The 272,725-nt window shown below is 41.3% G+C and overlaps 1 protein-coding gene and 1 non-coding gene across 6 annotated transcripts; one reads left to right on the top strand and one right to left on the bottom strand.

Moving 5' to 3' along the window:
* Nucleotides 1-8,469: 8,469 nt before the first annotated feature.
* On the bottom strand, nt 8,470-198,195 carry CARMIL1 (capping protein regulator and myosin 1 linker 1). Of its 5 annotated transcripts, XM_036398461.1 has the most exons (40): nt 197,875-198,195; nt 193,948-194,045; nt 119,133-119,183; nt 114,889-114,948; nt 112,526-112,647; nt 110,440-110,537; nt 110,017-110,087; nt 109,802-109,875; nt 104,713-104,788; nt 102,032-102,120; nt 96,955-97,049; nt 93,320-93,406; nt 89,538-89,641; nt 87,529-87,606; nt 87,337-87,413; nt 86,301-86,405; nt 81,435-81,504; nt 79,369-79,380; nt 77,105-77,186; nt 75,697-75,796; nt 75,555-75,609; nt 70,233-70,405; nt 67,873-67,941; nt 63,472-63,565; nt 61,287-61,385; nt 59,454-59,582; nt 59,060-59,191; nt 54,737-54,912; nt 52,619-52,706; nt 49,794-49,943; nt 36,017-36,034; nt 32,036-32,102; nt 31,521-31,717; nt 27,500-27,606; nt 24,968-25,400; nt 19,904-19,982; nt 16,870-17,103; nt 14,097-14,231; nt 12,339-12,485; nt 8,470-9,523 (listed from the first exon to the last, which is right to left on the bottom strand). In XM_036398461.1, the coding sequence occupies exons 1-40, from the start codon at nt 197,912-197,914 to the stop codon at nt 9,387-9,389; spliced, it is 4,308 nt and encodes a 1,435-aa protein (XP_036254354.1). In that variant the 5' UTR covers nt 197,915-198,195; the 3' UTR covers nt 8,470-9,386. The 5 variants fall into 5 exon arrangements, with proteins under 5 accessions (XP_036254354.1, XP_036254361.1, XP_036254378.1 ...); XM_036398468.1 differs by lacking the exon at nt 79,369-79,380; XM_036398485.1 differs by lacking the exons at nt 36,017-36,034; nt 79,369-79,380.
* Nucleotides 198,196-228,083: 29,888 nt separating this feature from the next.
* TRNAE-CUC (transfer RNA glutamic acid (anticodon CUC)) lies at nt 228,084-228,155 on the top strand. The gene has a single exon. It is a non-coding gene; the product is annotated as a tRNA-Glu (tRNA).
* Nucleotides 228,156-272,725: the final 44,570 nt, after the last annotated feature.

The following is a 272,725-nucleotide window of genomic DNA, read 5'->3' on the forward strand; positions in this document are numbered from 1 at the left end:
ACCCTATAAATACAGGGGCCACCCCATAGATGCACAACTTAGCTGCTCTGCCCCGCCTCAAGTACTGCACACAATGGATTTAAGGTTCTTAGGAGTGGAATTGCAAAATTTAACTCATAGTGACTGGAACCAGGTAAAATCCCAGCCTGCAGAGAGAATGTGGCTATCTTGCTGCATGCCTAAAATGTGTTCAGCTTCTCCAATTGCTTTAGGTGACTCAGCTAAGCCTGAATGAGAAGAAAAACAAACTAAACAACAAACAGCTCAGAACAATTTTTACTCATCCAGCTGGACTTTCCGTGGAACACTGTAAATTTGAGAATATTGAACTGTGGACCTAGTGGCATTAGTATTAAAGCAACACACTGAAGATAGCTGCTGTGTGTGCAGCTCATGTACCAAACTCAGCAACCACTCTGCCTTGGCTTATTTCCTCAGAGGAATAAATAAGATTTAGAGGTAGGCAGTATTTTAAAAAGTAGTGAACTCTCTTAAATAAGGACTTTGGCTTCAGCTTTGCACTGTGCAGTAAAGTTCAAGGCTGAAGAGCTCAAACCTGTGTTTTGAAAAGCTTTTTTAAAAAAAAAGGATGTGCTTCAGTAGATCCATTGAGGCTAGAAGCATTTGCACAACCATTGCCTGGTCCTGCTGTGGGTCAAGGAACCCTCTAGCTGAGGACACCAGCAATGCTGTTTTATTAAGCTGATATTGATAATAAATAATAAATGGCAACTATTGCCAAGTAAAGAGCAAAATAAGGAGCTCGTGGCCAAACCCCCAGCTTTGCAGAAAGGCTTAATCAAACTGTACATGAGAAAACATGGATAAAAGTGCAGATTATTGATCTGGAAACAAAAATGAGCGGCAGCTGACAAATGCCTCATTCTTTGGGCCAGACTCAAAGTATTGATGTGAAATGAAACATTTGGGTTCTCATGAACAGACTAGGGAACAAAAAACCAAACCAAATATTTGGATTTGTGCTAGGATTTTGCTCCTCACCTTTACAGAAAAAAATCCAAACACATGCACAGTTAAATGGAAATAATTTTCCTCATCAAATGGCTTCAGCTTCCCTCAGCTTTGCACTGACTGGAGACACTGAGGAAGCCAACACCAGCCATCAGCATTTCATCCTTCACTGGGCAGGTGTTTCACAGGTGGTTTGGGTCCTGCATGGATCCTGCAGAAAGCCGCAGGATGTGCCCCGTTTTCCCCAGACCCTGGTTTGTATCGGGGTGGTGGGTGTGGGGGGTGGGTGTGCTGGCTGAGCTGCTGTGCACTGCTCAGGCTGCCAAGGGTGGCCACGATGCATTCCTGCCCAGCAAGGGGTCTGTGAGCATCCCAGCAAAGGAGAATGCTGCAGGAGCAATGAAAGGCAAACTGAAAGGGAATCGAAATAGAAATAATACAGTCAGTGAAACCCCCTACTATTCATACAATTTCTTGGAAATCAAGTCAGAGATGAAGCTGTCTGCTGCAGAAAAGAAATAGACTCTTCTTTCCAACCCATCCTCAGATGAGTACAAGCTGCTTATAAGCAGTAGACCCCCACCTTCCAACAAGGATGCCTTTCTCTTGCCCCTCCTACCATCCTACTCCCTCCCTCTGCCCAGCAAATTCCTGTTCTGGGCTAGATCCTGGGTCCATCTTTCTGGCTCATGTGGTGCAGAGTGTGTGGGTTCAGGGTGCAAAGAAGGGGAATGACAGTTCAGGTCAGGTACTGATGGATGTGGTGTGACACAAAGACTACCATCCCACAGACATTTCCATCCACAGATTCCCATCAAAGCTAAGTTTCTCCAGCCTTCCCAGCCAGCCCTCCAAGTTGAAGCTTCAGTCCTCTGCTGTCTTCTTCATTTTGGACCAGCAATGGGATCCCTTGAGTGTTATAAGGAAGCAGACAACCTCTTCCCACAAGGATACCATTGAAATGAGGGGTCAGGACATCAGAAGAGATCTGAGATTTCCCAAAAGAAAAGCTGATATTTCCCCCAGCTACATACTGCTCATTGCTACCCAGGGACTGCAGTCTCAGTTACAGTTCATTACTTTCATTATTTTAGTCTCTGTCTGGAATTTAACATTGTCCAAATAAAGCCTGGGCTGTACAGCCTCCACAACACTCTCCCCTCTGTCAGGTCCTACTCACCTAAGCAAATGGGAAGGGAAGGAGTCATTCCTGGAACAATGCTAAACAGAGATTACAGAGTTAACTTGACTCCTCCATTCAGTGAAACCAAATTGGATTTGCCAAGCTAGCAGCCCCTCTCCTGCCTTCCCTGGCTGGTATCAATCTAATTAAATACTCTTTATCCCATGCAGCTTTTTTATTCTCAGGTCAACTTACTGGAAAAGCAGAAAAAACAGCCTCTGAAGGATTGGATTTGGGGTCAGCTGGCAGAACTCTTCATAAACAGCCAAAGCAGCATCAGCACAGAGGCATCAGAGCAAAAACCTCAACTCACGGCTGGGAGGAACAGTGGCAGCATATCTGCTTTTCCATGCAGGCTTCCCAAACGTGGGCACTTGGAACCTGCATGTAATAAATCCCTAGGACAGCTGATGTAGGGGTGTCAAAGGCAGAGCAGCTTTCTAATTAGGAAGAGACTCTATCTGCAGGAGCCTCTTCATTTTGCTGTGGGATACAGTATAAGAAATTAAGGCCTGTAATAACAGATCCCTCATAATGACACCATCTTCTGTGCAGAAACCCACAGATTGTTTTCCCTCTACTCAAAAATACAGCTCTTCAGCTTCTTGGTTGTGATGAGCATTGTTGCTCTCACAGTGATTCCTCTTTGGTACTTGGCATGGAGGGAATTTTTACCACAGGACACTTGCAGCCCCTGCCGGATCTCCCTGATGCAGCAGGAGCAAGCACAGGTGAAAGGGCCCAGGGAGGGGGTGAGCTGGCATTCTGGTTCTGGTTCCTGCTCAAGCAAGTGCCTCATCCTGTGGACCACCTTGTCCCTGGCTGCTGATTGAGAACTGGCAGCTTTGTCCTGGACTCAGAAGAAAAAGGAGCTTTATCAGGAGCTTAGCCATTGCCCTGCACCAGCCTTTCTCCATCAGCTGGGATTTCTCTCCTCACCACAGGACCCTGGAACCTCTAGGGCATCTCACAATCCCAAGGGGCACTTAGATGCAGTCCCCCCACTAGGCTGCTTTCTAGCAACTTGCCTTCAGCCAACAAATCACTATTTGATTTGTTTCCCTGCCCTGCAGATCACCCTGAAGCCTCACTTCTGCATTTCTTCACCGATTCAGATGTTTGTTCCCCAGGTCTCTGAATACATGAACTCTGCACAGCTCTGGGAGACTGCCCTCCAGAGCTGGAGAAATCTCAGTGTCAGGAAGGAAAAAAAAGACTTCTACATGCAATGATAAGAGCAGCATTTTAAGATGCCAGTCACTGGCAATGCCCGCTGAAACAAGGTGCCATCACGGCCTGAGGAACTCCAGAGCGCTGTCTGTTTAGTGAAGCTAATTGCTCTCAACCAAAAATGGCCACACCCCTCTCTGTCCCCAGGGGAAAATATCCCAGCTGCTGTGAAGTCCTGCCGTGCCTGTGGTCAGGAGGCTTTGGAAATGCTGGACACTAGTGGAGGGCGGCTCAGGTGGCTCCAAAGGCACTTGCTATGGTGCTGGCAAGAGTCCCCTGTTGGGAGGAGGCATGAGGAACTGCAGGAGGACGAGCACAGAGATGAGTAGGAAAGCTGTGAAGATGCCTGGCAGATCTTCCTGTGATCCCTTACTTCTGGCATGAGGAGCTCATACATTAGAAGGAAAGGTTGGCACCTTGTATTTATGTTGCAATTTTCAACAATTTGAATATTTGTTTTCAAACAAATTGAAAATTGCAATTTTCAATTGCATTTTCTTAGGATTGGGAAAGACTGCTCTGCTTTCTAGGCCTGATCAACAGGAGACCAGCATTAAATGATAATCTGTTACTCAGTCTGTGCTGTTTGTTACTCTCTGGCTCATGGCTCCAGGAGAAGCAAAGGACACTGTTTCTACCTGAAACCTTCCCCAAGCTTCAGCACAAGCAGAGGATAATCTCCAGATGTAAAACTCTCATGAGTTTCAAACAGGAGCAGAGCTTTCTGCTATTTTCCCAAAAATTATTCTCAGTACTTTATTTTGTTTGCAATAGGAGAGAGAAATCATCTCCACATTAATCAATTAATAAGCAACGGTGGCGAGAAGTTGTGCTGGTGGGAGCTGTGAGCTAAGTGTGGTGGGTTGCACAGATTTGTGACTAATGGACTACATTAATTCCCAATTTGTCTCAGCCTGGATGGCTGGCTCTGGCAGGGGGGGAAGATTTAGGATGATTAGAATTCCCATTTTAGGAAGCAGCTATTTACTGTTGTTACTGCACATCAGGGAATACTTTAAAAAGCTCAAAATGTATCAGTCAGCTTTTAACCTCCTTTAGCAGGGAGTGGGAAGTAGGTCCTGCAGCTCTGGTACAGTGCTGTCTGAGTTCACACTGGCACACAGCCACAGCCCTTCTTCAGTGCCTCTCAGAGGGGAAGGCACTCCTACTATGTATATCAGGGGTGAAATTCCTTGCCAGCAAAACCTGAATACCAGATTTAAGAGCACAAAAGAGCAGAGCAGCTCCGTCCAGAAGAGCTTTTTGCCCCCATTTCCTAAAGGGGAATCAGTTAGGTGCAATTCTGAACTGAGATGCTCATGGTAAGACCCCTTCCAGGGCAGCATTTCCAACTGGATGACCAGGGCTGCTGGTCCTTCCCTCTTGTTTGCTCACACAGAATGTATACATGCATGGGGCAAAACAGAGGGCCTTGCTGTCACCTCAGTTGCTGCCTCCCCTTCTTTGCTGTTACCCCTAAACATGGTGAAGGCAACTGCTCTCTTGTCTGACAGCAGTCATGGCCCAGGGACCAAGCCATGGTGTCACACATAACCCCAGCCGGAGCCTCTGAGCCCTTCCTGTGTGACCAGACTGCAGCACAGCACTGTGGAGATGCCCTCAGCTGCAAGGGGAATGAATGCCAGCAGCAGGCCTGGGAGGCAGGCCACCTCCTCTCCCATACCAAACTCTGCTCCCACCACTGCCAGCAAGCTGCTAGCACAGTACCCGTGTGTGACAGGAAGGAACACAGAGCATTGGTGATACTCAAAGATTATGGATGCCCTGGGAGAACAAGTTAGCAACCCTTTCCTTCAGTAATACCTCTGCCTGATGTCTGTTCAGTCTCCCAGGAACTCCAGGAATCCTTGCCACTGACAGCCCACTAAAGCTGCTGAATGTGGCTTCTGGGCTCTGCCCCTCACCCTCCCAGAGAAGCACATGGGCCAGGATAGGCAGGGATCATAGGAGGCCACCCCCAGAGCAGCTCAAGCAGCAGGGAAGAAATGAGAAATGAGGGTTCTCTCAGCTACGCACCTGCTTGGAAGGCCCACATCTCATGGAAAGGCAGCACCTTCCCTGCTCTGCAAGCATTCCCCCAAACCTCCTGGCTTGGCTTGGCACTAAGGGACACTGGTTGTTCCTTTCCTGAAACACACTGGCACTTGCCCATGGTCTCTATGGGCTCAAGATACTGAAAATAAAAGTCATTATTTCTGAAATGCAGAAGAGGTACAAGAGGGGTGCCCTGGATGCAACATGAATTCTTTTCAGTCAGGCTGATAGTGCTGGATGTACCAGGCAGAAAGAAAGTAAAAAAATGAAAACCTTCATTCCTCCCTACCCCCAAAGCCACACAGACAAAAAGCCAAACCCCAGGTCTTCAAGAGCTCTCACTAGCACTCCTTTATAGTTGTTTCTCTACCACTCAGCCTGCCCACAATACACTGATGGCTGGAATAAAGACAAAAGGCTTTCCATAACTAATATGGAAAACACTGATGTCTAATGAAATCCTTATACTCCAGCAAAAAAATGTTACAGCACTAAAGCTTTTTTCTTAACAGCACAAACAGATGCTTTGTCTACAGCATTTGTGTGGTTCAGCATTGAGGGTTTACTGATACTTGGGTGATGAGCACACACTACTGCTGTGGTTTTTCACAGCACGAGCAGAACACTATCAGATAACTGATGAGAAGAACATCAAGCACAGGCAAGAAATCCTCAGCAACTAACTGCTCTGGAAGTTATAGACTATTTTAAATTTTTGTCTGAATACCACAATCCTTGGTGTAATTTTCTTCAACTCACAAAACCAATAGAGCAACCCTTCTTCCATACTTACGATTCTCAGAATGTTGTATTTTCTATGACCCATAAGAAAAAAAATTGGAGTTTATTTATTAAAAAATTAATTCTCATTTAACGTACAGGTATTTGAAATTTTCCTTCGCAATTTATGATTTGTTCATACTGATGGCAAAAAAATCAAAAGAAGATATGTGAATACAAAAACGCTTTCTTACTAATTTTAGATAAATACATAATTTGAAGCCAGAGCAAAATCCAGGAAGGAACCTCCAGCCTTGAAGACAGCTTTACAACCCCTTTGTAGCCTACTTTTAAAATGAAACACCTACCAAGAGCTTCTAACCAGCTAACCCACTCTTTTGTAGCACTCTTCTTATTAGACACAGCTGCAGACTATAAGGGCAGGCCAGTTCCTAATCTTTGGTGATCAGTACAGCTGCAACTCCTCAGGTGTGAGACTGTCTTCTGCACTATCTGTATTTTCTTAGATTCTATCCCTCCACAATCAAGTGGAGGCACATGCACCAAAGCTTGCCAAAATTGATCCCCGCTGAAGGCCAAAACAGAAAAGAAGGACTTCCAAACAATCTGGAATGGAGAAATCATCAAAGGAATTGCAATTGGAGGATAAAAAAAATTGGGAAATTTAGTGACTACAAGAAAATGGGCCGGGATTATATCAGGTGCTGTGCAAATGACCAAAAGAGGCCAAAACTAAGCTCACAGATGTTGCAAAAGCCGGGGAAAAAGTCAAGGAGGAAGACACAACTTGGAGAGGAAGATATGAGGAACATGGCATGGATTCTTAACACAAACAAACAAACAAAAAAATCTTCCCCAAAGTCAAAGCCACCAAAAGGCATGGCACCATGGCACGCCATCAAGTGCTGAGACATGTACCAAAGCTTTCAAAATTGATCTACATTAAAATTGCAAGAATTCGTTTCCCTTCCCGAAAGGGAATGAAATTTCCTTTCGGGAAGGGATACGAAATTTTGCGCATCTCAAAAGAAAGACTTACAAACACTCAGGAAACGAGATATGGTCAAATTAAATGCAATTGAAAAAAAATCCAAAAAAACCAAAAAATCAGGACACGTCGCGACTACAAGAAAATGCTCTGGGAAGAAATCAGGAGCAGTGCAAAGGACCAAAAGAGGCCAAAAATAAGCTCACAGATGTTGCAAAAGCAGGGGAAAAATTCAAGGAGGGCACAACTAGGAGGGGATGATATGAGGGACATGGCATGGATACTTAAAAAAAAAAAATCTTTGCCAAACTGAAAGCCATCAAAAGGCATGGCATGCCATCAAGTGCTGCAACATGCACCAAATCTTGCCCAAGTGATCCCCAATGAAATCACAAGATTTTGTTTTCCTTCCCTTCTCCAAATCTCCTGATTTTCACTTTTTTTTGGTTTTTTTTTCAATTGCATTTCATTTGAGTAATCTTTTTTCCTGAGTGTTTGCAAGTCTTTCTTTTGAGATTCACAAGATTTCATATCCCTTTTGTGAAGGGAAACAAAATCTTGTGATTTCAATGGGGACCAATTGGGTAAGCTTTGGTGCAATGTCCCAGCACTTGATGGCATGCCATGCATGTCCCTCATATGTTCCCCTTCAAGTTGTGTCCTCCTCCTTGATTTTTTCCCTTGCTTTTACAACATCTGTGAGGTTAGTTTTGGCCTCTTTTGGTCCTTTGCACTGCACCTGATTTCCTCCCAGAGCATTTTCTTGTAATCACTAAATTTTCCGATTTTTTGCTTTTTTTTGTTTTTTTCAATTGCATTTCATTTGATCATATCTTCTTTGTAGAGTCTTTGTAATTGTTTCTTTTATCTTTCGGAAGATTTTTTTTCATGTGCACAGGCATCAGATTTAAGGTCATCAGACAGGCAGGTATCTGAGCACTTTTGTCTTGTCAAGAAGGCACAAAAGGTCTAGAGAAATTGCTCATGGGACAGAGTTACTAAACCTGTTTTGTTTTTTTCTTTTGGATCAAAGTTGAGAATTTAAATAATAGGTGTTTCTGGCTCAAAGAAAGGTTATTTTTCTGAAGATTCCAATTGGGGAGAATAGTGAAGTGATCTTCCTTCAGTATTTTTATGATGTGTATGTGTCCCTTTCAGCTGGAACAGGCACTTTAGTAGAAGCAGAAAAATTAAACAGGTTTTGTCTTAACTGCACACTTTGCCTATGTGACCCAATGCCAACATTCAAAGATCAGAGACCATCAGACCACAAACAGTTCTGTAAAAATGAAGACTAATATTTCAGTTGTAAAATCATTTTTTATTGTTACAAATATACATATGAATAAAATCCCTTCAACCTGTAATGTAAGTGGGTAGCCATGAAATTTGCATCCCCCTCCCTCAAAAGCTGACATGTTTTTACAGATGTTGAACTATGTTTCTCATAGAATTACACATTGAAATGAAGCTAATATGCAGACAGAACCAAGGAAGGCCTCCAGAAAACACCAATATTAATAAAATTTCAATTGCTCTCATTCCAATCAACTATATACATTAATATACGAATGTGGAAGCATACCATGGTTATACATAATCCAAATCCTTCTCTGTTGTGCTTTCTGACAGTACACAAATGTAAGCGTTGGAGCTTTATGTACAGTAGGAGAACAGGAAGAAAGAAGCTCCCTATGGGAGAATGTAAAAACCATACCCAAGCATTTAATATATATAATCTATACAAATTATTTTATTAGTGTGCTCTTTTAATATAATTACAATGTGCAATTGCATACCGCAAGAATATATTTATAGGTAAGTCACGTGCAGATCCGACACATTTACATTCAGCAGTACAACACATTACCTGCTGTACAGTGTATTAGTGTAAGACAGTGTCCAGTTAATTTGCTTTGCTTTCTAAATGCCCTAATGCAGGACACTCCTTGTAGCTGCTTCAGAGAAATTCAAGTAGAATACATGAAAGAACAGCTGGCTTTAGGCAAAGGCAAGGAAAGGAATGCCTTGCACTGTACACACCAGAAATTAAGGACCGAATCAATGCCAGGTGTACTGTAAGTCATGATTGGAAGATCAGGTTTTCTGCAGGGAAATGTACCTGTGATGAAAGAGCAGCTGACTAAAAGGGCTGTTGATTGCTGAACCCTGATTGTTATGAAAAGCTCTTGCGCTACAAAGCACTTGTACTGATTGCTAAATAAAAATAAAATCTTTATCTGCTTCTTCTCCAGAGTCACTGGACTTGCTTCCCTGATGGCCGTCTTTACTTAAGGACCTCTGCTTCAGTTCCTGGAACTCATGAGACTGCTGCCCAGGGCTTCTTTTTGCAGCTGTATAAAACAGAAACAGGATTTACTAATGATTGCAGAAGAGAAAGGAAGAAAAAAAAAACCAATTAAAAAAGTCATTAATGCACACGGGAGCTGGTCCTGATACCACTGAATTAATTTGCACTAGGAGGAGTAGCATAGGCCCATTAATTCTTCACTCCAGAAAAAGGTGAGAAGAGAGAGTCTGAGCAAGGTTTATTCCACTGGTTGGTTGGCTGGCAAGCAGGCAAACTTGAAACATGACACTTAGTATTTCACTGTGACATGGATAAACATTACAGTTAGAAATGGCCTGGAAATTTTCTTCTTATCCCACCACTTCCAAACCAAAACAGCATTTTTTTTCCAGCTTGGATGGATCTCATACAGTGCACTCCTGATGGCTCAGGCTGATGGATGTGCCAGCTGGGAATCCCTCAGACTAGTGAAGAGCATCTCAGGCAGGCCTGTCTCCCTAGCAGGGCACATCTGTGCTCTCCTTTTTGACTCAGCAGCTTTAAACAGGACAGATGTTCATCTCAGCATCCAAGTTACCCAAACTTCTTCTCCCTGCTCCTCTACACTTCCAGGTCCCAATGTCCTCCCTGTCCCTTGATAAGAAGGACACCCATGGCTCTGCACCTTGCTTCGCTTGGTAATGGGGTAAGCAGGAGGCCATATTCACTTCTCATGATTTAAATGCAATAGTACACATTTTGTTCATCCAGCACTCTGAAATCTCCATAAAGCCAGGGCTTTCTCCAAATCTATAAGCTTCAAAATAAATTGGAAAAGAAGGTTGTAAAACCTTATTGAGATTCCTGACCTAACTAGTGGCCTACAACTGCTATGGTAACAAGATGATTATTAACATCAACCAGGGTGACCTTACCCAAGGACTGACAGCATTACAAATCTCATACTTGCACTTGAAGTGAAACTTCAAACACACAGTGGCCCTTAAATGTGATCTTGCTGCAAGTCACCTCACTTCACTCCCACAAAATTAAATGTTGTCATTACAAGACCTTCTTTGCTCCACCATTTTGGGTAGGGATGGTCTGCTTTGGTTCACACTGATCCTTGTTCCTGACCACTTTTGTGAATTCCTCTCTTGACAAGGCACCAGGAGCTGCTGTGGCCATGCAGCACCACCTCTCCTTCCCCATGTACCAGTCACCTGTAGCCTCCCCCCTGCAGGGAACAGCCTACCCTGTCCCCAGCATGCAGCTCCAGCCACAGCAGCAGCCTGCCACTGACCATCGCTGCAGCCATTTCGAAGTGTGGCAGGTTGTGTCACGGACTGCCAGGAATGTGGGAAGTACAGAGAGGGATCCCAAGGCAGCCAAATAGTTCTCCTGAATCCAAAATACCAGTTTTCTTATTTGTGCTAGCCAAAATATGTGAGGAAATAAGGGCCAGCAGCTACACACACTCTGCATTCTTATCCTGGCATTACAAGCTGGGAAACAGGAAGGGATTTTGAGAAAAGTGTTTAAAGCCATTTCACAGAATTGGAGAGGATTATCCTGTAAAAATATTCAGGCATTTCTACCTTCCAAAACACCACTGCTTTTCAAAGAAATAGGTGCCTGGAAATTTTTTGAGTCATCCTTGATACCAGTACCCTCCTAATAATTACCTGGCCTTTATCTGGCCTTCACTGACTTCAAAGAAAACCCAAAGCACATCCTGCAGCAGCCATTTTAGTTTATGGCCTGAAAAATACAGGCAAGTAGTTTGCCTCATAAATAACTGAAAGATGTATCAGGCATTTAAGTCCACACAATGCAAGCAGGCCTCTGCCAGAAGAGCTTACCCTCGCCTCGATGAAACCGTACCACACAGGTGACCTGCAGCAGTCTACAGCAGGATCCCAGCTTACAAAACTTACTTTGTCAGAGAGGTATCTCAGAATGAACTAAAATATAATAATTTGATTATGATAGGGAGGGGAGATTCCCAGTTTGGATGGACTAAGTTTGATTTTATAATACAAAAAGGATAAATTTTGGCCTGAGGAAAGGTTATGTGATGTCTTATAAACAGAAAAACTGTGGGTAAATGGAATTGCCTAAGATGTTCAAATACACAATTAAAATACTTTAGAAAAAAAGTAACTTTGAACAACAGTTCAAATTAACCATTTAAGAGGTAAAGAAACATAAACATGTACCATTTGAGAACAGGAGCTTTTATATTTTAAAAGCACATAAAAGAAATGAACATTTTTATAGCCTACTGAATGAGCTCACTGTGAGTCAAAGCTGCTCCTTCAACTAACAGTGCTGGGCTTGGGTTCTTTAGGTGGTATTTTTCTTTGCTTTTGCAACTGAAAATCAAAGTAAGAATAAATAATCCGATTTACCCAGTTCTCAAATGGTTTTGTGAGTGATGCACTGAAACTGGCACTAACAATATTCAAGCTGAAATGTTTTTTGAAACACTAAAGTGCATGATCTTAGAAATGACAGGTGTGCAAGCAAAGCAAGCAGCAGCCAGCCCACCTGCAGCGTGCCAGTGCTGCTGCACTGAGCAGTCACAGATAGTAGTGAGTGCTCTTCTGCAGAGGGGCTGCATGTGCTAGATGGGACTGGTCACTGGAGTTGACACAAAGGAAAAATACACAAAACATGTTTTATCTGTGAATTTTTTCATGCCATGTAAATCCCATGAGAGCAGAAATATGATTAGAACGCCATGAGATTTTTACCTTTCTCCTAATGACAGATGACAAACCCACACCCTTATGTGGTTTCTTTGCTGTTACCATTTCTTAACAATTGTTAGTGCCAGTTATCAAGCACCACCATGATGAAAAATGAAAACTTCTAACCAGAAGTTGGCTGTGCCATCCTCTGCCCAAGCACATTAGCTTCCTCTTCTGCACTGGTAGAATACTGCCCCGGAGTGGTTCTCACGCTGCCAGATGGCTTGGCACAGTCAAGAGCTGCATCTCTTTTTTGACAATCTCCTGTTTGCTCTAGCAAGGAAAAGGATTTGTTTATACTCCTAAGCTGTTCTGTAGGCCCACATACAGAAGGTAATATGAAAATTTTCTCTTATCCAACCTATTTAATCAATTATTCAGAGAGCAGTAATCAGTATGCCAGTTGCTTGTTTAAATATAATCCAGATATCTTGAGCTTTTATATTTTAGGTATAAAACAGGTAACTGCAGCCTGATCTCACAGCTGCACAGTGCAAAGAGGCGTATTTTCAGATTGTCCCAGGAAGTACAGTTAAAATCATCAACATAAAGCAATTTTACAATCAAGTATCATCTAATTTGTAGCTTTATTTCACAGGAGATTCAATTTTGTTACTAACTTGGACAGATTTGCAGTGATTTACCAGTTGCAGAAATAAATTGAACATGCTAGCCTGAAGAGAGGCAGAAAGCAAGGACAGAGGAATGGCTAAGTGAGGAAGTAGGACAGTAATGAGTAAAAAAGAAAACATGAAAATGAATAAAAATGAAATAAACAGAATTTCCTCTTTCCCAAACAACTTCATGCAAAGCCCAGCAGCTCCTTAAGGACCTGGCAAGTCTAAACTATTATTGATAAAATATGTACAGTGGCATATAGAGCCAAATAGAAAATTCTGTTTGACTGAGAGGCTTAAGGGAGCAAGAAGTAAGAAAGTACAATGCCTGACTTCTGTTGCTTTCGGCAATCTGGATCATCTGAATGATGACAGTGGACTCTGTAGGCAGCACAACTTCTCAGTCTTCACAACCCAGCATTATGTAGCTACATCAACTTGTTTTTTCCTATTTTATGCTGTGAAAATCTGCTGTCAGAGTGTGAAAGGGCACCCCTTTGTTTCACAGCTTAAGTGATGGGAATCACCTTAGATGTCTTTCTTGAGGAGAGACCCAGGAAAGAAGACATCTCACCCCCAGATTTCAAACATCATCACGTGTGCCAGCTAACACCATGGTGAGCAACATTCCTGTGACTACTTCTCCACATACCCTATGCTATCAGAGGAAGCTTGAGCTCTTCTAAGAATCAACTCAAGGCATGAAAATGCATCAGCAAAAGTAGAAATTCAGTGCACACATGAAAATCAGCAAAGAGAAGAGAGCAGCCCACTGTTGTGTATAAAAGATAGCAGGTACCAAGCCTTGCCCTGGCACAGAGACTCATTGCCCAAAGATGGGGAGGTGAACTCAGTCGTGTGCAGAGACCAACAGGAAGGCAAACAAAGAGAGCAGTGGGCTGGCTGCAAGGAACAAAGTTATGGCTGCTCCCCTGGAAAGATGCTGAATCACAGAGCTGCATTTCACACTACTGTGTGAAATTTCACATAATTGGTCTGAACATCTTCGTTCAGACCAAACCAACTAAAAATGTACACATGAATCCCCTAATTATTCAGCTACATTACTAATACCCAGGGATTAATTGTTTATTTGATTTGATCAAAGGTAGGTGGACAAGATGCTGAATAGGTGACCAGATATATTTTCCTTGCTTTTTGCACCTTCAAATGCATAACCCTCTTCCCCTTCCAGGTGAAAACAAATTAGGAGACATTGAAACATCAAACTTCACTAGAAGACAACAGGTTACACAAATACTCCTACCTTCTTGAGAAAATGATCTGACTGAGGGGCTGCTCTGACCATCCTTTTCTTTATCAGAAGGAACTTTCTTCAGCACTGGTGGAAGCAGGGCAACTTTTGGGGAACTGGGGCCAGAGGGAGACTCTGGAGCATCCTCTGTGGAGTACCACAAACAAAAAGGTGAGAAGGAAAAATTGTATCTACACTAAAGCTCACAGAAACAGTTGTTTATGGTGGACCAAACCTCAACATAATACACAAACAAAAACCAGACAGAACCTGTGTCAGAAAAAGAAGGATTCAGGAATTAACATTACAAGAAGAGAACAAATTGTATGGATCTCAGCCCAGGTGAAAGACTTTTAGCAGTCAAACAGAAGATCTCAATTTCAGCATTTTTCATGTGTGCTGCTATTGTAGTGCAAATAGAAATCTGATGTGAACATGTGATTTACCTGCAAGATATAAGTAGCAATTTGTAAAGAAAAGCTGAAAAAAAAAAAGGATGGATTTCTGGAAATATTTGTTCTAGTTATATTTTTGTTGTTCTGAAACATAATAAACTCATCAATTTAGATGTCTGTTTCACAATGATAAGGTCTAAAAGTGAACCAGGGAAAAAAAAAACATAAAAAGCATTACAGAACTCTGTGTTTCCATGAATAACTTCCCAGAGCATAACACAAGGGCATCCATAAAGAGTTGCTAAAAGGAAAAAAAATACTTCCATCTTCCAGACTGTGAGAAAACCTGAAACTTAAACTTAAATCTATACTTTAAAACCATCTAGATATCTTGTTTCTCTAAAAGGCTGGATATGGATTATGTAGGGCAAACTGACTACCATCTTTACAGTCCTTACAGGAAGACCTTGTCAGTCTTACGCTCCACAGGCCTCATTTGGACAGTAGGGAAGTACAGCCACAGTGGATTATTCAACTCCTTTTAAGTTTGCTTTTCAAGAAGTAAACAGTGGCATGTGTACATAACAGAGAACCAAGGAAGATAGGTTAGCATTGACAGAAGAACAAAAGGAAGTCAGAGCATCATCTGTATTACGCATTTGTAAAAAGAGTTAATTCAGTTGCATACTAGAAATTAATCAGAATTTATCTCTGCTAAGGAGAGACCACAAAGAGTCAACTGTTTCATTTTCAGCACAGGAAAGTCATGAGCATCCCAAATGCAATTTGGTATGAACAGATACAATAATTCTTGGACCTTCTCCATGCATTTGATATGCCTGTGAGGCCATTTGCTTGGGAAAGCTCAATATCAACACAAGGAGGAGCACAGTGACTGGCAAACACAGCTAGATATAGACTTTCAGTCTTTGACAATCTGTGGATATCTGAGCTGTGCTCCTTTGCACCCAGATTACTCAGCAAAAAATTTGCTACTATTTGTGTGACTGCAGTGCTGGAAACAACAGCAAGAGCAAGAACACAGAAAAGATGATTGCTTGGTTTTCTTCATCATGTTGCCTGGGCATTCTTAGGCAGTGGGTTACTACAAGTAAGAGGACAGAAGTTGGACTGCAACAGAGCTGTGCTGCTTTTACTATTGATCAAAGAGCTGGCTTATTATGGGTAAGTATTAATTACTCCCTTGTGTTAAATCCACAGTATGCTCTCTCTGCAGGAAATAGGAGCTGGCAGAAACAGACAGCTCAGGTCTTCCTGACTGCCTATTTTACAGACTGAGCACCACTAAATAATCCAGGCCCTCCCTGTTGCATTCATCTCATGAGCATCCAACTCGGCATCCCTCACTTCGATGACTGTTTCTAAAATGGTCAATAAAATAAATGTAAATCCACCTAAAATCTGAAGGGGATTTTGTATGTGAACAACATTCTGCCCAGTGGAATGCAGAGACTAAGGAAGGCTCAGGTTTCACATCAAGGGCAGGGAGGAGGCGGTAACATCCCTTTGACTCCTCATCCTTATCAGAAATTACATCATTCTAAGGTCAACAGTGGTTATGGGAAAAGTCAAGAGGGCTGCAAGCTCTTACAGATGGCCATGCTCATATTTTTCACTCCCTGGCAGTTAATGAGCTGTATTTGCTGTAGATACTCGGCAAGTCTGTAACTGGCTTTTAATTCTCCTCAATTGCAGTGGCTGTACTTTGGGAAGAGGAGTTTGTGACACTGGCCTATTAAACAGCAGACAGACAAATGCATGGGAGATGTGCAGAAACATTTCCCACTATTGGAAACCTTTAGGATAACATCTGGGCAGAAGGCAGTCTTGCAGGTTATAAAAGCCCAGTTGCAATTATTTTCAGTCAAAAGCAATAAGGAAATAAACAAAGGCTAAACAAGGAAAAAGTAAGAGACAGCTGGTTTGTACAAATTATTAAGAAACAGACACTTGAGGGGCTAAGAGCAGCCTGCCCCAAAACCCCAAGGCCTTTAGTATATAGAGCCAGGTTTTTAGAGAAAACATATTTATTTTTGTCAGTGCTACTACAATAGGCTTTGATGCTGAAGTAGCTTTCCATGCTCACCTCTTCTGTGATAGCAGGCTAACTCAAAAACAGCTCTGCCACTGCCACTACTGCTTCTCACACTTTACTCTTGAGGATCACAGATTAAACCATTTTAATAAGTTTACTTGAATTAGGGCAAAAAGGGGTGGAAAAGAAGGATGTGAGTCAAGAGCATGGCAATGAAGAACCTGTCCCTCTCCTTTTAACTTCTGTTCAGGATGTGGCAATGGCTGTCTCCACCACAGCCCACACAAACAGCACCCAGAGCTGGGGATAGCAACTGCCCAGAAGAGCTTCTCACCAGTACGAGAGGCAGAGCGTGGTTTCTGTGGCACTGTGGGTCGTCCTGCCAGGCTGGGCTTTGTTGACTGCAGTGGGGGCTTTGGACTAGTTGGTGTATTGGAAGAACTTCTTGCCTTTGCACCAGCTTCTGCCTTTGGTTCAGCTTTTGAATTTTTTTCTGATGACGCTGAGATGGAATCGCCTTTATTCGATGCAAACCGACTCTCTGGAAGGGTCTGCTGTTGTTTAGGCACTGAAATAAATAGGCACATAAAATAAAGTCTGCTGCAGCACAGAAGGGTCCATGCACAGCTATGGTGGTGTGGAAAACACCACCACGAGCTAACACATGCACTGCTATGTGTAAGAGCATCCCCAATGCCTTATTCAAAATCACTGCAAGCAAAGCCTCTAAACCTGCTAATTTTGACATATGCTAAGATTTGTGATTCAATTGTCCAAGACAGCAATTGCATGTCCCCCTTTTTAATATATTTGAGATGATGGCTAGCTGGACCTTATTCCTCCTTCATATTTCTAGGAGCAGATGGCACAGCCTACCTGCTGAGAAAACAGTGATGGATCAGTGGAAAAAGTCATTCCTGACTGTTGGTGTCTCTACAGACAAAAGGCTGGGTTTCCAAGATGAACAGAGAAATCCTGGCCCAGAAAATAAATCCCAAGTGTGTGACCAGCAGGCTACATCTTTTTATTTGTTGCTTTTAGCAAGCTCTAGAAGAGATTTTGAAACTCAGCCCAGATCAAAGTATTCTTTATATAGTATTTTGATTTGTCTAATAACACTGGACATGGCTTACAGTTTCCACACATTAGTAAGTTTACCAACATGTTGTTTATCCCAAACAAAGACCAAAGTATTTAGAGATCAATTTACAGTGACTTGCAAGCAGTAAGTCAGTCCCATCTAGCTGTGCAAGCTGGTAGAAAGCCTGCTGGACTCCAGGTTGCTAACAAGCAAAAAGCCTGCTTTACTTTCCTACTCTGCAGCTTTCAGGAGGTAGAAAGTTTATATCTAGCAGTTTCAATGATAATCTTGGAACTTGTTTCTTAGCCTGAGACTTTGCACAGTTTTCACATCTTAAATCTCAGAAGAGAATTTCAGACTAACTGAAATGCAGACTGGTAGCCTTGGTACTTGGCAAAACCAAGTGTGTGCTCACAGATGCTGACTTGACCTACCTACCTGCTATTCCCATTCAGAAAGCCTCCTGAAAATGGAAGTGCTGAGCACAGACATTTTAAAGGCAGTGGGAGGAAGGGAGGGTGAGTGTTTATACAGTTTGTTGCAAGCCAATCTCCAGTATGTTTTTCCAGCCTATGTAGCTGTGTTCCAGCCCAGCTGGAGTTAAACTCTGGCAAAGCAGACAGCTGTATGGTGCATAGAGATGAGCATGAGTGTGTGACAGGGAGAGTTTGTGTCTGCACCTGTGAAATACTTTCTTGCTGCAAGTGAAACAGCAGGACACCACCTGCACCTATGTGTGTGTGCATACAAAAGAGGCAGGCAACATCCACACACAAAGCAAGGAATAAAACCCCCAAAACTTATTCTCCTTCAGAACCACGAGCTGAGTTCTCCTGTAAAAATATTCAGGAATTTTCCATTAACTTTCTTTCTTTTCTTCCTGACCTCAGGCCTTCTAACATTATTAGAGCACAGTAATTTAAAATAAATTAGCTCAAGCCAAAGACTAACTGTAGCTGCAACAATGAAAAGAGAGCCTTGAGGAGCTCTCAAGCAAGATGGTAAGGAAAAAATTGACAGCTGGAGGGCCAAAGGAAGGGGCAAACACAGTGCAGTGTGGTGGGGTGAAATGTGTCATATACAGAAAGAACGACCAGAGACAAGTTGAGGTCACACACCCCCAGCTACTCCAATGCCCAAAGTGCAGACTATCCTTGCTCCTCTGACTTCAGTATGCTGTCTTCAGGGGACACATACAGTTCACAAGGTCCTTCTCAAAATACAAGAAGGCTTTAAAAGCACTGTTTTAAAGATTATGGCATGCTTTGAATACTCTTTTTTTAAAAAAGCTTTAGAAAGACCTAAAACTTCAAAATTGTATTTGAAGTGCTCAATCAAGATGGCCACATTGGGATTTTGATTTCAGCCTATTTTTCCAGTCTTTTTTTCTATATGTTTTTGCAATCTTGCGTGCCAGGCTTGCAGGATACCACTGTTGCTGAGAAATCAGACCTGGATTTCCTAGTTCAGACCACTCCTTTCATGTAGTAAACACAAACCACCAGAGCTGAATCCCTTTTGAAACCTTCACTGGCCAGTCCCCAAAGTATACATGTAAACCAGTCTGTCAACCTTGTCCTTGGCTGGCTGCAGTGTGCCATGTCAGGGCCCAGGACTGTGGCTTGACAAGGGCATGGAAAGATGAGGTGCAGAGGGAATTGGTACTGTAAGCACTGCAAGGCTGAACACCATTTTGTACACAATGGAGAGGAGCTTTGTGCACATGAGCAGTGTCCAGGGGCCTCCACAGCTTTACAGACAGCCCTGGCTTCAATCAGACTGGTGAAATCCTGGGAAGAGCCAGCTGCCATTGACTATGAGTCAGGACTGCTGACAGACCGACAGCACTACAGCCAGCTGAAAGTCAGCCCTACTCAAGTTAGTATGAGCAGACCTAAAGCTTGAACACTGGGCATATTTCCATCCTCAGATATATTGAGCACTTCCACTTCTTTGTGCACAGGCATTTCTGCTGGCTCTTGGGTTGAGCTTCAGCTGATCCCATTAAAAGCCAGCCTCCTTCCAAAGGCACCCCAGCCACCAAGTACTTTCCCTCCTGTGCAACACGAGTGAAAAAGTGAGCCACAAACTCAGCCCTAGAGCTGACTTCATGAGAAGTGCCCTCCATAGCATAAAAGTGAGCTTGTTTCTAATGCTCTTCACATAGTGTAAACTCCTACTTTGCTTAACCAATTGCAGACATTTAGTCTGAAGAGAGAAGTGAGATTTTGGACAATAGGCATTTTGTGTTTTCTAGGAAGTTTATACCAGGAAACTTATACTGTACCTGTACCACTTCCATCCAGTCGTTCTGAGCTCATTGTTGTGTCAATAGACTCTCTGGGAGTTGTGTCATTCCCAAGTTTCTGTAAGAGTGAGAAAAGCTCTCAGATTAGTAACACATCTGCAATTAATACAACTCAGTGATCCTGTTAAGAAAAACCCTCTAATTTGGAAGCCACAAGGCAGAGAAATCAGTGATAACAAGAAATGGTGCACTCTCTCTCTTTGTTTCAGATTTTTGAGAGCTAAATGGGAAGGAAACTACCCTGATTTGCACCTAACACTGCCACATGCCTATCAGAGCTGCAATGACACTGCCTCCTATGTAACAGGTCTCCTAGCATAGCTCTGCATCTAAAAACTTCTTGTTTGAAATTAATACCTTTTTCTGAAGATCTAGATTTTGAATATGACCGCTGAATTGAACTTATGCTCTTCTACACAGAAGAATAACTTCTTCTTTTAGATAAAACTGCAACTACAGAAGCAGCAGTGCCCACATATTTACAGGATTCCCCTAAAAACCTACAGACCTTATTTACTGAAAAGTTTTTAAAGCTACTCATCACCAGCACTGCTGGGTGCTCAGCACCTCAAAAGAAAAGGGACTTCTGGTTTATATGCTGATATTTTGCCTCTCTTCTATTGCAAATAAAATAGGTTTCCTAACATCTTGACCTCAAAAAAAAACCCCAAACTCTAGAGGCTTTTGTCATGTTATAGCTAAGTGAGGTTGAAACCTGTGTATTCATCAGGAGAAGTTTAGATATGCAGCACTTGTAAGAGAACCAGCCTCCTTTTACTGCCTTACCTGCTACCAAAGCTTAGGCAGAAGGACAAATGAGAGGATTCAAAAAAAGCACATAGACTTAGGTGCAGGATATACTAAGAGAGAAAGCCTTATAAAGATAAGACTAGGGATAGAAGTGAGATTTTTTTTTTTAGACTACAAAGGTAGGAATAGACTTCTGCAGCCAGGCAGCTTCAATCTTGATTCTTTATTTGCTATTTCAAGACAGCCAGTGTAGCAAATGACTTAAAAGCAAATTATTTGTTCTGGTGAGCACTGCATCTGCTTATATACCCATGCATAAGTAACACTGATGTGTTCAGGTCACTGCTACTGCTTCAACACCGACTCTGACTGTCCCTCTCATCACATTTAGAAATGTACAGTGTACAAACATGATCACTGCCTTTTGGGGGTTATGACCTGGAAGACTGCTAAGTATAGCATATAGTTTAAAATGGGACAACAGGAAACACAGGAAGGAAGAAAATGGTTACAAGTAGCAGAAGTACATGCCTACTACAGAAAAACGGATGTATTTAGAGTGAAATCAGTATTTCAAATACAAGCATCAAGAAACGATCTCTAAATATCCATGCTGGCCGTGTGCCTTTCCCATGCATTTCAAATCTGTATTGGCCAGGTACAGTATCTTCTGCATCAGATTTACTGATACCTCCACTTTGCCCATGTAATTTCACAGCTCCTAAAACAAAGCCTCTGTTCAATATAACAAAGAGAATGGAGATGCTGAGTGTTTGCTATGCCTGTGTAAGACCTGGCAGGGTGATGCTCTCTCCCAGCCTCTCCTCTAAGAACAGGTGAACACTTAGAATGGCACACTGCATTAAGGAGGGTGCTATTAGAGTAATCATTAAGCTTCCTGTGCTGTAAAACTACCCTGATACAATGAAGTCTTCTGGACAGATGAACTCTAGAAATGCTGTGGCTTGTAGAACCAAAATATTTAGCTACGGTGTCCATATGGACAAAGCAAAGTCACTGACAAAGCTAGAAACATTAGGGCTTTGTGCCACTGGGCAGAAACTCAGTTTTTGTTCTCATTTCTTGACTGACACTGATATTTTGGCTAAATTCTCACCTGTTTACCTCCTACAGTTATGCATTTTTCTATAAGTCTCTCTTGGCTATATATTTTTTAAGGGAATACCACTCTCCTTCTGCTGGATTTTTCTTCCGTACCTTGGAAAAACCACCTTTTTTGCAACAATCCTTTCATGGAATGTAAATTCTCTTGAACTTTCACTAAGAAACTAATTTTCCTATGCAAATCCTGAAGAAAGATGCCTAACACTTAACTACAGTAAATGACTTAGGAGAGCTGCATGACTGCATGAAACTAATTTCACTGTAGTTCCTTCCTCCCTCTCTAGTTATGGGACAACTGGGGAAATATGACCATGTACCAAGACAAGCAGAAAAGTCAGTGCTGGCACCTATTAGTGTAGTACTTAAAAATGCAATTAGGATGTGAGCATGTTTGGCTACCTACTGCACACACATTACAAACAGCTTATGGTCCCCAAACAACACTAAACACTGGCAGCAAAAATTTACTGTGAGAAGTCAGATCAATGCAGGTGAATTCATCATGTAGATAAATAATACCCAGGCTGTATTTTTAAAAGGAATTCATGCAAGGCTGGGAAACACTGCAGAGTTGGGTGACACTGAGAGGGAATAAACAGGCTATGAATTATGGTTTCCTCGTGGGCCTTGCTCAGGTATTTAAAAATCCAGCATGTAACACTAGATGGAGCTAAAAGATCTATTTATGTGTGCCCTGAGGCAACATTGATCTCCAAATACTTGACTCTACCATTAGTGCCAATTCCCTCGTTGTATTCTAAGCACAAGAAAACAAAAAATGCATTTACCATCTTTCCATCTACTCTGCACCTGCTCATCACTTTTATCTGTAACAAGACTGTGGTAGGGTATGAATGAAATAGTAAATTCCTTCTGGCTTTGTTTTCATGTAAAATAGCTTAGAATATAAGCAGCCATCTGTACCTTGCAGGAAAATACAATTTTCTATCATACTGAAATTCTGATAAATTTGAAGATGTTACAGAACTTGATATCACAACCATCCTATACAATGTAGCAGTGGGATGCTGTCTTCTGCAGCTCAGGTGTCAGGATACTGTATGATTTCCACCTTCATGAGTATCATGAATAAAAGTGCAAACCTAAATTATTTGATATTGTGATGGATGAAGTATGTGAAAAATGCTTTTGAACAGCAGTTCAAATTTGTGTCCTCTGAGAAACATTAAGGATAGATAACTCAGTACTCTGCTGTGTACAGATTCCTATTTCACTTCAGTTTTATTGTCACTCTTTTATATATGTATAAAGACATAGGTTTGCATTCCATAAATATAAGATTGTACAAAAAATAAGATAGATAACATTATTTTCTTGTAATTTAAACCTGAAATAAGAGAACCAACCTTTCCAGCCAGTAAACAGGTTAAGTGTTGTAAAAAAACCACCCCAAAACCTTGGAACAGGCAACAACAACTTTTACTTCTGAAGGATGAAATTGAAGTTTCCAATTATTGTTATGAAAGCTCACCAACTGAAGAGGACTTTTACCTTCCCCACTTACAAAAAAAAATTACACATGCTAATATTCTACCTCAGCCACATCCTTTCAATTGGACTCACTTGACTCAGATTTGATTTGAGATAACAAGTGTTAAGAACCCAAAGAGCACGAAGCATACACAATTATGCACTTGTAAAAATTCATATAATCTGGAACAGCTTGGTATTTTATAAATTACAGGCAGGGCATAATACTCTTATTTAAAATCATATGGCATTTTATTTGAAAACTTGGTGCTTTAGAAGTCAATGAAACTATTCATGGGCATTACTTAATACCAAGGAGAAAGGAAAGGAATTGGTCATTCTTTAGAAAAATCATTTCTGCACTGAGGACCCCTTTAATGATCCATACACAACTACATTAATTTGAATCTGCTTGTGACAAGACTCAAGCACTGTAAGGCTATGAAGAAAGGTAAAAATGGACTTTGGGTGCCTTGCTTGGCCACAGCAAGACAACTCTGTACGTGTCAAAGGAAGGAAAACACAATAAAGCATGAGATGAGCTTTGTTGTAAGGTAACACCTTTTAAATGACAGGGGACAGTGATGGCAAATGGAGAACATCTGAGTGCCCTGCACATGGAAGAGGAGGAGAGAAGTGAAAAAAGGCTTATTCTTTGGTACTTGTGAAATATGTCAATGGCAGCTGGCAGGAAGCAGAGGATAATAATGGGGAAGACCAATGGCAAATGGACATCAGGCAAAATAGGCCAGCACAGAATGCTTTGGAGGAACATAAGGATATTCCACTCTGTGCATTTGCAGAGTGCAGCAGAGTTCCTGCCCAGGATCAGCACTTCACAGAAGAGAAAATTACAGAGAGCAAAGGGAATCTGGACAGACAATTGGAAATAATTTTCAACAGATTATTTTCTTTCATTGTTAGTTTTTGAAATACATAAATCAAAGGCATAAAAATAATTCGGTGTGGTACAAAAGGACATAAAAATCAAAAAGTGCAACAAGAAAAGTATATGCCAAATATTGTAAGGAGTGACTGGTAGCCAGATTTACTTCTCTGCATGGAATATATAATTAAAGATACAGCAGACCTCCTTATCTGTCTACATCATTTTCTGAAAGAGAAGAGTACAGCCAGCCACCACTGTAGTTAACTATGCCACATACCTGAGGTATTTGTGTGCAAGGGGCACACAGTAGGAAGCCTGTCCTAGTTTTACCTTTTCTGAAGCAATTCCAGTATGCACTGTGAACAAACCAAACATCATATAGAGTGGAGATACTGAGCTGGGCTTCCTAGTTGGCCCCAAGTTATTCTGTGATGTGTGCAAACAATTACATGTCCTCTTCTGTGTTTGTGATGGTCTGACACCAAGTGCAAAGGCAGGTGCCACTCCCTCCCCAAGGGGAGTGAAAGCCCAGGCTTAAGGGTGCAACTCCAGCAACACATGTGCAGCATGTGCCTTGGCCAGGCTGTTTGTGTTCAACCATCACAGCAGAGAGCTTGTTGCAGGAACACCACAGAGATGGTTGCAGGAACACCACAATCCCTGTTGGAAAGCAGGACTGATGTGTCAAGCCCCAGCCACCAACCCTTGCAGTCCCAAACCACCTCTCCTGAAGACACACAATTTGGCTCTTTTTTTTAACAACTCAAAAGAAATCAAATTGCCTTCACCTTTTGAGCAGAGGCTGCTCTCTTCTCCTGCTTGGCTTTCATTTCTGCGAGAAGTCCACTGCCCATCACTTGCACACCGTACCTCCGGCCTCCCTGGGGGCTTCCCTTGCTGTCACCCCTCTCAGCTTTTGCCACATCATCTGTCTGCACCTCCTCCAGTGAGTCTGGAGTCTTTAATTCCTCGGATCGCTCTGCGCCACCGTTCTGCTCTGCAGGCTTTGCCTCCTTCTTGCTTGTGTCTAAAGCTGGGCTTTTTGCAGCAACCTTGGGTGAGGAGGGCTCCTCAGCCACCGACACACTCTGGTGGCGTTCGGATTTGGAGCCTCTTGATTTGATTAAGTTAAGGAAACCACTCTTCCTCGAGTCCCTTTTCTTCTTCTCATCACCTGCTTCACTGTGCTCGCTGCTGTCTGAACTTTTAGTTGATGGTCTCCTAAAAAAGACACAGACATTTCAAACTTTTCTCCACTCTCCTCCTCCCTTTTTAAAATAGTATCAAATGACTTCTTCCAGGCAAAGCTTATCTTTCATATGACCCATATATTGCCCTAGGCCCAACCATTACCTGGTGAATCTATATTAAAAACAGGACAACTAGCATTGATTGTATCCTTCAGGATTCTTGTGCTGCTTTGTGCAGTTGTTTCATCTGCACTGGGCATCCAGCTGTTTCTAACACCAGACAGCTCTAACCAAGCAGTCTATGCACATAGATACTGGGTTGGCTTGGCCAGTTTTTGGTAGCAGGGCGTGCACAGGAGTGGCTTCTGTGTAAGGAGTCCTCCTGCTGAAGAGGAAGGAGCAGCAGAGAATGTGTGATGAACTGATTTCAGCCACCATTCCCTGTCCCCTGTGCCACTGGGGAGGAGAGGGTAGAGAAAATCAGGAGTGAAGTTGAGCCCTGGAAAGAGGGAGTGGTGGGGAGAGCTATTTTTAAGATTTGGTTTATTTCTCATTAACATAGTCTGATTTGATTGGTAATATATTAAATTTATTTTCCTCCAAGTCGAGTCTGTTTTGCCCATGACAGTAACTAGCAAGACATCTCTCCTGCCCTTATCTCAACCCAAAAGGCTCTCATTCTATTTTCTCTCCTCTGTCCAGCAGGAGGGGAGTGATAGAGCAGCAATGGTGGGCACAGGGTCAACCCACCACAACATACAATTTCCTCTGCTCTGTTTCCAGAATGCACTGCCTGTGGTTTGCACATGCCTATTAGTAAAAGGAGAAGAACTGATCTAGGCACATGTTTAACACAGCTTTTGAGAGATCTTGTTCCTTAAGGGCCCTCCTTGAAATAGGAACTAGCTGGCACAGACACTTTCTCTCAGTAAGGAGTACAGAGGTCACTTTTACAGTGCAGATGCTCATCTTAAAAAAAAAAAGAAGCCCCAAAACCAATCCCTAAAGAGTCCACCTGCCACTAAGGTTTTCTAGAGGCATCTTCTGAGCAAAGTATTCACACTTAAGGGCAAAGCTGACAACATACACATTCACATAAAAGCACCCAAACTGGAAAGAGAGCCACTGGTGTCCCAAATAAAGATCCTCAGCAAAGAGCATGGCTACAGATGGGTAAACAGGGATGTGCAAGTTCACAGGGAGATCTGAAACGAGCAGCTGGCAGGCACCCAAAGCAAGCACAGGAGAATGCAAGCCTGTGAACACGCTGAGCTTAACCTACTTAGGACATTTTTCAAAGCTACCATAGTTTCATGCCTCCACATAGTATATCACACATGGCTTCACATGTCACTATAGATATCTATAACTCATAGTGACTTTATTAGAACATTTGCTTTTCCTGGCACAGCTATCTACCAGTCACACTTACTGTTTTCCTTGATGGAAAACACAGAAAAGGTCATTCCAAGTTGCCTGGAAATCACCCTTGCTTTCTCATTTAGTTATTGAAATACTCTTGTGTGCACGTGCACAAACATGCATGAATTCAAGAGCCTCTACATGCACAGTTCTGTAAATATACAGCTAGCTCCAAAGCAACTGCATAAGCTCTATAACCTTTATATAAAGAAGGAGACATCTTTCAAATTAATGTTTTGCTTAAACCTGGAATACTACAAATTGGTGAAACACATCTTTAACATATTTCAAAACCAGCATAAATCTACTGTCATCTATGGAAATGCTGTACCCAACAGCACTCCTCACTAGAGAGAAACACCATGACTACAATGAGCACTGGGGAGACTCTCAACCAATATAAAGCTCTGCTTCAGCTCTAATGAGCTTCACTGAAGGGTAAAATGAAGTCAACTGAAATATAAAAATACACACTAGTTATTAATCCCCTCAACGTGGTATAGAAAAGCAATTTATTTCAAAGTAGCCACTTTTAAGGGCAGGTAATTGAATTCACAATGTCTTGACTACTAAGGTATTTTCTGACTTTGACAACAGTAAACCTGGATATTGGGAACAGGAGTCAAACACAGCTTGAAAGTGCTGCTCGCCCAGTTATCAAGATGGACTTTTTAAAAAAAATAACCTCTAAAAATTTTTTTAACTTACTTTGAATCCATTTTTGTCACTTTCTTAGTGAAAAATTCATCCACACCTTCATCCACTCTCCCCATGAGGCCATTCTGATCCCCTTCTGGTGGTACTCCAGCTGACACCTGACAGAAGAAAAAACTCTCTCTGTTATATAATAATCTAAGCACGTTTGCTCCAGTGATAATAATTAAGAGTTAAGACATTATAAAAATTATGTGTGCCAACCAGAACTCAGTGCAGACAACAGAATCACCACTGGAATTCCCCCTCTAGTCAGGCCAGCTGATGCATTACATCAAATGCAAAATAACCCAAAACACCAGTGACAAACTGGATGCTGCAATATATGAGGCCAGGAATCAAATGCCTTGGGCTTGAGAGAATAGAGGTCAGTCAGACAAGCAACAAAACACATAAAAAATAAATCCTGATCAGGTGGTGACCTGAAGAGAAAGTATTTTCAACAGCCAGTTGTTTCCCTATTTGGAGAAAAACCTGGATTTTGGACTTAGAGATTTAGAAACAGAGCTCCAGCAGGCTAACAGAGCCTTTTATAATTCATTCAGACTAGCACTTCTAAAAGCAGAGACTCTAAATACAGAATCAGGTGTTTCATTTCAGGAACCAAACACAGACTTTTGCTCAATGTCTGAAAACAACAAACTTGCTCCCCATCTTTGATTTCAATGCCCCCATTTTGAATATGGGTGACCTCAGGCATATAAACCAGGCTGGCTTTGAAATACCTCCCAACCACAAAGGCCCTGTGAAGATTAGCTGGTGACTCTGCAGCCTCCTGGGAGGATTTCTCATGTGGTCTAGCTCCTGTACCTGGCTTTGATATGGAAAAGCTCTATTACCAGTAAAGACACTTCCTTTAATTCAAATGCCACATGGAAACCTTTTAGATGACTACAGAGGACTCCCCAAGACCCAACCCATTTGTACTCTCGGTAGTGCTAGGGACCAGGACAAAATAACAGGGTTTGTAATTTGAAACAATTCAAATCAAGGAATCTCCTAGTTGCCACTATAACTCAAGAGTAATCCCAGCTTCTCTTCTGATGTGGAATACAAACTTTCTACGTTTCAATACTCTTAAAAGCTGCTATTAATATCAAATCCAGTCTCATTAAGTCAGGAAAGTGGGTTTCATATGAACCATGCTTTGACAGAGCCATGAAACTTTTAACTTTCCATTCCTGAACCCTGTTATTTTTGTTATCAAAGATAACAGTTAATATTTTATTGACACCTGCTGTAGCAATCTAATACTGATTTGAAAGGAGCCCACCTGGTAATGACTCCTTTGCTGCCAGCCAAACTGGCAACAGATTTTCTATGAAGAACAGTTCTAGTCTAAATTAGCAAAATGATTTAGCAGATTTTCAACTTTGGTATGTTCTGTAGCAAGCTTGCTGAGCTGGAGCCTCTCAGAGTGGGCAGGGGTGCACATGCCTTCATCTGGGTTGGTCTCAGTGACAAACCCCTTATCACCAGCATCTCAAACACAACACAAAATAAAAGCGAATGATGCATTTTAGCAGAAATGAGAAACCACTTCATATTGATACTATAGTCCTCCAGGTAGTAGGGATAAATATGAAAGTATCAAAAGCAAGAGGATCTCCTGAAGGGGAGCTAATTCCAGGATCCAATGATCTACAGCAAATGAGAAGATCTACCTCATAAAGAGAAAATAATTTGCATATGAAACAGTAGCAAGTTCCTAAAAATTAACAAAATATGTACAGAAGTGTTGAGGGTGTAATAAGGTCCTTAAGGTACAGGATATTCTTATAGCTGTTATTGTAACACCTTCTGGTACCAGCATTAACTGTAAGACTGAGCTCTGGTTTGTGTTTTACCCTCCTAACTCTTTAAAAAAAAAAGTGTTAAGCCTTCATTTGTCCTTTTTTATCTCTTTTCTAAGCTTAAGTTTAAAAGCAAGCATGTTTCTTTGTTAAGGAAAAAAATGGCTTTGAAGCAGAAATAAGTAAGATGAATCACAAACGCTTTCATACATTAGAGATTCAACCTCCTTTGCTGTACTAAATCTTCACACATGAAGGAAGAACTCATGAGGTTAGGATCTCACAAAAATCTAAATTATAAACAACTGTTTTATCATTTTGCTTCAAAGTTAACGCTACTTGAGACTGGATGGCTTTGAGTTTTTCTTTCCCCCCCCCCCTAAACATTCATTCCAGTAGAAACTCTGACAAAACTATAAATCTTTCTTCTGCCCACCCACCCAACTCAAGTTAAAAGTTTGTTGCTCTTTTTTCTCCATTTTCTCCTTTCTTTTCTTACATTTTTCAGCTTCCAAAGAACAAATCTGTTTTGCAGCAAAACCAGAGAAGTACAGCTATGATCATCTGAGACCCCTTGAATTACTAAATACAGATAATGGGAACAGCAAACAACCCAACAGAGCTGCTTTAAGTGGCAGAAAAGGTCAAGATTTTGCCTCTCACAATTCAAGTGCTTTCCCTAAGCACTGCTTTCTGTATTCTTGAAGTGGCAAAACCAGCAGCAAATCAACTCTGCAAGCAAAGTCCACTCATGACTCTGACCTCCAAAAGCTGGCTGTTTTATTTTCAGAAGCATCAAAACAAACATCTTAAAGTCTTTCAAAAATTTGTTTGGACTCATTTTGAGAACTAGTAAGGAACTAAGTGGTTCATAAAAACAAGACAGGGACATAGGAGTTTAACTAAAAAATCTCCTTTCAATTTCTGCAACTAAATAAACTCCCAATTTCCTAATTAATTCAATATGGATGAGCATTCCACAACACTGCACTATCCTGGGAAGTAAGACTTGTCTACGAGGAGCGACCTTTTTGCTGCTATTGAAGAAGACACTGCATGTGCTAGTTCCAGGCCTGGTAATGAAGAACCTGCCCCTCCCACACCCCCATTCCTTGCACCTCCCTGTGCTGATGGCACAGGACATGCTGAGCTTGGAAGCAACTGGGAAAACATGTGCATTCTGCAGCAGTGGAACTGGGAGAGTAAACACAGATGTGTTTTCACTACATGGAGACAAATCCATTCTTCTGCTACCTCTAGCCTCCCCAGTGAAGCACAAGGGAATGGAAAGTTGGCTTGAATATTCCCTTTGCTTGAATGTTTCTCCCTTTCCAAGTGGTACAAAAAGCACTCCACTATCTTTCCCAGCATTAGGGAAATTTCCAAGGATCCTCTCAATTGGAAATCCTCAGGAAGCAGAAGAGGCCATAGGCATTTATTGTGAGGCAGCCTGACACAGAGAGGCAACAGCTGCCCCTTGATGGGGCTACTTATCATATCAGCTGTGCCCTGTTGTTGTGAGATAACTCTGTAACTCCTCCAGATCTGTCCTCACATACCCTGAGGACACACCATCACAGAAATAAATCTTTACTGACGCCCCGTGTGCCAAGGAAATGGAGCTGTGGGAACTCCATGCACGTATAGTGAGTTCACACCAATGCCTTTCGTGAACAGACAGTGCTCTTCTGTTTTGCCTTTCTAAGGCAGGCTCCAGCATGAAAAGCAGATCTGTGACTATGCAGATTTGCTGGCCCAAACACCATCTTCAGTTTAGGAGCTGTGGGAAGCTGGATGTCACAGAGCAGCTCCTCTGAGAGCTGAGAGAAAGAAGGATTCATGCCAAGTTACCACATCTTAATGCAGGCAGAAAAAAGGATTACGACTTAACAAACCCTTGCAATATAATTGAAAAGTCTCATGATATTTTGTGCATTTCCTGTGAAAGCTCCAAGCACCTCCAGAAACTGCCTCCATGAAAAAAAACCAAAAGCAAAATAAAAAAGGATAAAACATATCCTGGATTTAGGCTGTGTCAAACAAGACAAAAAGCTTGTAATAGGGATAGCACACTGAAAGACATGAATACCGGAAGAAAAATTAAGTAGTTGCTTATGGCTTTTATACCTTCAGCCATTGTCCTCATTACACTGCAAGACCTGACTCATGGCAAAAAGCAATCAACACACGACATTGCCAGCAATATTTTAATATAGACTCACTGCTGCTTGGCTGGGCTGCTGCTTTTTATTCCTTTTGGGCCTTAATTTTGTAAAGTGTTCCAGTTTCCTTCCTTCTTCTGATGGCAGCTCTGAAATGAATCCAGAAGTTCGTTTGTCTGGCCTGCTGGAAGGAAATGGTGGGTCTTCTATATGGATAGGTACTTCTTCCAGTGCTTTATCTAGATCAAATTCCATTTCTAAGAGAAATCAAAACTTTCTAATTAGATTTAACATGATATTTAAAACAAAAGACGATGCCATTCCTCTTTTTGGTGGCAAATAATTATAAGCACATTCAGGGAAATTAGCCACAACATTTCTGTGAGCAGAGAGAGCACTGTGAGCCACTATTTACTATCAAACACATTAGCAGAGTCCCAAAACAAAGCAGCCAGTGTGGGCCACAAATGCAATCCAGAGGGAGGGAGAATCACCTGTGTTATTCAATCAAGAATCATCTAGAACCACCTCAGGCAAGCAAAGAAACAAAATGGTTTTAAGGAATTCTCACTTACCAAAAGCTCTGGACACTGGCCGGAGCATTCTACTGTGGATGCTTTTCCTTTTTGATTTAGGAGTCATCTATCAACACAAAACAAAATAACAATTACTTTAGGGGACAAAAGAAATGACAACAAAACAGTTTTTGAAGCCTATGAACCATTTAAAGATCTGATTTGATTTAACACCAGAAGGGAATGGGGCTTTTCCTCCCTCTCTCATACATTCAGAACTTTTTTAAATTTGTATTTTAACTGACTTTGAACAGAACCAGGGAGGTAGTTCATTTTTCCCATTAAAAGTGCAGGCTGCACACAGGATGATCACTGAAATTGTCCAAGCATTAAATCTTTGATCTCCATCTGTAAAACCAGGGAACTATTAAAATCTCACCTCTGCAGAGATCACGAGGGACTCATTTAAGATTTAATTACTTTGTCCAACACTGCAGTTAATGACAATACCAGGAATAATCTACCCCTTGTTCTAGCTTTTATTTTTGATACAAAACACAGTTCTTCCGTTCATTTGTTAGTGGTATGTCACTGGGAATCAATGCTTCTGGACATCACCACGCAGCTCACCAAACTTCCCTAGGAAAATGAGCTTTGGAGAATACAGCCCTTCTTCAAAAAACAAAACCACCATGTTAGCAGTATCTGTAGCAAACACATGACTTCCTTGGACTTAACATAGATTGAGAAGAGGTGGAAAGTTCAGCATATGTTCAACACAGTCACTGAATTACTGCTACCAGCCTTCTGATCTTCATGTTGCCAAAAAATGTAATACAATGCCTTAAGAGTGCAAACACCCAGACTTAAGACTCAAGTTTGCTCTTTTTGGAAGAAAGTTGTCTGTCTTGTCTTGACTGAAGCCTTCTGAAAGTTTGCATGACGAGAAAGACAGTTTTGCTACAGGAAATGGATGCATTACCAATTCCAAACCTCTTAACATAGCTCAGCATTGTCAGACTTTTTGTTTAAAAATTGAACTGCAGGTTTTCTCAAGATTTAATTTAAAATCACTCAGGTTCTATAAAGATGGGCTCCTTTTGTGGTAGAGTTGTACATGCTGGCTTTAGTGATGTCCATATATGTCCATTAACCTGCTAGTCTTGAAGCCTAGTGACTTCAAATCTAGAGGATTCAAATTCTTTTATGGCTTACCACTCATTAACAGAATTGCTAATGAAGGTTAGGAGTATCAATTTTAATCAACCAGAAAAAACATAGTAGGCATTAATATTTCAGACAAATCATGAACTGTTTAGGGCAGACATTTGCTGGTTTTTATGCATGGAAAGTTCAGTGCACAGACTCACATGGGCTGAATTCATATTCCCAAAGTAGTCCCGAGGATCATTACACCACTATTCATATGCTCAGGGTTATGACAGATTTTTTTGTGACAGGACAGCTATTACCCGTGTTCTCAAGACCAGAAAAGGACTTGAAGACTACAGAGTGGGCAATGATAGCACTGCCTGGGCAATAAATAAATAAATAAATAAATGAAATAAATAAATAAATGGGCAATAAATAAATAAATAAATAGATAAATAAACCAGAGCTCTGGTTTTATTGACATGTACATTGTTGGGGAAAAAAAAGATACCTTCAGCTGTTGCAGGTTTCCACTTCCACATTTGACAACCATCAGTAAATGACACAATAGTTTCAAGATGAGCCAGGAAGTAGTTTGCCACCTGAGCAGACACACTCTGACACTAATGAGCAGGTTCACAGTTACCAATAAATTAAATGCACTGGATTGGATGGAGAGTGGCTGGAGAGGTGCTGAATTTTTTCAGCCACAACTGCAGTGGACCGTGCAAGAGGTAGGCAGCTGGGCAGCCTCTGAATTGCACATCTCAACAGCTGTCCATCCATCCCCCAAAACTGAAACAACCATAGCATTCACACCTCACATAAGAAAGAGCTGAAGCAGCTCAGCATATGGGGGACAGCAATCACAAGTTACTACCAGTAGTCCTGGTTTCATTTCCAGACACAGCCCATTTCTCTTGTGACAGTATATTCACACACATTTGGGTCTGTTTCCTGGGTTTTTTTTGGGTGGTGTGACTGGAAGTTACATTTAGTAGATACAGCAACTCCTGTGCTAAAGAAGACCAGAAGGGAGGACAGAAAACACTGATGGAAGAGCTCTGGTCACTCAGTAGCTGCACAGCCACGGGCAGTGTTCTGAGTGCATGAACACCGACAAGCTGAGAGCTGCCTCGGCCCAGGGCACCAATGCAAAGCAGCACAGGGCAAGTTTTGAGGTTCCTGTGCAAGGACTGGAATGCTCCACATTCCAACAGCCAGGAACAGAATGATTTCATTTTACTTCCCAGACAAGAAAGTGCCCCCAGATGACCCTGCAGAGCTGGTGCTGATGACCATAAGCCAGTCTCTGCTGTAACTTACTGTCAGCTTGGCATGATCCATCAGCAGCTTGGTTGCTGGGGATAAAGGCAGAGGGATAGAGATGCTTCCCATTTGCTTTAACAGCATGAATAACAGCTCCACATACACTTTTATTTGAAAACCTTCTGTTTTCTAGCCTGTTTAGGAAGTGCACAGATGAAAGGCTTCTTGCCAAGTGAACTTTCTAGATCACACGCAGAGCAAAATGGGTCAAAGCATTAATTTAAATAGGCCAGTGTGCTCTTTTACAAAATATTAGGCTTAATCTCTGCTTAACATCTCAGCCACCACACAGTCTGCTACAGCAGCAGCACACATGTCATTGCTAGAGGAGATATCTGAACTCCCCAGCCTGACTCCCGTTTCCTATATTTCATGGAAGCAGTTCAGCTTTAGTAGAAGCACATCTTCTGTCTCCTCACTACCTCTGGCCCCACAAGCACAACGTGGCTCTCTCTCTTTATGCCTCCCTTGTGGCCTTTACAAAGGAATAGCTGTTAGTATCACCTCCTCTCATACACAACTTCCACAGACTTTCCATTCTAGCACACCACCTCCTGAATTCTTCCTTGTTTTGCCTACTTTTCCATAAGCACATTGTAGGCTGCTTGGCAGAACAGACAGAAATATTAACTTCATCGCTAGAATTTGAGAGGATCTCAGGAGATGGTTCCATGAATGTGCCCTTCTGCAGTAGATGTGGGCCAGCAGATCTCTACCACACTTCCAAATAAGGGCTTATTAACACACTGTCATGTGTCCTTGCTAACTTTAAGCTCCCAGGATCTCTTCCCCTGATCACTTTTCCAGTTTCCTCCCTTCTGACTGCCTTCCTCACAAAACTGTCTGAGCTCTCTGGAGTTTTCTGAAATTGTATTACCAGCTGTGGAAGAACACTAGTACCTTGGGAATTAAAAACAACAACTGAAATTGTTCTGTTTTGAATGCTAGAAAACAATGTACTTTCAGAAACAGAATCTCAGATATTCTCTTTGTTTATACAGATAATTGAAATTACTCTCAGTGCCAAGGGATATGCTTATTTCCATGTTTTTCTCCTCCTACTTCAAAGTAATTCATATTCAATCCTATTAGATACAGAGATGCTCTGTGACCCTCCTGTCACTTCCCTTTCAGAAGATTTCAAACAAACTAATGAACAACTTGCTGCTCCCTCTTGAAATTTATCTCCCCAACCGGACTCCCTTCAACATATGGGTTTTCAGCTTTGAGAACATGTCTCATTAAGCAGTATGATGCTTGAATATAAAACCAACTCAACAGATTTTCCTTCTGAGCAGTAATATTTGTGCTTATGCCTCCAACATCAGCATTCTGCTTTGGTTTGGTCTTAAAACCAAGGGATCCCTTAAATTCAGATGCTACATTAGCTGAACCTTTTTGTAAATCCAACTCATTCCTGAATCACTGCCTATTTCATTTGTAGGTGCAGATGGATGACACTACAGTCTCCCAGGAGACTCTCAAGGCAGTACAGAGGCAAATGGAGCACAAAAACATAAACAAGTAGGCCAGAAACAGCAGAGCTAAAAAAATACTTACACTTGTACAGCAGAGAGTCTCCATGCAGCAAAAAAGAAAGAAAAAAGAATATGAATGGGGAAGACAAAGCAATAGCAGTTCTCAGGAAAGGAGGGAAAACCAGGAATCACCAAAATAAAGAAAACTAAAGCCAAAACACTTGGAAGTCTTAGCAGGAAAGGTGACATGCAAGAATGAGGTAAAAATCCCTTGTATTTGGAAGTGCTAGACAAATTTGTTTTTCCAGAGGATAACCAGAGAAATAGGTGCTCTCTCATTTGATCTACATTGGGACAAATTAAGGTTTTCTGACATTTGTTTCCAATATAAGGCACTCGCCAATGGTGCCAACCTGCCACCTGCTGTCCCCATTTTTCCATTTTGCTGGCACCAGTAGCAAAAAAATCCCAAGTAATTCTCCTACTTCCTAGTCTGAAAGAAGATTCTGAATTAAAAAATGCCAGTTTGTTGTGGTGTGCAAGCAAGCAAGGAAAATAAAACAAAGCTTCTCTTGAAGGAATGAAAAAGGATGGAAGTCTGTTCTGCGGTTTAAATAAATCTAAACTAAAGGCAACAGTGTTTCTCCTTCCCATAAGGAAGTTTAGAGGCACAGACTTTCAAGCACTTTTGGCATATGAGAAAGGTGCTGTTTCATGACTGAAGCAAAACCTTTTCTCTTTCCTTCAAAAATTATAAGCAAAAAAAGGAAGCAGCGCAGCCATCACAGGAAATGAAGCAATCCCAAATGCCATATCCCATCTCTTCCATGGCTCAAGACCAACCATGCTCCTCCCAAATTTAGGGTTAGAAAAAACAATTATTAGAAGTGTGCTTTTGTTTTCAAGTTGGATGGGACCTGCTGCTATTACAACACTGCAGGTATTAGCAGAATGTGGCAGAAGTAGTCATGGTCTGGATTAAGCATCTTGTCAAGAAAGTGCTGCATGTTCTCGAACCCAGCTCCTCTCCTTTATTTTCCTGCTGTCCTCAGGGTCAGTTGTTTGTTTGTTGGGGTTTAGCCTCTGGGTTTTGGGGGGTTTTTTGTCTTTATTTTCTTTTACCTTCAGAAACTTTGGCTTTATGTAAAAGTTCTCAGCTAGCAGTGATTCCGGCAAACCACCTCATCACTCTCCATATGTATGCTATCCCTGCACACATACACTCTCATTCAATTTCACTGTCAGAATCTATGTTCTTTCTTCTCTTGCCCATCTTCTACACTACCAATCACTACAGCTGCTCTGAGATTGCTGGAGAGACTGCAGAACCAATTGACAAATATCTCAAAAACTGATACAATCTTTAAAAAAGTGCTCCTGCACACTTCAAGAAATAAACCTGCCACTGATTCTCTTTCAGACAGCATTTGTGGCAGTAGTCCAGCATTTTCTGTGTATTTAATGCACAGACAGGAAAGTTATTTGTATTATATATGCAGCTGGAAATGTGACTAGGAGCAAAGTGCAAAGTAACATACATAAATAGAAGCAGTCCCAGGATCTGAGGGAGTTTACAGTCTATGGTCCTGATCCAACAAGGGCTCATGGAAAACTCCTGCCTTCCACAGTTCAGTGATCTCCCGACTACTGAGGCACTTAAAAGGTGCCAAATACCTTGTGGGTAGGGAGTCAGGAAGGAGAAGAGGTGCAGCAGGCAACAGGTTAGAGGAGGAAGCACCATTAAGCAAAGCAAAGACAGAGGGACTTGCCTGAAGCCACCAAGGAATTTGGCTGCTCTGCAGGGAACCTAATGCCAGTCTTCAGACCCCTGAAGCACTACAGACCATGAGGCCTCTCAACCTTTCCCCCCTCTGTTTGCTCTCAGCATAATTGCAATATGAAGTGGTCTGCCTCACAGTGTACATGGACCATCCCCAAAGATGAAATATCAACCCACAACCAAAAATCCCAAGAAAATTAAACCCAAACAAAATCAGAAACTGCATTCTAGGAATGTGCCAATGAGGTTTGAGATGTCATAAAAATATTTCAAAGGAATTTTACAGAACATATTTATCCAATGCTATACCATTTCAGCTGTATGCGTTTTGTGGAGTATACCTTTTTAAGAAAGAATTATAAGAAAACAAAGCATTTTATCACAAGTCCTGTTGTTTTCTTTTGCTGTAAGGAATTCTGACCTGTAAAGCTGCCATGACAGCAGTTCAGTCAATCAACATTTGCCACGCTTCCTTTAGTCTCCTAACTACCTCTGATAGTGTCTCACATCTGTTGTCTCATTAAAAAAAAAAAAAATTCTTAACAAAGCAGAGCAGCAAATTGACCAGTTCTGGGTTTTGCATGTGACATCTTTGGACATGCAGGTATCTCACCATCTGTATAGAAAACCTTAGGAACTAGGAAGTTGCTATTGCTTACTTCAACTACAAAAGATTTTGTGATGTGATTTCCAGGGTGAAACCCCCCATGTGGCTTCTGAAAACCAGTGACGCACTTCTCACTTGCAGTGACAATAACCTGAGCCACTGTCCTCAGAATCTGCCCCTTGAGTGCCATTGTCCTTGGAAAGTTAAATGCAATGCTAAAATCTGTGACACCTAATGGACTATTTCTCAGTAGACAGAAGAGCAATGCCCCTCACAGTCCTGAATGTAGGGGCCATGATCTTTTGTATCAGCATATCAGTCCTTACCTTCATATTTCAGAGTTCTGTACTCTAAAATATGATTGATAGATAGACAGACAGAGTAAATAGTGTAAATAAATATGGCATACAAAATAATCCATATGTGAGTTTCAGGAGTATGTTTACTTGTCTTCCCTCCCTGAAGAGCTGAATTTCTAGAGAAGGACCTATGGGTTCAGTATTAATTCAATTAGTCTCATAGAAACCACCCTGACCTTTAGAATTACTTTGTACAGAAATATTTTCTGAAAGAAAAGGAGTAGCACTGCAGTAAGATAAGCTCAGTAGATTTGCCCTTGAGCTTGTTATATTTCACTAGCCAAGGAACCTTTGCTTTTCTGCTTGCTGAGATGTGGCGCATGTACTCTGATATTTCATCAGGCATTTCAGTATTTTCTTTTAATTAATAATTCTGCACTTGCATCTTTTGAGTCATGTAAAATTCCTGCTAATAAACATTCCTGCATAAAACCAACCAAAGCTTTCAGTATGAAGAGTGAAAAATCAGATACAAATTAAACTGAGTGGTTCCTAAAATTACTAAACCAAATGTTTAATTCCATGTTCTGAATTAGTATCCTGCAAGGAATTCGTGCCTGCAACTACCACCTGCAAAAGAAAAAGCAAGTCTCCATAGCATCAGTTTTGCTTTCTATTTGCTCATAAAGAGGTTAACATCTTCTACAGTACCTGGGCTTCAAGATGATCCAAGAGGATGGTTCCAACTACATTACTTTTGCTTTTATAGTTATTTTAGTTAAAAACTAAGCGCAGGGCAGAGAGCTGCTAGCACAAACTATATCTTCAAGTCACCACAACCTGCTTGCTTGTCATTGTTTATTACCTTCAGCTGGCAAAAGCTGACCCAAAATTTACTTTGTTCATGACCTAATCTTCCATACAGTAAGAATAAAAAGCTCTTAAACTTGGCAAACATGCAGGGGTGGACAGCTATTCAAGATAGCCTTAGGCAGTCCTTTAACAGCTACCATATGTATCAGGTGCCCTGGGCAAGAACATCATTAAAGCAGCTCAGAGGCACTGTACTCCTGAATGGGTGTTCAAGCCAGGAAAAACAGGGCTTAGGGCAACTTCATCTAGCAAAGGCTGCTCCTGCCCACGGCAGGAACTTGGAACTAGTGAATCTTTAAAGGTCTCTTCCAACAGAAACCATTTGATGATTTTATGAAAAGAACTGCTGTAGCTGTCTGCCCTAGAGCTTCCAGCACTGAGAACCAGCACAACTTCTGCATCTCTCCTTCCATCCAACAACCTGAACAGCTACCAAAAGGATAAGCAGTCATCCAGACAAAAAACTACCAGTCATCTTTCCACTGTTGCCAAGCCCTGTGTGGGCAGATGATGCATTGCTTGTGGTGGCATTTGACAGGGGAAATGCCCTGGAGGGGCAAGTGGACTCCATGCTCAGAATTATGATGGGAAGTTTTACTCTTGAAAACCCAGGCATACTTGAGCTGTTGTTATTTTCTCACAGAGAATACTGCTTCAGACATCTCTCCAGCATGCACAATAAATCTTTGTACCCCTCAGACATTTTGAAATATACTTTAATGAACTGAAACATTAAAAAAACCTCTCAACTTTCTGAATTTTAAGTCCTGCCTATACTTTATCAAGTTATCTTCCTTTCCTATTGAAAACAGGAAATATCTTGACAGGCAACTAGCAAATATTCTAAGACTCTGCATGAGAAACTGAAATACTTGAATAGAATATTTGACTTTCTTCTATAAAACAAACTGATAGAAAGTGCCAATCATTATTTACCCAAGAGAGGATGGCAAAACTCAAAAGCTGACCTATGCAGTGATGACACTAAAGTATGACCTAATTTAAATAATGCTGCTTGGTCAGACAGTCATGGGGCAGCACGTGAGCCTAGGAGAGACAGAAACACAGTGAAAGGATTGGAAGATGCCTACCCTGCAAAGCAGGGCTGCTCACCACAAGCATGGAATTAAATGCTGATTGTATAGACACAAACTTCCCAGGAGTATCTAAATACCATGGTATTGGAAATGACTCATAGATAAACTGTAGCAGATAAAATGAGGTTCTGATCAACTTTGAGTGAAACCAACCTGACTTTTCTATCACTTTGTTCGTCTCTCATTTTTTTCTTTTCATTTTCTTTAATATCTGCATACTTGAACATTCTTTCACCTGTTTAAGTGCTTTTGGTTTCAAATTAGTATTCCAGTCCTGCCACTACTGACCTCGAAAATTCACACTAACTTGATCTAACATGAGATACAATCTCACTCCAAAGACAGATGCACCACTTTGTAATGAGGCTTTAGCTGACCTGAATAACATCCAAAGAAAGTATGTTTTCCTCTAAGTTCTCCTCTAGTCTAACAAAAGATGTTTTGAGAGGAAGCCTGATACATTTATGAATAAAGCTGTGTGATGCAGTTGTCAATGACAGCAGTGATGAGACTTGATGACTTGGAAGCTCTCTTCTGACCTTTTGGCAGTATGCATGCTTGATTTTATTTATTTATTTTGAAGTTCCTATTCTGGTAACCCAGCTCATCCTAACCTACTTTACCTTGACAAAATATAGCAAAGCCTAATGGTACTCTGTAACTGCCTACCCTAACACAGACTTTATCTCCCCTCTTCCTGTGAGGAAGTATTCTTTATCCCTGCAAGATGAAATATCAGTGTTGCAGAGCAAAATGTGGCAAGCCTCATGTTCTTCTGGGTGAAGCAAGAAGCGTGAAGCACTCTTAGTGAGACAGACTCATGCTTGTGCTATTTTCAGTAAGCTCTCCAGATTTCAGAGTAAACAAGATTTCCCCAGACAACACAGATTAAGTGCCTCATGCCAACTTGTTCATCTGAGATGCTGGAAGAATCAAAAAAGCAGCAGAAAGGACCACACAACCTATACAGAAAACTCCTCAGCCATTTGAGAAGGTCAACTTGCCAGATGCTAATTGAATTGTGACACATCATGACTGCAGAGAGATGTGTGCTACAGAAATAGCATTATCACAGGTTATTCTCATGCTGCTTGCTGTCATGCCTCTGCCAAAGGCTTCAGAGCAGAGATTTTGGCAAGAACTACTCCAAAGGAGCTCCTGATCTACCAGGCAAATAACAAGAAGATTCTTATAAGCAGAGTCTGTGGGAAGATGACTCTATATCTGTTTGTGCTGAACATCAACTGACTCCATGGTTCTGCTGGCAAAAGGGACCACATGAGTGCTCCCTGACCCAACCTGTGCAAAAGGGGCTTACCCCCATAACCTCTTGACTCTACCTGAAGCAGGTGGGTGAGTTCTGGGGTGATTCAGCTGCTGGCTTGAATGGGCAAGCAAATGCAGGTAGGGACAGTCACCTCTCCCCCAGGTGGTGGCTGGGTGTCCATAAGCAGGCTGTGACAGCCTATGACAGCCAGTTGGTGCCTGCTGAGATGCCTGTGCTGGCAGCCTGGGCATTCAAATTTTTGTCTGCAGAGTGGCAAATGGTTGGATTGAGCAGCCAGGAGTGGCACTACCCACAGACTGCACAGCTGCACATTCAAGACCTTTCTGTCCACCACAGACAAACCTCTTAGTAGTAGAAGAACTTAAAATCCCTGCAGAGAAGTTCAGCTCTCAAGACCAGTGCTTCAGTGAATGGTTTGTTACTGAACTCTCCTCTCCATGTGGCTTTTTCATGACACATGAAGTAAACCAATGGAAACTCAGCATCAATAAGACAATTACTGCCACAAAGGATGTAAGTGCTTTCTTGTTCCCAGCTGGGAACAAGTTCATTTTCTTCCAAGCATCTGGTACAGTGCTGTGTTTTGGATTTAGTACGAGAACAATGTTGATAACACGACGGTGCTTTTAAATGTTGCTGAGCAGTGCTTACACTAAATCAAGGACTTTTCAGCTTCTCATGCAGCCCTGCCAGCAAGGAGAGTGGGGGTACACAAGAAGTTGTGAGGGGGCAAAGCCAGGAGAGCTGACCCCAGCTGACCAAAGGGACATTCCAGACCATATGGCGTCATGCTCAGCTTATAAAGCTGGGGGTAATTGGCCAGGGGGTGGCGGCTGCTCCTCAGGGTCTGGCTGGGCATCAGTCAGCAGGTGCTGAACAACTGCATCATGTGTCACTTGTTTTGTACATTTTTTCGTCATTATTACTATACCCCCTTCCTTTTCTGCTCCACTTGTTTTTCTTCTCAAACCATGAGTTTTTTACTTTTTTTCTGATTCTCTCACGCATCCCACTGCGGGGGAGGTGAGCGTGATGTTCAGCTGCCTGCCAGATGAAATCACAGCAACTACACGCCCTCCTCTCCACCCCCAGCACAAATCTGGGTCTGCTAAGGCACCAGTATTGCAGGAAGACCCTATAAACTCTATAAAGTGCCTGGTACAGGTGTCACCACCCAAACAGAATACCCAGCAGCTGCATTCCACAGCTCTTCCTATAACCTAGGCAGAAAGCAATCTCCAAATTTATACATTTTTTTTTCTTAAACATGAATGCAGTGCTCTTAAGCAGTTCATCACATTCTTCATTTACTTCATGTTGTGCCAAAAATGAACTCTAGATTATGAGAAACAGCTTTGAACTCTAAGAAATCTCAGCTGGTTTAAGAAAGAAAACCTACCTATAAATTATCCATCACCTCCTTCCATTTAGAGACCCAAGAAAAGACACTGAAAGCTAGGTTTCTTTTAGAGTGTTTCAGCTGGGAACATGTAACCCCTCATAAGCCTGTACTCTGTAGTCTATACATGTATCAAGTACTGAATAAACATGGGTAAGGGCAGTGAGGATGTTGCAAAATTATATACAGAGGAAATCAGGAAAAGATAGGTAATGAATATTCACTATTAAAATTAATGTATTCATAACTCTAATGAGGATAACACATAAATTGGAAACAAACAAGACATTCTGCAAGGTGATCATACTGATTCCCTTTGTATGGCACTTTCTCAGCCACAGTACTGCATGTGTAGGGAAAGGCTTAAGGAAGGAGGACTCTGGCAGTGTGCTTTGCTCCTCCTGGTGATATTTCCATAAACTGTCCTAGTTCGGGGTGAGTCAGAAATACGACTGGACTTCCACTGCACTAGATTTGCTCACATGCCTGTGAGCCTTTTCAGAAGCCAAGAACACTCTCACATACCATAATGCCAGTTTCTAGCTTCCCACAGAGTGCTGTATTTACTGCACATCAAAGGCCCATTTCTGCTAATGCATACAAGAGAGAAACTCAAGTGTCACAATCAATTTAATCCACCATTCATCCAGGCTGCTGCCTTTGCCCTCATCCCTGTCTGCTTGTTTCTGCCACTCAGGATTTGTTCTGTGGACTCAACCAGGGGACTAGTTGGTCTGTAAACTAACCTGGGAAAGAAATCCTCCGTGAAAAGCTGAACTGTCAGTCGAATCAATTCCCACACCAGTTTGTTGTGAGGTTGTGGGCAGCAAAGTGCGAACTCTGTATGGGGGAAAGTGGAAATGCTCATTTCAGCAAAAAGAAGACTTTTGCTGGATTAAGTCAGTCGCAGAGCTGGAGCTTTATTTATAGCACAGGAGAATATAGAGTCCAACAGGAAACTTGGTTTATTTGCAGTAGGTGTTCAGTCTTTCATCCAAAAAGCTGAGTCTATGCTTGAGACAATTCTGTTGCAGGTAAACAGGGAGCAGTAAGAATCAGATGTGGTAGTAAGTCAGGGCATACCAGAGAATCTGTGATTTGGTTTTTCTTCTTACAGCATCAGTGGCACATGTTCCTGAGTGTGCACCATGATCCCCTCCTTCTGCCAGGGAAAGCAACTGAAGAGGTTTCTGTTGTTTTAATTCAAACTTGCTGCTGATGGGAAAAGGGGCAGGGGTTGGGGGTGGGTCAGAGGAGAAAAGCTTGCAGGTGGTGCTGTATGAGTTTGGGGTGGTCATTTTGTCGTGTATGTTTGTTTTCAATAATTTTATTCTTGGTGAGTGCCATTTTTTCCTTTTCTCTGAAAACACTGAGGTCCATACACTCCTTGTCATTCAGAACACACAAGGTCATAAATTTTCATGTGAATACAGTACTCATCTGCTAAATCTTTGACAATGGCTAGCCAGGAAAACATACACCACCAATCTACAAGTGTTCTGCTATTTCTGCAAATTTTCTTCTCTGCTCTACAGGTGAAATCTATTGTTCAATAAAGAACTTTAATATATTGCTAATGAGATTTTTTTTTCCTTCATTGAAATCACAGAACAATTTCTGTGGTTAAAATTAGAAATAGATGAAAAATGGCTAACACTCAATATTCATCACAGGCAGTCCTGTCCCATTAGCCACTAGCATTTTTTCAAACACAATTTACCATCCAAGTGTTTCAATCTTACACAGAAATGCTTTAAAGAAGAGTTATAGGCAAACTTCTGTATTGCAACCTACAATTGCTTTACATGTTTCAAACAACTTCCTACCATACCTCTTCATAAAACAAATAACCTCTACTTTGCTCTAAAAACAATACTTATCCTGGCTGTATGCTCATTACTACCTATAGTAATAAAGTTATATTGCTGAAAGAGATATTTAAAAAAGATAGGTGCATGGATTGTTAGTAAAAGAAAAGCTGTTTGTCTCAAAACATCTTTAAATAGTGTCCTGACTCTCTTGAGCTCTATTCAAATAGCTAAAAAAAAAAAGATTTAAGAAAATAACTGTTAAACACAATCTAACAAAGATGCTTCACTCTCTTTTGGTGGGGGAGTATTATTTAATATTTCTTACTTCTGCAAAGTACTAATGCACATGACAACTAGAAGCATTATGCAAATCAAACTCAGATAGTACCTCCCTACTTGATCATACATACCGAGACACACAATATTCAGTCTCAGTAAAAAAAGGGTGCATTATTTAAAGGTAGTTTTAAAATGCATGCATGAGTTGAATATGTGTCATGCTCATCATATACACACAAGACAATTTAGACAAACCATACTATTTTATGAACTTAATTCATGATTGAGTCTAAGCTCTGAAAAGCAGGCCAAGGGTTTTCCTTTCATCTGAGAAGAGCAAGTCATTTTCTGCATAAAGATTTTTCTTTCCATCTTAGTTGCACACAAGTTTTATCTAATGACTCATTACCATCAATGCAGCTCTAATCAAATGTAGAAAACTAAGACAGCTGTAGATCAGGGAAGCATCAATTTACTGTTGTGCAGCTCAGGGAGATCAGAAACTCTTGGATGTGTAATGTTCCAGCAATCTCATCCTACGCTGGACCACTCAATTGCTCCCTCACAACTCATTTAACATTGTGAGTTCCTCACAACTCATTTAACAGACTGGTAAATAGTGGCATGACTGACAAGTCTTTCATATTATGGGCCCCCAGGCCACTGTTAAAGGCTGGATAAGAAATTTACCCTAAGCTGAAGCTAATAAGTGTTAACTGCAGAGTTTGGTATTTAGGAAATCCTAATTCCCACAACAGAAAATACTAGCAATAACATGTAAGAGTCCATTTTTCAGTGATGCATTTCATGAGCCCATTTGTGATATTTCATTCTGTCTTGTCTGTGTTGTTTATACATATCTGAATTTCTTCTCTGTCAGGGAAATCCTCCCAGCCACAGCCACTCTGCTTGAGAATAGGTGGGCAGGCTCTGAAATAGTGCCTGTCTGTTCCCTCTCTCACCAGCAATGGAGGTTTCAGATCCCTCTGCTGCCAGTCCAAGTGTTCCAAACTCTTCTGCATTTGGCTTCCAACCCACACATAAAAACAAATAGCTCATAAACATTTTATTACCAATAGATCCACCTCACTCCCAGTCATTCATATAGCTTCAGTGATATACAATCTACCTACAACCATAGTCAAATGTGATTCCAGATCCAGTTTTTCCCCACATTGTTGAAATCCAGCTTCAAGGGAAGCTGGTAAATAACAACATGAGGCTGTATGGTTTACCCCAGACAAAATACTGATCATAAATAGGCTTGATGAAGAAAACAAGGACAAAGAATTGATGAAGATAATGGGGGTTTGCAAAACAAATCCTGTTTTGCAAATGGGAAACAGCTTCCCCCAAAAGGTGGTCCAAGCTGACTGCCTCTCCTTCATGACAAAAATCTCTTCTTCCCAAAACATCTTGACAGCCAGCTGGAGCAAGGCTGGGCTTAGAATAGGCAAGTTTTCTCTGGCATCCCAGCAACATAATCAGCCTTATCCTATTTTCCAAATACTTTTGGCTATAGGAGATTAGGCTCCCAAACAAGCACAATACCAAGCTGCAATTCAAGGTTTCAGGTTTCAGCTTTGCCTAACACACAGCCAGGTGCATTTAATCAAAAGGCTAAGATCTGCTTAAGGATTTCCAATGACCAAGCAAGGCAGAGTCCTGAACTAATGCTGTTTTGGAAGTAATATCTAAATATCTATTTCGCATTTAAGATTTAAAATATTCAAAATAAATTACATTCCCAATTATAGTTCATAAAACCATATGCTTCTCTTCCTAGTAAAATCTCTCAGCTACATATCTGTGTCCTGCACTGATCAGCTCATAAAACATTCTTTGACCCTTTCAGAGGGTTCCTTGTTTCCACACAAATACCTGTGTGACACTAAAAGCTGCCACAAATAAGGTTATGTTTATCAAGAGAATATCTGAACTCTGTAGCATTTTCCCATAGCTAAAATGAATCACTTGGAAAGTGCTCTCTTTGAAGTTACTAACTCCACACAGAAAGAAGATGCATTCTTGAAGTGTTTTTAGTTGCAAGAAACTCAGTGCAAACACTAGCTCAGTAAAAATCCCTGTATTGCTCAGCCTTTTGGAGCTGTGTCATTGTGTCAATGTTAAAGCTCAACAAAGCCAAGTGCTAAGTCCTGCATGTGGGTTGGGGCAATCCTAAGCACAAACACAGCCTGGGCAGACTGAGAGCAGCCCTGGGGAGAAGGACTTGGGGGTGTTCATGGAGATGAAGCTCAACAAGACCTGACAATGTGCACTGACATCCCAAAAAGGCAATTGTATCCTGGGCTGTATCAAAAACAGAGTGGACAGCAGAGTGAGGGAGGGGATTCAGCCCCTCTACTCTTATCCTGTGAGAACCCACCAGGAGGGCTGCGTTCCAGCTCTGAGGCCCCCAATTTAAGGACATGGACCTGCTGGAATGAGTCCAGATGAGGCCATGAGGATGATCAGAGGGCTGGAGCACCTCTCCTATGAAGACAGGCTGAAGGAGCTGGGGTTGTTCAGCCTGGAGAAGTGAGGGCTCCAGGGAGACCTTATAACAGTACCTAAAGGGCATCTACAAAAAGGAAGGACTTTTTACAAGGGCATGCAGTGACAGAAAAAAGGATAAATGGCTTCAACTGAAAGAGGGTGGATGTTGATAAGAATATTAGGAAGAAATTCTTTACAGTGAGGGTGATGAGGCACTGGAATGGGTTGCCCAGAGAAGTTGTGGATGCCCTGTCCCTGAAAGTGTCCAAGGACAAATTGGATTATGCTCTGAGCAACCAGGTCTAATAGAAGATGTCCCTGTCCACAGAACCTGATCTTTCGTGTCCCTTTCAACTCAAACTATTCTATGAATTCATCTATTTATCTGTGTATTTTTACAGCAGCAAGCAACATCATTTGCAGTCAGAATGCAAAAAGCAGCTCCCAAATATGGATTACAGTTTTTAATAAATGGATTCTTTAGCACTGACTAAGATTACTGTCTCATGTTTATTTGATGCTTCATTCTCTTCAGAAATTAGATACTGATGAGAATCTGGGTCACAAAGGTATTTCAATCTCTGTGCAAGATGAGGGTGAATGAAGAGAATGAAGACATATAAACACTTCTGAAGATAAGTACAGTTAGCATCTAATGCATTTTTTAGAGAGTCTAAGCAGCATCACATTTCCATTATTTTAATATGGCCAAAGTGAAGGATAACAGTGGAGTGATATGATGCTGTCATATAACCATGGTGATATAAGATAAAGACAGGAGCTATTTTTTACATTTCCAGTACTACCATCCTAACAGGCTACAAGAATAAATTTAAAGGCAGAGTGTGGGGTGTCAAAACAGGCCTTTAGTTTAGTTTTCTATATATGAAGCCAGCAGAAAGCCTCTGGAACGTGACAGTACCAGTGATGAACAAGATGATGTAATCAACACCACAAACCTCACAGGGATTTTGATGCTCAGACAAATATTGTCTCAAACTAGCTCTTAGTGAAAAAGGAGATTTGGAAGGGAGAGAGAACCTATTTTAAGCTGGTATTTGCAATGAAGGTGTGCTTTTGTTTTACAGATAAATGAGACCAACAGATAGCTGCTGGAGATAGCAGCAGCCCTGCTGCTCCTTCTCCTGTGCTGTCTGACTCTGCAGTACAATTATTCAGGGAGCTGAATCAACAAACCTTCTACAAAGAACAGCGATCAGTTTTTCTGCCATCTTACCTTCTGGTGAAAGCACATGGCCAAGGAATCAGGTAAGAAGGTAGAGCAGAAAGCTCATCCCTTTCAGGAGTGACCACCTATTAGACTGACTAATTTGTGATGGAGAAACACGTCCCAAAGTTCCTGTCCACAGTAAAGCTCCCCAACAGACTGAGCTGGGTGGAGGGGAATTTGAGATTGAGAACAGTTATATTTGCAATCATGTGGGTTCACATCTTGTAAGGATGATGATATGGCACAGAGCCATCTTTATAATAAAGTGACACATAAATCAACTTCTGTTCATAGTCAGTAACATAACTTTCAGGCAGAAATATTTGTTGTCACAAGTAGAAGGAAGACAAAGGCAGAAAGCAACACGTTGTCAAAGGATAGCATGGTCCAATTTATTACCTCAGCTGAAGCTCTGTGAAATTGTGCCCCATGAAAGAGGTGTTTACTGTACTAGCAGCGTATGCAAGGGAAAGGCCCTTGAACAGGCACAAGGAAAGAAGTGAAGAAAAGGGGAAAGCTTTTCTTCAGCTGAACAAGATGCAGTTCAGGAAAAAATTTCCAAGCTAACATTTACTTCTTCTAGAAGTTAATTCCTAACTTCAGTTTCCTGATACTACAAATTTACTAAATAATATCCTGAGAAGTATCTTCCCTTGTTACCTGTGTGGTTAACCACACAAGCTGTGGAATGTGTCTTACCATACAAGTGTCCAGATCCTCCAAACGTTCTATCTCTGTCAACTCCTCAACCGTGATCATGGAGCGTTTAGTGGGTTTTTCTTCAGCTAACTCAATCTCCAGTGATTCCTGCTGGGGAAGTGGCTTGCCACGTCTGGTCAAATGGTCAGCCTGGAGATAAAGACAGGAACATGCCAATCAATCTTAAAAAAGACAAAGAGAACCCAACCAGAAAGTTTATAGAATTCCAGCAATCAGAAATCCTGGAAGACCAAGTACAAAAGGAAAGCTCAGTTATGTTGGTTAGTCCTCACACTGGGTTTGTCATATAAAGGAAATAGAAGTGTGGAGAGGAAGCTTTTTCTTGAACCCTTTCTAAATTAACAAAGACATGTACAATATTAGCCAATATAGTTTTCATAATTATTCAATGGCCAAAAATGTTATAATCTGCTATTCACAAAAAACCCACAGTTTTAAATACCTCTGTTCTGTTTCATTGAAGAAATAGATAGGGAAAACTTGTATCAACAGTAAAGTCTGTTTTTAGACCTGCATAGCAAAAACTGCCACTAGGACCACAGAGAATGTTATAGAAACCACCCTGGGTTGTATTTGGGATGGAGTGGGCTCATGATGTCATGAAAATAATGAAGTATTTTCTAGTTCTTTTGATAACTGAAGAGAATATTAAACAAACATCTGCTAAAAGCAAATATTTGAAGATCAGCTGTCTCAAATCAGTTGGTCACAGAAGTCTTCAAAGAGGCAGCTAGGGAGAACTGTAGTCCACTGCTTCACATCGGCACAATGCAGCACAACCAGTGGATTGCTGTTTTGTTAACCATCAAAAAAGGTCAACAGATGACCTGAGTTAATTATATCTCATTTAGTCTGGTGCCTACTTAGGAAAAGCAACTGGAGAGCTGCTATGAATTTATCTTCAAGCACACTAAAATAGCTGCAATAATAATTAATGCTAATCGTTGTCTCATTAGGCAAGCCGAGGTCTTGTCAAACAAGGTTTATTTTTCAAAGTTGCCTCAAACACTACTATGCCAATGCAACAAACACAGACATTTGTGGGTGGTTGGATTAGTAGAACATGACACTCAAATTTAAGGAACTGGCTGAGCACGGCATCAGTGCATTTAATCTTTGCTGTATGAAGAACTAGCTGCCAGCTCTCAGATTGCAGCTGTCTGTTGAAAATTAACAGTGTCAAATTAGACAGGAGTTTCTCTAGCAGCATTTTTGAGATCAGTATTCCTCAAGGTTTTCATCAGTGCTATACCATCTCAAAGAACCTAGAGCTAACTGAAACACAGCAGAGTTTAATGGTGAAAGGGACATATTAGTCATGTAGGCCAAAATGGATCACAAAGCAAATCAAACCAGCCCAAAATCTACGGTCATTCCTTAGAAACCAAGAGCACTGACAATTAGCCAATTCCACAATCCTGAAAAGCAACAAGTATCCAGGAGCCTTTAGTGGGAGGGAGGTCTAGCAAACCTGGTCCTAAAATTAAGTCGCCACTGAAACTCTGACAAAAGGAAGGAATTCTTATATTCTTGGCTATGTAAATACAAGGAAGAAGGAATATCAGGAGAAAAACAATTTCATTCCTGTAGACTGTGTTGGTTAAAACACTTAAATAGTCTGTATGGTTCTGGAAACCACAGTTTTTAAAGTGACTTCTAAAACAGCTGGAAAAATTGCAGAGGATTTTCAGTGAAGTGACTCAAAGGCTGGAGAAAATGATGTACTGTGCAGGAACCCGGGCATGTCCAGGTTGTGCAATACCACTGGACAGACACAGCCCAGTCACTGCTCATTCCAGCTGAGCCTCCTCCAGGACAAACTGGAGCTCATTCATGTGGTCTCTCCCAGAGCAGGCTGCTGCTGCTGCATAGCTCCAGACACCAGAGGTTGTACCTTTACACAATGCTGCTCTGTATTACAAAGATGCATGCTCAAGTAACTCTGTCTTCCATTAAAAAAAGGGGGAGAGGGGGCAGAAAGAGTGATTTGTTTTATGCATGTGAGGACTTTTGCAGAGAGGAAATAAAAAGAATATATAGTTCCCTTATCTTGGTGAGAAAAGCATCTGAGAAAAAATCATGACTGCAAATTGAAGCCAGAGATCTTTCAATTAGAACTGAAGAGCAACTTTAATCAGAACAACCACCCACTGAGTTCTTTAAAAAAAAGAGTACTGGATTGTCCTTACAAAGCCTTCTTGCATTAGAAGCAAAAAAAAATTTCTATGGATACACATTTGTTTATTTCTTCTACTCTTGATGAGGCAACTACCTCTGTAATAAATATTTGTGCCTCCTGACAGTTCAGGACCTTCAAGTAAGAATGCTTCCCCTCCTACCTTCCGACTCATTTCTCTTCAAACTGGATACCTCCATTTCTGAGGTAACCTCAAAACATACTCATTCAGGGAACAAGGTCCCAGCAGTACCCGAAGAATTCTAAAGAATGAAATCTTACCTCTCATTTCATAAGCAACCAAGCCTAATACTCTCACCTAGATAAACACTAGGACTGATCTTAACTAACAACTCAATACTGCATTCTGATGGCATTTTTAGTTCTAGATCTGACAACAGCTCAAAAGATAATAGGACAAGTATATAACACAGTCTCTTCCAAGGTTACATCTATCTTACAGCAAAGAGGCAAGAGCCCCAAAATTATATTTCAAAAGATGTCAGGATGTCAACAAAAATAAAACCGATTTCAAAATAGAACTGTCAAAGAGAAACTGAACAAGTTATGAATATAAATGGCATTGTTGAGATCTGACATATTAGATATTAACCAAGAAAAAACTCACCAGTTTGTGGTGACAATGTGAAAGTGCATCCAGGATTTCATCTACAACTCGGTCAGACAGGAAAGAAGCCACTGTCAGCTTTACTTCACTGTGTGAGGATTAGAAATGAGAGAACTTCTTAATTCACGCAGGAGATTTTCGTCTTTAATACACATTCAACAGTGTGACGATTATCCACCGTGCTGTCACTTTATTTGAAGTAAAACATTAGAGGGTGTCAGGATACATGACTGCAGGTTTCAGAAATAAACTCATGAATCACACAATAAACACAGGAGCCTCTGTACCATATTTAACCTGCTTCTCACAGTTTTCCATGAGATGAAATGAAAACATCTGGGTAAGAGAGCTGAATAAAAATAAGAAGTAAAACTCAGAGAGGAATACTCCACCACTAAAATCAGACAAACACACATCCCAGATGAATGGGATTAGGACAGTGCTGCCCTATAGAACACTACTCCATTGAACAACTACAATCCATTCATTTCCTCAATTCTTTTTTGTGTTGATCAGCCGGTAAAGACAAGTGTACAATGTACAGTGTGTACAATGCTGTTTCTTCAGCCAATGCCATCACAACTTTGCTTCCTCTTTTGCTCTAGGTAACCACTTTCTGTCTCAAGAACTTCATGTCAGCCATTTTTCCACTGCACAGACATATGTGGAACACCACCACACCTGCACAGTGAGCTAAGGTTGCCCTAGTAACTCCCCCTCAAGGAAATATGTACCTTGAATTGCTCTCTTGGGGTCCCATCTTTGGTGACAGCACCAAAGTATGTGGTCTGTCATACCACATACTTTGTGGTATGACAAAATACCACATTGTAAACTCTGGCTGTGGAGGGCAGCTGATGTGGAGCCAACAAGCACGACTGCCTGAGCTGCAGCCCAAAGCTCCACCTCTGCTGCCTCTGTTTTCAACACCAACTCTTTCAACTGGCATTTGCCAGCAAGTGACATGATTTTGGTTTATGGTTTGCATATGTAGACTGAGCTGTATTGGATTAACAAAACTACTTCTGTCTGGGGCTGGAATTGCTGCTGCAGAGAGCCTGGAGAAAAAGGTAAGGAATTCATTGGAAAGGCAATGCAATTAATAGGGAGGTAAAATGGTGGCCAAGCCACAGTGGGAAGAGAATGGGAGTGAAGGAATCTCCCTCAGCTACCAAAATTAATTTCAAATAATGTAAGACAGGAAAGATCACAGTGTGGCACCCTCACCTCACTGGCAGTTCCAGCTTCTACAAGTAGAAGAGGCAGTATTATTGTCCTGGGGCCAAGATTTATTTGATAGGACTGAAGTGAAAAAAAATGTACTCCCTGAACCATTTTAAACACTGTGAAGGTATAACTAAAGTCTTTAACACCTTTTCCTGCCTATTTTGCTGTACTCTGCAAAAATGTTTCCTTCCTCCTCAAAGCTATCAGCATCTCAATGCACAATGTCATGCTTTTCAAGCATGAGGCAGAAAGGAACTGAAAAGGTTTAAAGTACAGGTTAACCACATTATACTGTGTAAATATATTCTATAGTATACATTCAGTATGAAAAAAAAGCAATGAAAGGTCAGGTAAAAGCCTCTTTTTTTTTTTACAGGACAAACTAAGAGTTATTTAGGGTAATGGTTTCTGCTCCAGGTTTGTGGTTTGAATATCCAAGTTTCCATTTTTTAAGTATGTCAGTCTGCTGTGCACAGCCCCACACAAAGTCTTAAAGTGATTGCTCCAGCTATAGGACAAGACCAAATGTAACAATAGACAAAGCACGGCTACCACTCAAAGTAATAGTCATTCCTTCAATTACATTAATCCAGTGTTAGGTGAGAAAATAAAGTTTTTTTTAAAAAGTATTAGTTGTGAAAATACTTGCATACCACAAACCAAATCTTTCACTAAATAAGAGAGCACATGCATTCATGATCTTAGTTAACATCCCTAGAGATTCCAAATATATTAATCTAAGTTCCCAGACCTGCAGGACAATTTCCTGCTCTTTGAATGCCACAATATACTTCCCTGTGAGTCACAAAAGCATTCTAAAATTCTTCTACTACACAAACATACATCCCAAAATTTAAATTCCAATTTTGTTAGATTAGCCTCCTAAAGTACCTAATTTTATTGAGGATATCAATTCCAGATTGCTCCAAGAGGACATTTTTTACAAAAGTGCGTGGGATGGAAATCTTCTCAGTGCTGGCCTCAATGAGGTCCTCACGGATGCGAGCCTTCTTCATTACGTTTGGGCAAAGGTTTTCTGCTGCATCCACCATAGACTCAAGGAGTGTCTGCAGCACAGTAAGCAAAAAACAACATTAGATACTGGCATTCACTTTAGCTGGGAAGTGACAGCATTATTCTGTCAAATATGACACTTTTAGACTTGTATTTTTTACAATTCTTCTTCTGCTTTCCAATCTATTTTGCATCCAGCTGCAATATAAGACATTTTACAAAATATAGCTTTGAGAATCAAAACACTTGTTCTGAAAATGACCCGCGACTGCACTTGTTTGCCTTTTCAAATATGAAACATTTACATCTCTGTGTGTTGAACTGTCAGAACAAATTAGCTTCCCTTGTGCACCCACCACTGCAGTGGATGCTCTGCTGCAGATGCCTTCCCTCTAAACTGTGCCCTGAATCACCAATTTTCATCAGTGCTCCAGACCTGCCAATTTATAAGAAGCATCAGTAAATGAGGACGAGAGATCCTGAGAACTCAGCAGGCTGTAGATGGCTGGAATATACCAGCTGAATATTAAGAAGTAGCTACAAGCATGATCTGCAGTTGGCATGCAAACCTTTAATATATGGCTCTCATTTATATACATGTAAATCTACAGCAAACTTTAGATATAGCCAACAATTTTTAATCACACAGAACCACAGAATGGGTGAAAGCTTGGGAGGGACCACTGAAGGTCACCTAGGCCAACCTCCCTGCTCCAGGTTTCCCTACAGCACATGGCAGAGAATTGTGTGCAGACAGTTTTTGAGTATCTCCAGTGGGGGAGACTCTGCACCCTCTTCAGGCAGCCTGTTGCAGTGCATGGCCACCCACACAGGAAAAATCCAAAGGAGGGTGGAAAAAAAAAAACAAGGAACAGGCCAGAGTCCAGTTTACTGAAATGGGCCAACTTGTCTCTGATAAGAGTGAGGGTTGAGAAGCAAAGAGAAAAAGGTATTTACAAATAATAAAATAAAGGAAACAACATTTCCATGGAATGGTAAGCCTAGGTAAGCATAGATCTTACCTAGGGCATTTGTAAATTGCACAAAAATAAGAGCTACACCCCTTGAAAATGCTACTGATTTCCTTTTTCTTCTCAATCCCATATCACAGGTGAGTGACTGCAAATTCAACTCCATTGTATCAGAGCTTTTTTCTCTGCATAGCCCTACCATAACTAGTAATTTCCTTATGCAGACAATGAGTAAGAAAGAAACACAATTGCTGCATTAAAAAAATCAGTAATTCAAAGCAGCATCTTTTAGTCTGTAGCTTTTACAGTCTGGAAAAAACAACAAAGCAACACAAAGTGGCCACAGTGTACAGGAAAATCCAATCTTTGCAACATTTGATTTAGAGTTATAAGGGACAACTGCCATTAGAGCTAATAATATATCTTGTTGCTGGGTTCCCAAGATGCCCTTTAAGAACTCTTCCCACACGCCCTCCTTCAGTCCTCAAGCAGATTCTGGGGCAGCTTGACTAATGAAGAGACTTTCAAGCCTCTGTGGCCATATCCCCATGGGGGATGAAGAACTTGAATGTTAGAGAGCACTGAGCCAAGTAAACTACTAATGAGAGCTCCTGACACATCCATTTTTTCCATAGCATCTATTCATTGGTGCAATTGTGTAGTTTATTGTGAAAAAATTCCCTGCCTCTCAAGAGTTACTGATGAATCACAATCATAAAAGTGATAGACTTGCTATGCTGAATTACAATTCCAGTCTAAGCAGGGTCTTTCAAAATGGATCATGTGAAAAAATGTTTTGAGAAGGCATAGCAGGAAAATCTAGATCTTTTCTGAAATTTCAAAAATCAATTTTTACTCAAAAAATTGAGAGAATTTGCAATTTAAGTCAGAGTTTGGATCTTATCTTCAATTGCGCAGCTCAACATAATTCCTTTACTGGTGGATTTTAGCTGTTGATTTCATATGACCATATCCACAGAAACCTTTCCTCACCTCCTAATTCCATACTCAAATCTTTCACTGATGGAAAGCCATAGTTACCAATATTGACTGTGAAAGTGCACACATTTCAGTCACAGGGCTGCAAGTACCAGTCACCAGGTGAAAGAAAAGAACAAATTACTACCCACAATTAAAGAATCTTAGCATTCAGGGGAAAGATACAGTGAGGAAAAGGACTGAAGAATGATGGTATCAAAATAAAAAAATGGAACAGGTGATGGAGCTAACAAACCCTTTGCTCCAGGACAGAATTTAGGAAGACTATTTTGAGCACTTCTGTCATTACAAAACCATCATGTTTGTATAGGTTCCACTTGTCTTGCTTATTTTCCCTTGGGCTTTTACTGACTGAATAATGCATCTCCAGGTACTGTGTGTCCACAGTGACACCAGCAGGAGAAGAAAAAGGCAAGGGTCTTGCTATAATTTCTCCTCTGGTCAACTCAACTCATTCCAATATATTGATTTTTCTTACTCTAACTCCTTTCTTCACCCCTCTTCCTTTCCTTTAGTTAAAAAAAAAGGAAAAAAAATCTTATTTACTTAAAATATGTTCATTGCCTATAACCAATTTCCAAACTTCTTTTTAGAATCACACTCCAGTTGCTATGGAAACAAAAAATCAAAACTCCTCTTACAGCACACAGGATTTTTTCCCCCCAACAACTACAAAAAGAATTGTCTTTATGTGAGCTTCCTTATCCATCTTTACAAATAATAAACTGCTTATGATGTTTTGAATTGACCTAAACAACTGGGGGGAAAAAATAATTCTAATCCATGTTCATCAGTTCTTCCTCCATGCATAGAACTTAAAATCCTTCCACCTTAATTGAAAATTAATAAAAATGAGTGTTGGAGTATACAAAGAGCATTATGACTTTATAGTTTTTTGTAAGCCACTTTTGCCACACAGATCAAAAGTAAATGTAAAAGTACGAATGGTTGAGCCAAAGTGCTTTTTGTTGTAAATGTGTAAAAGTGTAGATGGAAAACACACTAATTCAGGAACATTCCAAATGCTGAAGAGGCTTTTTTTCTCACCCTCTCTAAGACTCTCCAAGATGAACTTATTTAAGTGCATAAGCCCAGCATGAAGGGCTGACCTGACTACTCTTGTCCCAGTAATACCCCAGAGGTTCCACTGGGAAGAATCTTATGGATAAATCACGTCTGCAGAAATTCTCACTGTATTTCATATAATGGGGAAAGGGAGAAACATACTAAAAATAGAGCACCATTTTCCTCCTCATTAACTTTTTAATTTCAAAAAAGTAATTAGTAATATGGCATTATTATTGTTCTTCATTATATTCCCACTGACTTAAGCATTTTCATGTTTCAATTGAAAGATCAAAGAATCTGAAGATGAAGGTTGCAAAGTGTTTAAATACTGCAGAACACAGACAAAGCAGCTTAGTCACAAACAGAAGTTGATCTGAGCTGCCCCAAAACCATATTTTTAAATTCATCACCTTCCATACAGATCCCTACTGTTAAAATTTGTCCACCTTGTCTTCTTCCTGGACTGATACCTTTGCACATGCTGTATGGAAGGCTCTTTGCTTGTTACACAGGAAGAGCAAACATAATTGAAGGTGCAAGTTTCTGAGCAGGAGCTGGCTGAGCACACAGGTGAGAACATTGACAGATTAATGACATCTACTTCAAGAGTTCAGGTTTGGCAGGCAACTTGTGAAAAGATTTCCTGTCAAGCTGCCTGTACCAGTTTTTTGGGCACTCTCAATACCTACAAGTTAACAGTAGAAATCCTGCATCAGATTCGAAAGTGACCACTGAGAAAAAAAATCTGCCATGGAGCCTATAAAAAAGCAGCTTTCATTCTACTAGGACTCCTTAACTACTGAGCACTTTCCTCCAGTGCATGAGGCTTCTTAGGGTGCTTAAGAAATGTCTTTACAAAAGGCTGAAGGAGCAATTGATCAGTCTTCCCCTTTTAGCAGCTGAGAAAAGATGATAATAAACAGCGTATGCTCCTTCTGTCCACCGAAAACATACAGGCAACTTTTTATTTTATTCCAGCTGGGAAAAAATTCCAAATTACATGGCCCAAAGTTATAAGAAACTAAAAATGAAAAGATAGCTATCTTACATACAAATCTACTGAGAAGAAAAATGAAGTAAGGCACATTTGCATTTACTAACAGAAAACCTCAGATTTAGTTATTTCTGCATGTGAGAGATGGTAACACATCTATCCACAGACCTTAAGTTGCTCGTCCACTACCCTTGTGACTTCTCCAGCCATGGATTCAAGTGTCTCTTGGATTGGATTGGAGAGTGAACCATTTGCTCCTGCCCAAGAAGCTCCACCAAGATGATACAGATTTGGTAAGAGCTGTAAGACAGGAAGACTATCCTCAGAAAATAGGCTCATCACTGTCTTCAAACCAGGACAAACAGCAGGAAATTTCTTTGGCTGAAACAAAGTCTTCATAAATTAGAATTATCTTATCACTTTAAATACTAGCTATAGCTGGTTATCTGAAGAAAATACACTTTTGTGACACATATTATTATTTTCACTGCCTAAAACCAGAGAAGCTGCAAGCACACACAGAACTGCTCTCATCACTGCCAGCGTGCTGGGAAAGGCTTACTGTTTTGGAGTTCTTAGCGTCCCGCATCAGCCGTTCCGCACATTTGACATCCTCCTGTACAGCATCCACACTGCAGTTTCTTAAAGAGTTGAGATGATCTTGCACTTTTACACATATTCTGTCAATCATCTACTTGAACAAAAGGAATACAAAAGATAAAACATCAGGATGTTTGGTCAAACACAACCATAATCCAGTCCAGGTAGAAAATCAATAGTAGCATGATGAGATTTGCAGTGACAATATAACAACCTGGAAAGGCATGATAAGACCTTGGCAGCATGTCAATACTATTGAAGGAAAGAACTACATCTCATAAAGACACCCCTAAGCATTGCAAAATAAATAAAACTTTACCATCAGGAAAAATAAATGCTGTGGAATATTTCCCCCACAGAAAGCTCCAGGATAACTGCAAATAATAAACAAGTTACCCTATTTAAGTGTTAGTCTGGTTTTTGGATCAGATTTAATGCTGAAAATGTTTTTGATATACCTAAGACTATAGTCTAAAGGTCTCTGAATTGTTAAGAAGTTCAGACAGTAAAAGAAAGCTCTGTTCATTCAACAAATACTAACAGTGATTTCTCCAGTCTAAGCAAAACGCAACTGTGCAGGCTTCTGTGGTATTCTTTTAAAATGTAAATATTCCTAGTTGCAAGGGAATTAAAACTATCAAAGCAGAAGTTTCCATCAGACATTTCACAGTGGGATAAATTGAACTTAATCTGTACCCGCAAGACAGTTCATTCAACATGCTGCAAATGCAGGGCAGGTGGTATATCTGTATCTTACAGGACAAACCACTAAGAATGCCTGACACATAGTCAGCTTTGATTAAGATATATGAGGCAGGGAGATATAATAGTTAAAAGTCTTTATCAGCCCACTTAGCATACATCAGAACCGGCTATTTGACATTTTGAAGCAACATCTGAGTGCACGCACCATCATATAAAGCCCACGTTCCAGCATCTTATATCATTAGCAATGAGAACTGAAATAATTTCACAGCATGCTCCTTTTCAGATCCACATAAATCTTTCTCTTCAAAGGGTTTTGGGTGGGTATTTTTTTTTAAGTACAAAAAGCTAATTAATTATTAGACAGTAGAAAGTCCCACTGGGACATCTGGACAGAAAAAAAATACACTCTGGGAATAATAATGCAATTCTATCATACTAGAGAGTCTTTTTCAGCTCTCTTTTAAAACTGTTTTTAAAACCCATCCCCTACTGTACACAATTTAGTACAGAAATTAGTAACTTTATTTCAAAATAACAATAAATTACATTTCCTGAAACTTGATGTGTATGTGGTGTTGGAGAAAAGAACAACTAAAACCAACAAGCTATAAAAAAATCTAAACTTATTTCATATAGAGATTATTTATTTGGGAGGGAAAAGTGACATTGGAACAGAAAAATTACTAGAATAGAACAATCGGTCTTGCAGCTTCTAATTCCAGTATATCTCCATATACCATTTTCATTCTCAAGAGGTTAGAGTACAATTTCAGGTTCCAGTAACAAAACACTGTCCCATTAATTTTTAATAACACAGGTAGAGCACAAGCAAACCAAACTGTTCCTGGTTTCAACAGTAGTTTACTTGCTAATACCTTGAGCCTTTCTCTACATGGTACTGCTGTATAGAAGGCCTTCATCTCACACATGCTTTGCTTCCAAATACATTGTCATTGATAATTACTATTTCTTGGGAAACATTATAACCCATGAGGCACATCATCTTAAAAGTACTCAGAATGAGAGAGAACTTCCTCCCCAAGCAGATTTTAGGCATTGAGATGTCCATTAAGTAACAAATTCTCACCTGCTGAGTGGTGCTAGTGACAATGCCTTGCTGCAGCCGATATGCTTGCTCCTGTAGGTACTTCCTGGTCTCATGGTTACGAAGCAAGTAGTTTTCTATCTAAAAAAAGAAAAAAAAAAGGCAGAAAAAAAGTCAGATTAGGAAACTGATTTGAGTCTTCACATTGTAATTTGCTTTCAATTTTGTGTTTTCAATTTTTCAATTCTGCTGTGTCAGAACTGGGGACTGACAAGAAAAGCTACCTAATTATTTATCATCTGCAAACTTTTCTGAAAGAGTGTTCCATTTTGAACAATTTAGCAAGTTATGCTGACAAAGGATTAGATCCTGGTTGGAGAAATATTTGAAGGGACTCTTAACTGTTAGGTGTTGTAGAGATCATGATGACTCAAGATATTTGATTCGTTTCTTTTAGATGTCTTTGGCCTGCTGCAAAGACATAGATTTGAATAGCAGTATGTCTGAAGGGAAAATAAACTATCTAAAAGTGCCTAAGTGATAGTGCAGCCTCAGTTCACCTGTTGGTTAATTAAAGCTAAGCAGCACAGAAGAGCTCTGTAGAGACAAGTGATTCCTGCTGACGGCTACCACAAGTGTCACCAGCAGTACACACCCACCATCAGCCAGCTTCATGGCACACAGAATAGCCCCCTAACCCTGCTCCATCAAACTTGGTGAAGCCAAAAATACCTATTAACAAACTGTTCAAGGTTCATCAAAGGTGATGGACCTGGTCTGAAAGAGAGAGGGGAGGAAAGGATGAGTGGAGTAGCCAGCAGGTTGTGAGGCTGAGATCAGTGGGGACAGTCACCTCTAAGGTGGCAGCAGCAGCAAAAACTGCAACATCTGACCGTGCCCAGAGCAAATCCCTGGGTTTATTCACTTTGCCCACCCCAAGCCAAATGTGCTGCAGAGACACAGAGCTCAGGAGGGTGGCTGCTGTGTCCATCAGTCAGTCAGTGCAGTTGTCCTGGCACCAGGCTCAGTCCATGCAGGGAGGCTCACATCCCCACCTGGCAGGAATCACCTGTGTTGTGTCCACAGCACCACTCCTGCCACTGATACCTTTTCTAGGAGGTAACTTCCTCATGTTGTGTGAGGAAAGCCTGAACCACACATTAAAAAAAACTCAGGGTCTAACAGTTTTAGCAACCTTGATATGAATAAAAGGAAATGCTCTTTGTACATAGCGCCTAATTAACACACAGATCTAAATCCCCATGGCCAGAAGCTTCCAAGTATTTTTTTCAGAAATGCACCTACCAGTCTAGATGTGAACCACGCCAATTATATTAAATGAGATGTAAGAAATACATCCATCCCCCATGAATCAGATTTTTAAAAGCAAAATTGAGAGAATTTTCATGCATCAAAGAAAAAGATACTAACTACCAGCACTTCTCCCTGTGATACTCAAATTACAGAAAGCAAGGATCATAGACATTTGCTTTTTAATCACAGTTATCTGTAAGAACTATTTATAACATTTTTATGGCCTTACGCTGGCTAAAGGAAAACTGCTCATTAAAGAGATGTGAAATGTGTGCTTCCTGATTGAGCAGGAGGCTTGTTTGGAGCTTGCAAGATTTACCATATTAAAACTCAGCTGGGAGTTTTATAACTCAGGCAAGTGGAACACTACAGATACTGTCAACACCTTTTTTATCAAAAAGAACATGCTGGGGCAGTTGCTTACTTAGGGCAACACAGTGTGTGAATTTTATATGTACAATATAAAACACAGGCAGTAAATTTTTTCATCCTCCTTTAAATTGAAGGGCACCCTTTGTCTTATACAGAGCTGACTGCGCTTTTTATGCCAATATAAAAAGCGTGCACCAGTAATTCTAAACATTTGGTAATACCCACAGGCACATATGTAACAAACATGCAGTTTCTAACTCTCTTTCATAGTCAGGCACACAGTAATACCAGGTCTAGTTTGCATTTTTTTAGTTACGATATTCTGACACTACACCACTGCATTCCATCAGCCTTCACTTCCAGCATTCTGTGGAATAGAAAGCTCTTGCAGCACTTGATTACCATGTATATGTCTCTGCAAACCAAACAATCTTTGAATCCAGTATAGAATTCTTATTCAGCCAAGCATGAAGTCTCAGAAACTTAAAATGACTATATTTTTGCTGGTTTGATTTCTGTTCATTGGTGGCATATGCAATACCTTTTGCAGAGCCTCTTCTGTTTTCTCAGGGTTTGTTTTGAGTGCTTGGGAGGCATCATTCATCGGTATAGGCATGAATCTCAATGTATAATTCCTACAGAAAAAAAAAATTGATGGTGAAAGTTAATCTCATTACTGTTCTCTTTATAATCACTGTAATTTTTTATGAAGAATAACCTAGAAGGGAGAAATAAATGTATCCAGCTCATCCATGGAGGGTACTAAGAATGTATTTTTTCACATTTTTAAGTGAAATAGTTGGAAGCATATATGCTCTTTTTTGCTGCTAATTCTTTACTACTAGACAGAGAGGTAGATTTTGAAAAACAGTTACATGGTCGATGCCCAGTGGCTGCTGATTAAAAGCCTATCTGCCCTCTGTACCTCTGTGCACAAAGCTAGATTATTTTTGTGTATCTAAACAGAACAGGGAGAATCAGTGCCGGCTGGAAACTGTATCAGATCTAAGACTAAATGGAAATACTCAGTAACAGACAGATAGCAACTAAGAGACTGAGTTTTAGAAATTTACTATTTAATAACTTCTCATGTTTACAACAATTTGAAGACACTTGCTGCATTTTTAATAAAAAGCTGACAAAACAAGCATAGCATCTCCACATTGCTTTATGCAAACAATTGCTCCCTGCATTTTCCTTATTTGCTTGCAAAATATTTCTGCAGCTTTGTCCATCTGCTGCAATGAGAAATTAAATACAGGAGTTTGGTCCTGAGTCAAAATTACATTTAAACTCTGAGAATATAAACTGACTATCATAACACAGTTATACTTAAAATGCCACCTACAGTGGTATGTCCACACAACTTCAGACTTGAATAAGGGGGGGGGGGAGAAAAAAACCAGCAGGAAGTTTTTAAAACCTGGAAAGGAAATTATTCTTTCTATTTTCAATTAATCCTTTATTTCCTGCAAACATTTCTTTCTCCTCCTTCTGCAAACATCCCACTAACCGCCTGTTCCTATTCCATCCAGAGCTACACAAATATGTTTGGAACCTTCTATTCTTGAGTGCTTTGAAGTTGGCAATTTCAATTGAGTCACCACCATTGATGACAGCAGACCACGCTACTCCCAACAGCAGACACCTTAAATAGTGTGAAACTCCAAGCTTCTTTTGCTTCTTCTCCCACCAGGTGCTTGGACACATGTAACACCATTCTCTGAAGGGCAGTGTCCTCCTGAACTGCAAACACACCGATTCCCCATTGATACCACCCAACATTTTACTTTAAATGATAATGGAAGGCTTTTATGTTTCTTCCCCAATGCAAACACGGTGATGTATGCCTGTCAGTGCAGGCAAAGTCCCTGTCCTTCCACAGTGTGCAACTGTCTGGTGCATCAGATAGAAAATTAACTCTTCTTTTTAGCTGTCTGGTCCTTCTAAAGAACACTGCAAACTATACAGACCCTGATATGTGTCCTCATGTAATACTAACCAGTGTCCACGACCATGGGGAGAATTTTTAAATGTCAAAGATGCTGAGCTCAAGGACAGATAATTACAGAACTTGCTGATTCCCTGACAGGTGGGGTATTTATTTAGTAAAAAAAAAAAAAGAAGGTAGATTTCTAAGGATCTCTGCAGCTGTTTGACATTTAATACATCCTATTCATTGAAATCTGTAATTGCCAGCTCTCATGCTAGCAGTTATATGCTAAATTCAATTTAGTCAAAGACTTGGTGCACCCTCCCTCACACATATGGACACACAGAGCTGGAGGAGGGAAAATGAAAGGTAAGGAGATTTTCATGGACACACAATCACAGAGGCAAAACTTTCCTTCCTACCCTAAGGGAGGAAGGAAATCCTCTGTACTTGGGTTGCTTTCAGACACACAGTATTATTTTCATCTAAGAATTTACCAGCCCTTAGGGGAAAATATCAAGAATTTAAAGCTCACTTTTCAACTTTATCATTATGCTTTGTTTTTCTCTGTTTCCTTGAAGTCTAAAATATTCCCCCATTCTTCCTTTTATTAACACTCCACTTGCCTCTTGTAAAGGAGCACATTTTGCTACAAACTCAATAATCCAGTAATTTCCTAAGACATCGATATACTCAGCAAAATACCTATATTTAAAGGATGTTAAATTTCAGAGAGGTGCTCAAAGACTGTAGAGGATGTCCCAAAAGAGATACCAAAAACCTCTTCTTCTAGATACAATATATGTGACAACAGTCTTACATTTCATCACATTATTTCCCCTGTAGTAACTTCTGATCCACACACTACATATGCTCTGTGCTGCAGTGGAGATTTTACTTACAGGAATAAGATTATCTGTTTTTCATGTCAGGGTGTGTGAATTTCACATCACTGCTAAGGGAAGAATTCATAGCCCTCTGACAGACTCCAGCATTTCTCCTTAGATATTAGAACTTCAGCTATTTCTTCAGTCAGTCCATATAGAAAAAAAGTATTTCAGAAATGAACATGAGACAATGCTGCATAGTCCTGTGACAGAGGGGGCTCTAGGCTGCAAACTACATGTTTATCTTCATATTACAATCACAGAAGTACAAGACTCTGCTTAATGGCCAAGCTGAATAGGATGCCCATTGTTCTCAAATGCCCTCCTGAACTGACACCTGTAAGGGACTCTGCAGAAAATCTTCTGAGGACTTCATACCACCTGTCTGGGACACCCCTGGGGCAAAATCTGCCAACAGCCATGCTCCTGGAATTCCCTTGCAAAAATAACATTTTCAAAGAGCAACAAGCAGACAAAGAAAAGTTGGAGATTAGGAAAGAAAAAACCTTCCAATTACTTCAGCCTGTTTTAAAGTGTGCTACAAATCACCTCAGCCTCCTGCCCATGCAACTAAAGTCTACCTTTCTTCTTGTTTTGTGGTTTGGTAGATGAATATTTTTCATAAAATCAAAATAACACGTAGAACACATTTCCTCAAACATCTTCAGTATATTTCATTCCATTTTGAGCAATGGTTCTTTTCTACAGAATATTGATGGCTTCAGGTATTTTTAGGAAACATATGGTGAAGAATGTTCTCAAAATGTCTTCAAGATGGATTGTTTACAGCCTAATTGTTTTCAGCCAGTACTGACAGTCTCTCTCTTCATGTTTAAACCTTTGTTGCTTGTGGCTTAGTGTGTGATGTTATCAAGGTTTTTGACAATGTAAAAATCTTTAAGGCAACATAAAATGACCTCAGCTTCCAAGTTAAATAAACGAGATGTCACCCGGAAAAAGTACAGTGCCACATAATTAACTGTGGCATTCCGGGGGTGTTTTTGTTTAGATTACTTGCTTTTGCCTCAGGATTTCCACCCCTTCTCTATTTACTCATCCAAACACTTTGGAACAGAGAAATAAAGCTGATGCTAACCAGAAAACAAGTGCATTTCTTTTTCTACCAGACTTCCCCATGCTATTGCCCTTTAACAGAGAAATGTCTGCAAGTTGACAAATAACCTTTGCAAATTATTATTCACTACTATCAATGGAATCACTGCAAGATGATTTGCTTAATTATACATAATTTATCTAATTTCCCACATCAGTGCAACTGAATTCATTTCAAAACCGAGTATATAGACTACAACAGTTTCACAAACCAAGTAACTTTTTAAGCTCTAGCCTCATGACCCCTGCAAGGGTTAAGATGCTCCCTTAAGTAGTTATACAGTTTTACAAGATACCTTGTCTAGGACCTAGCAATAGTAGGTTACATTCACTTTCTAAAGAGAGCCTTTGCTCCTGCCTGAGGGATTTCATGATGCGAAAAACTTCAACTGCTGCTTAATTTAAATCTGGAATTCTTCTCTCTTAAGAAAAGTAAGAATAACATATAAAGAAATGTGATGGATGTGGAGGGAGATGAAAGCAATTTAACATCTATCACTGGTAATAGCTGCATCTGTGAGTAAACTCATGGAAGCAAAATGACCTAAAGCACAGCAATTACAAAGAAAAACTGCAGTTCCTGAGATCATCACTATTAGTTTCAACTTACTAGGGGAAAGAAAAAAAGTTAGACCACAAAGGCCCACTTCAGTAATTTTCTGTTATTATGTACAGCTTCATTCATTAGAATAGAATTTGTGCACACTATCAACACAAGAGAATGAAGCAAAGGGAAAATATTACCAAATTCAGAATTTTAACACTGAGAGCAGAACTCAAGGACCTTAATGCTGATAGCAGAGTATGGATGAAAGAGCCACAGAGCCTCTTCTCATCCTTTTAAAGGATGTGAAGTCATGAATTTTCCTTTAGATTAAACATCCTGACACTTAAATTTGAGAGCACTCAGCATCTTCAAGATCATATTGACTGCGGTGAGAACTGCAGCTGCTCAGATCATTCAGGATCTTTGGCCTCTTCATCAGACATTCAATTACTTGAGACTTACTTTTCCAGTGCCACAGCTATGTCCTGGAAGCCCTGTGCAGTGATGTTATTCTTGTCCCATATTACAGTTCTGAGAGGTGGTGGGAAGAGCAAAGAAAACTGTAAGTTAAACAAGAGCGACCAAACAAATCCATAATGAAGCTTTGCATATTGAAATAACACACTGCTGAATATTCAAAATTGCAGAAGGCAGCACTTTAAAAACTTGTCTTTACTTAGATGGTAAATCCTTGAAATGACAGAAACTATGGATAAATACCCAAAATCCAGTTTCCTGTACTTTAAAGGGGACTCTACTGCATTTTTTATCACTAACATAAGTACCTTACTTTTCTAAAGCACAATTAATACAAAGATTTGGACATAAATTCCTGCTTTTTTTGAGGAATAGCATCAAAACCAAAGTTCAAATGTCTCCTTTGCAAGGCCATACTGAAAAACCAGAAAACTGCAGTAACTGGTCAATCTCTGTTCCACATAGGCTATGTGTATTTTAAAAATTCATGCTGATCAGAGGTTAAAATTTGCAGACTATTACACATTCAGCCCTGCACTAAGCTCATCACACTGTTCACATGATTCCCCATGCAACACAAGTAGCTGCCAAAATAAACCATTAGGTTAGGTGCATAAATGGTAGCTCTTTTGAATACACAGTAATGATGAGAGTGATCAAGCCTTCCCCTCCTCCCCCAATTCAGACCACTCAAGCAGACTGCTTGGCAATTTGCAAACACATGTTCAAAGATCTCATTAGTAGGCAGAAGAGACAGACAAGCAGATAAATCTTACTTCTGCTAGAGCACCAGTTGTAGCTGTTCTTAAAAAAAAAAAGGCACAAAACCAAACAAAGATTTCTGGTGTTTAAAAGAGAGGAGAAAGAGATAAATGGCATGCTTTCACAAGTATTGACATCCTTCTGTTGTTGCACAATTATCCCTCTCTTTTTTAGATGAAAGGTAAGAAAGAGACGAAGAGAGATTCTACACTCACTCAGCAAACATCAGATATGCTAAGGGTCAAATCTTGAATATTTCTGCCACTGGAAAGTCTGTTTATACTTCTACCTGGGTGTCATTTTATAACATTTTGGCAGAATCAGTTAGCATTGCATTATTCAGTCTGTAATCACACCACAGACTGTGGTGACATTATGTCAACTGTGACACTCAGCATACTGTGAAATGTTTCAGTCTGACACCCTGAAATGTATCAAGACTTTATTTCCTCAAATATTGTGGTCATTTCAGGTTAATGCATTCAATAAACCTAAGCCATCCCTCCAGTGCTTTTCTAACATTTTTAATATTCAGTTTGGGCACAGCAACACAAAGGCCAGAGGATGCCTTCCTCTGAACAAAATAGCCAAGACTGTTTGGGGGAATTTCTTATCCTCCAGGGAACAAATACTTGGAGACCAAGTAAAAAGTGGGCTTTTTACACTGACAATACACTGAGGAAGGTTCATCTGCACAGTCTGAAGAGGAGGAGGGAGGATTATCTTTCCTGATGAGGGTGACATATTTAGAGGTCCCCATCCAGATTTACGCTGATTGAAAGTTTTACTGTTTGTGAAACACATGCTGGATAGAAAAAGAGTGATACTCTCAAGCCATCAGTGCCAGACATGCTAAAAAGCAGTGAAGTTGCTGGGCAGATGAAGTTGCAAAGAAGATATGCCAAGGTCCATCAACACAGTAGGAAGGGGAGAAAGGAAGGAGGGATGGTCCATGCTGCTCCCCATTCTGAATTCCACATGCTCTTAGTTCTACAAACTGACACTTCAGAAGACAAAGAATAATTCACTTCAGTTTCCTACCCAAGTATCAGAATTTTCTCTGCTGGGAAAGCCTCCAGTAAGAAAGAGAAAGCAGAACACAAGAGAGTAGCTAAGCACTAGAATTGAGTTCCCAGGGACACTGTGGAATCTTGGTACTTAGAGATCTTCAAAACCTGCATAGGCAAGTCCCTGAGCAACCTCACATAGCTTTAAATTGGCCCAGCTTGGAGAAGAACATTGGATTTAATTAACAGAGAGCTCTGTAACAATGTAATTTTTTCTGTCATTCTAGAAATTTGAAAAGTCTTTTGATTCCAGCAAGAGGCCTTTCTGTTCAAATGTAGAAAATTTTCCCAGTTTCAGTTAAGGAAATGTTTTTGAAGGGACAACTTGCTTTTCTTGTTTTTCTGTTGTTATTTTCCGTTCTCTTAAGAAAAAGAAGGATGAGAATCCTTCCAAATAAAGACACTCTTAAGTGGCTGTACATAGAAAGGTTCTGAAGAGAAACAGATTAAGAATAAGCCAACAACTTCAGTATTATTAAGCCATTCTACTGCTTACTGCAAATACATTTCACTTACCTGAGTTTGGTGTTTATCTGTAGGGCTTTTGCCAGCATCTTTGCTCCCATATCTCCCATGGCATTTCCACTAATATCCACTTTTGTGAGAGAAGTATTGCTGCCCAAGGCATTAATTATGATGGTGACCTCCGTCTTCAGCTTGGAATCTGCGAGGGACAGTGACTGTAGAGGCTGTGGATTATAGAAAATGCACTGATAACAGAAGCTGATAACACACTCATTCCTCAAACACCAACTAAAAGAAGTTAGAAGTTTCCCAAACTCTTGGGGACAGCAGTAAACATCATAGAGTTATTTCTGTGTTTGCTGCAGATCCTAACAACACATGATAAATTGGGAGTCAATAACTTACAGCACAGGTGTCAAACACATGCACACAAGCAGATTAAGTTGTAACACTGTGAAAAAATTATTTTCAAGTGGCAGTGCCTCCAACTTCCTGAGTTCTACTAAATACAAAACACAGTGTAAACCTCAAAAAAGGCAAGATAACAACCACCAGCTTCACAAGACAACTTCCAGTGTCCAGTGGATTTTGCTTAACCAGTATTAGCATCTTCAGTGAGAAATAGAAGTATCTACCATTCCCCTTCTCTCCCTCAGGCTGAGACGTTTGCCCAAGGGCAAAGTACAGTCAAAGGCACTGTTAAAACATAAACAGTTTCCTTAAAGTGTTAAAGATAAAACTGTACCAGGTCTGAAATTCAAAGCAATATCGAGTATTTACTAAAATGAGTAAGTCTACTCATTGTAATAGATACTACAACATTTTTCAGTAACTTTATTTTTTCATGAAGCATATTAAGCTGAAACTATCTTATTTGGCTCCAGCAAGTCACACTCCAAGCCTCAAAACAACCTTTTCTAAAAACGCCCATATTTCCTCCACTCTCAATGCCCCCAACACTCAACATCAGGAGCTCAAGAACCACAGTTAATTGATCCCCATGCCTTGCATAGATATTACAGCTCCTAAAAGTGTAATTTGTCTTTGGTGATGAATGAGGACTCCACAAAACATTTCCCTTGCTCAAGTGTGAGTCCATACAGAGAAGTGTATCGTCATTATACACCCACTTAGGCACGTGCTGAAGGATGAATTATTGGAGCCTAAAATCCTCAAATAGGCAGCATAGGAAAAGCAAAATCTCCTAACAATGAGCCACAGCATTTACCTTAGATCCTGAAGTTTAGATTAATGAAAATAAGCCAACCAAACTGTGCACACCTTCCAGGGTCCAAGGTCCTTGCATCATACCTGCTATACAATGGGATCTGACTCTCCAGACACCACTGGATTACAGTGATAACCAAAAAACTTGCAACAATGCAAGAAATGCACTTACTAATGAGGAAAAGCACAATAATTTGGAGGCACAGCAGGTTGATAATTATAAAGTCTAATAATAACACAAGCCACATGCTGGTTTTATTTTAAATGGAAGTTATTAAATTACTATGCTAATACCCTTAATCTGTCTGTTTTTGAATTTTATTGCACAACATGAAGAGAAATATAAAGAATTATTAAGAATTTAAAAGCAATATTAACAAAAATGTTAACACCACATTTAGAATGGCACTCAGGAGCTCTTGACAGAAGTCTGAGAAGCCCTTTTGCTGACAGATTCACAGTAAAGCAGCACCATGCAACACTAGGAGAAATCAGCAATAAACTTGTGAATGTGAGATTGTTTCTGTTTCTCATGTGTCACTTTAGAAATGGGCATCGGAGTAACTGAGTTGCACATGATCCCTCCCACATAATTTTTCTAAATCTCAAATATCCTCCAGGAAGCTTCTTGCATTCCAACACTCTGACAAAACAGTATATGACTGAAAACACTTCTGTACTGTGTTCTGTAAGGATTGACAGCTATGCACCATCTAAATATTCATTAAATTATCTGATCATTACATTAAAAATCCCAAATGAAACAACAACAAACAAAAAAACCGAATCAAAACCAAATCCCCCACAAATATGGGCAATACTCTACAAACACCTCTTTTAACAACTTAATAGTTTTAGCTAGATATTGAGAAAACCAAAGTCTAAGGAGCACTTTCAATGTCCCTGCTACAGAAAACAGGTACTTTGCCAATATACAGAAAATGCTTTAACACAAACTTTTTAAGGAAGAGGAATTCTCAAAGTACAAATTTACAATTAGAAATTGTATGATTTTATTCATTGATTCAGTCATACTTCTGGAAAAAACCCTAGGAATTAAATCAAGCTAAATTTGTTTTTCCTAGGAACAAAATGCTGCAAAAAGCCTCCAAAAGCCAATTTGCACCAAGCACTGAACTAACAACTAAAGATAACCATCACTAGAAATTCACTGCACCTATGCAGGAGTGATTACCACTCTGAGCAACAACACTGCATACCTGCAGTGTAACATCCATTTTTGCAACAAGCAAAGGAATGACACATTAAGAATACATTATAATATTCTGCACAGTATAGCACCTATTTATATAAAAAAGATATGAAAATAACCCAAAAAAATGAAACTAAATGTTACATTCTTGTTTATATAAAACACCTGTGAAGCTCTGCTATGTAGGTTACTACTACTGCTTTTAAAGGGTGCAGAATTACATTTGGGTCTCACTCTATTTTAACAGTCATAGAAGCAAGCCACTGATTGTTCAAATCATTTTACTCATGACTCACATTAACACAGCAACAGAGCTATTTAAAGTGTGCATAAACACATGAAGAAGCATTTAGAGATCATTATTTTAGGTTAAAGCCACTTGCTTCAGCTTTCCATGCAGACAGTGTGCAGTTCCTAAACTGTGCAGTGTGCTCTGGGCAACATCACACCCTGGTCTCTACAACTGCATCTTAAATTTTTCATGCCCTGTGGCAGTAAATGCATACTATTGTTAGAATAAGGACCACCCCATTTATGATTCAAATTGAAATAGCTAGAGACTTAAAATAATTTCCTAGCATTGAGATACAGTGAGGACACTCCTAGGCAGCTTTCTGCAACATATTTTTCCCACAGTGCTACAGTACCTGTCCTCAACTCTTTTGCTGCTAGGAGATAGTTCATGCTGGTTTTAGTGCTTGATGAGACATAAAAAAGCAAGATTCCCTCACTGAAGAGGATTAACAACAGAGAAGAACATGGGGAAAGAAGAGGCAGGGTAACCCCAAAAGGATGATATGCTATATCCCAAATGTTAATGAAGTGACATGAAGGAGAGACAGTTATTCTTAGTAACTAAATAAAACAACTTTTTGGTGCATTATTTCATTATAACACTGTTTGAAAACAGGATGACAATACATTGTGTAGGTTAGGTTAGGAAAATGTAGTAGGTAAGAATTACAGGCCCACATCTGACCTGTGTATAGTGTAAAAGGAAGAAAGTGGAACAACAAATGAGGTTGAGAAAAGAAAAGGAACGCAAGAAGTGGAAGCTAATGATGCAAAGGAGAGAGAACTGCAAGAATGATGCACACAAAATTTAGCAGCTACCTTTTCCTATAACCTGGAAGTTTCAAAAACAGAAGCCAGGAGAGATAAACAGAAGATTGTAACACTTTAAGTAGAAATAATACAGTGAAAGTAGAAATTTTTGTTCTTAAGGAAAGATAATAAAGAAAGGAGTCATAAAATAGGGGAAAAAATTCAACAGCATGTTTCGTAAGATGATTTGGGCACTGAAAGGACACAGAGTGCGTGGATGAAGTGTTTTAAGGTATGGTCTGAGTGGGAAGAAATGTTCACCTGAAACAGAACAAAGGAATAATGGAAATAGAAAACATACTAAATTACATTTGTTTGTGATTTAGTTCTTCAGGACAGCTGTGAAAGGATAAGCATGAGAAACAGGGCAGGACAGAGACAAATGCCCACACAGAAGCAGCAGGTGGTATCTGATGAAATGAAACTGCTCAGTACAGGATCAAAAGGAAAGGAGGGGAAAGCAGTCCTGCAGCATTCCTTTTATAGGCAGAGTAGAAGGAGGTGGTCACACAGCACAAAACAACAAGGCCAGCTTGGTACAAGAAGCAACGCAGAGTTCCACCCAGACTTTACTTAGCACAACCCTACATTTAACTTGTGCAAACATGGATTTTCATTAAGGTGCTTTCATTCCAGGTGTTACTTCAATTAGAATTAGTTTTGGTATCTGTATGAAGAACTTTACCACATCACACTGATATCCCATGTTTTAAAGAATAAAATGTGGAGGAAGGCACAGAATCAAGAAACACCAGTACCACTAATCCCATTTAAGAGGACAGAAAGAGCATAGAGGACTAGTTTAATAAATCACTTCAAATAAAATTGAGAACTAAGAAAAAGGGAACACGGAATATGAGTCTAATGACCTTGCAAGGCAAGAGACATTGGGAATCCTGGTTAAAACTGCCAGATACAGACATAGATGGGAGGAGAAGACAGCCAAGCAGTTAATATGAAGAGCATGAACTTGGAGGTGAGACAATAAAGACAACAGGAAGTAGCAGGTGTTCAGACAACCTGAGTCTACAGTTGGCTGTCTCTGGAGAATGAGGAAAGCCTGCTTGGTACTTGCAGAGGAAATTAAGGAGAAAGAAAGGACTAAAAGTAGATAAATGAAGATTGACAAGCATGAGAGTAACAGAGCATCTTAAGATCCCCTTCTAACCAAAACTAGGATGCCAAGAATGGGCAAGAACACAAATCCAACCACAGAAGTATTTCAGAAAACAAAGTAGAGAAATTAAGGAAGTGAGCAAGCATCCCAGTAAGGTACCCTGAAAAGGTTTTATGAAATTGCTCCCATGACTAAGAAAGGTAAAAAACAGCACAGTGAATGGTTTATTTGCATCTTTGGAAGAAGGAAGGAATTCTGAGAGATCACTGCAGTGACCTTGCATTTTGCCAAGGAAAAAAAAAGTTAATACACAAGAACAGCTATCAGGAAATAATGCATTCTATAAATTAAAAACAAAGCATTGCTATTGAGAACACTACGATTGTAATCTCTTATCAGGACACAAAAGTTCTGAAAATTTGTGCCTAAAGGGCTGTATAATTTAGACATAAATAACTAGGTTACACACATCCAACTATTTAAAATGAATATTTTTCAACAACCACAGATCCTAAGACTATCCTCAGAAAATGTTCACCTACATGGCACAAGTTAATCCAAATTACAATCTGAAAAAAAAACCAAATCCCAAATGCTGGATGTATCTGTGCAGAGTTGTGATCAAATCTTATGCAGCAAATTAAGAAAATTATTAGAAATAGACTGTGAGGGTACAAATACACATGATGATAGTAGGCAGAAAGATACTCACTGAATCCTCGTCTTGAATCATCTGAACTAAATTATCAAGTACTGGAGTGAGATTTCTGAGGGAAGAAAAGTTAGGAAGATGATGAAATCAGCAGTTTCTCCTCATCCATTCTCTTGTTATTTAGAAGAAAGAAAATCCTTACTTGGATTTCATGTTGTTAAAGTTTTTGCCTAATGCCAAGTGTCTTATCGATCGGTTTTTACTAAGCCAGACTACAAGGGTTGAGAGATCAGATTCTAGGCCTGTAAAGAATCAGATTAGATTAGGAATTAAAACACATTTTCACAAAAGACCCAGACCAGGGCCAATTATTGATGCTATACTCAAGTAATTATAGAAGCACACTAATTTCCAAAATGTGTAGGAAAATTTCCATTCTTCTATCTTTAAATCTTTTTCTCATTAGTGCCTCTGCTTTTCTATGAGAATAAATGCTTTCTCTTAAATAAACCCTTTAAATCTCCATGCTAATCAGCTATTAAAGGCACCTCTCACAAACACAGAAGAGAATTCAGTCCCTAATCCACAGTCTAGCCACCCAAGGGTAGTTCCTCACACGGTCAGGCAGAGTTTCAAGTTCCTTGGAGAACTCTAAAATACTGCTAATCACGATCTAGTCTTAGTAGAGCTGTGTACCAACAATATTTCAAAGCCTTCAAAAGCCTGCAAAAAAGGCTAACATAATACACTACAAATAAAATTACCTGAAAAACAAGGCAAATTTCTTCTACTCCTGAGTAAAAGAAAATTAACTTTAGTATTCCCAAGCTAGTTGTGTATTTGAGGAATCCACTAGCTAGATTACAATGATTTAGAATTCAGATTCACAGCATAATTTAGATTTCAAATATCTATCTTTATTTATAAAAATAAATCTTTTTGCCTAACTGGGCTGAATCAGTAGCTCTCACAGCTTTCCACTTGTCCATCTCATCCTTCTTGGGCATTCCACTGTACTGGGAATCTGTTTCTGAAATACTTCTGCACTTGGCTGATACAGGGGCAAACACAGCAGGCGAATTCTTCCAGTTCATACATTTACACCTTGAATCTGCAAGATGAGAAGCCAGCTCATATTTCCAGGAATACCTGTGCTAGGAAGCACAGAGACTCCAAAGCAGAAATATTCAAAGACTTTTCCAAAGACTCAAGCAGGCCTTTTCTCACCTGAAGCGCTTGGCTCTTTGCTCCAAATTTTCCCCCTCAGCTTCATTCTGTACCAGACCTTTCCCTTTGTTCTTTCACTACACTTCCAATTCTCATTCAGCTTCTTATCCTCTTGTACTTAACCCAAATTTACTCTGGATCTAATATGAGCTTGGTGCCATTATTTTATTCTGCCATGTTACACTGATCTCAAACAACAAACTTTTGAGGGTACAGTTAGTCTTCCAACATTTCTTATTAAGAGGTCTTGATCTGAGACATTTCCATAACCAACATGGCCAGTAATCACAAAGCAAGAGCAACCACCCTTGGTTACACTGAGAGCAGAAACAAAAAGCATTTCTTGACTTGCACAACCCTCCGTTCCTGTTCTGTGTACTTACCATTGTCTGAAATATCTAGGCTGGTGATATTGTGTATTTCTGCTATGCATCCTTCCAAGACTTGTGCACCTCCAGATCTTAACTAGAGACAAAACATCATCCATTTTTGCAAACTAGTTATGGTTTCAAGATCACACAGAAGACAGTGGTAGGAGCTTTGTGAATACAGAAGGCACTAGCAGCGGCAAAAACAACAGCAACAGAAGAAGTTATAGACATCAAAACGACAGCCTATGCACACATTCCTACTGTCCTCATCCTTACTCTCAGTATTCGCATACAAATGAGAAAAGGGACTCTCTTTCCTTTCTCTTGAAACTACCTCTCAGCCTCTAAATCAGGAAAATACTTAAATGGTTAAACACAGCAAATCCTTTAGCACTTGTGCTGGGCAGTGCCTGAAGGATTGGGGTGAGCATTCTCTACATGAACATTTCCAGTGTCTGGTGATAAAAAAATAAACTTAGACCAGCCTATCAGCTTGCAACCCTGGCACCCTTGAACTCCACTACAGTCAGGCCTTACAGGGAGCATCTTCTTCCAGCTCTTAGCACAATGCTAAGGTGCCCAAAAGATAAGTGGAGGGCATACAAAAAAAACCAAAACCTCAATTAAATTATGCCTCCCTGTTGCTGAAAAGAAAATTCAAATAATCCAATTGTAAAACAGCCATAAAAGACAATAAACAAGAGAAAAAAGCAATATAGTCATTCTTAAGAAACAGCAATAAAAGAAAAAAATTGCAACAATAACAAAAATGCCTGGCTGCAAAGTATCAATGATGATATTTTAAATCTGAAATATCACATGACTATAAAAGAAATGTCAGAATTTAATGAAAAAACAATGAAATGTTCTAGGAGAAAACATCAACATTAAGAAGTAATGAAATCTTACACACTTATTTACTAATGCTACTGAATTAACACCTTTTTTTTCCAAAGGAGTAAAAGCATTTTCTTTTTTTTTTTTTTTTCAGCTTTGAACTTCTATATAAGGTGCATTTAACTTTATAAACATCTCCCCGTAAAAGATTTTAGCTGAAGTAGGAAAAAATTCTATGGAAATTTTATTTTTATATTTTCTATCTTCACGTTATTTGCTTCAAAAAGAATGGAAAGCTTTTTCAAACCTCTTCAAAGCTTTTTCACCTCCTGTGCATAAAAACTGTGAAATTTTTTACTTAGTTCACTTACTTGGGTAAATATCCTGAATCTACCTGCTGATATTTCTGTGGACCATCAGCTTTTATCCATGCTATAATTGAAGAGCCACAAATGCATTCTAGAAGCAATTTTCAATAAAAACTTGATTTGGCATTTTTTTCAACATTTGAGGTATGTGATGGATTAACAAGCAGCTGGTAACTTGACCTGAGAATTTGGAGAATGGTGGCCAAAGATAACACCTAAATCATAAATCAGATCTGGAGTGTGAGAAGTACAGAACATAAGGCGCCTTTTCCCCTCTCCATAAATCAAAGCCTGCCTATCCTTCACCTCATCCTCTCAATAAGTAGTCATATTACAGGCTGTATTCGGGCCAGAAGTGCTGCAAATTTAACTCAACTTTATTTTAGTAAGAGCATTTATAGCATTTGCTGTATGAAAGCCAAAATCATTGTTTGCTTTGTGCTGCTCCCTCAGTGTGGCCCACTACAAGATAAACATTTTATACAGTGTCACATCTACTACTGCAGAATCTATGGCAGATCATACATGGAACTGGATTGGTTGTTGGTAGGGTAAAGTTCTATACACTAAAATTGTACTCACTATAGAATCCAAATGCTTTTGGCTATATATACTTTGAGGGCTGAAGTGGACAGTTTTTCAGGAGTAGCTTTCAATCTTGTACCAGATAACTCTACATTCAAAATTTTAAATATATAAACATTTCATGAGCACAAATGGTGATATCTATTTGATCTGAAAGTGATGACAAAAACTCCACTTTTAGGATCACAATTTGCTGCAACTGTGTTAAAATATTATGCACATAAATAGATATATATAAAAGCAGAGATAAATTGAAGTGCTGCTCGTCAATGTGGACTGTGATACTGACAAAAAGACTCTCTGCAACACCTTCTATATGACATATTTCTGAGACTACAAAGAAAAGCTCTTATCAGAAAATGAAGAACAACCCTTCTACAATTAAAAATGCCAAGTGTGTTCCAAGCTATGAGGTACTAATATGGGAAGGGCAAACAAAGCTGCTTACTGATTTAACAATTAAGGTAAAGCATGGAGGGTACTTACACAGTGACCAAGCTAAGGGAAGCAGAAGGGAAAAGAGTGAAATACATCAGTGCTGAGCAGGTAGAAATAAAAATGTAATTTTCATAGTAAAAAATAATTTAAAAAAACAACCAAACAAGCAATAGAAAATGATTAAGCTTGGAGATAATATACCAGAAAATTATGGGAGCAAATGAAAAATGGTGGAAGAGGGAAGGAACACAGATTTATCCTTCCATACTTGAGTACAGCTTGTCTGATGCAGGAAAGAATAGGGCAAAGCTGAAGCATCAGCTTTATAGCCCCCTAGGAGTGTGTGCTTGCAGGAACTGGGAGTAATGGTGACTGGCTCCAAGCTTCCCACCACTCTCTTTCCAGGTGTAGATTACCCTGCCCAGATCCCAGAGGGTCAGGGAGAGGTGGAATAGGATCCTGAGGTGCTGGGCCCATTCAGAGCACTCCCACCTGCTGGCACATCAACTTCCTGCTGGTGGAAGCATCACTTCTTTCCAAAGCACATGAGAATGAATAAAGCTCAGTGATGGGAAAAAAAAAATGTTAAGGGAAGGATCTAAGGAAGTGCTGTCAGTTTGGAGGGACCAGCTACAGGAAAGCAACACTGAGTTGGGCTGGATTCCTTCCTTTCTGTCACAAGAGTCAGCCATGACCACAAGTGCTTTGGTGTCCAATAAATCTCATTGCTCCTTGAAGGACTCTTCCACATCGCATCCTGGGTGTTATTTCATGAAAGGGTAATATTTTCTCTCCTGTCAGCCCTTGTTGATTTACATGCTAATTTATACTTTCATTACTTATATTTGTGTTGTATTGATTTATTTATTTAAGGCTAAATCATCATTGTAGGACTTAATTTTTATTACGTTAATTACTCCTCCCTTTTCCTTCCTTCCTCTGAAAGATAAATTATCATCCATCTGATCCCTCTACTCAGAAGTCAGAAGCATATGTACTGGACTTGAAAGCTTTTCTATTTGGAATTTACATGCAGTGCTCTTCAAGGTAACAACATTTTCCAAAAAGTCTAAAATATCAGAAACTATGATATACATTCACAATTATTTAGTTTTTTCTTTATAAGGAAATCTGTGCACATTTCAAAAGCAATTAACCACAAACCTAAAGGCAAGGATTACTGCACTTCAACATGGTTATCAATATTGCATATTTTCTACTTAAAGGGAAATCACTGTATTTGCAGGCACTTCTAGAACAGTTAATACTCAGATGGCCTTGGAAATATCTAACAAACGGGAGGCTTTATTTGCAGCTTAAAAAACTGGGAAGTCAGAGAAGGCCTAAACTGGTTCATGTTGGTTTTGGCAAGAGTCCACCACACAGTTCTCAACAAAATAACTTTGCCTCAAGTGGCTTCCCAGGGTTGTGTCTGATCTTTTCAAATTCTACTTTAACCATGCAGGAATCACCCTGCAAGAATATGGGCAGTCCTGGGAAACAGAGGGCCCAGCAAAGCACAGGGAAGCAAGACAAAACAAGATAAGGCAAACCAGTTGCCACAATAGTTCTTACTTATTCTTGAGGCCACTTTGACAGTGCTTCTTATGTTAATAACTTTTACCAAAGTTCCTTACTGGCTTGAATTGATTAACTGATTAGGAAAATGGAATTTCTCCCAAGGTTAAAAAGCAAACCTGCAGAAGAGGGAGCATGCCTTCGGTTCTGAAGGAAGACAATTGAACCACAGACACGCCTTCAGGGCATGCAGCTTCCTTAGAGCCATTCAAATTGCCCTTGGAAAACCCTGCTGCTAATCACACCACCAGAGAGCAGAAGCTGCCAAGCATCCAACAGGCTGTCTCAGTGTGTAGTACAGCTGCACTGCAAGGAGGCTTTTGCTTATCAGGTGCTTTGAACCTCTGTGCTCATTATTTAGGATGCCGTAACACATATCCTAACTTTTATCATAACTGCTTCTCTGGGTTCTCTGCTTCTCATCTTTCCCACAACTTTTGACTACAGAGGAAGAATATCTTGCCCAGTGGATTTCACAGGAACTCTAAAACCTCATCATTGCACATTTTGAACACATCCTGATAAATATTCCTTACCTCACAGCTACTGAGGTCTAAAGACACCTCCTTCAGATTGTGATTGCAAGCCAGGCCTAATAAAAGCGCTCTGAAAAAGATCAATTTTAGAAGTGTTTTAAAAAGATAAAGGGCAGCTTTACATCATCATCTAAGTGATCACAGGTTAATACATCTATAATGCAAAGATTCATTTCAAAACAACGCAAGCTGAGCAGTTATTTCTTAAATGACAATGGCAGCACAAGCCTGCCAAACTCAGAACACTCCAGGAGCTTCAAAAACTGCAGGGATGCAAGGCTAATGAAGAAACTCTAAAGCTAATGCACCATCAACATTTAATAACATTCATCAGAGATGAATTTTCTTCAACATTTGCTTTCAAAGAGCACCAAATGATTATAACTGGAGTGTTCTGTCATACAACCATACAAACTCTCAGATTTTCCAAAAAACCTAGGAAAGAATAAAGTTTTTAAAATACACAAGATGCCATGCAGCCATCCATTTCAGTCAGGCACAATGCCTGTAACAATCAAAGGCTGGAGCATGTTCCAGTATCACAAAATTATCCATGTCCACAACCCAACAAGGATTTACAGATTTCAAAATTATATTCCTATGCAATGGCATCCTTTGCCTTTAGGCACATTGGCAGACGCATAAAGTTACAACTAATTATGGTTCTCATAAATCCACTTTTAAAGTCTCACAGAAGTTTGTTTCCACATCTAAAAGTTAGTGTTAATATCACACTTATACTAATACTGTCACATCAGAAAGCACAATAGTATGTGCAATAGAGAAGAAACAAACAAAATCTGTGTATACCTTCTAATATCTTCAGAATAGATGCAGCTTCAAATTAATAATTCAACAGAGAAACAGAAGGACTTCCTTCTCCAACTTCATTTCAGCCAAAAGCAGCTAACTAAGTGATTGATGCATGGAGATAAAAACCAACCCTTCTGATGAGCCATTTGTCTACACACTTGCTATGCAAGTAGTGTGTCAAAGCTACATTTGAAATGTGTGTGCCTTGGGCAGGTTTTCATTTAAACCTATTTATGTCTTCTGTCCTGCAGGTATAATCAGACCTTCCCTATTAACAAAGGCAGATGTCTTCTGCTTATTTACTTAAGCTATTAATATATGGAGGGGGGCAAGGGGGTGGGGAGAGAAGTGGAAGTTCTGCAACAGTTCTCACAAATTTTTAGATGAACTTGTCTATCTTTCTTACCCAGATGTGTTTTTTATTCAGTCAGGCTGGCTGATGGTAAGTTTGCAAAGAGCTTCTGAAGCATTTCCAGGAAATAAAAAAATCCAGTGCAAGCATAAAGGAAGTGCAGATTAAAAAAAGACACACAGTGCTGCTTCAGTTGTACACTTTTCACAGGAAGAAAAAAAAAGTTTTTTTCCCTAACCTCTTCCCTATAAATTCACCCTAAGAAAATCTCCTTATTTCTCAATTCTTTGTCATGAAAAGGGCCTTCAAAGGGCCTGAAGCCAGACATCTTATACTTACACTTGGCCACTATGTTTAAATCACACACATGGCAACACATGGAGAGGTTTTATCAACTGTGCATGATGCAGAATGCAAGAATTGGCCTTGCAATTAGCATTTGCATGAGAAGCATATCAGAAACTTGTCTTGTTACAGCACTGACAGATCAAAATACAGTTTTTGGCAATGTCTGTAAAATTCAACAAAAATGCCAACTTACACTTCAACAAGGACGAGAGCACAAACTCCCTCCATTAAAAAATGGTGCAAAAACCAGTGAGCTGCAAATGGAACATTAACTATATTACCTATGTACAAGGTATATACCCTCTCTCCACCCACCACATGGCATCCTCATCGTACAGCTTTATCAGCAAACCTGCTCCCTGAAAGGCTTGATTTACACTGTCCAAGCAAGTCCATGTCCTTCACAGACTGCACTGATTAACCAATACCTTTAAACTCACCGAGCTAGCACATGCAATTAAACATACCACAACTGTAGAGCTAAAGGAAGGGTATAAAGAAAACAAATAACAATTAATAAGGGGAATTTGGATCTCAGAATGTCAGGTATCTGCATTTTATCTATTTCTTTTTTTCTCTAGGCAGGATTGATCTTGAATCACACATTCAATTTGGTGACCTCTGGTTCATGGACACAAACCAGGAGCTTCTCTTTTGTCACTGGACAGCTCCAGCTCCAAAAGCTTTTTGACATAAGCTCACAAATGATGCCAGCAAAGTACTACTATACACCGTAGTTTTTAATTTTTTTCTTCCTGGAGCCATCTCTCATGTGCTCTTGCAGTCTTGCAAATGACAATTTTCTGCCTGAAAAGAGGTGTTTCTATCTTCTTGTGTTTAACCACCACTGTGATCTTGACGGCTCCGGAGAAGGTTTGTAATTCTTGCAGTTAAGAACAAAAGGCCGAGCAGCTGTCCCACAATACACATCCTCAGTCCTTTTAACACCAGATTAACTTCCACAGGACATTTTTGAAGTGGATTAGTCAAGCCATGTGGGTTTTGAGAGGTAAAGCAAGGTGTCCTGCAGATCAAAGTCCTCTGTAGTGTTGTGACACACTCAGCTCAAACTGAATGAAAAATTTAGGTCAGAGAAAATGCACATCACAGAAATTGCCAAAAAGTACTAACTTCTGTCCTATCTCCTAGGAAGAGGTGAATGCTGTCACCAGAACAAAAGCAGTCCAGGCCAAAATACCAGACAGCTGAGAGTGGCACGGATGCTCTGAGACCATTCATGTCCAGCTAGACTTTGCAAAGATGCCCCTCCTCGGAGCTTTCTGAGCTAGTGAAAGAGCTTTCTGCTCTAGCTCATCCTATGCTCCCCATCACTGCCTCTTTACTTCCCCAACACCAGTCAGGCAACTAACTCCCTCCAACCCAATTCAGTCAAATTGAGCCAGATTAACTTAAGCGTTACCAGAAGCAGTTTTTTGCTAATGCATATTTTGACTGAAAAGGACTATGAAAATGCCATTTGCTGCCCAGCTGGCAGGCAAAGGGCCCCAAGTTTTTGGGATAAATTAATATAATAATATCTTTCATGAGCATAGGTAGTTGTACAGAACTCACCTGCTCACATTCCTCATACCGTAAGACATACTTAACATGATAAGAAGAGAACCTTAATGTTTGCTTCTCGCCTTTCCTAATCTCTGGGGATATATTCAATGTCCCACAGTATTCTCTTTTTCTTATCAAACCAATACTGTCTTCTGTAGTAGTCACATCCATCCTTGTTTTTCTGCCCTCCACCATAGGATCAATAGCTCTAAATTAATCAGAATCAACCGTGTTTCAAAAAAATCACATTGTATTTGAAAACACATCTGTACCACACCTCCCTAATAGTGGCAAAGTCTGAGCAAGCACAACAACAACCAAGAGCATCATATAGAACAAAGTGAAAGATCAGAGCTAAAATGGCTGCTGCAGTTGAATATAGATTTCAATCCACTGCACCTGACTTAACCATCAGGCTCTTCTCAGAGGTGCCAAGCAACGAGACAAGAGGCCACAGGCAAAAACTGAAGCATAGGAAGTTCCACCTGAACATGAGGAAGAACTTTTTTACTGTGCAGGTGACTGTGCACAGGAACAGGCTGCCCAGAGATGTTGTGGAGTCTTCCCCACTGGAAATATTCAAGAACTATCTGGATGCAATCCTGTGCTATGTGCTGTAGGATGATCCTACTCAAGCAGGGAGATTGGACCAAATGACCCACAGTGGTCCCTCCCAGCCTGATCCATTCTGTGGCTCTGTGATATTGTACTGCCCTCTTCAATACTGCATTGTCTTACGAAAAAATACTCCAAAATGACATACACTTCTCTTTCTGCTGTTGCATTTGTTACTCTTCTCTCCCTTAGCTTCCTGTAGAGTGTATCAAAAGCTTTCCATCTCATTCTCAATAACTACTCTTGATATCCTACATCTGTAATTTTGCCATCAACTCCTGTCCATCAGACACTCCCCATTACCCTTCCCCTCAGAAGGCAGGCTCCCAACAATACAAGGATACATCCATGCACGTATATCCATATTAAGATTGCAAAATAGGTACTGAACATGTCTAGAGATAAGGTTATGTGTATTTTAATGCATATTAGTTAGGAAGAGGACACTTTGAAAAGAGTCCTTTCTTTAATTAAGCCAAAAAAACACCAGTATTCTGCCAGAATCACAGATAGCATATCCAGGCCTCTCTTGACTTTAAAACACACTTTAAAAATTTCATGTCTGAAAATCTCAACACAGTTCAAATCCAGACACATCACAAGAAGGGTGACAGTGCTTCACAATTTCCCTCAGCCTACAGAACCTGTTAGTCACAGGCTGGGTGACATACAACCAAAAGACTCATTCCACTTAGCACTCCTGGAAACTGCTGCCATTGTCTCCTCCCCCGAAAGGAGAAGAATACAGCTCAGTGCAATAGGTTTCTCCTCCCAAACACTGCAACAGGTTCTGTTTCATTATGGCTGTTGCAATAATGCAGTCCCAAAAGAATGGTGCTCACACAAGCCTATAATCCCATTTCACTGTGAAGCAGTTTTGTTCGTAAGCTACAAAGAGAGAAATATATGCCAAAAAAATGCTGACAGAAGCTAAACAACTGTGACATTCCCAGAGCAAAAAATATGATTAATAGCCTCAACTGTGAGACTGAAAGAACATTTTATGAATGTGTGACCATCACAAAACTCATTCTTCTAATATCAATAATGTACAATGGGGGAAAAAAAAAGAAGAAAGCAAAATTCTTTCCCCTTCCTTTTAAATATGAGGCACTCATATAACAAAAATGCAAACTAGGTTTTAGGCACAGGAGAAAATGAAATTAAATTCTTACTTTAGAGGCTCAGGAGGGAGTTTAGTTCCTGAAAGGTTAATCTGCATCAAAGCAAGTGAGCTGCTGAAAAACTGTTTGAAGGAGGGAGGGACTTCTTTTCCTTTTCTGTAAATAAACAAATTCATTAAGAAGTAGCATTTAGACACTCCTCATTGCAATAAATAGTGAACGCAAGCCATCAGAAATGTAATGATCTTTTACAGTTTAATTGCTCTACCTTCGGCAGTTCTGTAATCAGTGGCTCTCAATTAGCTTAGAATTATAATGTCATCAAAATGTTGATTCAACAAACAATCCTCACAACTGCACTGCTGCACAGAAGACTTTACTATCTACCTCCTGTTTGGTGAACTACAAAGAATGATCATTTAGATCTGGTTAATAGTGAACATACTTACATCTCACAAGCAGAAGATCAAACAGGACACGAACAAAACCCTGAAATTGCTTTTTCATCACTAGAAATAATTACTCAATGCTAGAATACCTTAGCATCAATTAGGTGTCATCTCTGATAAGGACCCAAAGCTTCAATCTGAACAAAATGGAACCTAATATTTCCTACAATGCAAGTACTCTAAAAAGTAAACATTCAATCTCAAAGACTTTCAAAGGGAGTTCCTCCCAGAAGAAGACAAAACAGGAAAAAAAGCATTTGTACCCATCATCAAATAATGGAAAATACAAACTTTAAAAATCATATATAAAGAGGAATCAAGTCAGCCAGACTTCAAAATGTGGTGCTTTGCCCTTTAGAGACAAAAGATATATACAGACTTTCTGCTGCATCAGTATCATACAAACACATATTAGACAAGGTAGCTTACTTTACAGGCCTTTAGCAAAGAGCAGAAAGGGAAAGAAAATATTTTGCTTAGAATAAGTAGTACCTACTTCATCGAGCACTAAGACTTCTAAGGCTTTAAAAAAAAAAAAAGCCTTAGATTTATTCTTAAAAAGAAAGGTGCTACATAAGTGCAAAAAATCATAAACCAAAATACTGCAGGAATTGAGGGTAATGACATTTAAATTGTACCTGTGAGAAAACAGAGTCCTTGAGAGGCTAAGGACAGCTAGATGCTGAAGACATCCACGAAGGAGGGCTCCACACACCTGGTTCAAAATAAGGGCAAATCATTTTACTTTATATTAACCTAAAAAAGTACCTAGGGATAGAAGGTGGGGAATGTTTCCTTGGTATTGAAATAGCAACAAAAATGGTCTTTACCATATCTAGTGCACACTCCGTGTTGGATAAATCCAGATGAACAAGGGCATTTGGCTGGGCCAAAAAATTGTACAGGCTCTATAATTATTTGACAGAAAGAGTTACAGATGTTAATTTTTATATTATGACAACTGTTACTGGATCACAACCTGTCATTGCATTTTTGGCTTTTACGATAAAATCACCTGAAACTTCACCTAATCATACAAGATGTTTTATATTTGTAGGCTTTTTTTTTTTAATAGTGGGAAAATGGAGCTCAGACTACATTTACCCAACATTTTCTTAAAGAACAGGTCTTGAATTACTGCATTTAACTTTCGTAGCAGATGATAATTAATTAAGATAATAATTAAACAAAGATTTGTGATGTAACTCAGATTGCTGTTACATTTCAGAAAGGCTAATTGGTTCATAAGTTAAAGCCAGACTCCTTAAGCATGAGGGAAACAACTAATTTGCACCTGAAGTCCATGGTTAGTTCTTAATATCAGCTGCACATTACAGGTTTAAGGGAGAATACAGAACCAGTAACAAGATTTTAACATTGATGCCTTCAGTACTGCCTAGAACATGTCATGTAAATGTTAGCATATGTAAAACTTCTTACTATACACTGCTTCATTTTGGGCTCTTTTTAGTCTCAGAGAGCAACACAGAAAGATAAAAGTGTGACCTAATTCAGAGGAAAGTGGAAAGCTCAACTCCACATGAAATCCAGACAAACAGTGCACACTTAACATTTCTAAAATAGATCCATCTTCCCAAAAACTAGGTCATTTAGCCCCTATAACTACAATGCAAGAGAGGTCCTCACTTTGAAAATTTCTGTACTTTCATAGGGTTTATTTTAATTGTTAAATAATAGGATTTCCTTGCTCCTGTTAGAAAACTGATTCCACAGATTAAGAGACCTCAGTATTAATAATCTTTGAACCATCCCTCTGACAGGCTGAGAAAAGCCCAATTTCCTGCATTTATATCTTAAAATATTGTAGGTAGACCTTAGGTTTTTTTAAACACTGCCCTCCAAAGATTTATTTATTACATTTTATTTTACCTTTTGTTTTTACATTATTTACTATGTTATTCTCTCAGAGTAATTCACTGTGTGTCTTTACTTACATTTAACTATTTATTTGCTACCTTTAAAACCCTGTTGTCCCTCTGACCCTTTCACCTCACGTCTGAAAAGCCTAGTTCTCTGAATATGTTTATGAATCTGCAAGTAAGATATGTGAAAAGGCCACATCTGACTGCACTTTAAATGATGAGATTGGTTGACCGTAGTTTTGCATCTTCTAGATGTTCAATTCTTAGAATTCAAAACCTGACAGTCACATGCACATAACTTTTGATGTGAAAGAGAAATGCAAATGTAACAGTCAGAAAGTGAATATATACTAATTGAGAAGTAAATGGATTTCGTTAGGGAGGAAATAGAGGTCCACCTTCATGGCAATTGATAAACTGAACAAAGGACTCTAAAAAATAATTACATTCTTCAAAGAATCACGTGTTTCAACAGCACATGTCAACGAGGTGCCCAAATTTATTTATACAAACAAAAATATTGAAAAGCAGTAATTAATTCTTTACAAGTCAAAAGAGATAATTTGCTAACAGCCTTCCGATGAAAAATTTGTAATACTCTTATCATTAAAAAGATGATGAGGGCTTTTTAATGGCATTTTGTCACTTTCAAACACAACTCAGAGAGAATAGTAAGTCCACTGGAAAAAAAATGGTATCCTTGCACTTTTCTCATGTATCAGGATAAGCCAAAGACTAAAGGCATAAATTAAAATTATGTGGATTTTTTTTTTAGTTGTGTGGGGCAGTTCTCTGACTTTATTCCAAAGAGTAGAAATAAAACTGTTATTTTCTATCCCTACTAAAACTGTACAGAAATAAAGGCCAAAGAGGATCTAAACCAAAAGGTTTTGCCTGTCTCTCAAACATTAATTAACACACGCATTCATTACCTCCCATGAGAGGAAAGCACTTACTGAGAGATCATCTCCGCGGAGCGCGTTCCCTGAGAGGTCGAGATAGACGAGCGTGCTGGCGATCAGCGAGTTGGCACTCAGTGACTGGGAAAGGCTGTTCACCCCTGCCAAAAAAAGGGGTCACAACTCAGCTGAGCCAGCTCCACACAAAACTGGCCCAGAGCCTGCAAGTGCACAATTTCAGTGAACGCAGACACATGCAAATGTTTAATGACCTCCTACTGCCATCACTGTACTGCAGCTGAGGAACACAGATCACCAGGCAGGTATGGGACCTTTCCCTGACACAGCATGTCCAGTTCCCCCTGGACCACACTTTCCCAACTGCCCTGATGGAGCCACAGTGTGTTATACGTCCCAGATCCAGGATGTATCCAGATCCATTTTCAAGCAGATTTTAAAAACACAGTTTACTCCATAATGTTAAGCCAGTGTCTTCCTACAAACAATTATATTTAGATAAAACTATCTGTGGAAGACCAAGTACATTAACAATTATAATCGCCGGAACTTCAAAAGCAACTGATGAGACCTAGAAATTAAAAATACTTCAATTCATGTATTTGCCTCTAATTTCATAAAAATAGTTAATTAAAAGTACCATGAGACACATAAAGACTCTCAGAACAAACACATATTTTTCAGATTAAAATTAAAAAGCTCACATTGGGAACAAAACAGTCAGGGCTTTCTTCCATTGAAACTTTTCAGCTTTTCAAAATACAAATTAGGACATGGCTATTTCTGATTCCTTCAAATCTAAATTTCATCTGAGGACTCTGCAGCTTATCATCAACTTATCAATTTATTGTAGATTGTCTTTGCTGCCTTTCAAGCACTACATGCATGCTTTTCTTACATGTATAAGCATCACTGTGTCCTTTAGTTGATGCAGCAGTTTTTTTCTAAGTGCCTGGCCAAAGCTATACAGAAGGCAAGTGATCTACTACACAACATTCAACGATTTCCCAAAATTGGTCAGTGAAATTAGATGGGCATTCAATGGATAAAACACATCCAGTCTTCACTTAAAAACTTACAAAACTGATTTGCCAGTGAAGATGTGGAAGAAACAGCTAGCAAGTTACCGAAGACAAAAATACTGATGTCAGTGCTTTAATTTTCTGAGCTTTCAAATATTAAGAAAGTCTCCCATATTAGTAGTGTGGCTCCTGGTTTCAGGAAGCTTTTGAAACTGGAAAGTAGCAAAGCACAGCAACACCTTTGTCAAGTCTCAAATCTTTTCTGCTTAGCATCATTTTTCTTGTAGCCTGAGATGGTGTTGTTGAATCTACACACTGTTGCAAAAGGTAAACTGCAAACTAATACTTTTTGAAACTTGGAGAGATCTCAAAGCTCTGTTTAAATATTTGACATTACAGCTTTGGACTCACTTTAGCGAGCCTTCTCAACAACATTTGCCAGCAACACCAAGAAGAAGGAACAAATGCAATTTTGTCCTTGTTGCTCGATGGTACCTTGTTATCAGCTGGGGTTCCAGCTGGGTTAAACCACCAGTAATTCAGAATGTACAACCAAGAACCAATTCTGGGAATTCAGAAGCAGTGTCTTGACTTTGAGGGAGAAGAAGAGCTAGCAAACAATTAATAATATTGCAGCTTGTTTCATGCTTGAGCTAGCAAACAATTAATAATATTGCAGCTTGTTTCATGCTTTAAAAGGGCCAACTGCTCAAAATCAGCCACATCAGTGAAGGCAAACAATGTGAATGAGGGATTTTTTTAATTAGCCTCTGGCTTGGACACAGAAAAGCAAGCTTTATCTTTGAATGACTATACTAGAATTTTCCATTTAACCAGAATCTTCAAATCAATAAATTTATGTTTGAACTTCACACTACCTCATACTATACTCTAACAGTAATCTCACTTTCATTTGCAGACAATCTTTTATGCTCTTTTACCACTCTCAGGAGGCTCAGACTGTTAATAGCTCTCAGGAACTTGGAGATAACAATATTTGAAGAAAGATCAGCTGGGAAGTTGCCACCTGAACTTCACTTGTCAATCTCAGAAACTTATCTCAAATAGAAAGCACTTTTAAAATAAGGTCAAAGCCTGTGAGGTTTTGTTCTGAATTTATGAAAAGCTTAAAAAATTAACAAAAAGATAAAAGAAAAAAGAAGAGAAAAAAAGGTTGGAGTAACAAATACATGCACTTTGGAGTCTACTGAATCCAAGATCCAGGGATTCTTTTAGACTTTCTCCACAGAAAGTATTACAAGTTCAAAAATAGCCTCCCAAGTTAAAACCAAATCATTGCTGTCTTCTTAGGTTAGAGAGGAACTGACAGCTTTGCAGCAACCTGAGTTGCTTCAGGTCCTGACGGTTGTAAAAATTCCCATTTTAAGACATGGCATATACTATTTTTACGAAATACTGAGGAGCTTCCATGGGACAACATTAATGGTAATGTGTTAATCTGAAGGTCATCAGTATTAGACATACTGGAAAATATTTTCAGCTTTTGCTTAAAGATCATCTTTTAAAAGGATGTTAAAAACCTTCAGATTCTTTTAATAACCTCAGAATTCACTTTCACTGACAAGAGATGTGTGGGTGAACTTCATCAAGCTGGCATTCACTCTTTAAGAAGAAGGAAATGTTGCTAGAATGTTCTCTCGACTCAAACTTCAAAATCGCTTGCTGAAATAATTCAGCTCGCATGAAGGAAAGTAGAGAATGAATGAACATACTAGAACTTCATAAATTTCTGTTAAATTCACAAGTATCTCATTTCAAGAGTACATGTTACATTAGTCAAGATTCTTAACCAACTGTCGTCAAAAATTGAGTTAGCAGTAGAAAACAACAACCTCAGAGTTCAATAAAAGTATTTTTAGTGAAAATCATTATTGAATAAACTCATGTTAGGATTCATTGTTTATGTAAGCATAAGAGCCATAGGCACCCATAATAAAACAACAAATAGTCCTTTACCCCACCCATATTTCCCCAGGTTAATCCTTGAAGCTAAGGAGAATACAGAATCTGCACTTCACAGAGCAATAATAAACAGGATAAAAGGGCATGGTGTCTGTCTGTTATCAACTGATGTCCTTCATACTGCTAACTCAGTCATCTTTTCCAGGTCATCAACATCTACAAAAAAGCAGCAATAATGTCACTGTGGTTTTTCTCTTTTTAACACCCATTACCTATACAAGGAGACCCTGGGTTTGTGCCATCTGTGCAAGAGGTCACTGCTCCTATTATTTGTAAAACAAAAATGTAAAAAATCCTGAAAGCTTCTGGCTTCTGCTTCACTGCTGTTATCACTTTTAAAACATACAACCATTTCAATTACAATATAAAATCAGAAATTTGTAAATTATAAAACAAAGAAGTCTTTAGTCAGAGCAAGTCACTCACCAGCTATTGTCACAATGCTTGGTTTCATAAAAGCACTGTGTACAAAACATTTGGAAATTCCCCTACACATTTTTGCTTCAGACATTTTTTTGAAGTGCATATGAAACACATCTGTCATGTCAATCCTAATTTCAGTCTTCCTTTATAATACAGGTTCAAAGTTAACCCTTACAGAAGCAAGTCTGAGTTTATCAAAGTGCTGAGGGTAGTCAAAACCCAGCCCAAGGGTTCAGCAACCCAGGACTGCAAAAAAAGCAGCTGCACTGTTGAGAAAATACATGTAAATAATTAACAAAATGAATAATTTTATAATCTGTTAAGAAAAAGTATTCTTTGTATGTAAGTCTGAAAGTTTTAGAAGAGAAAAAGAGGCATATTTATAAAACCTACCTTTAGGTGACAAGGAGGTTTTAGATAAATTTAAGTGCTTCAGTCCCTTTGGAAGTTTGGCGAACTGGATGCTCAAAGATGACACACCTGTTGGGGGAGCAAAGACAAAACAGATGTTTTCAGGTGAGCTCTGTGACCTCAGGTTTTCCCAGCAAATCTCAGCAGGGGCAAACAGCACCAGTGACACTTGAAGAGGAACTGCACTCACTGTGCAGGTGGGCCCTGTCATTTTATGAACCTTTTACTGATGTAATCAAGATCCCTGCTTTGCTAACCACTGAACAACAGATAGGAACCTTTGGTTTTAACCATCAGTAATCCTCCTTAATTAGTTTAAAAACTTTATAATACACACGTACTTTTGGGAAGGAGTCAAAGTGAAGCTATTACACACACCAAGCAGTCAGCATTTGGAAAATCTGGAAGCTTTATGTTTCAGGAAAAAAACTAAATTAAAAAAATCTAAGTGCAAACTAAAACCCAACAATGGTGTTTCACACAAAACTTTAAACTATTTTTATTTTCTTTTAAAAGGAAGGGCTGTCAAGGCAAGAAAGGCACCCACATTAGCCAACATCACCCTCTTTTTCTGAGGCAAACCCTAAGAGCCTGAAACCTTTACCAAGTCATAATGACCACTTAATTCCCTTACAGCAGCCTGCAGGCTATCAGCCAGGACACAGGCTTGGAAATGCCACAACTGCTTGCAATCCTAAAGAGTAAAAACCTATTAAGATGCTGAGACTGGACTACCTCAGCACAAATTCAACAAAAGAAGAAAACCATAAGAAGGCACTTTGCATTAAAGCCTTTACCCAGTGTGTCCAAGTTCCTGACTCTACAAATTTAATGCTCCATTTTAAGCAAAAGATTGATATTTGATTAAGGGGCTACATCCTAAATAACAATGCAACTAGGCTGTGAAATATTTATTAGAGTAATAAATCAACATAGAAACTCCAGGCTTAACCTGAGGTGTGAAATACAGAAGTCTACAGCAATTCATTTGGAGAGAAAAGGGCACAGAGAAAGAGGGTGAAACCTTTTACTTGATTGAAAAGATAGTAATTAAAAAACTGATACCCTTTCCACATACACAGACATGGAACAGTCTGTGAAACTGTAGGTCACATATCTACATTTACTCTGGTTTTATTCTGTTTTACTTATCATTGATAATGGAGGAGCCAGCTACCTTGCACATACTGTGGTAGGGTCTTTTTTAATGCTTTTTGTAAAAGCATTGTGTGCAACACCCAGGCAGCTCAAAACAATACACACTTTTTTATTTATATTGCTAAAGCATTTGACCCATGAGACCTTGGAATCATTTACTGTAAAGCACAAAGGTAACCATATACCTTCACCAATTTTCAGCAAGAATGAATCAAATCATACTAACAGAATTTTCTTCCATAGCTCTATAAGGACAATCACTATCACTAAGGATACAACAAATGTAATTTTTGCTATAAACCATTTTTACTAAGAGCTGCAGTAAATAGTTTTTCCTCTCCATCTTTGTATTTAGCTAACAATCTCCAGGCTAATTATTGTTCTAGCCAAGCTAAATAATTTTCACATCTTACTAGCATGGGCGTTAAGTTATAAGATATGGAATCAGGGGCAGAAAAGAAAAACTGCTTCTGGTTGCTCTGGCCCTTGGACACCCGTTAGGTGACTCATTTTTGCTAATGGCATAACAGAGATGAGAGCTCACATGGCAGAAATGCAGTTAGCTGTAGCTGCATACAGGCACACAGTTTGGAATTTGACTACTACTAGGCTTCAGTATGTTTGTTTTGCATTATTTTTAACAAAATATGAGATTAAATTCTGATCCTAGTAGAGCCAAAAGTAAAGCTGTCATCACTTCAGTGTGGCTAAATTTTTACAGACAAGATTGATAACAAACTTTTCAGGTATTAGTCTCAGAAATAATCTACCTTGTACCCAGGGAATTTTCCTGAATTGAAAAGTTGCAGTATTTGCACATTACAATTATAATTAATTTCTAAGTACTCTATAACCTATCTCATTCTAATGAAAAGGTCAAATCTTAATTGCATATTTGATAGGAGAGGCTGAGATAATGAAAAAACCTTACTAATTTCTCCAAGTTGTAGATTCTACATTTCATTTTTGTTTTATATGTGGATACTGCAGAATGGCTTGAATCTATAGATTTGCTGCAAAGAAAGCACCCCCATGGATATGTTTAAAAAATGAAAAAAGATCCCCTGCACCGTAGAGTAGCCAATGTTCGGTCAATTGTTTTGCTTCCAGGATAAAAATGAGTTTCTTAGGGAAAAAAAAAATATTTCAAATAACACAATCTAAATACACTTCTTCAAAAGCAGAATCAACAATGTAGCAGCCTTTTTTCCAGCTTACAACAGAAATTTCTGTAAAATGCAGTAGGCCTGCGGCACATTGTAACAATAACACTCTTCAGCAAAGCACTGGCTTCCATGTGATGAGAATCTTAACAAGGACAAGCAATAATCAGCAGGCAAGAGGTAATCAGAAGAGTTAAAGCAATTCATGTGAACAATTTCAAATAAAAAAACTACTTAGAATAGGTTAAAAACAAAAACATTATCATACTTGCTTCTAGTCAAAAGAAAAGTGATACAGATGTAGAAGGGAAGAAAACCCCCTTCCCAGCTATTTTTCTCCTCACTGAACCAGCAAGAAAGAAGAGACACCTACAAAATTCTGTGTTAACAACATTCTGAGTCCATCAGGTTGTAATCAGAATGAACAGCTTTTCTATTTTGAATCATGACAGCAAAGAGAATAGAACATTTCCCCCAAACAAACCAAATAAAACAAGAAAAGGTTCACTGTGTAAAATTCTTATTTTTCTTCTGGCCCAACAGGAGCACAAGACAGTCTGATCCTAGAACACTGTGTGCCTGGAATGCATTAAGTGAAGCAAATGGAAATCTCACATGGGCAATGCTGAAGGGTCAACTCCAGACTGAAAGAATGTAACCTTATTTTAAAAATAAATGCCTCTTGGGTGAAAAAAGAGTAGACAAGGGAGAGGAATGACTTGATATGTACTGAAATCATGCCTAGCGGTGCCTAGTCTGAGAAAAGCAGAGCTGTTCAGCTTGACTTTCCATCTTGTGGAGTTAAAAGCACTTTGCTCCATAGGAATGCCAGTTATGCCAGTATTATTGAACATCACCAAGATATCACAACAGGGTAGGCCACCACAGAGCTGAGAAAAAGAGGTAATTTTCATACTGAAAAGAAATATGGCATTACAGCTGAAATAAAAACACAAAACCATCAGAAAAATGCAATCCAAGAAAGTTGCCTTACGCTTCATCTTTCTACTGATTACACTGCTTTTAAAAATGGACACCTTCTAAAAAGTAGAGGGTTTTTTTAAAACAATCACTGTGTTTTGTCTTCCTTTAAAATCCAGGGTTGGTTTCAGACATTGAAATATTTCTCAACACACCAATGGATATGCATGAGTCAAAAAGAATGGCAATTCTCAGTTATTTGTGAACAACAGAAATTTACAGCAGCATTAGCACAAAACAATAACCTATTCTTCAGGCAAAGAATAATCCTCCTATTACATTTCTAGAAAGGGAAAAAAGTAAATGTTACATTACCTCTATCTTCAAGTGGATTGCTAGCAAGGTTGATCGTATGGAGTCCTGAGTTGGGATTATGGGCTAGGGCACTGGCTAGTTTCTGTGCAAAATCCCTGCAACAAAAAAAGAGAGGGAGAAGGAATCCTGTTATCTCCTCTACCAACAGCACATACAAAGCTTAAAAGCATCAAGGGATTACTAGACACAAGTGGCCTTTGCTAGTGCAGAGCACTGATTCCTCGTGGTTCTAAACAACACTTATCTGGCTAATTTGCTATCTTTCACAGGGAGCCACTTTGTTATTTATTCATTCTGTGAGCTAAGAGACCTGAAGAGTATACAATCAAAGACTAAAATGCTTTTGACAGAGATCTGAAGGTATAAAACAGGAGTTACACAGAATAACTCAAAACTTGACCACATCTTCCATCTCTCTGCACGCCACAGGATTTGGAGATACACATCAACTTGCCCACCACCACCTCCTTCACTCACAAGCCATCCTGCTCACTGGCAGCAGCTTTCTGCCAACAGTCACTCAAACAGATGGGCTTTGCAGCACATCCACAAGTATTTCTAACCTTATAAAACAGCAGGAATAGCTCTCTCAGAGAGCAGCAGCACACTGATGAGCTGGTCTTTTGCTTCTTTTTACAGTGAGAAGCATCAAAGGGCATGACTGGCTGATCACAGTGCCAGCAATGGATCCAAAAGAGATGCAGAGTATCAGTTCTGTAACGCTGACAACAGCCAGGCCAGGCAGCACAGAGAGCTTTAAAGCAACCTTAACCAACTATGGTGGGCAAATGTAGTTGCATGACCTCTGCTCCAAAGCCACTTGAGAGGCAAGGGAGCACTGCCCTGTCTGCAAGTGCTCTGCTGCAGCTGGACTGCCACCACCCACAGCACTAAGCTGAAAGCTAGCTTGGGTTTTGTTGCATACCACACTGTCACACTCTGGTGGAGACACATTCCTTGCATGAAGTCAGAAGGCTGATGTCTATCAGCTCTAACACAAATCCTCAAACCTGTTCTTGTACCATGATGTGATAAGGAACTAGACCTTCTGTGAGCCTTTGATAAAGTGAGGCTGTAACTTCAGTGCTCTTACTTCACCTGAGTTAGACACCAAGATAGAAAGCAAAATGATGTCTTGAAATTCCTTCTGCCTTGAAGTATATTATTTCTCCTCCTGTAGGGCAATGGTGGAGAACTACCAAAATGCTCATTAACACTGCTCTCTTTCCTTGGAACAGATCCTGCCTACCACAAAACTCTGTGCTGAGAACCACAGAGGAGGCAGCATCCTCTTCTAGTATTTGGAAAAGAAAGGAAGCTGAACAGCAATAGCCTCCATAGCTTTTGGTTATCTGAGGTTTACAAAGTTTACTGGAGTACAGGGATGCTCCAGGGAAGTTTAATTTCTCTTTGAAACCCTGCGTCCTTCTGGGGCTAGAACTGGTTCCAGCACTGCAGATGCATGATGAAGGGCTGCCTTTAGGAAAAACATATTCTCTTCCTAAAATACAAGCAGCCTGTGAATACAAACACTCAACAAAAGGAACTTCTGGACTTGAAACCTTGCCACCTGAGAGGCCCCAGGGTCTCCTGCTTTGCTACCAGCTGCTGCTGCAGAAGACTACAGATCTCCTGTAGGTCCTCAGTGACATTTGCCAACACTCTGAAAATCCTCCAGCATTTCAAATGGTACTAGATGCCTGCCCTTAGGCATCCGAATCAAGCTCCTTATGTCCAGCCAGGAAAAATGAGGTTTTGAATTAAAAAGCAACAAACCCTTTCCTCTTGAGAGTTTCCTCCTCTTCCTGTATCTCTAACAGATTCTTGTCGTTACAATACTTTGCCTATACCTCCAGGCTTGTTTACAAACTCTGCCCCAGCTTTTACCAACAATATAGGCAGGATTACCAGAGGGTTTTAGACAACTAGAGTCTGTGTGAACTACTCAGCAAAGGCACAGCAAAGCGACTTCCACCACAAAGCACTGGATTATCTATATTGGGCTCAAAGGGCTCCAAGGCTCATTTTGGAAAAAATAATACAAACAAATAACACACACTCTGTGCAATGTCTGCCATAAACAGAGGCACCTTGGCTCTGCTCATGGGGGAACATCTCTTCTCCTCCTTTGTTCACTATTTGTTTCAAGTCATAAAATCTGTTACTTCTTTTAACTGCACACTTAGGAACAGAGCATGTAGTGTAAGTCTGAAACTCCCTGAAAAGCATCAAGCTTTCTCTGTATGCATTACACAGCCATGCTTGGCCAAAACAAGCTTACTGAGGCTTGAAGGTAAAGCTCCAAAAAGATTCATGACAGACTAAGGATATTTCTTCAAGGGAAAGAATACTACCAATCTGGAAATCTCAGACAAACAAAACAATTCCTTGAGATCTGTCTAGACAACATCCCTGTAACAGAAAAATAGAGGATGTGTGGGAGGAAGCAACACTGTTAGGTCTAAGGACATTGTCAAGAAGGGAAAGATAAGACTCTACTTGACTGTCAAAGGCCCTCTAGGCCCTCAAAGTCCAGCAACAGGCACTTCTCTTGTTCTCCATGTGGCAGCTGGCCACTCTCTTTGGAACAGGGCTGCACAGGACCTGTTGAAAGGAGGCAGGGACATTCTGCATGCCAGCTTTCAGAGAACATGGAAGTGCAACAAATAAACCACTAGCACAAACTTCTCCAATCAGGCCTTTGCAGACTGGGAAGTCCGTCTTGCAGTTCCATGGAAATCACAGAATATCCTGAGTTGGAAGGGACTCCCAAGGATTGAGTCCAACCCCTGGTGCTGAACGGGAGTTGGACCCGAACAACTCCACCATGTGCCTGAAACTGTTGTCCAAATGCTCCTTAAGCTCTGGCAGGGTTGGGGCCAGGCTGGCTCCCTGGGGAGCCTGCTTCAGCACCCAACCGCCCTCTGGAGGAAGAACCTTTTCCTAATATCCAAGTCTTTGCCATTTAGCATCTCCCATCAGTGCAGGCCAAAGGCAGCTCCCACCATACACAGCCCGTGCCTGTCAGGCCAAGCTTCAAAGCCTGGTAGACACCAAAGCCCAGCCTAATCAATAAGCTGAGCTACCCACTCAGAAATCAGTATTTTGGTTATCACATACTGACTCATTCCTCTAAAATACCTCAAAGATTAACACTCTTTTCAAGCTTATTTTTTTGGGCCAGCCTGAATGACTCTGCTCTCCCTGAAGTCTGGACATCACAAATGTTAATTAAAACACTCACGAAATCATTAGTGAATGCTATATGCGTTGAAGCCTTCCAGTGGTATCTAAACTGCATCCTTTATGTGTAGTTAAAGCAATAGAAAAGGGGATAAAATTTCCAAGAGCATCTAAACTGGAAAGCACAAATCTTATCAGACAGGGGCTTTCATTTGACATCCTGTTTTTCCCAACAGGAAGTTCACACTTCCCTAGTTCTGGGTCTTTATTACCGCTACTGCACAATAGTTTGCTGTTTCATCATTTGGGAGGATGACAAGTGTTTATGAGGCTGTGGCCCAAACCAAATCACAGAAATGAGTGGCTGGAGATAGAAAAGAACAGAATTATCTTAAACTGACTCTGCTGCAGGAGGAAATATGTTCTTGCAGCTGCTCAGGTTATTTCCTACAGCTTTACTCTTGGTAGCTCTTGCTTAACCCTGGTTTGGCATTTTATCACAGCTCATTAAAAATGACTGGTCTGTAAGCCATGGGAAGGAAGATAGCCAGCAACAACAGGATCTCCTAGCAAACAGATATGAAAAATGGCAAAACTGACAAATGCATCCTTGGCAAAAACAGACAGTGTTGATCAGAACAGATACACACCAAGGCACAATGCCAAACACTCTGCATGTATATGGAGACAGGAAAACCAAAGTCACAGGTTGATTATCTGTCAGGTCCTGTTAAAACTGAAAGCAGTTAATCCAACCATGATAAATAAAGGTAGGCAATGTGCAAAGGTATTCAACATATCCTTTAATATTAATGATTATCACTAGATTTCAAGGCACATACTGGAAAACAAGATTAAAACCAGGGGCTTATGTTTGAATGACAGCTATTAAAGACAGTGCACTAGTTCCCATATTATTCCAAACTCAACCTCAGATTTCTTGTGTCATGTAGGCAATTTTCTTTCAAAGGCATTTCAACACAAAATGCACTTTAAAAAGGAGAAAAAGATCCCAACAATGGAAGAGGAGACAATGTAAGGCACACCAAATATCTCCCATGTGCTCATTTCCCTTTATTTGTAATTCTACATAGTGTTCTACTTCTCCCACCTTTACACTGCTTTTTAAATAAAATTAAAAAAAAAATACAATAGCTCTAGAGTTTATCTTGTCTACATTGTCTTGGACACTACCCTAACACTAAAACAAGCACTACAAGTATAAACTAGCACAGCTGGAAGTAACTTGAACTTTGCTTCTATTTCCTGTGAAGGGGGGGAAAAAAGCAAATACCTAGTAACTACAACTTACTATATTTAAAACATATGCAAGGATTTAATTATATGGCTTATTCCTGTGTATCTTCCCTCTAAGTCTATGGCAAGCCATTAAACTTACTGATCTACTTTCTTCAAAAGAGTTGTTAATGTAGAAGTCCTCTTATATTTGAGCAGACAGAAATCCACATTAAGATAACACCAGCTCATTTGTAAATGAAACAACAACATGTTATGCAAGATGGCATAGTATCCTTTTTTTAACAAAACCAACCTCTGTTTTTTAAATGATAAAAAGGTGTTGATACTCTATTGGACCCATATTTGGGAGAGGAACAGTAGGAGCCAGTTTAAGGTTTATGCTCTCTTTCAATCACTTAGCTCCACTTAGCCCAACCCTCTACGCAGAATCCTAAAAAATACCAGTTGAAAGGGATTTTCTGGACATACAGACCCTCTGGAAAATCTGATAAAAAGCTTGTGACTAGAGGCTCCTCAGAACTAGACAAACATTGAGCACAGCTTTTTAAATGCTTATTCTGGCTAACAAACACCACACATCCCTTTTAGTGGGAGCAAGCAGCACCTGAAGTGACATTGTGAAGGAATTACTTACGTTCTAAGCCCGGCATTCTCTAATACCAGCTCTTCCAAGCGACTGGACCTACTCACCACTCGCAGTATCTGCTCACAGAGATCAGTGGACTGCCACAGAAAAGACAGAACAGAGTTAAAGAACACAAACATGGAACAGACAGTTATCGAGTTAAGCTGTACATTGTAATGGGATCCAGGCCACAACCATCTTCTTGTTATACACAAATAAGGAAGTAAAAATACCAGAAACATTCAGGAGAGTGAACAGAAGACTTCTGGAAAAGACTTAAGAGAAGCAGGAGGCAGACTAAAAGCAAGTAACTAATGAATCAGGCTGCATAACCAAAAGGGGCAGAATTTTTATAATGACAGTGAAAACAATCTAAATCATGTGGTTCAGGAAAAACTCTCACTCAATTTTAAAAGAAATCTTATTCATATGCACACTAGTCCTGCAGAAAAAAGTGGTAACTAGTGCAAAGGAGAATAAAGCCTGACCAGGAATGACAACTAAACACAAAGAAATATGTTAGAAGGCAAACAAACAGAAAAAAATCCCAAAAAACCTCAGGAGCAAAAGTACCCTAGCTAGAGAGGTCCTCCAAAGACTCCCAAGGACTAGTGGTTAAGGGCCAGTATATTTGAATATGAATTCTTCCAGCCTATGGAGAAGCAAATCCCATCTCATGTTCTTACTGCAGTTGAATTCTAGAATTTGCATGGATATTTGCAAGTGCCATGAGCAAAACATGACAACAAAAGAGTTTGCTTGCTCTGCTCATTCAGATAGAGAGATAAAACCCGTAATCATTCAAAAGCCCTGCAATGAACTCTGTACCTCATCACCTTTTATTATAAACTTTTATTTTGCTTCTGGATTTGACTTTTCTTTTTCTTCCCACAGCTCACACTAATCAGCGCTCATGTGACATTCAAAGCTGAATTTTAGTCATGATCATGAAGTGCTGAAACTCTGTTACCTGCCTTTAAAGGCAACAATGTGACATTCATACCAGGGATATCTTTGTCTCTAATGACCATCTGACATTTTCTAGTTTGTGTATTTTTCAGGGTTTGGGGGTTTTTTTATACTTTTAAACTAACTGAATGTCCAAAATAAACCCACCCTAAACAAAATAAATCTGCTCTACCACACATGTAAAATCTTATTAATTCTTTACACAGTAAAGGTTGACAATTTTTGGTGAAGACTGTCAACTCAGCCATCTTCCCAATGCTTTCTTTACCATCCATGTTTTAACAGTTCAGAATATTATCACAATATTTCTACAGTACTGTGACTGCAAGTGGAAAGTTTCATGTCTGTACTGTAAAATCACTGTGGGTACTGTGTATCAAACACAATGTCAGAGTGGGACTCGTGAAACACAATGCACTCGATGGCCTCTGGACATGTCTGACCTCATAGTGACCCTTGGCAGTGTTCTTATGGCATGGATTTACTGCCTAACAATCTATATTTTCTTCATTTTTGACTTAAAAATTGAATGCGTGGAAGAGGTTGGGTTTTTTTGCGTAACTGATGCATTTTCTAGACTGACAAAGTTTATTTGTTTTCCACAGGAAAGTTACTAAGGAAAAAACCCGAAACATTCACATAAATGAATCTCAGATAGATAACAGGGCCAGGTTTTGTTCTAAGCAAACTACACCAGCCAGTCTTCTAACTAAGCAAACTATCTCACTTCATTGAAGCAGAAACTGATTAATTGCATTGTACCTTTTAACAATGTTGATTTTAACAGCAAACTACAACAGCACTAAAAATACCACCACCTTTATTCCATGCATAACTTTGAGAGAGATCTCCCAGTAGGAAAGAAGTTTTTTGCCTACTCTTTTGCCAAGAATCACATAAGTTCCTATTGAATTTTCATTGGAAATGACAGCTTAGCAATATAATGAGAGCTTTACAGATCAATAAAATGGCATCAATTTAAACAAGAGGAAATTTAATATTAATTTTTAAAGGCAAAAAGCTTCTGGAGGCAAGCATAAAAGCAGTTTCTCAAGCAAACCACTAACTCCACCTGTAACTATAATCTTTGGGAGAAATAGCATGTTTTGATATATTTAAATTGTCACTGAATTACTGCTTTTCTTGGCCTTTATTTTAGTAGTCCAACTGGTTTAGACATGCCCTCTTTTTGTTTTTAGCAATGAAAACTGATATGGAAAAATACCGGTGCCACATAACGGTGTTTTAGAAAACTGGGAGAGGACATCATCAAGTTGCAATGAAAATTACACAGAAAAAATGTACTTTATGCAGGAAATAATCCCATAATCTTGGCCGTTTCTCTTCACCTCCAAAAAGCAACTAAGATTTCTGGCTGCTTTGAAGTTACTTTCCAATCAGTCACATAATATTGTTTGGGGGAGTCAGCAATGCCTAATGAAGTTCTATAGGCCACTACTGTCAACCAATGAAGTTTTCAAACTATATAATTTGAAATTTTGACAAGACCTGATTCTCAGCAGTGTTTTTATGGTGCTAACTAACTATTCAACATTTTATACTTTCCTGATATGATTCCAGGATTAAAAAAAAAAAAAATTGGCAATAGATTGCCCAGTTGTACTTGCCAAAAATATTTCACTTTAAAAAATGTAACAGCATCCTTTAAAACACAGCATAGCCTGGTAGAAGCAGATATATTGTTTCAATTTATTACTTACTAATTTCAGATCCTTGGAGGACAGCTTTGTAAACCACTGATTATACTCCAGAGCAGCAACTATAGGTATTAAGTCTCTAGAAAAAGAAAAACACTTTTATACACATTTCATATAACTGACATTTGAAACAATCTCCTAAGTGTTCGCCACGTCTCATTCCCCATAGTTTAGCAATGCTAATTGCCTACCATCCCCATTATAGAAAGCTCTTCATTCTAAAAAACAGCAGCTGCAGCTGCACATCTTCCTCTTATTTTAATAAAAATTTCTGACTGGACAACTGGCATCCATTCTAGTATGAATTTTTAAATCAGGAATTTGTCTGGGCTGCCATTCCTACTTTTAGCATAACTTTTTCTTCAGCCTGTGACACGTTTAAGCTTCTTAATCACCTCTAATTATAATTTAGCATGACGCTAAAAAGCTTTTTGGCAGTCTGACGATTTAATAGAATTCCATGACTGAATGCTTCTAGAGAACACCTCCTTGTCTCATCTCTTATAGTTAAATTCCCCCAGGAAACAGGAGACCTGCAGCAGGATAATGCAACATTCAGCACAAACCCTCCTTAATTGTGAAAGGGATTTCACAAATGAAATTCTAAATTATTCCCATTTTCTTCACTCCAAGCCTCTTAACGTGATCTGCTCTCCCTGTGTTAAGTTTCTCCAGCAGCAGGTACTGATGAATGTCACGTCTGCATGCTAACCCCCAGCAGATTCATTCATCAAGCACTATCACACCATTTAGCTGTGCAGCACTCGGATCAGTTTGGTGCTGCATATTAAACACTTACATACACCTACACAGAGGCTTATCAGCTCCTTAGAAAGTCCTTGTCTTCATAATGAAATAAAGAGCTGTAACATACACAAACTAACTTATCAAACCAGCAAACCAGTGCCATTCAAGCCTGTTTTTCTAGGGAGAATTTTTAAAGTATTGGCTTTTACAAGCTAGTCTAACCCCGCCCGACCCTTCATCCAGGACATATGCAGGTAGGCACAGGTCTGCACTTAACATGCAGCACCCTTCTCCCATGTTCTTTTTATTCTTCCCCTCCTCCAGTTTTTCTCTGCAAACACACAGACACTTCGGGGTGGTTGTTAAACACACAGGAAAGCCAGGAGACAAGGCGACGTCACGTGGACAAGCAATCCACAGGCTATATTGGGAACTGCAGTTGCTACATTTGGAAGTACAAGCATCACTAAGGTAACAGATTCGAAGGTGCAGCATTTTGCAGCAAAAGGCTGTAGGCTCACCAACTGAGAAGCTCATGCAAATAGACATTTTCACACTCCTGCAAAGGAACTAGTGTGGGGTGCCCTTCAAGGATTTAAGCCATCTTTCCATCTTGTTCACAGCAGACATCACGTTGTGCGGTGAATTCATTTCCACAAGCAGAGCAGAGACTTAGCAGCTTCATGGAGTGTATAGATTTATTTCTGTCCACCACGCTGTTTTTGCTCCTACACACACACACACACCACACACATACTTCATCTCCATGTAAAGCAATAACTAACAGCAGAAATGTTAGGTGAGAAAAAAATAACAACCCAGAAGTACTTCCCCCTTAGGCTGGGCAGGCAGGAATCTTTCCATGGAGTATGGAATACCCACAGACAGAGAGGTTTGCTTCTCCTCTGTTGTTCCCTGGTAAGATCAGTAAGGTGGTAATAGATTTGCAGCTTTGATGTCTCCCTTGCCACTGCCTTTACCTTGGAAGTGGAATGAATGTAAGAGCAATTTTTCAGGTGAAATTTTGGTTTGTTCATGCAGCAGTAACCAGGCAGCACAGCTGGGCACACATTGGACAGGCTGGCACTGGTGGAGTAGAGCTGGTCATGCTGTGGAGCACCACCTCCAAAAGCAGCAGAAGGTACCACGAGCATTTTTAGGTCAGCTGTCAGCAGCAGCCCAGTTCTTCAAAGGAACAGAGGGACAATGATTGGGGATCACAAACTGCAAGTGTTCACACTGCCAGGGAGCTGGTAAGGCAGCTTGGAAGGCTGGCAAGAGCTCAGGAACTTCTGGACAGGAGAGTGGCTGCAGACAGAGCTTGCCTGAGGCTGTGCCTTTCTCCCCCTTCCTTCTCTGGCTGGCTGAAGGACAGACAAGGGGTGCTCAGTCTCAGGGGCAGAGCTATGACACTTTCAAGAAATACTTCAAGATGAGAACTTGCAAATCAGCTGGGCAGATTTATTTTAAAATATTCCTGTCCAGCTGCAACGATGTTTCTTGAATAGTTTAATCTTCGGCAGTATCCAAGGCCTGTTGTTCAAACCCCCATCATGCACAGATCCTGCCTGGGACCTCCACAAACACCAACTGCTCCCCTCCACACATCTCTTTCCCTACTCCAAACATTCCTGCAGACAGTGGAGTCCCTGCCTGTTCTGCAAGCAGCTGTACTTATTGTCAACAAACTTTGCTTTATCAAATTCTACCATCTGATTTTAAGGGAAGACTTTTTTTTGTTCCAATTTCTGAAGGTGCTTCTGACCAGTGGGTCAGAAGAGTGCTCTTCAGGAATTTACCTCTAATCCTTCTCTTGCTTTAAGCTCATTTAACCCCAATATTCTTGTTATCGAGTTTTTCTTTTCAAAATTATATATTGCTTTATTAAATTTATTCTATTGCAGTCAAGATGTGGTTTTACCAATTCTTTTCCAATATGGTATGAAAGAAAGCTAAGAACCAGTCACAAAAGCAGGGCATTCTCATAACTTTCCCTCACTGAGTTACATTGAGATGTTCACACTAATTAAAATTGCCATGCAGAATAAAGTAGTATTTATAAAAGATAAATCTGTGCCTTCTTAAAATAAAACAGATTCTGTACTTCTGGAATGCAGACAATCTCTCCAAGCCTCAACAAGATTCCAGCTTATCTAATGTCTTTGCATTTTTTCAACATCCCTGTTCCCCTGTGTATTTCAGATGGCAAGAAATCTCAACAGCACAATGAAAAAAATCTAAACAATTACATTTTTTTTAAAACTTTTTTGAATGTCCAAATAAGCTAAAACATATGCAACACAGATGAAGATCATGCAACCGTATCAAATAAGCCCTTTTTCACTTTTCACTTTGGGTCTTTTTTTTTTTTAATAATTATATGGTTCACAACACAACATAGCTTCAGATAAAACCTCAGAAGTCATGTTCCCATGCAGCAAGCCATGCTGTGATGCTCTGGGAACTTCAGTTCATCTATAATTCATGCCATCTTATGTTGACCTTTAACTGAAATGTTTTACTTGGAAAAACATAAATTGTTTATTTTTGCAATGCATAGCCCTGTATTTAGAGAACTGAGGCACCTGTCCTACCTCGCTTCAGAGCTACTACACAACATAAACTATATAGGTTCAGCAACCTCAAAAATTAAGTGAATGGGATATACAACGGTCTCTCAAAATCCAAAAGAATAATGACAGTTCCACTGTCTTAAATATATTGGAAATGCTTACAAACATCCTTGAATTGACTGGGATTTCAATTCCTAATTTGTATTTTTAGTGAATAACAAGGGTTTGGCTTTCTTAAAATTTTCATTGAAATTTCATCTTCTTGAAATTTCAATCCAAAATGTTCTTTAGTTCAGTCCTCAACATGTAGATGTTCTCATCACAAGATGGATTCCACAGCATGTAAACGGCTCCAAAATAGATTTGAATCTTTGGACTTAGACAATCTTGAAGCACTTAGAAAAGACTTTGCTTAACAGCACAAATACATTTCTTCAGCAATTTTGTAAGGTATATTTTAATGAAAATATTTTCTAAAACAACAAGCCCCATTATTTCATTTTCTGGAAGCCAGACTCATTTGCACCTGTTGAGATATTCTAAATATTTAAAACAATTCTATCTACTCTTTCTTAATGAATTGTTCAAACATTTAATATCTATTGAGGCTGGGTATCTGTAGGTCACTTTCTCAAGAATGTCCCACAGTCTTCTCATCACTTCCTCTTGCAATAAATGTTTAAAGCATTGTTAAGTTCTTGCCCCAAATTTGCTTGTGCTTAATAGTATTCCTCCCTTTATCCTCTTTCAGCAAGGCTTAACCAAGGAAAGAGTCTTTGGCTACATCTGCCACACACCAGTTGCAGCCCTGTAGTCTTGAGTTCCCTCTGAGTTGGTCAACACAGATACTGCTTGGTGACTTTGCCAAGGGATTGACTGCAGGCTGTGAAAATGTGGCACAGAAAATGAGCTAAATCTTGGAATGGGACATTCTGCAAGTTCACACACCTGACAGCTTAAACCTACAAAGAATGCTGTGGCAAAATACTCTTATTTACCTACCTCCAGGTCAGCCTTACTGTTATGATATTTTAACATTGTATCTGTGGTAGATTCTTAATTCTTTCACTGGGTTCTCCCAAAGAAACAAATGCTTTCTCAATCTTATTTACACTTTCTTGAATTTGCAGTTTCCTTTGTATAATGACAAATTTTAGTTAAGCTTCCCTCCCATTTTCTCCTACTTGTAATGTCTCCAAATTCAACCTTCTCAGAATCCAATTTTCTCAGCCAGCTAAATTCAGTAAACTAAATACAACACTTAGCTAGGCTTCACCATCTCACAGCAAAATTACCCTCAATTAGTTTCTTTCTGGAAGTACATATTTTTGATAGCATCCATTATAAGTGAAGAGACAACTGGCTGGAATTCAGTTGAACAACTTAAACCTTCTACTGACTTGCTGACAAAAATTAATTTCCTTTACTGTGTACACCATGAGAAAAACGATTCTGCAGAAGTAAAGACTTCATACTTTCCTTTTTTGCTTTGCCCACCAGATGTAGATGCATGTTTTATCTGCTGAATTTGAGTTCTTATATCTGCCATCACAGGAAAAGTATCTATCCTCTAACTTTTTGGATTGCTTCCAATAAGAAAATATATTTATCTTCTCCGGCTCCTGAATGAAATGAGGTTTCCATGGGGCTTTTGTGCAAAAACAGAAGCTTTGTGCTGAAAACTAAAAATGCTACAGATGGTAATTTCACAGTAACAGCTATGAGGCCATCCCACTTGATCAGTATTAGCATGATTACTGCACATGGTTTACCTGTGGTCAAGGTGGCTGAAGTCTTGCAAATTCAACTCTCTGGTATCTTGTGTCAGATAAATCGTATCAACGTCCTGTTAAAAATACATAACCAAATACATCTTTATAGAACTGTAGTGGTTTGGGTTTCTTTTGTCAAGCACTATGGATTTACCTGTTCTTTCATCATTAGTACAGGTAGCTGAAAAGAGCATCAGAAGAAGACAAGCACTTACCCACTGTACTTCCTCTCTGTAGGGAAATCCAAGCCAGTCACAAACACAGGCATACATCTGCGAAAAGCCTCCTACAAACAACCCAAGAGACTATTTAACACAGTAGTCACACAAGCAAACAAATGTACATCTAAAAGGACACTTCAATACTTAAAGATCCAGTTTTTAAAACTCACTCTCTTTTTCTCTCAGAAGACTGTGCATTGTGCTTATGAAAGGAACACAGACTATCCTATCTTCACGTGGTAAGTTGCAAGAAAGCTTAATATAGTGCCTTCACCTACCAATCAGAAGTCTGCCTCATACTAATTACACCTTAAAACTAATTACACCTTTACAAGCTTCTGCCCAAAATAGAATTAAACTTCCTGACACTGCAATTCCAGCCCTCTTTCATATTTGAGCATTTAAATTCATTCTCACCACAAGGTCCAAGTTCTGCCACAGTCTGACTGTCCCACAGGGCCTGGAGATTAGCCAGTCTTTCTGAAGGCTCCATAGTTACTTTTTTCATAATCCTCCTGGATGGAAAAGAGGGAAAAAACATCATTCATGGCTTTGAAAGTATTTTCAAACACATAAACCTTTTTTATTTTAAGAGCATTTTTAAATGAGTGTATAGGAAGAATTACCATTTTTAATACAACCCGCTTTCCTACCTAAAAGGCACACATACCATTATGCAGCACAGCAGGAGTAACATTTATTCATTCTTTCTTTCTCTCTTTCTTTTGATTAACCCTGTGACAACTGGAGCAACTAAATCCTTTTGTATTGCAAGATCACTCCATCTAAGGAGGCTTGCGGCCCTCATCTGACATCAAGATGCCCAAAATACGGAGGAGACATGGTATTAATGGTTACCCTGAAACCACTGCTGTATATACACAGCTTTTATGCAGAAATAGCACCATGGTGCAAAGAGCTGAGCAGTTCCATGTGGCCTCTAGGCTGCACTCTTGATATCCAGCTCCAATCTTTGTAATTTGGTAGCAGTTTTCTTCCCTAGACAGACAAGAAACACAATACCTTCCTGCCTTTTAAGAAATAAAACTAGCTGTTTTTCTGAATGGCAAGAGTGCCTAATAAACTATGGAATTTATGAAGTGTCTAAGGGGGTAGGAGGTGAAGCAGAAGAGAATTAATAAGCAATAATAACTGGAGAAACCTCTTTCCCCCTTTCTTGCCTTATCTGGTCCTCTATCATCTACACAACACCAATGCCTTCATTTTGGAAAACTGCCACCTGAGAGGAGAGCAAGAAATTTGATTTCTTTTCTGGGAAGCAAGCACTCCATGCAGCTACCCAACCTGCTCCAGCAATGTTCTCAAGAAAACCCACAGAAAACATATATAGAGTTCAAGGCCTTCATAAACAACCAGAGAAACAAACAGTCTTGCAACCTTCTTTATTCTTTTTGTTTGCATTTCTCACACTATCACTGAGGTTTTATAGAAACCCTCTTCACAAATATTCAGTTGTATTCATGTTCTTTGAAGGGAGACCTCAATCTCCCCTAAGGCAGTTAACTACACTGCCCAAAAAGAAAATTGGAAGCAGGGAAAAAACATGAAAACAAAAAAAAAGGAACTGCCATCTAGAGTTTATGAACTTGATTTCCTACTCCACCTACAGGAAAGGTGAATAATAAAGACATGCACCCAAAATAAAACATGTAAGTTTAGCCTAACCATTCACATCTAGAGTCTGTTACTAAAGTTCACTTATAAAAATCAACATGTCTGGAAGAAAACTTTTCCACAGCCCTTTTTTTCTAATAATGCTGAAAACCAGGAGCTGAAGAGAATACAGTAGAGCTGCATGACTAGGTAGAGAGTGATGAAGATAAGGCAATGACTGAGAACAAGGAAAATAAAATGAAGAAAAACTACTGAGAGTTGCTGCAAGATGATAGAATCCAGAGACACAGATATGAGAGAAAACCAAAGGCACAAGTAAGGCAATGAAAGAAAGCCAAACAAGGATACAAATAATTCAAGGAGTCAGTTAAACCATGGGAAGTATATGACAAGACTACCCAGGGCTTAGTTTTGAAGAACAAAGGCTCACAATCACGTGCATTGTTTCACAAACACTGAAAGTAAATGGAACTTCTCCGTCCTCTCCCAGCTCAGATTTTACTTCTGGTGGGGAAAAAATAAAACAGAATATGGAGCCAGTTACAACACAAAAGACAGAACCTAAAATGTACCTGAGGCTGGAGAGGCAAGAGGGTAAAATAAAAACTTAAGACCTCAAATAACTGCACCCCCCTTCAACCCAAAAGCTCTTATGACCCTACAGGACGACATATACTTTACCTACACTCTACACCATGTTCTGGTTCTGCCATACACCTGGACAAAAGCTGAGTGCTTATGGATATGATTGTTATATCCTCAGTGTATTTCTGAGATTAGGGTGGGGAGATCAGCAGACAAAAAGGGGTGGCTTGTCACTGCTTCCATACAATCTGCTCCCACTAGAGGTGCCCTAAAGGATACTTACACTGGTGAGAGTCCAGGGAATATCTTCCTGAGGCAGGTCCCGATGTGTGCCAGCACCTCGTTCACATCTTCAGAGGTTGCCATCTTCATGGAGATGCTGCATTTCTCTGTTTCCATAATCAACTACAAATCAAAGTGCAAGAGTCTGAGAAGGGTATCATGTAATTCATGTCGATGAATTAAACAGGAAAACATTTTAAATGCCAGGTGAATGCTCGTAGGAATTTGTTATTCTTTAAGACATGACACAGCAATGCACCAGGTAAAGTTTCTGAATGTTGTTCTTGAACGTACAAAGACCCCCGTATTCAAACTTTGCTTTTTCTAACAGTGCCCTGCTTCCCACGGGAATACAATTTTCAAAGGATCTTGACCTCAGCTGACACTTTGAAAACCAAGAACTTTTCACAGCATTGTCCTCTTTTGAAACATGTCCCAGAACACCAGGAGAAGCAAGCACAGCCTGACAGGAAACTATTGAATGAGCAGGGTGCCTGTTTCCTCTGGCAAAAAGTAAAAGTCTTGAATGGCTGTGATCCTCTGGAAAAGCTCTAATGCTTTGTTCTGTGCTGCTTAAGAAAATGCTGTGGTGCTGTGCTGTCTGTCTGTGCAGATGAAGCAGTAACTCAGCCAGCATGATTGTCCTGCTCTCTGGGGGATGTGTGCTTCAGAGAGGGGAATAAATAAAGCCTTTTGCAACATGCCTCTCTTAGATATTGAGTGTTCAGAACCAAATCAGATTAGGGTATGAGTGACACATCAGCTCTGCTGCTGCTTTTGGCTGCATCACAGGAAGCAATGTAATGTTTCTGCTGACTCCAGAGTGAATAGTTAGCACGGCCCAAGCCATCACCTCTTTTAGATAGGAAGCTGTGCACGCACAGTGAGAAGGCAACGTGAGGAATAAATAAGTGAAGGCAGACAGGAGGACAGGGGACGCTATGCAGTTTGATACAGGGGATTGCTTCTTATTGAGGCTGGCTCCCAGGGCTCTCTTGGTTCCCAATTCATGCCCAGGGTCACCACCATGATAATCCTAGAAGAGGCTGTATTACCCCTAAAGCAAACTGAGACTATTCATACCTTTTACCAGCAATTCAACTCCTTTCTGAGCCTGTTGCCACCACTCCCTGATGATGAATGAGTGGGCAACTTACCACGGTTTTTCATCATCACCAATATTAGCACAACATTTCCTTATATTCTTTTGTCCATTTGTTCACTTATCTTACAGAAGGAAGCTCTTCATGGCTCTCTGCAAGACGCCTAGCACAAAACTATACCGTTCTGATATCACAGCTATAATATGCTCTTTGCAGGAAAGCTGCAACAAAACCATTTGCTCCACAAGAAATAATCTAGGGCTCTCTCTGCCTTCAGTTAGAAGTCTCACACAATTCAAACACAAATGAATGTAAACATGAAAAACCTTAAGAAATATTTTAGGAAGAGTGTATGCTCATTGAGGCTGCTGAAAATCTCTTGTAAATACTGCTACAACAATGATTGTCTATGCCTCCAGGAATAATTAGCAATAGATACCTGGCATTTTAGTACCTTAATTTAAAAAAAAGCCACAAAAACTTAGAATTTAGTAAATGTCACCCCATTAAAACACCTGGACCTTTTAAATTCCCTCCTTTAAGGAAAGCTTCAAAAGACAGGTTAAAAAGACAAGATGTTAATACAATGAGAGCTTTTCAGAGTTCAAAGTAGCTCAGGCACTCCTATTCCTTAAAAGCTCTTTAAAAGCCAAACACACATGAAACACATTAAGACTTTGATACAATTGAACTGTCAAATCTTGTCAACATGCTCATCTTATGAATTAAAAACGCTCTAAAGGCATTCTTCTTTTCAGCACCTTCCCTTTGACATTACTTTTTTGGGCATGTAACTTGCTGTCAAATATATTTTGTGTTGTACACAGCAAAGGCACAAAGAACAGTTGAAAGCAAAGCATTCCTGCCTGCAATGTAAGCAGTAGCTTTGGGCTGCCTCATAAAGGTATTCACCCCAGAAGCCACTGCAGCTTGTGTCGTGATGATTGCATACCAGCCACCACTGCTTTACCAGCTCTGAGACAAAGATCCACTTATGATACAAATGGAAACTTGTACCATACTGAACTAGAGAAAACCTCTATCTATTTCTTATCATTATTCCAAGTGCACAAACATTCCTAAAAATGACTCTTTAAATTCTTATTGTTATTTTTAAGACTTTAGACCAGCAAGAATGCAAGAAGACAAATGCACAGCGTGCTCAGTGGAAGGAGACACCTGCATGTTACAGCATTACTTCCTTGACTGGCACAGATTTAGCAATGAGTAAACAAGTATCTTTTATCTAGAATACACTCACCTGGCCTGGTTTACTGGAAGTTACTCCTTGGATTTCCAAGTAGCTGAAAGTTAGTTCTAACTGTAGTTAGAAAAGAAACATCACATTAGTGCAAACATCATCTTATTTTAAAGAGCACTTACACTTCTCAATGAGGTTAAGAAAACTTTGGGCAGGCTACTGATATTTAATATCAGTTTCTGTAATTGACACTAAGTATTTTTTTAATACCTGGATGCATTTTTCATTTAAAAACTACTTACATTTGTTTGTTACAGGTTTAAATGGTTATTGAATACCACACTGGACATTTTACTGCAAGCTATAAGCACATAAAGCTTATAATCAATTTTATGAAAAAATTTTACTATAAAAAAGCATCATTAATACAATACTCTACTGATGTGTATTCTTGTGACTGATTAATCATTTATTACAAACTTTACAGCTTCACAATTATTCTTTCATTAGTTACGTTGATCACAGATGTGAAAAATTTTACTGCACAGAAACTGAAGGGACATGTACACATACACACTATATATATATATATATATATATATATATGTGTGTGAATAAAAATAACATCTATAAATAAGTAAATAAAGATATGAACATAAATGTCCAAGGTCTGCTTTAGCTTATCTAAAAGTATGAGAGGAAGTGATACATAAACTTTGTCTGAGTGGTTTATTTGGATGACAGTCAGACTAGGCAGGGAAGAACATACTGATTCCATGACTCCAAATGGAATCTTAGAAGGTGGCAGAGAATTCTTCTCCAAGGACAAATCTAGGGCTACAGGGAGTGTAGCTAAGATCTGAATTCACAATTATGTCGACAACCATCTCGACAGCTGAGATACACAGAACGAACCAAACCTCTTGGACTGAATTGTGATGACAGGGCAAGACATTAGCTCATTTCCTTTTAGTTATCATTGAAACCATTGCAACTGAGCAGTCTGTCTGAATTGCACAAAGTTTCCTGTACTTTATCTTAACCTACATTCACAGTCAGGGTGCTCCCAGGCTAACTGGCAAGCACCATATCATTCTATTCCTGCATTTGTGAAAAAGTCAACGCTGAATGACTACTGGGGTGCTCAGAACCCAGACACAGCTAACAAGGCACCCTCCCTGTAAAGGCTGGAACAGCACATTGGAAAGTCAGGAACAGAGGTACCAGCTTCCAACCATCAAAAATCTTTCCAGAAAACTTTTGTTATTACTGCCTCTTTGTTCTTTGTTGCTTATTTTCTGAATCCTTATCCCTTCTGTTGCCCTCATGATTTGGCAGAATCAGAAGATACAAACACCCGTCCCATATCTGTGCAAAGTTCACCTTCTGCCAAAGGTCTTTCTTGGTGAACAAACTTTACTCTGAAGTTTTGGGGACTTCATGGGCTTCATCTCACACATTCTGCTGCAGGGGCAGCACCCACAGCAAACAAGCAGTTTCAGGGGTGCCATCACATCTGTTACAAATCAAGTGTAGGGAACTGAGGCAGAACCAGCACAAGCCTCTTCTCAGGGCTCACACCAACACTCTGCATCTCCCCAAGTGCAAGGCATTGATTTCTCTTCAGTGCTTTATTTCTAAGCTAGGCCTGGCAATCTTTTGTGATGACACAGCCCTGTGCAGTTGACTCAGGGCAGAAAGAAGAAAAAAGGAAAAAAACAAAAAACCAAACCCACCAAAAAGATCTATAGCAGCTATTGTTGGCTACTGGATTAAGCAGGACTATACACACAGAAGGGAAAAGTTCTTTTTATCCAGACTAATTAAATATTTCTTTGCCTAAATCACAATGAAATTTTGGGGAGGGAGTTTCTGTAATTGAAATCCTTCATATTTTGAAATTATTTACCTATCAACTTGAGGGTTCTTTTTTTTTGCTAAAGTATGTATGTCCAAACACATATATAAAAAGGTCATTACATGCATACACAGTCAAAAATATTTGAAAAGTTCACACAGATCCAGTCTCAAGAATTTAGTCTGCAAATCCTCTTGCCTAGAATTAACAAATGTCGGGAAACAGGTCACTATCTCCTACAGGTCATCTTTGGTTCATTTTTTCTAGTTAAAAATATGAATTTATAGTCCTTGCTTGGAAGGAAAAATGTAAAACACATTCTAAACATCATCTACTTCAAACTAAGAAATAATTTTTACAAGGTTTAAAAGGCATAATCTCATTTATTGCCCAAAATTTCATGCTTTTAAAATCCTCTTAAAAAGCTATGCGTGCCTCTCATTTAGGAACCTTTCAGTTAATCAGACAGCTAATTTCAGAGTTTTCAATTTTTTCAACCAAAACTTAATGAAAGTTGCACTAGAAATGCATTCACAGATCTGAAATATATTCCTACAAATGTTTTATATGCTTATTTGTGGGCTTGATGACACATCCAACATTACTAATGTTGCAATCACTTTTTATATAGACTATAGGAAGAATTAGCAAGCTTTGAGCACTGTCCTTCCTTCCCAATCAGTCTGTGTTGATTAGTGGGAATGAACTGATTGGACCAGAGTGCGAAATTTAGAGGTGGCCATTGTAATATCTTCACTCTAAGGATAATAGTGAGAGTTGGTGTTGGAGTTAAACAACATTAATTCTTTCTAACTTTGATCCTTGTTTAGCAGATACATCTCAACAGCATTGTTTAATCAAAAGTAAAGCTTGGAATTGAATGCAGCAGTAACAGTTACTCAGAACTGGCCATCTCTAGGTATACTCCATTTTGTTAGAGGTCCCCAGAGAAATAATGTGTCTTTGCTGAATGTTCTCAGCTGTCTTTCGAGGAGTTACTGCCTGACAGGTATATGGAAGTACTTGAGCTCAGAAAGCTTCTCAGCAGCTATTGAAAATACTACAGACATTAGAAAATTTATTAAGTTTGACTAACCCTGCTAGAAATGCATTTTCAACGATCCTAATAAATGATCAGACCTAAAAAGTTTAATTTTTACATAAATCATAAGCACAGCTTCTCATCATCTTCCTTCCATTTGTTATCACAAAAATTACATTTCTACTTACAGAATACATATTTTAGATTTTAATGAAAACAAAATCAAGTTTTTCAAATATGCAATCTATTTAATGAGTTCTGAGAATTGTCTGAAGCAGTCAACTAAACAGAGTTATCACTTAGTACTCCAAGCCTCAGCCTTCAAGAGCTTTTTGATGACTTATAATGGTTTGCTATTGTTTAACAAAATCATGATTACCACCTGTCTATCACATTGCCGTTGCACTGATGCCTGAGCTGTTCATCAACTGGATCTATCTTTCGAAGCAAGCAAAAGCCCTGGCTGAAAGCTGCAGTGATTCAAACACCAACAGACAACCAACTGGAGACATCTGTGCTGCAGGGACAGGGTGATCGACTGAGGAAAATGAGTATCAGCAGAAATTCAAGCTGCAGTTCATCCTACCTGTCAGTCAGCATCTTCAAATTATAGCTACCAATGGTCACATTTACCAGTGACCATAACTGAAAATTTGGCATCAATAGTTCCATTTATGGATTCTGGTATTTCTATAAAGTGTGTGTATAAATATACACACACTTAGACACACACATGTCAAATACAAAAAAATAGGGTATGTGCCAAATTCCCATTCACTGATTCCAAGCTGGACAAGAGATGTTCTTTCACATCAGTCATTTTTATTCATGTGGAAATCATATTTCTCTTCTATAACAATCATTATGAATTGTCATAGGCACAGAAAAAATAATTCACTGGCAGTGGCGAGGCAAGTTGCCAAACTGCTTTTCAAAATGAACAGCAAAAATCATTAGAAAACAGCAGAATTTAATAAAACTCTGAGTTTCTGCCTCCAAATCAAATGTAATCCTATTTGACACTACAAACACTAGAGGGAATAATACCATCAGCTTGTTTGTACAAAAACTGTCCTTCTATAAAATTCATCAGGCTCCTCTCACAGTTCTTCAGGTTGGAGTTTACAATGCAACTCTTCAGCCACCTGCATTTCTAGAAATTAAAATTCCTCTGGAAAAGGAGTGTGTGGATATATATATATATTTTTATATACATGAAAAAATTAATTTAAGGCATATACTAATAGAAGCACCATTCTAACTCAAGAGCATGTAACATACCATTCCTCAGTTTTCTGGTTTTTTAACAGATGTACATAACTAAAATATGCTAATTTTTGCTACTTAGTTCATGTAACTTTCATTTGTTGCCCCAGAGTATTTGTAGGAACACAGTGATTTTACCTTGGTGGGAATCCGAGACGTTAAAAGAAACGCCCGACATGATGCCAGCACCTATTGAAAAAATAAAAAAGAACAGAATCCGTAAGAAACATTTAGTATTATACAAGACTCTTTTCCAGGAAAATACTGAAAGCAGAGGGAAAAAGCCTCTAGCAGTGTGAGTGTAGATTCCCTTTGCTGTCATACACCAAAGGAAGCAAAACTGGGATCAGATCCAGTAGAACACACTGAGGAGACTGCTGCAATCTGATCAGCTATAAGCCAGTTAGCACAGCAGTGAACTGAAGAAATCTATTCAACCAATCTCTCAAGATCATATAACAGAAATCTTAGTGACATTTAAAAAAAAAAACAAGGATGAGAAGTCCAGGAACAAAGGATGTATTTAAATATTAAAAAAATAATAAAATAGAAGATTATCATGATTTTATTAGCAATATAAGTGACTGTAAGCAAATGGGGGAGTTTTGGACACATTTGAGGCATTTCTTGAGTAAGAACACAAAGATTTCTCATTCATAGCATCTGAATTTCTTCTCCAGTAAAGGCAATGGAAAAATGCAGTTAGACTAGTGAGACCAGTCACTCTGGGGAGAAAACAAAACAAATATTTTGGAAGTTACTGCCAATCAAAATATAATGATTCTATATCATATCACTCCAATCTCCGGTAGCACATCCCACTCACAGATCTTACTCTTTGCAAAAGGAATTACTCATCTTGCAAAACTACAGTACTGTTTGTTGATTTACCCACAGAAATATCTGCTGTTTGCTCCATCTTTTCCCAGACTGAAAAAAAAAAAAAGAAGCAAATTCTACTCAAACACCTGCACCAAAATCCCACAGCACATGCAGAGCTTTTCCCACAGTTAGGACCTCCTGAACTCAGCCCTTCCCTGTGTCCATGATCAAGTTGACACAAAACGTGTTCCTCACTAGGAGAGGAAGAAGCAGGCTGAGAATACAACCCAGCATCCAACTTTAAACACTTCAAGGATTGGATTTCAGCTTCAGTTTCTCAGCTGAATAACATCTTGCTAAGTCCTAGGAGCACCAGTGCTGCACCAGTGTTGAGCATTAGCAGATTGTTTCGGGGTTGACATGATTAGAGCCAGTGCTCTGGTTACCACTAGCATAGAGCCAAACTGCTGCAGAATAACCCAGCCTCCTGGAAGGCTCAACCCTTCCCTGAAGCCCTCTTATGACAGCCTGGCCCTGTCACACAAAGCTGCTTCATCTCTTTGCTCATGCATAGAGGAGAGACAGCCTCTCGTGCTCCCCTCCCAGCTTACCCCTATCCCAAGTATCTCTTCCACAGTCCAGCACCAAGAGAAAGGGGAAGGGCCTACCCAAGGGGTTTTTCCTCTGCTCAGCCACAGTTTCCCTAATCTAGCAGCAGCTTGCTCTCACAGTAATAAAACCTTGATCCTTTCCCGGCCTCACCCACCTCAGGGCAGCCCCACACAGTAGGTGCACACCACTCTTCCAGGAGCCTCTGGCTAAGATCACACCCCAAGCTCACAAAATAAACTCGCTATCAGCAGGAGTGCCACTCTTACTTCGTGAAGCCATCCACAAGCTGCCCATGTGTGAAGAGGGGTAGGTGGTCAGGCATCCTCCCTGCACTGGCACCACCAAAAAATCCTCTCCAGTGTCACAGGCAGAGCAGCTTCTGGTCACTACACCTGAAATGCCCAAGTGAGACAGGGGAAAGAAAACTTTTTGAAGAACTGCTTTCCATATTTACCTGCTAGGTAGTGGCCAACAGAGATGTGAGTACTCTGTGTATGTCACCACAGTGGGACAGCTCATTACAGCAGAATCATGTCACAGTCTTGCTTGAAAATATTTGTTTGCATATAAGGGTTCAAGCTACTTTATGAGCCTAGAAAGGGTTGATTTAACATGACTACAGAACAGAAATGAACAGTCCAAACAACAAAGTTAAATGTAAACCAGGTAACCAGAAGGCCCTAACAAAATTATGTTCAAAAAGAATGTTCCAATAGAGCACATGGCAGTGTATATTCTTGTGGCAAACATATCAATGATCCCAAAGTGATCTTTCTAAAACCAACAGAGCTGAAAAACCCACTGACCTTAAGATGCATTTATGTACAAAAAAGATGCCTGCAGTAAGATGATACTCCCTACTCAGCAGGTAAATGGCTACTCTTGAGCAATAAGATGGTACCAAAAAAAAAAAAAGCAGCTTGATGCTTCAAATCCAGTAACACAAATTTCTATAGTTTTCACAGTTAAGACTCTAACAAATAAGAGTTTGATTCTTCTGTAAAATCACTTGAAGAGAAGGTCAATTATTACTGCAAAATTAATGGTCCATCTTGACAACAGCAGGACAAGATTTATTATTTTTTAAAAGCTTTTTTTACAGTGGCAGAATTGGCTAAGATGAGGCTTGCCATTTATCACAATTTTAGCTGTTAAAATCTGTGAGTATAGCTTTGAAAGGATCCACTTTAGTTTACTGCTTCTGATTGGTTTTTTCCTAATATTTTCAAAATTTTACTGTGACATCTTCACTTTAACATCACTGGTTTTGCTCACATTTAGCAACAGGGTAGCCTGTACCCCAGTTCAACCCAAGACTTGCTGGATGAGCTGTGAAACATGAATGGTTTGTTTTCAATGACTTCCTTCTCCTCGATAAGGCTGCAGCAGATAAACAAATAATGGCTCTTAGGATGTGGCTCACCCAAGTCTCTGACAATAGGATTCTGCATGGTTGTTAGTAATTGCAAGGGCAACAGAACATGTATTGCAGGCTACTCAAAACCACACCACTCTAGTCCTTCCCTTGAGAAATGTGATGCTGGCACCAAAGGCAGAGGCACTGGAGGTGTTTTCACACGACAGTTCAAGCCCCCTCTTGAGAAACAAGCTATTTTTGTGCAGGAAAACCCAGGTCTCTGCATTCCTCTGACAAGAATGAGTATGTGTCTGATTGCATAATTGTCTAGGGCTTTCAGAAACATCCAAGAGTGCTGTTTCTCATGAACAGACAGATTCTAGATTTCCTGGGGTTTTTGATTTCTTCATACAAAGAAACTGAAAAGCAGAAGCAGCCACCCTTACTACTCTCAAGCAATCCTCAGGCATCTTACCAAGAAGGTCCTGTCACTGTTACTCTCATTTTGCACCCAGGAAACCTTGAGCACAGTAGTGTCATGGTCAAAGTCACTCGGAAGTCCAGAGGCTCAGAGCAGCAGACAGCCTAACTCCAGGGATAACCTGGAATAAAGAGCTCCCTGGCTCACAACCCATCAGGAATGTCACTTGGACATGGTGTATAATCCACCTTATCATCTGATAACAAAATGATCTCACTTGTTCAGCTTAATGTGTCACAGCGCTGCTCCCTCCATAACTGTTTTGTTTGGGCACCAATAATACTCAATCATTAATGAAGTTAAAAGATCCCATCAAAAGGTAAATACATGCAGGGTAAAGAAAGAGGCTCGTGAGTTAATTCATGCTTTAACACACCTGTAAGGCAAAAGGTTTGTGAGTGACTGATGTGAAGGCAGCAAGTACATCCAGGCAAATTTTATAGAGGATATGCAACCTGAGTGTTGCTCCATGGAAAGGACAACAAAAGAGAATTATATTTAGTTAACAACAGCTTTGGTCTATCTTCCTACTCTGCCTTTTTTAAGCATAAAATAGGATTATTATTTGAATTTTAAATGTCTCCTACTCACACACACATACCCAAGTTGATGATTTCTTAATGTTTTTATCATTTCAAATTCTGTAATGCTCCCTACGCTGCTCAGAATGTACATGAAACAAAACTGGGAAGCATTCACAAAAAACATATCCTGCAAATTACTGTCTCCAGAGATTCATGGCCTACAAGGTCACCTTCTATTTACCAGAGACATAATATATTTCAGTAAATAACATAGCTCCTCTGTGAGCATATCAATATAACAAATATACAGATGCATTTTCTCACTTATTGTCAAATCCTAGCCTTATTACCCATTCTAAGTTAAATTAACAGGGCTGCACTAGGTTAACCCAGCCACCCTACCTGGCAGTCACTCTTGGGAAGGTCACTAGAGAAACACAGCTCTGTGCTAATTGCATCTATTTTGCCAGACAAACCACAGCAACTAAAACTACCTCATCTATATTTAAAGCAGTTTCAAATCCATAAGGAAATGCAAATCTTCTGAAAAACACCATTACCCTTTTTAAAATGCTCAGGAATGAAGAGTTCTGGAAAACACAGTGAGCATACTTGGACTTCGTGACTAGACATGAAACGAAATCAAACCTCCTCGGCACTTCATGGGCCTGGGAAGTTGCATGATGCTCCCACCACTCACTACCACAGATGTTTTGAAACTTCCTTCTGCTGAAATCTCAAAATAAAGAAGATTAACCAAATATTTTTCCCTTGCTGGGAACTGATGAACACAGATACTTAAAAAAAATCCAAAATCAAAACCAACAACCAACTTTGTACATTTTTTTTGATGAACTGCTGCCATTTTGCACCTTAATATGTACTCCCCATACTTTTCCTTCCGCCACAGTTTCTTTAGCCCCTGGCATCTGCCATTTTGTCAGCCTCAAAATTGATTCAGTCTCTTCCATTATAATGTACTAGTGGAAAGATGCATTTGTAACAGGTTTTCTTATTTCTTATCACATTCTTATGATAGCCATCATCTTGTGAATGCCTTGAATCCAGAAGACAGTCACTTTTCTGTATATATCTTAGTTATACCTTCCCCATTTTTCTCATTAATCATTACCATTATTATCCAAAATATCACCATTTTAAAATTTCCACCTCTATTAATTCCTTTATGATTTCTCTCATAAGCTTTCCACTGCTACTGCTGACTCAATATCTAATGTGCACACAATAATGTGAGGAAAAGCAGCAGCACTAATACAGTTTTTGCTTGGTTAAAACATGGATGAATCAATACATGTTAGAGCATCCAGCCTCCCTCGGTCCCTACAGGATCGACCGTTCCCTTCCCGGGTTGCATGCCTGATGTTGTAAATGCTTCATCCTCAAGCAACTGGAGTTCGATTAGATAAAAGGCCCCTTTCAGCACCATGGCAGAGATATTAGAGCTGGGTTTGAGAGAGGCACTTCCTGCTAAAAGCACTAAGCCTCGCTACACAAAGAGGCTAGCTGACATCCTGGAGGGCTTTTTGGAGGGCTGATCAGCTCAGGCACAACAGGAACACGTATGCAGCATCATCTGAAATGGTGGCATTGCTTGGCATATGGTGGGTTTCTCTGCAGAGAGCTGACACCAGTGAAAAATCCCCAATCTGAGGGTTTGCAGCACCACCACCTTCACCTACACAGCCCTCACCATTGAGTTTGACTCTGATCGTTTGGTCTCGACTACTTTTGAAGCACCATCTGTGATAAAACCACTGACAGACCTTATTCACTCCTACTCCAAATGTCCCCTTATTTATACACCAATACTAAAGCAGTCTTTTGCTGCTGAAGAAGTTCTGTTAGGGAAGGCTTAGTGCATTTCAGTTCACATACAAAAAACAGAGTTTCTCCCTCACTGAGACGACCATTAGCCAAGTTGAACACATTCCCAGGCTCGCCTAAGTCGTTGGTGCCTGTGTGGCCAGCCAAAGACCAAAACACAGTAAGGGGAGCTGCTACTTGCATCAGTACAATTCTCTCCTGCCCAAGACAGGGGTAAGCTCTGCAACACAAATAACTACCTCAGCCATCCCCACGAAGGGGCTGCTCTGCTGCATGTTTCTCTACTATCATTCCTCATGTCAACCACTGCTTCCTCAACAAGGCTCCCTGACTGGAGCCGTGGACAGAGCATGAGCCTGCCTGCAATGGGAATGCTGTGCAGATCACAGCTTTCACTGGTCCTTATTGCCACCACACTACTTTAAAAATTCAAGCCTGCTCTGTTAAGGGTCACCAATTTCTGTATTTTCTGGATGGCAGAGGATGGTATGGGAACCAGTTTTTAGCGGGTCTTTTTTTGTTGTTGTTGTTTTGCTTAGGGGTTTTTTTTGAGTTTTTTTAATGTGTGCTCAAATATCAGAAGAAATGCCAATAAATCTGCTATGTTTAGAGAAGAGAAGCACCTTTCACAATACTGCAGGGAACAAGACAGGGGACACCACAAGATGGCACAACGGAGTGCTTCACACACATTTCCCTTTCAGTCCAAGTCACAGGACCCATTAACAGAAACACCTATTTAGCTCCTGGAAAGCTGTTCAAATCTGCAGAGCAATTTCTGCTTCAGAGGCAGAAATTAACAAATCTTGCCTTGAAGACAGGTAAGAAAAAAGTACCCTTGTTTTAGAATTAATAACAACTAAGGCATGGACACTGAAAGATTTGCCTAAAACAAAAAGGCAAGATGAAGTGGTAAAGCTTGAAAGAGAAGCTTGGAAAAAGAATCTTAATTCTGATGTTTGAGAAGAAACAAAGTAGCTTGGAGGTTTATCAGCAAATTAAGACAAAATTTCCAGACATAACCAAATTTGTTCCAACAGCTCTAGCAACACTACCAGTACCACCTATAGGCAGTGTCCTAGCCCTGTGAACTGTTTCTAAAAAACACATGAATCAAATTGTGCTTCTTTAACACCTGTAAAGCACAAAGAAACATGAACACTTGTACAACCCTGTCTGCAACAAGCAAACTATCCAGCTGTTTTAGTAAAGGTGCAATTTCAGAAGAAACTGAGATGTGCTCACTTTTGGCCAGACATCACCTACGGCAGCAACAGGACCCATGGACACTCCAACTGCCCAGCCCTCTCACTGAAGTGGTTTGGGATGTGGTCACCAGTGGAGCAGACCTGAACTGTCCCGATTTACAGATTTTACATTAAAAAGTTTTGTATCTTAGGCTATCAACCACAGAGGTGCTTGAGGAGGGGCAGCCACCTTACTGCCTGTGTGCACAGGGCTCCCTTGTTCTAGCAATCAGACATGGAACAGTTTCATGGCATTGTGAGAGATGTCCAACACTAAGCACTAAACACAATCCCCTGCAGGCTGCAAAGCTTCCTTGTTATCCTGCTTACCACCACACAATTCCCAACAACAAAAAACCATAATGCTGTAAAACACTAAATACCAGAAGACCCACCTAGAGTGCTATTTAAGCCTGCTCTGAGCCATAAAAATGGGAATCAGCAGCTGCATTTCAACAATTCAAAGTCGTCTCTATGGCACTGGACACAGCCAGGGCTGATCCCAGCCAAGGCAGAGGAGGGGAGCAGGTTCAACCACATACCTCACTTGTCAGCTCATCAATGAGGGGTAACACCCCAAAGGGGGGGTTTCTTTCTCTGTACCTAGTACAAAAATAGGTCACTAGTACGTTAGTGTTAATATACCTCCATTTCACTTTTTTCCCTTCACTTGTGGTCTTATCTGTATACAGTCATTACATAGATTCAGTGCTGAAATTCAGGTTACAATGTGCTTCAACAGGATTCCCACGTACTCACCTTTTACAATGTTCTAGACCCCCAACACTTGGTTAAAAAGTGGGTTGAAAACATTCTGTTGACTATTAATTCAAAACAGCCTGGGCTCCAGCATTTTCTGTGCAACAGTTTTTTATGCTTTTCTCTCCATCACAAAAGATGGCACCCTTTAGAAAAAACCCTCCCATTACCTGTCCATGGTGTTAATAATAAGAAATGTCCATACCCCTTCCCCCTTCCTGCACAGCTTCTCTCTGTGTTTATGCACAGCAGTTAAAATAGAAGCATTTTGGTGTGCTGCAAATGATGCTGTTTCCATGCAGAAGTAGCTGGAAATAGATTTTGCTATTACAGTGCTTTTATTCTTATCTTCTTTAATTTCATCACTTAGAAATGCCAGATTAAACATTTTGCAGTGATCCTTAGTGAGGGGATTGCTCTCTTTCTAAGTGTGTCACAGCAACCATAACAAAGAACTTTAAAGACCAGGAAACAAAACAAAAACTTCAGGTTCAGAGGAAATGCAATTTGATCCACAGTGCAAGTATTTTATAAGAAACTCTTCTACAGACATTCCTATTTGCTTTTAGCTACCAACAATTAAATAAAGATTTAATTATTGAAGTGCAATGTGCTTAGCTACAATGGATATTGAAATAAATAAAATAAGCAGAGTAGAACAGTTTTTCTCAATAGCCACTGCTATAAACCACAGTTTCAAAAAAATTGACCTTGGATAGCCCCAAGAGCTAAGGGCCAGAGAAAGATATCAGCTTAATAAATCTGTAGAATTAAGTCTTTTGTGAACTCTCCATGCATACACAAATTGAAACACAAACCAATGGGCAGAGAATCATAAAAACCCCCAAGCCAAAGCAGTTCTTTCTCAATGAAACCATTGCTGTGGATGCAAGACAAAACCCTCTTCCATGACTACGTCCAGAGGGGATGCAAGGTCTTCTCCTCTACACTGCTACAGGAGCCTCACTGCTGTCCTCAGGTGCACTCTTGATTTCATTTTCTTCCTCTTGCTTCCCCAGAGTACCCCTTTTCCATCTCTATCATCTGTAAAATACAATGTACCCACTGGAACTAACACGACTGTGACAGCCACTTCATCCCTAATCACCTAAGCTACACTGCAACACTTCGTCTTTATATACTTTGATATCTTAAGACCATCAATCTTTCAAGAGAGGGATGGTGCTTGAGTGCTGAAACCAGCTATTTGGCCATTTAAAATCCTTAAAAGCCACCACTATATGCCGAGCCCTCAAACTCAGATATTTTGTTATACTGCTTTACATTTTATATGATCCCTTTTACAGCTATTTTATTTCTAGTATATCACATTTCACCTCTGCTAAAGAAATCTTTTCTTTCAGAGTCTAAAATAGCCTTCCAAAAATGGCAAAAAGGGAGCAAACTACTCCCCAGTCCCTGCTCAAGAAAGCAAGGCTGAAAGGGACTTCCCCTTGCCCACTGCTATCCCAGCATGAAAAGGGCAGTGAAAGGGAGGCCCCTTCCAGTATGGAGCTTTCCCACAGCTCTCATCCTTCATTGTTTAAATGGTGGGAGTTGAAGATGGCTGGGGCATCCCCTGATAGCTTACCCAGGGACATCCACCCACTCACCCCCTCAGCTGATGAGTAGCTACCATCTCCTGGAGAAAACTCCCAACAGGTTCCCTGTCATGCACTTAACTCTTCCAGCCAGGGCAGCTAAATAACTGAGCTGTGAACAGTGTTCCCACTTTTTTGTCACGCAGGTGCATGGTGCTGGATGCATTTCTTTCTGAGGAAATTCTGCACCAAAAGTCCCCTCCCTGCTCCCACTCTGTATCAAACAGGCAGGAAACCCAGCAACCAGACCAGCCTCAAGCAGTGATACAGCTGATTGCATCTGGCCTCCCCTTAAACAGAAATTCAGGAATTGCCACATTCCAGAAAAGCAATTTTGCCTCCAACATGCTGCAAAAAAATACTTGGCAGTCTCCCCCACTCTCCAAATGAACACTATCTTGTCTACCTAAGAAGTACAGGCTGCATGAGCTGAGCAAAAACCACTAAGTAACCATTGATGAAAGGCTATTTTTCTTTCTGCTGATTAATGATGTCAATTATGTAATGCTATTAATTATTAAAAATTAATATGCTCCTATTCAATAGAAAAGTAATTTTCAGAATTTCTGGTTTTGCAAAGATTCTTGACAGTATCACACTATTACAGCCTATATGTTACTTATGCAGCTTCTTTTACAATACATTAGCTTGGAAAAATGCATGTAATAAACAAAACATCCCCATTTACCTGAGAACAACTTTGATTTCTAACAGCCAAATGGATAAAACAAACCAAAAAAGTCAGAAATCATGCTCAAAAAGAAGGGAATAACAATTCACTGACTGCAAAAACCACCAAATGATTCTGCTCTTCAAACTTAGGAGTTAAGTATAACAATTGCTGCAACTTGGTACCCAACACTCAAAAGATTTCAGTAGCTTTTAAACTGTCTATGCCTCTGAAAACTTGGGAAAAAAAATCAGCTTGCTTCCCCAGAAAGCCTTCACAAGGTTCTGCACATGATGCAAAAGTCTTCTAAATCAAACTCTCTTTCAGAGCAGTTTTGTGTGTGAATTTTGCTTTTATAAGCACTGATCCATGTGCTTGATGCTAGTTAACTATTGCTCATTTCAGAACACAAGAGTCTTAGAGAGAGGAAGAGAGCTTTTAAAAGGTTACTTCACTGCTATACTATTTCTAAGTTGTGAACTTACAACTCACTCTGCTTGTTAGAGCAAGCTACAGAAGTGAAGAGTGAAGTAGATCCTCCTGGGTTTTATCATTTTATCTAGAGTAATGATTTAGAAGCTCTTCAATTTGTGGGCTATCTTACTTTTCTCTATGGAGGTATAGCACAGCCTGCCAAAAAGGAAAGTAAACCTGAGAATGATGGCCTTTGCTCTTTTTAGATGGTAGGTTTTAAACCACCACAGTCCATCTTAGTTTGTAGAAACAAGGCCTGCAAGTGCAATTTTAAGTTTATGCCAGTTATAAAGTATGGCATTCATATACACACACCAGTTTAGCTAAATTTGCTTCTAATGTGACTATCATCCTTAGCCTAAATTCACAGTAACACTGATTAACTATCACTGGAATTATACATCAACCATCAACCACTTCAATAAACTCACCTGGATTCAGTCAATTTGCTGGTATTCTCACAGACATCAGAAAGAAAAATGTCATTCAATTGTGCTGCCTAAATAGCTGATTAATGTGTGTCACCACCATTTTTTTTACCTACTTCTTGTTTATCATCTCTTCTCAAGATCTTTCATGGCTTGAAGTTCTAAATGTTTTCTTTTCCTTTTATTGAGCTTTGATGCTTATATCAACAGAGGAGTTTTGTACAACTAAAATTAGAAGTTTTAAAGAAATCACTATAAAGATTTTGAATTACGCAGCTAAGTTCCCAAACACGCTATAAATAAATGATCAGTGTCTTGGTAGCAGATTTGCACAAAATTTTACCCAACAGACTATCAGATATATGGAAGATTTGAACCCCGCCCACACACAAACACCTGTATTATTGAATAATTAACTTCATTATTCAGATGAGAATATTAATGATGTCAGTAAAGCACAGCGATTAAAACTCAAAACCTCCCACCCACAACTGCAACACTGAAAAAAACCCCCAGCTTTATCTTCTATGTCTTCATGTCAGGGTCCTGTAATCACTCAGCTTGTCTACATCATCATTTCTCATTTTCTTGCAGGCTAGATACAGATGTCTTCTCTTTCCCTTCCTTAAATCCAAGCCTGTTTCACACAAATGCACCAAGAAATGAAGGAGCAGAAAGCATCCACATCAACGTGTCTGTGATGGGTCGACTTTTCAAATTCAGTTGCATGGCAGAGCTCACACCAGTTCTAACAGGGCCACTACCTCCCTCTTGCTCATAAATTAGATGGGAACTTAAGAGATCTTCTGTCTTCAGGTATAGGTATCTCCTAAAGTAGAGGTCAGGGGAGGTGGAAACAATGGGACCCTCTATTGACATCGACTCCAGGCTGTGTAAAGAAGCTCCAGGAGACACTGCTTTGCTCAAGCTAAAGAAGCAAGAGTGCTCACTTGTTTAACAGAAAAAATAACATGTTTAACAGAAAAAAACAAAATCTGGCTATTTGCCTCAAACAATTGCATCATCATGATCATGAAGTACATTTTTAATGAGGCCACTCCTACCCTAGAAGCTGTTAAAATACACAGACACGTAGTTAAGGCCCTAATCTAAAAATGCAGGCGACAGAAGCAAGTAGATATAACCCTTTCAAGAGAGATGCCAAATACCAGTGTTTAAAATAATATATCTATGCCCACTCTTTGCATGATAAAGACCACAGTGTTTCATCCAATAATATCAGAATTGAGCCTGTAACCTCAGCTCCTCTCAATCTGATGCCTCAGAGCAGTTTCAGAAGCGAAGCATCTGTTATGGTTGCTAATAAAAAGTCTGAAGAATTCTGCTTTCAAATATGCAAAAGTGGGTGGGGGAGAGGGGGCAGTTTCACTTTCCTGCAGCAACATGAAGATACATAACAGCTTTCAAAGTACATCATTGACTCACTCATGGTAAAAATCAATCAATTCTATGAAGTTTATGGAGCCTGGTAAATTAGCTAGAAAAAACAAGCTTTTCTGGCTCCTCAGGGTTCACAATATGCGATCTGACCCTGGCTCTAACAATCATGTCACTATAAACAAATGATGAAGGAACCACAGCTGTCTGGAAACCCTGGTACTTAATAATGCTCCTTCCAAGGGGGTCAAAGCCTATAGAGCACAGGCTTCAAGGAGCCCTGCACTGAGCCAGTGCAGCAACACATTAAAAAAGTGAGGTGACCAAATGCAGATGTGAGGTAAGACACAACCACACAGGGAGAAGCATCAGCTCTCGTAATAGGGTATCATTCCTGGGGAGGGGCACATGATACTTCCCTGCAATCAAACCAGAAAGATGATTTAATACAAAGGAAAAACACTACAGAAGTGACAAATGGCAAGGTAATTCCATTTAAGGACTAACATAATAATTTTTCCTCTTCACTCAATTTCTAGTCTTTGCCACATTTCTGTTTCCAGCAGGCTGTGTAATCCATCCAAAGACTTCAGTATCACACAAAAACCTTCATTGCTAAGGACAGTGATTTTTGTTTATGCTGTCTCAAGTTGCTACTTGCTGGCAACATGCCAGCATTCTGAGGAAGAACTGGTAAGAAGAAAAACTAGGCTGAGGCTGAGCAACCTCTTCAGCTGTGATTCTGTAAGATTTATTCTATGCAGAAACAAAGAGATTGCACTTAAACACAGCAAGTTGAATTTCCACATCTGGAAAGCCTGGGCTGCTCTGCTGATAGCAGCTCTGCTCATGCTCAGTCAACGTGCTTGAGACACACTACACTTCCTGACATGCAGCCCATGCAAGACATGCTGGATTTTGGCTGTTGAGTTCAGGTAAACGTAAGAGTGGCTATGATCTCCAGATATCCAGCATACATGGTTTCTCCTGGATCACCAAAGGCTTGGAAATCCAGGAGAAATGCACCATCTCTACCTTCAATATGCTACACCAGGTTCTGGTTTCCCCCTACCCGAAATGCAATCAGAAAACATGACCAGAGAAACTCAAATGCATGGGGGTAGCCAAGATGAAGGATAGAGGTTCACAAAAGGGTTAATCTGTGCCAAGACAAGCGGTCCTGATTTAAAAGCTCTGAACACCTGACACTAACACTGAGCTCTCTCCCAAAGGCAAGTTTACCCTGGGCTAAATTTGTCACCTTTCATATGCCTATGTTGCAATTCTAGTACACTGAATTCTTGCTCATCAAATACACAACCTGCCCTTTTGTCTGCAGCTGCTTCCGTGCTATTTGCTCCATGTTTCTGCCTGGAGGTTTGTCCCTCTGCTCCTGTGCCCGTAGCTTGAGAAGCTCATAATTGGCAGATCTGGGACACTAAATAATTCTTAGTGAAAGCCAGGAAGCTTCTGAAACCAACAAACAAGACCAAAAAACATCTCAGTCAGGGATGTGTGTATGTGTAATGAATGAAAAATAGTGGTAACACAGAACTGTGTGAAAATATTTCTTTCCAGGTCACTTTTACCATGGAACATGTTTTGATTCTCTAAAGTCACTCTGTTGATGTTATAAACCCACTCCTTTTCATTAGGAAATGCATAGATAGCTGCAGAACCACACTTTAAATGAGGCAGTGCTGTGTTCTATTCCAGATTATTAGTTTGAAATACTACTACTTGCAGTGCATTTACTCCTGTGTACATACAGCTAGTACTGCTTTTATAATGGAGCAGTGATTCAAGTATTTTCTGGCTCATTCTAACAAACTAACACAGAGAGACTACAAATACAAGGTAACCAACAGTTTTAGAGAAGGAAAAAACCCGTACTGATTAGTGTTTAATTTGCTGATTCCTGGAGAAGAGAGAAACCTTTTGAACCGACAAACAAATGAGGCCATCTGAAAAGTATGAAGGGAAGGACAAGACTTAAAAGCTGATGTATTTAAACAAACTAACTAAAAATTATAATCAGTGCTATCTCCACAACCCATAAAACTGGTACCTTTCTGGTACAGCTCCATAAATCAATTTTGTTATCAAAATACAGTCAGCAAATCTATGAAACACACACACAAAAGGAAGTCTAGAGTTCAACAATCATCTCTGTCTTACCCTTGTTATTAATTGAAACAGATGGCAGTGGGGGTGGTAATAGCTACACACAATTTGGGACACTACAGAGGAAGACAGCAAGCTTTATAACAGTCACACAAATACACGGTGCCTTTTATTCTAACCATATTCACACAGAAATATTTGAGTATAATCCAGCACTAGAAACAGAATCTACCTTCTCTTTTATGCATATAAACTGCTCTCTTCCAAGACCCAACTACATCCACTAGATCATTGTAAGCAGCAGGAAATTTAAATCATTCTATCCAAGATGGAAAATCTCCTAATTTTTTTAAAAAGGGAACTAAATTAATACCCTGGAATAATATATAAAATTGCTTGCAAAGCAAGGAGCACTGCATCAGACTTGGCACTTCACATTCTAGGTCACACTTGCATGAAGCAGGCAAGAAAGTGAAGGAAATCAATTAAAAGTGAAAAGTGTCCGTGCACATGCCAAAATGCAGTCTTAGGATGCAGCTGTGTAGCCCATCTAATCCAGCCTAACACAGCTAAGCCAGAGAGGCTGAGCCCACTCCCCTCCAGTTCCACCACCCTGCAGGGCACTTCCAAAGCCACCCAGCTGCTCAGGTGGCTCAGCCAGGCTGAGGGGCTCCCACCATGTGCACACACACCACATTGGTTCTCTGTAGGCGTCTCCTGCCATGTCTGTGCCACCAACCCCAACACGGGAGCTGTAACCTCTGCCAGAGGGCAGGTGGCAAACAGAAATGGAAACTTCTTAGAATGGGTGCAGCTGGCTCAGCCAGAGCTTGCTAGCCATCCTGTGTTGGAAGGAGGACCTTCCTTGAGAGATGGACAACTTCCATGATTTTAATTACCACTCTTTTGCTTTTCCCCAAGAGGACAAACCCCCAAAGATAAAAGAGAAGAGAACCCTAGCCTAACTTTTTTAGAGAGGACCAGCCATGAGATGGCATCATTATTGCAGGAAAGAGCACAAAAGGAAGGGTAATGTAATTCAGCACCTAGTGATGCACCACAGCTGCATGACTTTGAGTCTTCCTGTGATCCAGGTATACAGACCCAGCCCAGGCAGCCCTTTGATGGCAGCTCACCCCCAGCATCCTACCAGACACAGACAACTCGTTTGGAGATGCATCTGCTGGTAAATCTGGCAAACCTGCTCCCTGTTGAAAGGGCAGCACAGGCATGGTGGACATCCCTGAAGGAAAAACAAATGCTGGAGGCCAGTTAGATCATTGAGGCACTTAAGTAGCAGAGTAACAAGCCCACACAAGGCTTTATGTATTTGTTTAACCCCTACACTAGAACAATCAGTGCCATTTGGGCTGATTAACCTTAAATAAATAAAATGCCACTGCTCCCTACAATGGATGAAAAACAAAAATGCTACACGAACTTGTACTCAGCTTTTCAGAACAACCAGAACCAACTCCAGCTGTTCTGACACTGTGCTAGCACTCATCTTTTCTTTAATAGCTGTAACCTCTCATCTTTATTAATCAGGGACTTGTTCAAAATATCCACGGCATGAGCTCCAAATTTCAGTTTAAGAGTTAACTCGTACAAAGAAGCCTATGTTTGTTCTGTCAGTCCTTGCTCACTCTTGGGAAAAAGGAAGCAACTCAGACATGTTGCATAACTGCTCATAGTCACCGTCAAAGCGCTTGAGCAGTAATTGGAAAACTAATATCACTGCTTCAAAATAGGTGCAAAAATACACAGTGCAAGGCCCATTAAGAGGATAGATGAGGAGACAGACATTCAACTCCTCTCACTGTCAGGGCCTCTTCAGAATAATTTAATACAGGATCCAAAGAAAATGTCCTCCCACGTGTATTGATGCTAATTCACAGAATTAAATAGCAAACCTAAGAACGCTGAAGCAAAGAAATGAGTTCACTGTAAAATCAGCTTCCAGTTTGGGCAAATTAATTTGGTAGCATGCTTCATTCATATGCCCTAACATACACAAAGTATGTCATTTTGGTCAAGAGGTCTGTAAATCTGGCACTCCTGCTATCCACAGATACACAGGTGGTTTCCAAACAGCTCTTTCAGCTCCCCTTCAGCTATTGCATCAGCCAAGACAAATACATTCATACTTTAGACAGTTTTCTAAAAGGTTCATTCTGCTTTTTTTAAAAAAGTACACCATAATCAGAAATCAAATGTGCGCTTGTATGCTTACACAAAGTTTGTTTTGCTAGCAAATTAAAAAGCAGAGGTCACCTACGTGGTCAGCTCCACAGCATCATGGGAGAAAACATTGTGGCTACTTGGAGTAGAAGAGTAAAAACCCTCTATGTAATACATAGGAAAATACAGATCAGCTATGCTGCTGGTTAAAGAGAAAGGGAAAAATATGAAAACATAAGACCTGATAGTTCTCTTACTTTTAAAGCCATCAGCAACTGAATAGAGGAAAACAAAATAGACATGTTTTTCAGATTGGGTGTTGTCTCCATCAGTCCCCCTCCCCATAAATGTATACAGTGGAGGGAGAAAATACACAAGGAGGATACAGAGATTTATTTTCACAGCACTTCTCTGGTACTAAAGGAGCAGAAGACTTCATCAAGAATTTCTTACAATTTTCTTCACACTACTGCAAGAAGCAATCCATTTGTCATGTACACTTAGCAGCCCTTTGCAGATTACCAATATAAAATTGTAGTAAACATTCTTTCAGTGAAAGATAACATGCTTGGCTGCATAAAATCCTAAACAGTATGTAATAGAGTATGTTAGGTTAGTCACAGCATTTAACACTGCTGTAACTATATCTATGTTTGCTTTCCAATGAGAACAACATGACAACATAGAGCATCTGTCCCAGAACTGTACACAGCAATGATATTTCATTTTATAAAAAGAATCTTCTTTTTCAAAGTACTAAATAAAAAAAGACACCTAAAAAAACCTGAGTCTCATCTTCAGAAAAATGCTCTAATAGATTACAACCTAAAATAAGACATAGCAAAGGTGGCCATGGAGTCATTGTTGGAGTTGGCACATTTGGGCTGCACTCCAGCCCTTGCCAGAGCACCTCTCTGAGATCCCAAGCTTATCCAGTGGGTTCTTGCCTGCTCCTGCTCTCACCTGGTCCCAGCCTGGGGTGCCTGCAGCTCCCTGGCCCTCTCCCAGGACTCTGTACCCCAAGTGTTCTCCTCCTGACAAGTTATGGCCATGCTAAATTAGTAGCCAAGCCACCTTTTCCAACCACTACTGAATCTTATCAGTAGAAAAACAAAATAGAGGAGCATGGATTTGAAACAACAAATACAAATCCCAAACCCCACTTACCTAAGTGACTCAAACTCCTCTAATGGAGACCTGGGAGAAACCCTACCTTCTTCATACAATCTCAACAGCTTTTCCAAAACAAGGGCCCAAACTCTGTGAGAAAGGATTTTTCTAACTGTTCATAACCCTTTGGCTCACTGATCCACACAAGGGCCAGACAAAACATGTTTTGTAACTTGGCTGGAGCTCTGAGCAGACTTTTAACAGCTAAAAGCTCAGGAATTGTCTATTAACCACCCTTGAGAGGCCTCCAGAAAGTATTTTATTTCAGGCTATTGTTTTGCTACCAGCTTTTCCAATAGCCTGTTGTTACCACAGCACATTCACAGCACAAATACCTCAATAGGTAATTGAAAGGCACAATACAAGGTAGGCAAACCCCCCCTGCGAATAAAAGGGCATTTTCTTATTTAATTACAGAGCAGTTGTTCAACACATGCATTTAAAGGGCCAGCTCCAGAGTCTGCAATAATCAGAGAGCAGCCTTGTGTAAATAGATCAGAAATACACAAATACCTTACCCACTGTTGCCCTGAACAACTGTAGATAAATAATATGAATGGTAATCTATCTGATGAAGAGCAAAGATGGAAAACTGCACAGTTTTCATGGTTGGTTAATGAGATAAGCCACAGCCCAAGGCAACAGCCTCTACCAAATAGAGTAAGACTGCATTTCCAGCTTATTTTAACTACCTACATTTTTTCCCTGAGAGAGATAAACACCATATTTGCTGTGTTATCTAGGATGAAACAACACATGAAACAAACACGGCAGATGATTCTATTACTGTTCATTCTTGTGAAGGAGTTAAGACATTCAGTAGTGAACATCCACCCAGGTAAATGAAATAGTTAAGGAAGAAGTTCAGGAATTAATTCTACTCTGCTCTCTAGTCAGCTGTCAGACTGCAATGATGAGCAATTTATCTTCCATCTACAACACTATCAGCAGACAGGCAGAGTCACTGGGGAAGCCAGCTGCAGTCTACACCCTTCACGATACAAAATCCATGCCTCTGAAGGAGCACTCACCAGGGAACTCAGTCATTTGCCCAGCTGCCCCATCAACTGTGAAATACTTGCACTTCTGTGCTTTTCCTTGTCTGGTGCCTGCTGCCTGAGCAAAGAAGAGGTGCCTCATGAGGGAGCAGTTCCAAAGACATGCCAGCCACCCTCTATGCTCTTCGCCCCCTGACTTAGAATGAGCTGTGCAAATCCCCACACCTTTGCATCATAATGTTATCACAGCCAGAGAAACCCCACACGTGGAAGATTAGGAAGCTGAAATGCTCCACTTACCTCTGGTCTTGAGGGTGCCACAGAGAGGGAGACACACGTGTGCAGCCAGAATACTTATCCCAGAGCACAAAGTTCTCTCCCAGACAGGAAGAAACAACTTCAGACCTGCAGGCAGGCAGCTTAAATCGATGGCTGCCGCTGCCAACTATGTGCAGGCACATATGTTTCACCTGGAAGGGCAGGTGAGAACTAGATTTCTCTTCCAGATCCACAGTACTACAGGAAGTGCTGACACCCCATCCTTCCTACCAGGGGTTTCCCAAAACACCTGTAATTTCATGAGGCTGAGTGTTTATCAGGTGAGTGTTTGCAGTGATGGCAAGGTGCTTTTAATTTTACCTTAAATGCAACAAGAAGTCAGAAACCACACGGACACAAAGGTGATGGCACAGATGCTGAACTAGTCTGATGGAGAGGCTGGACACCCCACACCACCATAGGACACAGCACTGGTGACCTGGCTGACCAGGCAGGTGGAACTTGCACATTTTGGAAGTCCTGGTAGGTGCATGAGGAAAAGAAGAGCTGAACCAGGCCTTACCAGTTCATTTCATAATCCCATGACTTACCTGCAGTGAGATCAAAACCATCAACAGTCTTATCTGTCTGTAACCAGTATCAAATTGTGGAAACTCACAGCTCTTTGTCATCAATGACTCCAGAGGAGGTCAAACACACCAGCAAAATAAACCTTATAAACCACTTAGTCATCTTTTATGAGTAAATTCACAACATCAAGCCAGAGTCCATGCCCACAGACAGCTAAAGGTTCATGAACTCCATCCATTGACCAGCAAATCACTGTTACCCAATTTACCTTTAGGAGCGCTACTGACTGACTACTGCTTAGAAGCACTACTGCTTTTCAGCCATGACTCTCTGCCCAAAACATAAAAGAAATTGCTTTGTACCCTTAGGAACAACAAAACACTTCTAGCTGGCAACTAGGAGTCATGCATTTGAAGTTTTGTCTGACTTGAGGTATCTGCTAAAACTGAAAACTTCAGGAATGGGCCTGTTCAAAGTTGTTTGCCTTGAGTCATGTAAGTATTAACTTCCCGATTTTCATCAGCAACAATTAAATTTGCTGAGCAAAGATATTAAATAATGTTCTTTAGGAACTACCAAATGTTATCATCAGAACATCTCTGCTTTTTGCCACTGCACATTACAAAACACAAAACATTCTCAAAACCTCGAGAACATTCAGAAAAACGGGGCAGCAATAAAATCTCCTTTCTACAAAGACAAGTATTCCAGGCAGCATCATCTCACCTTTCTGCATGTGCTTCCGATGTTCTTACATCAAATGCACATTTCAACATTTTCATGCATTTGTTTTTGCTGAACTCTCATGATTTCTCTCTCTCACTTCTATAGGGAAACTTTTAAACAGCAGTCGAGATTTGTGATGCCAAATCTGATCAGGGGTATCACAAAAAAAAAAACCAAAAAAACCAACCAAACACAAAAATAAAATAACAAAGCAGTTATTTTCTAGTTGGCATGTTCTCTGCCTTCAATTAGAGTCTGTCCAACATTAGAGGTACTGCTGTCCATTCTTATTGTCTCTTAGCAAAGAAAAAGAAGTCATGCTTTTTTAAATAGACATTTACACTGAAAACTCATTAAACTCATTAATGATTGTAGGTGTAACACCACTTGAAAGTAATTCTGTGCTGATTCCTACAGTCCTTTCTCTCTCCATTAACCTAACTTGTCATAAAGACAGAACCATTAATAAACAGGTGTTGATTTATAAGAACTAGCTTGTGCTTTTACACAGACCTCTTTTCTTCTGAGTCCAAAAGGGCTTTTGCCCTCTCTGGGAAACCCCTTTTAGCAACAGAAATGTCACGTTGGTGCAGCATGAGACCTTGCTGACTTCTGAGTTTATAGATACAATTACTGATACCATACTGATTTCCCTTCCCTGCCATGCTCCAGAGAAGTGGTTTTGGTTACCAGTGCAGCGCACAGGTGGAGGAGCTGATCCCCTTCCCTATGGGGCTGAACAGCAAGTAGGACAACAAGAAAGCCAACAGCAGGACTGCAGAGAGATAGCTCCACTACATACTGTAAGATGGAAGGAAGAAAAAGGGAAGAGCACAAATTAACCCAAGCAACGTCAAAAAAAGAGCCACCAACCAAACCAAATGCAAACACTAATTGAAATTTGCTCTGTAACTCATGAAGAGTGGTTGGGGATTGTAAGCCAAAACCATTTTTCATAGGGACCTGTCACCAGCTGTTTATGTGCTCAGACTTTGCTTACAAAGGAGTTCTAGCCATGTGTAGTCAAGTAGTAGCATTTCCCATTTCTAATTCTTCCAATTCTTTTGTTCAGTCAGAGCCCCACTGGCCTTCCTCCAGCAAATCTGTAGCCACCAAGAACCTGGCTTATTGAGGATTTTTTTTTAAATTGTGAACACATTTAATTTAAGAAGAAAAACATTTAGTTCCATCAGTGTTGAAAAAACCTGCGCACGTGGAAAAGCAACAGCTGCAGGTATGAAGCTTAACAAAACCAGCCTGCAATGCTCTTCAAAACAACTCCCTGTCTCATGCTAAACAGGCAGGGCAGACATAACTGATGCTGTGAAAACAAACCGTATTTTTGTGAATGATCCACCTGCAAAAGCTTAACCAGACTGAGTAACTGTTTAGCCAGAAGTCTGGTCAGCTTTCTACCATTCCTTCCCCAGGGACAATTACTCGGGAACATGCACACAGTTACCCTCAAATGCTGTCCCTCCGTAGCAGGTCACAGAGCCTCCTTAATTGCATCCTCCACACAAACCCTACTTGACTCTCCCTCTCTGGCCCCCATCAATGACTGCACTTAATCTGCCCTGTTTACCTAGATGCAAGTTCAAGCATGTATCAGACCAGGCTGCATGAGCTTCCTCAACTGGAAGAGGTGGGAAGTCTCTGTACAGAAAGTCCCATGTAACAAACAACCTGTTCTGTCTCAGAGCACATGGAGAACAAAGCAACTCACTTCAAGCATACTCCAAATGCACATATCCAAAATATACTCTTTTTTGTCATTTTGACTGAGATTAATATGTACTTTTATGTCTTCTGGACATATAAATATGAATACAGTGCTCAATTATAGCAAACAGGATCAAAAAGATACACTGTGAGACACCTTTTCTGCTGTCTTGTGAGTATGAAACAGCAAAACCTAAGAAGCTTCATGTTTTCATAACCAGGTAAAAACAAGCACTGAACTTGTATTGCAGAACAAACACGAAGTTAGTCTCACCTTCCACTATTTAAGCTCTATTCTCATCTTCCTAGTCATGAAGGAATCTTTTCACTTAAAGCAATGAAATCCCAGATGGCTGCACATGCTCTAGTGCAACTCTCGCTTTCCAGAAAATAAGGTACACTCAAGAAGGCAAATGAAGTCTTCCCAGAGGTTTTCATGTGAGCCATGTCTTTTCCACAGGACACCACCTATCTCAGCAGGAAGGGCTGCCCGAGCAACTGGGTTCTTCCCTCCATACTACACACACAGGGCCTGGCAAGGAGCTGTGGATGCTCTAAAAAGGCATTTGGAAGCTGAACTATCCTCACACTCACCTGCAACCCAGCAGATTTACCTGGAAGCTGCTGCCTGCTGTCAGCAGCACCGGTGTGATTTTTTTTTTCAAAAGAGAACTTCTCACCTGGCTGCACAAGATGGTAGTTTGGATAATGTCATCACAAATGCAGGACCTATTGTCACTATGCCAAGGCTGTTCATTTTGAACAGGGCAGCGTGGTGCTGAACATCTTAGTCACTCTGAAGATGCAGCTTGGGCACACCCTCACAAAAAGCAGCACCTACTCTCAGTGTTAACAACCCCAACTATTTTGTAGGGAAAACAGCACTGCTATGGATCTTAGCCATCCTCAGTGTGGAATGCTGTCCAGGTGTGCCAGTACTCAGGAGGAGGTGAAATCCAGTGGCATTCACTTAACCTGAGCTCCACCAGAACAGCTAAAGCCTTTATTCCCTCCCACAGATCACGCTTGCAGAGGAGTTATGCTGGCAGGTTGGGAAGCCAACAGCTGGGGCAGAAAGAGAGGGAAGGCTGAGCTATAGAACTTGTTGGCTGTGGCTTGTAGTCAGAATTGCAAGCTGGACTGTGGCATGGGTGCTGAAGCACAGAGCCTCTCCTCTGAAGCGCTTCACACTGCACACACAATTCTGCAGGCTTCTGTCTCCACAGAAAAATTCCTACAGCAGAACTGTGAACAGATATGGCATTTCATTCTGTAACACATGTGCAGAAATGTTTTTAAGGAAGATTTCCATCATCCTAAAAAAGTGGAAATACCAACATCTGAGAGCAAAATGAGGTAGGAGAACAATCCAGTATAAACAACTATAATGAAAAATATATTAATTCTACAGCTAGGTTATAGGTCTTAAAGAAAGAAAGTACAAATCATATTTTGCTTTTATACTTACTCACTAAAAACACTTGGACAACTACAGTTCAGATAAGCAAGTTTACAAAATAAATTTAGGCAGAAAACGTGTGAAGAAAATGCAAGGCACAGAACATCGTGGCCTCTCCTCTATGTCCTCTTTTTGCACCCGTCCCATTTAACATCTTCTCTGTACGATGCACTGCTAGCAAAAAACCCACAATTCCACTGTCCCTCATCTCCAAGAATACATCTATGTAAACAAAAATTTTTATATCAAGTTCTTTAGTGTACCAGGCATAGAGAAGTTAAACATCCAGAATCAATCATAATTTTTTAATGCATATTTTAAGTTTGACTAGATCAAGACCATACCACCAACAGCTATGTCTGCAGTGTAAACTTCAAATGACAAAGAGAGAAAAACTGTCTTTTCTTTCACAAGGTGTGCAGATTTGCCACTTGTGATACTCACTGGGGTAAAGGACAAGCAGGTTTCTGGTGCCCAAGAACTGTCCCTTCAACTCTACCATGCTTGGTCACAATTCAGCCTCTTCAGGTGCCTTGAGTCTGAAAAGCTGGAAAGACCCCCAGATATACATGCTCACTTCTAACCACTCTAAATTTAGCACCTCAGTGAACTTGCTCTTCCCTCCTTCCCCCTTCCCCACAATAAAGGCAGCACTAAAAAGGAACACACAAAACCCAACCAATCTGGCCCATGAAACATGAGCTACATTCACAAGACAAAAATAGAAAGCTTTCATGTTTCATTATCAGACACTCAACCACACAGCATAGGAAGCTAAAGCTTGAGGCAACAGTAGGTTTCAAATACTCCTCAAAATGGGAGTAAGGCTTACCTTTTCTCCTTTGTGAAAGGCTAAAAGAAGTTGGCTTGGCAATGACAAAAAACATTAGAGTCCAACAAGCCTCTCCAGCAGCAATCTGAGCAGACAGTTTTTTAAGCAATAGCATCGTCCTCACTTCATAAATTGTCCTGTCCGGAAGGACAATCGTTGCCTCCTCACTTCTTCTGATTCAAAACTCTATGTTCTAAAATACTGAAATAATTTTACATCTTTAAAAGGTAAGATTTTAAAAAAATATTTTGGTAAAGTTTTTAAGATTTAGTCCTAGCCCCCAGACGAATTCAGGAGAAAAAAAGAATAGGAAAATGCAATTTCTAGGGAGTTTACACTTCATGAACTCCAAAACTTGTACTTGCTTACAGCCCTCCAGCCTCCCTCTCTTAACAGCAGCCTGAATTTAATGGGGTTTGTGTCTGCTCCCTAGGGTTTGGGAAGGCCCGATGGAAGGCAAGGAAGGACCTGAGGAAAGCAGAAACACTGTACCGCTCCTCTGTCACGGTGTGTCAGGTTCTTCCAGAAGTCCCCTCAGCCTCCATCTTTACAGTCTCAACAACAGATTATGTAGCCATCTGCTGAGCTTCAGTTTTTTAAAATGTTTTTATTTTAAGAGAACTTGTCACCATGCAAAGTCACAACTCTTCCTTAAATATGTTTTTTTGTGGTGGCTTGATCTTTCTTATCTATTCTTACCTACTCTGTACTTTCCCCCAGGGAAACTAGAAACGAAGAGGTTTCACTCACCTCACTAGCTGGGAAAATGGTGTTTATGAATCTGAATGGACTTTAACACACTCTGAACTAAAACTACACAAGTAATTTAAATTTGTCTGAGTGAGTCAGCCTGGCTCTCTTCATCATTCACATCTAACCCATTCCTAGCCTTACTACACACATTCAGAGAACATCTTTTGGGGTTTATCATCTGTTGAGAAACACCACATTTCAATGCCCAGATGTGTGGCTTTGCCTCTTTTGTCCTGGCAAAATCCTGAGACATAGCAGATAAACTGCTACCTGTTTTGGTTTCTTTACTGAGAGTTCAGCACAGCAGCAGCACAAGAACATCTTCCCTTCTGGGCAAAAGGACAAGGTGGCTGGCAGTGTTGCCTGATGGATGGTACATCACTGACAGGTGGAGTGAGCACTGGGAAGAGGAATTATTGCCACTCCTGCTTAGCATGAACAAGCACACAGAGCCATGTAGGGGAGGAGCAGAAGAAATGCTCCTTTAGGGTGAAAAGGGAAATGAGGACGTGGTTTTATAGTCCCCATGGCATTGCTATGCTTACTTTTAAACAATGAAATGAAAATTTCACTTAGGCGTCGCACAACACTTGTGCAGAGCATCAAACATCAAGATGCCCTACAGCCCACTTTCAATAGTCTCAAAATGGAATTAACTTTCTTATTTTACAGCCTGGGAAATTGAAGATGCCTGTAAGGCAAAGAACATGAAAACAGCAGCAAAACTCAAAGACCTTAATCCATTCAAAACTAGAAAAAACTCAGTAACCATCATCAGTAGATTCTTAAAGAGCTGACAAATGCAATTGCAGGACTAGGTGCAAGGGCTTTAATAAAACTATTAAGTATAGGGTAGTATATAATATGAAAATATTCAATAAGCACAGTAACTAGATTTGAAAAAATACATCACAGAGGAAGCAGCAAGCAAAGCCAAGTCATCCAGGCAACTACTGCTCACATAAAACACCTCAGGAAAAACACAGGTTGTTGGAACACATTGTAAAGGCAGGCATCATTAAAGAAAGTCTAAAGGAAAGCAGAATAAGGCACAACATCAGCTTGCCAACACCCATGAGAAAAATCACATAAGATCAACATGACTTTATTTCTCAATGTTGTAGCTCATTTTCTAGATGAGTGAAATATCAGCTTCAGGTGAAAGAAAAGTTAGCTTTAACACAGCTGAGTACCCTAAAACACGCACCAGTGCTGTTAAGCATGCTGGAGGTGGAAATGAATAACTTTAATGTGGGTAGGAAACAGGTTATGAGAGACAAAATGAGGGTTAGATAGAGACCAGACTATTACATCAATCGATATTTCACCCAAGACACTGATACAAAAGTCCTCAGCATTATGTCTAAAGGCCTCACCAGCAAGTGGTTGAAGGGAGAGGCCAATCCTCGTGTGACAGAACACCAGAAAAAGCTCAGTGTATTTGCATTCTGAGGGGGCTGTAAATGTCTCTCTTACTGATTCAGTAAATCTTGAAAAAGACAAGAACTACTTAAATTTTCAATTATTTTAACTGGGACTAGAACCAAGTATGGTTAAACTACCAACAACACATGTCAGAAATTGAAATGCTCCTTACCACCAGGAAATAAAGATATAGGATGGTTTCAGTAGAGGCAAGAACCTTACAGACAGAGTTTGGTTAACATATGAGCACTAGATTATGATGTGATATGCCTGTAACAGCAGGAACTAGAGTCAATGAACCAGTCCTCTCTTGCAAAGGTTTTTTTTCATTGATCAGTATTTTAACAGATTTTCTGATGCAGGTGCCTCTTTCCTCTTCCGCTAGAGCTTAATCAAACAGGTGGTCATATAGTAAAAGTTGTCACAAGACTTTAAGCCTGCACTAACTTTTCAGTTAAATATGCCTACAGTGTGACAATACCAGAAAAGCTTCATTTTTGGGGAGGGGAAGGAGAGTTGATTTGTTTGTTTGCTTTAAATTATATTATACTTCCTTGCTCTGATCAAGTCTTGAAGGCATCAAGAATCTCTGAGGAACAAGTTCTGGAACTGGCTTCAGGGCAGCAACATCCAGCACACCTCCTCCTCAAAGTGGCTAAGGATAAAGGAGATGTAGCACTAGTCTAGTTAATGCATTACACAGCTGAAATGCAACAATGACCTCACTCAGGAAAAGAGTGGTCTAATAAGAATAAGAAAAAGTGAATTTTAATAATGGCACTGTAAGATCTTGATTTTCATGTAAGACATACCCTACACATCTAAATTCTACTTCAATGCCCAGATTTCTTACTCCCCACAGACTAGCCCTTCCTATTACTATTTGTCTGTCTTTGGTGCAAGTCTGGTGGATTTTTTATTAAATTCTTGTGCAGTCCTACCAGACACCTGGGACTCTGAGGGTCTGTAGGTGCAGCTAGACCCAGCTCTATACAGGTAAGTCCAGCAGCACATTCAGTTCTCAGAGACTGATCTCCTGAATCTACAGAATTCATGTCAGATACACATATAAAGCAAAATTCTGTATCCCAATTCAGTTACAGAAGAATGTTCCCACTGATGTATCTCATTAGGAAGCTGGAGAATGGTAGATGTAGTGATAGGAAAAAGATTTAACATGAGTCTTGAAGAAATGGCTAGCAAAAAACACCCACCCACATGCATGGATGCAGAACAGCATGGTATGTAAGGTGGACAGAAATAGCTGCCAAGGATGATGTGAGCAGTAATAGAATATAATCAACAACAACAAAAATCCCAGAACAGTTGCTCAGCTTATAAAAAAAGAATCAAAATATCCTTTAAATGAGTCAGTAAATCTGATCTTATTTATTCCAGTAAATTGCAGTAACAGGAACAATAACATTCCCAAAATGTTATTGTTTACTTTATATAAACACTTAGCCCAGAAATTTACATTGAAATAACACACACTTTAAAGTGAGCAATTTTTATTTATTTATTCATTACCAGTATTTAAAACAAAAACCCACTACACTTCTAGATTTCCCTGTTGCAGAAAAAAAAATGCTGCCAGAAAGTGTAATGCAATGAAATTAATACCTACAAATCCATAACAGTTCACATCCCCTAAAAATAGTTCACATTCACTAACAGAGGAAGTAAAATGGCAAGATGGCAAAGAAGCAGAAAATCAAGTAATTCACGTAGTAAGCAGGAGGCAGATTTCTGTTTCTTATCAGTCCATCTCTTATTAGTTCTGCTAAAGAAAGATTACCCTGGAGTTTCAAACAGCACACAACTGTCAGATATAAATGCTTCAGCATTCATAGAAATACTACAAATTTAGCCATAAAGATACATACTGCACTTCCCTACAGCCTGCCACAATAATTGTAAAGAAGAGTTTAAACAGTTTTTGGCTGCATTTGAGATCTCACAGAGAAATCTGTTCTTTCCAAAGTCTATGACTTGTAACACACCCCAAAAACCAGGAGCACAAAGGAAACTTGCTCGCCATTCCCTGAATTTACTATACACACACCCCTCTGTCAAGAGGCTTATAGTTTTTGGCATTCCTTTACTTACTCCCATGTTCTTCATCTACTGAATAATTAGGGAACAAGCTACAAACAGGCTGTATCTAACAGATCAGAGCCTGATGGAGAGGTACAAAACCTCAATTTGTTCAGGACCTTGCCAGCAAATCCAGACAAGTCCCTATACTTCAGAGAATCCCGATAATCCTTCCTTACTTTGTCTATTTTACAGCTTTGGAAAGGGACAGCGCCTTGGGCAATGTATTAGCTGTGTCTATCTGGCATGAACTGCAGCATACAGAAAAACATGAACTAGCTGGTAAAGCAGCCCAGCTATACAACTGTGAAGCTGCTGTTCATAGCTTCACCTCCTCTTTCTGTACTATACAGTTTCTAGTATCCAAGCTAGTGAGGTTTAGGCTTACCCAAGAATCCCTAGCTTCAACACTTCGGAAAACTGCTTTTGGCTTTTTAGACCCCTTTAAAATTAAAAATAACAGAAGAATAGATCACACTGAAAACTCGTGTTTTTTTCAGACCAGGACAGAACACAGTCAAATGTCCTGCTCTTATTTACCCAGGAAACGCTCAAGCAGTGCACATGTGCTTTGTCAATTCCACCCAGCAATTCCAGCAGCTGCCTCAGTTTATGGCTCTGGCTCACCTGCTCTGAGGGACCAGCAGCAGGTCCTACTCGAGATCAAAGGATAATGCAGCACAAACCCATGGGGTGGTTTCTATTAGACCAGACACCTCCCAAAGATAAGGCTCCTTCAATGTATCAGCATTAACACACAGAGATCATACACAATAGGAATAACTGCTCTTATGGGTATGAGAGAAAGTTTAACAGGCAGTTTGGATGTGTTTAGTGTATTTGTTTGAAATTTCTTTTCCTTAATTCAACTTCAGATTTTTAAAGGCAGTCCAAACACATATCTGTCTTGAAATCCTTATTCAAGGGATATACAACTCACAGAAGTACATGAGTATACCATGCATATGGAATCTGATTAAAAAGCAGAAACATTTGTTTTATAACCATATTACTTAATATCCCATGGTTTTGGCTGATATATTATTCAGTTGAAATACTGAGACAGTTTGGAGAAAAGCTGATTCTGATGAAGGCTCAAAGCACCTCCCATATTCATAAAGGAGCCATTTAACAAATGGCATCATATTCCTTAACATGTTTATCCTGAAGAGCATTCAAGTCCTAATTAGGAACAGAGCCACACTCTGTTAAAACTGAGAAAAAGTATATTTAGATATCATCTATCCCCAGTGATCTTGCAGAAAGACACATAGCATATGGCACATGAGAAAATCAAAGAAGGGGAGGGGGCAGAAGAGAGAAAGAGACTGACTGTTAAAAATACTTCAAATGAATACTTCAGTGAAAAAAAGTTTAAAACCAGGAGAAACCACGAACACCACCACCAAAACACTTTGTCAAGAGCTCAGCATTTCATAAAAAGATGGGGAGATGTATAGGCATTTTAAACTAAAATGACATTGACATTTCTATGTCAATTGCTTTGCCCTTTATCTTTGTTTTCACAAGAGTAGACACATGTCCTAGTTCTATTTAGTAACTTAAACAAGTATTTTCTTAAAATTTAACACCATTACTGAAATTCAACATTTAAACACACAGCCCCCAATGGTATTTCAGAATTCTCATCTTGTGAATATTTCCCAAAAGTGTGTTTTGGTTTGTTAGGGATTTTTCTTTATTTTAGATAAGAAAACATTAATTTCCTGTTTCAATGCTAGAGATTTCAGAAACACAAAATATGAACGAACTGCAATATTACCAAAAGCCAAGGATTCCTACTGCAAGCTAGTGACCTTTTAGAGGTAACTGAGAATTTTCATGAGCTTACTTCAGGCAGAATTGTGAAGGGATGTTAACCTACCTTTCACCATTTTACTGCCAAGTCGCATAAAATCCAGTGGTTTTCATAAATCCCACATCCTGGTGGTAGTATCAGAGTTATATAAGAACACATTTTATTCTCCAAAACCACCTGAACACAGACATTAGTCTTGCAAGAAAACCTTGGCTATACTACCATAGCTCGCTCTAAAAGCTATAAAATCAGAACACAAATAAAACCAAGCCACTGCTTTAAGAACAACCACAAATACCCCAAACTTTTCATCTCCTAACCAATTAAAAGGTCAAGTGGAAAAACAGAATTCAGGAGGTGCTGCTGCAAAAGTTTGAAATCTTTTTTGAAAAAGATTCAATACTGAGAAATCTTTCTTTGGAATCAGAGAGAAAGAAGGCTCCTAGAACAGTCTCCTGCACTCTGTCCAGGGACATGCCCAAAGAAGCAGGGAAAATGCACTGGTTTTGTGATGTGCTGTCCTGTCACTTGATTGTTACAGCCCTTGGCAGGCTGTCTTAGAGCATGGCCCTGTACAGAAACACTCAAGCAATGCTGAACCACCCAAGCAGCACACAAAAACATTTAGTGCAGGTCATGGAAGTTGCCTCCTGGCCTGCCACAGACCCCATGCCAGGTGACTAAGTCAGCTTCCCAAGAAGTAAGTTGAGCCACACAAAATTCTTACATCCCATGATTCATGTTGGAAAACACTTGGCCAAGCCTTGTGATTGGGTTATCTCATTGTATCACCACTCAGCTTTGGTGTATGCAAAGAGGGGGAAGGTGGATGAGTCCTCCAGCAGTGGAGAAGCAGCAAGGAGGCTCCCTGACACAGGACCCAGCACAGCTGCAGCAAGTATGGCTGTGGAGAGCCTTCACCTCTATTTGGGACACTGGCCAGGATTAACACCTGGTCTGACTCAAGTTGCACAACCCCATCTATGAATATGGACTGGTCACAAGCTCTCTGTGAGGCTAGAAACCAAAATCATCAGCCTTTGGCATCTAGTCACTGCCTGTCACCTGGTATCTGTGGCAAAGGAAGCTGTTAAAATGAACATGGTAGTGGCCTCCAATAAATGTCTCCACGTAAACTGCAAATCACGTGCAGCTGCCAAGGAAGTAAACACAGGACTGGAGCCAAGCATACACTCTGTGACACACAGTCAGGCTGGAAAGGTGAGGGGGCTGCTGTGCCACTGTAGAGAGCAGCAGCAAGGGCCAGGCCAGGCACATGGGAGGCTCCCTCATCATGTGCAACAACAGAATGAGCAAGGAGCCACCACCATGTCCTAAGAGCAGATGACCCTTGAGGTGCTTCTCCCTCTCACTCTGTCCCAGTGGGGCAGACAGGACTTCACTTACACACTTCTTTTTGACTGAAGTCATCTTAGATTTTCAGAGAGTTGATTATAACCAGATCTTAGTAAACTAGGCTGCAGTGGCCCTGGTGGCAGGGTAGGAGCCAGGTCTGCTCTCAGAATAATGCCACCATCCTTGGCTGCTTCCATCCCAAAAGTGGTGGGGCACATGACTTCAGGTAATGGATGTTCTCCCCACACACCCCTGTGTATTCCAAGCAGCTGCTGCCAGATGAGGAGCCACCACCACAAGGAGACACCAGCTGAGCACACACCTGGCCACCATGGGGACATCTTCATCAACAGATGTTATTCACCTACAGAGGAATCACTTCCATGAGGGAAAAAAAATGAAGACTCAGGTGACCAAGCAGCAGGAGTTACTTCTGAATTTGCTCTCACCTTTTTGGCTTTCCCTTGCCTGTTTGACAGGTCTTTTAGATATGTGCAATGACCACTTGGAACCTGCCAGCCTGGGTGCCCACCCTCCCCTTGTTGTTTATCTACATTTCACTACGGCAACTTATTCAGCAAGCTGTTACACTAAGCATAAAAACAAGCAAATTATACAGTAGATAAAATGCCAAGCTCATCTTGCCTTGCCAGCTCCATTTGGGGGAAAAAAAGTGATGAAGTCTGCATGCATATAATCACAATAATTAGACACTTGTAACCAGCTGAACATCAGCATGCATGCTGAAATTAAAATTGCCCAGTTTGAAAAAAATAAGAGGGCAGGGTCTGTGCAGACCTATCTTGCAGAAGAGGGAGGAAGTATTTTTTTTTGCTGATTCAGCTCCTTCTCAACAAAAACCCTACAGCATTTACCATTTATCGCTCACTAGAGAAGGGCTGTTGAGTTTCTCGTACATTAATGCACTCATCAGAAGTAATTTTTTAAGTTGAGGAATTTAAAACTTGTCTGTGGGTGGCCAGATGTACTATTTAATTTGAACAATTAAATAGTGCTGTGCAGTTTCAGTTTGGGTTTTTAACATTTGATTCTCCTACTAGCATTAAAAATACCTCATTTCTTAGCCCACTGTCAGTGGTAGTCTTTTTTAAACACATATTGTGTAGCTACTCACTGAGAAAGCCACTTCACAAAAGTCTTTGTGAGTTTAAATGAAAACCCTACTAATTCCTTAGTGTTTGTTTTAAGAGTTCTCAGAATTAGTAGGTCAACAAATGTGTAAATCCAGCATAGAATCAATCTTCAATATTGGTACTTGTCACATAAGATAATCCCTTTAAAACCAGCCTGCTCATCCTGGAGACACTATTGCTAACTTCAAACATCAAAGTAACTCTCAATCAAAGGATTCAATAAAGTTCAAAACTGTCAACCCACACTTTTCAAAATTTCCATCTTTTATTGTATTTTCAAACTGTATGTCTTAATCTTCCCTTTTACCCACTAAAGCAATTACTTAATTTAAGAATATTGCTTAGTTACTGCAAAGACAAATGGTAGACAAAAATTTGTTGTTTAGGACAAGGCAGTCACTAATTTTCTGTGGACACATCAGCCAAGTTTTCCTGCAGTGGAAGTAAAGCTAAGAGTAATCTCTACTCACTTTTTTTTTTTCCCCATCTCATATTATCACAATGTCTTGAACCTACATATTTTTAAACCCACAGACTACAAATGTCATTACTTTTACATAAGCTATAGGGAGCCCACTTCTCCATTCACTGAGATTTTTGCAAGATATCTGTTTGAAGTAATTTATTTCCTACTGAAATCTGTAATAGTGAATGAGCAAAAGGCAGAGAATAATAAGAAGAGATTATGGGAATATAATTTTATTTTGGAACTGTATATTTCACATTGTCATACTTCACTGGGTAAACATATAACAAATTAAGTCTTCGTGAAGGAGACTGAAAAAATGCAGGGATTCTGTTGCATGAGTAGCACTGAGTTTAAAAGTAATAAGATCTGATTAGAATTATTCTAGTTGTTTTTGCTCTACTGTAATCAACTCAAGTACATAATTGGTGTAACAAGAAACAAAAACCTATTATGAGAATAAGAGAATCACAACATTTTTAGAATGTAATTATTGCCTTGTTTGATGAAGAAAGATGAAAATGATAACTCATTATTACCCATGATAGGTATTAATCATTTTATCCTCTGATGACTTTTCTCTATACTTCTGTAAAGTTCAGCATTGGTAAGACAGAGATAGAACAAAAAGCTCTTCACGTGTTATTAGATCATTTTCAGATATGTTTGGGGTGTGACAATGTGGCTTCCTCCAAACATTTACGGTTTAAATTTCTTTGTAAACAGGCGATTTTCCTATGGTATTTTAAAGAAACTTCTTAAGAATAAAATTTTGGCTGTGGGAGAAGTTCTTGATACACATCTTCATTCAGATACTGTTTTGTATTCTTCTATAAGTCATTTACTTCATATTTTGTTACACTGTTTCTATGAGAATTTGCAAACAGTTTGTGAGACCAGATTCCTTCTTACTGTGTGCAAAGAGTACTTTTCATGTACAGAGATAAGTCAAGATGAAATACTCAAAGTACAATTGCAAAAAATAATTATTAGGAATTGTTTAATAGATCCTGGAGGTCTTCCATTTGCTGAAAAACAAGAAGCAAAGAAATCCCTGGCTAAAAGACTGAAGTACCTTGTATATTTATTAACAGACAAGCCTGCAGCTCTTCTTGTTAGGATCCACACAGCACTTCTAAAGGCTTGGCCACCAAAAAAAGACATATGCAGGAGATACATCTGTTCAAGAGATCCTAACCAACTCACTGAGGGTAAAGGCAACTGGTTACAAAATTGAAGAGGTTAATATAAAACAGCTGTTGACAAGTCTTCATCCATGGCCAGCCAAGAAATGGGTGAATATGGGTGTGTATGTCACGAGCAGCTCCTTTACTGAAGGATGTGAGACCCAGGGCCTCACAGCACGTGCCATGGCCAGGATAAAGCCATCAGAAGCCACAGTTACCTTTCCCACACTGCAGCACTTCCCCATCAGGCTGTTGTTCCTGCTGCACACATCTCTGTAAGACAGCAGCTCTCACCAAGCTTCCCTTCTTCATCCAGCTTGTTTACACAATGAGATACTAACACATCAGGAAAAAACCGTGCAAAGCCAATGGCTACACACATGCAGCTAACACAATCTTCATGCTAGTGAAGCAGCTGTGTGACAGCCAGGCACTTAGGGTGCAACACAGCTCCATCAGACCTGTTGCTCAGACATCCAGCAAACGGGTAAGGACAGACATCACATTAGCTCTAAGTTTGTCAACAGCTTCAGTGGCCCTCTGAAACTACTTCAGACACAAATGTACACAAAGAAACTAGAAAATATCCATCGGTATACTCCAGGCTAGGACAGTTCTTTCTTTTCTGAGAGTTTATTTTCCAGGCTTGTCAAAAGGCACCTCAAGCTGTCTGACCCCTGCCAGAGTGTAAAGCAAACAGGCAAAGTCCTCTGGAGTTTGTCACTTTAGAAGTCACATGGGGAAGCCCCAGGACACCCACTTTTCTCTGGGTTTATGTTATGCCTCAGAAACAGTTTTGCTGAGACAAAGCAGTTTTGTGCAAATTCACAGCTCTGAAAACCACCAAAATCCTCTGAAACAGTCAGGGGAAAAAAAACCCAAACCTTTTATTATATACTATTATATGCTTTTACTCACCATCAATAACCCAGAATACAGGAGAACACACTCAAGCAAAATTTAGGCAATGCTTGATGCTTCCTAGCATCAAGCAATCCATGGAGGAACCCCACTGCCAGATCACCAGACACACCTTTATTAGCCATTCAAAAGTAACTAAACAGACATGTCCAAACATTTCTATCACTTCAGAGAACAAACGGTTTCTTTCCAACCTTCCGCCTTGCCCTGGAAAAAGTTTGCTCAATGACAGATTATCAATTATTAACTAAGACTTCAAGAGTGATAATGTTCAGATAATAACTGCCTAGGAAGAAAAAAAATTACCCCAAGCAAACATTATTTGCAAAGATTTCAAGAATAAACCTGAAACAATTCCTACCGCACAACTAAGTCTCTAGCCATAGATATTTTTTCAATTTAAAAAAAAAATCAAGGAAAAACCTCTGTAAATTCTTTAACTCTTGCCTGAGAAGCCCTTTGAACACATGACCCTATGCTGAAATACAGATATTGCTTAAATAGCTGGATTTCAGCATGTGCTAACCTACTTTGCTGAAATTGTGCCCAGATAACTTATAAAAATTTTATAATGTATTACATAAACAACTGTCTAACATAAAAGTTATGTACTTCACTAGACACCCAGGCTTCCTATGTTTGGACCTAAAAGAGATACCTGCATCTGTTTAAAAGACATTAGCATACATCCAACTTGTCAGTGATTTACAAAGTCTGCAAGTTATTTGTACCCCATGTGGCCACATAGTTTTAGTCTGAGATTTAAGGAAAAGAAACAAGGAGGGACATGTAGCACAATGTAAGCTTGTTCAGGAACTTTCTCTTCTATCAGTATAGAAAACAGTCAAAAACAACCTTCAAAGAAATGGAAGAGGTCAACTAAAGGCCATTTTACCATTGGCAGGAATAACACGCAGCAGGCCTGAAAACCAAAGAAATGTCTTAAAAGTCCTGACCAATCTTCTATTCAGCCAGTTCACCTGGCTTTCAAGCTTCCATAAATCATTCCTCAACACTACTGCTTGCTTAAAAACCCCAGAAATTAAAAGTTAACCTAGGCCATGTAGCAAAGTGTACCATCAATCAGTGAAAAACCACTTTGATCCAATGCCACCATTCCCAAGAAAAGCCTGCAACACTTGGCAGAAATGCTACATTAGACTTCTGCTTTGAATGCCAAGCCTGAAAAAGCAGGAATCTTGCCTCAAAAAGGCACTTAAAGAGCAGTAAAACAAGTTAAAGAATTACTGATTTAATGAATCATTTCTATTTAAATAAACTACTACTTCAATAAACTCCCAATATACTTAGCAACATACTTCCTGATTATTTTTAAACTAACAGCATGGTTACTTCATGAGCTCTAACAGCTTGCCACCAAGTGTACGAAACTGTAATATTGGGAGGCAAACAAGGTGATTTCCACCCAGGTCTGTGCAGCCAGGGAGATTATGTAGTTCTTGCTACTCACACCTGCTTTAAAAAGAAGTATCCTTCTTGATTAGCTTTTTACCCACTGCATTACCAAGGGCTTCCTCTTGGTTTAACTCCTCCCTGTAAGACCTCTCTAATAAAGGTCTAATGCAGAAGACTATGGCCTTTCCACAAAATATGTCCACACAAAGTCAGGCAGTTCACCCCAGGTCAGATGAGTGGCAGGAAAGAAGATACACTATCCAAACTTGAACAAATGAAAGTCAATCATCATTTCTTCTCCAGGATGCAACATGAAGCCTTTCTGGAGGTACAGCCATCCTCAGCAAATGCAGCTGTCACTTAGATGTACTTAAAGGGCTGATTTTACTCTGAGGGAATCAAACGCAAGTCATTTGCTCTTATTACTACAGTGAGCAATTTGCTAGGAACTAGAAGCACAGGAGATGTAATAAAATCAACTTGACTGAAATTCTACTTGGTGTGCGTCGTTTGGCACTCTGGCTACTTGGTTGGGCAAATTAAAAATTTAAAAAATATGGCACATATAAGAAAAACTTACTTTAAAAGTCTAGAATAGCTATACAGGAACATGTAAGAGACATACCTTTTCCAAAATAAACTGTACACTGAAGCTCTTCCCAGCAGCTCCCTACTTAGCTCTGTACTATGTATTCTGTAGAGGCATATGCAGTAGGATTTTGCCATTTGTTAGCCTACATCTGCACCCGTTTCTCCCTTCAAAACAACATGAAAACAGGGGTCCAGAGTAGAAGAATGCCTGTGCCCAGTGTAGCATCCAGGAGCTGCAGAAATGAGAAGCCTGCTGTCCCAGCAGCCAATCCTTCCCCTGCCACCTCTCCATCTCTCCCTGACACCCCAAAGCCCACCAGGCTGAAAATGTTCTCAGCCGTACTTGTTTCACTCTGTTCTTGCAGTTTTCAAATAGCAGACACTGGGTACTACTGTAAAGAGTATGAAAAATAACAATAACAGGAAGCAGGATAGAAAGAAAAGAAAAAAGACTTTTCCTCAGTATTAAAGTTTTTTGAACTGAATTAAAACATGTAAATCAGATCTTCACTAAAAGAGCCACCAAAAACTTCTCTCTAAAATAAATTCTGTTATAAAGAGGGGAAAAGGGCTGTAAGGAACAAATTAATTCAGAAAATAATCATAATTATACAATACTTACCCAGATCAGTGCTTTTATTGCCACACATTCAGTTATCTAAACTTACAAGAAATAAACATTTAAAAAAACATGTTGGACAGCCAACATATGATCTTCTTCCTCCACAGAAATTACAAAGCTACTAATTCATTAATTCAACTAAGTCCACAAGTGCAGAACATCTAATTAATTAAAAAATCAGGCATTTCCCTGCTGACACATCAGTTTTAGGTGGAAGGTGAGGCTGCCGGAAGGCAGTCCAAGCCTGGGATCTGCTGCAGATTGACACCTATGAGCTGTGGCTCTAACAACTTTGGATAGAAACCTTCATTGCAGATTAAAGATGTTCAATGTAGCTACATTAGAAAGACTACACCTTAAAAGAAGAAGGAGTAAGGGGAAACATCCACAATTGCTGTGGATTCTGTGTTTTTTTAACTATTGATGGTAATTAATTTAATTTAAACTAATATTATTTAATTACTAAGCATCATAATCATAGAATCATTTACATTGGAAAAGACTTTTAAATCATCCAATCAACAGTCAGCCCAGCACTGCCACTAAGTCCACCACTAAACCAAGTCCCCAGGTGTCATATCCACACCTCTCCTAAAGAACTCCAAAGATGGTGACTCCACCACTTCCCTGGGCAGCCTGCTCCAATACCTGACCCATTTTTCAGTGAAGAAATTTTTCCCAACATTCAATTCAAACCTCCCCTGACACAACTTGAGGTCATTTTCTCTCATCCCATCACTTGTTAATTGGGAGAAGAGACTGACTCCCATCTTGACACAACTTCCTTTCAGGTAGTACTACAGAGTGATAATCTCCTTGCTAAGCCTTTTTTTCTCCAGGATAAACAACCCCAGCTCCTCCTTATCAGACTTGTGCTCCTTCCCCATCTCTGTTGCCCTTCTCTGGACATGCTCCAGCATCTCAACGTCCTTCTTGTGTTCAGTTTTGGGCCCCTCACCACAGCATTTGTGGTATGGCCTCACCAGTGCCAATTACAGAGGGATGATGATCACTGTCCCAGTCCTGCAAATTGTGAGAGATGGTTTGCTAAAGAAGGCTGGACCATATCGTAATCAACTCACTGGGTTTAAGAGGAGCCTTTTCTTTGATGCACAAGAAAAGTGACTGATCCATAACAAAATATTCTTTCCTTGCAACACAATCCAATAATGTTCACGAGGAGCTTCTTTCATAAGTAGAATGGAAATTAATACAAAGGTTTAGATCTTTATCCAAAGGGTAAAAGAAAAATCACCAGTATGGTTAATAACAAAAGGAAAAAAAGTATTCCAGGGTAACCACAGATTTGGAATGAATGCTATTTCAGAGCCAAGGAATAGGAATTATCTAACACAGATGGACGTCAACCACTGCACAAGCCTAACACTTCCAAGGAAACTTGTCTGTCAAGAAAAGCCGTGGATAGGCTCTGAAAACTTAAGAACAAAATCACTTTCTTTTCTCAGCAAATGGCACATATTTTCAGAAAGAATTAAAAAACCCAAACCAAACATCCCCCCAACCACAAAACCAAAAATCCACCAGTATTTAATACAGCACCACTTGTTGACCCCCTAACATGTCAGTCAACATTTTACAGAACAATTTTTAAAGCCAATGACTAGTTGATAAAATGTAGAATAATATTGAAAGGAATAATATGAATATGTCTTTACAAACAGATCGTGAAAATCTGCTTGTATATATGGCCAGGAACTTACAGATAGGAAAGTAATTTAAGAAACTATCAATTCTAGAAAACGTTACTAATTGACACAGACCATTGCTCAGCCAAGGCCATGTGAAATTCCTAAACTTAGAGAAAAAGAACAAAGACTTAATAGAATTATGAATAGGTTTTTTCCTTTCTCTTATATAACAAAAGCGGGGTACATATTAGAGGGGGGCAATAGAGCAGGTGATTTGGGAAATCTGTATCTTCTGAGTACCTCAGCCAATGGGAAAAGGAAGAGGGTGATGCAGTCAGGAACTTAGGATAGAAAGGGGGCAGCATCCCCCAATAATCTGAGAAATGCCAGGGGAATGCCCCATGGCCTCTCCTTTTTTTTCGAATAAAGTTACTGGACTCCTCTGTCTCCTTTCTGGACATAAACCTCTGCCATTGTAAATTTTTCCACACAGTATCTTTTTATCTTACAAATAATTTTATCACATTCTCTCTTATCTTTTATTGCTGGCTGCCTATTTCATTTGCATTTTATCAAATTAGTGAGAATCCTACTTTGAATTCCAAGAAATTCTTTAATTGTGACTTAGGGAAACACTTAACACCAATTAAAATTTTAAATCATTATGGTAGACTAACACTTAAAGTCACTAATATAATTGTGTGTTCTGCATGGCATAGATTCATTGAAACTTTGAGAAAAGGTTTCTATTATCAAAAAAATATTCATGTGATATTTAAAAGACTTAAAGTCGTGGCTAATAATGTAGCAATAACTATGAAAGACAGTAGAGCGTGTAACAGATGTCTTTCCCATATAGCTCAGAAATACTTTACTGAATTTAAGTTTGGCTTTTTAAGGAATGCTAAGGGTCACTGGATTTATTATGTATAAAGGAGAAGGGATTGGGTCTCAAAACTAACAACTTGATATCAGATTTGTGAATGAACTGTTAAAGACAAGAAAAAGTAGATGATGAATGGCAGTACTCTATGTAGTAAACCTCATGATGAGGAACATTGACAGCAAACCAGCCAAAGCTCATTTCTCTGCCATTCACAGCCTTCAGCTTGTATCAGCAAGTATTAGAGGCACCAGAGAGTTTGCTGGAGAGATAATGGGAAATAAGAGTTTGGGGTTTGACACTGCACATCTTTACAAGTTTTATTTTTCTCTTTCAGAAAACCTGAGTGGAGGAGCTCCTAAGTGAATTTCAGCTCATTAGGGAACGCTTATCTTGGGTTTGTTCAGAGAGGTATTCAAAGACTTTGCTGAAGCCAGTAAAATGCCTGGTGGCCACCTCAGAGGCCAGCCTTTCCCCACTGAACTGAGTAAGGGTGTTTGTTGGGATGAGGCACGAGAGATGATCTAAACAGAACAGAGAATGCCTTGAGACCAGCTCAAATGAGATCTCCAGCTCCCAGGCAGCAGGGAAGGAGCAAAGCACAAAGCAGCGGTGAGTCTGGCAGGCCTGAACAGGCTGCCTGCAAGGCACAGCCCTTGCTGCCCAGTCTCCTCTGATCCAGAGGGGCAGCAAGAGCTGCTGCCTGCCCCGCTCCTCAATCAGTCCCAACACACTTCTGTGGCTCAGGGGCCTGCTGAACTGGTGTCACCATACATGCAAGGCTAGAGCTCAAACAGTAAACTGGGTAGAAAGTCATGAGCCAATTTCTCCATGTCAGGTGGAGCACAGGCCTCAATTTCTCTCTTTTTCCTTCTTAGCCCAGGTTCCCAGAGCCAGATTCCTAGGCTGTGCTCCTTTCTTCCAGTCAATCTTTACACTCTCAGCAAATAAAGAAGAGGCAAGTTTGAGGCATCAGGTCTGCTAGTATGAATGGAACTGGGAAGACTTCACCAATGTGTGTTTTAGCTTGTATTAAGGATGTGCAGCTTTTATGTCCTATAACTACTCTTCCTGGCTTTTGGATTGCTCTCTCTCACATCATCTTCTGTAGCAATACTTCACTGCCATTTGCCTTGACTAAGGCATTACTGCTGTACAAGCCATTTCGTTATTCTAAAAATGTTCTGGTTTGCCACACAAGTTCAAGATTAACCTAAGGAATAAAAAACATTTATTTTGTAACTTCATCGCAGCACAAATTCTTTGTTAAGTTGTAATATTACTACTGCCTCATTTCTATAGCAAGCCTTGTTTAACCTTGGTGTATGTTTCCCTTTTGCACAAAACCACCCCAACTGTAGTGCTGCATATAATTTTGCAGCTTGTCAATGCCAAAAAAAAAAGTAACTATGAAACTAGTGTAAGCTTTTTGTTCTGTTGCTTTATTCTGGCTTCAAAACAGGAGATTAAAGTTTTGGTGAGCAATACCACCACTCGCATAATCCTCCAAAGCCCTGAATCCATTGCTGCTGCTCCTACGGTATTACTGAGCCTTCTGCGCTCTGGATCAAACCTTCAAACTCTTCACTGAGCAGGCATCCAAAGAGTATGCTTGCCTAAACCCACAAGATGTTATGCTCTCAAAAAGGAGGGAAGAGGTAACAGAATTCTAGACCCTCCAGAGAGAAGCAGCAGCACCCTCTGAGAGCGAAAGCACTTTAGCAGGAGGTGCTTTGTAGAATTCTCACATAAACCCTATTCCTGAAGAGCACTTGGCTGCCCTAACCTTGAAGTAACTTGCATAAGCTTTCAACTTTTGGCTATGCATCCATGGCTTTTTTTCTTTATAAATGCCTCTGTGTCTCAAGGAAAGTATTTATGCGTGTAATCCTTTCCTCTGGAGGAAATAACTCTAGGTTAGATAAACAATTAATGGGATGTTTTGGTTACAAGTACAGTACCAGTCATGTCAGAAAATATGATGTAACTGTTTAGTTATGCTTTCCAGATACTAAAGTACAGTATACCAGCATCTAAAAAACAACTTGAAGATGATCTACAACATTGCCCTATAACTATCAGTTGTTGAATAGGTGGGGGGAAGGGGGGTGAAAAAAAAATCACTCTGTTTTCCCCAAATATCTTGGAAGCATTTAAAAATAGTTTATAAAAGTCATTTTTCTTCTGTGAAGATTAAAATCTCTCCAGTGCTGTAGCTTTTCAAACCATCTCACAGACTTATGACCAATTTTCCAAGATCCCCACCACAATTGGTCACATAGCACAGGGAGAGGATGCTAAGCATCTTGATTCTGTGTTCTGCAAAACCACAATGCTTTATACCTTTATCAAGTGCTTTACAAACTGATTAACTACTTATGGACCAAATCCTAGAAGACATTGAATTGCAGGCTTTATTTTACATATAGCACATACCCATAAACACATGCACAAAATTCCAAGCTCAATGTATTCTTAGTCCAGGCTGTCATGCCCTGCAAACATTTGGGACCCAAACATGTAAAAGTGTGGCTTTTCATGCAGTCATCTCTGGAAACACAGCACTTTTCACAGCAGCTCATCACCAGAGCCAAGGATGGCAAGCGAGCACTGCTGCTCCAGCAAAAAACTAGCAACCAACCTGTGAAGCTGGGATGGCCATGAACAGCCACAGTGGGAGAGCAGAAACTCCTTGCATTAGGAGTGGGCACCCCCACTCATTTTGTTCAAACACATCATGTTTTCTGCATTCATCTTTACCTCCCTCCCAGCAGGGCTGAACAAGCCAGTGCTGCCATAGAACACAACTAACTTCCCATTCTCTCAAGAGCTCTGACAATTTAAGCACACTGTAAATAATTTATGCCATAGATAGTTGTTGCCCATAAGCAATCGGCTCTTCCTATTGCTTTGGAGTCGAGAGCATTTCTACTGAAGCATTCTAAGCAGCTATTACAAATCCAGCCTCTCAACTGAATAAATACAAGTTGATTATGTCAATAATAAAGAAGTGTTATCCTCCTTAGGAAGCCCTTCCCTAAAGAGCTGATGCAAGGTTAAAGATAAGTTTTGACTGAGCCTGGAACACTGGAGAACACACAGCTAGGAGGAGGCAGGGGACCTGCAGGAAGGTGGCTGCAGCCCAGCCCAGGCACTTGGAACACTTGGAACCCAAACCCTGGCAGCAGAGAGAGGCTGGCTGCTGACACCGTACAGGAAGGCTTGCCACTCATCAGATCCATGGAAACAGGAGAGTCCTCAGTCCATCCCAGACCCTGGTTTGGACTGGAAATTTCTTTCTTCCAGTAACTAACAGGACTCGTCTCTTCCTGCAACAACAGCCAGCTTTATCAAGCAGTTATGGTACTGATTTCTGTGCCTGCAATATTTGCCAGTAAATAGTACCCCAACAGCGGAGAACAGAGGGAAAATATCTTAATGAAAAAAAAAAAAATCATGTAAAATCCTGACTATTTTATGGAACCAGATAAGGAGCTCCAGATTCCAGGGATTATGACATCAAAACATGGAATTGCCTCAGACATCCTCTTTTGTAACTGCACACAAGTAATTTACATCTGTGCCACAAATCTCACTTACGGCACAGACACTCACATTTCCTCATCTCACAATGGTTTATGCAGTCCAAAGGCACAACTGATGTTTTCCAGTCCCATCTTCTACTGTCAGCCAGGCCCTGATGCCTGAATTCTCCCCTGCCAGCACATTCCTGAGCAAGTCATTCAACCTTTGTGTCTTTGTTTACCTCCAAACAATGCCCTGCACTGACTGATTTGATAGGAAGTAGCAGCAGCCATATCACTCACTGTGTGGGTGGGATTCCTTTGCAAAATGGGGCAGGGAAATCACCTATCAAAGGTAAAAAGGGGTAGGTCACACTACTTTGGATAATGCCATTTTATCACAACTTGGAGCTGACACTACAGAATTCATAAACACATTACTTCCACTTTACAAATTTATTGTCCAATGACTAAAGCATCTTGGAACTAGAGCAATGCTATCACTTTCAGTCCTGCTGTTTTAATGTTATATAAAAATTGTCCTATTACTGACAAAATGAAGTACAAATGGACTGCTCAGTGTGAGCCACATTTTAAATGTGAAGAGGGATCATTATAAAGCAAATGCAAGTTTATTTTCATTTGCTGAGTTTTATAAGCATTCCAAAAGAAACATTTAACAGTGAGACATCTGCAAAGATACAAGTGAAAAGCTGTACAAATACACTTTTTCTTTTTTCCCCTAACTCTCCCCCCCAGTATCTACTGATGAACAGGAGCTGCAAATAAGTAAGTAGTGATTTTCACTATAATGCTAAGAATGGAGAAATCCATCCTTGAAATGGGGTTTTTCTAAGAGGACTACCAACATTCCATGTTCCAAACTGATGGAAAAGAGGGAGTTAACTGCTAAACAAAGAGTATATTCACTTGGCTTAACATGCCAGCAAGTGAAAGGTAGAAAATCAGGAGCCAAGCCAGCAATATGAAAACAAAGTATAAACAGAGACTTGCTTTCAGCTCAGTTCCTTGACAGTGAGTACATTATGACTGTCGACCTCACTGACACATTTTGCACCTCTGCTGGGGAAGAATTCCCCATATTAACATCATGTTTTGATTCCTCATCGTTATGAAATTATTACTTGCTTCTTTGTTTTGAAGTTACAATCACAGAACTCACATTCCTCTAGGAAAATGACACCAGCTAAGAAAGCAGCAGGTCAATTTTAAACAATAGCAGATTTAAAAAAAAAAATTAAAAAAAAAGTAGGAAAGTTCACGTTCCTAAGTGATCTGAACGTCCTGTTCTTGCTGCCTGGTGTTAATCACCGGCACACGTCACTTCCTTGTCATCCACCCGCAACAGCGCAACACAGGCACTGGTTCTGCACCCTGCTGCCAGGAGAGGTGGGACAAACCAGGAGCAGACTGGATCCCAGGAGACAGGCGACAATCCCAGACAGGATTTGGGGGATTATTTCATCCTGCTCTGATACGTAACCATGCAATACCCGACACTGGCTGCTCTCTGGGACCCAGATTCACAGTATTAACACGCCCCACACAAACTTTTGAACAAACATCTTCATCCAGTCAAACCAATGTAGTGCAAAAGCACCACATGCACACACCATAAATACAAGGCAGTAACTCTACAAAATGCAATCTTATAAGAGAAATGTCACATGAAACACCCCCATTTCATGGGATGGCTGTCATGTGCAAGTGTCTGGTATTCAGCATCAGTGTTGGCCTTCAAATCCAGTGAAAACTCATACAGTTCCTAACTTAGCCTTTACAATCAATACTAAATTGCTTTGGTACAATGACAATTTTTCTGCAAACCTGTGATAAACAAAGCCTTAAAATCTTTATTACTTCACTGCAGTAAACTGAGAAAAATGATTTAAAAGCAAGAGATACAGAACACAAGGTCCACCAGAAAGGTGGCTAGTTATTCATATGAATACCTGTCACCAGATATTCATATGAATTAGAAAAGGCAAAGCCTTAGGAAACAATTGCAACTGCATCATCGTCTTTTCAGAGAGCATCATCTAATCCTTATCCAAGTCAGATAAATGCACATTTCAATGGTAAACAAAATATCTGAACAAGCACTGTGCTGCTTGTCCCTTTGCAGATAAAACAATTGTGGGCATAGACCACACAATGTGTTCTGGAAAACTTTGTTTTGCCTGTTTCTATACATGGCACACCTGGTTGTCTTCCTAGTACCCTCCTGTCCCTCTCTGGAAGCCAGTGAGAGGATTTCCGAGTGTCTGTCAACACACAATCCTTTTGGATAACTGGACTCATCCTTCCTATTTTTAACTATGCCTAAAAGGAAATGACCCGATGCTATCTCCAGACATTACAGAGAACCTCCTCCATCCTCTAAAAGCATTTTGTTGTTGTTGTTCTCTTTTATTATTTGTCCCATCTTTATTAAGTTTTCTACTCTAGAAGAATGCACTGTTTCATGACCTACCTATAACTAAATGTGGGGACAAAAAACCCTCAAAACATCATGCTTCAACAAGCTGCAAACCCTTCAGTTCCAGAAAGCCTTTATCAGATGTAAACAACAGCTACCACACCTAAAGAAAAACAAGACATTTCAGCTGCATGTTTCCCCACCATGTCCACTACGATAACTCAGTATGATGCTTTCCTGGGCAAAGCCTGGGAAAGGAGAGGAAGCCTGCAGCACACTCCATGAGTCACAGAGTCCAGCTGCAAGCTTCAGACTTTGGGATATGCAACACCTTATCACGATACTGCTTGGTGGGTCATCATTAAGTCAGCTTCCCTGCCTACACAAAGCAGGGAGCATTACCAGTTTTCTACAGCCAAAGAGAATCTGCTTCTGCTGATTTCATCAGCCATGAGATAATAACTAGTCTTTCATGTGACACAGTTTGAGGCTGAAGATGCACGATATGCTTAGCTGTAAGGATAAAAATACATAATTAAATGTAATCACAAGTCCCAAGGTAAAAAAAAAAGTGCCTCTTTGGATGCTTCAACAGCTTCATCTTATTTCCTAGAAAACACCATACTATGAATACTAAACAAGGACCTATCTAGCTATTAATTTTTTTTTTCATTATATATGCACTGAGCTAGTCAATGCAATTTACATTTTTCATCACTAGAAAATAAGAAGGAAAAAGGAGGGGGAATAAACAATATTTATTATACTGGAAAGAAATGTCATATGCTCTACAATACTTGGACACTGCTACTTAAATTCTTGGTATAGAAAACATGCAAAGGGGACATTGGCCTAGTCCTATTCTCTTCAGTTCTGAAATCCCCATATTTCTGCAACTGCTGGTTAGTGAACATCCTTCCCCCACCCCTGCGGTGGCATTCCTGCCTGATGTGGTCATCCAGCCAATATACTGACAAGTCACCATTGTCCACTGAGAGTGCAACCAGTGCCAAAAATCAAGCACATATATCCACTTACAATATTTTCTATAGGGGACATACACTATAGCACAAATTTCAAATGATACCTTTTGGAAGCAACATGGAATTACATGCGAAAGACAATTTCTAGGAGGACTTGATGGGCAGGTTAACACAGAACCACTGAGTGATTTCAGAGATAGAGAATCGCGCTTACCAATACAGAACATTTAAATCACACTGATGGGTTTTTATTCTAACAATTATAAATGGAGTCTTCATTGTCCATGCACACATTATACTGCTGTGTCTGGGTTTGTGCCAAAACTGGAGCAATAAAACTAATGAACTGTCAAGGCAAAACTTTTCAAGGAAAGTTTAAAGTCCCTGCACTTGGCACTGTCAGACATCCTTTTTTTTTCCCTTCTCACTTAACATATACTGAAAGTCTGAACTTTTGCAGTACTCCCTTTTTTTTTTATGCCCTCCCAACCAACCTCCCCCTTTCCAACTCATGTTCCTCAGGAGCATGGCAGCAGAGGATATTCATACTGCTTATGTGGAGACAAGTAGCTAATTACTTGAGTTCGAAGCTAAATAGCAATCAACAGAAAGATACAGCAGTCTCCACAAAGAGATTCAGAGGAAGAGCTTAGCCTGGATTCTCTTTATTGCTGTCTGGAGAAGGCCCTGGATCTATACACTGATAAGAGAAGGAGGCTCACTGACCAAAACTGAGTGGCTTCACTTATCCATCCTGTTCTCGCCTTCTATCACAAACACATTAATTTTCTTACTTGGTTTTTAGTTATCCCAGTCATATGAACATTGTCAGAAATATGTACAAGTTTTCCAAATATCTCAGAAGCCAAAGAAACAATAAACAAATAACTGGCAATAAGAAGGGTTAGTTCGCAAGATTTGATTCCACACTGTGTTGGCTACAAAATCACAACTACAAACAACTTTTCACACTACTTCCATACAACGTTCCACAATAAAAATAATTCAGAAAATTTTATTTCCCTACAGAATCTTTCATTTTGTTGATCCTCACAAAAAATGCAAATTAATGGAATTTCTTCCCTAATCTTCCATCAGTTACTAGTTACAAACCAGGTTTTCAGAGGTGTTCTTAGAAAGTATGCTTATAAATACAGCCATGAAACAAGCTGGATTTTCAAAAGGTCTAGACAGAATGCCCTTTAACAGAAAATTCTATCCTTACATTTAAAAAAAAATTAAAGCAGCAAGAAACATGTGGAATTGCTATCAAAATTCTATCCACACATGTTGCCACACCTAGCTAATATCGCTGCTTAATTAGTGGCTCTTTGTTTTCTACAGGAAACACTTTAACAGAAAAAGTGATCCTCTCTGTTTGCTCCACTAGGCTACAGAGTAAATTCAATGTGTTTAGCTCTCAAAAATAATATGTCAATAAATTAGAAAAAGCAGGACTTAGCCAGCCTTCAGAAAGGTGAAGTGCCAATCAAGAAAACATTTTAAAGTCTTCCTGTGGGCTAGATATTGATAAATTAATGCAATATAGGCCATTAAACCATTTGTCCATCATTCATTCATTCCTAAATACATCTTTTTGAGGACACAGATGCACTCTCTTCCTGACAGTTTTCCTCCTCTGAGATATTCCAGATTTAAAACAAAATGGGAGATAAGTACTACCTTTCTAAGTCAGGTTTAAAAACACCACCTTTGTACACAGCTTTCAAAGATGAACTTTTCCATCACAGAAAACAGGACACGGTCAGTAACGTTAGTGGAACTACACAGAACTGGACACTAGAACAGACATGAGACCTACCACTACTGCATAGATGCTCTCCTATTTGGCTGGTTTGGGTTTTTTTTTAAACTTAGTGTTGTGTGACAGCCTCAATCCAGGTTCTCATTTCCCCTCCCATGCCAATAAATCCCAACTTGATCAGGCCACATTAGGCCAGGCTGTAACAGAGCTGCTGGACACTCAATGTTTCTGGTGGAATTTTTAGCAACCCCCACCCCCCCTGTTGTTGTCCCAGTTTGCCGTGATGAGCAACACTTCTGTTTCCCCCACGCTTGCCAGGTTGGCCTCTTGCCCCTACGTTAATCTGCAGTCCTGGTGTGTGGCAGCACAAGGCAGGCTTAGCTAAGCTGCCACCAGTCCTGCTTTTGTCCTGCAGCTCACCTGGCAGCTTTTTCCCCAGCAGCATCCTGGTGCTCTGCAGCTCCAGCATGTTCCTTCAGAGAACATCACTGCAGAGCAGGGCCAGGAGACAGGAGCCATGAAAAAGCAGTAAAAGACAGAAGGAGCAAGTTTCCTAGTTACATTTTTACCTTCCACATCATCCACAGAATTAAAGCAGTTAAAATAAAAGCCACATCTCTTATCCTGCCATAACCACAAAGAGGCAGGTACACCTGCAGGCACACTGAAGGGATATACCTCAGGAATCATTCCTATGGAATAATTTTCTCAGGTATGGTTACACTCAGAGGGTGAAAGAAATTTTGCCATTACTTCAGTTTGGAACTGGCTACCATTTCTACCAAACTGCATCAAGCAGGACTTGCAGCTTGCACCTCTTAAAAACAATGCAAGACAGTCAAGAAATACTGAGAAAGACAACGAATGCTTTTTTCTCACAGTTAAAATTGGCATCTAAAGATCAAATCACCCTAGGAGGCTTCAAGAGAAGGAATGTACAGGCCATTCCAAATCTACACTCGGAAAGTCATTCTCCAAAACAAAAGAAAGTAAACAAGCCACAGCTCCTCCATTGGACTGCAGTCCTGTAAAGGCAGAGGCCAGGAAAAAGTAGCCAAGAATCCTGCATGCAAATCATTGCATTCTCTTTTTTCAGCAAGGGTTTAGAGGGTTCAGGGGTGTTTGAAGGATTTTGGGGTTTTTCAATATCTGGTGATTCTAACCCAAATCCTCTGGAAAGTAGAACGAGGTACTGGAACATTGTTTGCTGAGATGCCATATTTGAGATGTAAGTAAAATTGCTGAGAAAGAAAGTGACGTCTGGCACTTGGCTGCAAAGGAAAAGCAAACAAGAAGTCTTAGCAGCCTATTAATGTGGGGTTTTTTTTTCTGTGACTGGAACATATATACAACATTGAACTTTTGCAAAGCTGCTTATTAGTAATTCCATAGGAACCAACACCTACTTGAAGAGTCAATCAATAGCTACATAAATGGCCTCTGTATGCAGAGGTAGATAGGTCATGTTCAGTCACAGCAAGACTGAGTATCTTATCTCAGTACCTTTGCTGAGATGCCTCTCGTACCCTGTATGCAGAACCCTGGACCAACACACTCTCTCCATTTCTTCCCCATCACCATGATCAGCCTAAACATCCTTGGCAGCCTGCACATGCATAACAGCCTGGCTCACTTGGCTTAGCAGAGACAATGAGTTACCCAGACACCCTGATCATCTGAAACATCCACAGCTGCCCCCATTCACCAGAAGACTGTGACACTGTGGTTGTCAGTGTCGTGCCTACCAGCCACCTTAGGCAGCAGCAAAGCTCAAGGAACATGTTTTGTTGTTGATGACATCAGCCAGAAAAGTTCGTACAAGGAAAAATGCTTTGGATTCCAGACACTGAGTTTTTCCAAGAGTGGCTTTGGCCATTTTAATAGCTCATCATTAAACTTGTCTCTCTTTTATTTCACAAGCCAAAGAGCACCACAAGCAGTTCACGTTTCATTATTATCTCCACTCAAGCAACACCTACAAACCATTTTAGAAGTGAGAATCCACTCTCCTGCTTGAATGCAGACATTACCCCACCCCAGAAAACGTTCAACATTCAAGACCAGACATCACAGTGCAGCAAACAGCCATAGGAAAGGAGGGAGTGAAGACAGAAATAAATCTATGAGTTTAAAGAGAACTGCATCAAGAGGCTAGAAAAATAATTAAGAGTTCTTGGGGGAAGGGAGAAAGACTAGGAGCTCCATGAAATAAGGCATTAAGGGCCTATATCATATTTACCATGGATTATTACCCTTCCCAGGATATTGTGTTTAAGCAAACATTCTGAGAATACAAAATAGGATCCCGTGGCTAATATAATAAAGTAGACTCACAGCTGGACTTTCAAAAACTGCCAAGATAATCTTAAATCAGAGCAAAGCAAGTCACCAGGTCAGAGGCTGCTTTTTAAGAGGCCTGTTACCAGCACTGTAACAAGAAATTCCTGCGTGAGGAGATGAAGACAAGCTCATGTTATTTCCTGAACTGTCTCCACTGCTCCTGTGGTACACTCCCCAGTTGCTACCTAGTTCATCTGGGTTTTGGTGATAGATAAGACAACACTTTATTCTGCACATCTTTGATTTAAGAGCATTTGCCTCTGGTCTTTTAAATTGATTTAATTTAAAGTAATTCTGATATTTGCTCTTTGGAAAAGCTGTTTTCAGAAACAAAGAAAAATTTCTGGTATCATGGTATCTGGTATCCAAAGCCATTGGAAGACAGCTGATGAGAGGCATTTATCTCAAAGGGAAAAGCACACCCCCCCTCCTTCCTCCAGCACTTGGTGGGACTCCAGCCATGCCTGGATCACAGAAGAGGCACCCATGCTGGTCACAGGAAGGGGACTGCTGAAGCATTTGTTGCATTTTCCAAATTTACTGCAGCAGGATGGTATCACAGTTCTCCATTCAGGATGGTCACGGAGAGCCTTGTGATTCAAGAGACCTGTTGTAACTTAAGCAACCTGCTCTTGACCAAATCCACAGTTATTCAGGGCTGCTCTACAACCCCTCAGAACATTTCTCACAGCAGCTTCTTCTCCTGAGAGAGGAGCAGCAGCACTGGACATTTTAAAGATCAGAAGGAGGTAGAAAAGGTGTCTGGCAGATGCCACAAAACATCTGCTAAATGCACTGCCACAGCCCACAACAGGCAAGCCCACAAACCATTATAGGCTTCAGAAGACAACCAGAAGCTACAATTACAGCATTCCACAGCAGCACAGATGGAGAGATCAACAGCACAACCAAGTACCACACACATTTGTGGAAATCATCACAGTAAGAACACTACGCATGCCAGCAGGATACACCACTCAGGGAAAAGGATGGTTAATTACCCGAGGCAGCGCCAAGCCACTCTTCCATTCCACTAACATGAAAGCCAAGTGCAAAGAAGCAAGGTGAAAATAATTTTGTGTAGTGTGAGCCATCTAAAAGACTTAGGCACTTAGACTAAGCTGAAGCCTAGGTGACCCCTTTGGTCCTTCTCTAGTCACAGATGGGGTTCACTCCCCAATTCCAGAGTTGTTCTTCAGTTAATTAACTAGCTAAAATAAGGAACACTTTGCTTTTAGCCAGCTAAGTGTGCAGCAGATTCTGTCTTGCCCCTTCAGGGATGAACTGAGCTGTGGTCTCTTACTTAAGGATGGAGATGTAAGGCTAAAACACCATTTGAAGAACCTGGGTCCAGAGCTCTCTGCTCATTTGGTATCACATCTCAGCAGCTTGGCAGCACATGTGACAAGCTGACCACCACACAAGACCAGGTAGCTTACCCAGGATTCGTCACAGCTTAAGAGCAGGCACGCAGGCAAACACCAGCTATAACAAATATGTCAGATATTGGAACTCCAGCAATTCAAGCAATTGTTTGTGTAACCCCAGCTAACATTTTTAACCTCTTTAGCTATGCCTGCTAGTGATGTAGTGGGTACTTCTAAAAGGTGAAGGATTTTTAAAGCATCACATCCAGGAGACAGCTGTTCAAGACCCCTGTAACAAAAGAAGAAAAAGACAGGTACATCTTTAAAACCACACTTATAATTGGAATTTTAGCCAATACCAAGCTGTCACTGAAACTGCTGATGTGATGCAATTACCCAGGCAACAGCCCTCCTTCTCTTTCCATCCTAAATAAAATTTACATCAGACCAAACTACTCCTGCCTAAATCTAACATAATCAATGCAGAAATCTGAGTTTAGCATAAAGATAAACCTCATCACAGCTACTCTTATGGCTAACCACTGATGTCTATGAATTGAAACAACTCCACAGCTGTGGATACAGTCTAGATTTATGTATCTGTATCCTTTCAAACCCTCTCTGAAAGTACACACTTCCTGAGTTGCTAGTGTCACTCATTTTAACCTCAATAATCCTAACCACTATCACTGCACATGTTCTGCAGAATCCCACCATACAATGTTTATTTCCTTGGAGAGGGAAAAGCAAAAAAAGCCACAAATGAGTTCCTGGCCTCTTCAGGTTGCTTCTCCCTTTGCCGGGGCCTGATCCTTACAAGCACAGCAGGACTTCCCCAGCATGGACTCATTTCTATTCTCTTCAGCAGGCAAGGCAGACACACAGCTCTGGCTGAGACTGGGGTTTACAGAGTGACGCTGGGCAATTGTTTTCCTTGGCTCTGCAGCCTCCGATCTCCTAGTTTAAAAACCTTCCTTTCCCTATAACCTCATTTTTAATTGCAAATTGCACAACGGTTTATTTGTGCATTCTTCATACACATAGAAAAGCCTCTGCCAAAACAAGAACTCCTAAAAAAAGCAGCTGGGTTAACTGAGGGAGACTGCAAGATCTTTGAGAAATGAGGCTCATTAAGTACTTAACACTAGCGCAGTGTAAGCCCTTCATTCAAAACTCAGACCACAGATTTCCATTACTGACTGAAATAAAAGATCCAAGAGACAGGAAAGGGGAGGGAGATAATGCATTTGAGCATTTCCATCTGCTTTTTCCTTCTTGGCACCACGAAGCCCGCTAGCTACAGCCAACAAGCCATTACACCACGCTTTGATTTGATACCTGGCTTCTGTCTGCACTAACAGGTATAACTGCCCTGCAGCAGCCCAGGTCTGCTCAGCTTACTCACTGGCTGTCACTCTGCTCATCACAGCACTTCACTCAGGAAAACACACCAGACCACCGTAATGGGCAGTAGATCTCTACCTGGAAAGCCTTTTCCCCTCCTCTTCTCCAGGGAAACATAAAAACCACCACAAAGAGCTTGGTTTCTTGCCTATGGCTAGCATAGTAGATGATAAGGAAATTCCAGGGGAGAGAGAAAGTTTAAAGTTATTGCTATGGGTTTATTCCTTCAAAACATCCATAGGTTGTTGCTGCTCTCTCTATTAAGGGTGGGGTATTACGAAGAAATCAGCTGTGGCAGTTATTTTTTTTAAAGACAGGTCAGAGAAAAGCCGCAAAAGTCAAGCATGCCAAAAATATTAGGTGTCTCCTTAACAATCATACAACTATCCACATTTACATAAAATGCTTTATCAAAGGAAAGATGCTTTATCAAAGGGAACATAAACCTGAGTGTAATGCCTTGCTTGAAGGGACAGAACACTCAGAAAATGAAGAGCAGAAGGGAATAGTTCTTTAGAGAAGGAAACTTAACAACTGTGGTATCAAGTTTTCAAGGGATCAGTGGACTTCTCTACAAAGGAAAACAAACCGAGTGAAGCATTTCCTTCACTGAAAAAATAGAACTATCACAGAGCCCAGGGAATTTGGCTTAACTCACTTAGCTTAGCAGTAAAATTGATGGTATATGACTTCTCAAAGTTCCTAGAAAAATTTTCAAATACATTTTAAACACTACTGACCTTCTAAATGCAAACTAGTTAACGTCTAGAGAAAGGATTATACTACCTATCCCTCTGTATAAGGAAAGTTTCCAGAGTGAGTCAAAATTTGATCCAGTCTTACATCTGGCAATTCCTAACTAGCCAACCTTTTCATACAAGATCAAAAAGAATCAAGGTCAGTCAGTTTATTCACTACACACCCAGACAACTGAGAAGTGCATAGAAATTAATCACTTCATTGTTTTCATTTGACATGGTCATTCAACTTTCTCACTCCACAGCAAAGGCCATCCTGACCATGTAAATAGTGTATTTTCTTTCTACTGGACTACACAGAGATGTAGCCTCTATCCTAGACCTTCTGTATTACAGGGATCAATCCCAAAATCAAACTGGGCCTAAGAAGTTTAAAAGCCTCAAGTTTCTCTGGCAATTTATATAGCTCATATCCACTATTTAATTATCAAAGAGCAATAGCTCTTCTTTAAAAGCTACAACCTTATTTTCAAGCTTGGTTTCTTAGTAAAGAAATATCTTGGTTTCAATGTTTTCAACATTGGTTTCTTAGCAAAGATATCTATTTTTCAGCCTCATCAATCAAAACTAGATAAATATTTAGGGATGGTTCCCAAATCCTAGCACACCTTCCTAATGTCCATCTCAAATCTGTACACAACTGCATCAACCATATACTAATGTCACCAGTCAACATCTTCAAGACTTTTAGTTGCAAGGATCTGACCCACCCCCTACAAGACTCACATTTTCCTAGGCAGCATCCTTTCACATTACAAGAAGAGCTGTACTTGTGTATTTTCAATGTCATTTGAAAAATTAGCAGCCCTGTAATACTGTAAATATTTTCTCATGCCCTTGCATACTGTGTATTTATTAAATCTGTTAAATACTTTTTCTGCCTCATGATATGCTTTTCCCTATTTACAATAAATCTCCTGCATAAGGTTTTTCCTTCAGAGAAGAGCTTTACATCTCAGTTACAGGTGATATTATCTAGAGTCAGAGACAGTTCCCTTCTGGTAGGTTTTCCCTTTGATAATATATTGCAATAGTTTGCTACAATGTGCAAGCAAAATATATATATCTCATACTAAATAAGCATTTTGAAAGTAGAAGGGTAGCCTATATTAGTGTAAGAGAGAAATTTTTAACTACAGATTGTCATTTATTTGTCTAAGTCAGTGGCCCCAAAGTTCCAGAATACCACAGCTTATTAATGTTCAAGGACAATTACTTGCCCTGCAAAGAAAACACTTGTCCAGGAGAGCTTGTCACATGGAATTCACTGGAAAGCACAAACTAGGAAAGCATCAAAACTACACCACAATAACTTAAATAATCAGAAGACAGACATGATGTTGGAAGAAAACATTTTTTGAAAAAAAGATTTGGTTGGTTTGCTAAGCCCAACTCAAACTGTATTTTCACTCGATGTGTGTTTTCCCAGCTGCAAAGGGGAGCCTTTCCAGAAGGGCACCTTTCCAAAAAGGGTCTGCCTTCTTATGAAAACAGCTGCTGAAACCTGACATTTTTTAAGTCCAGTATTCAAGACTTTACTCTCCTGTCATTACACCATTCCCCTCACTCCATGCAAATAAACACCTTTTCAATTTGATGGGGAAAAATAAACCACATCGATTTGTCTTGGCTGGAGCCATGGGGGGAAGACCCAAGGTACAGACTCAGCATGAATGGGTGCAAGATGATTTATGTGATGGCTGTAACAGGTGACAGCTCCACTCAATTACTGGATGCTGCTGCCTAGAGGTTTTTATACATCTGCACCTCAGTAATTAATGCTATTAAATAATCATACTTTACATTCACTCAGTTATCAATACACTGCTTCGAGCTGCTGTCCAGATGTGACAGTGTTCACAGGGGTTCTTGGATGAGGCAAGAGACAAGAATGTTGACTCCATGTCCAGAAGGCTTGATTTATTATTTTATGAGATATATTACATTATAACTATACTAAAAAGAAATAGAAGGAAAGGGTTTCCTCAGAAGCTAGCTAAGAACAGAAAAGAAAAGAATGACAACAAAAGGCAGCTCTCTCAGACTGTCCGAGATAGCTCTGTCTTGATTGGCCATGAATTATAAACATTCAAGATGGCCCAATCAAAAATCCACCTGTTGCATTCCACAGCAGCAGATAACCATTGTTTACATCTTGTTTCTGAGGCCCCAGCTTCTTAGAAGGGAGAAAAATCCCAAGAAAAGATTTTTCACAAAAGATGTCTGTGACATTCAGATTTTTATTACCAGCTAATCTAAAGAAATGAGTGTGGCAGCAGACATGACTGTCAACAGGACCTGAGGTAACAGATTTTCCTTCTGGCTTTCTGTCACTAGAAGCTGCCAGATCCCAACTTTCTAACTCTTCACCAATAAACACAGCAGCTGAAATGCAGTGCAATTCAGAGTTAACGCCATCTTTTATAATAGTTCATATTCCAAGTTTATATTTGTTCACAATCATTCCCAAAAAAATTACAAAAGGCAGAAAGAACAAAAGTAGTAGCTATCTCAGTAAAGCACTGTTTTTAGAGGGCAAGGCTAGGCCAACAACCACACACCGTTCTCAGCAAGCACGAGCAGCTGTAGTGTTAACATTCTCACACAAGTGCTCACTCCTTCCAGAAGTGCTTGAGAAACAAAGTTTACTGCAGAAGCACCCACAGAAATGATAGTGGGGCTTTGCCCCAAGAATAATCACAGAAGAAAAAAATTAGTATTCACAACAGAATTGTTTCTAGCATCTGCAAGTTTAGGTGTGGAAAAAACATTCAAATACCCAGTAAGGCAGACTCAAGCCTCTGAACAGCAAGTGCTGAAAGAGCTCTGCAAATGTGCCTGAGATTTTCAAGGAATGGTGTTAAATCCACTTAAAAACAAACACCATGGCATTTTTGTAAACACATGACCACACGGAGGAGGTAAGGATACAAAATTATCCAATTACTCATTCATTGCAGATGACACACTTGGTTCCAACTAGTGCTCCTATAACTTCCACACTTTTTGTGGCTCTAAAAAGAAAGGAAAGTTTGACCCTATGCCTTGGAAACTTAAGCATTTCAATAGACCCAGTGTTACTGAGAAGGGCCTTCACCTAATAACCACACTTTTGGCACCAAACCAGCACTTCTTAGCTAAAAGGGGTAGTGGTACATCTGGAGCTAAACCAAACCAGTACTGACTCCAGGTCCATCAAGAGCCATGACCATCAGGAGCACACTGATCCTGGAATCTCTCCTCTGAGGAGATGCTATGACCCAGAGGGAACTGTCCTACCATTTCAACACTGAATGGGAGACCAAGAGCCTACGAGTCAAGAGGAACTGGTTTCTGGCAGCCAGCATTCTGAGGAGCCTTGCACACCACCTGCCATGCTTGTGGCTACCTGACAGCTATTTCAGCAGCTGTAGCGCTTGGAGCAGGCGTACAGCTGCCCCTTGGACAGGTAAGAGTGAAGCTGTGGGACTGCTAAGATGATCACAGTTGAGACTAGATAAAACCACAAGTCTGAGGCGTGGGAAGGTTCAATTTCTTGGACTTCTTTACTAATAATGGTCTTAAAAAACATTCAGCATTAGACAGAGTTCCCCAAAGCCTCCTTCATACTCTTCTCAGCTTCCCCTCACCCAGTTAGATAAACCCTAATTGACCTGTGCTCTGAGAAAAAAAAACTTGTGCCTTTGCTTACAGGTCTCCTGCTGCATGCAGGAGGACAAGGTTCACAGCTGTGGGTTGTCAAGTACAGAGAGCAAAAAGAAGGCTCACTCAGCAGTCTGAGTATTTCCTCTGGCCTTGATCTCACTCTCCTTGGCCTTGCTTTCAAATATCCTTCAGACAGTCTCCCATCTGCTTCTTTGTTCTTTTCTAGGGGAAGAGTCAGCTCTCCCACTGCCAGTTATCTTGGATAGCAAAACTGCTGTCCCAGGTCACTGCTGGTGTTAATCCAACTGCAAGAGAAATCCTGAGGCTACCTCTCTGATTCATCAAGAGATGAATCAGACAGAAAAGGAATCTTATAGTCCCAAACTGATTATTTTCAAAGCAAACAAGTAAATACAGGTGAAAGCTGAGCTAAAAATCTGCCATGGCTATATTTTCTAAGAAGAATGAGAAGCAAGAGGCCTGTATTTGGAAAGATGCCTTCTTGTCAAACCAAGATCAAGAGGTTAACTCTGTTGTTCTCCTTTTGGAGGGAAACCTGGTGTCCTGGATTAGTATCTATAGCTCCTAAATACTGCAATGCTCATCTAAGAAAGGATAAATGAAATATAATGTAATAAAAACAAGTTAGAACAAGCCTAATAAGAATTGAAAGACAATACAGTGCTTACATATGATACAGCTTAGGAAGGAAGTGCAAAGCCCTGATTCATCTGTTGTTCTCAAATAATCATAAAACTTCAAATAACCTAAAAAACTTCAACACTGCATGTCTACACTCAATTTAAAAGTACAGCTTCAGAAATCTAGAACTCTTGTGGCCCATGTTAGAATAGATACCTTTCAGTTTTATGCTCTGTGTTCTTAATGGGGGCTGCATACCAGCTACATCCATATAGAAGAATGTAATAATAGCACACAAACTACACAGTATGAACATTAATTTTCATATAGGACTAATATACTATCAGACCTCCAGAAACATTTTTCCAACACACAAGACATTCTTGTTTCTGTTTCCAGTAGCAATCCGGAAATTTCTAGCATTTATCTTTTCATGACTACGGGGCTTAAAGAGAAGGACAGGGAGTATCTACCAGCCTTTTAAGGAGTCTGGTCTGAAGAGCACTTCAGCAGAAAGTAAGAATGCATATATTTGCAGTAAAAAAGAAAATTATAACCCTTCCAGACTCTCAGCAGAGGTTCTTAGGTTCAGCCACAGTGAAAGGGATTTTATAGCACTTGTCAAGCAGAAAGCATGCATTTAATAATGATTAAACGAAGAAGATGAAGCTACAAGAACTCGGCAGCACAGAAGGTGAACCAGGCTCTGGTATTTCACAGCAAGTGTCAACAGAGGACTGTGCTCAGGCTGAAACAAATGGGCCCTGCAGAATCTGCAGATGCACTCCCTGTCTGGGGAAAAACACATTCAGCAACCGAGCACCATTCTTGATGCAAGAGGCAGCATGCTGGGCTTGGAAGATTTGATTTTATTGCCTCTTGCTTCAATTACTCTACTAACCTTAAAGTAAGAGTATAACATTACAATCTTAGAAATTTATATAATCTATGTGTGATCTATTAGGCAATATATAACAAAGTAGCTCTTTACATCACAAACCCATCTAAAGCATCAACCTGTGCCAGATTATAGGCATTGGTATACATTCCTGGGAGAAGTGATTACTATGCACACATAAAAGCTCAACGTTCATTTTACACATGAACTCTACCAACAGGAATAGAAAAACATCAATATTTCCATTTCAGATGCTTGAAAGCAACCTTATCACTCCATGGCACAGTGATAACTGCAAACCACTATGAATCTTTACCTCCATGTAATGCTAAAATCAGCTCAGGACAGATTTTCTCTCACAGGGGAAATTAAAAAAAAAAATAGAAAATGAGTATTTTTCTTACAGTAGCATCCACCAAATATAACAGCCAGAGGTTACTGTAACCCAGATACTAAATTTCCTCACGTCAATGCATCCAAAATGCTCCAAGCATTAACCTAATGCCTCATCCAACTGGCCTGGCTCCATCACACACCAAAAGATCCACTTATCCTTGGACTGTGCAAGAAACAATGGACTGGGAATCCAATCCACTCTTCAGCTTGCAAGTGTGTGGGGTCTACAAACCACCTGAGAGTGCTCTTAGACCACAAGACATTACAGCAAAGAAACCAAAATCATAATTTTGGTCACATTTTAAGTAGATACAGTTGAACATAAGTGAACAGATGGATTATTCAGAAAGCCAAAAATTTAACAGATTGGCATTTAATGGATTTTCACCACTGAAGTTTAAATGACATGGCAAGACCAATTCCACCTGACCATGTATTTTTCTTTTGTCTTTTAAGACAGTGCCATCAGATTATCCAAAGGTCAATTATGAAAACTTCTTTACTCCCCAAGGGAGGGTCATCCAATACCCATGAATGTAAAGTCAATTACCCAACTTGGTCAGTGCCTTTCAAGATACTAAGTGGCAAGAACCACGCTGTACTAAACAACTCAACTTTGCAAAAATGCATCTGGACCCTGTATGTTTAAGGATTTTTTCAGCCTACTTTATTATATCAGATATTAAGTCAGAGAACTGAACCCAAAAACTGATGTACAGCTTGAAACAGTTTTGGAGGAGAGAGGAGCAATATCTGTGCACTGTGTTTTAAACTCTTCTGCAATCCTCTGTCCATTTGCTAAATTTCCCACAAGGGCTTTCCTACAGATATAAAACCTATTCAAAAGTTGTGAAACCACAACAACTTTTCTTTCAAAGGTAACTACAATGGCATAAGAAAATAAATAAACATATGAAACTAACACCTTTTCCCAAAGGTTCTCAAATTACTTTACCAATAACTAATGCCCAGTGAGACTGGTGCAGTATTTTTGCTGGGTCCATGGAAAGTACACTTGAAGAGAACACAAAAATACAAGAACAACTAAGGAAGCCTGCTTAATTCCTGCCAGGCTTCTGACAAGAGCCTCGTGTCCCTGCCAGCTCTTCCCCTTTATGTTCCAGGAAAAGCTGCTATTACCACTTCAAAAACAGTGACGCATGGGAGGTGGAGAAAGTTATTCCTTTTCCTTTTGGTAGTTCTGTCACACTGTATATTCCCTTTTGCACAAGCTGAGGTTTTTCAGAAGTACTATCAAAAAAGCAAAAAAAAAAAAAAAAAGGAGGCAAAGATGACATGGGAAAACATTTCTGAGTCTGGCCCTTCATAGCATATGTATGGTAAAAAAGCTGGTAAGAGCAAGTAGTATTTCTTTTAGGCTCCCTTCCTCTCAATTCTCCAATGCTCTGAGAGCAGTGAAACCAGTGAATCCCTTCCTCCCACTGGAGCCCAGCAGCACCATGCAGATTCCTGCATTGGCAAGAGAGAGGTCTAGCATTACAGAAGGAGTTGTGCAAGCAGAGACACCTCCTCCCCCACTACAGTCCAGCCTCTTCCAGCTCCCCCGCACAAATTACACAAGGAACAGCCACACTGTGGACTTGAAACAGAGAGGCTACTGCACAGCAAAGCTTTCTTTGCAGCACATCTCAAAGTACACACATGAGGGCATTCCTCCTCCCAGGCACCACCCTGCCTTTGCTCTGAGGCACAGAGCACCAGCCCCAGGCAGCTCTGGCTCCCAGGAAAGGCAGAGGAAAGTTGATTCTCAGTGCTCTGTGTCTAGCACAATTCCCTGACCCCTTCCACGGAAGGCTCATGCTGCTCCAAGCTCAAGGAAGAGGCACCATGGACATGGTAGGAATCACAACCCAGAGAGCAGTGGGAGACTGGGGCAGTTTAAGAGGTGAAAGGGGAGGCCCAGAAGCTGACCTGCCAATGATTCCTTCAATTATAAGTATGCCCTTAAGGCCAGTCTTGATATCAAAGAACTGTATGCAATTTTCTTTATGGTGACAGGAAGCAGACACTCCAAGCAGAAAAAGCAACATAAGGAATATTCTAAAATAAACAATGGAAGATAAAAGTAGAAAAAGAAGAGAAAACATGGAAAAAATAAAATAGAAGAATAGTGTATTTGGGGCAGACCTAAGCCCTCAGGCTGAACAAAAACCTACTAAAATTGCATTAAGGATACATTGTGATACACTAATACCATATAAAAACCTGCAGAATTTTAATTTCACACAATTTCACGCACATATAAACAATAGCAGGACCATCTAATAACATTACAGGAAATACATTAAAAGGATGGCATCACACTGGAAATATCACATGAAATTAGTATTTTCAGGTTTTCTATTTTTGGCTAAACATTTTCAAAATATTTAACATGGAGGAATATATTTCCAAGGCTTACAATAAGCATTTTCTCAGTTTCAGAAACCTTTCTCAGCTGGAAAGGGTGATAGTTTAACAATGAGAAGGCAAAAAGGCAATGTATTTTCAGTATCACCATTAAACCTGCAACCATCTATAATCTTTTAATTTGAATATGCAACTTGTGAGAGTTGAGAGCTGCACCTCTTAGCTTTTTTTAGTAGTACTCAGTGTAGCAAAAAACCAAGCAACAGTTTAAATGTGGAAAAAAAAAACAACAAAAAACCACCCAAGCAAAAAAAAAAAAAAAACAGAAAAACCAAAACAAACCAAAAAAAAAAAAGAAAAACAAACCCAAAAAAAACTAAATCCCTGCAGTATTAGATCACTCCTGAAGAATTTTCTTGGCATTTTGGCTAAAGATCGACCACACACTTTTCTGCAGATAAGCAGCTTTTCCAAACTTCAGCTGACGTGCCTACATAGAACCTCAAGAAAATCATCATGCAGCTTCTTCTGCAGTTTGCCAACATGGTGTAGCTGAGCAAGTAAATGGTAGAAAACTGGCTTTGAAATCACATGTGAAGGAAATAGTACAGATTATATAAAATACAGTTAAATTCCATCAGCAGAGTCAAGTCTCATAGAGGATGTCTTCCCAAAGTAGAGCGAGAGCTATAAAACTTGGGTAACAAAGCATTGTATTCACAGATGAAACCCTTTTAAAGCTATTTTACAATCTTTTACACTGCTCTGGCACCATCCACACCAGCTAATTACATTTAAATTGCAGTGTTATACTACAGTTCCTTACTTGTTTTCTTTTCATTTTCTCCCTTCTCTAAGCCCAACTGCTCCTGTACCTAGAAATGTGGAGAGAGCAATGCAAGTGAGTTGTGTCCATTGTACTGCCTTGCCTCCCCTCAGGACAAGCAGAATTTGCACAGCACTTGGTTGAGATGCTAGCAGCTGGTTTGGGGTTTAATGATGAGTTTTTGCTTGTTTTGTTTTGCTTTTGTTTGTTGTTTTTTGTTTTTTTTTAATGTTGGGGTTTTTTTAACCAAAGAGGGCTGCCTTGGGAAAGGTGGAAAGAACTTAAAGCCAAATTACAGAAAGAACACTATAATGTCCTGCCTGAACAAAACTGCCACCATGACACAAATAACATAGACCTAGCATAGATTTTGATTAAATTGTACAAGGAAGTGGATAACCTGCCTTGCAAGACAAGATAAAAATGTATACAGCAAGTTTATGTCAGCCTACAATACTTTTTAGCATAGCAGCATCCTGTTCAGTCCATCGCTCCTGTATTTGCAGGGATGCTGAGGAATTTGGGGATATTAGGGAACAGAAGTGGGGAAATATGAGCTGTTAGAAAAATAGACATACAGAGTGAGAAGGGTTAAACTAAAAAGCAAACTCCAGTCCTGACAGCAATCCACACACAGGAAAGCTTCCAGGGACTTTTTGAAGCAGATGATGTGGAAGGACAGTAAAAAGGAAGAGCTTTAAGATACCCACAGTGTATGCAACAATTGTACACAGAATACATCAAAATGCTTTACCAAAAATGCAGGGATTTTAGCACCTTCTTGAGATGAGAAAAGAGAAAGGTCAAAGCCTGTGCTTTTCTGCCACTGACAAAGTGCAGATGTGAAGAATAACAGTCAAGAAAGCAGCTTGTTACATTTAAAATTCATTTTTCATGCTATAACAATAAATGCATAATTTAGTTTTGAGATATTAAGAAACTTACCAAGGTGGCAGAAATTATTACTCAACGAAGCACCAGTACCTAACAAAGCTAACATTTCTAACAAAGCTAATATTTCTTCAAATATTAACTTACAACGTCATAAATACCAGAAGAAGAGATTGCCATCTAAAGCCAGCTGCACTAAAAATCCCAACATCTGCTTTGACCTACCTTCACTGCTCCCTTCCTAAGGCTCCTCAGCTCCACATTGGCGTAGAGGCTCACATACATGGCTGTAAAAGGTATTCTTAAGCACCAGCCTCTAGTGTTTGTTAAGAGATGAGCCTCTGAAAGCTTTCCCCTCTATCAATAGTTTTGTGTGAATAGTTTACTAGTGGTCTTCAAGGCAGAGAAGGAGAAGCCTTTTCATTCAAAGGTTGACCCTGAACAAACACAGCAGTGCCCTGTCTCCCAACTCAGACTGAGGTCAATAGCCATTCACTTCCTCTAATCAAATCTGAGTAGAAGCTGCTCTGCAGCAGCTATCTCACCCTCTTGCTTTGCTCTCTGGCCCCAAGAAGTAGGTATCTCTAACTTCACTCAAATCCTCAACATTTCATGGAGTTCTACAAAAGCAGTGGTTTAACCAAGTTTTAAGTACAAAGGAATGACTGCAGTTCAAGTGACATGTGCCTTAAGTGGCTACTCCATAAAGACATGCCTCTGGCAAGCATCTTTGAGGCACAAAGTGGAAATGGCTTTTTCCAAAGGACCTCGGCTTCCTAAGCCCTAGCCAAGAGAGTGCTTCCAGAGGTCCCAAACAGACCACTGTCTACCCCACAGGCAGCATGCTGCTAACCACTGCTTCAGCTGTGGAAAGGGGGAAAAAATAGTTATCAACTCATCTACAAAGCATAGGAACAAGCACCACTTCCAAATGCAAGGCAGGATGAAAATCTTAAGGGGAATATAGACCCAGCATCTCCTCTTCTGTTTTCCATCTCCACATGCACACTTTGAGGCCCAGCCTACTGTCACAGAGGCCTACTACTCTACGCAGGGATAGGAATGTCACTTGTCTGCCAAAGGGATAAGCTGCATGTCACCCACACTTGTTGTCACCTTACTGTAAATCTTCCATAGCTTCTGGGTGATTTCTCATGGGCACCTCCTCACAGCACTGACTCCTTCTTCTTCACAGCACAGCCAACAAACTCCAACTCTCTCCTCACCCAGCTAACCCACTCTTTTGTAGCACTCATCTTCTTATTGGACACAGCTGTGGCCTACTAAGGGCAGGCCTGTTCCTAATCTTAAGGGGAATAAGAGACTACCTTCTGCACTATTTTCTTACATTCTATCCCTCCACACACACTTTCAGGTCCAGACCAGAGTTCTTGTACTTATTTTTTTTATAAAGGTCACTTTGCAAGGAAGATCCAGAAATGCAACCTGTTCAAAGAAGAGCTTCTTCCCACTTGACAACAGTTTCTACCTGTGAACACTTTTCCAGTAGCCTCACAGGAACCACGAACCCTTTTGATTTGTATTAACACCAGCAACGTGACTCCTTCTCTGAGCTTCATAGCAGAAACTTGTTTTGTTGTGCTAGCTTTATATTTCACATGCCACAGCTATTCAGATCTTAGTCTGCACCACCCCTAACTCCCTGAGGCAGGGTCCCTCTTCCCTCATCCAGCAGGCCAATTAATTTGGTTAAATCTGTTCCAGGAGTGTAGGGTTATAAGAATCTGGCCCTTATAATTACATTTGGCATCCTAACAGTTTGTCATCTGAAATAATCAAATTAGGGAAGCTATCACTAAGACAAAGATATCACTCATGAGTTGACACAGAGTAGATGTTTCAGAAATGGGGAGAGATGAGACAGGACCAATGGCAGAAATCAGCCTGGGGATTCAAGGTAGATGCACAGAGCACCACTAGGAGCAGCTAAATTTAAGGATAATTTTATATCCTGGGCCTGTAATTACTTTACACAGAATTAAATTACTACTCCTCATTACTACATGAGAAAAAAAAGAATTCTAGGTAAGCTAAAGTATTTTAATAATTAAACAAATCAGTGGCATTCACCAATTTTTCCACCACAAGAATGGTTGAAGAAGGGACTCTGAGCAACGAGAAGCATTTTTCACATGACACGGCACTAACTTTTCACTTAGGAGCCCTTGCAGCCATTCTCAAGTTTACTGTGTCCTCCTTCACACTACTTACACCAAAGTAAACCACATTCTCTGCATGAGAAGTCTTCTCTTAAAGTAAGTCAGGCAGATGAAACAAGCTGTAAGAGGAAAAAAGAAAAAAAAAACTCCTCACAAATATATGTCTACCAAAGAACACATTCTGTTCTCCTCCAAGTCTTCTCTTTCTTGGGGAAAAAAGCCACCAATGGCAAAGAGTGAGTGAGACAAGAAGTTGACCCCAATGCTCATTTTTTATTTTCAGCTTGAGAGAAATTATATAATTAGTAATAATCAGTCTTCTGCCTGTTTTATGCACAGATTTCAGTGAAAATCCTTGCTTTCAGTGAAGGCTCCATTTCATAAATAATGGTGGCAAGGAGTCAGGCCCTCTCAAAGCAAAAGCACATTAACAAACCACTTTGGTACATTATATATTCAGCAAGAGAAGTAGGAAGAGTGTGGCAGTTTAAAAAGGAAATGCTTTCTAATTGGGTTACAAAAAAATTGACAGGAGGAAGGATTCCACGATCAGTTCAGAGCCACAGCAGATTCCTGCCTCCTACCCTTTTTTTTTTACCCCTACAACTGTTAGAGCTGTGCACAGAAAACCAGAACATGCTGAGTGAGATCATGTCCACATTTCCTCCTTCCAGAACACTGCAGGTGAATGTGTAAATGCAAAGTACATGAGCCAGGACAACAGCAGGTGCTTTAAGGGCACTGAAAAAGGAGTCCCTTTTTCTTTCCTTTCCCTGCCTGTACCAGTTGTCCAGAGCTGAAGAAAGGGAGAACAAACAAGCTGCATTTCTGTCCTCCCAAAGCATGGAAAGAACACACAGTACTCAAGGTGCAAGAAATCATCTTGAATTTCTATACTTTCATGCACTATCAGCAATTCATTGAATGACTGAATCATTGACCCATAGAACAGTTTGGGTTGGAAGAGACCTTAAAAGTCCTCTTGTTCCAACCCCCTGCAGGAGCAGGCACACTTTCTACCAGACCAGGTTGCTCAAAGCCTCATCCAACCTGGCCTTGAACACATTCAGAGATGGGGCATCCACAACTTCTGTGAGCAACCTGTTCCAGTGTCTCACCACCCTCATCATAAAAAATTTCTTCCTTACATCTAGTCTAAACTAACCCTCTTTTAGTTCAAAACCATTCCCCCTTTTCCTAGCACAACAGGTGCTGTTAAAAAAATTTGACTTTATTTTTCTTATAAGCCCACTTTAAGTACTGGAAGGCTGCAGCAGGGTCTCCCTGGAGCCTTTTCTTCTCCAGGCTGAAAACCCCCAATTCTCTCAGCCTGTCTTCATAAGAGAGGTACTCAAGTCCTCTGATCATCTTCAAGGTACTCATCTGCACTCACTCCAGGTCCATGTCCTTGCACTGAGGGCCCCAGAGCTGGACACAGCACTTCAGGTGGGGTCTCACAAGCACGGAGTAGAGGGGCAGAATCCCTGGGGAGACTCACTCCAGCAGGTGGGTCCATGTGCTTCTTATGTTGGGGATCCCAGAGCTGGACACAGTACTCCAGAATGCTAGGTTTGCAAATCTTCCCACCAGTTAAAAGTAACCTTATGGATCCGTGTATAACATAAATGTAAATTTCAGTGAAACTTGCATGTGTGTATTTTTTAAAAATATTTCCTATTTTGGAAACATATGCAACTGCATGACTGAATTAGTATTTCTATTTCCTGCAGTTCTCTCCTTATTTCAGTTTTTTGTAGCAATTTTACAGGCCACAATTCAGTTGCTTTCTAAGATACACCTTGTAAATGTATTAAAATACATTTTCACATCTAAGTATTTTTTGATTACCCTACCTCACTTCACTTAGATTTCCTGACATGAGGGATGTACCAACACCTACCTCCTTTCATCTTCATAAAGACACACTTAAGATATATGTCATAACAGTCAATATTCTGGGCAGGGAAGAGGAAACACCATTATTTTTAAAGAATGTCCCTATTTAACATCATTATCACACACCAGCTGTCATGATATAACGTGTGAGATTGCACACATTTTATGTAAAACCAACCTTAGACAACCCTGTGAGCTTCATGCTCTCAGTGGTTTAAAAGAAGTGCATATTTTTTAAGACAGGAAGTGAAATTCATCTCTATTCAAACTGAATATCACGGATGGATCAAGACAAAAGATGAGCAATGGAAACCAAGCACCAGAGCTTTTAATCCCAAAATAGTTTTGGCAGTGCAAAATACTACTGCCTCTATCCAGAGACTGCCATCCTGATAGCTGAACAGGCACAGGAGCTCAGGCTTTTCTCTGTTGCTTCACAAGAGTCAACCACATTGTTCAAGCAGCGTTCAGAAGCCACATGGAGAGCATACAAAATGGCCATAATTGCTCCTTTGAAAGTAAACACAGATAGACTTTATTTTTTAAATACAATTCCAGTCTTTATAAGAGTCTTTAGAAGCAGAACATGAAATCTCAGACCATGTGCACAGAAAAAAATATAAACTTCTTTGACAGGAGTCAACTCAGCTTTTTGTTTTAAAAGCCCATGGAAACATATGTCCCAGAGAAAGTGACAAGGACATATGAATTGCTCCCAGTGTATTTATGTTGGGCATACAGTACATTTTAGGGAGAGCCACCTGCCAAAGCAACTGTCTCAGTTTCAGAAGTAACACTGTGATATTTTAACAAAGAGAATATAAATGACTGAGGGCAGAAGCATAACAGAGACTCCTCAATGGGATTTCCTAATAAAGTGCTTTTGGTCACTACATTGCATCACACTATTCTATAGCCTTAAGATTAGGGAAAAAGCAACAACAAAAAAATCAAAATAAACCCAGCAACAAAGCAAAGAAACCCGACCAAACATATAGACAGCATGGCCACTTGCAATATTTCCTTATCTTTTATGTCTAAAAGTACTACTTCGGAAAGGAAAACTAATCTCAAAGGCAACTAGAGCAGGAATATTCTCTTTTTCTAATAGCGAAGACAAAAAATAGGATGAATCCTGAATTCCAGCCTATCATAAACCACTCTTAAAAACATCAATATTTCATAAGGAGTTGGTCACATTTATTTCACCATGTGAAATAAAAGCCACTTATATTGGCTTTAGCTCACATTTTAACTTCTCATTCTTTGCTGCTAATTACAATAAATCTGAGAGAAAGAAAAGGCTGGAGGAAATCATCAGCAAATTATATACAGATATCTCAGCTATTTGGGGGGGGGGGGGGGGGAAGCAACACCACAAACACCAAAGGTAAAAAGAAGCCCAGTCCCAAAAAGCATTTGTCTGCACGTGATAACCTGATAATCACTGAGGCCCCTGGATTTAAAAAAAAAAAAAAAAAAAAAAAGACAAAGAAGAAGAAAATACTGAAGTATGTCAGACACCAACAGGGCATTCTGCCTGATCCCTTATGGTGGCAAAAGGTGGAGGCCTCAGAAGAAGGAGAGAGGGAGTAGGTGTAAAACTTCTCTTCTTTTTCTGGCTGTCTCCCCCCACTCCCCTCTTATCACAACTGAGACCTCTCCATACCCATCAGCTTAAGCTGAAATTGGAGAGAAGGTCAGAAGTTATCAGTGTGAGGAGAAACACCACAGGCACTCAGCATGATGCCTTCAACCTTGTCCTCATAAAAAAAAACAGGTTTGAACAAAACAATCACACAAAACCAAAGCGATCCTCTGCTGCTTAGAAAAGAGTGACGTCTCTATCTATTTTAACCCAATCAAAATACTGTGGTGAGCATCCCATTGAAGCCAAACACAGCTGAGTCCACTCCTGCCAGGAGTACTCTGCCTCTGGCTGAGGGCCACCTGGAGCAGCCTGCTCAAGGGCTCTGCCACAGCTAGGCTGCCTGCAGCCAACACAGCACAGGTATGTGACCCCAAAGGTAGGAACAAGCCTTGACCAGGGCTCCCCACCTTGCTTCAACTCTGGCACTCAACTATGGCCTGAGAACACCACAGCTACACCTGCACTCAGTTGCTTTCCCAGCTGAGGCCACCCTACAGAGCTGGCTGTGGGTCACTGCGGTGCTGTCACCACTGGAGCTCAGCTGCCACCCCAGTCCTGCTGAGTGTCTCCCTGGCCCACAGTGGGACTGTGCCCCACTGGGGAGCCCCACAATGTCTGTTCTGCCCACCCTGTGGGCAGCTTGGCACCTTTCAAGGTCTCCCATATGCCTACATGTTTCCTCACTTTCCCCAATGCAACTTGGCTCTGCCAGAGTACCCAGATGGGACTAGGATTTAGCCCTAATCACTTGAGGACTGATTTTTCTGCCTGTTCAAGCTGGTTATTGCCTTTTCAGGGCTGGATACCCGTTTGCTGCCCAAACACATGAGATTTGGTGCCAGCAGACCAGAGGCAGCTCAGCAGCTCATGATGTTTACTATTTTGCATCATTATGACTAACTGAGAAACTAAATAACTGCAGATTGAGATTACTGAGGCAGCAAACTCCTTGTGCAGACTGAAAAAATCTGGTTTATATCAAAATTCCTAGAAATAATTTCCAAACTCTGGCACCCAAAGCATCTTAAGGCAAGCATGGTGTTGTCATTATATTGCAAGAGTTCTATTATCATTATATTGCAAAGGTTCTGTATTGCTAGAGTTTCATACCTCCTTCATGTTTCTTGTAGGCAGCTCCTCTAGGCACTGACTCTTCCTTGTCCTCACAGTAGCCAACTGACTCCAGTTCCCACCAATCCACTCTTTTATAACACACTTCTTATTGGCTACAGGTGTGGCCTGTTAACATCAGGCCTGCTCCTAATCTTTAGTAATTAACCCAGCTGCAACTCTTTAGGGGATAAGATTACATTCTATACCACCTTCATTTACCCATACTGTATCCCCCTACAGCATGGTTTTTATCCTCCAACTTCACCAGTTTAATACTGGGATCCTATTGCAAGCAACACCAAGGGCTTTGCACTGTTTTTTCTGTTGTCTCAGATTCTAATTTCCATCTTAATTATCAGATGACCTTCCTATAACAGAGTGATTTAAGCAGATGGTTACATCCATATTCTAGTACTCTGTACCTTGAATATACTGTGAACAACAAGGCCAGCAGTCAAGTGTTTTTACAGTTACCTGCCAAGTGCAGTCATTTTTAAATAATCTCCCTTGCTCAAAGTGGTACTGATTTTGCTGAATTTCCCTAGGAAGAAAGGATGAGAGATCATTTAATTAAAGCAGAGATTTGGGTGTCAGGGCTCAGTGCCAGCCTCTGTGATTAACCTCCTCTAAAGCCATGAGCACATTTCACAACAGCTCTGGGGTTACCTCGATGAGGGCAACTAGTATTTTCTCCTTATTAAGTGCTACACCCAAAGTATGGCACCTAACTTGCTTATAAACACCCAACTACTAATAAAATTCAACCCAAAATCTCAAAACAATCCATTGCCACATGTGCACTCAAGAGAAAGTACTCAGAAGATTAATGTTTCAAAACCAAGCTCTCAGGAGTCAAGGAGTGCTGGCATGAAGGTTGCCCATGCAATCACATTTGAGCCCACTGGTGCATCCACTTAAGGATACAGTCTTCAATTACTGAGCTGCTTTTGCTGCCAGTACTTCATTCAGCATTCCATTTGACAGGCTCACCCAAGGCACAGCAACTTTGGTATTACCTGCACCAGTCGGAACACGGCCATATGCATTATTTACTGAAAACCTTTCAGTTCCACCTCAGAGTACAAAAAATCATTGTTTTGCAGGCAGATTTCCTGTAGCATTTAGTACTAAGCACTCACTTCTGAAGCAAGGTTATTTATTTTCAGTGTCACTCTTTTGATGAGAGAAGGGTATATGTCCTCTACTACACAGGTAAGAAGTGAGACTGTGCTGACACAGTAAGGCCACAAAGTCTCCATTAATTTAAGGTACCAAACTTGAAGTGTTTCTGGTGTAACTTTTTTCAGAGTATTCTGCATTTCATAGAACTTTGCATCCCCAAAGTGAACCACAGTCTCTACAGGCCTTTGCCACAGCAGACAACATTCAGCACCTCTGCAAAAAAGAAAAAAAACTCCCCAAAATGACAAAAAGCATCCCAAAAGCCCAAATGAACAAAAAACCCAAAGCAAACAATCCCACATAAAGATTTACACAGTCAGACAAACATTGTAAAAAAAGCATCTTTAGTGATTTGCAGTTTCCTTCTACAGCAAAGGAAAACACAAAATCCAATTCCAGCAGTCAATATAATCAATTTCTCTGAGAATAAAAACTTTTTTTCCCCCACCAAGATAAATCTCCTGCATTTCTGCATCAAAGAACAAGTGGTTATACCAGACAACATCCAGTAAATCATTCCCCTGAAACACTTATGTTGTGCACTGAAACCTACATGTATGTACACAAGTAGTGCTCACTAACTCATGAACCTCTGAAATGTTCTCTCCCTTTCAGTACCTCTTCAGTCATGGAAGGTGAAAGTCCCCCACCTGAGAGCTTAGGAGATTAAAGAGAGAAAAAACACCCAAGGCACATTTAGGCATTTTATTACCGAGTAGTACATCCCTCAGAAACTTCACTGATGATTCAAAGCTTGACATTCTCTTGATCCCATCAGTTCAGAACGGTATTTCAGTATTTCCACAATATATTTCAGTATTGATAATAGTTATGATTCCATGTAAGTCCAAAAGCCAATCAAGTGTAACTACTTCAGTGAAACCTGTCAGCCTTCCCTATAAACATGGCTTTCAAATAAATAGAGACAATCAATCATCATTCACATATTCAATCTATTTCCAGTACAGAAACTGTAAATCAAGGAACTAGATATAACATGGGTAGATATTAAACAGAAAATATTTCACGTTTCTTTAAGTAGTGGCTCTCACAGAAAAGTGAGCCATTATCTACAGTCTTAATGCCCAGGGATTGTACTTTAAGAAGATAATTCAGAAGCGATTAAAAAGTTGTGGTTTTGAAAGACAAAATAGCACATTTGCATGGAGAATGTACCTAATATCTGTGATAACAGCTTTGAAAACAAAACTTTCAAATATGGAACAGCATGAACACAAGACACCAAATTTCAAATATCTTGCAAAATATTATGGTAGCATTGTACTTAATTGTGCTTTTTACTCTAAGAGTTCTCCTCATAGAAATTTATCAAAAGAGCAAGGAAATACAGTTCCATGTCTTTTTGTGTGTTCAAGATAGTATGCAAATGTAGCAGCTCATTACCACAGCTTTCTTCCTATCAAGAGAGACCAGCAAAACTATTCTTGAGAAAACAGGAAAGCATACTTAAGTGAGATTAATTTGACGCTTTCCTCCATTACAGTTTTAAGAACAATTCACAATCCCACACATTAAGCACTTATTTTAAAATGCAGATGTAGACTGCATTTTAAAATAAAGACTCAACATGTTGAGAATACCAAAAAACACAGTCATTTGAGTTCAAAAAGCCCAATAGTTTTACTGTTGCTCTTCACTGCATAACAGCTTCAGATTCTCAAAATTAATTCTACACATTTCATTTTGCATTTCTTGGCCACTTAAAACTCTTATGGATATAAACAGGAAACCTAACCAGCAAAGGCAGCAGAATATTTTAGAACAGGTTCCGATAATAGTTTGCTTTATCATCAGTCCACAACACAATATCCAAAACTCTGAAAAATAACTCAGTGATAAACAAGTGTGTGTACACATACACAGCTGCACACCAACCCTATGCAGGCTACCATGAAAGCAAGAAAAAGTAAGAAAATAAATCACATGGACATCTTATGGCACACAGAAAGTTCAAAGAATACTTCCAGAGGAGAATTAATGCATTCTGAAAAGATACTGGCTTTTCCTCTGCATTTGTAATCTGAGTCATTCTATTGTACTTACCAGTATTTTGTTATCCACTTTATCTCCCTTGGTTTCCAGCTTTACTTTCTTCTTGACAGAAATTTTGATTTTCCTCCCAATAACATCCCTGACGCTTTCTGAAACAAAAGAAAATATCTTCATTAAATACCTTCAGTGTCAACACAAGCAGGAAACAGATGCCACTGTTGAGTTTTCAGAAAGACTCAGAGCTATGTTGTCCAACTGCTTGCACTCATGGAAGTCTCATGCAGATGCACCAGTACTAAACACAACCTAACACAAGTACAATTTTCTAAGTATGCCATCTACACAATAAATTGTATCTATTATGATAGCATCATTGATGTCATATGCCTGGATTCCGAACACAATTTGATATTTTTTTCCCAGCACTACTTACATATCAAAAGCACTCCCAAGACAAGCCACAGCACTGCTTAGCTCCATTCTGGGAAAATAAAACAAATTCTTCACTGCTATTATTGGTACCTGAAAAGCTTACTAAAGCAAATCAGCACCTTGCATTGCACAAATTTCAACCTCTTGTTAATATCAAGGAGGCTAAATGGGTCAGGCAATGGAAGAGCAACTGTTCACACATTTTACACTCTGTGCTTTGAAGTAGCAAAGCAAACCAAGCAGACTTCCAGATAGTAACACCTGGCAGCTATGCAGAGGATGCTGTGGAGGCAAAATTGGTCTTGGTCCAAATCCCAGCAACAATGTAGCCAATCCATAGTGCCAGCGCCAAAGCTACCTTAGTTGCCATAACGTTTTAATATGTACATGCACACACATGTATACACAGTCTCTGCCAATTATGACACGAACCAGCTTTTCCCCTGAACATTTGCACCCTGGCCTGAAGGGAACAGACAAACAGGGAACTGTGTCTAGAAAGCTTATACAACTACTGACACTGATGTAATTGAGAGATAAACAGAGGAGTTCATCTAGAAGAGCCAATTTGGCACTTTCCGTAAGTTTCACTCTCCAGCCCCCACTGAAAGGGAATGAGAAAGAAATCTTTTAAACACATTAACCTATTTTCAGCCCAACAACAGGCATCTGTAAAAGGAAAGTCTCCACCCTCCCCAGACACATACACTTTGCCCTCGGGCACGCTTAAGTTTAAAAGCAAAAATGAAAGATAATAGGCTATTCCTAAGGCTTTTAATTATAGTGCTCTGTATAGCGCTTTTCTGCACAATTTTCATTCGGTAGTCAGAAGACGTTAGCACAAACAACACACCATTTATTAAGCCTGGATGTTTAACCCAGGCCACTGTGTTCTGCCTGCAGGGCAGAAGGGTGTGCAAGTCAGAAACGTGGCTGGTCAGAGAGACTCTTCACCCGAAAGAGCTCTTTCTGCAGAATCGGCATGTTTTCCCCAGGAATTTTAATTTTCCTATCAGGACACAAAAGCTCCTCGGTAGCAGCGGCTTGCCCAGCGAGAAGCCTGTCCCAAGCCGCGGCAGCCCCGGTGGCAGGCAGCCAGCGCGGCCGGCTCCCAGAGCAACCGCTTGGTCCGCAGCCAGGCTGCGAGATCCTGGAGCAGCCAGGTGAGCAGAACCCGGGGGAAAGTCCAGCCCGATGTGAACTGCTCTCCCAAGGCTTCCTCTCCCATGGGTAATGCCAATTCCAGTCTTTCTGCCCCCACTCGGGAACTCAGAAGCAGGTTGATCATAGAGTCTTTTTTCATCAAGTCCTGTGTCCTTGCAGAAGGTATTGCTGCTGTCTCTGCTACTTTACCTCCATGTGCAGCCTGTGCTTTTTGGCTTCTCCTCTCCCACAAACAGCTCCAGGTGCCTACATCTAGCAGGGGACTTCCTCCTAACACACCTGCATGGAGAGGCACGCTTCCCTTTGCTGTCCCACGTGTCCCACACAGCAGAAATGGGAATGACTGCAAGCCCTCAGCTCCAGCACTCTTACTCCAACAAGCCATAGGGAGAGAAGGGGCCTGGGACCCCAGACTGCACAAAGCATCATCAGGATGTCAGCTCCTCACAAGGCTCTATCTACCTGAAAGGGCTAAAAACACTACTTCCAAGAGCTAAGATAGAGATTTCATAGATACTCTGCATGGGACTGAAGACAATTCCCTCCACATTGGGTGGCAAGTGACTCAAAATAAATTTTCAGACTGAGAGATGGAAACATAATAAACATTAAGGTTCACTTTTCTAATGCTGGAGGCTTCAGACATCCACACCTGGGAGAAGTGGATCCAGGCAAGCCAGCAGTAAGAGAGGGTTTCTTTGAAGACTATGACCTACGAGACCTGACAAAGGTCACACGGGAAGTGAGTAACAGAACAAAAACTGCAGCTCAAACACTCCTACCCCCAGTTTAATCTCCACAATCCAATCACTCTGCGTTAAAGCACATCCTTTCATCCTGCTCTCAAAACATGGTTATTACAAAGAACCTATTTAGAGGTTAAATTTTAACATGCAGACACCAAAATACTGCTAGAAATTAAACCAATCTACATGAACAGATCCCCACACCTCAAATAGCCCTTGACAAATCCAGCTGAGTGAGTGCCGGGCACCAGGGCTGGGGGGTAATTCTTAAGGTGGTTCAAAGCCACCAGAGGAGGCTGTGAAGGTGCTCACTTTATTCTCCCCTGTAGTATGCAGCACACCTCACCTACAACACTAGAGTGCAGGACCCATGGTAAATAAGAAATACTGTGTATTAGCACTCAAACATGCCTGGCCACTTTAAAATAGGAAAACTGCATGGTTTTAACCATAGCTACTCCTAGAACTCTTCCCAGCTCATAATTTCTTAGCAGCAAGCTATAGACTACAATCTCTCTGTAATCCACATGGTTTGGAGACCAAAAGGACTGCAAAATAGAGCTATTTTGACTCTACAGAAAAAATATCTGCAGCAGCTGCAAATGTCCACCCAAACTTTACTTATATTTGATAAATGCTAAAATCACTTGCTGAGGAAACTGAAGGAAATGCAACAATGTACATTACCTAACTACGGTTTGAAGGATTGTATTCAAGACCACGTATACCTTGCTGCCTGACAAATTTCTGTTTCCATCTGTCCTTAAGACAACATTTAAATTATTACAGTGCTGGTGAGATCTTTAGATAGCTCTTCAACAGGCAAAAAGGAAATTCTGCCTCAACAAGGTAGCTGAGGGCCTGGAGCATCAGACCTGTTATCCCCAAATGACACTGGTTACACACACGCCGCCTGTGTAACGAGCCATTTATTGGAAGCTCCCCAAAAGAGGTGACAGCATTTTCAGGGTCCTCGCCATCACCTGTGACTGAGTTCCTAAGGGTAAACCGTGCAGGATGGAGGCTCGTGTGCACGGGGCCATAAAACTTTAATTACAAATACCCTCCCCTCCCTCCTACATCCAGGGGAAAACGAATCTTAAACTAGGCAAAACCCGGGAGGATAAATAAAAAAGCACCGAATGGAGCTGCAGCCCGTGCCGCCAGGCTGAGGCGCACCGAGGACGTGCCCCGGGCGGGCGGCAGTGCGGGGGGCCGGGGCAGCTTCCCAGGGCGTCCGCCAGCGCTCGCAGCCTGCCGGCACCCCGGACACACCGCTCCGGAGGGGGGACACACACCGTGCCCCGCCGCGGCCCCCCGAGGGCTCAGTCCCTGCCCGTGGCCGCCTCCCCTGCCCGCCGCAGCCCCGCAGCCCCCGCCCGCCCATTCCCCGCACGCAGCAACGCGGCCTCGCCGCCCCCCGCCGGCTCCTCCGAGTCCCTCCAGCCCCGAGCGGAGCCCCCCGGGCTCCCTGGCGCGGCGCTTCCCCGGCTCCACAGACCCATCCCCGGATTCCCCCCAGCCCCATCTCCAGCAGCGCTGCATCCCGCGCACGGCGGCCTCCAAACTTGCCCCCGCAGCACCTTCGCCCGGGACCCCGCAGCCCCCATCCCCGCCGCCATGCCCCGTCCCTTACCGATCAACTCTTTGGGGACGTCGGAGCTCTCCTCGGCCATGGCGGCGGCGCTGCCCGGCGCCCGGGGGTGCCCGGCGGCGGGGCTGCTTCAGCGGCGCGCCGTCCCTGCGCCGGGCGAGGCGGGCATGCACCCAGCGGGCGGGGGAGGAGGAGGAGGAGGGCCGGCCGTGCGCCTCGCTGCGGAGCACGGGGTGTGTGCGCGGCGGCGAGCGCGGGCGGAGGGAAGGGGCTTCTCCCGCCCCCGCGCTACATGCCGCCCCCGGCCGCCGGCGCGGCCAGGAGGGGCATTTCCCGGGAGGGATGGATGGTCCGCAGGCGGCCGTCAGGCGCGGCGCTGCGGGCTCACGGCGGCCCCCGCACCGGCTCCCCCGTTCCCGCCTGCGCGCCGCCCGGCTCCCCCGCCCGGCACCGGCGAGAGGCGGCGGCTGCCCCCGCCCCGGGAGGGCCCCGGCCCGGCCCCCGAACCGCGCGGGAGCCGCCCGCTCGCCCGCGCCCACCGAGCACCCGGCGACAGAGCGGGGAGGCGGTGGCGGCTGGGAGCATCGCCCTTAGGAAGCCATCGCGGCGAGGCAGGAGGAGAAGGAGGAGGAGGAGGGCAGCGGGCTCGGAGATTTAGCGCGGCGGCGACGCCGGCCCCTCCTTCGGCCGATGCCGCCGCTCGGCGCTGCGGCGGGAGCCATCTGCCGGCGGCCGCGGCGCTACACCGGCCTGGGCCGGCCCCGCCGCCGGGTACCACCTGAGGCGGCAGCAGCGCCGGCCCTCCCCAACAGACCGTGCCTTCCGCAGCTGCACCCTCAGCCTTCGCCCCTCGGGAATTCTCTTCTGGGTTCATTAAAACGGGTTTGTGGTACGAAGGGGGTGGTTGTCATTGTCAGGTCAGTCCTGGCCTCCCTTGGGAAAGGGATTGCCCGATTCCCTTCCAGGAAAGCTGGGTCACTTCGAGACCTAGGAGGCTAACCTTTGGTCCAGAACTCATCTGCCTCTCCCTGGCTCCGTCACCTTATCTCCATGGGGACGGCGGCTGCCTCGGCACCTGTTGAGAGATAACGCCATGGCTGGGGACGGCTTAGCAAACTCCTTGTGCAGGGAGCCTCGGTGCTGCTAAGCCTGTGCTACATTGAAGAGATACATGCCTCCTTTCTCAGGACCAAATTAAAATCCACAAGTTGCAGCATTTTGCTTGTTGCACTTTGCCATCGAGGGTTTTTGTCATGTGGTAACAGCCACGTTATAGAAACACAGCACATGAGCTATCTAATTGCACTCATAAATATAAACACAAAAAGATGCTTCTTGGATGAGAGCAAAGGAAGAGGCTCGGCAGCCCTAGAAATCCTATGGCTTGCTTCTGGTAGTGATGCCTGGTTTCAGTGAAAGGATCATTTTCACTGCAGCAGGACCGTGATTGGTCATCCTCCATCCTAAAGGGGTGGATTACTGCATAAACCTCATATTTCAAGCACTCTACAACTGTGTGGTGGATCTGGGAGATCAAAGTCATTTATGTCTAATTAAAAAATCTGAAATGCTTTCAGTAACAGCAACAATATGAGTCCAATAAGAGTTGTTTTGCTGGTACAGTACCACACTGTTGCACTCCTGTGTGTCACAGACTACTGTATACCATGGTCTTCAGAAGAAACATGACCACTTTGAAGTTGGTGTCACTTACCAAGTGAATGCATCATGTTTTTTCTTGACACTAACCAGATCTCTAAATTGTCAGAGGTGATTTTACCAACACAGATACCATTACTACTGAGATGGATACGATTTGCAATCTTTACAGTTTGCAATTTACACGTATAGAATAAACATATCCTTTAAAGAAAATAAATAAAAAATGACTATATTAGTAAACGAATAAAGTAAGCTGTGTGTTTTTAACGTACAGCAATGTCAACCAATCTTATCTGGATACGAATATATATCTCTCAATGAAATGCACTGTATTCCTTCTCTCCTCTGCTCTCTTTTCCTTACTGTAACTGCATCTTTTTTATGATGAACATAAAATACCTGCTGACCTCTTCCTTCCTTTTCTGCCAATTTTTCCTCATGGCTTAGGAGAAAACTGCATTTCTTGCACACTGGATACACATAGGCTTACTTCCACCAATGAACCTGGGCCTGGGTTCTTTGTTCTGGCAGGAAGCTAAACAAAAAATAAAATTGCGAATTTCATATCTTTTGTAAGACCGAGGAGGGAAAAGTTAAACCATCAAGTCCACATAAGAAAGGCCATAAAATGTCATATAATTACTTATGTATTGAGTCTAATTCCCTATCAGCTAAAACTTCTAGAAAGATAAATTTTATTCCATCACTATTCACCTGCTCTACAAAAAAAAAAAATATATATTTTAGGATCTATGACCTCTTAAGCATGACACTTTCTTACACTACTACCCCACTGTCTTGTTTCTGACACAGTATTTGAAGCATGAACCTTGCCTCTTTGGCTGCTGCCAGACATCCACAGGCTACCTGCAAAAATTATGAGCTCCTTCCATGCCTGCCTGTAGCATTCTGCCGGAATACTGCTACCACCTCCTCCACCCCAGTTTCCTACCATGAGCTGACACATATGGTGAGCCCAAGTTTTGTAAAGAAAAAAAAAAAAAGAAGAATGAACGATGGCAGCAACGCAGGGCTTTTTGTAGGGGGACAGAATATAAGAAAGATAGTGTAGAAAGTAATCTTACCCCTAAGGAGTTGCAGCTGGGCCAATTATCAAAGATTAGGAACAGGCCTGACTTTACCAGGCCACAGCTGTAACCAATGAGAAGAAGAGTGCTATAAAAGAGTGGGTTAGCGAGTTGTGAGGTGAGCTGGGGTTGGTTGGCTACTTTGTGCAGAAGAAAGAGTGCTCTTGAGAAACACCAAGGAGGTCTGAAACTTTTACAATAGAAGACAATTGAATATAAGCTGCAGTAGGATGATAATGGTTTTTTGAGGTTGTTTTTTTTTTTTTTTTTTTAATTTGTGTTTTTTATTGAGCAGTACTACAGGTCAATGAAGTAGTACTGCTGCCAAGGCTACCGTATAATTCCTGCTTTAATGCTTGGGAGACTGGACCTGGTTTGAGGTAGGGAAAGTACAACCTAAACTCAGGTGGATTAGTGCTTCCAAGACTAGGTTCAAACAGCAAAATTTATGGTTTCCCATTCCTTGTTCCCTAGTCAGGAGGTAGAATGTGATTGCTTAGCAGGCTGCTGCTCCTGCTCTTCCAGCTGCAGTAATGCTTAGGTATGGACACTATCACAGTGTCAATTTACAGTCTGGTCTATCAATACAAGGGTATTTCTAATCCCAAGGGTCCATGTCCCAGTGCAGAGAGGACTAGATCACCATTACAGAGATCCCAAACAATTATCTTCTAGAGTCTCCAGAGACTCTTCCCTGCAGTTTATAGGTAAAGCCTCACCATGGAGAGTTTGCTGGCTTGGTAAGAAGGTGTGATTTTCATCCTTTCCTGTTGATCCTTACTCTCCCTAGTCAGTTCAGCAGGGATGCAGGTGTCACTGGCATCTTTCCCAGTGGCAGGGATGCTTGAAGAAGTTCAGTTCCCTATGGCAAGTCGTCTGTATCCAGTTGTGGCTGTTTACCCCTTTCCATGTGTGCCAGTGTGAGAAATTGTTTTACTGTCTTGTAACATGAATTAATGAAATGGGGCAGAAAGGGGTCTTTTGTCATTTCAGTAGCTGAATTTTTATTGTCCTTTATCCCTCTTTGCCTGCCAATAGATGCACATTGGCACAGCTGAGGAGGTGCCCAATTTAAACTGCAACAACAGAAGCAGATGAGTTTCCTGTCTGATCTCAGTGGCATTCCCCTAACTCTCAGGTGCACTTCATAACCTGGCTGCTCCCAAGCAGCCCTGGCTATGTTTGCTGAGCCTTGTAACCTCACTTTAGGGGCACTGAAGCAAATGATCACAACGTAGGTGCCCTAGTTAGGATCACACTCCAGCAAAATCGCAGAACTATCAGGGTAGGAAGAGACCTTTAAGATCATCAAGTCTACCTGTCATTCCAGGACTACCACTGAAATCCCTAAACCACGAAACCGCATCACCCACCGCCAGATCCAGATGCCACTTAAACACCTCCAGGAATGGTGAGTCCACCATCCCTGGCCAGCCTATTCTGAAGTCTGACCATCTTAACAATGAAAATTTTGTTCTAGTATCTAATTCTAATTGCTCCTGTTTCAGATTATGATCATTTCCTTTAGTACTCTCACTGTAGCACAGTAGAAGAGACCGGCTCCCACCTCAACACAATCTCCTTTCAGGTAGTTGGAGCAGTGCAGTAGCACTGTAAGGTTGCATATCACATGTGCAGCAGGCACATGGAGATGGAAAGAGGCTACATAATCTTCTGCCAGAGCAGGAGATCTTTGAAGTCATTTTAAAAGTCTTTCAAAGGATAACTGATTTGTCTGCCAAAAGAATGGGATGTGTGGCTTTGTTCAAGATACTTTTTCTCTAAAGGCTGCTCAAGTTGTTGTAGTTCCTGGCATGACAGAAATGCTGACGAGAGTAGTGGGCTGGATTGTGCGTGGGTTAGATGGCTGCAGGGGATGTTGCAGCATGCAGAGCTTGTATTTAACTGACAGTAACAGAGCAGGGAGGGAGGCACTAAGAGCTTCAGAAGACATTGACACAGAAAGGGCTGTGGAGGGGAAATGTCCTCAAAACTGCAGCCTTTATGCATTAGATTAACCATTAATTGCACTAAGTAACTTTTGATGGGCTTTTGACTCCACCTCTTGCAGGTCTATATTATCATGGCACCTCACAAGCTGTACTGATATACAGTATAACAAATTCCTGTTTCCCTGCCTGTCTGCTGCCCTTGTCCTCCTTCTCAGCCTAAATCCTGTCATCTCCTGCAGATAAGGCAGGTGTCAATATGAGTTGTTGCCAAGCCCTGTACACTGTCATAAGGCAGGGTATTTATAGTCTCAAGTGTTGCATGTCCTCCCTGGCAACTTCTCTGGCCCTTGTATAATGGCTTCAGCACTGAAGAATTTAATTTTTTTTTCCTCAGAAGCAGTAGAATGATACTATCAACATCAGGAAATGATCAATTGAATGATCCTCCTGAAGACAGTGAAAAGATTTCCGATGCCAACAGCAGGTGTCAGACTGACATTCAGGTTACACCCTGGAGTCATCCTGCTGCATCAAGGTGGGAGAAACCAGGTGATCCAATCTGATTTGCAAAGCTGCCTTGCAGCCTGGAATATCATCTTGGAACATCCTGTAAAAGACAGAATGTCTCATAAAAAAATAATTGTATGTATAAACTACTCAGGTTTGCCAGTTGCATTTCTAAGATATTTTAAAGGGTGAATGCTTTTTCCAGCTATGCCTGTGCAATCCCATAGATTCTGTTTCCTGTCCTGGTTGAAGGCAGATAGAACAGGGCCATACTGTCTCATATGCCACAGTACTAGCCAGCCAGGCATTTCCTAGAGTAGTGTCATTTAAGGAAGTGTTTCTTTTCAATCACTGCAGTTATTATGGGCATTTTGAAGACCAAAAGTCAGCTAATCTGCCATTCTATGGAAGTACATGAAGCACAATTAAGACAATGCTTCCAATTATTTCTGAGCCCAATTGTTCATGAAATCTACACATTCATGCTGGCTTTATTTCCATTTAGCCTGAAAATAATTTATAGCACTTCCAGTTTTGGGATCTCTCCAGTTGTTTGTTTGTTAAATTTTTTACCCAATATGTATTTTTCTGTTCATTTTTTATGCCTGGTGATAACATTAAATGTGATATTTAGGCCCCTCACACTGATCACGTATGTTTGGAAACCTGTAGCTATTCCAGGACTTAGGGATCTTTTGACATGAACCTTTAGTTAGGAAAAGAGCTGAAAACAAGCAGCTAGCTAATTGCACAATGATAAATATATCTTATATTGCTGGATGATTGGATGCCTTCTTTGCATTTCACCAGCTGATATAAAATTCATAGGGAGAAATGCGTGTCCTACATCAGTCCTAGTTTGGTAAAGAAAATGTCAGACTTTGTAAGTAGACTCCTGTTGTTATCTGTGACTGAGTCTTTTCAAACCCTTTCCTCTGTATGCTCCTATGATTATTTCAGTACCTTGCACTCAAAAAAAAGTATTTTGTCTTGATTTTAAATAGGGTGAATATAAATGCAGCAGCAAAGATGTATGTTTTGTTAAGGCATACTTTGATGGTAGAGTTAAGAAGAGAATTACCAAGAGCAGTTGATGCCTCATGAAACTCTTAAAATTAAAAAATCTATTCAGAAAAATTCTGGTTACTCCTCTGTGTTTGGAGGGGGAAAGGGATAAAACAAGGCTCACTGGAGATAAGTCTGGGAAGAGCATGCCAGTGTTTGAGGGACAGAGCGCTAGCAAGGTCCTTGCCTGCTGTCTCAGTGGAGAGAGAAGATGGAGATCCATGCAAGGGTCATTGATATGTCAGAAAACACAAAAGTGCCTGCAATGGTCAGGTAGGAAATAGGGCTTCTCCTTCCAGGAAGGTGGCAGGACCAATAACCCAGCTGAGGTATGTCTGCACCAGAGCATGCAGCACAGGCAATAAACTGGAGGAACCGGAATCCACGGTGCAGCAAGAAAACTATGACAAATTTCCAACACAGAAACATGGTGGGATGACTTGCACAACTGGAGTGCTGCAATGGAAGGCTACAAACTCTTCAGAAGGAGTAGGCAAGGAAGGAGAGGTGGTGAGGTAGCCCTGTATGTTGGTGAGTTTTTGATTGTCTGGAGCTTAGTGATGGTGATGATAGGGTTGAGTGTTTATGGGTAAGAATCGGGGAAGATCAACTGGGCAGATATCCTGATGGGAGCCTGCTATGGACCATAGAACCAGGATGAAATGGCAGATAAAATATTCTGTAAGCAGCTGGGAGAAGTCTCACAACCACTGGACCTTGTAATCATGGCAGACTTCAACTTACAAGATGTCTACTGGAAATACAGCAAAGAGAAAATAGTCTAGGAGGGTCCTGGAGTGTGTGGAAGACAAAGCTGGAAAGAAAGGCAACTAGGGAATGTACCTGCTGGGCAGATTGTTTTTAAGCAGAGGAGAAATTGGTGGGTGATGTGATAACTGAAGCCTGTCCTGGGCAGGGAGGAGGTTTAGATTGAAAATTAAGTACAATTCCTACACTGAAAGGGTTGTCAAGTATTGTAACAGACTGCCCAGGGAAGTGATGGAGTAACCCTTCTTGGAGTTATTTAAATGTAGTTGTGGCATTTAGGGACACAGTTTAGTTGTGGACTGGGCAGTACTGTGTTAACAGTTGGACTTGATGATCTTGGAGGTCTTTTCCAACCTAAATGATGCTATGATTATTTTATCATCTATTTCCATATTCCTCTTGCTTCTAACATTTTTAGCTGGCATATTTGTATAAAACCAGGAGGTTTGTTGCTAAAGAGCTCATTTGCTTCTGCTACTTAGCTCTCTTTCATGAAAGCATAATCCTTTGCATATCCCATCACACTTAGACACTTAGAATTTGTAAAACTTGAGATGCTGAACTAGGGGCAAAAGCAGATCATTCCTAAATGAACTCTCTATACTGGCATCCTGTTTTCCTCTGTTCTGTACAAGGCATTACTAACAACACGTGGAATACACTGAGCAAGATACTGAATGGAAATGTAACATTTTTAAAGCATTTAAAACAGGTATGTGAACATTGCAGCTACTTGGGTCACATGTCACTAAGGCAACCTTCACCATCTTTAGGGTATGTGAAATCTCATCTCTACTGGGGATGTCAGATGTCTTGGCAAGCCTCTTTTTCTTACCATTGACTTCAGCTTAATAAATCAATGCTCCCTGATTGGTTTCCAGCCCTGTGATATTAACTAGTACCTGTAATCGAGGTGGTGAAACTCCACAGACATTAGATGTACTGGCTGAGGTAACTGAAGAAGACAGATTTTCTTTGTAGCAGTGAAGTGGATGAAATGAACCTGTATAAAAATAAATGTGAAGTAGTTCTGACCTAAATTCAAACTGAGCATGATTCTCTCTCCTTTTTAGTAGTTTGAGCTTCTCTCTCAGCTGTTATTATTCTTACTTCTTCCCCTGCAGAAGCTACTAACAGTCCTTCCATCAATACCAATACCTTCCATTCAACCTAGCAACCTCTGCTGCAAAAAATGTTCTTTAAATCTCAAAAAACATTCTCAGAAGCAGCAGATTCTGGAGAGGTCATTGACCATATGGTGTGTCAAGAGCCTTTAAGAGAGCCTGCTAAGCCTAAATGGTGAGATGTAACTCTCCAGCTCACACTGTGATAGCCTGAGAGACAGGGGGGAAAGGGTGAGAAATGTGTAGGAAAAGTCATCTTGGACTGTACTGCTTTGGGACCAGAAAAGGTGGAATATATAGTGACTAAAGAGAACACTAGCAGCAATTACATGGGAATTTTAAGTGGAAAACAAACTTTCTAGGTACACTGAACTATCAACCTTTTGAATTGCAGCCACTTTTGGAAAAGTTTAGAATGTGGCTAGAACATGCAGGAGCCTCCTTTCACACACTAGACCTGAACTCTGATGTGTCCTGTAGCAGTAATAGTTGGTATGGTACTTCTCCCTTTGCACAAGCTTCTTCCCATGGAGGAGCTTGCACAATATAGTCTGAGAACCTCTGCACACTTATGTTGGTAAACCATTTACGGAACTCTTGCCGAATGGTGTTCTAAACTAAAATTATGTTGGTCTTTGTCATGGACTGGAGAATTGCTCAGCTTGGTACAGTATTATGTGGGGGGACCCTTTTTGGGGTTTTTTTTTTGCACTCATCTTTGCACCCGCCTTGAAAATCCACAGTTATCTCTAGATTCATGACAACTTCCTGTGAGGATGAGATCTTTCTAGAGCTGTCCTTACCATTTCCAGAGTGCTCGAGTTGTCCTAGATGTTTTATAAAATAAAACGAGGAAGACCGGTCATCTCTGGACAGCTTATGAAAGTTTTACAAATGAAATACAGGGGAATTAGCAAGCAGGGAAAGCAATGTGAACAAACTTTAAGAATGTCCTAGCTGCATGTTTCTAATATAAGACAGCATCAGATGTGGTATTGCAATGTAATAGGAATTTACTGGCAAAATGAGATTTCCATTTCTGGGTCTGGCCATAACAGGATATTAACATAAGAGTTGACTAACACAATAAAGTTGAGGTCACATCAGGTTTTCTGGATGGATATACTTCATCAATGACTTGGAGAAAATTATTTTTAAAACTGCTATTTTTTTCATATTCAAATCATCACTCTTCGAGCCTGAAGAAAAATCCTGTGCAATAGGATTATCACCAACACACACAACCTCCTTTCATCAGCACACACGCATATGTTCCTCTGAGTAGGTTTGCTTCCACATATGGCCATTTCAGTCTCAGTGAAAATGGTATCTTTAGGCTATTAATTCCAAGCCCTATTTTTAATTCCTAAGAGGGCTGGTATTTGGGGACTAATGCCACTACTGAAGCAAATGTTTTGAGAGGTTTTGGTTTGTTAACTGGGCAAGAAACTGTTCTTGCCATTTATGGTGGCCCTCAAGGTACTGCAAGCAAGTCTACCAATGACTGAGTGTATTACTTCAGATCCCAGTTAGGTGGTCTGGCTACCAGAAAAAAAAAAAAAAAAAAAAAAAAAGAGGTAAAATTTACATCAGTAGCTTTAAAAAAGCAGGAGAAACATGGCCCCACCACATGTGGGAAGAGAAAGGCTGTTTTTCTGTTAATAACTTGAATGGCCCAGTGATGAGTAGTGAGACCAGCTCTGGGATCCCCAACACAGAAAAGGTGTGGACCTGTTGGAGTGAGTCCAGAGGAGGACCATGAAGATTATTAGAGTGCTAGAGCATCTCTGCTATGAAGACAGGCTGAGAAATTGGGGCTGTTCATCCTGGAGAAGAAAAGGCTCCAGGGTGACCATATAGCAGCCTTTTAGTACCCAAAAGGAGCTTACAGGAAAGCCAGAGAAGGGAGGACCTGTACAAAGGCACATAGTGGGCATGGACGGGGATAAGGGGCAGTGGTTTTAAACATTTAGGGGGTAGGTTTAGATCAGATATTAGGAAGAAATTCTTTACTGTGCAGGTGATGAGGCACTGAAACAGCTTGCCCAGAGAAGTTGTGGATGCCCCATCCCTGGAAGTGTCCAAGGCCAGACTGGCTGAGGCTTTGAGCAACTTGGTCGAGTGGGTGGCATCTCTGCCCATTGCAGGGGGTTGAACTAGACGATCTTTAAGGTCTCTTCCAACCCAAACCTGGGTTACTGGGTGATAAGAATGAGGAGCATGTGGTAGCTTGTGTCTATGCTAATGAGCTCCCTTAGCCTTCAAAGGGTCTGTGGAGCACCTTAGTTACTATGCAGTGATGGAGAGTTGTTTGCTAGCTGGCACTTGGCAGCTCAAATCCAGGAGCAGCTTTTTAATGCAATGTTTGCTTTCCAGGGCTGAGAGGGATTCCTGGCACAGTTTATTTCTGGAATTTACACTAAGCCTAGGCATGCTCAGTCTCTCCTCCCTTGCATAGTGAAGGGTGCTCAGAGAATTTCTCCAGTACCATGACATCGCTGGACATTTTGCCGCAGAGGCAAAATGAAGCCAGCAGCAACAAGGGAGCACTTTAAAAGCAGAGGAAGGAAAAACACTTGTAAAATTCCTGAGATAAGCCACAAATATGAGGAGGTTGTGGAAGGAAAGCCTGCCTTGAAGTTCCTTGGAATGCCATTAGCAAAAACATTTCTGCTCACCCTATTACCACGTGTCATAGTCACTTGACTGGTTTGTACTGGTTTTGGCTGGGACAGAGTTAATTTTCTTGGCAGCAGCCTATATGGTGCTACCTTTTAGGGTTTTGATGAAAATTGTGTTGATAATGACATGGGTATGTGTCAGCTATTGCTGAGCAGTGCTTACACAGTGTCAAAGCTGCTTTTGCTTCTCACATTGATGCACCAGTGAGTGGGCTGGGGGGTGGGCAGGAGGTTTGGAGGGGACAGACATGGGGCAGAGCTGACCTCTGTGACAAAAGGGACATCCCATACCATACAACATAATGATCAGCAATAAAAGCTGGGGACTGGCCAGGCACTAGTTGGCTCAAGGACAGCAATTGCTATTTCTTGCATCAGTTGTCTTTCTTGTGTGTTTTGGGGTTTTTTTTGTTATTGCTTTGGTGTGCATGCATATGTGTTTCTGGGGGTTTTTTGTTTGTTTCTTTTTTAGTTTCCTTCCCTTTTTAGTTATTAAACTGTGTTTATCTCAACCCATACATTTTCTCACTTTGCCCCTCCTATTCTCTCCCCAACCCATGGTAGGAGTGAGCAAGCAGCTGTGTGGGGCTGAGCTGCCCACCAGGGCTGACACACAGACTAGGCTGTTACAACTCTTTGCAGGGCTGTACTGAAATCCAGGTGAGGAGATCCATATCAAAAACAAATCAGTATATCAGGATATTGAGATCACATTTGTAAAGAGCAGATGCTCCAGAAAATTCACAGATCATCATTTAACTTGCTGTGAATGCTTTAGACAACTGCTATTTCTCTGATCTCAAATCACCATTGGAAAGACCACACACTAACTGAATGTATTTGCTATTAGGAAAGAATTATCCACATAGGTCTTCAGAATGTAATCAGTGATCTGCAAAGCACAAGTTTATGAATAACTATCTGCAGTTTCTAATCTCCAACCCACATTTTGATCTCAATTACAGATGCCTCCCAGTCAGGGGAGCAGAAACAAGATCACATTATTTAAGGCAGGACATAAAGATTGCAAATAGAAAACTGTATGACTGACTGTAATATTCACAGTTTACAAACTGTGTTTTTCTGTCAACAGTATAGGTCGAATGGTATTATTTCTGTTACCCCTCTGGACAATTTACATAACAAACTAGTACAACAAGAACAACTAATTTCACAATCAGCCTGAAGTTTGCTTTTGGCATAGGAGCACCAGTTCTCATCAAGTTCAAGTGCTTAAATGATCTCTGAAAATAATTACTGGTTACCTCCACAGGGGAATAATGAATTTTGTTAAAGATTTCTGGGAGCATTTTTCCCAGTCACCAACCTCGGCTGTCTTTTTCTGTAACACCATTTCTCAAAAATAAAGAATATATTGGCTTATTATGAGTATGTGCAGTAAAACAAAGCAGTGTCAGGGACAAGCTGTTCTTCATTTCAACAGAAAGGATCCATTTAGCAGCCTTCAGTCTGCCCCTAAGTGGTTAATGTAGTGTTCAGAACAGGTTTTTATTACCCTTTCTTCCTTCCCTGCCTCACTGCACACACACTTTTTTTTTTTTCCCCCTGCAACTTGATGCTTTTGGTTCCTTTCACTGTGTATTATCTGCTGCTGGCAGTAATCTTAGCTCTTCATCTGACAGCAAAATTATGAGGTGCTCAGTACAAGATGACAATTTTCCTTCCCTCATTCTAATTCATTCGTGCCTCCATCAAGGAATCAGCATCATCTTTTCAACACATTAACAGCTCTCTGCTGATAGAAAGCATTAGTCCCCCATTCTTCAGCAAGAGGTCAAAAATTATTTTTGTTTTGTAACAACCCATTAAATTTTGTGCTTTGGAAAATTCCATTGCTCTCTGATTTCAAACAGCTAGGCTGCTGTCTCAGTTGGCACAGAAGGAAGAGAGGGTTTGCTTGGTGAGACACCAAGTGACACAGGCAGCTAAAATTCTTTCCAAGACAGGACCATAGTCTACCACCAGCCTGGTTGATTACTTTGGTTACTTGTTTGCTTTTTCTTTTTTTTTTTTTTTTGGCCTACTCTCTTCACTCTTCATTTTGATATTCACACAGAGGCTCCTGGCATTGTTTTTCTACCTTTAAAATAGTTTTTAGCTAAATGAAATGTTGCTGGAAGCTTTTGAAAGTGGCAAGAATCTGGGTTTATATATAACCAGAGAAGATATAACCTATTTCTGTATTCATGGCATGGCTTTATTCAGTCTCCTACACAGCTGAACTTATCTGGGTAGACAAGTGATTCTCTTATTCCCAGGTAGCTTCATAACAGGAAACCTTGGTCAGTGTTACACACACTCATTTGCATTCAGTGTAGCAGAAGCTGAAAATCTTTCTCAGAAAACTTGCATTTAATTGTTCAGTGAGCATGGTTGTGTTTCTGATGGGTGATAGGACCTGAAATGAGCCTGGCAGCAGACAGAGGGGCTGTGCTGACCCTGCCAATGTCCCCAGGCTCTGGAGCAGAGCCCAGCTGACCAGCTCAGTTCAAGGACACATAAAGCTGGCATTGATGCTCCTTGTGCTGCAAACAGACTATATGGATATAGGGGTTTTCTTACCTTTCTTTTAATTGTAGCACTTGAAATAAGTTGAAACCAAAGTAAGCGGAACTAGAGATGGAAACAACCTGGTTAAAAATATCCTATATAATGAGTATGCAGTAAAATATGCATACTGCAATATTTGCAGATAGGGCTGGGAGGAAACCGAGGTAGAAAACTGTGGTGAAAATAGAAGTTGAAGAGCTAATTCAGCATTCACCTTAGTACTGTCAGAGCCCTGGCAGAGAAATCAGCAAGACTCCTGAGATCTGCAGCAGCAATAGCAGAACACCCAAAGGACAGGTTTTGAGAAAGAGAAGCCCATTCCTTTGGGGCAGAGGTGCACAACAGAAAAAAATCCACTAATATTTTGAAAGTGTTGAGGAGATCCAGCATTCTTCTAATCCATGTGCCAGCCACAATTGCTTCATGCCTCTCCAGGGAGTTTTGAGGGGTTCGTGATGAGGAGTTTAGCCCTTTTGCCCCTTGCTGAGCACAAACAGTCTGACACAAATCAGGCTGACTACTCCTTTCCAAGGGCAATGTTGTAGGCACATTTCCCAGGAAACTAGGAGCTCTGTGAACCTTTACTTTATTACTGCTACCTTGGGAGTAACTGTATCTATTTCCAGTTTTACATCAGACAGCATCTGAAATCAATGTTCTTTAATAAACAGTAAAATGTGTGTTGTCATCATCTCCGGGTGAACACAAATACAATCAGACCTTTGGCAGACCTTTTTTATGCTCTACCTGCACCTAAGAGTGATCTTCAGATTTTGTCCCATGTTGTCCTGTACTGTTGGATTTAAGTATTCAGCTGTGATTCAGCAAAAAGAGGGAAAAAACTGCCACAAACACAAAGACTTCACTCCTCCTCACTCTTCCCAGCTGCACACACCCAAGCGACTCATTTCCTTTCCCAGCAAAGGAATTAGGCCCCTGCAAAGCTGTTATTTCCAAAACAAGGATGTTCAGCCATAAAACTTTTGGGTTTTTTTTGTTAGGGAAAATGTGCCAGATGTCCTTGCTGCACAAGGGACGAGCCTGGAGATGAGCACACAGCAGACACCAGTTAGTTTAGGGAGATGCAATATCTGCCAATGTATTTAATGCAGCACATGCCAGTGCTCTGAGTGCAGAATGTGCCAAAGCTGCTGAGCTGTGAGACAGCAGGAGATGCTCACCCCAGGGGATGGAAGCTGCCCAGTGAAGTCTTTTGAGTTCCCTGTAGTACTTACACAAAGTAATCTCTCCTGAAGCAACTTCCTGCTTCACCAGACTTACGATCCTCCTTCTCTTTTTTTCCAAGGGCATTAAATTATCATTTGTTTCTCATTCCCTTGGATGACCCACCTAGTTTATGTTAATTCCCTTGTGAAGTGCAGCTTCTCCCTAGAGACCTTTCACAGAGCTTGCAATGTTTTCCTGTGTACCAATAATTTCCCCATGAAATAGGCTTGATTTGAAAGAGAAAGTGTTTCCTTGAGCTGCCAGCTCAGTCAAGTCTCTAGCAGCTGAGCTGGCTTTCTTCCACCTTAAGCCGGAATGACGCTAGTAATCAAGGGTCGTGCTGACAAGTTCCCGGCTCCGGCTGCGCCTGTGTGACCGAGTGGCCACCAGCTGACGCTCTAAGTGACAGCTTGCTCTACCTGGTGGCTCTGACACATGGGGGAACCCACGGCAATGAAGCTATCAGAGCTGATGGCGGCCAGTGCTGCAGAGGGGTGCTAAGAGGCAGGAAAAGCACTTAAGACTAACTAAGATCTGGAGATACCTACTCAAGTGAAAACACACCATCTTTAATTAATTTTCAGAGTGTGAATGCACTAAAAGACTATCTTGCTGAGGACTGGACAGAAAAAAAAAATTCTCCCCTTTACAGCTTTTTCCAAATATGTAAGAAATCACAAAAGGAAGACCAAAATGCCTTCTCCTCCCTAATATGACACCATGGAACATAAATTCATGCATATTCAGACACAATCTTACAGGGGAAAAAAATATAGCAGCACTGAAAGAGGCAGTTCAGAATGCCACTAAATTACATGTGCCATGTAATTTGTATTTTTCCTCTTTGGCAAATCAGTGCTATTCTCTCCTGCTAGCACTCAGTGTTGGTACTTGAATGCTGAACCACCACTCAGAGCACATGGAGTTCACCCAGGGAACCCAGAGGGAATTCAGTGTCCATTAGCTAGGGTAAAAGGGAAAAACGTCTTTGCTATGTTTCAGCTGGACTGCTGAATTTCTGCTAGGATTTCTGAGGACAAAAATGCTGTTTATAAAGCATCAGTTGGCAAGAAGGTGTTTCATTACTGAAGCACAGTGGAAAAATCTGGCTATTTAACAGACGTGTAAATGCTGAGCTTTTTGAAAGCCTGACTTTGCCTTTTTTGTCACTGTTTTTTTTTTTTCCCTGCCACTTGTTATTCTGAAGTGTTAAGTGTTTCTGGATGTGTCTCTAAAGCTTCTTGTTTTTTGCTGATCTTTTTCAGATCTTCGTTAAATAGAAACACGTTGAGGAGACTGCAACTTTTTAATATATCTCATAAAAACTGAAATACTGCATGAAAATAACAATGAAATTCAGTTTTTATTTCATTCATTAGCTATTCAGGAGAGCCGTGTATCTAATATTACAAAGCATGTATGTAATCTCCTCACAAGATGAAAAGGAAGATTTTGCAGTTGAGTTTTAAGCTTGTCCTTTGCATTTACTGGCTTTTCGTTCTCTTTTTCCCTAACTGCTCTTGCTCCTGGAGGAGCCATAACTTTGCTTCAGCTCTGCTTGAGAGCAGTAGAGCAGCCACTGGTTCTTCTCGTGAGTAAGGAATGACACCTTGTGGCTGCAAAGTGCCAAAATAAAAATAATCCTATTACATTTTGAATCATCTGTCCATTGCCTATAAGACAAAGTTTTCTTTAACTATAATTTCTCTGAGGAGCCAAAGAAATATCAGTATAAATATGGGTTTGGGCTTTTTCATTTATGTTTTTATATGGTTAAGAACAATTTAACTTCCTGTCTCCCAGGGAGAGAAAATAGCTTTGGAGGCTTTGCTCACCTAGCAGCCAGACACAGTTTTGTACTCCAGCCTGACTGTCCTTCAGGAGAAGTTAGCTCGAGGGTCATCTCACTGGGAGACTTCACTCCTAGTCCTTTGCAGGAATTTCAGGAACAATTTTTCTCCATAAAACCATTTGCAAGGCCAAGCAGGAGTAGGGTGATCTCCCAGCAGACTTTTCTGAGACTATTAGCTCTGGTCCCTAGCCCCTTGTCAGACCTTTGCAGGGCAGACCTTAGCCTAGGGAGCAGAAGAAATGTGAGAGTGTCATCCTAATCTACGGAGTGGATGAGTTTTGGCTTCAGCATATTGTTTCTGCTTCCACCATAAAGCTTAACAAATGACCTTTGAGATTCTCTTTAAATCATTGGTTTCTTTATTGTCCTACTACTAGCAAAAAACATGGCTCAAAACCCTTTTAGTTCAAGAAAATGGAATGTAATGGGCTTGAAACACCCCTCACTCCAACCTGGCATTTCTGCCTATGTGGCTATTTATTTTTATTGTTTAAATTGCACCAACTCCTAGGAACTCAGTGTACTGGGCTTTGTACTAACAAATATTAAAAGATAATGCCCTCTGTGTCCACATAGTGGACAAGAAGTATCAGGTAGGCAAAATGGGTTACAGCTGATTATGTGTGCTGGGAAGACAAGAGCGAAAGAGGGAAAACAGGCATTTCTGCTCATCCATTGAGTTTAAGTGATGTCACATGAGAATGATTTGTACCTTCAGCATGGGAAAAGTGAATTTTGAGCAGAGATGCCAGAGAGGGTATGTCTAACTTCTTCAGGTATTGGCTGAAAGCTTTGCCCAAGTGAAAAAAAGAGAGTGAGGAAGACAATGCAAATCATCTTCCTGCTCTTGGAAAGGTCACTGGGATAGTCCAGAGGCTGGCAATGAAAGTGTTACCTGACTCAAGCTCAGTCTGTTTTGCCCATGCAGAGGGCATAACTTCTCCCAAAGTACAACAGTCATCTCTTAAAGATGCCCAGGGGAAAGAAATCACTGACTTTTCCATGTGTGACCATTATAATGATATAAATGGCCACTTGTCCACAGTGACAATATCAGATACTTTAATCCATGCAACAAATGAAGTCAGACAAACCCATTTTTGAGCTCTGTTCCTTTTTGGGCTTTAAGATCAGCTTTTAATGATTCTTTATGAACTTAGGAGCTGAAAGACTCATCCAAACCTCTTTCCTAAGCAAAGGGCAATGTTTGTTCTGGACTTCCCAGTTTGGATGATATGCTTTGCATGAATATTTAGCTTGTGGCAGGAGCCCTTTTGGACATCACGTATCATTCCAAGATACACAAACCTTTCAAAGCACAGCTGGAAAGGACCCTGAAGAATGTAATTTGAACCAATATGAACATGGAGTTAGATCAAACACCCTCCAGAAGCCCCTTTAAATCCTAATTTTTCTATCATTCTCTGAGCAAGCTGTGTGACATGTCAAACCAAGACTCAGACCAGAAAGCTGTCCATAAAGCTGTGATCAAGAACTTCATTTTGAAGGGAAACTCAAGCCTAATTCACAGTTTATTTACATAATGATGCAAGTGCTATCATGCTGCTGGAGGCCGTGGGATGCCTCTTTTTGTAATTTTATTACAAATATCTGGAACACAATTTTCAAGTTTCAGCTTTTGAAGCCTGAAGGTTTCAGAATTTCAGAAGGAAAAGAATGTGCCTGTGGATTGGGGCAAACTACTTTTGAAACATGATTTTTCAGACTCAATGATTTGTTTGTATTTTCTGGATGACCACTGGTGTGCCTTCACAGCAGTGCACCGAGTTCAAGTCTTTGATTCTCTGCAATAAGCCTAAAAGATTATTTTTATACAGTCATTTGTTTCAGAGGGGAGCAAGGTGGGGCAGAAACAATGCCCAGAAATGTTTAATCAGACATGCTTTTCTAAGGCAGTCAGTTAGTAAAAGCATCTAGGTCATGAGCCAGTGGAAGAAAAAGTTTCTGTCGAGCTATGGAGTAATTTGAAGCCATTTGCCTGCTACCTGGTCTCTTGTGCAACCTCAGTTTGAGAATACAATAGGTTAGAATACAGGTTTAGATTTTCTTAAGCTTTGAGTCATGCCATTAGGGTCTCTATCAGATTTATAAAGGCAGAAATCATGAAGGAAAATGACTGCACTGGGACTCCATGTAATATTAGCCACAAGAGGTGGTGATTCTTAGTTTATGTCCATTCCAAGGGGTGAGCAGCACCTTCTGACAGGATTATTAAGACAGACAAATTATCTTAAGGACTAATGAGAGGTAAATAATCACTCATCTTTAAAAATATTAGACTAAGTGCTACCTCTTTCTCTGGTTTAAGGTAACCAAGTATGTTATAATTATAGGGAATAATTAACCCCTCCTTATTCTATGGAATATTATTAAAATTTCTGGAAGCATAGTAATAATCACCATTATATAAATATGAAATCTGAATCTGAGGAAATAAATTTACTTATAGAAAGTCAATTGTGAAGACTGAAATGCAAACAGGGTGTGAGCTTCCCTCATAGTCCCTGATATGGGACTATATACCATGGTGCTTGCAAGAGCATAACTCTGAAAAAGAAAGACATAAATTTCTGGCCTTTGAAGTTCCTGTAGTGTTGTGTTTGATACTGGAGTCATAATTGCCAAAAGGTAACTTTAAAGAGGAAAATGCAGAATAATAAAATATAGTCAGGGCTGAAGAAAACAGCAATGTGTAAGCAATCAGTATATATTTAAAAGGAGTAAGAGGAGAAGAAATAGTTACAAAAATAAAGAGTACAGCTAAACCTAGGAAATTTGAGATAAAATTAACAGGCAAGTTGATTAGCAAAGCTATCAAAAATGATACTTTAAAAGAGTAAGTAAGGGAGCAGGTTTCAAAGGAAAAGACTGAAAGCAGCTCAATAAATTTGGGAATGGATATCACTTAAAATCATACTTATTCTTAATTAAGAGGGCTTTAGAGGAGACCTATTTATCTAATAAAAGCATTCTAATAAAGTGTTCCAAAGGTGTTTAACAGACAAAACTTTGCCATGTACTTTCTGGTGTTCCGTTTGGGTGCACCTTTCCAAGGAGGAAGACTACAGTAAAGTCATACTGGGAGCTTCCATTTGAACCCCACTCTCACAGCAACTCCTATTTTAGGCCTCCTTCTTTGCAGAAACACAGTCCTGTAGACCGTGGGTTTATCCATCTGGAAGGGTTTTGCAGCTGGTTTAGCTCTCACACCTGTGAAAGGATACACAGCCTGGAAGCCTGGCTTAATGGACCGGGTTTCACTGCTCTGGGCAACTTTCTGTGGAAAAGTTTTTTTCCACTTTTCAGTGAAAAAAAAGGAAGTTTAGGAAAAGATTAAGGAAACAACAGAATTTTGCCTGAAGTACAGTATTTATTTATTGACCCATAAGTGGTGCAGCTGTATTTTCTGTTTGATGAGTAAAAGCTAAGATAAATATTTCAAGAGGTATGACTGTCACGCCTCCCACCGTTATTCTGGGCCAGCAACCTAGTTTGAAAGCTTTTCTTTTTTTCCAGAGGTGAGCTTCCTGCAGTGTTTCTTACTCAAATCTGTGTATGCACATGGGAAGCATTAGATGATTTCTAAATCATCTAAATGTTTTATGCATTGTGGCAGGTCCTGCAGGATAGTTGAGCACAGAACAGGAAATCTCTTATAGCTACATAAAAAAAACTTCTCTGTGTACAGTGGTGTGCCCAATTTATTGGCAACAAAATCCAAATGCTTGCCAACCTTTGAAATTGTTTCTAAAAATATTTAATATATATGGGATCATCCAGTTGAGATTTCTGGAATGATTAATCCAATTAATTTTAGAAGAAATTGCCTGCAGGCCAACAAGCAAAATGCAAGAAGAAAGCATTAATTAAGATCACATACTGAGCTTTAAATAATTAGAAAGAAAATACTGCGTCCCCAAACACAAAATTTATCCATGGTCTCTCTGTCTACCATGGTCTCTCTGTCTATCCATGGTCTACCCTTTAAAGAGTATATGAAATTTACATCATGCTTTTATTATAGGGTGAATAAGCCTGCCATATCTTCTTATTTAATACAGAGCTGCAAGAGGCAGTCAGCTCATTTAGCAATGAAGAAAACCGAAAGCTTATTTTCCACATATTTTTTATAATACACATTGATGTCATGGCCCCACTGAAATGTGCAGCTGGAGGAGAGCACAAGTGGGAGGAAATAACTGCAGCTGGAAGCAATTTCTCCAGCATCATGCCTTGGCCTGGTCAAGGCTGATTTGGGCCCAGAGCAAAGTGGTCATTTAAAATCATATGTAGAAAAAAGTGTCATTCTGATCACACTTTTCCTTGTGAGAAGCTCTAGAACAACAACCACCTCCACTGAGGGCAAATACTACAGCCTGCACAGTCCTCTGATGGTACTATTGTGGAGAAATTACTTATTAATGCCACAGTCATACAAGATTCCCAATCCCAGCCTTGACATATCAATGTGCTACTCCTTACAGGTTTCAGTCAGCTCTTGATGAGGGCTGGAATCACTCTTTTCAACATGAAGCCTTCAGAAGGTTAACTGTCACAGCCAGACTGAGGAAGACAGTGGCTATCACAAATATTTGCAGAGCAATACCAATACCAAGCCTACTACAATTGTTTAAGCCCCCATTTCACCTCTGTCAGAACAACTCACAATGTTAGGTCCACACCATCTACCCAAGATAATTGCAAATGGGCAGTTGTACAGCTAAACCAACATCTAAACCTAACCTACAGCTAAATACACATCCATTTAGCCATTGCCTTCATTTTTAATAAAAAAGTCATTGAAAGTATTATGTTAATTCTGCAGGGTAGCTCCAAATTTCAGAGGGTTGGAGAGCCAAAAGAAAAGTGATTCTCTATTAACACCCAGAGCATGGGTGAGGACCTGAAGGCTGCATTTCAATCCCACTCCTTGATTTGGGAATGAGAGGTCAATGCCTTGCCATAGCTCAGCCATGTCCCAGAAAGCACCTATAGACAGAGGGCAAACTCTCCAGGTAGCTTCTGATTTTGAACATCTGGGCAGTTGTAATGATTTCAGCAAGATATAACATATTTCAAGAGAGAAAGCACTGTTGGACCTGACATGGTGGATAACACAGACCACCCCATCCCACCCCATCCCATCCTCCTTACACTGAGCCAGCTAGTGCAGGATAGGGTGGCTCAGCTCTAAATTAGAGGATATTATCAAGACATGAAGACTGACTGTATTCACCACCCATTAATTGCTTGGGCAAAATCCAACATCAAATACTTGCATTTAAAAATAAACTGGAAAATGTTCAGTTTCCGAACCGAAAGCCAGGAGGAACTGGTCAGTAGGTGGCACAAGAAGAGCACAGCACTGCACTGCAGTATGGCATCTGAGCGGCCAGGGATGTATCCCGAGCCAGCGATCCTGCCTTCCCCCGGCTCCTCCCTTGCAGTATTTATAAACCCTATTAGCCGGGGATTTAGCTAACTGAATCATTGCACTGAAGCACAATAAGTGAGGGGCTTAAGTGGAAGCTTTCTCTGAAATGCTCCTCATTCCATCCCAGAGTGTATTGTGTACTCTTGACATCCACTAATATCACTTCATCACTTCTTTCAAGTATGAAACGAGATTGAAAACCAGGGCACAACAAAACAGAAGTTTGACATGCCAAAGTAAAATGCTCTAACATTTAGCAGGGTTATGGTTTGCTATCTTGAAAAGTTCTTTTGCTTACATTGCAGTCAGAGCACCTCAAAGTCTTTTAGAGTGTTGGGAGGAGTATAGCCACACAACAGATCCCTTCTGCTGAGGAAAAGGTTTCATGCACTGTGTTTGTTTACCAGCAGCATGTTAAGGAAGAAAATAGTGGAGCCACATGTCAGGGCTTGAGGCAGGAGTTTGTGGTTGTCATGATCTGCAGGAGGTCCCTGTCTTTCCAGAGGAACAGCAGCAGCTGCTAGACAACCACATTGCACTGAGAGGTCAATGGCAAGCATCAGATTGAGCAGTTATATTTAACCTTAGGAACTCTGTAATGACTAAAAGATGTTGCCTTTGTTGGCTGATGCCTTCATTAGCTGTTGCCAAGGTTTTTCTTGTAGGTTGGAGTTACAGGAGCACCATGACTGGGTGCAAACCAGCTCAACAGCTCCTATTTCTTCTGTGCGACTGCATGTCTCCTCCTCTCCACCAAGGTTTTAAAGGAAAATGCAGAAAGACACACATGCTGAGTGCCCTGCCTTGTGATTCTGACATGTCATCATTCATTTACAGGAGGAAAATTGAAGGGGTGGTGGTGTCAAAAATGATGTGCATAATTAAGCTTTTCTGAATCTCTCCTTTGCACTCTGGTGCCAGAGGACTGCATGCAAATCATGCAGGATGTTATGAAAAAATAATACTGAATTGGAACCAACCAAGTGTAAAAATTAGGACTTCTGCCTACTCTAAGGTAAAATACATCTACAAATAGCCAGTTCTAAGCTTAGGTGAGTTTGTGTTTAAAAAAAAAAAAAAAAGAGGAAGACAGGAAGACAGACAAACATCAAATACTGAAGTAAACAAGCTATCATCAGCACAAATATACTTGTCATTGTAATGTATTTTCCTTAAACAAGCAAAATTGAATCCTACCTAGCCCATCTCTTACATTATTCTATTTGCCTGTACAGTTCTAAAAGGACAATTATAAGCAGTATTAAAGCATAAAACACACCAAAGCTGTCATACCTTTCTCACTTCAGGTCTAATTTCTATTTCCAGCCCACACATTCCTGCTGTTATATCTCATTTATTGCTGCAAATTATGTGCATCAGCATCAGTGCAAGTAACTGATGACACTGAGATCACAGCTGTGCTGAATTCTAATCAAGAAGGGAATTTTCACCACCTAAAGTCCCCTGCACTCCTATTTCCTTCTTCCTCAAGTAAAAGAGGACAGGAAGCCTAATTCTGAGATATAATTTATTAAAGGCCTGGAAATATGCTGGGATTGTCAAAGTAGCTGAAGCTGGACATGGTGACCCAGAATCCCTTTCACTCTGGTTCAGACAGCCACAATTTCAGCTCACTCAAGCATCATTGGATGAGTCTTTCTTGATAGAAAGGGTGATGGTGCCCATTGAAATACTGGAAGCAAGTCTCTGGGGAATGTAACCTGGGTCAGCTGCTCCCTGTTATGGCAGCAGTGTTGCCCACCACAGTATGTGACCAAATCACTCTGACCAGTCTCCAAATGCACAGTGACACAATACTCAGCGTGGATTCTTCATATTTTTCAAAGTGTTTCTGCACCATCCATTCCTTTTCATTTCTGATCAGCTCCAAATGAATAGTCTGACATGACTGTTGCTTGGCAAAATGTAATGAGTGTCTGTGGAATTTCATATCTTGATTTGACAGTGATTTGTGGGTTTAGTTGTAAATCTCTAGGCTGCTTGGGGTTGTCATGCAGAATCCAGTGTGAATTCCCAGTGTGGATGAGTTATGGGTTCGTTCCTGGGGTTTAATGTAATCTTCAGGGGCAAATAACACTGAGTTTTTCATATTCCCCGTAGGGATTCAAAATGCTACATTTAGTCTGGATCAGGATTAATCAAAAGAGCTTTAAAACGAAGCTCAAATGCATCTGCTGGGCTTTACCTATCATTACAACGAGAGCACAAGATTTACCTGCCTATGTCAAGGGCAAAAAATCAACGATGGCCCTTTGGATGACCCTGCTGTGAGCTTCAAATGGCAGGGAAATCTGAAACCTGGCCATCCACCACTCTCCAGTTACACTGGTGCATGTGGCAGGCCTTGCTGTCCTCGAGTCAAGCCTTCAGTGATCTCAGCTGTATGTAGCAAGGGAAAAGCTTCTGGAATCCTGGCTAGGATACAGCCTACACATTTACAACACAGCCTATGTACTCCAGACCCACATCTTAGATTCACTCTTGCCTTTGTTGGCTGCTTGCCTGGTAAAAGGTGTGCAGTATGTTGGGGGGGGGGGGGGTGTGAACTCTTTCTTGTGATATAGGGAACATTTAAAGTAAACCCTACAAAGGTATTTGTTAAGGCAAAGCTTAAAGGTTTGAGAGCAGGGCCTAAATTGCCAAATGCATGTACAGACTGGGGAATGAGATGCTGGAAAGCAGTGCTGTAGAAAGGGACCTGGGAGTTCTGGTCAATGGGAAGTTGTGCATGAGTCAGCAGTGCCCTGGCAGCCAGAAGGGCCAAGCCTGTCCTGGGGGCATCAGGCCCAGCATCACCAGCCAGGCAAGGGAGGGGATTGTCCTGCTCTGCTCTGCACTGGGGCAGCCTCACCTCCAGTGCTGGGGACAGTTCTGGGTGCCACAATATAAAATATTAAACTATTAGAGCACATCCAAAGGAGCGAAATGAAGATGGTAAAAGGCCTTGAGAAGAAGTCATATGAGGAGGAACAGAGGTCACTTGGTCTGTTCAGCCTGAAGAGGGGATTCTGGACAGACCTCATTGCAGTGTATGGCTTCTTCATGAGGGGAAGAGGAGCAGCAGGCACTGATCTCTCCTCTGTGACAGGATCTGGGGTAATGGGCTGAAGCTGTGTCAGGTGAGGTTTAGGCAGGATATTGAGAAAAGATTTTTCCCCCAGATGGTGGCTGGGCACTGGAACAGGCTCCCAAGGTAAATGGTCACAGCACAAAGCCTGACAGAGTTCAAGAAGTGCTTAGGCAATACTCTCAGGGACCTTGTGTGACTCTTGGGGATGGTCCTGTGCAAGGCCAGGAGTTGGACTTGATGGTCCTTGTGGATCCCTTCAGACTCAGATTATTCTGTGAAGTTGTATGGTGACATGAACTCATCAGAGAAGAAGACTTTTAGTTATGTTACAAAACGCAGTGCCTCAGGCAGCAGTGACAGTGTTGAGAGAGTCACTCTGGGAATCACTCTGGGAATTACTTTGGGAATTGTATTTTGTATATAGCAAAAGTGAAATTAGATTGTGACAATGCTGATCACCCCTACCAGTGCAGCACTGACTCTGACATGCAAAGCTGTATTGCCCACATGCTCCTGTTTCCTCAGAAGGCAGCAACAGGGCTGACGTTTCAAACGCAGGCCATGATGTTGTGACCAGAGTGCACATGGATTTCTGCAGGGCTCCCTAATATCTACGGATCTCTCCTGGTTCCAGGGTGCCCGCAGCACAGCACCTGCAGACTTACACGTGTAAACTTCTGGGAAAGGCCCCGTTCCTGCCAGGGCGCCTTCCCCAGCCCAGGGGGCCGCTCGCCCCTTGCCTCGCCCGGAGCTCGCTCTCCCCAGGGACTGGTGCCGGTGCCGCGGCTCCTCCACGTCGCAGGAGCTCACGTAGACACCGGGTGCGGAGAATCGGGATGAAATTACCTTCATGCATAAAACATGGCATGGCGACAAAGGGACGGCAGGGCCTCGGCGGCCGCCCGCCGCATCCTGCCGGCGGCCCGGAGGCTGGCCGGGGGCTGCCGCAGGTTTGCCCGGCGGGGAGTGGGCCGTGCCCGGTGGCCCCGGGGACGGGCGGCCCCCGGAGCCATGGACCTGTCCCCGTGCCTGCACTGGGTGCGGACGCGGCTCTGGCGCTGCGGGGTCAGGCGGAGGCAGTTCTGCAGTAAGTGTCGCGTCTCAGCTCCCCGCGCACCCCTTCCCTCCCCTTTGCCTTTGCCCTCAGAGCCTGCGCCCATCCCACGGCCGTGGAGAGAGACCCTGAGCCGGGCTGAGCCCACCTGCCCTCCCCAGGCCCAGGGCTCGGGGCCTGGCTGCTGAGGGCACGGCCATGGCTCTGTGGCACCTTCAGCCCTGCAGCTGCGGGATCCTCGTCGGGACGGGTTGCTTTGAAAGGGCCCCTGCCTAACACGGTTGAGCACTTTTCTACTTTTCTAAGAGAGTTTGAAGACGGGATGGTTTGTGCGGTGGAAAGGGAATAAGGAAAAATGCACAATAATACCCACTCTTTTGGTTTTCTTTTTTTTTACCAGCTGAAGGAATATATAAAAAAAATCTGATTGAAAAGAACATAACCAGATCAGTGATTTGTGAAGTCACAGTGCAGACAACACTCTGAACCTGCCCACTCCTTTGTCTGGTTAGAAACCATGCACATCACTGATGTATATATGTGTGTATGTATATATACATACACATACATGTATATAAATGTATATAGAGCCTTACTGCAGGTTGCTGGGATATATTATTCACCATCTCACCATGGTTTTACTGGAGGTAGTTTGCTTGCCTTCCCTGACAGACCATATATATGGAGATCCAGCCACTTCTAGCTGATTTATTCAGGCTCCCTTTCAGCTGGCAACTTGGAAAGAAATACTGCCAGCAGAGACACAGAAAGGGCAGTGTATCTGTGACAACTGGGGAAACAGAGGGGATTTCTTTGGTTCAGTCAACTGTAGTGTCTTATCACTCCTGAGGAGATGCAATGCAATGGCTTGGGAGGATGGGCTGGGTTGGCCAGCCAAATGAAGCATCCTCTCTTCCCATCAAGGTGATATTTTGTGAAAGGGATCTTGGAATTAGAATGCCATTAGGAATACACTCCAGAAGAATTAATATGATAAAATGAGCATGCTATCTGTCAACTCTGTGTGAAGTTCATGCCATTTCAGTATCTTAGTTTAGCCATGGAGATAACAAGGTCTGTTTGAATTTTTCTAACTCATAGCACGGCAGTAGAGACACAAAGCTCTCACAACTACCTTCCTAAATATTGTTTTGCCATGAAATCAACTCCAGTGTGCCTTTCAGATGCAAAATATTACCAGTAGATGTCAGTAAGACTGATTTTCTTGGTTGTCAGTTGACTGTAGGCTGTGTTCACTGGTTTTCAATGCTTGCTTCTTTGTGAGTATTTTGGTCAATTTTCTGGCTGTTAATGAAGTATAAAAATAGACAGTTTTGTTTCCTGTCCACTTAGGATTACATTCACCTTTTCCATATGAAGTTCCCTACTCTTCAAAAATATGTATTTGGCAGATAGTTTGCAAATGTGTATGGAAACTTCTTACCACAATATTCACTTTGAGCATTAATTATCTTGTGAATACATATGTTCCTTACTTGTGCTGTCCTGTGAGTTAATAAGAACAACTGCCAAATGCACCACTTAGCTGGAGCTCTAAGAATGAGAAATTCGAGAACAGCAGATGCTCTGAATAATTGAAGGAGGTTTCTTTGGTTGACAATGGTGCTATCTTTGCACATCTCTCAGAGCCTCTCTTTTTAGCTGGCCTGTGCCTTAGGGAAACATTGCAGCACTGAACCAAAAGAACGGGGATAAAGATTTTTTTATTTTTATTTCTTAATGAGTCTGAAAAATGCTAATCACTCAGAAGAGTGTTTGTTTGCTTTGTTACTAGAAATAACTTCTGGCATCTTTAATTAGGTTGCTTTAGCCTGGATCAGTGAAGAAGCACAGCTTTCTGTGATCTGTGCTGAGGCCAGTCCTGAGGAAGGACTGCTCATTGCAAATTCCTTCTGTCCAGATTCAGCTTGTCCTCTTTAGCTGCCTTCTGCTGAGGCACTGAAGCAAAACTGCTGCTATTACAGGAGACATGTTAATCTTCTGTTTTAAAATGTGCAGTTTAGAATTAAAAACAAAACAAACAAAAAAAAACAAACAAAAAAACCAAACCAAAAAAACAGCCTAGTGAGGAAGCTACTGCTGGCTGTTTTTTGAAGTCTCTGAGCACAGGCTGTCGTTGTACCTCCTTGTTAAGGCAGCCATTCAAAGAAACAGCCGGGGGACTTTGCAGTCCGTCTGTGCCTGCCCTTGTGGCCTCATTTTACAGCCGAGTCCCTGAAGGAAGCTCCCTGCAGGCACGTGTACTCATGGCAAAAACACTGCTTTGAACAAAGGCACGTTTTCAAGCAGAGAGCAATAGTTTCCTCATTTTCCTCACTGCCTGGCTGGATGTGGCTGTCCCTCCAACCATGGGGAAGCAACTGCAGCTGGCACCAGAGAAACCCTCTGAGAGGCTTCTGACATTCACAAAATTAATTCTGTTTTCACCTCGCAGCAAGGGCTGGTTCCAACAGGGAGACATTGGACACAGAGTGTAAGTTCATGATACTGCTGTAAAAAAATTATGCTGGAAATACTGAAATCTGCTTTTCCTCTGGACACTCTTGTGTCCATGCAGATGGAAAAACATTGAGAAGCTTTCCTGGAGAGGGTCATCCACAGCATCTCAGTCTCACTGGGCTCTCTGAGGTCTCATACAGGTTGGCCTGCTTTTCCTTCCATTTCCACTGTCCCAGACACACATATGGTTCATGAACCTTGTAGGAACATGAGGTCTCCAAGACTGCTGCGTGGCTGCCAAATTTGATTGAAGCTGGCCAGTGGGTTAAAAAATATTAATGATCACTGTGCATAATGTTTCCTTAGGAAAACAGGCTAATAGGTCCTGCTCATGCCAAGGTTGGAAGCTGAGCTTGGATCATGCTAGTAATAACTGCATGAAACAAGTCTTAAAACTGTGTTGTGAAGAGCCTGAAAAGCAGCTGTTTGCTGCTACTCCCCAAAATGTACTTGGCTTCTGGCCACCAATGCATGTTAAAGCCCTGGGGATCTGTGGGGAGAAGTTCCTCTGGGTTTGCCTGAACCTTAGCAGATGGAGTTTCCACAGAAAATATTAAGAATTCACACCGAGAAAAATGATTGTACGTCCCTGATGCCGGTCAGCAAATAGGGAAATTGTGCTGGCTGTGTGGCCCAGGGCTGTTTTGGATGCCGTTTGCTGTGCTGCCATACCAGCACAATACTCAGAGGCTGCAAGGTCTCTGGTTGTGAGTTGTCTCAGCAATTCTGCTGGGCTGGGCCCATCTGTACCTCTTCACATATTGCTGAAAGCATTTGGTGAAAAGGCAAGAGCTGGAGAAGCTGCAGCAGAAATATTTAGTGACTTGTTTAGAGCCATAACCCTGGGTGGGGTTGTGGGGAAAGGCACAGGGTGTCTGCCCACTGCTCACCCCATGAGCACTGGTCACCCACGGCACTGTGTTGGGTCTGGGTCTGGTTCTGGGTCCAGGTCCATGTCTGGGTCCAGCGCCAGGTATCTGAGATCCAGCCATAGTGTTTATTGTGCAGGGTGGGCTTTAGAAGCTGTATCCTCTGTACTTTCACAACCTGTAACATTTAAGGCAAGGAATTGATGGCAAGCTTTAATGAAATCTCTTTAAGTATTCATCGTTAGACACATTTTCTCCTCCCAGCAAGACCTACTAAAGTAATGTTGTGAAGAGTCCTTTATTCTTTCTGATCCAAACTGGCTGTGCAATTTAGAAAGAAAAAGGTCTGCTTTGTATTTCAATTTGTTTCCAACTGAAAAAAAAAATCAATTGCCATGAAAAATCTGAGAAAAGAAAGAAACCAGGAGCAAAAATGTCATGTTTAAAAGAAAAATGGCAAAAGCATAATTTGTACATGAACTACATAGCCTCACAATACAAAAATTTACTTTATTTTGTGATATGTGCTATTGGTTTATAGAAAAAAACCCCAACATGTGAGTCACTGGTGTTAGGGAAGGAAGGCAAGAATATTGTTTATATTCATAAATGGAAATAATCTATAAGCTAATAGACGAGTCTGGATTTAAACCTCACTTGAATGGTAATTTTTAAAAAGTGTCCTGTTTGTCCTACTCATTCTTGGTAATAATGTAATAATTTTGAATTATGCTTTTGTTTTGGAAAAAGAGAAGGAAATTGTTCTCCCTGGTGGCCTAGTGGTTAGGCTTCGGCGCTCTCACCGCCGCAGCCCGGGTTCGATTCCCGGTCAGGGAACCAAAAATGTCATGGTTTGATGCTGGTGCAATGCCAGTGCCCCCATGAAAATATATTTTCCCTATTGTCTGCTGTGAGATGTGACCAGGAATAGAGCAAAGCAGGGTCCAACTTCGAAATAAAGAAAAAGAAACTTTATTAACCTACAACTAGATGTAAAAAGAAACACACACAGAACTCAGAATGAAAACCCCCCAAAGACATTCCTTCTCTCCCCACCAAATTTCCGATACATCACAGTAGGATAAAACCTTGGATTCTCAATTCAGTTACCACCGCTCGCTAAGATCACCAACTCTCAGTCCATCACCACCCTTCAGATAATCAATTCTCAGTTAATCAAGAAGAGAGGAGTCCCTCTTGCGCCATAGGCTTCCCCAGGAAACACAGTTGAGATCTCTTGTGTTTCCATGTCACACGTGGCACCGCCTGGAGAACCTTTGCCATCGTGACCTCTTCCTTCCATGTCCAGTGCTCTCACCACTGCACATGGACCAGAGCTGCTTCTAGCGTTCTCCTTTTAAGGATGCTTTGCCCAGTTCCAAAAAGGCACAGTGTCTCACTTTCAGGACACTTGTCTCCCCCAAATTCACCCCCTGCGGCCAAGGGGTCTCGAGAACAGAGATCTTCTTCTGCTTCACTGAAGACAGAGGGCACCACCACCCTCCTCACCCGTCGTCTCTGTTTATGCACTCCTTCACATAACAACACTGAACTCTCTTGGCTCCAAGCCATTGCCTCCCCCTATGCAGTCTTTGTGTCACAGGAAAAATGGTTCTGTCCATGGCTATACAAGAAAAATCCAACCAAAGGCCACTCCATCATCTCCTCCCACCTAAGATTATTCTCAGCTTCTCTCGGACACCTTTCACTTGCACAAACTTGCATCACATTGGCCCATTTCCTCTTATCTCATCTCTATCTCTCTTCTCATTCAGCTCTAGGAGGATCAGCATTTGTAAGGTTTCCATCATCCAAGAAAAGGGTTAAAATCTCAGGCTCTGCCTGTCCAGAATTCCCATGCTGCCCTGCCAGGTACCTTCGTGCTGCACCCTCGCTGCACCCCCACTTCTCCTTCATGTGCTGCCAGCACATGATATCAAATTTCAAGGTGGCACAAGCACATGCACAGGCTCTCTCTCCCTCGCTGGGGGGGCTGCCCGATGCCTCTCAGTGCTCCTCCACTCTTCCATCCTGCAGGGGCCTTCACCTCCCTTCTCTGTCCAAGGCTCTGGCCTACCTCACCCGGCCGCGTGGCTTCCCTTTTCCTGCCCAGCCCGCAGCTGGGCAGGGGAGGTCTGACCTCTTTCACCAGAACCAAGAGAGAGTTTTCCTGAGAGTTCTCTGCTTTTAACCCCCTGTGTTCTCAGAGGCATATCCATGTCCTCAGTGGCCACACCAGGTACCAATATTCAAATCTGAGCACCTATTGGTTTGACCACCAAACTCCCAAAAAACTCACTTCCTTTTCAAACCAGGACACCTGCAAAGGAGTAGACTTCATGTAATGTGGGACTTTCCTTCTTACCTCAGGGAAATGTTCTTTGGAAACACAGTGTTATGTACCTGAAGGCATGGGCCCTTCTAAGTGCTGTGATATTTGCGTGGGCAAAAAACCTTTCCTCAGAGGGGTCCTTTCAGAACCAGTGGAGATTGATGGATTTCAAAACCATCCAAGGCACAGCTCTTTGTCTCATCAGACCTTTGACGTGTGGAAAGAAGAATGTGCAAGTATGAGTAATATTCACCCAAGGCTGTGAAAAACCTCTTCCCACAGAGCTTTTCTTAATTCCTACCCGTGCAATGCTTAGACTCCATCCTTCAATGACTGGAAAATCATAATGGGATTCAAAGTTTTGAATAATGATTAAAGTACTGAGTTTCACATCAGTAAGTCTTTCAAAACAACCTCAAGAACATTTGCATGGTTTGTTTTGTTTTTCTTAGTGTTGCCCCTCGACCATTCATTTTTTGGTGCATTTCAGAAAAGGTGGAACTTTGTTGTCATTATTCATTGCAACTGGGGAACCTGAGAGCTTAATGGTGAGTCTGCACCAGACCCCTGGCAGGGCAGCTGGTAATGAAAATGTAGTTGATAACTTTGTATAACATGCAATAATTCACAGGTACCAATATTAAGATTTCCAAGGAAATAGGTGATGACTGCAATTACCTGAGGAAAAGAGACAAAACCTTTGGTAACTTAAACCAGTAACAATAGTTTTTTTATTTGCTGTGTTTTACCCTTTCCTTTAGAGGACTATGCTCTGCCTTATTATTAGATGCTTAACATATAAAGAAAACCTTAGCCTTTCTCAGCTGAATTATCAGCAAATCTGTTATCTCTCATGCAGAGCAGTAGTGATCTCATACTCAGCATCAGTTACAAGGTATTGTGGTGGGGCAGTGGCTCTTTTGGGATGGCTCTACTGCTCCTCACTCTCATACAACACAAACTTACAGGTGTCCTGTGTCCTGTGAAGCCTTGTCAAGGATGCCTTGACCTTAGGAGGCAACTGCTGAGTGAAAGGAGGATGTTCAGTCACCAGCCTTCTCCCAGCACTTGTGGGTCTTATGATGAGCTTCACCTGGGTATAAAACAATATATTGTTTTATACAATAAACCAAACACTAGGGGAACTGCAAGGATATAACTCTGTGCAACAGCCAAATGTTTCCCTTTTTCCCTGCATTAAAAACTGGTATGTTCATAAAGTAAGGACTTCACTGTTCTGCTAGATATTAGTAAAACCCACAAGCCCTAGATTTCCAGAGGAAGCTGCATTACCTAATGCCTTGTGCTAAATAGCTTTTGTAAAATAAAATCCATACATAAATCCAAAGGAAATAAATCCCTGAGTGGGCCTAGGGCCAGTGCCATTTAAATCCCTCTTAGACTGTACTTAGGGGTGGAGTGTGAGCCTTGCACTACATGGGGGAGATGGGAACTGGCCCCACAGCAGAGTGCATAGCACAACCTCCAGGTCTGAGCATAACCCCCTCAGCTCCTGCTCTGAAGACAAAGGGAATGGATCAATCTGGACATTTTGTATTGCCATATCACTGCTGCTGCTCTCCTCCCTGAGAACTGTGTGGGCCTCATCTAGTCCCAAAACTTAGATGGATAAAATTAGTCAAGATAAATCCCTCTTGCAGTGATCTTCTAAAGAGGGTTTCAACATTTTTTACAAAACAGGTAAGGATGTACCTGAAAGTAATAATAGTGAGCTGTTCCAAAGCTTGTCATTTAAACAGAGTGGTTATAGTGTCCACAGTACAAGCACCAGTGACTCTGTGCCAAATATAATGTCTGCTTTTGTTAAGCCTTTTAGCTCTGTTAATCCTTTTGATCAGAGTAAGGAGTGATATATTGGAAAACTATGTTGGAAAGCAAACAGAAAATTATGAGAAGGAACAGGCTATGCCTGTGCAGAGTGAAGGACATCGGGGCAGAAGAAATGCTCAGGACACCTAAGAGCCTTAAAAGCATTAATACAGTCACCAAGCATAGAGTGGTCACTACACTGAGCAGCTGGTTTGAGAAGTCCAGATAAAAGCATGTAACTTATATTTTAAAATATGACAAAGAACAAAATTTTGGCCTTGTCACATGAAAGCTTAAACCCAAACAGGATAAATGTGTCACTGGTGTAGACGCTGTGGCATGGTGTTTATGATGAAATGGTTTTTAGTACCTTGGGGATTATGATCCTGTGCCATAGGTAGAAGTTGTATTTCTCAAAGCTTCTGAGTGCTGGTGGCAGCTTTCCAAGAAAGACACCAGATCCTGAAGTCGTCTTTGCAAGTCACCTTCAACCAGCATGGGCTGCAGTCACCCACAGGTGAACTCTTGCCCCTCTGTAAGAACTGGCTGTTCCTCTTGAGGAGAATCCAAGTTGCAGAAGTATTTGTAAAGCATTGTATTAAATAATGGAAAGCAACTACTTTCTATGTGATGGACAGCTGTAGGGAATATGCATCATGCAAATTCTGGGAGGAAAACAGACCTCCAGTGACAAACTACTATCATGCTATTAAAACTGAAAAATAGTTTTCACTTGGAGTTGCCAAATTTTCTGAAGTGAGCTTTTCACTTCTAATTTTCATATCTGTTATTTTACAAAGAAAATTCAGCAAACAAAAGGTGCTTTCATGTTTGTGACAAGCAAACCTCTCCATTTCCAAAAGTGTTGTGCTACTTGCTCTGCTGCTGAAATCAAATTGCTGGGGCAAATTCTCTGCATGCAAACTAGCATATTCAAAAACAATACAGAAATGAAGCTCAAATTTCCAGTTTTGTTTTTAACATACAGATTTTAGAACACCAGAACAAAACTGCAAAAAAAAGATGAACATATTCCAATTATCAAGGAAAATGTCTGCAGTAAAATAATAGCAATAATCTTGTCACCAAGTTTGCAAAACTACTTAGTAGGAGTATGTAACGTACTTTTCATAAGATGAACAAACTTCACAGTCTGGCCAGGTCAGAGGAACCATCTTATGGAAAATATGGAAGATAAAGTAACTCCCACAACCAGCTTTACCCTACTTACCCTTTCTATTTAAAACCTGTATTGAAGGGAGTTCAGTTTCTGAGAGGGTTTAGTTTTGGGGTGGGGATGGGCTGATGCATAATTGAATAGTTTCTGGTTTGGAGCGGCAGTACAAAGCCAGGCTTTTGCACTGAGTTCCTAAAATCTAACCCAAAAATGTCAAATCACCTTGAAGCAGAAAAAAATAAACTTCTAAGAAGAATGTAGACAGAGCAATTCAGTTTGCCTATAATTGCTTGTATTTCCTTTGCTCTTCTAGTGCAAGAGTGCTGGATAAATTCAGTGTAATTTAATATTTAATTAATTAATATTTTACCTACTTATACGTATGGGGGCGTTTTAATATACTCAGATGTTCTTTAAAACACTGAAGCATTGCATCAAGTTTTTCAGCTGCAATTGAGAAACTACCACCTTTTATTATAGAATCATACAATATCCTAGTTGGGAGGATTCATAAGGACAATCAAGTCCAACTCCTGACAGGACAGCCTCAGGAGTCACACCATGTGCCTGAGAGCATTGTCTAAATCCTTCTTTAACTCTGTCAGGCTTGGTGCTGTGACCACTTCCCTGGGAAGCCTGTTCCAGTGCCTGACCTCCCTCTGGCTCAATCATGGAATAGATTTGGGTTGGAAAGGACCTAGTTTCAACCTCACTGCCATCTTCTTGATGCTAAGATGAGTGTTAGCTGATGATATCTCTGTAATGAAAGCTGTCCTGAGGTAAGCCCATAGCTCTTGAGCAAACTATTTATTGCTCATTAACACTGTGCTTGTGGTAGTAAGCTTGATTAAGCCATTTCCGATTGCCCTTTGTACAATCTCATGAGCCAGTGTGACAGGGACTGACTTGGGAGCTTGACCAAGGCACATACTTCCATTGTGGTTCCTATGCACCTGTACTGGGAAAAAAAGTTAAATTATTGCAGTCTCAAGAAGACAGTTGTCTGCTGAATATTGAGAAGTGTAGTGCCATGGCCCCCAGCAGCAAGGACCTTAAGGAGGATCTTAGGAAAATCCCATTTCTGTGCAATATGCAGGTGGGATGCAGAGCTCTCTGACATGCAGCCAGAAAGCTGTAAATTGTCAAGGGATAAAGGATAAGGAGAAAAGCATCACAGCATGTTGCCAGCTAGTGGACCCCCCCCTGCACAGTGACCAACAGCCACAGAGAAAGGCAGCAAATGTGCAGGGAGGAATTTCTACAGGAGATGCTTGGTTCACAGTCCAGGGCAATCCTGTGAGCTTGCCATGCTGTACTTCCCTCCTAGTTGATGGGCCAGCTGATAGAAGGGAAGAATAGACTTCTCTAGGAGGTGCCAGTCCTCAATCCAAACTGAAATGCCTTCTGCTTAGGACATTTGCTTGGAAATGTTTTTAGGTGCATATGAGGTAATACTCTCCCCTTTTTCCCCATGCATTTTCTATGGGACAGGGAAGAGCGGACAGGGAGCATCAGTACTGACACTTCCTCAAGCAGCTCATAGCTTGGGCAGATGTTGCTGGGTTACACTCTGAATAATTTTCACAGTTTGCATTACAGTCACAAGGGCAAGAGAAATTAGAAGATTTTGAAACGAACACATGCAAATAAAACTGAGGCCCTGCCAGCCTGACTAAGCCCCAGCCATGACATCTGAAAAAACAATTGAACTTGTTCAGTGAAATTTTCCACAGTTGCAGGTCCTGATGGCACAGGTTGGGTCTGACAATACAGCTGAGCTGGTCAAAGCCAGCCACCACTGGAAGCTGTGAAGAGAAATCACATTAGCAGGTTTAGACCCTAAAGAGATGTCAAAAACCCAAAATCCCTTTGCAAATTTCTGCAGAAGGTACTACATACTTTTGATGACCATGAGTTTGCATGCTTTCCCTTGCTAATCTAGGCAGGTCCTACCGAGCATATGACCAAGCAAGTGTATTTAACACCAGACTGGGTTGTCAGGAAGGACAAAGGTTGGTTTCTCTCTCAATTTGGGGACTGGGAAGTGTCCTGCTTGCCCTGCTGAGCCCTCAGCTGCTCAGCTGTCCGTGCAGACGTCCGTGTAGGAAATCCATGTCACCTCCACAGCCTGGGCTCAGGACAGGGGTGCAGGGAAGCCAAGGAGCTTCCAAAAAGCTGTAAGTTCATCAAGAAGAGGTTTACTTCAGGGCAGGAGACAGCAGTGATTCTTCTCCCATGGAGAAGGGTCTCCTTCACAGCTGCTGCCTGCCTCCTCTGTCATCAGCACACCAATATTTCACATGAGTACTCTGGAAGAGCAATGAAGTGGTTATTTCTAAAAATTGTCATTATTTCTAAACCCATGAACTGTGTTCAAACATTATTCAGCCAAAGGAAGGGCAGGGAAAACACTTCCCTTTGCAGCAGGTCTGCATGGTTTCTGAAGGTTGGCTGAAGCTGGATTGGGAGTTTGTCTGAGTCAAGTCTGAAGGATCAAACACTTAGAAATAGTCCCTCTCATCTAATTGTATGCCTTCAGTGCAGCTATCACCTGTCCCCAGACTCAGATGAGTGGCAGAAATATCAGCCCACGTTATTTACATTTTACATTGATTGGCAAAATAAGGGCAGCTTCAGTTTAAGTAAGTGTTGGTAAGGTACCTGCCCTTGGTTTGGCTTGCAAACCTTGCAATAAATCACAATTATACAGGAAACTAGCCTGATGACCTTAATTTTTTTAATGACCTCAGAGAAATGTACCACAGTGTTTTTTTCTACCCTTTCTAATAGTCATTATCACCAGGTTTGTTACACCTCATCATTAGCTAAGAAGAACACAGTCACGTATTATTTGTGAGTCAGATCAGTCATTTGAGATCAGTCATTACTACTGACATTAAAGTTCTCACTATTTTAAAGATACATTTTTTAAAAAAAGCTTTGGTCCTTGTGGCATCTTAAACCTGTTGCAGTCAATTTGATATATTAAAATGATGGGAATTTGGATGCTATTGTTGTATTGCCATTTGTATTTAAATTTTTTCCATTCAAGTACCCATCAACAGAGGCTCTAAAAAGGTCAGAGGGAGGTCTGGTAGACTGAAATCAATCATTTCCATGGTGCTACCCTGCTGAATTAATCAATTAGAAGTGTTTTCAAGGATCTTTTGTGCTACTTCCAACACTTGTGTATTGCTACGCTATTTATACAAAGAGCCATGCTGCATGAATTAGCTTTTGTGGAGGATATGCCTTTCTTTACTTCTTAAAAAAAAGACCATTTAGTTGGTTGCAGGAAATAAGTCCTGTTCAGTGAGTCTTTCCCTGGGTAAATGGTCAAAGATGTGTCTATGTGAAGGCACTAGGTGAAGAAAATTAATTTAAAAAAAATTTAATCTGGTATTAATTAATACCAGAAGAATTATAGATTATACTTTATATGTAATACATATAATTATGAGATAGTGTATCTCTTTCAACATACAAGGAAGATTTAAAAAACTATAGAAATTGAGGAATGTGAGATTGCTTGAGGATGATTATTTGTCTAATTATGTTTCAACTCTAAGACAAGGAACTGTTGTGATTTCTCCCTGCATCTTTATATGACATGGTGGCCTTCACCATATTTTAAAAGCTACACAGTTCTTCTCTCTCATACACATGTTAAATTAAGCCCTGCAAAAATTATTAGTAGAGTATTATCTGTTCTGGAACTATGGCTGAAGATCATAATCTTGTTTACTTGGCACAGAGAAACATGGGCATTTCCTTTGTACTATGACACAATTATTTTGGTATTGCCTTAATTAGCAACCATAATTGCTAATTAAGATGAAAACAAGGTACTTTGTGTCTCAGGTATTTTCATTAAATATAATTTGCTTTAGAAAAAACAAACAGTGGCAAAACCAGATTTCAAGGCTCTTCAAAGCCTGTTTTTTCCAGCATGGGCTTGGTGTGTGCCTATGATGGTAACATGAGCAAGGTGGCCGTGCTGTGTGTGCACTAAGGGCTGCTGTCGTGGGCACACCTATGGGAGTGGGGGATCTGGGGGTGCTGTACCTCCCCCTGGAGAGGAATGGGGGAGCTGCCCTTCTACACAGTCTTGGAGAATCCTCCTCCTGAAATTGCTCTCTACTCTGATTTTTCGTTTCTTTTGCAGGTTTTGCTCTTTCTGTTGCTGAAAAGCAGAAGCTTAAAACCTTGCTGTGGCGGCAGATGGGATTTGGGGGACATTTATTCCTTAGGGCAAAAATGTGTGTCCAACTTATGATTTCATTTGTGTGGAAACATTACAGTGTGGTTGGGGCAGAGATGCTGAGTTGTTTATGCCAGACCTCTCTAATCAAGCTCTCCATAAAAAGTGCCAACAACAAGGCTGTTTTTTAGTCTCAGTTACTTCATGAGAATTGTTTAATCACATAGAAGCAGTATGTCTGAAGAAAAATATGCAGGTTGGTATTGCAAATATCCAGTTGGAAGCAGGATAAGGCTCAGTAAATGCAAATCAATTGCATGCATGATAAACCTGTATATGCTGTTAAATCCACTTGAATTACTAACACAATGTACAGCACGGTCATGGCTGTTTGGTGGCACATTTTTGCTACAGCAATCAATCAGGGGATTGAATGGTCCATGCTCCCTGACTTGTGAGATAAACCTGCCACTTTTCCTTCCAATCCCTGAGAAGTCCCACCAGAGACTGTGACTGCTTATTTTCTCCACTGGTGGACTTGAAATTGGCTCATCAAAAATGCAGCAGAAAATACTAAAGTGTCCCAAAGGAATATTTCCCCCTTTGAGGGGGAAGAGAATAAGGCACTCTAGGGGGCTGGGATTTTCAGTGTGATATATCTGGTGCTCAGCTACCCCCAGGTTATGTAGAATTAGGTCCAATTTGTTTGGCATTTATGTCCTTGAATGTAAAAGAACCTAAAGTAAACAAACCACTCTGTGAAGCTGAGGGAGAGTGGTGTAATTCTCTCATCCTTGGTTTAGATGAGGCCATAAAAGGACAAAGGACTAAAACATCCTGCTCTGTCTGCTGAAGGTTAAACTTTCTGTGACCTCCTTAGTAATCATCACAGTTGACCACTTAGCAGGAGCCTGGTTTTCAAGCCCACTGACAGGGGATCCAGGTCTTCTCTCAGGTGAAGCCAAACCCTGCTAGTTCTGTATGCAGTCATTGCAGTTATTGCCAGAGTTTTGCGCTCTGTTAGGTGCAGCTGCTCCTGTGCAGCTACACAAAACAAGAAATTGAAGGGTAACTATCTTTCTCAAAACTTACATAGACTTTTAGCCATAGGTCTTGAGAGGGATCACCGAAGTTTGGCTCCTACAAAGACCACTTTCACTACAAGCTCACCCCCTACTGGGCTCAAATCTCATGCCCACCTCCTCACAGATGACCCTGACCTCCTGCCCACTAATTCTGAGGGACAAGTTTGTCTCTGTGAGACCCTTCCCAAGCCATTGCATGGGGTCTAGAGAAACACATTTGGGGAGACAAGAGGACGAGCCGTTAGCAGCCTTACAAAAATGAGCCTCCAAGCTGCTGTGCCTGGGTGGACCAATTCCAGCTCCCTTTCTTGATTCTGCAGAGAAAAAACTCCTGCCATGTTTCCAATGCCTTCCTATTTGCTTGCTATAAGAAAGGCTACTGAAAATGATCACAATGGGATTTGCTCATAGTATTTGTACAACATGATTCTAGTACACATCTTAATGTGACTGTTTTTGTCCCTAAGCATTACATAGCTTAATTTAGGTGGAAAAATTAGCACAATTATCAACTGAAGCCAAAGAGCCATGCTGGGATGTTTCAGTTAATCAAATTAAAGTGCAAGATAGGCTAAATAAACATATTTTTTGTTTAGATAGTGTGTCAGCCTGTAAGCAAGGCATTTATCATCTTGTGTGAGATGTTTTTCTGTGAGCTGTGATTTTTATAACAGCACAGCTCTCCAGCAAAGCAGAAGCATGGCTATTGCTGGTAGCTGCCGTGTGGATGCTCTGTGCTGGTTCTCTACCCACACAGGCAGCCAGGCCAGGGACTGCTCATGCCCTAGAAATACCTATTTTCAGAAAGCAGAAAAGGATGACAAGCATGAGGGAAGCAAAGCAGAGCAGTGAACAGCACTGGGTACCAGGAAGAGGTCACTGGTTTTCTGTTAGCACTGGCCTGATCCTTCACACGGAAGAGCTTTACGCACAAGTGGAAAGAAAATGCACTCAGATATGCAGCTGGAATTATTCACACTAGTGCTCCTCCACATTTGTGCAATTTGTACCTCCTCATTACTGTGGTCAAGGTTTGGCATGATCTGGAGGAAGCTGACTTTGGTCTCATTCCTTCACTTCCTGATTTCATGCACATTAGCCACAATAGTTTAATGTAAGTCCAGTGTTTTTCTATCATTATTTTACGACTGATGTTCCTTTGTTAAATACATAGAGAAGCTATAAATGGAGATGTCAATAGAAATTAATTTGTTAGATTGTTTGAGTGAGCCTAATTCCCTGTGACACTCATTAACACCCAGCTAGATTTCCCTTTACAGATCAAGGCTTCTGGCACCACACAGCATTGTCTCTAAGCACCCACCTATAGCTATCGTCCAGAAGCACTCAAAGTATTTTGGACATGTTGCTAATTAAGGTCCAGAGCTACAAAAGGATTTAGGTGGGACTAAAATTCCTGACATATGTAAATGCCGAATAACAAAAGTAGCACAGCTGCTTTGTACATGTGCAATACGCACAAGCTGGTGCATGCATTAGAAGGCCAACAACCCACCCAGAAGACCCAGCTGCTCATGGAAATTTTTCTGTAGCTTAGGTTTTCCTGATTGAGCTCCTTCAATGGGCTGTTTGTGGGAGAAGATGAGTGCTGGTGTCAACAGCAGACTGGACAGGACTACCATAAGATCCATATAAATGGCTTTATCCTGTGAGGGAGCCTCTTCCTACTGCCTGGAGACACCAGGCTGCTGCACTGAAAATGGTCTCATGTCTGAGAGGTGCTGAGATATTTGGTAGCCTCTCTGGAAGTCAGTATGAAACCTTGTGGGGGTGTGCTTACTGGTGAAAATACTGGTGCTTATAACCCTTGAGGAGCTTAGTCTGAGTTTCAGTGCTACCCAGGGATTGAGGAAGGCAGGTTCCACCAAAGTTGCACTGTAGGTCAAACAACCTTTGTTCTTTTTTGTTTGGGTTTGGTGTTTGATTTTTTTAGCCTTTCCATTATGCACAAGCACAGAGGACAACACAAGAAAGCCAGTGAAATTCTGATTTCACAACACTTTTTGAGATCTTTGGGATCTCTTTTGAGATCAATAGGCTTCCACTGCACTTCACTCACTTTCTTTTTATGTGCCTAAACTTATGTTTGTAACAACTCCTGTGATTGTGAAAATATTCCTTCCCCTTTATTCCCTCTGTCACTTCATCAGCAATGCAACAATATCCATGAGGGATTCAGGACTGGTAAAATTAACTTTGGAGCCTCTTTTGCTTTGGAGGATGATATAAAGACAGTATAATTGGTAACCTGGGTATTATCTAGTGACCTACTACAAGTAGATTAGTTATGCCTAAAACACAGTATTGAAGTGTTGAAAATCAGACCAAATGTTTGGTTTGGATTGCAAGGCTTCCTGCTGGATATCTGTGAGTGGTTTTACTTGCTAACTACAGATGTTCAGTATTTAGCAATAGGAATACTTAGAGAGGAGAACCTGGAAAGCCACAAATCCACACTGTTGCTGAAATCTGTGGGAGGATCGGATGCCAGATACCAAGTACTAACTTTGTCATTATGTCTGATTATATAAACTGTATAATGGAGGGGTCATGAATATAACCCAGCTCTTCTTAATTTCAGCATCTTCCAAGTCTGTTCTCACTCTGTGAGGTAGTTGCTCTGTCTGAAATAAGACTCCTCACAGGAGAGAAGGACATAATCTCACTCCGACATTAAAACTGCTCAGCACTAACAATGATGCTAGTTAATAAGTTCAAAGTATCAAATTAATAGTTGCAGTGAGATAAAACTGAGGGGGACTTCCTCTTTTCAGCCTACAGATAAAACTGAAAATGTAAAACATATGCTTTTGGGCACAGAAGCTCTTTTTTGGGTGGGAAGCAGCAGACTAAAACCAAGTCACGTGTACTGGGAGCTGAGTAATACTGCAGAGTTTATCCTAACAATACTAATCCTTTAGATATCTCAAGAGAAGAGCATGCCTTGTAACCATGGAGCAATGGGGAATGCTCGACAGAAAAAGGGTGATTAAATCATTAGCCTCCATCATACAGACAAGAAATAGGAAACTATCATGTTAAGGGATTTACTGGGGTAAGACATGGAAGAATTATTGTTTGCTATGAAATCAGTGTCTCAATTGCATTTATTATTTTTTAATAATAGTAGAACTATGACTTCTATTTCCCAGTCTAGTATTTGGAAATATTTTGTGGACCTATGTTAGGGGTTTTTTAATGTTTAAGATATGTCATGACATGCATCAAGAAAGGCTCTGCAGGATGAAAACAGAACCTAGATGCAAAGAGTGCTGATATTTCAGTTGGAAAGAATAGCACACCAGCTTCCTGCTGTGCCCTGGGCAGACACATGGGCTTTGGGACATTTTTCTATTTTAGGTGATGTGGTGGGCACTCATGAGAGAGGAACTGATAGTGCTATTTTAACACCCCAGTTTCAAGAAAAAGTCAGTGCACAAAGTCAGAACAGTTCCTGCTACAGCTGCATCTTCAGCCTCAGTCTCAAATGTCCTCAACCCCAAAACTATCACAAGTGACCATTATTATTGAGTTCTCCTCTCTGCACGTCACTGTGTGAGAGCCTGGAGCCAGTGAAAGGTGTGGGCTGATTTAATGAGAGTGACCAGAAATGAAGAACATGGAGAATTTCCATGAAAGGGGAGGAAAGCCTGTTAGACTAGTTAGATCCCAAAGAAACTGTCACTAGCTGCAGCTGACTTGAAGATGAGATTTTCTACTTGGCTACAACTGGATTTTGGTAAACATGGATTTCTGTTCAATGGGTTCAAAGAGGAAAATGGTGTTGAGGGAAGGAAAGCCTGCAAATGCCTTCTCCAAGCATTGACTTCTACCCCTGTCTATCTTTAAGCAGTGGGATGATTTCCTTTTTTCCCCCTTTTTTTTTTCTTTAAAGAGGGTGATGCCAAGGGGTGTGCTAAGACAGCAGCATCCTGCAGTATGTTATTTGCTTCCTTCCTAATCAAAATATTATGGAGTTGTTATTGCATCTCCCTGCTGTAATTTTGGAAATGTAATCCCCAGCATTTGGGGGATCACACTCCTTCCTGCCATGTAAACTTCCTAAGTGGATTCTCTGCCAAGTTTTCAAGTGTTCCAATTTCAAGTTATTTTGATCTTATCTCTGTTGTTTCCATAGTGCATTTTACCGTTAAAGATTCTTTATCACAGTCAGAAATTACATACAATTACACTCAGGATCTGTGAACACAGGCCATACAGTCCAGAGCTGTCTTGTTTAATGAAGACTGAGCAAAAAGTTACCTGGGCTGCTCCAGAAATTCACTTTGAGGAGAGGCACAGATTTTGTAGTTACAGTTTGAGATGCTGGAATCTGGCTCCCCTAACCTTAATATACCACACGTTACACATAAAGATGACCCCTCTAACTTTATCTGGTTTGGAGTATAAATCTTAATAACCAATCCTAGAATTTTCTTGTCTAAAAGCTGCAAAGTTCTGCCAAGAGAGCGAGCTGACACAGGTATAAAAGAGAAGGAGTTTTAACTAGTGTCCCTAAATGATGCAATAGCACAAATAGGTAGTAAATGTCCTCTCCTGATTCCTGAAAACTCTCAGTAGAGCTGGGGTGTCCTGAGGGAGTTCCACCAGCAACTGCTTTTCACTGCTAGTTGGAATGCCTGCCGTGCATAGCAAGGGCGTCGATGGTTTGAGATCCCTTGACACAGCCTTGCCTTCAGACCTCAGCTGTGCTGCTGAAGACGACTCCGACTCCGCTGCTGCTCGGTGCCTGCCAGCCGCAGCAGCTCCGGCACAGCTGCGCTGCCTTTGCTCCTGGCACACAGATTAACTCAGAGATGGAGAACATCATGTAACAGCCCAAATCTTGATGTTGATCCTGGGGCTTTTGTTCCTTAATGGGGAAGAACGTTGTGTACTTTAGGAGGATTACAAATTTGATGATTTTTAACACCTTTTCTGAACTTCTTGCTGTTCTGCCCACTTTCTTGGACACCAAGGCTCTCACAGCAGAACATTGCATGGCAATGGAATACACATTGATCCTGGTGAGACTCAGGCACTGTAATCCATGGATTTATTTGCACTCACATGCTCAGAGACCTCCACATCCTGAGTTAAATTTACAGACTGATATACAAGATAGGATGCATACCTTCTAGTATGACTCTTTTAACATCCATAGTGTATCTTGGATCAATGAAACACCTCACACACAAAAATGATGCATTATGCACAAAATGTACTTTTGTAGATATGTTGAGGGAGATGGAGGCAGAGACTAATAGAAACCAATGGAAAACTAGCTTTAGGAGAAGAGCTTTGGCAACTCTGACTATCCCATGGATCAGGCAGGAATGTGAGGTGCTGAGGTCACAGACAAAAGCAGAGAGTAAACCTAGAGTGCCTAATTTACCTACCTTGGGAGCAGCTGAGGCTGCTGCTCCAGGGCACTGATGACACTGTGCCATGCAGGGTGAGCACTGCATGATCCACCAGGTACTGAATGAGAGGCTAAAGAAAATACTCAAACACAGTTGGACATCAATAGCTCTGCCATACCATGTGCTAGTGAGGAATAACCAATCCCATCTCCTACAGAAAGTGAGCTTCACACCCTCATGAAGCAAGCCAGCAGCAGTGGGGTCCTAATAGTCACTCTGAATCCTACCTCTTATTGCCATGGAGAAATGGCTTTCAAAAAGCTTTAAGAAATGTTTTACATCAGCCAGAATCTCGATAATGCACAGAAATCCCTGTGTCAAAAACTCCATGTGATACTAGTGAGACAAGTAAAACATTCATTTATGGGAGTTTTTCTCCCCTGGGAGCTGCTAGGGTTGCTGGAACATACTTCGCAATCTTGGATGAGCATTCCCTGGTTTATATCCCATCCTCCCTGGGATTTCAAATTGCATGCAAACCAGTACTCTCCTGCTGGGACAGTCATGCAAATAAACAACTCACTGTTATTTTATGACTCCCCTTGATTTTCTCAGTGAGCCATTTCTAAGCAGCAAATAGCGAAAGCAATAGCATCATCTCTCTGCACTTACTTGGAGAGCTCTAACACTTGCAGCTGGGCACTGCACGTCCTAGGATGTGGGCTGGCTTACATATGAACCTCCCTGTCTTCTATTTTCTTTATTACTAGTTTTAGTAAGCTTTTACTTATGTAAAGTATTTCCTTTTCTTATGGAAACTACCGGCAGCAGCTGATTAGTGATGTTATTCAGCTGAATTAACCAATTCATTCCCTGCCAGAAATAGCGTATGTTCTGCCCCTCTATGTCATGTACAAACAGAGTTTTCCCACCAAGACCCACTCCAAAGTGCTTCATCCAAGCATGGTTGCTCTCTGCCGTGCCCTGTACCCCCCAGCAGCTTGTGTGCTTGTTACAGTTCATGTACAACGTGATATCAGATATGTTTGCTATCATAAGTGGCCAGCTACAAGCAGGGCTGAACCAGTGCCAAGCACAGGGGCTGCAGCGACATTTAAGCATCCCAAACTTCCCCTCCTGGCAGCAACAAGTATCAGGTGTGGTTCATTTGGGTTTGGTTTTTTTTTTTTTTGGTGTGTGCAGACCCAGCTGTGAGGTCAGGACAGGACACTGTGAGAGGAGCCTCTGGCAGGGCACAGAGGGGCATTGGGGACAGGAAGAAAGCTGCCTGTGGGGGTACCAGGCAGCACTGGGCTGGGGGATTTGGAGCAGCTGTGCCTTGATTTCACCAAGGGGGCTGCTCATGCATGATAATCATCCTGCTGCCCACCTGGTTGGGGTCCCAGAGCCAGCCAGTGTGCAGTGAACCTGTCTGACCAACACTTAGCATCCACCCCCTGGCACAAACCCAGCAGTTTCTGCTCTGTGGTCCATTTCTGTGGTAAAGCTGAGGCTGGGACATGAAACCAAACATTTATTTAACTCTTGTGTTGTCCCTTTGACAAGTGACTGTCAACAAAATTGAGGGGAAGGCTTGACATTATTGCAAGTAAGAGCTTCCTAAATATCTTGCTCAAGAAAAATAAGGGGAAAAATCCCTAATCAATGTATTTCCTTTAAAATGTACATAAACTCAACATACTTGCTAAAAGTAAACATTGCATCAATGTTTCACCTTCAATTGCAGCAGGACAGAGCTGGCTTAGATTTTAGGCAACATTTTTTAAGGGTGGAAACCACAGAGCACTGGGACAGGCTGCTGAGAAAGGCCAAGATGCCCACAACCAAGGATGTTAGGGAACAATTTAGCAAACATCTATGTAGAGTGGTCTCTCCTTGGGGCAGAAGAAGTAACTTCTGCAGGTCTGGAGTATCATCTGTAGGCTGGAGAATTGGGTGGAGGGAAATGTTCTAATGAGATTCAACAAGAGAAAATGCAGGGTCCTGCACCTGGTGAGGAACAACCCCACGTACCATCACAGTTTGGAGGCTGATGTACCAGAAAGCAGAGAAGGACCTGGAAGTCCTGCTGGGTGACAAGCTGGCTATGAGCTGGCAATGGGTCCTTGTGATCAGGAGGGCCAGTGGTATCCTAGGATGCATTGGGAATAGTGTGGCCAGCAGGTCAAGAGAGATGATCCCTGTCTACTCAGCCCTGATGAGGGCTGTGCCCAGTTCTGGGCTCCTCAGTACAAGAAAGACAAGGAGCTACTGGAGAGAGTCCAGTGGAGACCACAAAGGTAATTTGAGTATGGAGCATCGCTCTTATGAGGAGAGATTGTTGGAGCTGGGCCCGTTTAGTCTGAAGAAGACTGAAGAGGGGATCTCATTAATGCATGTAAATATCTCCAAGGTGGGTGCCAAGAGGATGGTGCCAGAGTGTTTACAGTGGTGGCCAGTAGCAGGACAAGAAGCAATCGCCATAAATTAAATCACAAGAAGCTTCACCTCAACATAAGGAAGAACTTCTCTACATTGAGGATGGCAGAGCACTGGAACAAGCAGCCCTGGGAAGTCATGGAGTCTCCTTTGGAGATATTCCAAACCCACCTGGACGTGTTCTAGTGTTACCTACTCTAAGTGACCCTGCCTTGGCAGAGGGGTTGGAGTAGGTGATCTCCAGAGGTCTCTTCCAACCCTAACAATTCTGTGATTTTGTGATTCTGTCTCTTCCAACCACATATTAATTTTCTAGGCTTCTAGGTTCTTCTTTTGTACCTTTGTCCTTAACAAATGTCCCCATTCAGTGTAGGATAGCAGCCAGCAACAGCTCCCAGCATGCTGCTGAGGTGGGAGATAGATGCCATGCAGGATGCAGGAGGAGCCAGGAGGGGAGCTTCCAGAAGCTCCCTGAGCCACAGGGATGGTGATGGAGGCAGAAACACAGTCTCTTGCTGAGGAGGTGTGGCTGCTCCACACCACACATCACAGGCCAGGACTCTATCCCCATCATCATCAACTGGTGTCTTCACCACCTGGCTTTGCGGCTTCTACAATCAGGCTTTTGTGCTAAAAGTAAAATAAACAAAAATGCTGAAGGGCTTTTCTTTTAAGTTACTCTATGAATGAGATTCTCAGCTTTTAGTGCACTTTATTTTCCTGGATTGCCAGAATTCTGCTGATGAGGAAAGTTGCGGAGGGTTTATTTCACAAAGAGAGGGCACATGATGTAGAAGAACACACCCTGGGATTTGCATAAGGCGACTGAGCACAAACTGCAGTAATTTGTATTTATTTCATTGTGCCGTCTTTAAATATTTTTCCTGCTCTTTAAAGACTGACTTACTGTCAGGAGAAGTAAAGAATTTTGCATGTGGCAAAGAACTTTTTGTCAAGCAGTGATCTCCTGGCAATTGCACCACCATGCTCAGCATCTGCCCTGAGAGGACATTTTGCCAAGTAACTTCATCAAGAAATCACTCTCTTCTATTCAACACCATGGATTTGTCTGATGACAAACCTTTTTGGGTAAACCTGTTCCTCATCTGTGCGTGAGTTTTTTCAACTCTCAAATATTCACAGAAGAGTTATATTACTGCTGAGTGTTTGCTGGTGAGATGGGCCCTACCAGTTCCACACATGACCCCAGTTTTCAGATCAAGAGGAAATTATGACTGATGGTGATTTCTGTCTCTACTGCTAAATTGCTTAACTTCACTGAGATGGTACAAAATGTCACATCAGAAAGTTATTTGGGATCTTCTCTGAGAAAGAGATTTTCATCTTCAGGTGAACTACAACTTTCATTTAGGGTTTCAGCATCTCTTTCTGTCAGGAGGTGTCTTTCAGGCCTACTACACAGCTGCTAAGGCTTACCTGGGCCAGGGGCTTAATTTAGCTGATGCTACACAACTAGCTCTTCAAACTCCTTGCTTTTGTCCCTTTTCTCTTCATCCTCTCCTTCAGCGGAAAAATCTTGCAAAGATGTATGCAGATTTAGCTGCAGTACATGTGGGTCTTTCTCACTCTGCTTCTGCAGTTCTATAGTCCCATGGTTTATCTACAAATTATAAATTGTCTTCCTGAAAGAAGTGTTTCCAGCCTGAAACCAGATTAAGAGATTGCATAGCCAGTAAGAGCTGGTGTTCGGCTAACAGTGATTTAATTGAATTTGCATTTGCTCTCCAGCATAGTATATTTATGTTAGTTAAACTTGACCTTTTTAAAAGAAAAATTATGTCTTCTGTTCTTAGATAATTTTATTAGCTGTATACCAAAACATCTACAGCTCTGTATTCCCACCATGGACATTTTGGGGGGTTCTTTTGTTGGGTTTTTTTTGGTGGGTTTTTTGGTTGGTGGGTTGGTTTTTGTCATTTTGTTTTGGTTTGGTTTGGTTTGGTTTTTTTTAGGGGTTTTTTTGCATCCTTTCAAAGCGTAGACAATTGAAAATTTGTCTTCAGAGTTCAATTCCTGACACCAAAGTAAAAACACCTCCTACTGTTTGTTAGCAGGAGAGGGAATTTCCATTGGTGAAGTTTTGCTCAGAAAGCTGTACCAATATACTTTTATTTCTCACACAGTTTGAAATTTCACTCCTTTTAATAGGGCTGATCGCCAGGCATCAGTTCCCAATTTCTCTGGGGTGATTGCAGACACATGTATCCCAAATCCTTCTGCTGTCCTCCTTCTCTCCCCACCATATAGAAAGCCATAAGAGGAAGAGTTGTTTCTCCACCCTCCTTCAGTCTGTTGTCAACACGAGGCTGTTTCATAGCCAGTGGTTGTGGATGCTGCAGTTGGGGTGTGATGCTGTGGCTTTCCACAAGCTACTCTGGAAGCAGCAGAGATGGATAGAGCCCCCATCCTTCTGTGACCCTCGGCAGCCTCGCCTGCTCCTCTCTGCTGAAAGGTTGTGAGGCTTCACACGGTGGCTGTCTCAGCTGTCACCACTGCTGGACTGCCCTGAGGAATGTCACTGGCACCTTGTTGAAAGTCTCTGGCTGAAGGATTTGTTTGCTGTCTGCAGAGTGTCCACAAGTGCCAGGATGGGCTTGGGGCAAAAGCTGAGTGTGGGAGACCAGGATTTCTTCCTCACCCTCAGGAAAAGCCAGGAGGCTAGCCCAAAACCAAAATGCTGACAAGTATGTGCGTCATGCATTGCTCTTGGTGGGACTAGTGTTTGCTCAGTTTCCATCTACAGTGGTTTGTGTGTGATGGTTCCTTGGCCTGTCCATGGCTTGGGAGCAGAGAAGACACCTTAGCTCCAGCAGCCAGCACAGAGTTTTGGTGCATCAGGCCATTAAAAGCAGCTATTTCTGTGCTACTTGGGATGTGAAGCTTGCAGGCTTCCTAGCCTCCAGGGACAACTGAATAAAGGATGTTATACTCTCAGATCTTCCTGTACCAGTTCTTTCCTCAGCACGAAGATACTCAGCAAAATAGCTGTGCAAGTAATACTTTGAGAAACAAAGTGCCACAATGCATTAAAGAGAACATTGTGAACATGATCAGAAGTGAAACCATGCAAGCAAAGCAGAGGAGAGCTCTAGGCAAAACCAACTACCACTGGGTCCTTGGCCCTGGGAGTGTGTTTGTGCCCAGGGCAGGTGACAGCAGGGCTGTGGGGCTCAGGCAGAGGTGTGAGGAGCAGAGGGAGAGCCCAGGGCTGCCTGCAGAAGGGCTGAGCAAGCAGTGAAGGCATGCAGGGCATTTCCTAGCCCTCTCCCAGCACTACATTTACACAGTCTGTCCCCTGGGACACTGGTGCACAATACCTCCAGTGCCTCTCAGGGCCTGTGACTGACTGCTGAATGAATGCATCAGCCATCTGGAAAAGAACTGCCTTCTGCCTAAGAGTGTTGCCATCTCTTGGCTATTTGGGTCACGCCCATCTGACTCTTCCTCCTGTCTCCATGGTTCTGAGATGCAGTGCAGGTCCTGGCAGTGCTCCAAGCAGCACCATCTTTTGTTTGTTCTCTATTCCATGCCCAGGCAAAAGTCTTGGTACTGCCTGCAGGTACTGATACCCTCCTTGAAAGAACACCAGTCCTATTTTTACATGCCTGTCACCCTGCAGTTCCTGAATGCCAGCCACGTGCTCACCTTCAGAAAGGGCAGGCTGTTTTATCAAGTGGGCTGAGGTTTGTGGGTTTTTGGTTTGGGGTCTTTTGTTGGAAGGGTAGGGTGAAGCTGTAGGACTACAAAGAAACCAAAAGCATGTGTCTCTTCATTTAACCCCTTTTAAACCTGCATGAGACTTCTGACCACCTCACCTGGTTGTTAAGGCCTGTACTTCTGTCACAGACAGAAACAAAACCCTGAGTGACAACATTCCTGAACCAGGAAATTTTGAACTCTAAATTGCCTGTACCCAAATGTAATATCTTCTAACATTTCATTTGAATTTGAGCAGCAGACACTAGAGAGGAAGAAAAAAAACCCAACTCTTTAAGGTAAGACTCAGATTAAATCTTTCATTTTACACTCTGTGCAGATTTTATCTCCTAAATATTTGATATTATCCTTTAAATGCCTACTTCCTGGCTCTTCGTTTTGCAAGTGATGAGAACATATCTAGTCTAGCAACTCTGTATCTTCTGAATAGATCACACTGTATGTGCTTGTGCTGGCAGTCGTTGCTTCCTTGATGGAGGAAATTAAAGGAATCAAGTTTTTCACCATCTTGGTGATAAGAGAAATTCAATACCTTTATTGCCTACGCAAGCAGAGAGTTTCTTTTTAATCACATAGTACTAAAAGCAAATGAGTTTACCTCCAGATCTCCTACCATGGATTCATAACACATCCCACATTCATCAGATAGAATAATGAATAAATAATGTAGGAAAAATGCTTCTAGCTATGAGTGGCATCCTTATTACAGGAACACATAGCATTTCAGACTCGAGAAATCTGAGGAAACTCACTGAAATGAGTTCTAAAATAGCTGCCATAAAAATTCACAGAAGGCTGGTATGATACAGAGGTGGCTTCTTCCCACCAGAAGCATCAGCAGGCTGAGAGCAACTGGAAAAAAGCTGCTGTAAGTGAAACACAGAAACAACAGCAGTGAGATCCAGCAGGGATCTCCACCTCACACCCCGTTCTGCTCCTGGATTTGCTGGGCAAAGTGGACGAGCTCACTTCAGGCCTTGCTGTGAGGCACCAACCCACCTGCTGGCCTTACAGTCACACAATAGTTGGGCTTTTATTACTGCACTTTAATTACAGTGTGCTCAGAAAAAGAGAGCCTCTCCATCCCTAATTTCCACACCTGCTGGATAAATTGGTGAGGGAATGCCAGCCTCACATGAAAACTCCCTGGCTTCAGCCTCAACAGTGGCACCAGGAGCCAGTGCAGCTGGCTTTTATTGGTATTTTTAGGCTGTGATCTGGGGGCTGCATAGCTGTTTCAGCTTTCTTGGGCCTCTCTCAGCCCCTGAGGTGACAAGTGGGTCTGTCCCTGGCACATACTGCTGGCAGGCAGCTCAGCTGGTGTGGTGGGACAGAGCCAAGGAAGGAGGTGTGCAGGGAGGCGTTGCCTGTGCAAGGAAGAGTTGCTGTGTGCATTGCCCCATCACTCTGGTGCTGAGCTATACTGCTCTGGCAGGACTTGCCAGGGATGACAGACAAAGCAACAGAGTGGAAGCACTAAAAAAAGCCAGTCTCAAAATTAATGCATTGTGTTGCGGCAGTCGTTTATCTGATGTTGGGTTTTGAGCAGTGAAACGAGTAAAGACAATAAATGAGGAGAGAAATTTAGTATAAGTAGTTTGTAAGTCATTCAGTGAGAATCCCACATATCTTTGCATGCAGAAAAGTTCTCATAGCAACCAGCTTTGTAGCACTACCCTTGATCGTGACAGTTTTGTGTATTTTCAGCAAATCTCATATGTCTTTTGTTGGTTCTCTTAAAGTAGCTGTGGCATGTAGGCATCTTTAGGCATCTTCCTGACAGAAGCAGAGCTGCTTCACTGCCCTCTGCCTCCCAAAGTACTGGTGAAAAGAGTTATGTGTCCCTAGCTAGAGTTACTTGAGTCAGTTGTCCCAAGACAGTGAATCCTGCACGAACTTCCATTTGTATTTGGGTAATTAATCAAATGAATTATTTATCTGTTCCCAACACTTGCAAAATAGCAGCAATACCATAAATCAACCACTCCTGTCTTAATACACTTCAAATTTTATATTTCCCAAGTACCAGTCGACTGGATCTGAAAAGGGAGCAGCATCACATATGAGCAGAGTGCTCACTGTTGGTGGAAACAAGTGGGATGATCCTCTGGGATGCTACAACTCTGAATGAAAGGATGAAAGACCTGGAAGACCATTCCTAGTTGCAAAGTAAGAGGAAAGGACTGAAAACTGATCTGCTGCTTGGTGTATACTGTATTTTCTGTGCAGAAAATTGCATTTTTGCCAAATAGAGTCAGGGTGTCAGTGCATGGGGATTGGGTGATATTGTCTGAGCCTTCTGCACAACAGTCTTTGGACTGAATCACCTCAGCTTTTCACTTACAGACTGTGAGAATCCAAAAGGCTTTTTTATGTCATTCCAGTTGAAATAAAACCCTTTCCTTGCTGAAAATTAATTATTGAGTGTTCTGCTGCTTTATAATATATTTATGTGCTCTTGGGAACCTCTTTGTGTTAGAGCACAGAAAGCAACATCTTAAATGCAGCCCAGGCAAGAGAAGTGCCCCGCTCTGCTTTGTGATGCCTTTCCTGCATGCAGATCAGGAGGTGATGCTATCCACAGGCAGTGGGCACTGCCCACAGAGCATCTGTGATCTGGATCTCCTGAGCACTGGCTATGAAATGGAAGATAAAGAGACCCCTAATGTTTAGGATGGGCTGCTACTCCTATGCAAAGTGCTTTGCTTAATATGCTTCCCTCAAATTCAGGTTAAATGAATGCAGTGCAAGCCTGCAAGGAGCTGTATTCTATATTCTGCTGAGGTTTCCAGCTGGGCTCATCCCCATGGCAATTGCACCTTCCAGGGGCATGGCGGGCACTGTGGCTGGCATCTGCCATAGCCCCTTTATTCCTGCCTTCCATCCCCAAAGGGACAAATGTGTGCAGTGGAGTGTTTTGGTGACCTTTTTGCTTCTGTATTGAGCAAGTTTTTTTTAATGAATGTAATTTTACTATCATGTATATGTTAGGAAAGGCCAGCTAAGAGCCAGAAGAGCAGTCTGGGCTGGGGACTGGATCACAGGAGCTCCCCAGCTCTTGTAGCAGTCCTCTCCACCAGCACAAGCCAGCCACTGAGGAACACGTGTCCCTGCCTCAGGTGGCTTTGCTCTGCTCATGGGGAGCAAGCAGCTGAGGGTGACGGCTCACCCACAGTCAGGTCTGACAGATGGAGGCTCTCCTGGGCAGCACAGCTTTACTCTGCCTTCCCAGCTTCCAGGAGAGAGGGCTTGAGCAAGCAAGGATTCGTCACCCCCACTTGCTGGAGCTCACTAGAGTCAGGCATAGTCACTTGACTGTGACTGAAGGTGAGAGATGAAGGAACAGGAGAGCATGGGCTGTAAGCTCAGTGTATTGCTGCTCTGGTAGCTCGCTCTCACTCTCAAAAAGCAATTAAAAAAGTAAAATCCACAAACTCTCAGGGCTGGGTCAGTCCTTCTGTTGCTGTTATGCTGTTAACATATTTTGTGATCCTCCTACGCTGAGTTTCTTTCTTGTTATGCTTAACCTTGACCTCTAAGGAAAAAAATCATCTAGCAACTTCAAATTCAGTGATTCATTCCACAAGTTACTGCATTTTCTAAAACACAATCTACTCTAAAGTCCTAATTGGAGGCTTACAGCCTGCCTCAAAAGTTTGCCTTTGGCCTAGAAAATGGAAGCAGCTGTATTCAGACACACTTACAGAGCTGGGCTTGCAAACATAGCAGTGATGGACTGCTTAACTGAGTGCTAAAGCAAGTGGGGACCAGAGGGGATTTCATTAAAACCTCCAAGAGAGGCCTTTTGCTTTGCTTTAATCAGTCACTAATCCCAGATGTGGCACAGGAACAAGTGGGCGCTCTGGGAAGAGGTGTTTGGGTGAGTTGCCATTAGGCAGCATCCCAGCCTTGTGGTGCAAGGAGAGTCAGAATCAGGCTATCACTCTGACAAGGCACTCAGAGGGAAAATCTCACTAAATACGAAGAAATAAAGATTAAAACTCTGTGGAGGTTTCATGTATGACAAGGCTCATACATGTATGAGAAGTTTCCTTCAGGTATTTCCTTCCCACCTCCAGTTCCCTACTGCCCCCAGCAACATCCTCCCTGGAACTTGTCTGCTCCAATCATCATCTGCAGGCTCGAACAGCTTACTTTTTGGGTGGAAATAACATTGCTTGAATGCTAAGAGGGAAAAAACATAATTATTTGCTTTTAGGAAGGAAAACACAGCGAAACCAAAGGGCTTGGATTCACTCAACTCTTTATTCAAAATGCAAGCCCTGAATATCAGCTCGTGAGAGTAACCAGATTTGGTTCATGGCCAGCTGCATAGGCCTGGCTGTGTTTCAGCCAGGGGGCTTTGTGTGCTCCCCCTGCACAGAGGAGCTGTGTGGCTCTGGAGGAGATCCCCCCACGTTTCCCACGGCAGCCTCTGTTTGCACAAATAACTTCCCAAGCAATGCTGGCCACACCTGGAAACCCTAACATAAGTTTGTCTGCCGAGCATCTTTCTTTAGTCTCTTCTAAGTCTTAAATTTAGCAGAAAACTTGCCAGCAAGATTCAGAGACCAGATTGAGATTAATTTAAAATCTGTCCGACAAAAGAAGGCTCAGACGGAGCCAGCGCTGCACTGAATATGTCACCAGCTGCCTTTCTTCTCTGCTCTGCTCCAAAAGACAGCCTATCTACTTCAAACAGGCAGCCTTCCTTTTCCACCTGCTCAGATGTTTTTAAGCAACCTAGTTTCACTGGAGAGCAGTCCATGGGGGCTGGGGTTTCTTACTTTAAAAATGTGAGACCTTCTGGGCATCAGCCACCAGGAGAGTGCCAGTCACCAAAAGCAGGCAGTTTTGGAGGCTTACCAAAGCTGCTGCAGAGGCAATTCTCCACGGGGAGGAGAAAGGTTCAGAAATTGTTCTCAGCCAACTTGGTCCACACTGTGAAACCCTTGCAAAAAGGAAATGGTCTTCCTACGTGTCAGTTTTGACATTGCCATCCTGTTTCTTTCTGCATTTCAGCATGCTAATTGCTTGGAAAGGTGGGGGGTAAAAGATCTTATACTTAGATCTTTGTGTAGGTGCTGTTGCTAAGATGCATGATGGAGAAAAAAAGTTCCTTTTTTCTTTTGATTTTATTCCTCTCCTGGCCATACTCTGCAGAGGAGGAGGGGTACCATTCCCTTGCACATCAGCCCAGGGTCTGGCAGGAGGGAAGGGTACTGTGGCAAGGGGCAGACACCCTGTGAGAGGTGGGGAGAGGCTCTTCCTTGGGCTCTGTCTCACACCACAGGGATGGCAAAGGTGAGCTGCTGTGTCCTGAGCAAGACCCACTGCCCGTCCTCACTCTGCTGCTCCATCCTTGCCATGCTCCCTGGGCAGTATGATCTCTCTGCCCATCTCTAGGACTGTGAGGTCAAATAGAGATAACATATACTCCCCCCTCACCCCCTAGTTTTTCACAGTGTTTTTTGCAGCACTCTGTGCAGAGAGCATGAAGTAGGGCATGCTGGTGTGTCTTCCACAGTAGCTGCTTTGTCAGTCAGTGTAGATCACTACTTTGTTATCACAAATTTCTTTTCTCTTCTGCAGTTCTGAAACCTGTGTCGAGGCTATTAGATCAACCATAACACTCTCCTGTCCCAGAAGAAAGACCCTCCCCACAGGGACATGCTGTTTGTTTCTGGCTTTCCTTCTTTTTGGCCAGCTTGTTATTTTTCATCAGCCATGAATATTATTTCTGAATTTCCTGTTGTGTAAAATACTAAAATTCATTAACATCAGACTGAGCCATTTTCTGTTTACTGTGAAAAACTAACTCCACAGTGCACTGCTGTTTAGAAGAACCTCATACTGCCTTCAAAATGTGTGTGTGCAGTCACTAAACAAGAGTTAAACTTGACAGAAAAGAAAATTCAGGAGATGCAAACAGGAAGAAAAGTAGTTGCATGAAGTGCCACATTTTGCAGAAACTCTTGTTGCTATTTTTACTTTTTCTGTGTTGTACCGCTCTCTCTGAAGTTGCTCTCTCAGCAAACAGGGCCAGGATGAAAGACAGGCTGATTAGCAAAATCAAGGCTGCTGAAGAATCACTGATGCAGTGGGTGGTGATCTTCCCCTGAGCCAGCTAAGCATTAGTGCAGCAATGTAGCAGGAGGGACCCAAAATCCTGGCCATGTACAGACAATGGAAGGTTTTAGGTACCTTCTATGAGTGAAGTCTGTTTGGGATACCATAGCCAACAACTGCCATTATTTAAAGGTGGAAAATCTGCTCTTTGCTTCCTTTATATTTTCAAGGTAGAGAACTGCAGATGCATGCAAATGTTTGCAGAGATTTCCTTATTCTAAGGTACTCCACAAATGCTATCATTGTTTGTCCACCCAGCTGCCAGAATCCCTTCCTGAAAGATGTGGAAGTGGAAAGCAGTGAAACACTTTCTCTTGAAGGACCTCAAGGCCACATTCCTTCAATTGACTCCCCTGTGTTTGCAGGGAAGGGAGAACTAACTGTTGCTCTTCAGTTAAAAGGAATCAAACCCAAAAATGCCGAGTAAGTCTGCTTGGTCATTACACTGTTTCTGAGCTGCTAATCACTTCAACAAATTGCAGAAAGGGAGACACTGTGCTAAAAATATTGGGGTTTTTTTAAATCTTCTTTTCTGCCCTACTTTGTAGGAGCAAAAATGAAGCAATCCCACCAGGAGAGCTATTACCAGCCCAGTGCACATCCAGCCCCTGCACATGCCCTGTACCACTTGCTCAAGGAGGAAGGCAAACAGGGCGGGGATGCCTTGCAGTGCCATTTCCTTTACCACAGGTTCCGTTCCCAGCTGTGCTTTTTCCTACGGCTTCAGATAAAGGAGAAGTAAATCCTGCTGTTGCAATTATTCAGAGAACTCGTTCCCAGAATGTTACCAATGTACCAAGAGGCTGCAAACACAAAACAGGGACATTTTTCAAAAAACAATTTCTCAAAAAGCTACCTGAAATACAGAACAGAATAAGGCCATCTCAATTTAACCTTTTTTTGTCCTTAATGAAAGTGTTCTCCTCTGCTGATACATGCACAGTAGGCAATATGAAAGCTTATCCATCCTTTGGAAACAGCTCCTTGTTTTTCCAAAGCCAAAGTGCTCCAATTTTAATACAGCCCCACTGCTGACTGTGCCATGGCCACCTGCAGTGAGTGTATGGGTTGGAACTGGGGAAGGATCAAAAGCTTGAGTGCTCAAATTGACACTATTTAGGATTAAATGCTCAGATTCCCTGGGACCTTGGCACCAGGTGTCAGGGACACTTGGCCTGGGAGATAGTACCTAAGTCAGGGCCAGTATCAGCAAAAGTTTCACAGAAAACAGACTAGGCTTGAAACCAAACTACCTCACTGGTGAAGCTGATGTTACACCATCTTTGCCATCTCAGCTGTGTGACCTACAAAGAAGTGATGCCTCCCTACAAAACAGAGGAAGTTCAAGGTTTTGGGCTGTTTCAGCTCTTGGAGATAGAGAATGTGTGTTAGTGAAACTTTCCCACCTGACCACTCAGATGCCACTCTGACAGTCACACTCCCACTGCCCAAGATTTAACCGCTGAGACCAAAGCCCCTTCGCAGCGGGAAGTTCCACTGAACCAATGGGTCCCCCAATTGACCCCATCCACACATCAGGCTCACACAGACAAGTTTCCCTTGTCCCTTCAATCCTAAGTATCCCCTAGCAAGTCCCAGACATCTGCCTTCTTTAAGTAAATTAATTGTGGTGCTGTGGCATAATAACAGCTCAAGTCGGGGGGGGGCAGGGGGATCCCAAACAAAGGAATTCCTGGGCTTTGATACCCCTACAGTCTATGCACCCACTCTTGACACTGCCTGAATTTCATACTCCTGCGTACAGCAGCTTTATTTGCAGCAGCAATTCCTCATGTCTACTTGTCGCTGCTAAGTGCTGTGCAAGAGAGATGTTAAACAGTAATTTATAGCATTTTAGGGACTGATGAGTAGAATGCATTGTAGGCAAGGGGGAAATGCTGAGACTTGGCGGTGTCCTGGAGATGGAAGCAGCTGCCTGAGAGAAATGCACGCTTGGTCCTTTGGGAGCAGCCCCAGGCAGGGTCTGAGCCATCTCACAGCTGAAGCTGCCCATCTCACCCACAGTTTGCCCGAATATGGGAGAATGTCTTTAAAAAACACTCTTTGGCAAAGGAAAAAAACCCACACTGTCTTGCAAAATACCCAAGATAAGTTCTGTCAATAATTATCTCCCAGAAGCAGAAAGAACGCTGCTGGTTGGAGCTGGAAGAAGCAAAGACTAGGGGAGAAGACCAGCTCCTGAACTCTTCCAGTAGCTGGAGAAACTGGAAACATCATGTACACAGTGAAGTAAAGGCCACTAAACTGAATAGTCTACAGGCAGGATTATTAATGTGAAGGAAAGGCAGATTCATCCACAGACATCATTTGTTTGACAGTGTGACCTGAGAGTTTAAAATAAATGACCCGGGGCTTTCACTCTATTTCCAGTAGTCTACCTAAAGGACAAGAAGGGCGACTCCTGTATTTTTTGAAATATTACTAAAATAAAGTTGTGAATCACCTTTCACTGTCCTTTGCCTGGGATGGGAGACATGCAGCTGAACAATGAGATGACTTTCTTGCCTGTATTTCCTCCAACACCCAAGGCAGTTAGTATTGGAGAAAAAAAGTATTATTAACAAAAATTATGGTAGAGAAAATTGCGATGGTCTTGTGGCTTTGACATAGGCACTAGAATATTGTCTAGACCTCTTGGGTCAATTGTAAAATTTGTTCACATTGATAAAAGTATTATATATTTGATATCTGACTTTTACTAAGACATAAGGTTGTGATGCTTAGCAGGATTGAGCATAGTTGTTAGTTATGCTGGGAATAGCAAGCTCCCATATTATTACAGAATTCAGACTGCTTCTCTTCAACAATTTGTAGAAATAACCTGAGGTACTTCTGAGAGAAACCCATGGGATTTAATCATCTAAAGATGAAAAATCCATCCTCTATTCTTTGCTGATGACAATGACCTCACTGGATTACAGAGGAATAGCTGACAAAAGAACTAGGAAAAAAGAATGAACACGAAAGCAACCAGACATGAAGATTTCTTACAGAAGGAGAAAGATAGTAGGGATACTTAAATTGCTTGAAATAGCAAAAATATTCCCATCCCAGTCAAGAGCCACTGGAATGTGCTGGACCCCTCAAGCAGTGGGAAAGTTTAGCACTTGGCTAAGTGTCACTGAGAAATAAATTTAACAAGTAGAAATCCAGTATTACTCAATAGCTGCTCTAGCAACACAGCACTGAGTCTAACCTCAAGAGATCCCCTATTCCCACTGCCCTCCCCTAAGACTTCAGAATCAATCATTCTTATATTATTCCCAATAGCTACATTTCTGCTCTGTTCTTCAAAAGCCTTGGGTGTTCTTTGTAGGTTAAAGCAGCACTCTGATTCACTCAGCACTGACTCACCCAAGCACTGTCTTTTGCTGCTTCACTGTCTTGGCTGTTGGAAAGTGGTTTTCCCAAACTTACTTCTTCCTATTTTCTGCTTGTTTGCTACCTAATCTGCCTCCTCATTTGCTTCCTCCATTCTGCAGCCTCACTTCCTGACACCTTGTTCACAACAAAGGTGAAGAAGAGGGCTTGAGTACAGCTCTTATCTCCTGTATTTGTTCTCTCTCCCCCTCACATGAAGTAGCTACAGTTTCTCCAATCTTTTCCTTAATTTCCCATTTCCTAGCCCTCAGAACAGTCTGGTTGTTCCCCTCAGGAACATCACCCAACAGTCTCTATCCTCCTTGAACTGAGATGTCTGAACGCAGTGTCCTGCCTTGGCAGAGGCTTTATTAACCTCAAACGGTGCCTGAATACTTTGTGTCTCTGCCTTCCATCACACCTGACGGCAGCTGTCTGCTGGTTTTGGGTGCTGAACCCCCTTTTGCTGTCTCCTGCCTTCTTTCTGAAAACATGCTACTAAAGTAGCCATCCCTCAGCCTGCATTTATAAGGATTATTCCTGCTGGAGCATAATACTTCACAGATCATTCTCTTGCATTTAATTGTTTCCAGACTGCTTCTCCAGTTTGTAACTATAAGCTTGAATTTTGATTCTGTCCTCCCGTGTACATATTCTGGGAAGCCTGGCATCTGCAATTGTAATGAGTGTGATCATATCTATTCTGGGATATTAAATATCATCTAGGATATTAAAGTATATATTGAATAATACCAGATCCAAGGCTGAACCCTGCAAAATCATGCTTGACCATTTTCTTATCTTTTGATAATGAGCCACTTGGGAACTACTTAACTGAGTACAATTTTCAAGATTGTATTCATTCTGTAGGGGTTTCATCCAGCATGGTTTGCTTTCTCCCTTTGAACTGAAATAATATTTTGCTATGAGAAGATAATAGGCCAAGTGATACTGGAATGAAAAAATGCTGTCTTGGAAGAAGCCAAAGTCGCCTTTGATGTGCTGGTGGGATGTGCTAGGTGTTGTAGACTGCAGTGTCACACTTGAGTGCACACAAATGCCACTCACCCCTGGGGCATGCCACAGGTTCTCTGCTCACAGCAGGGTGGGGAGCATGAATGGACACCAGTAGGGCACCAACAGCACCATCAACACGTGTGCCATGGTTCCTGCTCACTGCAGTGTGTGTCTGCTGGGGAACTGAGCAAAAGGCTAATGTACTACAGGGATCCTAAGGAGCCACTGTTCTGTCTGCTGTGTGAATGGTTCCTGGAGCCAGCCCTTTTTTCAGCTCTCCAAAATGCATGGTGTATATTTCACAGCCATGTGAAGATTTGTGCGCAGGGCTCTAAATGTCTGAAGTTGTGTGCAGTGAATCATGTCTTCTACTGGCCTGGCCTGCTGACTCTCCTTCTGGATAGTAAAAGGGAGAAATTCTCCCAGGTTTTCTCTGGAAATGAATATCCCTACTTAAAAAAAAAAAAAAAGTGCTTAAATTTTTTGGCAAAAAAAGTACAAAAAGTTTCAAGAGCTGGAAAGAAAAAATTATAGTAAGCTCACCCAGACCCTGACACAGACTGTCTAAACATAATCTAAGTCCCTGGAGTCCCTGTAACTTGCAAATGAGTTAACAACTAGACAAGTTATTGTAACTCTATTTATCAGGTTTCTGAGGAGCATATTTTACTGGAGGACTGACACTGCAGCAATATCCAGAGCAAAACTTTTCAAGTATTCCAAATGCAGATGAACACTCACTTTCCCAAACTGACCAGTGTCAGCCACCTTTTTCTACATTCTCTTTCATACTGTCTCCACCTCAGAGTCATCTGCCCTTCCTTCATCACTTCTTCCCCTCCTTTTTTTTCCATGTAGATTATCCCATCAAATGTAATCTTCACTCCCAAAATAGCCTCAGAGAGGCTATTTAGAGCTCTCAAAGCAGGGCACTAGCTACTCCTGTGATCTGCAACTTTCTGTATCCTGAGAATCCTTCTAGTGCTGGAACAGGAGGAGATGTGAATAGGGCAGAGCTGTTTCAGACACAGAAAATGGCCAGCTCATCTCTCCTGCTGCTTGTGGAGGTGTTGGTAATTTAAGGTAGAGCTGAATTAAAACATCCCCAAAACTTCTAAAGGGCACAATTTTTGACACTTCTTTTTCATTAGGAATGGCTTTTAGTATTTGGAGATAAAACATCAGAACACTTGACTTTTTCCTGGATTAGAAATCTTAATAAACTAAGTTGCAGGGGAAGAAGAGTAATGTTGGAGTAAGTTGAAGAAGCTGATGTAGAAGTTGTCTCCTTTTGCTTGATCCACCCTTGTTTTTGACATTTCCCCAGGCTCCCCTGCTTTTTGTTGACAGGTTTTTAGAAAATGGGTGGTGGCTTTTTCTGAGAACAGCATCAGATGTGGTTACATGAAAAATATGCAGGTGAGAGTTTTGCAGTGGATGCAAAATTGGTTGGGGCTTTTAGTTTTGGTGTGGGGTGGCTCTTTTTAAGCCAAAAGGTGAAAAGAACTTACTGTGTTTCAGAGCAGCTCAACAAGTATGAGAAAAAAATACTTCTTATGGGTACAGAAGGGAAAAACCTCAGATATGCTACAAAACAAAGCAGGGAGGAAGTCACTTTTTTAGGCTGATGCTTGAGATCAGTAAGCAGCAAAGACAAACTGCCAGGGCAAAATCCTGCTGCCCCAAAGAGAAAGATGGAGCAGGGGGATGGGAAACCTGGGCATCTGTGTGAGGTGGACTGTTTTTGTCTGTGTTAATTTATCCTGTCTCAAGGGAAAGGGCACTGTGCTCCCCTGGGGAACAGGTCTCTGGAGGAATATCACATGCTGCGAGCAGTGCAGGTGAGGCTGCTGTCAAGGGACGATGTGGCAAACGGGAAAGAATCAAAGCAACTCCTCTTTGTGCATCTGCAATGGAGGCTGAGTCATTACCATTCATCACTAGCCTGACTGGTGTGTTAATTCTGGTGACAGTTGTTTTCGGGAGAGAGGACAGCTTTTGATGCCTTTTAATTCCTGAAAATAAAAGAAAAAAGGGCTGTCAAGGTAACAGGCATCCGGAGAGGCTGACTGAAAACAGTGGGTAAGGAAATAGCTTTAAGTCCCAGGGAAATACAGCATAAAAGGGAGCTGCCACAATAACCAGGACAGTGTGGCTTGCTCCTTCTCATTTCTGAAGGAAGCAGCAAACAGCTAAAACTTCCCATGCCCAATTTACAAATGACCTCCAATTGCAGGACAATGGAGGAGAGTTAGAGCTGCAGTATTTTTTCTGTGATTCTTCCTGCTGGGCTTTATGATTTGAGTATTCATATCTGTATTTGTAGCATCATTCATCTTGCATCTTATTCTAGTCAAGCCCAAAAACCTTCCTCAAGAGAGCAGAAGCCTCTTCTGGCCCCAGTCCTCAGAGACTGACAAGCTCCACAGCACCCTGGGGCAGTTTAGCCATTGATTTTACAGGGGCTCAAGATTTCTGCCAACCAGTTCCTGCTGTTTCAGGGAAACCATGGGCAGTGGCTGCCCATTGCTGGCAGTAGGCCTTGCCAGGAAGCTTTAAGACAAGATACACCTTGTGACTGTCTTTCCTTCAGCACTTCTCCTTTTCCTCACTCCCAGCAGTCATTTCACGTGCTGGCCCTGCCAGCCTCTGCAAGCTCAGGGATTCCCAGCCCTGACCCTGGGAGGCAGTGCCAGGAGAGGTCCCAGCCTCCTGTGCCAGCATCCCTTCCCTCCAGACTGATGCTTCTCCTCTGCAGCTTACATGTCCCTTACTATTCCTCTTTTCATACCTCTCTCTCTCATTGATCCCCTTCTTTTCTGCTTCCCCTCATCACCCAATAATGGTGTTCTCTCTTTTCATCACTTTCTCCATCTACTCAGCACCATGGCAGGAGGGCTGTACTGAGGCTTTTGTTGAGTATCATCTAATCAGAGATGGTCCTTGCCTGAAAAAATAATTTCAAATAAGCAGAGCAAGAAAAAAATGAGGGAGGATGTCTGGAAAGGAGGAGTGGCTTCCCCAAGGCTGTCCAGGAGGGCCAGAAAGAAGTTCTCTTCTCTTGCCCATTGGACCAAACTGTCATGTCTGCAGGGATTTGAACAAATGTAATTTTAAAACAAAGTCAAGTTTGAGGGGGGCCTGTTGGGAATGGAGTTCCTTAGGAATCCAAGGAGTTACAAGGAATCTTGCTGCTGTGGCAGAGGAAGAACCCAGTGGGCAAACCAGAATGCCCCACTAAAAACCAGTCCTGGGATGCTCTTGGCTTCAACCACACCCACCCACGAAAACACAGCTTCCCAACCCTGGCAAGGCAGCAACTCATAGGTTGTGCAACCAAGACCCCTGATGTGACAGCGAGGGGGAGGCATGAGCAGGTGAGATGCAGCACCACTTTGCAGGGACCCTGCACCCAGAGGAAAGCTGTGCCTGAGCTGGGAAGGGTGTTTTCACCTTCCTATGATGACCAAAGTGCTGCCATAGGATTTGCTAATGGACATGGCCTGGGCTGGGGTGAAATCAGGTGCTTCAAATGGACTTGTCCCTTCTTTAGTTCAAGTTGTGCAGTGCCTTGCAGACACCCGCTGGGAGAGCTTTAAAAAATCCCAACATAATAACTAGAGAAGAGCTCATTATATCTGTGACTCATCGGCCGGAAGCTGCAGTGAACACGGCTGCTGTGCTGGGAGTCTCGCTTCCAAGGGTGTGGTGACACGTGCAGTTACTAGACTGAGAAATTGGTGCTCAGCTCAGGTTTACTGTCATTGCATTCTAACTTCTGATAGCAGAGCTGCCTGTGCTAGGTCCCACAGTGGACAGACATATCCCTGAGTGGACCGCTAAGACAGCAGGGCTATGCAAGGCTCAGACACTACCTAAAGGCCAAATATGGTTTTGTACAAGTTCAGAGTAAATTAGTTTGTAGGTCAGGTCCTCTCCTAAACTGAGGGACCTGACACAAAAGAGTCAATTTGCTATATAAAGTTCAAGAAACACAGTGACAGGACAGACCAGTATGATGCTGAATTAGGAGTGACAGAGATACTCAAACAATATGCCTATTGTTGGCAGACAGCAAGTTTATTTTGGTGGTGTTCTGTTGTACACCTGGTCAGGAAGGTCCTTAGGTTTGGTAGTGCACCACAGACTGTGACTCGGATGAGTGTAACAGTGAGAATCGTGTTCCTGCCAAGGCATCTGCCCATGGGACAACTGCATCACCTCTGATTTCCAGCTTGTCCATGTGTCCATTGCTATGGGCCACCACAACATGGGTGAGAAAGTAATGTCACTGCCACCGTGCTAAAAGAAAAATTAGTTCCATCAACACATGACAGTGAGAGTGCCTGGGGGTTTCCTCCTGTCACACTGTCCCTGGAGTGAAAGGGAGGAGTTGCTCTGCAGTCCAAGCAGGGTGAGCTGTTCCCTGGCTCTACCTCTGCCACCAGAAAACATTCCCATTCATATGCAAAACTTTTAACACCCCGGGCTGACAGAGATGCCGCTGCTGCGCAGTTATGGCACTCAGCAACAGGGCAGGGTGCATTTCAAGCTTGTCCTGCTTCCTCTGCTCTCAAAATCAACTTCTCTCTCAGCAGTAAAGACACCCCACCTCAAAGCTCATCTCAAAGGCTGACTGTAAAAACAGGAGGTGTCATTTCTATGAATGAGATTGTTTTCGTAAGTGCAGATGCGGAAGCTGTTACCACCAAAATATTTAGGAAACTGGTGAAAGGAAACAGTCGAGCTGTAGCACAGGAACAGGTTCAAGCACTCGGCTCTGGCTGCGCCCTGAGCTGCGTCCTTGCCATGATGCAGAACTCCCAAGAAGATTTGGCTGCACTCGGAGAAGAAGATGATTCCTTTGGGGAAGGTAAAGTCATCTTTTATTAAACTAATCCTTCTCCTACTCAGACTAGAGACTAGTTACTAGCCTGGGTGGTATTTCTTGTGTAAATCTGAAGTTGTCTGTGGGCTTCAAGGTCACAGGGTGACCAGACTCTTTTTCTCCTTAGAGAATGGAGAACAAAGGGACCATAGATACAATAAAAATACTTTCACGCTGGTTCAGCAGCTTCAAGGAAGTTACTACAGAAGAAAGCTGGGGGACACCCAGTGTATTTTCTACAGTGGCTGCACTGTGCAAACTAGCACATTGGGCATTCAACAGCACAGGTGCAGCTGTGGTTAAAGTGGTAGCAGCTTTTTACGGGGCTAAGGGTGACTTGCTACTTAAATTATCTGAGCAGAATTAGCATCCTCCTCTCCAACTGCCACAACCTGAGATACAAAGCTGGTGTCATAATTTCTTATCCCTAAAACTGCTTCTGCTGGTGCTTGATTCCTGTTGCTTGCATCCTGTACCATCATTTACATGTATACTGAGTGCTATCAAGTCAAAATAGCAGAAACACAGATAAGAGGGTCCAGAGGAGGGGGAAGAATCTGGCCCCTGGTGTTCAATTTCTGCCGTTGCTCACTGCTCCCCTTTGCACTTGAGCCAGGGGGAGAACTTGCTCATGCAAATCTTCTCCCGGCCCCCAGCCCTCCACAGTTTCTAAGGGAGTTGAAGGCACAAAGAGCTGCCTGGATGCACTCCAAAGACTGTGAACCTTTAAACTCACTTTCAGCACAGCTTCAGCAAGCCTCATTTAAACAAAGCTCAGCTGTGGTTGGTATGGAAAACTTAGCAGTGAATAGTGCCAAATCAAGTTATCTGAGCCCCAGTGAAAGGCATCAGCTCAGAAAAGAAAGCAGTCTCTATGATGTTCTCTCTGTACTCAAATACATTTCTCACGTCTCTATGCCCCCCACTTCTCATCCTGTATCCCAGTCTGGGCTGGGAAGGGCAATGAATTTGCTGACAGGAGAGGTCAGTGCATTGTGGAAGAAATCCTGGTAGTCCAGGAAACACCTCATGCCAGTGGGCAAATCAACTGGCACTGAAAGTACCCCATTGCATTTGCTGCATCCTGCATTCAACACAAGTGGATGCTGCTTCCAGGATAATCATCCACATGCTCTGACTTGATACGGACATTTGCAATTGCTCTGAAGAGCCAGCAGGTTTTTAAGCTTCTTTGCTGTTTCTGAAACCTTTAGCTGATGTTCTTAATCAGAAGTGTGGAAGGGAAGGAGAGAAATGTGGGCAGGTTAGTTGACATATATATTGTGTTATCCGAAGGGAATGATACACCACTTCAAAAATCTGTTCCAGCCTCTCAGCTAAGTTGTTTCTGGCAGGGCTGATCCAGAAACAGCTAGAGGAGGCTCTGCTTTTTCAAAGGCAGGAACATTTTGAAAACCTCTCCATGACCCTTCTTGGAGCAGGAGGTTGGAACAGATGATCTTCTGAGGTCCCACCCCACCCTAAGGTATCCCATGAGTCAATGAGTTGGTGACATCCTCTTCAACTCACCTACACGTAACTTGGAACAGTTGTATCCCAGCTGCTCTCTCAGACACAGGGATTGTTGGCTCCCAAAACTGCCAGCTGGAGAGCCCAAACAACACAGGCACAGTGCTAGACTTCCCCTTCAGTCCCCTCTCCTCTCTCTTGAATGGGTTAGCAAGGAAACATTAACTTTCTGGCTGCTATTTCTGGAGCGCTGCTGACCCCGGACAACCCAGTGCACTCCCTGGGGCTGGGTGGGATCCGGGCGGGAGCAGCGGGGCCCGTTTCGGTCACAGGGCAGCCCCGCCCCGCTCATGCCGCAGCCTCAGGCGCCAGCCAAAATTTAGTCACAGCCAAAACTTAGTCGCAGATTGTTAGGCCAGATGGAGGCACTTGTCAGGCACTGAACTCCCAGCTCAGTGCAGACCTCAGCTCTTAGGGCTTGGCCTATTTTTCATTATTTTCCACATCCACCTTCATTTGGAAAGTGATGATGGCAAATCTCTGTCCACCTTTTAACTCATCCCAAGGCTTAGCTACCATCACAGTTTAAGACAGCTACATTTTATTTCTTCTAGCACTGATCTGTCTCTACTTATTTGGAGTTAGTTTCCCTCCTGTCCAAGAGAGCTAAGATCTCACTATTGCTTGTGCATATAAAAATCTCATATAACTATCTACAGGCAATATTCAGACCACTCTCATCCTTTGCCAAAAAGACTGTTATCAATGACTGTTTCCTTATAAAGTTTTAATCTGTTAAGAATTTTCATGGTTTTTTAGACCAGTCCCTTGGAGAGATGTGGACACCAGCATGGAGCCCAGTGCTCCAAAACTGTCAGACCAGGGACAAATCCAGAAGTGACATGATATGTTTACTCATACTTCTTAAGTATATGTATAACATATCAGGATCAGTTCAAGGATCTGCTGAAGTCCTTTCAGGTTGCAGCATCACATGATGGTCTGCTCTTCAGATTTTTCTCTTTAATCCTCAAGTCTTTCAGAGTCAAATTTCTCAGGACAAAGTCAATGTTATCCTGTCGGGATGGCTTATCTCCCTTGCTCCCAGCTATGCCCATACTAAAACCAGATGATTCACCTCACTTCCTCAAGTAGCCTGTTTTCCACTTCTCCAGACATTGTGCCATCTGTGCCATACTCAGTCAATCACTGTTTAAAGTTCCCTTTCAGATCACTGACATAAAAATAGTTCAATCCCATGAGGGAGAACCAATCTTTGTATGTCCTCTTTAGAAACTGGCATCTTTGATGATTTCTCAGCTGGGTTATGTGTGTAAAGATTTCGTGCAGTACCAAGTTCTGTTTCTTACTAAAGTCTGAATACACTATCAATACAATTATATTCTCTAAAATCCTAATGATTGCCACTGATTGTACTCCATCTCCTTTAATTTTGCTTATATGACTTCAACATCAGCTATTCCTTGATGAGGCCAAGACCACTGCCAGGCTATCACATTATTAGTAATGCAACATTATTTACAGCTCCCTGGAATTACTCTGGTGTTGCAAGTTTTCTGAAACATCAACAAGAAGTTCCTAGGATAACTCTTCTCAAAATTACAGTTTTAAACTGTCTTCTGGGAAAGATCAAGGGGGAAATATTTTCCCGTTGATATAGACTGTCAAATGGCACTGATATTTTCCCTTTACAAACCAAAAGATTTGTTGAAAACTTCTGTGTTTTCTTCAGCATAATCCATAATTCCACAATTTTTACTTGTGCTTCAATAGGCATTGATTTTCCTTATTATACCTTGAAATTGCAAGTCACAGAGCTGATGTGACAAAATAGGCTAGAACTATCCCAACAAAAATGCAGGTATTCAAAGCTTCGAAACGTTCAACCTCAGAGAAACTTTGTTAGCTCTTTCCCTTGTTTCGTAATAACAGTGCCTTGCACTGACATGGTGCTCTCTCCTTCAGAGGTTTTGCAGAGATTTTGCAAGTGCTTACATTCAGTGAAGAACTCCCTCTCTTCTGCAATGTGATCAGTGTTAAACAGGGCACAGCTGTAGTGTGGAAAAGTTTAAAAAATAAATTATTTTAGCCTTTTGAAAGCACAGGGAGTGGTAAGTTTAATGTCTTCTAAGCCCTACTCGCTATGTTACCAAGCAAGTGTCTTCAGTTACTTTTACAATTTTGTTAGGTCAAATATCCACTTTGGGCAAAATGCTGTTTAATTTTTAGTGACTCTAAGTGCCTGGGATTCTGAAGTTATATTTCATTAAAAAGAAATCCCTTCCACTAGCACTAGGCTTCCCCTCCTCACTGGAGCCTGCAGTGATGGCGTGAATTTTCCCTGACTCTAAGATGAGGAGCCAAGCCCAGAGAGTGAGGGGGATTTGAGCACAAGTCATCTCTCTTGGCAGACCCTGGTTTCCCTGGGAGGAGAGCTGAGGGCTCACACAGAGGTGTGATGCCACTGCACCAGCACAGCCTCTGACTGGGACCAGAGGCTCAGCACAGCAGGAGCTCCTGGATCAAGCAGACACATCCATAAGCAGAATTTGCAAGCAGTCAGCAAACATGGCCAGCACATCACAGAATCATAGGATATGCTGAGTTGGAAGGGATCCATCAGGATCATCGAGTCCAGCTCCTGGGCCTGTACAGGATACCTCCAAGAGTCATACCTTGAGTATGACTCAAGTGCCCAAGAGTATTGTTCAAATGCTTCTTGAACCCTGTCAGGCTGGCGCTGTGACCACTTCCCTGGGGAGCCTGTTCCAGTGCCCAACCACCTTCTGGGTGAAGAATCTTTTCTTGATATCCTGCCTAAACCTCTCCTGACTCTACTTCATGCAGTTTCCTTGGGTCCTGTCACTTGTCACCACAGAGAAGAGATCAGTGCCTGGCCTTCCTCTTCCCCACACAAGGAAGTTGTGACTGCAATGAGGTCTCCCTTCAGTCTCCTTTTCTCCAGGCTGAACAGACCAAGGGACCTCAGGTGCCCCTCCTATGGCTTTCCCTCAAGGCCCTTCACCATCTTCATAGTCGTCCTTTGGACATTCTCTAATAGTTTAATATCTTTTTTATATTGTGGCACCCAGAACTGCCCCAGCACTGCCCAGGTGAGGCTGCCCCAGCTCAGAGCAGAGCAGGACAATCCCCTCCCTTGCCAGCTGGCAATGCTGGGCCTGATGCCCCCCAGGACACCCCTGGCCCTCCCGGCTGCCAGGGCACTGCTGACTCAGGTTCAACTTGCCATCAACCAGGTCCCTTTCCACAGTACTTCTCTCCAGCCTCTTGTTCTCTAGTCTGTACACACAACCAGGGTCGCTCCATCCAGGGTCCAAAATCCAGCAATTGCCCTTGTTGAACTCCTTACAGTTGGTGATTGCCCAATCCTCTAATTTGTCAGGGTCTCTCTGCAAGGCCTGTCTGCCCTTGGGAGTCAACAGCTCCTCTCAATTTAGTGTTGTTGGCAAACTTGCTTGGTATTTCTTTGAGAATTAGGTTCAAATATTTTGTTAGCACCCTATCCATGCTGAGAATGCATAGGAAAAGTAGAAATTAAGCTGTGATTTATTGCAGATCTTTTCATGCAGCTGCTCTACACTGACCTCTCCTCACACCTCCACTTCCCACTTCCTATGAATGCCCTCTGGTTGTACACGGGGTAACCATAACCTCCCTGTCAGGTCAAAGCCTACACAAAATCCTATCAGTGTTTCCAAATAATGGGGTAGAGAAACCAACACTGTCTTTTTCATTACATTCATTAAGGGTGTGCTCCAGTTCAGTAGACCAGAGCCCCATTTTAGATGGTGCACTGCACAGAGTCAGAGTCCCAGGGCCCTTTCCTTGCCCAGGACTGACATGCTCCTTTTGGCATGGAGATACATTCCAGCACTGCTGCCCATCAAGGCTCCTGTGAGAACAGAACTGCATCAAATGTTTAAGGTACACTTCAAAAATGCACCAGATGCCTTTGCATCCTTGTAAAGCCTGCCTGTCCTTTACAAGAGAGAAAATAGCTTTAGTTCTGGGGTTTGGGACCAACTCTGAGGCTTAGCTGAAATGAAAGCTAGCTGCTGTACATGATTATGTGCACTGCCTGCACATAGTGAGGTTAGAGATGTTAGAGAAAACTGAGGATAAAGCCTTGGATGTTAACTTACAGTTGAGACTCTTTATTCAGCAGCAATTCAGGTTAAGCAACTTTTCTCTTTCCCTGAAGCAATACTAGACACTGTGCTTTTCTTGGACATACAACTGCAGTGGCTTGTCAAATGTCACATGGGGCCATCCATGTCACAGCTTGTCTGTGACCCATGGGACCAGGTTTCTTTCCATGCTGTATCTAGCCCTGCTTTGGTGACACCCCCTCAGGTATGACCCCTCCCCACAGAGTACATCAAAGGGGTGTAACTTTAAGAGAATTGTTTTCTAATGATACTCATGTGTTCATATCAGTATGGTATTCCAGCAAATGCCCACCTCAGAGATATACAGAGATACTTTTTTTCCTATGTTTTCACTCCAGAGAGTTTGACACAGCTACTTTTTATCCAGCATACTAGTTCCCAATACTTCAGGAGGCTGTTGTAAGGATGAGCAGCCCTTGCAATGTATCAAGCATGGGAGCTTCTCCTTCCTGACTGCTGGGAGACTGCAGATCAGTGTCCTGAAAACATTTACAGGTCCCACCAGCCCTTCTTGTCCTTTTGGCTTATCTCTCATTCCTGGAGAAAGTGAATGCTGTACTCCCTTCAGCCCAGAGGATGAGAAGTCCCATCACCAAGGCAACAGTGTCTGCTTCATCCAGATAGATGGATTGTAGTGAGATATTTGGCCTAAAAACTCAGATTGAAGCACCTTTCTGCAGAGCATGATCAGACCTATTTTAACACACAGGACAAGGATGGCAAGAAAAAAAGGGTGCTGCCTTATGGAGCATTTTTGTTATTCCTGTTTACACTAAATGCTCCACTCACCTGCTTCTCGCAGCTGCTTCATTCTGGTTGTGGTCCATGGGTGGACTCAGAGTTATGCAGACGGGGGCGAGAGCTTTTTGTGGTCAGAGGAGTCCATGTGAGACGCCCATCTCCACCCCAGGCGCCCCCACACTGACCCACCCACAGTGCTCTGGAACTTCCAGCTGTCGTGGGCAGCTGGAGGATTATTTTTAACAGGGCATCACACTCCATATATGAAGCAGAAAAGTTGGAGCCCATGAGCCCCCAATAAAAAAAAATAAATAAAAAAAAGATTGAAATGAGAGACCCTTTCTCTTTTGTTCTCTCCCTATTTTTAAATTAAAACCTTTGATCTTTTGGTGCTTCCTTCTCCGTTTCTGGAAGGCAGCTTTTTTGGTTCATATCTGTTGATGATATTTCTAGATCACTAATAATAACAACAGTGAGGGGAAAATCCAGGCCAAATAAACAAGTGGCATTTAACCAGCCCTCAGAGAAAAGAGGAAGGTATGTACAAGCCAGAGAGAAACCACTGATCAGGTGTGCTTGGGGCGCCTTCTAAGCTTGCAAAACAAGTGTCACACCAAAGTCTGAAGCAAAGTTGCCCTTCTTTTCACACACCTTCCCCCTTCTGGTTTTACATAGCATCTTTACAAAGTTCCAAGAAACACGAGCTTTTTGTCGCTCAATCCCGTCATTAAATTCACCAAATAAATGTGTCTTGGCCAATGTGGGTGGGTGGCGTAAACAACTTCACCCCTTTAATAATTCGAGGCACAGCTCAGCTGCCTGTGAAATGAGCTTCCGCCTGCCTGGATGCTGAACCAAAGCCTTGTGGTTGGTGCACCATGGGTGTGACAGGCACAAAACAAGCGGGTCAGGAAGTGCAGAGTTAAAAGGCGAGGAGTGAAAACAGTCTGTGTGTATGGATGGGGGGGGGGGGAGAGAGAGAGGGAGAGAGTAGTCAAGCACTTGACAATGTCACAGAGGCCCTAAAAAGTTGATGGTGGGAAGATTTCCCAATAGTAGGATTTCTCCTATATCTCAGCATTGCTTGTGGGGGTGAGGGGTGTTGTCAGGCCACACAGAATTTTAAGCAGTGTGTTGTTGATCTGGCAGCCAGGAGCAGGGGAATGGTTTGAAGCAGGGGTTTATGCTTTGAAAGAGTCCCTGATATTCCTGTGTCTTTGGCAACTGGAAAACAGATGAAGCAAAAGTGCTATGGAAGTCCTGAGCATAAAAAGCTTCAATCTGCATAACTTAATGGGGGCTGGCACTGGCTTTCTCTAGTTTAATTGCAGATAGTCTGGGAGTTGGAAAGTTCAGAGATGCAGAGCTTGGAAATGATACCTTG

Source organism: Molothrus ater, chromosome 1 (assembly GCF_012460135.2).
Source record: "Molothrus ater isolate BHLD 08-10-18 breed brown headed cowbird chromosome 1, BPBGC_Mater_1.1, whole genome shotgun sequence".
Lineage (NCBI taxonomy): Eukaryota > Metazoa > Chordata > Aves > Passeriformes > Icteridae > Molothrus > Molothrus ater.

Coding starts and splice junctions, on each gene's coding strand:
- CARMIL1 (XM_036398461.1), bottom strand. CDS start 197,914: ATGGCCGAGGAGAGCTCCGACGTCCCCAAAGAGTTGATCG. Junction 109,876..110,016: donor ACAGAGAGGAAGTACAGTGG/GTAAGTGCTTGT, acceptor TATTTTTAACAG/GACGTTGATACGATTTATCT. Junction 104,789..109,801: donor TTCAGCCACCTTGACCACAG/GTAAACCATGTG, acceptor TTCTTTTTCTAG/AGACTTAATACCTATAGTTG.